The 288358-nt window shown below is 43.0% G+C and overlaps 1 protein-coding gene across 13 annotated transcripts; it reads right to left on the minus strand.

Moving 5' to 3' along the window:
* Window positions 1-24919: 24919 nt before the first annotated feature.
* LOC141049516 (transducin-like enhancer protein 4) lies at window positions 24920-213870 on the minus strand. Of its 13 annotated transcripts, none has more exons than XM_073546050.1 (23): window positions 213241-213870; window positions 211354-211413; window positions 211043-211140; window positions 209397-209460; window positions 209156-209200; window positions 186813-186875; window positions 180309-180383; window positions 163414-163533; window positions 160967-161168; window positions 160821-160837; window positions 99258-99377; window positions 83277-83330; window positions 82977-83129; window positions 79258-79387; window positions 78847-79037; window positions 75816-75892; window positions 73283-73532; window positions 70256-70503; window positions 53806-53953; window positions 53100-53250; window positions 52643-52719; window positions 50991-51463; window positions 24920-25659 (listed from the first exon to the last, which is right to left on the minus strand). In XM_073546050.1, exons 1-22 carry the CDS (start codon window positions 213283-213285, stop codon window positions 51356-51358), a joined length of 2496 nt encoding a protein of 831 aa, XP_073402151.1. In that variant the 5' UTR covers window positions 213286-213870; the 3' UTR covers window positions 24920-25659; window positions 50991-51355. The 13 variants fall into 13 exon arrangements, with proteins under 13 accessions (XP_073402151.1, XP_073402150.1, XP_073402153.1 ...); XM_073546049.1 differs by having other exon boundaries at window positions 160967-161171; XM_073546052.1 differs by having other exon boundaries at window positions 160967-161171; window positions 211354-211410; window positions 213237-213869.
* Window positions 213871-288358: the final 74488 nt, after the last annotated feature.

Genomic DNA, 288358 nt, shown 5'->3' on the forward strand with positions numbered 1-288358 from the left:
GTATTCAGATGAAGCAGTATCTGTATACCATAGAAGCTATCGGTGCTGCACTGACAAAGGGAGACTTGCTGATCATGCACTTCGCATGAAGAAATACATCAGGATAAGACTTTGCCCACAAACAGCAACCTTGTACGCCCTCAGAGTCGTCCTGGATGGAGAAAGAAAAATGTTGTGAAAAAGAAACGGAGAGTGGTGGTCATGGGGGATTCCCTGTTGAGAGGAACAGAGGCCGCTATCTGCAGACCGGATATAACCTCAAGAGAAATGTGCTGTCTTCCAGGTGCAAAAAAAGATGTGTCTGACAGGATATCAGGACTCTTCAGATCTACAGATGACTACCCATTCCTGCTAATACATGTGGGGACAAATGACACAGCAAGAAACGACCTGGAAACCATCTGCAGGGACTTTGAAAACTTAGGTAAGAAAGTGAAAGAACTGGGGGCGCAAGTGGTCTTCTCTTCCATCCTCCCAGTGGATGGCCATGGAACAAGGAGGTAGAATAAGATTCTGCAGGTGAACAACTGGCTACGTCGATGGTGCCGTCAGCAAGGATTTGGATTTCTGTATCACGGAGTAAATTACCTATACAATGCACTACTTGCTAGAGATGGGGTGCACCTTACGAAGACTGGAAAACATGTATTTGGAAGTCGCCTTCCTACACTTATAAGGAGAGCTTTAAACTAGAACAATGCGGGAAAGGGAAGCAAAAGGCCAGAAATAGCCATACACCTGACAAATGCTATTGAGAACTCTGCAATTAGAAATGGGAGGAAAGAACAAAGACAAAAAAATCTAAATAATAAAAATATTGGAGAAAGAGAAATCAATCACAAACTAAAATGTTTCTATACTAATGCATAAAGCATGGGCAACAAACAAGGAGAATTGGAACTACTAACTCAGGAAAAGAAATATGATGTCATTGGAATCACTGAGACACATGATTGGAATACAAGGCTAGAAGGATACAACTTATTTGCAAGAAACAGACTTGATAAATGAGGAGGAGGTGTCGCATTGTATGTTAGAAACACGTATATCTGCACAGAGATTGAAGCTTCAGCGACTGGGAGTTCTGCGGAAACTGTTTGGGTAAGAATACAAGGACAGAACAATGGAAAGGACACCATTGTAGGCATTTAATACCGGCCGCCTGTGCAAGCTGAAGATATGGATGAACTCTTTATGCATCAAATGGCCAAGTTCTCCAAAAAATATGACATAGTTGTCATGGGAGATTTCAACTATCCAGACATTTGTTGGGAATCTCTCTCAGGCAAAACTAACAGGTCAAGGAAATTCTTATCCTCTCTTGCTGACAACTTTATCTTCCAAAAGGTAGGGGAGAAAACAAGGGGAACTGCTACCTTGGATCTAATCCTTATAAACAGGGAGGAAATGGTTGAGGAGGTAAAAGTGGCTGGGACCCTAGGAGGTAGCGAACATGCTATTTTAGAATTTTGGATAACTAGAGGAGGAAGACCTGTGAAGACTCAGACGTCAAGGTTAGATTTCAGAAAGGCATATTTTAAGGGATTCAGAAAGATAATTGGAGGGATCCAATGGCTGGATATCCTTAAGGACAAAAATGTCCAGGAAGGATGGGAAATCTTAAAAAATGAAATTCTCAAAACACAATTGTTAACAATTCCGAAAAGAGGGAAGAATAGGAAGGGTTTAAGGAAACCAGGATGGATGAACACAGAACTTAAGCACATGTGAAAAAGGAAGAAAGAAAGGTTTATAAAATAGAAAGAGGGAGGCATATCTAAAGAAGAATATAATGCTGTCTGCAGAACCTGCAGGGCACGAATCAGATTATCTAAAGCTGACAATGAATTGAGGCTTGCAAGAGATGTCAAAAGCAATAATAAAGGATTTTGGGGATATGTCAAAAGTAAAAGATGTTGAGAAGGCCGAACTTTTAAATTCCTATTTTGCATCTGTTTTCTCTCAGAAAGGAAATGTAACATCAACTATTCTTCACTGTCCTATTAAGGGAATAGAAAAATCCAGGCTATCTATAAACAGAAATATAGTGAGGAAACACTTAGCTAACCTAAATGAATTCAAGTCTCCAGGTCCAGATGAATTACACCCCAGAGTACTGAAGGAGATAGCAGAAGAAAATTTTGAACCCCTCTCCATAATCTTTGAAAATTCGTGGAGAACAGGAGAAGTCCCAGAAGACTAGAGAAGAGCAAACGTTGTTCCTATCTTCAAAAAGGGGAAGAAGGTAGACCCAGGCAACTATAGGCCTTTGAGTATAACTTATTAAACAACATGTATGTCAGTACCTGGATAAGAATGAAGTGATTAAACAGAGTCAGCATGGGTTTGTAACTATTAAGTCATGTCAGACTAACTTAATTTACTTCTATGACAGAATCACTGATTGGGTGGATCAGGGAAATGCTGTAGATATAGTATATCTTGACTTCAGCAAAGCATTTGACAAAGTATCTAACACAATCCTTATTGAAAAAATGACTAAGTATGAAATGGACAAGGCAACTGTTAGGTGGATTCATAACTGACTTAGTGATTGGATTCAAAGAGTGATTGTATCCAAAGAGTGATTGTAAATGGCTGCACATCCAGTTGGAAGAATGTCTCAAGTGGGGTACCACAGGGCTCTGTCCTGGGTCCTGTATTGTTCAACATCTTTATCAACGATTTAGATGAAGGAATTGAGGGTAAACTGATTAAATTTGCTGATGACACAAAGCTAGGAGGGATAGCTAATACTAGAGAAGAGAGAGAAAAGATTCAAAAAGATATAAATAAACTGGAGCAGTGGGCAGCAACTAACAGAATGGTTTTTAACAGGGAAAAATGCAAAGTACTACATCTGGGCAATAAAAATGAAAAAAGCATATACAGAATGGAAGGAATAGGTCTAAGCAACAGCACATGTGAAAAAGACTTGGGTATACTAATAGATCACAGACTGAATATGAGTCAACAGTGTGATGCAGCAGCAAAAAAGGCAAATGCAATTCTAGGATGTATTAACAGAAGCATACAGTCTAGATCACGTGACGTCATTATTGCCCTCTACTCCTCTTTGGTCAGACCTCATCAGGAATACTGTGTCCAGCTTTGGGCGCCACATTTTAAAAAAGACATCAACAAACTAGAGCAAGTTCAGAAAACAGCGACCAGAATGGTGACCGGTCTGCAAACCCTGTCTTATGAGGAAAGGTTGCAGGATTTGGAAATGTTTAGCTTGCAAAAGAGAAGACTGAGAGGAGACTTAATAACGGTCTACAAATATCTCAAGGGCTGTCACATTGCAGAAGGATCATCTTTATATTCATTTGCACAAGGAAAGACTAGAAGCAATGGGATGAAACTGAACGGGAGGAGACACAGATTAGATATTAGAAAAAACTTTGACAGCTAGAGTGATCAATGAGTGGAACAGGCTGCCATGAGAGGTGGTGAGTTCTCCTTCAATAGAAGTCATCAAACAGAGGCTGGACAGATATCTGTCTGGGATGATTTAGCAAATCCTGCTTTGAGTAGGGGGTTGGACCAGATGACCCAGGAGGTCTCTTCCAACTCTACGATTCTATGATTCTATGATCAACAAGTTTCCCAAGTTTCCTAGCTCTAGTGAGCCGGATGTCGTCATGACAATATCTGTTCACCATGGCAACGATCTCAGATCCAAAAGCAGAGTGGCTGTCAGCCTTGCGCCGGCTCCCAGAATGCTTCAGTCTTGTTTGATCACAGTATTTTGGGTTTTAAAGTGTCGGGAGCGGTCTGTGAGAATCAGCTGACAGTCGACCGCTGATCGGCGGTGCACCCCTGTGAGCGCAGCCTATCGCAATGACGTCCATGGTCAAATTGTGCCAGGTCACATGGACGGAATAGTACGTCAGATGTCAGAAAGACGTTCATTTCTTGAGGTTTCTAAAAGATGCCAGGGGGTTAAAAGACGTAATCTGACCATTCGTCAGGCATGTTTCACTCTGAAGACTGTCTTAGGGGTGGGGAATCTTTTTTCTGCCAAGGGCCATTTGGATATTTATACCATCCTTTGGGGGCCGTACAAACTCTACCCACAAAGTACATCCTGACTCTGGCACTGGTGTCAGGATGTAATCCTTCATTGCATACCCTTCAGTGGTCAGTAGTGAACACTGCATGTGTGTTTGCTCACAGAGCAAGAAGAAATTAATGAGCTAGTGGCAATCAAAATATAACTCCCTGCCACAGCACTGTGGTCCCTGAGAATCTGCTCGGGGGCCAGATTAAAGGTCATCGAAGGCTGTAAATGGCCCTGGGGCCTGAGGTTCCCCACCCTTGCTTTAAAATAAAAGTCAATTGGAAGGATCAAACGATGCCTGGAAGATGCCCAGGTGTCTTTTCGAAGTGTTTTGCCAATGTTTTTGCTTTAAAAACCACTATTGATTTCTTCACTGTTAAATGGAGTTTAAAAATTGTTGGGTAAATGGCAATAAAAGAAAATGCCTCAAACACAGAGCAAAGATGCTGTCAGTCACAAACATCACAACATTTTTATGGAAAAATTGAAAAAAAAAATAGAAAAAAGATGCTTCAGAATTACAGTACATATAGCTGGAGGAAAGCAACTCTTCCTGCACAGTTTTCTTCTGGTTCACACCCTGAAAAATAACCTTTATGTGCACATCCACTAAGGAGCTTTCCTAAACTTATTAAAAGGATATACAGTTAAAACCAGAAGTTTACATGCAATAAAATAAAAAGACACATATGCATATTTTTCTCAATATCTGACATGAAATCAGAATAAACCTTTCCCCTTTAGGCCAATTAGGATTACCATAATTATTAATATTTGCCAAATGCCAGAATAATGAGAGAGAAAGTGTTAAGGCATTTTTATTACTTACTGCAAAGTTTGCATACAATTATTTAGTTCTTGGTACCATTGCCCTTAAACTAAATGACTGTATATAGAAAGGTATATAGTGAGCGTGGGATCCCTACTCCCAGACACTAAGGACTAACATCAGTAGCTTTTGCTGCTGGAGTCCTAAGATCAGCTCAGCACAAGACAGTCTGAGTGCAAGTACTCGAAGCCGGACAAGAATGATGGCCAGGGAGCTATCCCATAATGCGGAGAATTACTGTACTAATTCTGACAAAGGGGGAACCAGGGGGGGGTCCCACCCGGGCTCTGCAAGCATCTCGCCGCCAGTGCACTACCCTATCGCAGGAGAATGCCCACCTACTGCATTTCTCCCCGGACAGCTCAGGTTGGAGGCCCTCTTTCAAGCTGCCCTGGCCAGTCTCGAGGTGGGGTGCGAGGAAGCCTCCGCAACCTTCTTGAAAGTGACAGAGTGCCAGGCAGATCGCGAGGCGGGGGAACGCAGTGAAGCTGCAGAGCGACAACATCAGCAGGAGTTGGCTCGGCAGGGTCTCCTATCTCCCACCACAGCACCTCCAGAGCCCAAGACAGCTAAGGTCGGAGCCGAGGACTTCCCCTTGCTGGAGAAGGACGGAGACCTGGACTCCTTTCTGCGGGCCTTTGAGTGGACCTGCCGCCAACACCATCTGGCCCCTATATCTTTCTAGTGTGCCTTTCGGTGATTAAATGTAAAATTAATCTTGGGATGCTCTTTTATCTTGATTCATGAATCCCCACGTCCGCACACTCGGTTGGTTATATTATACGCTACCCCGGGGTTGGTTTCTGACCCGATATAAGCCTGTTGTCTGACGGGGCTTATAGCGAACGAGGAACTGGTGGCAGCATACTGTACTGTGTTAGTGAGGAACTCTGGCAGTGATGGCCAGGAGATTTACATATGTACCCCCAGCCTGAACTAGGGATGTATATCCCCCTCGTTGGGAGGTCCTCAATAACTCATACCTATAAGGGAAGCCTCTCTGACGACTATTTGCCCTCGGTGCAGTTCCCTGACTGACCTGGGGCAAGTGGTGATGCCAGAGAGCCGATCCCTGCTGGGTCCTCCTCTCCCTGAGCAAGAGTGAAGTCGACACACCCCTTCCCCTGTGTGATCCGTCACAGTTAGGATGTTAGAAGGGAAAACATTTTAACCACAATTTCTATTTTCTTTCAAGAAATTTAGACCACCTTTCTGTTTATTCAGATTTAAATGGAATTGGAGGGGCCTATATATTGGAATCTTCCTGATAAAAGACGGGTTTCCCGTCTAAAATACTAAATAATAGTATTGAGGTCCGATATTAACTACCAATGCCGTACTCGACTATTAATAATTAATATCCACTTAGTAATGCCTTAACGTTATCTGTTCCTTATACTAGACACTATATACTAGCTGAGACAAAACAGCCTATCAATAAAGGATATTTATTACACACACAAGTCTACAGTCTATGACATACATATATATTTATACCCAAGCTGGCGACTATATATATATATATATATATATATATATATATATATATATGGAAAGGAAATAGTATGGTTTCTCCAGCGATCTGTCCAATGGTGGGGTAAAATATAACTTTTATTTTTCCATTAAAAAGGTTCCATGTTTCTTCAGTAACAATTTTGCATATAGTCAATCCCTTTTGGACTATGCCAAAATTTTTTTGTCATATATATATATATATATATATATATACACACACATATGCTACAACTTTAATTCAGTGATATCACAGCTGTATTACACATTGAAATCTCACAATTAACTTCCCGAATTACCCAAATCATGCATGTCATATCAATCCTCCCTAAAGCCTAGTAGTAAGTAAGAGGTTACAGATACTCAGCCCGTGTGTCCATCATGGAGTCCCAAAGATAAAGAGAGCCAAAAGCACGTCTCTTGGGATTTACGTTCAAAAAGAGTTGTGTCCCGAAACAGATGTGGTGGATGAAGTAACCAGTATATTGTTCACTGGTTATTGTTCACTAGATTATGGCCCGATGCGATCGCATCGGGAGGATGCGATAGCATCACACCTCTTGCCATGTTAACCCTCAACACACACACTCCTCAACACACACTCCTCTCACCTTTCACTCCACATACGACCCTTTCTCTCACTCCGTCTCTCATACTCACGCCGTCATCGCCGCTGCTCCACGATCCCCGACATCTTCTTCCGCCTGCGCCATCCTGGATCCAGACGTTGTCCACGCCGGCGACATATTCTTGCGGCGACGCCATCTCGAGTATCGTGAAATCCCGCGATAGTCAAGATAGCGTCGCCGGAAGAACATGTCGCCGGCGTGGACGACGTCGGGATCCAAAATGGCGTCGGCGAAATCTCGCGAGTTTTCGCCGACGACATTTTGGATCCCGACGTCGTCCTCGCCGGCGACATGTTCTTGCGGCGACGCCATCTTGACTATCGCGGGATTTCGCCAATCCAAAATGGCGTCGCCGCAAGAACATGTCGCCGGCGTGGACGACATCGGGATCCAAAATGGCGTCGGCGTAATCTCGCGAGATTTTGCCGATGCCATATTTTTGGATCCCGAGTCGTCCACGCCAGCGACATGTTCTTGCGGCGACGCCATCTTGAATCTCGCGGGATTTCACGAAATCCAAGATGTCGTCGCCGCAAGAACATGTCGGCGGCCTGGAGAACGTCTGGATCCAGGATCGCGGCGGCGGAGGAAGATGTCGGGGCAGCGACGATGACGGTGTGAGTATGAGAAACGGAGTGAGAAAAAGGAACGTATGTGGAGTGAAAGAGTGAGTGGACGTGAGTGGAGGTGAAAGGTGAGAGGAGTGTGTGTTGAGGCGGTGTGGTGTGTTGAGGGTTAACATGTGCGTGTGTGTGTGGTGACGTCACCGGTTACAACTGGACGGAAGTTGTTACAACTGGAAGCTGCTTAGGGCATTTATTATTATAGATTCCCCCGACCTGTAGTACTAGCACATGGCTGGTAAACAAAAAAGAAAGAATAAAGAGCATCTAATACGATATGCAAATAGTATTTTATTGAATATATTCATAAGTAATAAAAAGATTTTTATTTATATAAAAAAAATTTTTTTAATTTAAAAATGTGAAGGACACAAGACATAAGGTCCAACACATTTACTATAATTACAGATCAGGGAGACAACCTTATAATATCTTCACATATACCAATGGTACCAGACATATAGAGTCATTTAGGCCACTTTTGATATACATATATATATAGTGAAAACAATTGAGGCTATAGCAACATTTTAACCCCTTAACGACCGCCGATACGCCTTTTAACGGCGGTAATTAAGGGTACTAAAACCACAGCGCCGTTAATTCACGGCGCTGTGATTTAAGTGAATAGCGCCCCCAGTGTCAGATTTTCTCCGGGGTCTTGGCTGCCAGGGGTAGCCGAGACCCCAGAGAACATGAATCGGTCGGTTTTTACCGACCCCCGCTTTTGCGATCGCCGTTATTAACCCTATAACGGCGACCGCAAAAAAAAAAAGCCGCGATTTTACATTTAATTTCTCTCTCCTCTGATGTGATCGCACATCAGAGGAGAGAGAAATAGGGTCCCCGATCCCCCCCGGTACCTCTCCGTGGCCCTCCGTCCCCTCCCGGTGGTCCCACGTCCCGCCGGCATCCTCCGATGGGCGCCGCCATCTTGAAAATGGCGGACGCATGCGCAGTGCGCCCGCCGGGAATCTGCCGGCTCCGGCTGGCAGATTCCATTCATTATTTTGATCACGATGATAAACGATCATAGTGATCAAAATAAAAAAAATAGTACATAACCCCCCGTTTATCACTCCCTTATATAGGCCAATATAATGAAATAAAGAAAATATTTTTTTTTTCAGTTTTCCATTAGGGTTAGGGTTAGGGTAGGGTTAGGGCTAGGGTTAGGGCTAGGGTTAGGGTAGGGTTAGGGTAGGGTTAGGGTTGGGCTAGGGTTAGGGTTGGGCTAGGGTTAGGGTTAGGGTTGGGCTAGGGTTAGGGTTAGGGTTGGGCTAGGGTTAGGGTTAGGGTTGGGCTAGGGTTAGGGTTGGGCTAGGGTTAGGGTTGTGCTAGGGCTAGGGTTAGGGCTCGGGTCACGACTAGGGTTAGAATTAGGGTTAGGGCGAACTAGAATTAGGGTTAGAATTAGGATTAGGGATTAGGGTTGGGATTAGGGTTAGGGTTGGGATTAGGGTTAGGGGTGTTTTGGGGTTAGGGTTGGAGCAAGAATTGAGGGGTTTCCACTATTTGCCAACTTTGGGGGTCTAAAAATTGGGGTCTAAAAAATCACTTTTGTGGAAATAAAAAAAGACTATTTTCACGGCTCTGCGTTTATAAACTTTTGTGAAGCGCTTGGGGGTTCAAAGTGCTCACCACACATCTAGATAAGTTCATTAGGGGGTCTAATTTCCAAAATGGGGTCACTTGTGGGGGGTTTCCACTGTTTAGGCCCATCAGGGGCTCTGCAAGCGCAACATGATGCCTGCAGACCATTCCATCAAAGTCTGCATTCCAAAATGGCACTCCTTCCCTTCCGAGCTCTCCCATGCGCCCAAACAGTGGTTCCCCCCCACATATGGGGTATCGGCGTACTCAGGACAAATCGCATAACAACTGTGCGGGTATGATTTCTCCTGTTACCCTTGTAAAAATAAAAATTTGGGGGCGAAAAGATCATTTTTGTGGAAAAAAAATGGATTTTTTATTTTCACGGCTCTACGTTATAAACTTCTGTGAAGCACTTGAAGGTTCAAAGTGCTCACCACACATCTAGATAAGTTCCTTAATGGGTCTAGTTTCCAAAATGGGGTCACTTGTGGGGGGTTTCCACTGTTTAGGCCCATGAGGGGCTCTGCAAGCGCAACATGATGTCCGCAGACCATTCCATCAAAGTCTGCATTCCAAAATGGCACTCCTTCCCTTCCGAGCTCTCCCATGCGCCCAAACAGTGGTTCCCCCCCACATATGGGGTATCGGCGTACTCAGGACAAATCGCATAACAACTGTGCGGGTATGATTTCTCCTGTTACCCTTGTAAAAAATAACAATTTGGGGGTGAAAAGATCATCTTTGTGGAAAAAAATAGATTTCTTATTTTCACGGCTCTACGTTATAAACTTCTGTGAAGCCCTTGGGGGTTCAAAGTGCTCACCACACATCTAGATAAGTTCCTTAATGGGTCTAGTTTCCAAAATGGGGTCACTTGTTGGAGGTTTCCACTGCTTAGGCACATTAAGGGCTCTCCGAACGCAACATGGCATCCGATCTCAATTCCAGCCAATTCTGCGTTGAAAAAGTCAAACGGCGCTCCATCCCTTGCGAGCTCTGCCGTGTGCTGAAATAGTGGTTTACCCCCACATATAGGGTATCGGCGTATTCAGGAGAAATTGTACAACAAATTTTGTGGTTGATTTTCTCTTTTAACACTTGTGAAAATAAAAAAAAATTGGTTCTGAAGTAAATTTTTTGCAAAAAAAAGTTAAATATTAATTTTTTCCTTCCACATTGCTTTAGTTCCTGTGAAGCACTTAAAGGGTTAATAAACTTCTTGAATGTGGTTTTGAGCACCTTGAGGGGTCTAGTGTTTAGAATGGTGCCACTTTTGGGTATTTTCTGTCATGTACACCCCTCAAAATGACTTTAAATATGATGTGGTCCCTAAAAAAAATGGTTTTGTAAATTTTGTTGTAAAAATGAGAAATCGCTGGTCAACTTTTAACCCTTATAACTTCCTAACAAAAAAAAATTTTGCTTCCAAAATTGTGCTGATGTAAAGTAGACATGTGGGAAATGTTATTTATTAAGAAATTTGTGTGACACATCTCTCTGATTTGAGGGCATAAAAATGTAAAGTTTTAAAATTGCAAAATTTTCAAAATTTTCGCCATATTTCCATTTTTTTCATAAATAAACACAAGACTTATCGAAGAAATTTTACCACTAATATGAAGTACAATATGTCATGAAAAAACAGTCTTAGAATCAGCGGGATCCATTTAAGCGTTCCAGAGTTATAACCTCATAAAGGGACAGTGGTCAGAATTGTAAAAATTGGCCTGGTCATTAAGCTGCAAACTGGCTCTGTCGCTAAGGGGTTAAAGAAAAAATTAAAATTTTTGTTTTTTTTCATTCCACTTTACATTAAAGGGAATCTGTCACCCCATTTCAGTTGCCGGCACCACCATCAGGGGTTTATCTACAGCGTTCTGTAATGCTGTAGATAAGCCCCTGATGTAACCTGAAAGATAAGAAAAACAAGTTAGATTATACTCACCGGGGGGCGGTGGGTGTCACGGTCCGGTACTCAAGCGGATACAATTGCCAAAGACTACATCAACTGGCATAAAGAGAAATGGAAAAACATTTTGTGGACTGATGAAAGTAAAATTGTTCTTTTTGGGTCCAAGGGTCCAGTTTGTCAGACGACCCCCAAACTCTGCATTCAAGTCACACTACACTCTGAAGACAGTGAGGCATGGTGGAGCAAGCATCATGATATGGACATGTTTCTGTTACTATGGTACTGGACCTATTTACTGCATACCAGGGATCATGGAGCAGTTTGCATATATTAAAATAGTTGAAGAGGTCATGTTGCCTTACGCTGAAGGATATGCTCTTGAATTGGGTGTTTCAACAAGACACCGACCCTAAACACACCAGTAAACTAGCAAAATCTTGGTTCCAGTCCAACAAAATTAAGGTTATGGAGTGGCCAGCCCAATCCCCGGACCTTATTCCGATAGAACACTTGTGTGATGCAATTTATGAGGCAAAACCAATAAATGTCAAAAAATTGTGGGATGTAGTCCAAGCATCCTGGGTTGGAATAACAGTTGACAGGTACCAGAAGTTGGTTGACTCTATGCAACATAGAAGCAAAGCTGTTTTAGAAAAAAAAAACCGTGGGTATACAACTAAATATTAGGTTAGTGATTCACAGGAATGCTAAATCCTGAAAAAAAGTACATATTGTGAGTTTGTAAAGACAAATCATATTTTTAGAACGGCCCAATGTTCATTTTTTATTTTCTGTAGAGTAGCTTTGTAAAGATTTTGTGATTAACTCATGATTTTGAACACACTGCTATTATTTTGAACACTACTGTATTTTCCTGAAACAGATTGTGGGTGCCAAGTTTTATTTGTGAAGCCCTTAATGTCCCCAAACAGCAGAAACCCACAACAAGAGATCCCATTATGGAAACACCACCCCTCAAGGATTTTATCCAGGGGTCTAGTGAGCATTTTGAAACCACAAGTAATGCACAGAATTTGATAACATTAGGTCATCATATTGAAAATGTTCATTTTTTTTTTACAAAAATGTTGCTTTTTTCCCCAAAATTTTTCACTTTTGAAAACTGTAAAATTGATAATTGTACCACACAGTTTGTTATCCACTTTCTTCTGAGCGTGGCGATACTCCACATGTAGTAAAAAAAATTCTGTTAGGACACACGGCAGAGCTCGGAAGGGAAGAAGCGACATTTGGAACGCAAATTTGGCTGGAATAGATGGTAGACATCATGTCTCATTTGCAGAGGCCCTGAGGTACTAAAGCAGCAGAAACCCCAACAAGTGATCACATTTTGGAACTAGACTCACAAATTCTTGTATGTTTTTGCTGAGCTTGTTGAACCCATAGGTGCTTCACAGAACCTTTTAGCCCCTTCACCCCCAAGGGTGGTTTGCACGTTCATGACCGGGCCAATTTTTACAATTCTGACCACTGTACCTTTATGAGGTCATAACTCTGGAACGCTTCCATGGATCCTGGTGATTCTGACATTGTTTTCTCGTGGCATATTGTACTTCATGTTAGTGGTAAAATTTCATTCAAATAACTTGCATTTATTTGTGAGAAAAACGGAAATTTGGCGAAAATTTTGAAAATTTCGCAATTTTCCAACTTTGAATTTTTATGCCCTTAAATCACAGAGATACAGCACACAAAAAAACTTGATAACTAACATTTCCCACATGTTTACTTTACATCAGCACAATTTTGGAACCAAAATTTTTTTTTGTTAGGAAGTTATAAGGGTTAAAAGTTGTCCAGCGATTTCTCATTTTTACAACACCATTTTATTTTTAGGACCACATCACATTTGAGGTCACTTTGAGGGGTCTACATGATAGAAAATACCCAAAAGTGACACCATTCTAAAAACTGCACCCCTTAAGGTGCTCAAAACCACATTCAAGAAGTTTATTAACCCTTTAGGTGCGACACAGGAATTTTTTTGAATATTTAAAAAAAAATGAACATCTAACTTTTTTTCACAAAAAAAATACTTCAGGTTCAATTATTTTTATTTTACCAAGGGTAACAGGAGAAATTGGACTCCAAAAGTTATTGTGCAATTTGTCCTGAGTACGCTGATACCTGATATGTGGGGGGGAACGACTGTTTCGGCGCATGGCAGAGCTCAGAATGGAAGGAGCGCCGTTTGACTTTTTCAATGCAAAATTGGCTGGAATTCAGATCGGACGCCATGTCACGTTTGGAGAGTCCCTGATGTACCTAAACAGTGGAAACCCCCTACAAGTGACCCCATTTTGGAAACTAGACCCCCCAAGGAACTTATCTAGATATGTGGTGAGAACTTTGAACCCACAAGGGCTTTACAGAAGTTTATAACGTACAGCGGTACAATTAAAAAATCATATTTTTTCCACAAAAATGTTCTTTTCACCCCAATTTTTATTTTCCCAAGGGTAACAGGACCCTAAAAGTTATTGTGCAATTTGTCCTGAGTACACCGATACCCCACATGTGGGGGTAAACCACTATTTGGGCGCATGCCAGAGCTTGGAAGGAAGCAGCGCCATTTGACGTTTTTGGCTGGAATTGAGATCGGACATCATGTCGCGATTGGAAAACCCCTGAATTACCAAAACAGTGGAAACCCCCCACAAATGACACCATTTTGGAAACTAGACCCCCTAAGGAACTTATCTAGATGTGTGGTGAGAACTTTGAACCCCCAAGGGCTTCACAGAAGTTTATAACATAAAGCCGTACAATTAAAAAATCATATTTTTTCCACAAAAATTATCTTTTCACCCTCAATTCTTATTTTTCCAAGGGTAACAGGACCCTAAAAGTTATTGTGCAATTTGTCCTGAGTACGCTGATACCCCACATGTGGGGGTAAACCACTATTTGGGCGCATGGCAGAGCTCGGAAGGGAAGCAGCGCCATTTGACGTTTTTGGCTGGAATTGAGATCGGACACCATGTCGCGATTGGAAAACCCCTGATGTACCTAAACAGTGGAAACCCCCCACAAATGACACCATTTTGTAAACTAGACCCCCCAAGGAACTTATCTAGATGTGTGGTGAGCACTTTTAACCCCCCAGTGCTTCACAGAAATTTATAACGTCCGGGCCAGAAAATAAAAAATTCGTATTTTTTCCACAAACATGATCTTTTAGTCACCATTTTTTTATTTTCCCAAGGGTACCAGGAGAAATTGGACCCCAAAAGTTGTTGTCCAATTTGTCATGAGTACGCTGACACCTTATATGTGGGAGAAAACTACTGTATGGACACACGTCAGGGCTCGGAAGGGAAGTAGTGATGTTTTGGAATGCAGACTTTGATGGAATGGTCTGCGGGTGTCATGTTGCCTTTGGAGAGCCCCTAATGTACCTAAACAGTGGAAACCCCCACAAATGACCCCATTTTGGAAACTAGACCCCCTAAGGAACTTATCTAGATGTGTGGTGAGCACTTTGAACCCCCAAGGGCTTCACAGAAGTTTATAATGCCCGGGCATGAAAATAAAAAAATCGTATTTTTTCCACAAACATGATCAATTAGTCCCCAATTTTTTTATTTTCCCAAGCGTAACAGGAGAAATTGGACCCCAAAAGTTGTTGTCCAATTTGTCATGAGTACGCTGACACCCCATATGTGGGAGAAAACTACTGTATGGACACACGTCGGGGCTCGGAAGGGAAGCTGTGACATTTTGGAATGCAGACTTTGATGGAATGGTCTGCGGGTGTCATGTGCGTTTGGAGAGCCCCTGATGTACCTAAACTATTGAAACTCCCCACAAGTGACCCCATTTTCGACACTAGGCCCCCCACGGAACTTATCTAGATGTGTGGTGAGCACTTTGAACCCCCCAAGTGCTTCACAGAAGTTTATAACGCTCGGGCGTGAAAATAAAAAAATCATTTTTTTCCACAAAAATGATATTTTTGCCCCCAATTTTTTATTTTCCTAAGGGTAACAGGAGAAATTGGACCCCAAAAATTGTTTTGCAATTTGACCTGAGTAGGCTGATACCCTACATGTGGGGGTAAAACACTGTTTGGGCGCATGGCAGAGCTTGGAAGGGAAGGAGCACCATTTGACTTTTTCAACTCAGAATTGGCTGGAATTGAGATCAGACGCCATGTTGCATTTGGAGAGCCCCTGATGTGCCCAAACAGTGGAAACCCCCAATTCTAACTCCAACCCGAACCCCAACACACCCCTAACCCTAATCTCAGCCCTAACCCTAGCCCTAACCCTAATGGAAAAATGGAAATAAATACATTTTTTTTATTTTATTATTTTTCCCTAACTAAGGGGGTGATAACGGGGGGGGGGTTGATTTACTATTTAAGGCGTTTTTTATGTTTGGCGGCTGTCACACGCTAAAAGACGCTTTTTATTGTAAAAATAGTTTTTGCATCACCACATATTGAGAGCTCTAATTTTTCCGTATTTTGACCCACCGAGTCATGTGAGGTCTTATTTTTTGCGGGACGAGTTGACGTTTTTATTGGTACCATTTTCGGGCACGTGACATTTTTTGATCGCTTTTTATTCCGATTTTTGGGACGGAGAATGAACAAAAACCAGCGTTTCATGAATTTCTTTTGGGGGGGTGCGTTTACTCCATTCCGCGTGCGATAAAATTGATAAAGCGGTTTTATTCTTCGGGTCAGTACGCTTACAGAGATACCTTATTTAGGTCTTTTTTTATGTTTTGACGGTTTTATACAATGAAAGTATTTTATATAAAAAATAATTATTTTTGCATTGCTTTATTCTGCGAGCTATAACTTTTTAATTTTTTTGCGGCTGATGCTGTGTGGCGGCTCGTTTTTTGCGGGACAAGATGACATTTTCAGCGGTACCATGGATATTTATATGCGTCTTTTTGATCGCGCGTTATTACACATTTTGTTTGGCGGTATGATAATAAATCATTTTTTGCTTCGTTTTTATTTTTATTTTTTAAGGGGTTCCCTAAAGGGGTTAACTAATGGGACAGTTTTATAGGGCGGGTCGTTACGGACGCGGCGATACCTAATATGTGTACTTTTATTGTTTTTTTTTTTTATTTCTAAAAAATGGATTTATTTGGGGGAATATTTTTTTTTTTTTCTAATTTATTTGGCGATTTTTTTTTAAATTTATGTTAACACTTTTAGTTTTTTTTTTTACTTTATTAAATAGTCCCAGGTGGGACATCACTGTCCTGTGACAGATCGCTGATCTGTCACATCACAGATCACTGTGACAGATCAGCAATCTGTCACAGGCACCGCAGAAGGCTTCCTCATGCCTGCGCTTTGCAGGCACTGAGGAAGCAAGCTTCCTGCAGGCCCCCGTCGCCATCTTGGATTCGGGGGCCTGCAGGAAAGGAGCCCCCCGCAGCAGCGCTGCACATTGCGCTGCCGTGGGGGGCTCAGGGAAGCACGGAGGGAGCCCCCTCCCTGCCGATGCTTCCCTTTAATCCCCGGTACACCGCGATCATGTTTGATCGCGGTGTGCAAGGGGTTAACGTGTCGGGGGCGGTCCGTGACCGCCCCTGACACATTGTGCCGGGTGTCAGCTGTGATAATCAGCTGACACCCGGCCGCGATTAGCGGCGCTCACCACGTGGGCGCCGCTGATCACGGTAGACGTACTATCCCGTCCATGGGCATAGGGGCCCGGGTCCCATGGACGGGATAGTACGTCTCATGTCAGGAAGGGGTTAGAATCTGGATGTGAAAATGATAATTAAGCTTTTTCCACTAAAATGTATTAGCCTCAATTTTTTAATTTTCAGAATGGATAATAGGAGAAAACGGACCAAATAATTTGTTAAACAATTTCTTCTGACTGCAATAATACCCCATATGTGGTCAAAAACTGATCTTTGGGCACATGGCAGGGTTCGGAAAGGAAAGTGCGCTGTTTGATTTTTGCGCTGTAAATTTGGCTGGAATAGATTGTGAATGCCATGTCACATTTGCAGAGCCCCTGACATGCCAAACAGCAGAAACTCCCCTTAGTGACCCAATTTTGGAAATTAGACCTCTTAAGGAATCTATCTAGCGGTGTACTGCAAATTTTAAGCTACAGGTGATTTACTCAATTTTAGAACATTTAGATGAGAAAATAAAAAATTACATTTTTTCCACTAAAATATTGTTTTAGCACCAAATTTATAAGAAGGAGCACTACTTGGCTTTTAAAACACATATTTCAAGTAAATAGATTGTGGGCTCCATTAGCAGAGTCCCTGAGGAGCCAGATCAGCAGAACCCCCTTCCCCCCAAGTGACCCCATACTGGAAATTTCACTGTTTATGGAATTAATCTAGGAGTTTAGTGAGTATTTTGAACCCACAGGTGCCTCATAGAATTTTATAATACTGGGAGTAGAAATAAATTATTTTCATGAAAAAAATAATTTTTTTTGGTATTTGCTGCTAATTTGTCAATTACACAAGGGTTAATATGTGAAATTGGCCTACAGAATTTATTGCGCAATTTCTCCCGAAAACAGGGTTTGGCCACATGTGAGGGCTAAGAATGAAGGAGCACTATTTGCTTTTAGAGCATGGATTTTGAAGATTTCTTGTGTTCTACACTGCGCACTTACGTCAGGATTTCAATGTAAATCCCATAAACATGCCATTCTGACAGAATCCCTCACTGTAATGAGGCAGATTGAGACACATTGGACTGTTTGCTGTCTGTTCCAGTGGTATCCGTCTTTTTAGGCCACTTAAAAGACGTCTAAAATGATGGGACACCGCTGGAACAGAGATCAGACGGAGGCCAAAAAGACTCCATGTGTGTCCTGAGTGGTTCTGTCGGGGGTTTAATCTGAATCACAATTTTTGGGATCTATTTGGAAACCCCAATGTAAGCGCTCAGTGGAGAGCACAGGATACATGTGACCCAAGCATTATTCCTTATTTTGGGAGGCAGAATGAGCAGACGGCAGTAGAAGAATAGTTCTTATTTTTCATTTTGCACAGTTCACAGTGTGGTATAAGGGATAAGATGACTTTATACTTTGGGTCGGTGAGATTACAGCAATACCAGATTCATATAGGTTTTATGCTTTGCAGTTATCATACAAAACAGCCTTTTTGATTTAAAAAAATGTTTTTTCTTCAACATTCTGAGCTGTATTTTTATTTTGTTTTTGCTAACAGAGCTGTACGAGGGCTTATGATTTCTGCAAAAAAAAAATTTTTTGTACCATTTCGGGGTGAAAAACGTTTTTTGATTGCTTTTTATTCAGAATTTTCAGACACAGAATAAACAAACACCAGGACTTCAGTTATCTTATTTTTGCCCATGTGCCTTCATACACAATGCAGATATGCTACTAAAGAAACAATTACACTGAACGATTATCTTGAACAAGTGCTCTTTGGAATGCTCGTTCACGATAATCAAAGTCTAAAAATGCTGCACAAAAGATCATTGTTCTTGGTAGCACATAGTCTTGTGCTGCCAAGAACAATAGCAGCCTATGGGCACTAAATGATCTATTACTTATCATACAGTGCGCATTTAATGAGGGGTCGGCCTGTGTAAACTGGCTGTTAAACGATCGCCATGTTGCTGGTCGTTTGATGCTGCATATCGCACTGTACAGGTGGACTTTAATTCGCAGGACACAATCTGCTTAACAGCAGTGAAACATGCCCTGTGCAAAGACAAAGAGGTAGGGGAAAAAGTCAAGAGTTGTAGATACCACTCAAGCAGAAGATAAACTATAACGGCATAGCCATTCCACTGCATCAAACTAGCTTGCTGGCCATAAATTGACTTCCAATATTATGGTTGGGGCAATTAGGTCTTGCTTGTTTACTTACTATGTACAAGTAGCAATAATTCTGATGGCATTGGACAACCTACAGTCATGGCTGAAAGTTTTGGCACCCTTGAAATTGTTCCAGAAAGTGAAGTATTTTTCCCAGAAAATTATTGCAATTACATATGGTTTGTTATACACATTTATTTCCTTTGTGGGTGTTGGAACAACACAAAAACAACAGAGGAAAAAAAAAAAAGGCAAATTGGACATAATTTCACACAAAATCACCAAAATGGACAAGACAAAATTGATGGCACCTTTCCAAAATTGTGGGTAAACAACTTTGTTTCAAGCATGTGATGCCCAGTTACAGGTGTGTGCTATTAGAAAATAACAGTGGAGAAGTTGACCTACTGTCTGACACACTAAACCTGGAAAAGCGTAAGAGGAGCAGAGAAGTATCTGAGGACTTGAGAACCAAAATTGTTGAAAAATATCAACAATCTCAATGTTAAAAGTCCATCTCCAGATATTCTTGATGCTTCTTTGACCTTGGTGCTCATCATAATCAAGAAGTTTACAACCCATGGCACTGTAGCTAAATCTCTCTGGACGTGGATGGCAGAGAAAAATTGAAAAAAGGTTGCAACGCAGGATAGTCCAGATGATGGATAAGCAGCCCCAATCCTGTTTCAAAGAAATTCAAGCCTTCCTGCAAGCTCAGGGTGCATTAGTGTCAGCGTGAACGATCCATCGACATTTGAATAAGATGAAACTATGTCAGGAAACCCAGGAGGACCCCACTGCTGACAGAAACATAAAAAAGCTAGACTGCAGTTTGCCAAAATGTATGTGACTAAGCCAAAATCCTTCAGGGAAAGAATCTTGTGGACAGATGAGACCAAGAAAGAGCGTTTGATAAAGCACATCATTATACCGTTTACCAAAAACTGAATGAGGCCTACAAAGAAAAGAACACAATACCTACAGTCAAATGTGGTGGATGTTCAAAGATGTTTTGGGGGTAGTTTTGCTGCCTCTGGCACTGGGTGGCATGACTGTGTGCAAGCCATCATGAAGTCTGAAGATTACCAAAGGATTTTGGGTTACTATTAGAGAAGAGCGAACCTGAACTCAAAAGTTCGGGGTTCATACTGGACAGTCAGTGTCCAGTGCTAAATGCTGAAAATGGACATCTCCTGGACGTCCGTTGAAATGTTCAGAGTTCTGGGGGAAGTCCAAGAGGTGTGAAAGAGAGAAAATTTTCCAACTCAAAAGTTTGGGTCCCCATTGTTTTCAATGAGGTTTGGGTTCAAGTTTGGGTACAGTTCTGGTACCCAAACCAAACTTTGGAATAAAGTTCTGGTTGGGTACCAGAATTCGAACTTCCACAAGTCCGCTCATCCCTAGCCACAATGTATTGCCCAGTGTTAGAAAGCTGGCTTTGCGTCCAAGTTCATGGGTCTTCCAGCAGGACAAGGAGTACAAACATACATCATTAAGCACCCAGAAATCATAGAGTTGGAAGTCAGATGCCGGTCTGTCCTGGTTCCCCCATACACATCAGATACCTGTCTGTCCTGGTTCCCCCATATACATTAGATACCGGTCTGTCCTGGTTCCCCCATACACATACACATAAACACTAGACTGAAGAGTTCATAAGGCTCCAAAAGGGAGGAATCCAGTGCCAGCCAAAACTTTTTGCAAAGCAGAATTTTCTTTTTACTGAGTTTTAAAATTAACTGTAACAATCCGACAAATTCTTTTGCAAAAAAACGAATATCAGCAGTTAATGTAGCCGAGCTCTTAGTCCACGCAGAAGAGAAGGGCAGTGGATTTTACGTGAATATTTGTACCAGGATAACATTTAACTTAGTATTTGGAAATCTGTACCAAAATTTTAATTACTCGGTGCAAATTTGTTTTCTATTTTTCCTAGTAGATTCTTGGTGGGATTTCCTAAGGTATTACCTGCAGAAAATCTGATTTGTGTGCACCCGACCAAACGCTAATGGCTTTCACTCCCAGCTCCCTCAATACAAAGGAAGTCAGATGCTTTCAAGGGGAAGAAAGGAGAAAGTCGCTGTCAGAGAGCTCTGGCAGCGACTTCTCTTCTGAATAACAAAAGGGTCAGGCGTTAAAGTTCCAGCTGCCCCATCCTCCTCTTCTCGGACATCTTCTCTCGGGGGGACAGTCAGAAGGCCCCTATTCACACTAGAATTTTGGCCAATCCTGTTCACATAGGCAGAAACAGCTATCAGTCTTATGTATATGGGAGATAGCTGTTGCCATATGATCATTTGTCTGTGTACGGGGCCTAAAGGTGAATCCACATCTGCAGCTGTTTACCATACCATTAAAACGGATGCGACTTTTCGAGTTTTGCCCACATTCTGCCAACATCCTCGTATCCATCAGTCTATTGATTGTACCATCTCCAGTCCAACTTTGTAGATTGTGAGCCCTCGCGGGCAGGGTCCTCTCTCATCCTGTGCCAGTCGTGACTTGTATTGTTTAAGATTACTGTACTTGTATGTAGTATGTATACCCCTCCTCACATGTAAAGCGCCATGGAATAAATGCCGCTATAATAATAATAACCTCCAGGGTCATCAACTCCAACCCCCTTCTCAATGCAGGATTCACTAATCCATCAGAGATAGATGTCTGCTCAGTCTGTTTGAAGACTTACATTGAAAGAGAACTCAACACACCTCTCGTGGTAGCCTGTTCCACTCATTGATCACTCTTACTGTCAAATAGTTTTTTCTCTAATATCTAATCTGCATCTTCTTTTCAGTTTCATTCCATTGCTTCTCGTGTTTCCATGTGCAAATGAGAATAAGGATGATCCCTCCACACTGTGACATTTCTTCAGATATTTGTAGACAGCTATTAAGTCTCCTCTTAGCCTTCTTTTTCTGCAAGCAAAACATTTCCAGATCCTTTAACTGTTCCTCATAGGACATTGTTTGCAACAGACCTGTCACCATCCTGGTAGCTCTTCTCTGAACTTGCTCCAGTTTTTCAAAATCTTTTCTTAAAATGTGGTGCACAAAACTGAACACAGTATTCCAGATGAGGTCAGAATAAAGGGGAATAAATACTTCATGTGATCTAGACGCTATGCTTCTCAATACATCCCAGAACTGTGTTTCCCCTTTTTTGCTGCTGCATCACACTGCTGATTCATGTACAGTCTGTGATCTATTAGTATAGCCAAGTCTTTTTCGCGAAACGTGGAGGCACAGTGATTTGACCATATTATTTGAGCATGCTGAATGCAATCTGTTAGCACCAGAGAGTGCTCGGATAACACCTAATCTGAGCATGTTTGCGAATCATTAGAAGGCACCCTTAACATATTAGAGACCTGGAGCAGTTTGCAAAAGGAGAGTGGTCCAAAATTCCAGTTGAGTGGTGTAATATGCTAGTTATTGGTTATAGGAAGCGATTGATTGCAGTTATTTATTCCAAAGAATGTGCAACCAAATATTAAGATGAGGGTGCCAACAATTATGTCCGGCCCATTTTGAGGTTTTGTGTAAAATTATGTCCAATTTGCCCTTTTTTCCTTTTCGTATCGTTTCTATACACAAAAAACAAACATGTGTATAGCAAAATATGTAATTGCAATAATTTTCTGGGAATAATACTTCATTTTCTGGAACCATTTCAAGGGTGCCTACGCTTTCGGCCAGGACTGGATTTACTTTGTCAGCTGCAAATCCCATTTTCATGAGTGAATATTTTGCCAATTAAAAAAAGATTTTTAGGTCAGAAAAAAATTATGCAATCAGCTTTAATTAAGCAAATTATCGCTGATTGTTCATTTGTTTATGTTTACACTGGCAATGATTATTCACACAATCAAACTCATTTAAAAAGTCCTTAACAGAAGTATGTGACTTACAGAGAGTACAATAGTAAGTGATACAACTTCCTGTATGTGAACCATTTGTACATAAACTAATGATTGGGCTATCCTTAAAGACTATTTTCACTTGATCAATATTTTCACTGAACTTTACCCTTGATGACCAACAAATACCCAATAAATATGTTGTTACACATTTGCCCTGATAAGATGGCTGTACACTTTTTCACAAATAGACAGCAAAGTTGGTTGCTGTAAATTGAGTCAGACTTCTCAATCTGTAAAACTCCATTTGCATGTATTTTTTTTCGGGAGTACAAGTTTAAGGTTGTGTGTTCATCAGGATTACTTACTGCAAAATCATCTTCACACGCAGAAGGATTGATTCAGAAACTTCTGTGCTTGAAAAGCAATTCCATCAAAAAACTGACCATCACATCCAAACACAAATCAGGTCTGAACAGGTGCTTACCTAGGAGTCGCCAACTCACATACAAGAAACTTTAAAGGTAGCGCTATAATACAAATATGAAAATTGAATTGCATTACTGCACTAGAAATATGAAAAATTGAGAATGCTTACCGCATATTTGCAAGCTATGGCGCAACAGTGTGCTAGCTTTAATGTTTCTTGTATGTGAGTTGGCGACTCCTAGGTAAGCACCTGTTCAGACATGATTTGTGTTTGGATGTGACGGTCAGTTTTCTGATAGTTGTATTAGCCTTCTGAATGAACACTCTGCCCCTTAGCCTCAGGTGTTTTTAATTGCAACAGGATCATACCCCTCTATTAAGACTTAGACTTTAGTCTAGGAGAGGATTCACATTAGGTTCCCATACGAAATGTAGACTAAGAGGATTGGCATAAGGTCCTGGAAACGAGAATCGCCTTAATGTGGCTGCCAGGTATACATGAATTGGCCAATTTATGTGCAAAGCATTCTCAATTTTTCATATTTCTAGTGCAGTAATGAAATTCAATTTTCATATTTTATATTTGCATGCTATGGCGCTACAGTGTGCTGGCCTTTAATGTTTATTGAAAATCAATTCCATGCATGAGTAAAGGGGAGGTTTTAGTAGCAAGAGCATGGATTTATGTGTAGTGTATAAACTTATCTTAAGGCCCAGATTCATCAAAGTATTGCCCGAATTCTGGCAATTTTTCAATTGCGGCAAAAAATAGCAAAAGTTTTGCACAACTCAAAGTTGCACAAAAAAATGTTGCCAACTTTTTTTGGTTTTCAAGCCAGTTCCTTCCAGCTCTGCCAAAATAGTGGAACTGGAACATGACACCATAGCTTATTTAGTTTATAGCTAGCTGTGGCGTTCCTTACACCGGATATCTTACGCCAGTCTGGAATAAGACTTCTGCGAGTCATCAGAGGCTCCTTATTCATTAATAGGCGTGGGCGTAGTAATGAATCAAGAGTAGCTGACTCCTACACGCCCCTCATCAAGCATCAAGACCGGCGAGAAAATTGCTGAAATTGACGAATTGGGGCCTAAATGTAAAAAATGTCTACTACTTTGTTTTGTAGGCATTCTAGCAGTTTTGTACATATATATATATATATATATATATATATATATATATACATATACATATACATATATACATACACACACACATATACATACATGTAACAGAGCCATCAAGTTCATTGAGAAAATAGCTCTTCTGCACGATTAAGAAATCTACATAATTTGGTAACAGCATTTTGGCTAGGGAAGCAATTGTATTATATGAAGCGAGTGGATTCAGTTTCTCGTTGACGTATGCCTTCTGTCACACAATGTTTTAAAACTACTTCAACAATTTAGAATGATTGGGTTTTGCAGTGTCCAGATGGACTAATGATGTAGCCCAATTAAAAAATTAAGACCAAAATTTCCCCGGGAGAAGATCCAGATAACGTCAAATGAAAAAGTGCAATTAGTGAGGATTTATGGGAGACCCTTCCAATACTGTTAAATGTCATATGGACACCAAGTAATATCCAGTTGTAGGGAGGTTATACGTAGAATAATTATTGTTAAGTGAACACTCTGACACAAATGTAGAAGTTACTTAAGTTTAATGCTTAAAAGTTTGAATGCACAATCTAGTATTATATATGTACTTATGTCAACAATGTCATATAATTCTGTACAATGACACAATTTAGTATCAAAATCTTTCTACACTGTAGATTATTACGAAACTGTTAATGACATCAAACACTGGGTACTTAAAACACCATTTTTGCTACCACATTTTTGCAAGTTCAGTAAAACAGTCCAACTTTTCAGTATTGATTCGTTTCTAGTAGGAAATTAAGTATTTTCTACGTATACGACAAGATTTATCTACAATGTCCTTTTGATTTTGATCCATAGCAGCAAAGGCACTGTACATCAGCAGATCCACAGACTTTTAAGAAATTTAAAGCATTTAAAATAAAATAAAAAAAAATAAAGTAAAAATACAAAAGAATCACATATTAAACAGCAACAATGACATAAAAGGTTAAAAGTATTGTCTGAGGCATGGCGGCTCAGTTTGCCTCGGGCTTGGGACGTTCAAGAAAAGGGAGGTCCTGAAAAGAAGGTCTTGCCTGCGCAGAGGTTACATTCGTTTGCATCACCTTGTTATGTCACCAGTTGTTGGCTGCCGTGAAGCAGATGAGAAGGATCCCTTTGGGGTTTGCTGTGGCACATCTCATTCAGTGAACCAGCATTGACGGTTAATTCCGGTGTAAACTGTGCATTTCATATGAGTCCGTGAGGGAATTGCTTGGGTATAAAGTTTCGGATTTTATCTGCATATAGAGAAAAAAAAATAATATATAAATTGATTACAATTTCTTACAATTTCTCAGCTTCTATCATCACCCTGCAACACAGCAGCTTGCGTATATCTTGACACCCTCAGTACAACAGGTATTTGGAGAGGTTGTCTAGTTCACAAGACCCTTTTTTAAACCTCGATTAGGTCATTCTGAATCTATCGAGAAGAGACCGTCTTGTTGGCCATGTGATTAGTTCGCCTTAAAATACATTCATAAAATGTTAATCGTGATTAACAATATCTCGCTAAAAACAGCGGAACATGCAAGTACAATGAACGACAATAAACCCAGAAATGTGCCAGCCTGTTTTTGGATAAAAACGATTCAGATCTTTATTCCAGTAGAAGAATTGAAGAGATTATTCAAGGCACAAAACACATTGGTATAAGCATTCTGGAAAGACATTTTTATCTAAAAAAAAATGGCTGGAATATTTCTCAGTATTCATTATTACTGTCACATGGCACTGAGTAGCAGTGGTTTTCTGTGCCAAGGACTCACAAGAGCTGGTTTATTCCTATTTTCTTAGGCTGAACTGATAAAGAACCCCTAGTTTGGTCTGCAATGGGAAAATTCTATGGCACCGACTCATCAAAAAAAGCGTAAAAGCTGTGAAAAGTTGCAAAATATTGTCATTTTCACGCCAGCTTTACCCAGCTCTGTTGAAATGGGCAGGGCTGGAGGATAAGGGAGCGACTCAACAGCTCATTTAATCCCTCCTCTAACATGATCATTTAGTCACTTCCCGCAAAACGGCATAAATAAATGGCAGCGATCGTGTGGGTTCACGCTGAGCGCCACTGTGATAAAATGCGGGTGTACGCTCTAAATAAGAGCCGACACTCTGCGCAACGCTCACGATTGGTGCTAGCGCCAATCGCTGGTGTTTAACACCTCTGATGCCGCTCTTAATAGTGACAGCGACATCTATAAGACATCACAGAGTGAGTGCGCTCCCTCTCTCTGATCCAATCTCCTGACATAACGCAAGCCTTTCTAGAAAACACCGGCGATTGTCTAAAATCATGTCCTCACTATATCTGAAACTGAACCAGTCAAAGACTGAACTCCTGGTGTTTCCTCCCTCTACTAATGTACCTATAACCAACAGTGCCATTTCTGTGTGTGGCTCCACTATTACTCCCCAGCAACATGCCCGCTGTCTTGGGGTCATACTTGATTCCGAGCTTTCCTTTGCCCCCCACATTCGATCACTGGCTCGCTCTTGCCATCTGCACCTCAAAAACACTTCTAGAAATCGACCTTTTCTTACTTTTGACTCTGCAAAAACTCTGTTTCTCTTATTCATTCTCGTCTCGACTATTGTAACTCTCTCCTAATCGGTCTCCCTCTTACCAAACTCTCCCCTCTCCAATCTGTCTTGAATTCTGCAGCCAGGATCATATTCCTCACCAATCGTTACACCGATGCCTCTACCTTGTGCCAGTCATTACACTGGCTACCCATCCACTCTAGAATTCAGTATAAACTTATTACCCTCACCCACAAAGCCCTCCATGGCTCAGCACCACCCTACATCTCCTCCCTTGTTTCAGTATACCACCCTACCCGCGCCCTCCGTTCTGCTGATGACCTGAGGTTAGCATCCTCAATAATCAGAATCTTCCACTCCCGTCTCCAAGACTTTACATGTGCTGCGCCAATTCTTTGGAATGCACTTCCCAGCAGGGCTGTGGAGACGGAGTCGTGGAGTCGGAGCTCATTTTGGTGGAGTCGGAATAAAATGGTCCGACTCTGAAAATATATAATAAATTGGGTACAGTAGTTCAATGCAGAATGTGCTGAATATTTTTTCATAGGAATTTGGGAAAGTTATGAAATGTCCTAGAAATGGCTGTTCTATTCCTGATCTAAGGCTACATTCACACACAGCGTTTTTGCTGCGTTTTTTGAGGATACGTTTTTCAGCTGCAAAAGCAGATCAGCTTTTTAAAAAACCGCATCACCTGAAAGGTTTTTGAGCTCATAGAGGTTTTCAATAGCAAAAGCATATTAGAAATCTGCTCTATCCATTTATCCATATCTGTCTATCCATATCTTATCTGTACCAAAAAGAATGAAAGCCGGGTAGCGCACAGACTAACACTTTTTTTTTTTTTTTTTTTTTTTTTTTTTTAGCACCAGTCAGGTACACCTCATAGCTGCCCAAAAGGACGCTCAGGACAGGCATTGCTCGTCTTCAGTAACACATCAACATCAATTCATAGTTGGAATAAATAGACTGCATTCATCACATCTTAAGGTGCAGGCTTTATTTTCAAGTGTAGGGGTGTGCAGTATAAGGTTCTGCAGCAGCTGAGGTGTGCAGTATGAAATTCTGCGGAACAGTATGAGGTTCTGCGCCCCCCCCCCCCAGTTTTGATCCTGGCTAAAACCGTTTCTTATAGATATGGCGACCCCTCAGGTAACCCTAAATGAAGGTCAATGGCCACAGGTGGCTGAATTGAAGGAATTGCTCAATCGCCTATTTACCGTGACTAAAAAATTACAAGCTGAGGATTTAACTCCTGGCATTTTCATAAGGGAGTGGAAGAACTTGCTATTTTGCCTGTCCCAAAGAGGAGATTTAATTGCAGATGGCATTTCTGCTTCAATGAAACGGAGAGAGACACAGCTATTGGAAAATAAAATTTTTATGGCAGCTGTTTATGTGGACCCAAGTCATCGTATATTGCTTGGTGATCAACAGCTTACTAAAGGAAAAGAAGCTCTGACTGAGGTAGCAGTTAGGATGAGTGGCCTACAGGAGGACTGCCAGGCGCAAGAGGACTTGGGTCCTGACAGTGCTACTGCTGCCATATCTTCATCCTCATCAGATGAGGAGTTTGACTTTGACAAGTGTTTGGATGATATGGAGCAGGCAAAGCGTTGCTGCAAGGAAAAAGATTTCACTCCGTCTCCTATAGCAGATTGACCATATTTCAGCAAAATGTTTCATTTGCTGTCAAAGAAAAATTCAACCGTTCATCAAAACTGACTGTGCATGAGGCAATTCCTTTATACTTGGAAATTGCTAGAGATGTTGCCCATGTGGTTACGGCTTTGCCTTCAACCCAAGTTCGTGTAGAGAGCTTGTTCTCTGGCCTTAAAATTATTAGGTCAGATTTTAGGTCATCTATGAAGGAGGATCTGATGGAGACAATTCTATTTCTTAGAACAAATTCATAGACTGCACAAATGTTATTTAGTATGTTTTTGTGGAAAACTTTTTTGCCACTTACATAGTTTACTACATAGTGTTATATATATATATATATATACACACACATACATACACAATATATATATATATATATATACACATACATACACAATATATATATATATATATTTTCAATATTACATAGTGTATTACATATTTACAATTACAGTTTTGTGTTCTAAAGTTGTATTCCAATAAATAGATATGTTCTAAATGTCTTGATTATTGCATCATAAAAATGATTAAATGTCTGATGTTCACATTGTACTACATTTTTCACTTAAATATAAGCAACATATGTTGGAGTCGGAGTCGTGGAGTTGGTGGAAGGGATGTTGAGGAGTCGGAGTCACAGGATTGGCTTACCGACTCCACAGCCCTGCTTCCCAGGTCAATACGATTAGTCCCCAGTCCCCACAATTTTAAGCGTGCCCTGAAAACGCATTTATTCAGACTGGCCTATCGCCTCAACACATTAACCTAATCTATCCCTTGTGTGGCACAGCCAAAAGTTTTACCATAACTAGGTTCCCCGCATCATGTTCCCACATGCTTTATGCATCCATTAGCCCTCTGCGTCTGTACTGTTACACACTTAACATTATGGCTGGTCCATACAATCAGGGCAACTGTTACCACCCACCTTTCGTGTCTACCTCTTTCCTCATAGAATGTAAGCTTGCGAGGAGGGGCCCTCATTCCTCTTGGTATTTGTTATAATCTATGTGATTGTTATGCTGTAATGTCTATTGTCTGTACAAATCCCCTCCGAAATGTTAAGTGCTGCGGAATATGTCGGCGCTACAGAAATAAAATGTATTATTATTATTAAAGATTGCTCAGAGCAGGAGCTGACATGCATCCTCCCTGTTTTAGAGTATTAGATCAGAGATCTATCAGTATAAAAAAAAAAAACCACAACAAACATTTGGTATCGGCGTGTCCAGAATAACCCGACATATAAAACTGTCCCACTAATTAACCCCTTTCAGTAAACAGTTTAAAAAAAAAAAAAAAAAATGAGGCAAAAAAACGATGCTGAACAAAAAGTGGAATAAAACGCAATCAAAAAGATAAATGTATAAAAGTCGTATCTCTAAAAACATCATCTTGTCCCGCAAAAAAAAACGCAGTCATACAGCTCAGTCAGAGAAAAAAAATAAAGTTATAGCTCTCAGAATAAAGCGATGCAAAATATATTATTCCCGAAGAATAAAGCTGCCTTTTCAATTTTACCACACACAGAACGGCAGAAAAACAAAAACAATACCTGAATTGCTGGTTTTGGTTCATTCTGACTCCCAATAATTGGAAAAGAAGTTGATCCCAAAAAATGTCATATGCACAAAAATGGTATCAATGAAAACTTAAACTCATCCCGCAAAAAACAAGCTGTCACATGACTCTCAGCCTAACTATGGAAAAACTATAGCTCTCAAAATATGGGGAGGGGCAATAAAAAGCATCTCTTAAAGCGTGTGATAGCAGCTAAACATAAAAAATATAAATCTGGTATCACTGTAATTGCACTGACCAAAAGAATAACACCGCATGAGGAACAGTGTTAAAAATAAATAAAACCCAATTCTTCACCTGCTGTTGAGTTTTTCATTCTGCCTCCCAAAGATCACAGTAAAGCTTGGCGCACATTCATACTGCGCTCTACGCTGAGCTCTTACACCTGGCTTTCCTAGTATATCTCTGAAATATATGATTCAGTCGGAACCCCTGATGCAAGATTACGTAGAATGAGGCAGAAGGAGGCACTGTGGACGCCGTCTGACCTGTGAGCCGTCGGTGTCAATCTTTTCAGGTGAGCATAAAAGCACAGTTGGCCACAGTTTTGTGAACTTTTGAAAAGTACACTGCTGAACAGAGGCCAGATGAAGTCCAGAGTAACTGCTGCCTCATTATAGTGAGCGACTACCTCGTGTGTTTCATCTTAATCGTGGCACTCGGAGATTTACATGGAAACCCCAATATAAGTGCTCGGTGTAGAGCCCCCAGATAAATGTGATCCCAAATCTTATGCAAAATATTCCCAATAAAAGCTTCAAATCAAGCCACAAAAAAAGTCCCCACTCAGGTCCGTCATCTGTTAACAGAAATATAGGGGGCTTCCACGTTACTGGTAGCACAAAGGCACTGAAAAAGCTCTCTAGATCCTCACCCTCCAAAAGAAATTCAACAAATTCTGTGCTCCCAAATCCAAATGCCCCCTTCCCTTCTGAGCCCCAGTCTGTCTAAAACACATTTAGCGTCCACGTTCGGTATTTCTGTAGCGATGACAGCCCACCTAATTTATTGGTGTGTGTCTCCTGAAGCATGAGCTGGGCATAATGTACTGATGACTACAACTTACTGGGCACTACATCGGTAGTTTACAATTTTCACTCAGTAACATTGTCTGCTGCTTGTTTCCAGAAAACCACCCATAGAGTCAAAATAGTTACTACACCTGTAGATAAATGCCCAAAAGGGGTATAATTTCCAAAATGGGGTTACTTGAGGGGGGATTCTGCTCTTCTAGCAATTAGGGGCTCTGCATATGGAGTCTGCAAACTATCCTAGGAAAAGCTGCGCTTCAAAAGGCAAGTAATGCACACGAGTCTTGCAGTATGGCTAAAGCAGTACTGTACCACCACATATGCACATGAGGTATTTTTACATTCAGCAGAAATTTGGGACAAATTTAGGTACCATTTTTACCCATTTAAAATCTGGGACTAAAACAAAATTTTGGTGGTAAAAATGTAATTATTTTTTCTTCACTGCCCAATCGTATAAAATTCTGTTGTGTCAATATGATCACTGCACCTCTAGATTAATTCATTGAGACGTTTAGTTTGTAAAATGGGGTCACTTATGGGGGGAAAAGGGGTGGGTTCTGCGGTTCTGGCATATGAGGGGTTCTACCAAAAGTAACATGGCACCCTCAAAGCAGTCAAGTAAAATCTGGACTCCAATATAGCGCTTCTTCACTTCCAAGTTTTGCACTGTGCCTCAAAAGTAGTTTTCAGCTACATATGGGGTATCTGTGTAGTCATGAGCAATTGCACAGCTAATTTCGGGGTCCATTTTCTGCTGCTATCCCTGTGAAAATGAAAAAAATTGGGACTAAACATTTTTGGGAAAAATATTTTTTTCCTCACTTTCACAGATCAACGTTGTGAAATTCTGTGAAGCATCTGTGGGTTCAAGATGCTCACCATCCATTTAGATAAATTCCTTGGAGGGGTTTAGTTTACAAAATGAGGTCTCTTGTGGGGTATCTCCACTGTTTAGGCACATCATGGGCTCTCCAAACGCAACATGACACCCGCAGAACACTCCATCAAAATCTGCGTTGCAAAACATCACTCTATCCTTTATAAGCCCTGCCGTGCACTCAAACAGTCTCAAACAGTAGTTTTCTTCCACATATTGGGTATCTGCGTAGTCAGGAGAAATTGCATGGTTAATTTTCTCCTGTTATTCTTGTAAAAATGTAAAAAATTGGGGCTAAAATCATTTGTGGGAAAAAATGTGATTTTTTTTATTTTCTGTGAAGCACTTGGTTGTTAAATGTGCTAAGAGTCACCACACATCTAGATAAGTTCCTTAAGAGGTCTAGTTTCCAAAATGGGGTAACTTATAGAGGTCATTTCCACTCTTTAGGCACATCAGGGGCTCTCCAAATGATACATGGTGTCTATTAAGGATTCCAGCAAATTTTGCATTCAAAAAATCAAATGACGCTCTTTCCCTTCCAAGCCCTGCCGTTAGTGGAGCAAGGTTCCTGGCGTAGTGCACACCACTCGTCAGACATAAAAAGTTGTGCACCTCTTCAAGAATCAGGAGCATCAGACTCACTATGAAGCCTCATTAAAACCGGTGAGAAAATCACTGATCTTGATGAATTAGATTAAAAGACTTCAGCCAAAATGCATAACTGTTCATGGAAACCTGTCATGTGCGTTTTACTCTGAAACATTTCTGCACTGCAGAGAAAACATAGTAGAAAGCATGGTCAGGGAGGAGATGACTTATCACTAGTAGGGACACCTTGGACAAGCGAGCATGCTCGGGTGCTATTTGAGTATCATGGTTGCTTGAGTAAAATGTTCGTGTCCCCGCAGCTTAACAAACAGGGAATCATATTACTCGAGCACCCACAATACTCAGATAACACCAGAGTGTGCTTAGATAACGCTATATTCTAGCAAGCTCGCTCATCACTAGTCCTCTTCCCAATTCTCATTGTGCGCTCCCTACTTGTGTTCAGGTAGAGACATGTCAGTCTGGCTAACAGGGCACAGACCTACCACTTAAGACTTGTCAACTCAGAGGACAGAGTCATCAACACTGGCATTGTATACATCAGGCAAGATTAACTATGCACTGCAGTAAACTCTGCCTGCCAAATTTGTTTGGAGGCAAGTACATCGGGTGCACTCTTTACCTGCTGCATGCCACCTCCAGAAAGATTACTCCAGTCAATAACGGGAATACTATTCTGGTGTAATTTACACCACACTGGTGTTGTACACTATCATGAATTGGTCGAGCGTTGTTCCATCATATCATCCCTCCGCATGCCTGCTTTTGTAAAAGTGGGCGGAGCTTGCCTGGGGTGGCGTAAAAATGCCAAGAGTAAGTGAGTCGCACAACAATTTTTTGAAATATCAAGGCATTTTATAGCAGAATTCTGGCAAAAACAACTTGATGAATCAGGTCCTATAACGTTTTTAATGCAGGAGTCAGGCCCTGATGCATGCTGTTCGTGGTCCAGGCAAAACAAAGCACGTGACCAGTTTCTTCAACTATATTTACATCAAGCCAGTATGAAAACTTGACATGTGAGTTTAGGAAAGCCTTGGGCACTAAATTTAACGTATGTGAAATATGTCCAATTGTTTGGATAGGGGAAAATATGTACACTTTAAAAGAAATTTTTTTCATGGCTAGAATGGTGTAGTAGACTAAAAGGCACATGTTAACTGTGCGCCCAATGGTGACGGACATCACTTGATGACATTCTAACAACATGTATGTCCCTGTCATATACCAACAGAATAATCGCTCGTCAGATGTCCGTTTCTTTCATATATGAGAAAAATGGTCTTAGTATCATTAGTGATTTTGTTCAGAATTTCATTCATTTTCCTCCGGGTATCATGCACGCTTCATCCGTTTTACTTGGTCTTTTCTCATCTATTAGTCTGAGAGAAATTAACACTCAGATGTAATCCAAAGTTCTCTCCAATTTTTTCACGGATCCATATACTTGTATTACGGAATTTGATTGGACACTCTGATCAGTATCAGACATGTCTACGTCATCAATTCACGAAGAAAATAAATAAATACACGTGAACAGCCCCATCAACTATTCAAGGTGCAAGTTCTAGCTGTAGAATACGCGGAGAGAACTCGTACACTGAGAACAGATGTCTGAAAGAGCTCTTACAGAGACTAACCAATCTATTTATATAATAGCCTTGCAATGTTTTCATTTCCTGCTCTGTCCAGATGTCACCGTATCCCAGAATTGCAAGCGGAGGAAGTTCACCGACCGCCGTATTGGGACACCCAAGTGATGGGTGTCCCAATATGTAAACTGCTGCTGGTACCAACCTATTGCGTGCTACCACTAGCAGAACACCATTGCACCACACACTCTATACGCCGTATGCACCACACACACAACCTCTTGCGCGGTACCACCAGCGGAACACAGACGCACTGCGCCTGTGCGAATTCCGCCCAGACAATATTTGGCTAATCCCGGCGGCAGATGTGTCTACAGGCAGAGGAAGACGATCACATAAAAGGGGATTTCTCAAAAACAAAAAGTTCATTTTAAAAACTGTCTGTGTACAAAACATACCACATCTCCTGGGCAGGGGAGGAAGAAAAAGACAATACTGACATAACAGGAGATCACAGAGGATTCATTTTGTGAGGTAAAATATTTCACTGTTTTTAAACAATATTTTACCTCACAAAATGTATCCCCTGCTATTGTAATGTCAGTACTGTCTTTTGCTTCCTCCCCCGCCCAGGAGCTGTGGTATGTTTTGTACACGGTCAGACACAGGGGGGAGAGAGACAGAGCACAGGGGGGAGACAGCTCAAACAGCACAGCACATGAGGAGAGAACACAGCACAGGAAGGAGAAAGACAGCAGACAAGGGGGATAGCACATGGGGTAGACAAGTCAAAGAAGAAAGCACAGACGGGAGAAGTCAGCACATGGGGAAAGAGAGAGTGGATAGGTGGGTGAGCACATGGGGAAAGAGAGTGGATTGGTAGGTGAGCACATGGGGGGGGGGATTCACAACGCTGCAAGCCTGCCCCCATCATGACATTCCTGCCCTTCCGATGCGGTAGCATCGGGCCTCCATCTAGTGTGATTATAATCGGTAAAACTCTGAGAACACTTTACAGAGACAAAAAAAACCCTTAATTTATAAGATGTGGGTTTTTCATTAAAGGAAAGCTTGATTTCTATTTGCTATTTTTTTTTTTTTTAAAGCTAAACTGAAGACTGAGGACAATGGCTTAGTGCACGATAACGCATAGATGGGAGCCGTCCGCAGCTAGTTAGGGCAAAGCTGACAACCGGCGAATATACTGTGACACAGGCCAGAAATGACTGGATATTTACATAATTGTAGCCTAGCACGCCGCTCATGTTTTGGAAATACAACAAAACACAGTAACAATCTGACAAGCGTGGCATGGCTGAAATGTGGCCTTTGTGCAATCGCCGCCCCTACCGGCCTCTAATCCTCAGTAATAACCAGTATGAGAATCTTTCATCACAGCAGTGGTTTGTCCAACTGCAGAGAGAATGGGCCAGAGAGGAATTTGTGGTGGTTAGCTGGGAGGAGGAAGGTCACAAGTTAGAACTATTGTCTGATACTAATGTAATCCTTTTATTTTCTTCTATGAACTTTAAACATTTTCAACAGTGGGAACTGCTTGGTCACGGTTTGGATGCTCTCCCTTCCTAAAAATCAGTGCTTATACTTTGATATAATTACAGATTTAGGCAATCTTTCGCTCGCTTTGCGCTGTTAATACCCAATTTATGGCTTATGTAAAACAATAAGCTGTCTACTTAATGGCTTCTTAGTGCAATCACGGTTCAGTTTGTAATGCAAGAACATAGTATTAAAGGGTTTGTCTGGGGAAAATAAGTCATCACAAATGCACTGGACGATAAATTGTTGATCGGTACGAGTTTGACCGATCGGCAAAATGGGATATCTTCCAGCTCTATTAGAATGGAGTCGAAGTGTGTACGCTCATCCACGGCTCCATTCATTCCCTATTTATTCCCGCTACACTAGGCTTTTACAGGCAGCCCCACAGAAAACTATGGGGTCGCAACATTTGGTAAGAAGGATAAAAATTCCTCGATCTGCGATCAGGAACAGCTCGTTATCCCCGATCCCAGGGATAGGTGATAACTTGTTTTCACTGGTCAACCCCATGTAAAATATCTGTTCACATATTTACCTTTGCTGTACAGGTATTTTTAATAATATAGGAAGTGCTTCTGTGTGATATGTACGTATATCTTACATTGTGCCCAATGAGTGCAATACGCATAAAAGGCGTACACTGGGACCGTCGCAGAACGTTGTGAAGGAAATCTGATGAAATAGAGGCTTATGGTTGTGGGATCCTTTATTATCGGCAATTTATGGTAAATGTGCATTTAATACATTGTGTAATATGGCGTCTATATGGACAGCGTCTCCTCTTTTTCAAATTATCCACATACGTGTGACCTGCATATATCTAGAGCGACGTTAGGATGGGATCCTGCTCAAAAGTACCAATAAAGCTCCTAATTCAATAGGGCAAGATCCTATCAGACTAATATTAGTCAGGTACTAAGTGATACTACTTGTGCCTAAAGCTGCAGTAATTCACTCCTCCATATGCTACAAACAGTTTACACATGCCCTTATTTTTTCCAAAAGATAAACTGTAGGAAACAGGATAGTAGTACACGGATTATAAAAAAAGATTTGCTTTTCCGTGAAGCTGGACTACCTCCGATTGTGGGGTACAGGCGGATACACTGTCCATGCTCCGGGTCACAGCAATTACATGCAACATTGAGCTGGATTACTGCCTTCAATGATGTCCACATGCACAAAACTACTGGATTTTTTAGCCCTGCTTAATTCACAATAGGATACTAATGTGATCCAGTCTGCTGTTTTCAGTAGCTGGGCACTGTAATCGGTCTCTGTTTCTCTTACAGATAATCTGTCATCTGATTCACAGACCATCGGGCTGCGATTCATACTTCCTGCAGTTTGGGTACTAAGGGGAAACACATCTCTCCTCGAGGAGAGTGCCAAGCCGAAGACTTATTGGCCATGCAGTGCTCCTCTGGAAATTTCTATATGCAAATAGCCTCTACAAAAAGGAAAAGGACATGAACAATGGTGCCTCCTACTGGATGCAGAAATCCCAAAATTCAATATCGACCCTTTAACGAGCCTTGCCGTAATGACTTCGAATAAAAAGCCAAAACAAACTATTTGCAGACAATCGTTTTGGGGTATTTACCCCTCTTCACTCACCACAAGGAGACACCTTCCCCCTTTGGCCACCTGTCAGAGGCCTCTCACCTAACCTAACCAGAAATCCTGCTTTGCACTGAGATGGGGCAAACATCCCGAAACATGTGTCTGCAAATGGAGAACCTCTTTTGCCTTCTTATCCTTAGTCATGTGACTTATTACTACAGTTCTAGTCCACTTCCACGCTGAAGAGGCAATTTGCATATCAGAGACTAGCTGCAAGTAGTACAGCCACATACGGTACAGTTTTCTCAGAGGAAATATAGAATATTTTAAAGATACAGCTGTGGACCATAGACAGAGATGAGACTAGTCCGGCTCTTCTGCTGATTGACACGTCTATCTATGGGAGCAACTTGTCAATCCCCTGCAGCAGCACTGGAAAATGCTGTTTGGGGTTGGATTAGTGACAGCTTAACCCATAATTTCTCTGAAATGTCAGTGCTTCAGAGAAAAATCTACCCAGCTGTTATTGTGCAGCCAAATGATCAGTCATGCTGCAGAATGAATCAAGTCACAGGTTTCCTTTAAATTTATAATTTCATGTATATTAAGGCAATACATATCCAAAATGAGAACATTTAGCACTTTAGAGTAACCCCAATATATACATAGACAAATAACTAATCACACGGAGATGGTATTATGATTTTGAGCTCACAAAGCTTATTTAGGCTGGTTTCACATCAGCTTTTTTTGCGCAGTGCATCGTGCGCATGCGTACCTATGTTTAACATGGCGTACGCATGGTCTTGCGTTTGCTTGCGTTCGTCTACGTTTTCGTGCGCATGCGTTTTTTCAAGGTGTGCGTTCTAGAATCGCCGGACGCAACCTGTTGCATTTTTGGGTCCGCCAAAAGGCGTAAAAAAACCACATGCGCACGCTTGCGCACGGAATGCGTCAAAACAACGCATTTCAGTCTATGGGAACACAGGCGTGCGCATGGACATGCGTACGCATGCGTTTTAAGAGTAAACATAGCTAGAAACTGGTTAAAACGCATGTGCATGAAAAACGCAATCGCATGCAAAAACGCATGTGCGTTTTTGCATGCGTTTCTACTTGCCTTACTGGATAATGAAACTTTTATATACTCTGTATGACAACTTCATACAGTTTTCAAGATATCTGCCTGAAAGGGAACCTTTATTGCTTACATGAAATGAACATGGGATGATCACACAGATGCACGGCTTTGGTACAGCAGAGCTCTGAGGACTGCAGTGTAACGGACCAGGACAGAAATTCATCCTCTGGATGCAAATAATTAAGGCTCCCATTCAATGAAGACAAGCAAAGATCTATTCATTATACAACAAATACATGCTTTATTTAACACCTCTTTAAAATGAAAACTCAGATCTGAGTGGGGCAATTTAAGATTATTAATGCCAATCATTATAGCTGACGCAACGAGAGATACGCGAGGCCAGACTAAGGCTACTTTCACACATCAGTTTTTTGCCGTCAGGCAGGATCCGGCTTTTTTTAGAAAAAACGGATCCGGCATAAATTTTGGAGAACTGTAGAAACGGATCCGTTTTTTTGCTGGATCCGTCTCTGTTCCTGGAGGCTGGCCAATTGGATCTGAGCATGCGCAGACTTAAAAAAACCGGATCCGGTGGCTGGATCCGTCTTTTTCTGGATCCGGCGCATTCCGGCGCCCATAGACTTTCATTGTAGCAAAAAGCTGGAAGCGCCGGATCCGGCGCTTCCGGCTTTTTCGCCGGAGACAAAAAACGTTACAGTAGCCGTTTTTTCCAGAGGAAAATATATATACATATATATACACAGTGCCTACAAGTAGTATTCAACCCCCTGCAGATTTAGCAGGTTTACACATTCGGAATTAACTTGGCATTGTGACATTTGGACTGTAGATCAGCCTGGAAGTGTGAAATGCACTGCAGCAAAAAAGAATGTTATTTCTTTGTTTAATTTTTTTTTAAATTGTGAAAAGTTTATTCAGAGGGTCATTTATTATTCAACCCCTCAAACCACCAGAATTCTGTTTGGTTCCCCTAAAGTATTAAGAAGTATTTCAGGCACAAAGAACAATGAGCTTCACATGTTTGGATTAATTATCTCTTTTTCCAGCCTTTTCTGACTATTTAAGACCCTCCCCAAACTTGTGAACAGCACTCATACATGGTCAACATGGGAAAGACAAAGGAGCATTCCAAGGCCATCAGAGACAAGATTGTGGAGGGTCACAAGGCTGGCAAGGGGTACAAAACCCTTTCCAAGGAGTTGGGCCTACCTGTCTCCACTGTTGGGAGCATCATCCGGAAGTGGAAGGCTTATGGAACTACTGTTAGCCTTCCACGGCCTGGACAGCCTTTGAAAGTTTCCTCCTGTGCCGAGGCCAGGCTTGTCCGAAGAGTCAAGGCTAACCCAAGGACAACAAGGAAGGAGCTCCAGGAAGATCTCATGGCAGTGGGGACATTGGTTTCAGTCAATACCATAAGTAACGTACTCCACCACAATGGTCTCCGTTCCAGACGAGCCCGTAATGTACCTTTACTTTCAAAGCGTCATGTCAAGGCTCGTCTACAGTTTGCTCATGATCACTTGGAGGACTCTGAGACAGACTGGTTCAAGGTTCTCTGGTCTGATGAGACCAAGATCGAGATCTTTTGTGCCAACCACACACGTGACGTTTGGAGACTGGATGGCACTGCATACGACCCCAAGAATACCTTCCCTACAGTCAAGCATGGTGGTGGCAGCATCATGCTGTGGGGCTGTTTCTCAGCCAAGGGGCCTGGCCATCTGGTCCGCATCCATGGGAAGATGGATAGCATGGCCTACCTGGAGATTTTGGCCAAGAACCTCCGCTCCTCCATCAAGGATCTTAAGATGGGTCGTCATTTCATCTTCCAACAAGACAACGACCCAAAGCACACAGCCAAGAAAACCAAGGCCTGGTTCAAGAGGGAAAAAATCAAGGTGTTGCAGTGGCCTAGTCAGTCTCCTGACCTTAACCCAATTGAAAACTTGTGGAAGGAGCTCAAGATTAAAGTCCACATGAGACACCCAAAGAACCTAGATAACTTGGAGAAGATCTGCATGGAGGAGTGGGCCAAGATAACTCCAGAGACCTGTGCCGGCCTGATCAGGTCTTATAAAAGACGATTATTAGCAGTAATTGCAAACAAGGGTTATTCCACAAAATATTAAACCTAGGGGTTGAATAATAATTGACCCACACTTTTATGTTTAAAATTTATTAAAATTTAACTGAGCAACATAACTTTTTGGTTTGTAAGATTTATGCATCTGTTAATAAATCCTGCTCTTGTGTGAAGTTTGAAGGCTCTAACTTATTTGCATCTTATCAAACCTGCTAAATCTGCAGGGGGTTGAATACTACTTGTAGGCACTGTATATATATATATATATTTCTCTTTCTCTGGGGCCGTAGGAGGATTTTTTTCTCTTTTAATGGAGATTAAGCAATTGTCTGATCGTGTTGAGCAGCTCGCTCCTGCAGTGCGGGGAATTTCCGCCTAACTCGCTCAATTACCTGCTGTTGAACCAAAAATCCCTACTCCTGATGTGTTTTCTGGGGATCGGTCTAAATTTTTAAATTTTAAGATTAATTGTAAACTATTTCTTGCCTTGAAGCCTAACTCATCGGGAAGCTCTGCGCAGCAGGTTAAAATTGCCATCTCCTTGCTGCGGGATGATCCCCAGGATTGGGCCTTTTCTCTGACACCTGGAAATCCTATTCTGACTAATGTGGATGCATTTTTTTCAAGCCTTGGGGTTGTTGTATGATGAACGTAATGCTATTGATGAAGCTGAGAAAACCCTATTGGCATTGAACCAGGGTCAGGATTCTGCAGAGTTATACTGTCAAAAATTGCAAAAGTGGGCGGTCCTTACTACATGGAATGATGATGCCCTAGCAGCTCTCTTTCGGAAGGGTTTGGCAGAAACCGTAAAAGATGTTATGGTGGGATTTCCTGTTCCCTCTGGTCGGGATGATTCTATGTCATTAGCCATTCAAGTTGATCGGCGTTTACGTGAACGTAAAACTACACGAGAGGCATTGCCGCCTTTTGAACAAACGTCTGAACCCATGTGATGTGATGGGGTTTTGTCTAGGGTGCAACGTCAGGAGTTTAGAAGGCACGATAAGCTGTGTTTTTTCTGTGGAGACGCCTCTATTACTTTTTCTCTCTGCCCTAAACGAGAGAAACGTTTTGCGCACACATTTGCTGTGGGCAGTGTACAACCTAAGTTCCTTTTGGCAATCACTCTGATCTGCTCCTTATCTACATTTTCCGCTAAGGCTTTGTGGATTCAGGAGCAGCTTTCAATCTGATGGATTTGGACTTTGCTAAACGTTGTGGTTTTCCCATGATACCCCTGCGGACGCCTATCCCTTTGACGGAGAATAAACCCCAGTTTTGGACCCAGGTGATAATGCGGGTCGCCCCGGACCACCAAGAAAATTGTACATTTTTGATGCTGCACAATTTGCATGATACTATTGTTCTGGGTTTTCCCTGGTTGCAAACTCATAATCCTGTTTTGGATTGGAAATCTGTGTCTGTGGTGAGCTGGGGTTGTCAGCGTGTTCTTAATGACACTCCTGTTTTCTCCACCTCTCCCCAGTCTCATGATATTCCTGATTATTTGGCTGATTTTTCTGATGTATTTAGTGAGAGTAAGTCTGCGTCTTTGCCCCCTCATAGGAGTTATGACTCTGCAATTGAGTTAATGCCCGGGTGTAAACTTCCCAAGGGTCGGCTTTTCAACTTATCGGTACCCGAACATGATGCTATGCGATCTTATATCAAGGAGTGGTTGGAGACGGGGGGGGGGGGGGGGCGTATAATCTTATTCGCATCAAGCACGGGGATGAATGGAAGGCGGCGTTTAATACTCCGGAGCAACATTTTGAGTACCTGGTGATGCCTTTTGGGCTCACTAATGCCCCTTCTGTCTTCTAATCCTTTACGACCGATATTTTCCGGGACTTTGTGGAAAAGTTTTTGATCATTTATCTGGATGATATTTTGATCTTTTCCAGTGATTGGGATTCTCATGTGGAACATGTCCGGACTGTGTTCCGGATTTGATGATATTTTGATCTTTTCCAGTGATTGGGATTCTCATGTGGAACATGTCCGGACTGTGTTCCGGATTTGATGATATTTTGATCTTTTCCAGTGATTGGGATTCTCATGTAGAACATGTCTGGACTGTGTTCCGGATTTGATGATATTTTGATCTTTTCCAGTGATTGGGATTCTCATGTGGAACATGTCCGGACTGTGTTCCGGATTCTAAGGGAAAATTCCCTGTATGTTAAGGGATCGAAATGCCTCTTTGGTGTACAGAGGATTTCATTTTGTCTCCGTCGGCTATTGAAATGGACCCGGCCAAGGTACAGGCCATTTATGATCGGGTTCATCCCACTTCTTTGAAGGCTCTCCAGAAGTTTTTGGGTTTTGCTAATTTCTATCGTAAATTTATAGGTAATTTTTCTGGTATTGTCAAACCACTGACTGATCTGACCAAAAAGGGCGCTGATGTGGTGAATTGGTCTCCAGAGGCAGTCTCGGCATTTCAGGAGCTTAAGCGGAGATTCACTTCTGTTCCGGTTCTACAGCAACCTGATATCTCACTTCCATTTCAGGTGAAGGTAGATGCTTCTGAGATTGGTGCAGGAGCTGTTTTGTCCCAAAAAGATCCGATGACTTCTAAAATGAATCCTTGTGCCTTCTTTTCTCGAAAATTCTCCCCATCTGAACGCAACTATGACGTGGGGAATCGGGAATTGTTGGCCATGAAATGGGCATTTGAAGAGTGGAGACATTGGTTGAAGGGAGCTAGACATCAAGTTGTGGTCCTCACCGACCACAAGAATTTGATTTATCTTGACTCAGCCAAATGCTTGAATCCTAGACAGGGGCTAGGTGGGCCTTGTTTTTCACGCGTTTTAATTTTGTGGTCTTTTTTCTTCCGGGCACAAAGAATGTTAAGGCGGATGCCCTTTCTATGAGTTTCTTTGCTGATTCTCTTATTGTGAACGAGCCTACTGCCATTCTAGGTGAGGGGGTAGTTCTTTCCGCCATCTTGCCCGATTTGAGACGTGCCCTGGAGGAATTTCAGGAGGACAAACCTGAGCGTTGCCCTATGGGAAAATTGTATGTTCCTGACCAGTGGAGGAAGAGTAATGTCTGAAATTCATTGCTCCGCGTTGGCTGGTCATCCAGGTATTTTTGGTACCAGAGATTTGGGGATTCGGTCTTTTTGGTGGCCTGCCTTATCTCGTGATGTTAGGAATTTTGTGCAATCCTGTGGGACTCATTCTCGGTCTAAACCCTGTTCTCGTTCTAGTGGGTTGTTGATGCCCCTGCCAGTGCCCAAGAGGCCATGGACCAGGGTGGATTTGATTTAAATCTAACTGATTTAAATCACGATTTAAATCACTAGTCAGTAAGGCGTGCTTTAAATCAGTGATTTAAATCAAAGTTTCTACCTAAACTAGTTCTTGCTACTTTAACATGCAAGTAGATGAAGATTTTTAGAATCACTTTTTATATTACTGTTTTCTCCCCAGTTTAATGGGTTAATCATTCATATTTAGACACCACTGTTCTGTTGTACTTAGGAAGGAGAAAAATAATCCTGACATTAATAACAATTTAAATAGATTTATTCAACTGAAATAATAACATTACAGCATAAGTTATTTGCTTAAACAAACATCCATGTTTGTTAACTAATTTGGCTAAACAAAATATATATATATTTTAAGAAACTTAGACTGTCAGCCCAGCCGACACATGAAAAACTTAAATACTACTGTCCCTGCTGTCCTCTGTAGCTCACTTGTCGTCATCTTCTTCTTTGTTCCTATTCATAATCTGGAAAAGAAAAACAAGCTTTCCTGCTTTATTGGGTCCCAACCGATTTCTCAATTTAGAATGAATGAGTCCAAAGGAAGAGAATATTCTTTCAACGCCTGCAGAAGAAGCTACTGCTGTTAAAAGTGAAATCATTACTTGAACAGTCTCTAAATCCAAGCGCTTAAGTGACTTCCACCAGTTTACTGGTGTGACCTTCCTTAAAATATCTTCAGCAAACATATATTTCTTGAATGGTTCCCCCTTAGCTCTGAAGTTTATTATAGTTGGCATTAAAGATGGATGATTGCTGGATACCCATGTCATAGCTAACTCATCTTCCTCAGCACTTAGGTTTTGACCCTGATATTGGATATTGACAATATTTGCCAAAAAATGAGCTGGAGTCAGTGCTTGTCCCATTCGTTTGTTTACTGCTTGTAATTTAATTCTGTCCATGTGTAATTCTGTTTTTAAGTGTTCACTCAGTTTCTTCCAATAAAACAGCTATTTTTCTGTATTTTGTTTAAAGCTTGAGAGATGGGTTTCAGGAAGCTCAGCATATGTTCAACATTTCTCTTAAGCCCAATGTTGAGGATTTTGGCCGTGACAGTGCCATCTATTTTATCTCGATTTTCTTCACAAAGTGTCATCAGAATAGGCCAGTTTTTGATATACTGCTCAAAACAGTCCACCACAGAGTTCCATCTAACATCTTGTGGGAGCGTTAGCTTGGTTCCACCCATCCTTTTCAGAGCTGCTGCAGCAAAATGATTATTACGGAAGTATTTAGCAATTTCAACAACATTAGCCTTTATTTCTGGAACACTTAAGTCTTTGGCTAAGAGGTGCAGCAAATGAGCACTGCAACCATATGTTATTAGCAGCTTTGTATTCCCTCCCTGCTCTTCTAAATCTCTTCTCATCTTGGATACGTTTGCAGCATTGTCAGTGACCAAACTGCGTACTAGACATTTGAATACTTAGGTTAACAATTTTACCCTCCAGAGCTGTTGCACATTGCTCCATTTCTCTGTCATACACTTGATCCAGCAGTTTCCCTGCAACATCAGCTCTGCTGGGTGGACTGTATCCTGGTCTCAGTGACTGAACCATATTAATGAAATGTGGGTTCTCAGTCAGACGGAAAGAAGAGTTCGTTGCATAAATAAACTGGGCAATTTTTTCATCAATCAACTCTTTTTCTAATCTGCTAGTTCTTATCACAAACCTATCTATGGTGGTTCCAGGAGGTAAAGGTTTTTTCTTCCTTTTGGGTGATGGTGATATGTGGCTGTGGGTGTCTGATGATGATGCTGCTGCTGCTGCTAATGAAGCACTATCCTGGATGGATAACTCTGAAACTGTAGAACAGGATGATGGCGATCTTGGAGGTGGATAGTTTCCAGAATCCATGAATTCCCCTAAACAAAAAGTCAATGCTGTTATTTTATTGTTTATACAATTTCTGCTTATTGTACACAACACATCACTGCCCCTGCCCCAAAAGGAATATTTGTTTTTCTTCATAACTGTACCAAATGACAGTAACATGCAGTAATAATAAGAAATATAATTTTTCTCACACATGACAGTTCAGGATTCAATAAAAATGTTTACCAACCTGAAGATCCTGCCTGTTCAGAAATGTTTCTTTGGTCATCTTCATCACCGCACTTCTCATGATGTTGCCTCATTCGCGCCACCAGGCCTTGCATCTCTTTGTTGCATCGTTTGCATTTTGCACGCATGCCTGCCTTACCGATAGGCGAAGGAGATTCATTAAAATATTCCCAAACTGGGTCTCTTTTACGGCCTGCTGCCATTATAAGGAAAGAATGTAATAAACCTCAGATCGTACACACAAACAGATCCAGACTTGTCTGTCTGTGGCTATGCTGCAGTATTGTGCTCAAAGTTTCACTTTCATTTTCTTGTCTGCTTGCCCTTCCTCCTCCTCACACTTAGATTCACATTCTTCTTGTGTTGTGCAGATCTATTCCACTCCAAACAATCAGAAACATATTGTCTAACTTCTTGGACTTGGCACTGAAGGGGTTGATTCTGTATTCATAGGTTTGTAGAACAATAGGATTAAGGTCTTTTTCTCAACTCTGTTCATGTTGTAACATTTTTGCCGTGAAGAGGCTGGGACCTCTGCGGAGTCAAATTCAGTTTTGAGAACTGCGTAAGTAAAGCGAGCGTCTGTGATAATATAGGAGAGAAACTGCCCATTAATCCTACAGAAACCTCTGGAAGAAGAGCATGGCATTGTGAATGTTACACATATACAGCCTTTATTCTACTGAGTTAAACAACTCAGCTTTATCTCATGATGGAAGAACCTTTGGATGGTAAAATATTTTCCTCAAAAAGCAGTTTATTGAAAAAAATCCGATTTAAATCAAAAAAATCCGATTTTTTTGATTTTAAAAAAAAAAAAAAAACATTGATTTTTATCCACCCTGCCATGGACCCATATCTCAATGGATTTTATTTCTGATCATCCGGTCTCTCAGAGAATGACTTATGCGGGTGATCTGTGATTGATTTTCTAAGATGATCCATCTTGTACCACTCCCAAAGTTGCCATCTTCTTCAAAGTTGGTGCCCTTGTTCTTACAACAGGTGGTTCGGTTGCATGGGATTCCTGATAACATTGTGTCGGACAGAGGAGTCCAGTTTGATCTAGATTTTGGAGAACTTTTTGTTCCAATCTGGGAATTCAGTTATCTTTCTCCTCTGCGTTTCATCCTCAGACCAATGGGCAGACAGAACAAACCAGACTTTGGAGTCCTATTTGAGATTTTTTATATCTGCTGATCAGGATGACTGGGTCTCATTTTTTGCCCTTGGCCGAATTCGCGCTAAACAATAGAGCTAATTCTGCCACTTTGTCGCCCTTTTTCTGTAACTTAGGGTTTAATCCTAGATTTTCGTCAGGGCAAGTGGAATCTTCGACCTGCCCAAGTGTGGACACTGTGGTAGAGAGAATGCAGCAGATTTGGGACCAAGTGGTGGATAAGTTGTCCCTCTCTCAGGAAAAAGCCCAACGGTTTTCCAACCGGCATAGGACCATTGGTCCCCGGTTTAAAGTGGGTGATATGGTTTGGTTGTCGTCAAAGAATATTCCTATGAAGGTTGCGTCTCCAAAGTTCAAGCCAAGATTCATTGGACCTTATAAGATTTTGGAGATTCTTAATCCTGTTTCTTTTTGATTGGCGCTTCCAGTTACGTTTAAGATCCATAACGTGTTTCATAAATCTCTGCTGAAAAGGTTTGTGGAGCCAGTAGTACCTATGGTGGCACCTCCTGACCCTGTATTGGTTAAGAGATTCCAGTACTTGATCAAATGGAAGGGTTATGGCCAGGAGGATTATTCTTGCGTCTCTGCTTCTGGCATTCATGCCGATAGATTGGTTTGTGCCTTTCACCGGGCCCATCCTGATAGGCCTGGTTGTGTGGATGAGGGTTCGGTGACCCCTCCTCAAGGGGGTGGGAGGGTACTGTTGTGAATTCACTTTCTGGCCTACCTCTGGTTACTAGTGAAAGTAGTGGAGCTGGTTATATTGACAGAGGGGTCGCGAGTTCTCTTTCCGGGCTCCCTCTGGTGGTTACAGGAGGTAATGGAGCTGATCTAATTAACAGAGGTCTGCCACCTGATAATGAGGAGGACAATTGGACATTGGGAGTTTCTGATTGGATTTAAGACAGCCGACTCCCTCTAGCCGTGCTGGTGATTTTTCCTGCCTCCTGAGGTCTTAGTTTCCAGCTCAGTCCCTACACTCTCAAGCTAAGTGTTCTTTTGCTATTGTTCACATTTGATTTGGTTTTGTCTATTTCAGTTTTGTGTGGTCAGCCAGCCCCTTCTGGGGCTGTGCTGAATTTCCATCCTTATGTTACTGTTTGTGCCAGTTTGTTTTTGTCCCTTATTAGATTGGCCTCTCTCTGCTCTGTTTTCAGAATATACCAGAGTGCTCATATAGAGGGCGAAGACTAGTGACTTGTGTTTTTTCTATCAGACGTGTTGGGCATTTTTTGCAGGGTTTTTTGCATGATTGCAGACAGTGTCTTTCCTTTCCTGTCCTGTCTAGTTAGCTTGGGCCCCATCGTTTGCTCAGCCTATTTTCCTACCTGCATTTGTGTTTTCATCTTGTCTCACCAACAATATATGTTTGGGGGCCATCTATTCCTTTGGGGTCTGCTCTGGGGCAGTTTAGATTTCCCCTTTCTTGCTTTAGGCTTATTTAGTTCTCCGGCTGTGTCGAGGCGTCTAGAATCATCGTAGGTACGCTCCACGGCTACTGCTAGTTGTGTGGATAGGATCAGGGGTCTGCAATCCGCTTAGTTACGAACCTCTCTGGTTTTCTGTGGCTTAGCTTGGTCTTGCTTTCCTCCTCGGTGACCCAATCATAACAAAACAGCCTATATCACAACTTATGAACCCTATGTGATGTCATCCTCTTATATCTTGTGCCCTACACTGGTCAATGCATCGGGGTTTCCATCCAAATCCCAGAACTGAGACGGAACCTCGGAGAGAGCCATTAAGTTTAATCAGGCAGATGGAGTCACTTTGGCCTCTGTTCTAGCTCAATGGCTCAGGAGGAAAGTGCTTTCTAAATCTCGGTTCTGTAGGAATTCAAAGAAAACCGCAAAACAGTATTTTTTGCAAAACCCTACACCCCTACTATGCCGTGTAGTGTACTATTGAAAATTATCAGTGTAGATATCAGCACTCTATGCAGTACTGCACAAAAGTTTAGGCAGGGGCCAAAAAAATGCTGCAGCGTAAGAACGATTTAAAAAAAATAAAGGTTAATTGTTTCTTACTTTAATCAATTCAAAAAATGCAATGTGAATAAGGCAAAAGAAATCCAAAATCAGTATTTGGTGTGCCCACCCTTTCTCTACAAATATCTCAAGGGCTGTCACATTGTAGAAGGATCATCTTTATTCTCATTTGCACAAGGAAAGAGTAGAAGCAATGGAATGAAACTGAATGGGAGGAGACACAGATTAGATCTTAGAAAAATCTTTTTGACAGTTAGAGTGATCAATGAGTGGAACAGGCTGCCACGAGAGGTGGTGAGTTCTCCTCCAATAGAAATCTTCAAACAGAGGCTGGACAGACATCTGTCTGGGATAATTTAGTGAATCCTGCTTTGAGCAGGGGGGTGGACCAGATGACCCAGAAGGTCCCTTCCAACTCTACCATTCTATGATTCTATGAAAACAACATCACCTGATACAGAGTTTTTGAAGAAAAATAGGCAAGGAGGTTGCTCAAACCATCTTCAAGAACTAAACACTGAACTTATGTGGATGAATGCTTGAGTGTCTCTTCATGTAATTCCATACAGACTGGAGGATATTGAGATCATGGCTCTGTGGGAGTCCCATCATCACTTCCAGGACTCCTTGTTCTTCTTTACACTCAAAAAATTTCTTAATGACATTGATTGTATGTTTGGGGTCTTTGTCCTGCATCAGAATACACTGGGAAACATCCACGATGCAATACAATAAGGGAGGCATCTGATTAAGCATCTGCCTGTATTTCTCGTCATCATTAATTCTAACAAAATTCCCAACTTCATTTGCTGAAATGCAGCCCCAATCTTGTAAACAACCTCCATCAAGATTCACTGTAGCCTGCAGACATTCATCATTGTACCCCTCTCTAGCCCTTCTGTTACAGTCTAATATTTCATATTTTGACTCTTAGTCAAGAATACTTGCTGCCATTGTTTGCCACCCCAGTTCTAAGTTTTCATGCATAGTCGAGTTACTTGGCCTTGCTTCCAAGTTATGGCTTTTTGGATGCAATTCTTCTTTAAGACCTCATCTGGCCAGACTTCTCCAAACAGTAGATGGATATTGCTATGCCCCACTGGATGCTGCCAATTCTGAGCTGATGGCACTGCTGGACAGCAAGGGGAACAAAACATGATGCATTTTTCATCTGCTGCCCTTAGTTTCCTTGGTTGACCACTGTATATGGTTGTCAACATTGTCCTTTTCTTAGTACTTCTTCTAAAGAGCTTGAACATGCACAACTTGAAACCCCAGAATGTTTTAACATTTTTGCCTTGGAGAGATCTTGATGATGCAGTATAATTACCTTGCGTATTATTGCTGCTCATGGTCTTGCAATGCTGTCTGATCTGTGACATGAAAGAGGAACAAGGAGTCCAGGAAGTAATGATATGGATCCGCACAAAGCAATAATCTAAATAGCAACACTGACTGGGATTACATGGAGAAAATGATTTGCTCAAGCCTTTATCAACAGAAGATCTGCGTTTTACTTCTCTCAAGATATTTGGAACAACCTCCATGCATAATTCCTCCAAAAACGATATTCAGGTATACCTAGAAACATAGATGCCATTTTGAAGGCAAAGGTGGTCATACCAAATATGGATCCATTGCAGATTTTGACAAGTCTGCCTGGCTAATATAATATTTCTTCCTTTTAAGACAGAGCCAATTTGTATAAGAATTCCCAATTTAGGAGATAGAGGAAAATAAAAATATAAGAAACAAACTTTTAGACAATAACGCAACGGTTACAACTACAATTTTACAATATCTAATAATGTAATGTTTTAAATGCAAACCTACCTTAAATTTCCATGGCTGGTAAAGGCTCATTTTCTTAAGTCAGTTCATTTTTTTTTCTTTTGTACAAAGTCTTCTTTACAGAAAATAAATATAATACAGCTATAATACATAATCCGTGAACAAGTCTGACGTATAGAATAAATGTTCTTTTTCTGTGTGTCTTCCACTTGCACATCATCTGGAGATTTGGTTTCAAGTTCTTAGTAAGCATTTACAACAAAATGGAGGAGCGCATTTGGCAAAGAAAATTGAACAACTTGCTGAGGTGGACACTACAGGCCCTTGGTTCCGGAAAGGAGGAAAGAAAAAAAAAATTACAGAAAAGTGCTACTAGTAGGCGTCTCATTGGCAGTTGGAATTTGTCCCTAATAAATAACTTCATAGACTGTAGCTTTCTTGTCCCCTGATCCAGTGACAATGTATTTGTCATCCACAGAGATGTCACAGCTCAGCACAGAAGAGGATTCTTTGGACTGTGGGAAAATATAAAACAGCAGTGAAAAACTGGCGCTTCCTAGAAATATGGAAAAAATGCAGACCAGATCCATTCCTCTGGAAATCAAATTTATTGGCTAGGTGTGTAATTATCCTTTATTCAAACATTAGGAAGGAGCTGAATGAAGCTAAATAGTTAATTTTCTATAGCTGTGTAACAATATAAATTATGTATAGCTAAGGCTAGTTTCACACTAGCGTTTAATCGACGCAGCGCATGGCACCGCTAAGCCCCGCCCCCTGCCGACTCCCTGCCTGCCATCGAACATGGACGCTTGCGATCTGCGCACCCTATCTTTAGAATAGGGTGCGCAGATCGTGCGTTAGTACTTTTGAAGGTGCGCGCCGAACGCAGCATGTTGCATTTCGCTAGCCTTAGTCAGGGGGTTTGGCAAAGCTTAATGTGAAACACACATGATGCATCCCCCTGATGAAGATTGATGCGAAACACACATAGGGTGAATTTTCTTTGATTGTTGAGGTCTCTCTACTGACACTGCATTTTTACTAGTATGTGACACCACTGTTTCATCCTTATTTTTTGCTTGAATATTTATAACTGTGTGGCATTTATTATTGTATAATAATGTAAATATATTTACTGTAAATATATGCATTTTTTTTTCTACTCGATCTGTCCTATATTTTTATTGGGTGGATGGTGTCGCTGCCCACTGATCTATACTATGTTTTAACGTCTAACCTTGAAAATTTATTATACTGTTCTTTAAATGCTGTCTAATACGAATACTTACACTTTAAGATGTTGAGTCCTGCACATTCTTTACACAGGTTTTTTTTTTTTTTTAGATATAAAAATAGTGCCCTGCTTTATGGTAATAAACCCCACTGTTCTTGGCCAAATTCTTCTTTTCCAACCCCTCCAACTTTCTCTCTCACATGGAGCATCAGATTATTAGTAAAGCTTTGCGGTATCAGGTCTCGGGATTTTCTATTACAATCACTTTATAAATAGCATAGACTTTATAACAATAGGCAGCTGTGGAAAACTATGAGACTCTTCTATTCTTTGGCTGCACCTTTCATCCAATTTCAATTGTGTCATGTGTTTTTAACATTGTTATCAGATTTGCTATATATTTTTATTAATAAAAACTAATCTAGCAGCCACTGAAATGCAGAAAATGCAAGGTTACCTGGAATATACTGGCTCCGTAAGGTGTTCTCCAGGCATTAAGTAGGTTGTCTTTTCCAGTGCTCACAAACCATTTTCCTAAAACCAAAAATTATAACACATTAAATTCTATAGTGAAGATATGCAATCTTCGGTGTCATTTATGGTGGTGTACGGATGATGCACTCCTAGAACTGGGACACGCCAACAAGTTCCTACTACTAGAATAATGTAAAATTATATGTATAGAGCAAGATACGCATACATACATATACTTAACTCTCAGGCCCATGATGGGTTAAAAGGTTTTTTAAGGTAATTGTTGAAGAGCACTACAGTGACCCATGGCAAGCTACCTTATCCACTGTAATCCTCTGAAAAATTCATGAGCAAGAAATCAACCCTTTGGCATACAGCAACCTACACTGTGGAGGAGCAGCCCATGTAAATGGAACAATTCTAAAAGCAAAATGACCTACCGCAATGGGCAAACTTGAGGGAGAGTACACAGCTTTCATGAAGATGCAGCTGGTATTTGTCTGGCTTGGTGACATGCAAAACTTCGACATTGCTGTTCTCCATGCCTACTGCTAACCATTCACCAGTTGGACAGTACCCCAACGAGAAGATCTGAAAAATAAAGATGTAAACATCATAAGTTGACTTGGTAGCAAAGTCCATCCCAGGTTAAAAACCCTACTTCTATCTACTGAGCCACTTTAGATTTATCAGTGAAAGGTTTGTGATACAAGTCTACTGCATTAAAGAAGGCCTTGTCTGCTCTCCGGAGAGAGTCTTTAAAGCACTTATTATAATTTGATAAATTCGCAAAATGAAAAACAAAAACCTCTCGCAATGTAATTAACATTTGCCAATCGCGTATTAGTGGAGACGAACAGTCGACCCCTTTATAACAACATTCCAATATAAAAGCGACCAAATCATTGTAGCTACGGGGCTCAGAATTTACGGAAAGCCACTGCAAAACTGAAATGGGGTAACAACTGTGCTCTTGGAGGGGTATCACTAAACTAAACTTTCTGAAGAAAGGAAGCTCTTTTAGGAAAGTCAATATAGAAAGCAAGGCGCTAGAAAGACTTTGATCTACAGGAACCGCAGAGAACATGGAAAAAAAAAAAGCTGCTGCATAGTCAACCCTGCCAGTACATGGTGATGAGACTGTACCTGCGAAGTGAAGTCGTGTTGCTGGAGCTGTCGGCCTTCACGTAGATCCCAGGACCGCACAGTGTTGTCCAAACCTCCAGTCCAGAGCTTGGTACCATCATTAGAAATGTCAATACAGCTGGCTCCATCTGTGTGGCCCTGGAATTGCCTGATGATAGAAAACAAAAAGGCATCTTCACCACGACGAATCACAAGAAGTACACAAAGATAAAGTCACATATGCTACAACAGAAACTGATTAGTATTATTAAAACGACTTTCCGAAACAACAAACAAGCGTGTCTCTCCGGGCCTGTCAAAACAACGGAGAAGATGTTGGAGCATAATTTATACACAAAGACATTTCTCTCCTCCGAGTAGGTTTTAAGTTATTTCCAGAAATATCAGAACACAATATTTCTATTATTGCCAGAATACAATTTGCAACAATTAGGTCACCCAGGCAGCTATTGGAAACTATGATGCATTCCTCCAGTGTGTGCATTTCATAATAAAGGGACTTCAAGTGATGTAAAACTACAAGCAAAACAAAACGCTCTCAAACATATGGAAAAAAAATTAGACTTTGAAATTTGTAAGTACCGATTTTAATCATTAGTAAAATATGCATTTTACATTTTAGGACCTAGAGTTCAGGGTCTCAAAACAACAAGAAAATGTAATAGACCTGGGTCCTTTCTGTTATGTCTTTAGGTCCTGGCTTCACTTGCTTTTTTTTTTTGGATTGTACATTGGGAGTGTGCCTGTCTTCATTTTGGCATTCCTCCTGTCTCCTAGACTGTTTTTAATGAGAGAAGACCACAACTGGATCGGAATTCATTCTTGAGATTTAGGCCCAGGAGAAGACTGTCTGCTTAGTGTGGGGTCCACTATAAACAAGTCACCTTGTCATTGGCAAGCAGATTTTCAGAGATAGAGATATATGATAGAGAAATGGAAAAATGTTCAGAATGAACCTAAAATGCACTTTAATCTTTTCAGGTGAACCTTATGTGTCCATCTCTAAATTTTTGAATGCACAAGTCCATCTTTTAAATGTTTCAGTACTTTTTTCACAACTTGTTGTTCTCTAACAAGGAGCTTAATGGCAAAATTCACAACAGGTGTTTGATCCATCAAGTGGCCAACATATTTGGGGTTTATTTAGAATTGGTATTTAAAACAGTCCTCCTCATCATGCTGTTCACATTTTGACATCATGAGACTAAGAAGATACCTAACAATTGAACAACAGTACCTCGCCAATAAGAGGATGTTCTCAAACCAAGTGGCACTGGCTACAGAGCTTAGAGTGTCAGAAAATCATCAGCAGATTGCATCACAGAAACAGACGTCCTTTGGCCGTATTCCACACTGATAACCGCTTCATTGTGAACAATGCCCTTCGGAACCGGATGATGAATGCTAAACAACTCCAGGCACATTTAAGAGAGGTGAGAGGCACCCAAGTGACACGTCAGACAATTCGATACCGCTTACATCAGCATGGTGTGAGTGCTAGACGACCTTGCAAGGGTATCTGACCACACAACCAGGCACAGACATCATCCTGAGTAGGCAAGGGAGCATCTATGCTGAACGAGGGACCAGTGGGCCTTAGTGCTGTTCACTGATGAAAGTCGATTAACGCGGAGCAGAAATGATGGCCGCCAACGACGTTGGAGGTGTCGTAAAGTGATATGCATCACACACTTTTGTCACCAAATGAGTCTTTGGTGTTACAGTGTGGGCGGCATGTGTGTCTAGTCAATAAAGATCTGCCCTACACTTTGCGAATGCTTCTGTGACAAAGCCCTACTACTTGAATAACATCATTAATCCAGTCATTGTGCCTCTGCATGAACAATGCACTTCTAATTTCATCTTCATGGATGACAAAGCTCCACAACTCATCGAGGTTGCATCATTAGGGAACGGCTGCTGGAGACTGGGGTACCTCAAATGGAGTGCACTTTCTCCCCATCTGAATCTCACAGAAAACCTATGGGATCAGCTGAGTCGCTGTGTAGAGGCTCGTAACTGTGTACCACAAAACCTCAATGACCTGAGGACCACCCTTCAAGAATTTTTATTTAGGAAGGGTAACAGGGAAAAATGAACCCCAAAATTTGTTACGCAATATCTCCCGAGCATGCAGATACCCCATAAGTGGGAGAAAAAAAAAACTGTTTGGGCACACGATAGAGCTCGGAAGGAGCACGATTTGACTTTTTTAAAGTAAAATTTGATGGAATTATTAGTGGACGCCATGTCGTGTTTGAAGAGCCCCTGATGTGTCTAAACAGTGGAAACTGCTCACAAGCGACACCATTTTGGAAACTAGGCCCTCAAGAAATGTAGCTAGATATGTGGTGAGCACCTTGAACCCCCAGGTGCTTCACAGTTTACAACATTGAACTGTGAAAATGAAAAAAAAATGTTATAGCCACAAATTTTTAATTTTCACAAGGGTAACAGGAGGAATTGCACTACAAATTTTGTGCTCCATTTTCTCCCGAGTTTGCAGATACCCCATATGTGGGGGCAAACTACAGTTTGGGCACACGGCAGAGCTCACAAAAAAAGTGTGACGTTTTGGAAAGCAGACTTTGAAGGAATGCTCTGCATGTGTAATGTCGAGTTTGGAGAGCCCGTGATGTGCCTAAACGGTGGAAAACCCCCACAACTGACCCCATTTTGGAAACTAGACGCCTCAAGGAATTTATCTATATGTGTGGTGAGCACCTTGAGCCCACAGAATCTTACAATGTAGATTTGTGAAAATAGAAAAATAAATTAATGCAAAAATGTTATTTAGTCCCAATTTTTTTCCAAAACTTTGTTGTGAAATTTCTCCAAAGTGCACAGATACCACATTTTTGTTCGAAAACTACTTTTGAGGCACAGCACAATCCTTAGAAGGTAAGAAGCGCCATATTATACCGCAGATTTTGCTGGACTGGTTGAGGCTGCCATGTCCCATTGGCAGAGCCCCTGAGGTGCCAAAACAGCAGACCCCATTTTATAAGTTATACCCTTTTGGTAATTTATCTACAGGTGTAGTGATGATTTTGACTCCATGGGTGTTTTCAAGAAACAAGCAGCAGTGGATGTTGCTGGGTCAAAATTGCAAACTGCCGATGTAGTGACCAGTACGTTATGCCCAGCTCATGCGTCTGGAGACACACGACCGATAAATTAGGTGGGCTGTTATCGCTACAGAAAGGCCAAACATGTTGATGCAAAATGCGGTTTAGGCACATTGGGGCCCTGCAGGACAAGTTGAAGTTTTTATTGGTTCCATTTTTGTGCACATGACATTTTTTTTAAAAATCGCTTTCTATTTCGATTTTTGGGAGGCAGAAACAAACAAATCAACAATTCAGGATTTGTTTGTTTGGGTTTATTTTTATGCCATGCCACATGTGGCAAAAAAAGTGATAAGGCAGCTTTATTATTTCGGTCAGAACAATCACAGTAATACCACATTTATTTGTTTATGTTTTGGGACTTTTATACAAAAAGCATTTTATGGAAAAAAATTATTTTTGCATCGCTTTATTCTGAGAGCTATAACTTATTTTTCTGCTGAGAGCTGTGTGGTGGCTTTTTTTTTTGCAGGACAAAATGACGTTTTTTCAGCGATACCATTTTTATTTACCCGTATATACTTGAGTATAAGCTGACCCGAGTATAAGCCGAGGCACCTAATTTTGCCACGGAAAACTGGGTAAGTTTATTGACTCGAGTATAAGCCAGGTATGTATTGTCCCCTCATCCCTGTCCTGCTATGTGTGGCTCCCCCTTTTGTATGCATGGCTCATAACCCTCTCTCGCTGTTTCTTCAGCCCTGCATCTCTGTCCCAGCGCTCGCAGCTCCTTCCTGTGTTCAGCGGTCACATGGTACCGCTCATTAAGGTAATGAATATGCGATCCATGCTCATGGGAGTGGCGAAACGTGCATATTCATAACCTTAATGAATGGTACCATGTGACTGCTGAACACAGGAAGGAGGTGCCAGTGCTGGGACAGAGATGCAAGGTTGAAGAAACAGCGACGGAGGGTGAGTATTGATGTCTTCTGGAAGCCCCCTCCCCCACCGACTTTCTGAGACAATGACTTGCGTATAAATCAAAAATGTGCTGAAAATCTCGGCTTATACACGAGTATATACGGTACACTCGTCCTTTTGATAGAGTTTTAGTCCACTTTTTTGCCTAGTCTATAATTTATTTAGGATGTTCACTGGTGGGACAGTTTTATAAGTTGGGCTGTTACGGACGTGGCACTACCAAATGTGTAACTTTTTTTTTTTTTTTCAATATTTAATTTAAGGGTACTATCTATCTATACACACACATACACACATCATCTTGTGATTTTTAAAAAAAAATAAAAAACCTTTTTTTATAGGACTTTCTGCATTGCATTAGAACTGACAGTCTGCTCTCACACAAACTTGTCAGAACATTCACCGAGTATGATCAATCAAGTTTGCTAGAGCTTGGTGACCCGGATGTTGTCATAATGACATCGGGTTACCATGACAATCTGGCCCCCTCGATGACGTCGCAGGGTCAATGATCGAATGACTGAGGGGGCTCCTCCCCCCTGCCTTCTAAATGCTGTGATTGCTAGCGAGCGCAGCATTTAGGAGGTTAAACTGCCAGAAGCGGTGCCAGCATGGCTCCTGGTAGTGAGTGTCAGGTGTCAGCTGTCAGAATCAGCTGACACCCGGCTGTAATCGTGCATGCACAGGACGTATCCATATAGATACGTCCAAGGTTAATCATAGAATCGTAGAGTTGGAAGGGACCTCATGGGCCATCTGGTCCAACCCCCTGCTCAAAGCAGGATTCGCTAAATCATCCCAGTCAGATGTCTGTCCAGCCTCTGTTTGAAGACTTCCATTGAAGGAGAACTCACCACTTCTCGTGGCAGCCTGTTCCACTCATTGATCACTCTAACTGTCAAAAAGTTTTTTCTAATATCTAATTTGTGTCTCCTCCCATTCAGTTTTATCCCATTGCTTCTAGTCTTTCCTTGTGCAAATGAGAATAAAGTTGATCCTTCTACAATGTGACAGCCCTTTAGATATTTGTAGACAGCTATTAAGTCTCCTCTCAGTCTTCTCTTTTGCAAACTAAACATTCCCAAATCCTGCAACCTTTCCTCATAAGACAGGGTTTGCAGACCGGTCACCATTCTGGTCGCTCTTTTCTGAACTTGCTCCAGTTTGTTGATGTCTTTTTTAAAATGTGGTGCCCAAAACTGGACACAATATTCCAGATGAGGTCTGACCAAAGAGGAGTAGAGGGAAATAATGACTTCACGTGATCTAGACTGTATGCTTCTGTTAATACATCCTAGAATTGCATTTGCCTTTTTTGCTGCTGCATCACACTGTTGACTCATATTCAGTCTGTGATCTATTAGTATACCCAAGTCTTTTTCACATGTGCTGTCACTTAGCCCTATTCCTCCCATTCTATATATGCTTTTTTCATTTTTATTGCCCAGATGTAGTACTTTGCATTTCTCCCTGTTAAAGACCATTCTGTTAGTTGCTGCCCACTTCTCCAGTTTATTTAAATCTTTTTGAATCCTCTCTCTCTCTTCTCTAGTATTAGCTATCCCTCCTAGCTTTGTGTCTTCAGCAAATTTAATCAGTTTACCCTCAATTCCTTCATCTAAATCGTTGATAAAGATGTTGAACAATACAGGGCCCAGGACAGAGCCCTGTGGTACCCCACTTGAGACATTCTTCCAACTGGATGTGCAGCCATTTACGACCACTCTTTGGGTCCGATCACTAAGCCAGTTATGAATCCACCTAACAGTTGCCTTGTCCATTCCATACTTAGTCATTTTTTCAATAAGGATTGTATGAGAGACTTTGTCAAATGCTTTGCTGAAGTCAAGATATACTATATCTACAGCATTTCCTTGATCCACCCAATCAGTGATACCGTCATAGAAGGAAATTAAGTTAGTCTGACATGACTTATTAGTTACAAACCCATGCTGACTCTGTTTAATCACTACATTCTTATCCAGGTATTGACATACATGTTGTTTAATAATTTGTTCAAAGATCTTTCCTGGTATAGAAGTCAGACTCACTGGCCTATAATTGCCTGGGTCCACCTTCTTCCCCTTTTTGAAGATAGGAACAACATTTGCTCTTCTCCAGTCTTCTGGCACTTCTCCTGTTCTCCAAGAATTTTCAAAGATTATGGAGAGGGGTTCAAAAATTTCTTCTGCTATCTCCTTCAGTACTCTGGGGTGTAATTCATCTGGACCTGGAGACTTGAATTCATTTAGGTTAGCTAAGTGTTTCCTCACTATCTTTCTGTTTATAGATATCCTGGATTCTTCTATTCCCTTAATAGGACAGTGAATAACAGTTGATTTTACATTTCCTTTCTGAGAGAAAACAGATGCAAAATAGGAATTTAAAAGTTCAGCCTTCTCAACATCCTGTCTTACCATTTCATCATTTTCATCCTGTAAAAATCCTATAGCATCTTTGACTTTTCTTTTACTTTTGACATATCCCCAAAATCCTTTATTATTGCTTTTGACATCTCTTGCAAGCCTCAATTCATTTTCAGCTTTAGATAATCTGATTTGTGCCCTGCAGGTTCTGCAGACAGCATTATATTCTTCTTTAGATATGCCTCCCTCTTTCCATTTTATAAACATTTTTTTCTTCCTTTTTAGCATGTGCTTAAGTTCTGTTCATCCATCCTGGTTTCCTTAAATGCTTCCTATTCTTCCCTCTTTTCGGAATTGTTAACAACTGTGCTTTGAGAATTTCATTTTTCAAGATTTCCCATCCTTCCTGGACATTTTTGTCTTTAAGGATATCCAGCCATTGGATCCCTCCAATTCTCTTTCTGAATCCCTTAAAATCTGCCTTTCTGAAATCTAACCTTGACGTCTGAGTCTTCACAGGTCTTCCGCCTCTAGTTATCCAAAATTCTAAAATAGCATGGTCGCTACCTCCTAGGGTTCCAGCCACTTTTACCTCCTCAACCATTTCCTCCCTGTTTATAAGGATTAGATCCAAGGTAGCAGTTCCCCTTGTTTTCTCCCCTACCTTTTGGAAGATAAAGTTGTCAGCAAGAGAGGATAAGAATTTCCTTGACCTGTTAGTTTTGCCTGAGAGAGATTCCCAACAAATGTCTGGATAGTTGAAATCTCCCATGACAACTACGTCATATTTTTTGGAGAACTTGGCCATTTGATGCATAAAGAGTTCATCCATATCTTCAGCTTGCACAGGCGGCCTGTAGTAAATGCCTACAATGGTGTCCTTTCCATTGTTCTGTCCTTGTATTCTTACCCAAACAGTTTCCACAGAACTCCCAGTCTCTGAAGCTTCAATCTCTGTGCAGATATACGCGTTTCTAACATACAATGCGACACCCCCTCCTCATTTATCAAGTCTGTTTCTTGCAAATAAGTTGTATCCTTCTAGTCTTGTATTCCAATCATGTGTATTGTCCCACCAAGTTTCAGTGATTCCAATGACATCATATTTCTTTTCCTGTGTTAGTAGTTCCAATTCTCCTTGTTTGTTGCCCATGCTTTGTGCATTAGTATAGAAACATTTTAGTTTGTGATTGGTTTCTCTTTCTCCAATATTTTTATTAATCAGATTCTTTCGTCTTTTTTCTTCCTTTCCAATTCTAATAGCAGAGTTCTCAATAGCATTTGTCAGGTGTATGGCTTTTTCTGGTCTTTTGCTTCCCTTCCCATGTTGTTCTAGTTTAAAGCTCTCCTTACAAGTGTAAGGTTATAAAGGGGTTAAGACTGGAATCTGAAATGCTAGGCTTAAAGGGAATCTTGTTATCACGTTTCACCTATCTAAACTATTAATATGGGAATGCAAGTTATGGACAGCTGAAAAAAAATCCTACCTGTGTGTCTCATATTAGATGCCTTGCTGTTGAGGAATATTTTATCACTTTATATAAATGACCTCTTTCAGGCTATGGGGATGTGGAATATTTTATCACTTTATATAAATGACCTCTTTCAGGCTATGGGGAGGATGTTGTCTGCAAGATAACTCTGCCTCCAGAGCTTATTTTAAATATAAGGAGGAGTTACCAGTGTGAGAGTGTGAGACAATTAACTAACATAGGACAGGAGAAACAATATTTGTGTTTTTGGAGCTCTCTGAGCTCTGCTGCATTGTAACAATATTACAATCTGTCTGCCTGTGAGATAGAAGCTGAGAGGAACCTGCAGAAAGCGGCCATTATGCATCATACTGGAAACTCCACCTTCACGCAAAACAATCTCTGGGGTCAGAGTTATCTTCTAGGCACCATCTGCCCTAGAACCTGGAAGAGGTCATTTACATAAAGTGATAAAAGATGATTTATCCACAACAAGGCATCTGATATGAGGCACACAGGGATGACTTTTCAGCAGTCTTTACCTGTATGAGCATATTAAAAAATTTAAATGGGTCAAATGTGGGAAAGATTCCCTTTAATGAATCAGAGTCTAAATGTCTGAAAACAAACGAAAATCCGAGATGTGTACAAACACCTATATGTGGTCCAAGTGAAGTTGCCTCTAGTTGCAGGCAATATTAAACACTGCCTTGGCTAAACCCCACTTCATCCACTGTTCTTTGTTGCACAAGAGCTGCAGAAAATTTTACAAAATAAAAAAAACTCTGGAAAAGTGTTCTTTGTATTTTCTTTTCAAGGGGTTGTCAGGTTTTTTTTTTACCATATTGTCAGAATGGTTAAAAAAATACCCATCTCAGCAACCTCCTGCCACCTTATTGACGCTGCCAAGGCCCGAGTCCTTCCATACTTACAAAAGGACACAAAAAGTTGGCAGTCATTCACTGGCTGCAAGCGTGACATGCTGCAGACAGTGATTGCCTGCAGCAGGCAGATGTCTCTCTGTGGAGACGTCATGGCTGCAGCAAGAAGTTGAGTGCACTAGTTTGACAGGTCTTTGAGGATTCAATGTACCATTTCCAGTTCACTGATTTCAGATTTAAGGATTCTAGTTAATCCCATGAACAGGAATGAGTTTAGAAAATGGTCTAGAAAATGACAACTGAACTGATCTGAATAATATAAAAAAGTAACCAAAATCATGCTTTTCATTAACATCACTAGAGGGTATAGGTTTACTTAGAATTCAGCCCTCCCCATCATCTTCAAAGTGTAATGAGTAGACAACCACAAATATATACGTTATACACCAGAACTTCTGTGGGTTGTGTACACACACTGGCAGCTTGATACTCCGCCAGCGGCGGCCTTAAATCATTGTCACTCGATACAGTGGTGTTACAAACAGAAGTGACTGGAGGGGAATTCCTGAAAACAACATGAGCGTGTATAACTCAACCACTGAGCTGTGAAATATGTAAATATACAACCGCAACATAGTGACCGAGAACGGTATGAAGACAGGACAATCTAGATCACAGTATCATCCATGGCAATTAACCCCATCACATCTACCATGGGTTAAAGGGTAGGGGAAAAAAAAAAAAGCAATAACTGGAATAAAACCATTAGCTTACATATTGACCCACAAATGGCTTATAAATAGAAAGGGACGCGAGATCCATTACCATGAGATCTAATTTCATGGCAGTTTAGTTAAAACCCAAACAAACCTCCAGCAAGTAAAACCACTTGCCAATTAAGGCTAATGTGACCCAGGTTACATTAAGTCGACGGCGTCAGTGCAACACAAGCCTAACAGCCCAGGGACCTAGTTAAACAATAACCTCTATATAAAGACTAGAACATGGACCTCTATACTAACAGAGGGCATAGCTTTTTCATTTCTTTCTGAACCAAGAACAAAATCGAGTAGGTTTTAGTAGCGCCTTCGAAATTGTTTTTTTTCTGGAAATAGTTGAAAACCAGTTTTTCTTCCCTGCTATCATATCAGCTAGGGCATCAAAAGATGATGGAAGAAAGAAAAAAAAAAAAAAAAAAAAAAAAAGAAAACAGGTTTGTGCTGACCTAGAACATCCAGTAGCTTGTGGGATTAGCGATTTCAAAGCATGATATCCTCCCGACATCATAAATCTCTCAGCACGCCTCTTTATTTTGAGCACAACTTAACCATTCCTATGATGCCAGTTCTATGATTATTGTATGAACAGGAAATGGTGATCTACGCAAGACCTGGCGCCAACATTTGGGCTGAGCCACCTATATTAGGGAGTGTACCATCATACATTGCAGTGGAAAAGCACTTAAAACAAAATTTAATAAACGGATTGTGCCCCATAAAGGAGAGTATACAGCTTAAGTCATAAGTTCACATACACCTTAACTACATTCATTAATGACACACTTCCTGACTTTACATCCCAATGCAATTCCCTCTCATGGGTCAGCAGGGGTCACTACTATATTTCAACAATGCGAAAACATTACTACAGGCAAAAATTTTAGTTTATTTCTTTCGTTAGATTTCCTGTGACTCTCAAATTCACAAAAGAATTTAGTAGCCTTGCCTTCGGTCACATTTCAGGTCGCCTTCCACATACGTTTCACGATAAGTTGTTGGAATTCTAAACCATTTCTTCTGGGAAAAAAAACCAAAAACGGTGTAACTGATGTTTGTTGACCCCTTTTCTCGCACATGCTTTTTCAGTGGTGCCCATAAATCTAATATGAAATCAGGGCTTTGTAATGACCTTCACTTTGTTGCCCTCAAGGCACTTTGCCATCTCTTTGGAAGCATGTCCATTTGGAAGACTCAATTGTGCCAAGCTTTACCTGGCTGTCTGGTGACTTGATTTCATCAAAAAGTAAGATCTGTGTCTCCATGTGGAGTTGCAAACTGCAACCTGGCTTTTTATGGTGATTTTTGAGCAGTGGCTTCGTCCTTGCCGAATGGTCTTCCAGGCCTTGTAGATACAGGACACGTTTTACTGTTCATATTGATACTTTTTGCACCTTTTACCCACATTTTCACAAGGTGGTTTGTTTTATACCTTTGATTTGCATTTCTTGCACCAAAATATGCTCATTTGTATGCAACAAAGTCTCCTTCCTGAATGATATGATGTCTGTCTGCTCCTTGAAGATCATTTGAATAGATGACACAGTACCTTCAGGCATTTGGTCACATGGACTTACCATAATAGTCCACAATTCATTTTCCGTTCTCTTGGCTTATTTATTTTGCTTTTCACATGATGTCAAGTAAAGAGGCAAGTAGGACTTAAAATACTGCCATATGTAGACTCCAACTAACCCAAAAACTGCCATATGTAGACTTCAACAAGTGAAATTAATTAAAAAATTCAGAAGCTTCTGATTCCATAATATTGTTTTCTGGAACTTTCCAAGTTATTTAAAGACATTGGTGTATGTAAACTTTTGATCAACTCAAATTTTGATACAGTGAAGTAAAAATGAAATCTTAACTCTTTTGGATAAAATTGCTGGTGTCATGTACAGAGCAGACATCCAAAACAACTTTCTAAAAACAGATTGTTGACCTGAAATCTGTGGAGGGCAATAATATGACTTAATTACTACTTTAATGTATGCAAACTTAGGATTCCAATCTAGATATGCATGCTAAAATAAACATTAAAACATCTTGTCTGCTTGGTCTCATAAGTATAATCACATTGTGATAGATTCTTAAAGGGCTTTCCAACAAGAGACACTTATGGCACCATCCACAATATATACCTCATCCATCTCCTTCAGCGTAACAACTGTCATTTTGTAAAAGGTGTTGTAAACTTAGGGTATGTTTCCACGTTCAGGATTACATCCGGATTTGCTGGTTACAGCCGCAGTGTTTAATCCGCAGCATCCAGATGTTACAGCATAGTGGAGGGGATTTTATGAAATCCTGTCTCCACTATGAGTCCTAATACGCGGGTGACACACCCGCGAAACCGGACATGCAGCTCGTCTTTTTAGACTGCAGCAAGTGATTACCTTGCAGAGACGCTCAGACTCCGCAAGGTAAATAGCCTACTCTATGTATACAATGCGGCGGTTCCGGACGTGTTCAATGAGCACATCCGTAATCACCGCGAGTACAGAAGGGGGCGGCGTTTGAGCGGAGCGGGGTTTCCGCTCCGTCCAAAGCACAATGAAGGTGCTATGTGGAAACATACCCTTATAGGTGCTGAATAATGTTTTTTGAGAGGTGGGGGTCTGGGTCCTTAGACCCCCACCGATTGAACCAAACACAGATCTGAAGGTCACAGCTGCTGCATAAACTGCGGGCATGGTATTAAGACTGCCTGTGATAAAGAATACACACACAGACTTACAACCGAGACTGTACCCCACTTTGTGTAGCTTATGCAGGAGCTGAACACTTCAGTGCTCTGGGCCCATCCCCCACCAACCAGCAGTACAGTCATGGCCAAAAGTTTTGAGAATGACACAAATATTAATTTTTACAATGTCTACTGCTTCATTTTTTCTAATGGCAATTTGCATATACTCCAGAATGTTATAAAGAGTGATCAGCTTAACAGCAATTACTTGCAAAGTCAATATTTGCCTAGAAAATTAACTTTATCCCCCAAAACACATTTCAACATCATTGCAGCCCTGCCTTAAAAGGACCAGCTAACATCTTTTCAGTGATTGCTCCATTAACACAGGTGTGGGTGTTGATGAGGACAGGGCTGGAGATCAATCTGTCATGATTAAGTAAGAATGACACCACTGGACACTTTAAAAGGAGGCTGGTGCTTGGCATCATTGTTTCTCTTCTGTTAACCATGGTTATCTCTAAAGAAACACGTGCAGTCATCATTGCACTGCACAAAAATGGCCTAACAGGGAAGAGTATCGCAGCTAGAAAGATTGCACCTCAGTCAACAATCTATCTCATCATCAAGAACTTCAAGGAGAGAGGTTCCCTTGTTGCTAAAAAGGCTCCAGGGCGCCCAAGAAAGACCAGCAAGCGCCAGGACCGTCTCTTAAAAGTGTTTCAGCTGCGGGATCGGGCTACCAGCAGTGCAGAGCTTGCTCAGGAATGGCAGCAGGCAGGTGTGAGTGCATCTGCACGCACTGTGAGGCGGAGACTCTTGGAGCAAGGCCTGGTCTCAAGGAGGGCAGCAAAGAAGCCACTTCTCTCCAGAAAAAACATCATGGACAGACTGATATTCTGCAAGAGGTACAGGGAGTGGACTGCTGAGGAATGGGGTAAAGTCATTTTCTCTGATGAATCCCCTTTTCGATTGTTTGGGACATCTGGAAAACGGCTTATTCAGAGAAGACCAGGTGAGCGCTACCACCAGTCTTGTCTCATGCCAACTGTCAAGCATCCTGAAACCATTCATGTGTGGGGTTGTTTCTCAGCCAAGGGAATGGGCTCTCTCTCAGTCTTGCCTAAAAACACAGCCATGAATAAAGAATGGTACCAGAATGTCCTCCGAGAGCAACTTCTCCCAACCGTCCAAGAACAGTTTGGCGATCAACAATGCCTTTTTCAACATGATGGAGCACCTTGCCATAAAGCAAAGGTGATAACTAAATGGCTCAGGGAACAAAACAGAGATTTTGGGACCATGGCCTGGAAACTCCCCAGATCTTAATCCCATTGAGAACTTGTGGTCAATCATCAAGAGACGGGTGGACAAACAAAAACCTTCAAATTCAGACAAAATAAAAGCATGGACTGCTATCAGTCAGGATTTGATCCAGAAGTTGATTGAGAGCATGCCAGGGAGAATTGCTGAGGTCCTGAAGAAGAAGGGTCAACACTGCAAATATTGACTTGCTGCATTAACTCATTCTGTCAATATAACCTTTTGTTACTCATAATATGATTGCAATTATATTTCTGTATGTGATAAAAACATCTGACAAACACACATAAAAACCAGAGGGCAGCAGATCATGTGAAAATATAATATTTGTGTCATTCTCAAAACTTTTGGCCATGACTGTACTATGCAGTGCCTATAATATCTAAAAACTTTTACAAAATGACAATCACACTTTGAAAGGGAGATCCCTAACCCATTGGCATCTGATCATCAGTGAGGAGAGATGGCATCACATTCGACTGCTATCTTTAGTCCCTGTTATAGGAGTTCTGAATACATCCGAGCAAATATTCGTGCACTTTATTCAAAGCTCCCATAGCAACGAATGGAGGTGCATGTGGTGCCAAATTGCCAGTCATTGATGATCAGACACTAGCCGAAACAGGAGAATCCCATTCTGGAGACAGGTATTCGTCCTAAAAGTGGGACCAATATGTATCAGACAATTTAGTCACTTGTACCACAACCACTTTAACACTTGTATGAGTGTCAGCAGGCATGCATACACACGTTAGCCAAGTCCTGTCGAAATGTACAATTATAATGTAATGTGCATGGGAACATTAAAACTATAGATCGATCGTTCAAGTGAGATGCGCCAAATTTTTCTTCCGTTTTGTATGCTTCTTAAGAAATTCCGAGAACCTTCAGTTATAAAGACAGAAAAAAAAATCTAGTCCGGCTACGAGCACTTTTGCATTATTTTCTGATCTGAAACTTAATAAATCTGCTTAACCTTTGTTACCCCCCCCACTCCAATTAAATCAAAGCCACTTTTCTTGCCAATTATAAGTGGCGCTAAAATTGAAAAGCTACAATTAGAGAATTTTTAATGACACAAACCTCACGCAAATCGTAGAATAAGTTCCCCATTTGCGTGAAGGCTCACTCTACATTAATTGAGTATATTGTTCGGTGTCGGCCTTACAATTCTTTACTGCAACGTTTTAACTAAAGTGTCTGAGCCATCAGTATTAGGAGAGAAGTCTCCACTAATCAGGCTCCATGTAATCTTGCCTGCACCCTGGTATTACTGATCACTAAGGGCAATAATTGCATGAAAGAGACAAAATCAGCCATTTCATCAGGTGATGGCAATTTGGGCATTGAACATTCTGTCTTATTGTGATGTTCATTGATTTGCAACTCTGAAGATTACAAGGCAGAAAGCCACAAAATAAAGAGTGGGTGGGAACTGAAAAAACCCCGACAAGTCCATCTATTCACAAGCTAGTCAAGAGAAGACCTTTATGAATTGTAAGGGAATGATTCTGGTTATTAAAATTAGTAAAATCACAGTCTATGATGCAGGGTTAAAGTCCTGCCCAACCAGTTTTACTGTTCCAGGAAACAAAATCATGTTCTGGGAGCCCATTGTGATCTTCAGATCATTCAATAACACTTATATTACTACTCCGATGCTAATGTGCTGATAACAGAGTACAGACATGCTGCCAATACTGATATAATAGATCAGTACAAACGATGAGATAATGGCACAGGGCGGTCTGCAACAAGCTCCCAGTTGCATTTTCTAGCAATTCACTGGACAAGAGGACAGTCTTGGAAGTTTGTCCCTGGTAGACAACTAGATCTCAATATATAAGTATATATTTTAAGACGTTGTCCACTACTTGGATAACTTATTGTCATACCCCTCGTTGTTCCCAATAAAATAAGCCTATACTCTCCTCCCGTTCTGGCGCCGTTGCCACGGTGTGGGCACTCGCTCTCCCAGGGCTCTGATGCTTCTGTTGTGACACTTGACGCCGGCGCCCAATTAGCTCTGGCATCACTGTCCCCCAACCCCTGTAAAATTGCTCTTCATGCTCAAGTCTGAGATCAGCTGCAGCTCAGACTTCCTCTTCATGTTTGATTTGTCTGAAAGCAGGGACAGTGACACCAGCGCTGATTGGGGGCTGGCATAACGCATCAAAACAGCAGCACGGAAGCCCCGGGAGAGAGTGCCGACATAGCAGGAATGATGCTGGTACTCAAGGAGAGTATAAGCTTTATTATTTTATGGTGGCCAAACAGTGATCAAGAAGGGGTTGTCCTAGTAGTGGACAACCTATTTAATTTACATAATACAGTTACTATCCAAATATCACCCACATCTACATTAGAGGAAGCAACAATTTTTCTATTATTTGAATTCGTATGCACTGTGGCTTTAGCTAGTCTTCTAGCGAACACTATCCAAAAGGACAGCTTACAACCAGGGCTTGCCAATATTTATCCGGTTCATTGATATATTTGAGACCTCTCTTCTGGAGTCTCGAGGCTTCTAGGAAATGTGGCAGACAATAGATAACAGGTTGCGGGCCCCGTTAAGGTCTTCGATAGCAACATAAGGTGCTTTGATGATAATGCTTAATGTATTGACCTTGAGATGCAAAGAAATATGCCAGAGCGGCCGTGTCCGCTGATTCTTACAACCGATAGACTGAGCGGCAGTATGCAACAAACACTGACGGGCAGTTCTGGATACAAAAGGAGATGGACTTTGATATCATGGAGCTGTGGACATTTAAATAATAGATACACATGAATATAAATGATCTGTTCGTAGAGAACATCCATTAATAAATATGAGAAGTAATGCAAATCGTCTTTCATTAACTTCCCATGTGCAGACATCAGGATGTACCTACCTTACAAGGGTCTGGTTGTGCAAGTCCCACACGGCAATGTTGCCATCACTACAGCAGGAGAAGCAAACTTTGGAATCGGGGCTGATGGCCAGGGCATAGCAGGCGGGAGCAGATGATGTGAGCTCGGCTTTTATACGTGGGGTAGGAGCTGCCAGGTCCCATATGGATAACGTGCTGGCTTCCCCTCCGACAATCAGAGTGCGCCCATCAGGGAGTAATCTACAGGAGCGGATGTAGTTATCTCTGTTCTGCAGAGACAAAAAACATTGGCACATGAAATCGGAGCGACAGTTTCAGAGCCGGTTTCACATACAAGTGTCTTCATTGCTCAGATAATCAGCAGTATTCCAGAAATATATATATATATATTACATGGGCAACCGGTTAAACTCTACGCGGGAAACCTCGGAGAACTCGATCACTCCCTTCTGATTTTAATGAGCCATTTGCAGTTATGACAATGATAAAGTGGAGTAATGCCAGACAATTACATGACATTAGGCAAGTGCTTAAACTTCAGTGTTGTGAGATCATTCATCTTAATTAGCATCAAAAATCGGAGGCTGGAAAGTCAACCCAAACTTTGCGATGCTGGCACTACATGATATATAGTTCAGTGCAGAAGTCGATATGCTAATAGATAAAATATCGTCTGCACCATTTTACATCCCACTATTAATCTAGGATGGATGGTAAATTAATGGCATTATTTTGTTCTACATAGAAGGTTACCACCCTCCAGAGAACATCTATTTGTGGCTCCAGGCCAAAATAAGTTATTAATCACTGCGCCGCACATCCCCAAGTGTTGGATTTTCTTCTATTTTTAAAGAAGGGTTTGCATTTACTATATACATTCATTACCTTTAACCGCTCATTTCAATTTCACGTGCATGTATGGGATTTTAGGGGTGATCATATGGTAAAGGGGGTTGAGAAGCAGAGGTCTTCTCCACACACCGCAGATGCAGATACGTTACATGGCCGGCATCTGTGTTTAACAGTCGCGGCCATAGCTCAGCTCCACCTACGGCTGTTAGGGTCTGTGCACACGCGGTCAATTCTTTCAGCGTCTTTGCTGCAGATTTCCCCCATACTAATGAATGGGAAAAATGCATGCAAAAATTTCGTAACAAAAGCATATATTTTATGCTGCATTTTTCATGCCAACAGCTCAGGATTCGCAGCATATGTTTCTATGAAGTGAAGACACACACTGAGCCTCAAAAGGGAGACAGGTTTTCACTACATACTGCAATATCGTATATAGTATAAGCGATAGTTGGTTCAAATCCCCTAAAGTGACTGAAAAAAGGTTTTTATAAGTGATACGTGGGGAGTCGGGGGGTTTCAGAACTAGTTGTGGAGCGCATAGCTGACACGCAATTAAATATTTTTACCTAGTAGGCCAAAAAACTGGTGACAGGTTCCCTTTAATTGGTAAAAAAAAAAATTCAGACGTTTGAAAGGAAAAAAGTACGGTATTTTGTTTGTCTCTCCATTTTCCAACGTCCGTAACACTTTTATTTTTCCATCACACTTTTTTTTTTTTTCATGGTGAGCTGATTTAGTGCTACCGATTTGGAGTACCTACAACATTTTAATCCCTTGTATTTTTTTTTGGAGAAGGGTGGTGAATTGAAAGCTACAAAGGTTGAAAAAAGACCTAGGACCATCCATCAGGTTCAGCCTTTCTCCATAAATTATAAATTATTGGTCACTAAATTGTCTATAACCCACAATGTGCTGTTTTTATTTTGTATTTTTTTCTCTTTGCGGCTTTTACCCTACAAGTTAATTATTATTATATTTTGATCTGACGGCAAAATCAAATTAAACTTTTGCAATTTCTCTCTTTTTAATGGGCAAGAAGGGATGAATTGAATCAGAATTAAAATATGATATAGATATATATTTTAATCATGATTCAAATCATCCCTCTTTGCAAATTAAAAAGAGAAATTGCAAAAGTTTAATTTGATTTTTGACGTCAGATCAAAAATATAATAATTAACTCGTACAGTAATAGCCACAATGAGAAAAAAAATAAAAACGGCACAAAAAGAAAAAATGTATTATAGAAATTTTTTGTAATTTTTTTTTTGTCCCCCCCCTTTTTTTTTTCTCAACTTTCTTTTTTATTTATCCCGCACTGTAAGTTAATCTGTTCGCTCCGATGGGTGTTGCCTCTGTTCCGTCACTCCACCCCTCCTCGGCTTGCTGTACGCATTCTTCGCTGTGAAGATCACAGATCGCCTAAATATTTTGCGCGTGCGCATTGAAACGTGACCTTGCACGCCCCCGACTGGCAGCTTCCTGTATACACTGAATTGCCAACAAGCTGCTAAGCAGTGGTGGGGGCGGGGTTACATGGATTGGCCTGACTTCCTGGCACAGGAGATGTATTCCTGCAGTATCAATCTCCTGCTGATGATATATGGATCGTACTAAAACTACAGTACACAACTTAGTAAGTGACACATCCCTAGAATCGGGGTCTACTGCCCTATATTATACTGCTCTCAGATTAAATAGCAAAAACCTGCGGACGGATCCCCTTTAATAGCCAAGCAGCAGCCATCTGTACAAAAACAAGTAGTAGATATTCTTTACTGTATATGCAGTGACTCATCTTTGACTGTTAAAGAAGCACTCCCACTTACAGTTTATATGTGTGTGCGCGCATGTTATGAAGTGTGAGTGTATTAATATACTCGCTTACTACTGATCTCCGGTGTCCAGTGCCGATCTTCTGCTCTTCTCAGTGACGTCACCACAAATGTGCCCTGCAGCATCATTCTACACGCTATGTATGTGCGTGATGTCATTCAGAGGAGAAGAATAGCTCTGGACACCGGAGAAAGTGGCGGTAGACGAGTATATTAACACACTCACATTTAAAACTATAAATATGATAGTAGGAGCGCTTCTTTAAACTTTTAGCATCACTTGTGAGGACAGTTCATTAATATAGCCAATATAACAAATATTGAAAAAATATTGATAAAATCATCCATTGGTGCCTACCAAGCAGTCCAGCTGAGAGACAGGGCTTTTGTTGCCAGGGTGGCTTATGTCCCAGACCTTGACACATCCCTTTCCACCGGTGTACACGTGTCTAGTGGGGTTGCTGATGGTAACTGCACAAACCACTTCCCCATGATTTAATGTGTTGATCTGCCGCGCGTGCCGAGGGATTCCTGGGCCAATCAGAGCATCAGGAGGGAATGGGACCGGCTGCATCTGGCCATCAGCGCTTACATGGAATGAATATGCACTAGTTACAAAAAGAAACAGATTTTAAGTACAAAAATATTCAGAGGGAAAACCTTTCTTAGTTAAAACTAATTTGACTAAAGGTACTGTCACACTAAGTGATATCGCTAGCAATATCGCTATAACTTGTGACGTTATAGCGATATTGCTAGTGACATCACTGTGTGTGATACTTACCTACGACCGGCTCCCCCGCTGGTTATTGCTGATCGCGCGAAAACGTCCAGGACTGTTTCTCGTCGTCAGCTTCCTGCGGCGCTTCCTGTGGAGAGACGAGCGACGATCGTGGAGCCGGGCGGGAGGACGTCAGGATCACCTAGTGTGACAGGTAAGTAGCGACCCCCGTCCCCAGCGATGTCGCTGGTGAGATCTGCCTGTTTGGCAGCTCACTAGCGACCACTTAGCGATGTACCAGCGATCCTGACCGCGTCATATCGCTGGTCGGGATCGCTGGTACATCGCTAAGTGTGACAGTACCTTAAGTTGTATTCTGCCAGAATGAAGAAAACAAATCCAAGTCTTGAAAACTAATACATGCAAGATAAGAGTGAAAAAACACTTCAGGTATTGTATCAATTATAATCAGCATTGCTCATCTGACCATTTAGGCCACGTGCCCACGTTGCAGAAATGCCCGCAGCATTTCCGCAACTTGTTCCATCGCTTGGAAAAGTGATTGTCAACAGGTTGGTCACACTTGTCAAGCATAGTGCTTGACAAGTGTGACTAACTTTTTAATATTGATGGTGCCTATGAAGCATCAATAGTAAAAGATATCATGTAAAAAATAATAAAAAATAAAAATATACTTACCCTCTGTTGACCCCCGAAGTCATCCCGCCCCTCATTGGCACTGCCGGCAACTTCAGTTCCCAGGGATGCATTGCGCGAATGACCTCTGATGACGTAGCGGTCTCGTGAGACCGCTACGTCAGAGTTCATTCGCGCAATGTATCCCTGGGAACGGAAGATGCTGGCAGCGTGGCTCAGAGGAGAGAGGATTCCGGGGGTCAACAGAGGGTAAGTATATCCCTATTTTTTATTTTAATTCTATTTTTTACAGGAATATGGTACCCAGGGCATGGAGGACAGTCTCCTCTCCTCCAGATCCTGTGTACCATCCGCAAATGAAGCGCTCACTTCACGCATGGTGGCATAGCCACATGCGTAAAGTGAGGGTTTCAATGCAATCCTATGGCGGCGGAATCTCTGCGATTCCACAGAAATAATGGACATGCTGCTTAGTTTACTGCTATGCGATTCCACAGCGGTAAAATCCACAGAATGGGCACAGCAACTGCAGAATCCCATAGGATTGCATGGAGGTGTGTTTTATTAGAGTTTTCCCTGCGGCAAAAACGCGGCAGGAACGCATAACAAAAAAAGCAACGTGGGCACATAGTCTACATAATTTTTTTTTCCTTATAAGGCTAACAAAAAAAAAAAAATAAAACATGATGTACCAAATTAAAATTTACTGGTCTTTATTTTGCTTCATGTGTGCTAAAGAATGGCTTCCTATCATCTCATCAGTTCCCTACTCCACTCCTCCCCAATCTTAATCTTCAACCTCCATGAGCCACCAGAGCATGTGCAGCAGTCGTGCTTTGATTTAAGCCCCTGTTACACACTGCGATATCGCTAGCAATATCGCTGTAAAGTCACCAATTTTGTGACGTTGCAGCGATATTGCTAGCGATATCGCTACATGTGATATTTACCTCCGACCGGCTCCCCCGCTGGTTATCGCTGATCGCGCGAGAGCTGCTGGACCATTCCTTGTCGGCCACTTCCTGCGGCGCTTCCTGTGGCGCCGACGAGCGAAGCGTGGAAGCGGGCGGGAGGACGCAGGATCGCCGCGTCTGACAGGTAAGTAGCGATCCCCGTCCCCAGCGATGTCGCTGGTGAGATCTGCCTGTGTGGCAGCTCACTAGCGACCACCTAGCGATACACCAGCGATCCTGACAGCGTCATATCGCTAGTCGGGATCGTTGGTGCATCGCTAGGTGTAACGGTACCCTTAGAAGTTAATTGGGTTTTACAAAGCATTTATCAATGAAACAACGCAATGTGAAAGATACATAAAACAGCATCTATAGTATGTGCCATAAGCCATGAACGCAGATAAAAAGGCACGTTCTAGAAACCTTAAAACCACCAGCAGAGAATAAAATAGACCAAAAGTATAACGCCCAAGAAAGAGAATTCTCTTGGACAATTCACTTGGATCTAAAACATAAAAAGGGAGTGTAACTGCAAATATGATCTGACAAACGCTACTTACGGCTTTCCACCTGGGATGCCTGTCAGGTTTGGAGGGATTCCTGGAACACGCATGTGATGATGTGGGTCAAAACCAACCTAAATAGTAATTGGGGAAACACAAGAACAATTGGATGTCATGTAGCGGAAATCTCTACTCCTACAACTGACAATCGGTAAGCATTTAGGAATGTTAGCGATTCTATTTCCTCTTATATTTTAAAAAATTAATCTTTAACAAAAAAAAAGTGAGATAGGCAGAAATTTTTTTTTATAATGAAAAAGGGAATAGTAAACAAACAATTTATTATATATAGTTATACACGCATATATGCAACGTGTGAAATAAGTATTGAACACGTCACCAATTTTCTAAGTAAATATATTTCTAAAACGTGTTACTGACATGAAATTCTCACCAGATGTCGGCAACAACTCATCTAATCTATACAGGCAAAGAAATCAAATTATTTATGTCCATAAATTAACTTGTGTAATAATGAGAAATGACAGAACAAAAAGTATTGCACATATGTCACTAAAATTTTAATACTTTGTAAAAAAGCCTTTTGATAGCGATAGCTGCTTCAAGACGCCTCCTGTATGGAGTAACTAGTTGCATGCATTGCTCAGGTGCAATTTTGGCTCATTCTCTCACACACACACTCTTCAAATCCTGAAGGCTCCGTAGACTCCTATGACCTCTGAGCTTTAGTTCTTTACATAACTTTCTATTGTATTCCGGTCAGGTGATTGGCTGGGTCATTCTAGCAGCTTTATTTTCTCTGAAACCAATTCAGAGTTTCCTACTCTGTGAGCTTGAGATCATTGTCTTGCTGAAATGTCCACCTTCGTTTCATCTTCACCATCTTGGTAGATGGCAGCAGATTTTTATCAAAAATGTCTCGGTACATTTGTCCATTCATCCTTCCTTTAATGATATGAAGTTTTCCAGTGTCGTATGCTGAAAAACAGCCCCACACCATGATGATCACACCTTCCAACTTCACTGTTGGTATGGTGTTTTTGTGGAGATATTAAGTGGCTTTTGGCTTCCAAACATGGTGTGGTATTATGTCTAAATATTATTGGGTAACCTTTACATGCTCTACATGTATTGGTACAGCAATTGAGTATTCCATGGTGAGTAAAGCTCTTGAGACAGCTCACTGGTTTTACCCATAAGCAGTTTCTTGTGTGGCCCTTTGGTAATGAGACACCTTTTATAGGCTATCAGTTGAACCCGCTGATATTTTTCACTAAGTGACAGGATTGATTTCTAATTACTGATAGATTTCATTCAGCTGGTGTCAGGACTTTCCATGGCTTTTTGCACATATCTCTTCATGTGCTGAATACTTTTTCTGTGTCAGTTCTCATTATTGCACAAAAAACTTATTTATGGACATCTATGGCTTGATATTTTTGACGGTGTGGACTGGATGGGTTGTTAGCCACATCCAGTGAGAATGTCATGTCAATAGTGCCTTGCCTTTAGAAATATTTGCTTATATATATATATATATATATATATATATATATATATATATATATACATACATACACACACACACACACACACATACACACATTATATATGTGTATGTATACACACACACACACACACACACACACACACACACACACACACACACACACACACATATAGTATATACACACACACAATATTTGCAAATCTATACATATTGTTGATCTAAATAAGGTTTTCCTCCTCATTCAGAAATATTTTTTTCTTGAAAAATCTCCATGAAATTATGTGATTCTTTCTTTTGCTCACAGAAGGCCATAAATCTTAAAAATGGAAAGGGCCTTATGTCAAAATTTGCATTGTCGGCGTGACCTTCAAAACAAACAGAAGGCACATCTCTGTGTAATATTCAAACACAGGGTTAGGCCAGGTTCACATAGCGTTAACCAGCCCTAACCAGCGCTAGCTATGACAGAGCTTCAGACGCTGCAGGCCGCATCCAAGGCTCAGTCAGTGCTTAAAGGCACATCGCGAACGCGTGCCGCTTCACGGCATACGTCGCGATGTGCCACACAATGGTGGTGTATGGCAGCGTTAACGGACTGCGTTACACCGCGTTATGCCGCGGTGTACCGCAGTCCGTTAAACAGACTGCCATAGCGCAGTGAGAACCCGGCCTTAATGTGGCGGTCCTAATTTAAAGAGAATCTATTACCGGTTTTTGTTTACCAATCTTCGGAAAGAATAAAACAAGGCAGAGACACGGATTCTAGTGGTTTATCACTTAATAGGCTACTGATTTTGGTAAAATCAGTTTGTCTGCTGCAGCTCAGCTAGTCCTCTCAAAAATGAGCTTTATATAACCTTGACCATTCCTAAACTGTGCATGGGCAGAAAGTTGCCAATCAGTGGTGTGGGGTGGGATTTCATGAAGGAATACATAGCTGAAGCATAAAACTGGTGACAGATTATTTTTAATCCATTATAACAAAACACATTTTGGGATTAGAATACAAAGTTGCTGAAATTTCTCACATTCTTCATATTCCACTTTTCTCCATTCATAAACGGAGAGCCTTGCCTGGCACTGTTCAGGGCTACCTACTATAAGGACATATCTAATATCCTAGGAATCGTAAGAGATATTGATATAAACTTCATTCAATTTATCATATCCTTGCGTCTAGACTATTAAGCTAGCCAACAAAGTTCATCGAAGTTGGCCAATTATCAAACATGTACTGGGTCCCCCCACTAATCAGCGAAAAAAAGGATCGGTCAGTTGAAATGTTCTCTTCCTAGTGAATGCCATAGTAGTCTGATGGTGGTTTATTTACCACTTCCTACGGAGAACCATGCATGCTTATCAAAGCCATGCAGAAATATGAATAGTTAGAGAAAAATTGCTGTGAGCCATAATAGCGTACAGCCAATAGTCATCTAATATGGCTGGTCTTAGCCCTCATTTAGCATACTGTATTTCCATTCATTCAGAGAAGTATGACAATTTAGAATAAAATACAAAAAAAAAAAAAAATCACAAAGTAATAATTAAAGTTCTTACCACCGGAGACCTCCCATAGGCTGCAGCAGCTGCTGCTGCAGCCGCAGCAGCGCTCATTTGTGGGGAGATGTTATGTAGACTGGCATAAGCTGCTCCTGGGCTGGTCAGTTCTCCATTCATTCCAGCATGTGGAACTATTCCAAAGGGGGTTGGATAAGGACAAGGGACTGCCATTGGAGTCCTAAGACCTGCTGTAAAGAACAGATACAAGCAGCCAGTAAATAACTAGGGTTGTACACTTCATAGCTCTCTAGTTATTCACCTTTTGCCTATTAATCTCACATTTTTACACCCACTATAAAACTGAAAAAAAAAAAAAAAAAAAAAAAAAAAAAGACGTGACCCTAAAATAAAGCGGTGCCAAGAATACATTAATAAAAAAATAATAATTAACCAGCAACACCATCTTACTTAATGGGTCGACTCCTGGTGGCTTGCCAGGCAAAGGCCGTAGACCAGTCGAGTTGCTGCCAGGGGTGGGGGCATCAGTTCGCGGAGTGGGTGTGTTAGATTTTGAAACAGGAGTTGTAGACTTCTCGTTCTTTCAAGAGTTGAATGTAAAGGGTGAGATACAAGGAGTAAAAAAAATGAATAAAAAGAAATCAATGTGAATTCCAAAGTGCAAACATGGTTGTCTTTACGTAAAACAAACATGTAAGAGTTACATCAGCACTATACAACCACTAACAAAAAGAATCTCTGGCTGCAGCAAAGGATACAACATGCTAAATGACTTGAATCCTCCCAAAAGTAAACAGCTTATTGACTTTATGGTTTACTCTGCTGAAAACCTCAAATACTCACCCTGCTAAAGTCAACAGCCCTAATGGAAGAGTCATAACATATGCGCTTTCACAATCATATCTTTCAAGTATCTATTCATAACATAGGAGTGTACAGCAGACGTGTGTAACCAGAGCAGCTGAAATGGAAACACACCTGTAGGGAATCGCTTGCGAGAGAGGAAAAAGTCATGTCTAGCAGGAGCACAGGCCTCAAAATCAATTTATTCTAAAGCAATGGGTGAACAGTTACAAAAAGTTTGGGTTAGGGTGTCAGAACAGTACCTGGACCGCATTCATTTGAATGGGGGGCCCAAACATCCAGTGTTTGCTGCGCTGTTATGTCTATAACAGCGCAACAAACACCGCTTCTGATGGGCGGTGAAATCATCCCTGCCGGTCAGAGACGCGGTTTCCATGCTGTCAAAAGACAGCGTGAGTGCTCAGCTGTGATCGAAGGTATAAAACTTACCTCCGGTCACTGGTGTCAGCTGACGGGACTACTGATCCCATCATCAGATGCTGCCGCTAATTACATGGAGAGCAGGAGCAGCGGATGGGAGTATCCATCAGCCGCTCCTGCGCTGTAAATAAATTTAAAAAAAAAAACAAACAAAAAAAAACACACGACGTGGGTTCCCCTGTATTTTTGCTAAACAGCCAGACAAAACTCAGACTTTTTCTCACCGTGCTAGCGATCAGAAGCGGTGTTTGCCGCACTGTCATGCACATGACAGCGTGACAAACACCCAGTGTTCGGGGAAGCCGCACCCGAACAGTAACACGGACTTCCTGGTGACATCAATGTTCGGCGTCCATGCCCAAACAGTAGGTGTTCGGTACAGATGCCGAACTTTACGGTTTGGGCTCACCCATTTCTAAATACCTTCCTACTTTTCCTTCAAAAGGGAAAAAGTTCACAGTGCCAGTAAATTATCAAAGCATAATTTATATTCCACACTTTCATACAGCAGCATAGATTTGTGCTTAAAGGGGACATGTCAGTAGGATCAATCCTCCTAAGCAGTCTACAGTTAGGTCCATATATGTTTGGACAGAGACAACATTTTTCTAATTTTGGTTCTAGACATTACCACAATTGTCACATGTTAAGGAGCTGAAAGTCATAAACCCTTCACCCAATTTTAATGTGGATACCCTCAAATGAAAGCTGAAAGTCTGAACTTCAACTGCATCTGAATTGTTTTGTTTAAAATTCATTGCGGTAATGTCTAGAAACAAAATTAGAAAAATGTTGTCTCTGTCCAAATATATATGGACCTAACTGTATATGGGCATGTAGGCCAAAGGAGGCTGAATAAAATGTTACCTTGATATCTGAGATCTGTTGTCTTATTCCAGTGAAATCCACATTTTTCTTATATGTAAATGAGCTGTTGACATCTATGAGCTAGACAGCGGTTTCCCTGAGAATCTGCCTCCAGACTTTTTTTTTTTTTTTTTTTTTAAAAGGAGAAAAAAAAAAAAAAAAAAAAAAAAAAAAAAAAGGTGGTGTTACCAATGTGAGTCATGCAACTCAGGAGAGAAGCCTGTCAATCAGTACATTTTTCACACGGATAGTGCCACCTGAATATAAAATACATATTAAGAAAAATGTGTATTGCTCTGGAATAAAACATTGGATCACAGATATCTAGATATCATTTTATTCAGCTTTCAATGACCTACATGTCCATATAGATGGCTCAGGAAAGTTGATCCTACTGACAGAGGCCCTTTGAAGAAGGTCTATAACTGGTCATAAACCTGTAACCTTTTTACGTGGACTAAATGTTGTCGTTTTCCCAAAGATTTTATTTTGTTCCTGTACCTCTCCATCCACGAGAAGTGGTCCCCTCCTCTTTGTATGCAAATCTAATCAAGTGGGTGTAGTCTTCTAAAGATTTGAAAATCACGCCCAGTTGACTACAAAGGATAAAATTTAGACAAAGGGAACAGAGGCCACATCTATGGAGTGGAGGACAACAGAATTTACCCATTTACCCCAGGTAAAATAAAAAAAAATGAAACGATTTTTCCACAAATACGACTCCTTACTATGGTTTTATTGGAGCTGTAAATATTATAAGGGACCACTTGCTTCTCTATTAAATAGAGGAGAGCGCTGTTATTAAAGAACATCTCGAAGTGACAGACCTATCCAAACCGGATGGAATACAGAGTCATAGTTATATAAGACAGACTTTATTTATGAAGTGGCAAAAATATATGGAAGAAAATAGAACAACGATTACACATTTACGCCTACTCGTAGTGAAAGCAGGGCGACTGCCCATACACTTGGCAAGGGTCACTTCATGATTCCTCATCTCAATAGCTCTCACTGATAGTCAATGCCTATTAGCGCTCATCCGAAAAAGACTTGGTCCAATGGTTTCTAGTTTAATGACTGAAGTGTATAAAAAGGCCGAAGTTTGAGTAGCAGCCAAGGTGTGCAAATTCTAGCTCATCAACTTACAGAGATAATGGAATACAATAGTGACAAAAGGAGACCAAGCCATACTGGCTGTCACGTTCTCTTTAAGAAAGCTGAACATCAGCCGTATATCACTATCAAAGTGACAGTTTTACCAAAGTTGTTACAAAATGGTTATATGCGTGTAAGTAAACAAACTGCAAACATAATTGCCAACTTTAGAAATGGCAAATTTTAATGTTTAAAGGGATTGTGCCAAGACAGTAAAATGGGGAATCATTTATTGATAATTTATTGATTACTATAGGTTCGAGTGTTCGATTACTGTGCATAGATTGACCATTGCTGCGTATAGACAGGGGTCTTCAGACCAACGGAACCCCTGTGATCCTGTAAACAGGGCTCTGACCCCCCAATCAATCAATAAATGCCCAATCAATAGAGGATCTCTCTTAAAGGCCGCTTTCAGACAAAAACGTTTCATGCAGTGTACATAGACTGCCACGCCATGCATGGACCTGCCCTGGGTCTCCTGACTCGAAGCAACAACCCCATTTATGCCTATGAGGCTGTTAGTTCAGATCAGGAGACCCACAGCCATCCATTGTGGGCTTTAAACGGAGCATCAAGCATGCTTGTCTGCTCAGCCTTAACTTGGTACAACCCCTTTAAAAAAAAAAAAAAAAAAGGTGGAAATCCCCGTTAAGGAGCTTGAATGGAAAGTGAACTGAAGCTAAACGGAACGGTCACAGAACAATGGTTGAGCGAAGACGTAACAGTAAATGGACGGAGTTAAACATTGGAAAGTCTTCCCTGAAGAACATTGGCTATAAGAGTTATCTGTAAAACCTGATGATATGAAGCCTAACAATTAGTAGAATTGATAGGATATTACTACAAGTCTGACTTACAAGGCTGAGTTCTTTGGACTTTGAAGATGGTGTGCTGCTAGATGATGCAATGGAGGCAGGGCTGATTGGAGGATCTTTCTTTAGAAGTCGGGCTTTATCTAAGCCGTTCTCCCTTGGAGAATGTGCTGGACTTCCTCTTGGTGAAGAAGGGTCCTACAAGAAATAAAAATGGCACTGGTTAACACTTCATAACGTGTTAAATGTTAAAAAAAAAAAAAAAAAAAAAAGGTAATACTCATTGATAGGACATGAGGCAGAACTGTGACAATGCAAACAATGTAAAATAAGCAGAACACAGACCTCATTGGAAACATCCACCACAAGGTTATCATCGCTTTTTTCCCCATCACTGTCCTGCATAGGGAAGAAAATACATTGTATCATACAATAATAAATGTTACCAATGTACAAATGGCGTCTGGGAACATTTTCGTGACCTTGTCTGTATGCTACATTTAGACACTGTATTAACGACTCATTCTACATAAAACATTAAAGAACCACTTCCATCAAAGTTTTTATCTGTTTAATGCATTATATTATATAGCACTGTGTACTTACAATTGCTCATTTTGCCCTTCTACCCAGCTAATTCTTTTTTTATCTGCTCTGTGTAGGAAAAGGAAGTCTAAGTCCCTGCAGAAATAATTCCCTTTCAAATCACCAAGTTGTTCCCTCTTCCCCTTGCCTTGGACTTTTGCAGTGACTCATGCAGGGAAAATAGACCTCCTGTTTCTACATAGAGCTTAGCAGGATTCAGCTAGTCAGTTTTTATTCACGTGATATCATTGACCCAACGGAAAAGAGAATTATCTGGTAGAAAGAAAAAATGAGCAATTGTAAGTACACAGTGCTATATAATAGGATGAGTGAAATATATTAAAAGGATACAAACTTTGATGAGAGGAGTGCTTCATTAAAACACACACCAAGCTGGACTCAACCATTTCTTTTAGACAGGAGAATGTTTACTACTTAGGAACATTTTTTTCTAAAGAATTTTTGCAATAGGGCTTCCAAAAATATATAACATTTGGATTCTGCAGCCTCTATTTTCCATAGTGCAAGAAAAAAAAAAAAAAAAAGACCATTGATACAGTCATGGGTGAATTACATACACTTTTAGTGCGTTTCCGCAGAAGAAATACACTACACACACACAAATGCATTTTTATCTGCGGATTTTCTGCATCAAATCAATGCACTTCTCACCTTCCTGAAAAACCTCAGCCCATCTTGCCCAAGCACATTGTACAAAAGAAAGTCTTACATTTCAAAGAACTACTTTCTCTTTATGTTCCTACTCCTACTGATTTCAGGGGACATCTCCCCCAACCCCGGTCCACCATCCTCCAACCTCAACCCCTACCCAATATCAAAACCATAATAATCTTATTAATATTACTTGGACTCCCTCATCTCTTTCATTTAATAGTGCCCTCTGGAATCCATGGTCTGTATGTAACAAACTTCCTTTCCTGCACAATTACTTTCTGAACAACTCTCTGAATCTGTTGGCTCTCACTGAAACCTGGATTCAGGATTCTGACACTGTCTCCCCTGCTGCCATTTCCCATGGTGGCTTACAATTCACCCATTCCCCAAGACCCACAAACAGACCTGGTGGTGGACTCAAGAGTATAGAAATTCCAGGCTCTACCAGCCGTTGAGGGTGCTCTGGGGGTAAAAAACTATATACAAGTAATAAAGTAAACCCCGGCACTCAAATGAGGACAAAGGAATGAATGCATAAGTGAATTTATTGACACACTGCAAAGGGAACCTAACCAGAGCAACAGCACCAACGTTTCGGCATAAAGCCTTTCTCAAGGTAGTTGCATTACTGGTTAGAGCAGAAAAACACGGGTCTCACAGGACAACCGAATATTTTCAAATGGAGGTAAGGTTCCATACATGTCGCAGAGTGTGCTTCGTGGGTGGAGGAGTGATCAGGTCACTATGCTAGGTGAGTGGATGGACGCCTGCAGTAGAGGTCTGGGAAAGGCACATGTGGCGGTGGGAACGGCTGCGGCGGCGTGGTCACACTCTGCAAAATATATGGAACCTTACCTCCATTTGAAAATACTCTGTTGTCCTGTGAGACCCGTGTTTTCCTGCTCTAACCAGTAATGCAACTACCTTGAGAAAGGCTTTATGCCGAAACGTTGGTGCTGTTGCTCTGGTTAGGTTCCCTTTGCAGTGTGTCAATAAATTCACTTATGCATTCATTCCTTTGTCCTCATTTGAGTGCCGGGGTTTACTTTATTACTGGTGGTGGACTCGGCATACTCCTATTCCCCGCAATGCACTTTCCAGGTTATCCCCCCGTTCCATCACTCTCATTCCCTTCTTTTGAGGTCCACACCATCAGGCTCTTCCGTCCCCTCTCCCTCAGAGTAGTGGTCATATACTGGCCCCCAGTACTCACCCACCCACTTTCTTGACCCATTCTCAGCCTGGCTGCTGCACTTCATGTCCTCAGAACTACCAACCCTTATCCTGGGAGACTTCAACATCCCCATTAACAGCCCTACTTCCACATCTGCATCCCAGCTTCTATCACTAACCAATTCTCTCGGCCTCTCACAGCTCTCAACCTCTGAGACACACAAAGACAGTAACACCCTTGACCTGGTCTTTGTCCGGCTCTGTTCAATCCCCTACCTAAATAACTCATCGCTTCCCCTTTCTGACCACAACATTCTCTCCTTCACACTCACAAATCCTCATCCACCCCAGCACACTCCTACCTACCAAACATTCAGAAATGTACATGCTATTAACTGTCATACACTTTCAGACTCCCTAAACTCATCCCTTTCCACAATCATCTTTTTCCTGTCCTGATCTGGCTGTTCATCACTACAACAACACTCTTTTTGAAGCACCCTTGACCAAGTAGCGCCCCTCACCCTCAGAACCTCCAAACAGAGTAAAACACCCCTGGCTCTGATCGCAAACGCGACTTCTCCAGCGATGCTCTAACATAGTAACATAGTTATTAAGGTTGAAGGAAGACTTTAAGTCCATCTTGTTCGACCCATATCCTATCCTAACTTGCCCTAACATGTTGATCCAGAGGAAGGCAAAAAAAACCCATGTGACAAACAGTAGGCTTCACATTGGGGAAAAAAATTCCTTCCCGACTCCACATACAGCAATCAGACTAGCTCCCTGGATCAACGCAATATTAAGGAAACTAGTGTATATACCCTGTAATATTATACTTTTCAAGAAAGGCATCCAGTCCCTTCTTAAATTTTATTAGGGAATCACTCATTACAACATCATATGGCAGAGAGTTCCATAGTCTCACTGCTCTTACAGTAAAGAATCCGCGTCTGTGAGTATGCTTAAACCTTCTTTCCTCCAGAAGTAGAGGATGCCCCCTTGTCCCCGGTCTAAGAGTAAAAAGATCATTAGAAAGGTCTTTGTACTGTCCCCGCATATATTTATACATTGTAATAAGATCACCCCTAAGCCTTCGATTCTCCAAACTAAATAACCCCAAGTGTAATAACCTGTCTTGGTATTGCAGACCCCCTAGTTCCTTAATAACCTTGGATGCTCTTCTCTGCACCCACTCCAGTTCAGCTATGTCTTTCTTATACACCGGAGACCAGAACTGTACACAGTATTCTAAGTGTGGTCGCACTAGTGACTTCTATAGAGGTAAAATGATGCTCTCCTTATGAGCATCTATGCCTCTTTTAATGCATTCCTTTATTTGCCTTTGCAGCAGCTGCCTGAAACTGGCCACTAAATGTGAATTTGTAGTCCACCCATACACCCAGGTCTTTTTCAGTGACAGTTTTGCCCAGTGTTCGACAATTAAGCACATAATTATACATCTTGTTCGTTCTACCCAAGTGCATGACCTTACATTTATCCCCATTAAAGCTCATTTGCCATTTATCAGCCCAAGCTTCTAGTTTACATAAATCCTACTGTAATATAAAATTGTCCTCCTCTGTATTGATTAACCTGCAGAGTTTAGTGTCATCTGCAAATATTGAAATTCTACTCTCTATGCCCCCTACAAGGTCATTAATAAATATGTTAAAAAGAAGCGGGCCCAAAACTGACCCCTGTGGTACCCCACTGCTAACCATGACCCGGTCCGAGTGTGCTCCATTAATAAATACCCTTTGTTTCCTATCCCTGAGCCAGCTCTTAACCCACCTACACATATTTTCTCCTATCCCCATTGTTCTCATTTTATGTATCAACCTTTTGTGTGGCACCGTATCAAAAGCTTTTGAAAAGTCCATGTACACCACATCCTCTGCATTCCCTTGGTCCAGTCCTGAACTTACCTCTTCATAAAAGCTTATCAGATTAGTCTGACAGGAACGGTCCCTTGTAAACCCATGTTGATATTGGGTCATGAGGTTATTCTTCTCCAGATACTCCAGTATAGTATCTCTTAGAAAACCCTCCAGGATTTTACCCACAGTTGAGGTTAAACTTACTGGCCTAAAATTTCCAAGTTCAGTTTTTGTCCCCTTTTTTGAATATTGGCACCACATTTGCTATACGCCAGTCCTGTGGTACAGACCCTGTTATTATGGAATCTTTACAGATTAAAAATCATAGAATCATAGAATCATAGAATCGTAGAGTTGGAAGGGACCTCCTGGGCCATCTGGTCCAACCCCCTGCTCAAAGCAGGATTCGCTAAATCATCCCAGTCAGATGTCTGTCCAGCCTCTGTTTGAAGACTTCCATTGAAGGAGAACTCACCACTTCTCGTGGCAGCCTGTTCCACTCATTGATCACTCTAACTGTCAAAAAGTTTTTTCTAATATCTAATCTGTGTCTCCTCCCATTCAGTTTCATCCCATTGCTTCTAGTCTTTCCTTGTGCAAATGAGAATAAAGTTGATCCTTCTACAATGTGACAGCCCTTTAGATATTTGTAGACAGCAATTAAGTCTCCTCTCAGTCTTCTCTTTTGCAAACTAAACATTCCCAAATCCTGCAACCTTTCCTCATAAGACAGGGTTTGCAGACCGGTCACCATTCTGGTCGCTCTTTTCTGAACTTGCTCCAGTTTGTTGATGTCTTTTTTAAAATGTGGTGCCCAAAACTGGACACAATATTCCAGATGAGGTCTGACCAAAGAGGAGTAGAGGGAAATAATGACTTCACGTGATCTAGACTGTATGCTTCTGTTAATACATCCTAGAACTGCATTTGCCTTTTTTGCTGCTGCATCACACTGTTGACTCATATTCAGTCTGTGATCTATTAGTATACCCAAGTCTTTTTCACATGTGCTGTCACTTAGCCCTATTCCTCCCATTCTATATATGCTTTTTTCATTTTTATTGCCCAGATGTAGTACTTTGCATTTCTCCCTGTTAAAAACCATTCTGTTAGTTACTGCCCACTTCTCCAGTTTATTTAAATCTTTTTGAATCCTCTCTCTCTCTTCTCTAGTATTAGCTATCCCTCCTAACTTTGTGTCATCAGCAAATTTAATCAGTTTACCCTCAATTCCTTCATCTAAATCGTTGATAAAGATGTTGAACAATACAGGGCCCAGGACAGAGCCCTGTGGTACCCCACTTGAGACATTCTTCCAACTGGATGTGCAGCCATTTACGACCACTCTTTGGGTCCGATCACTAAGCCAGCTATGAATCCACCTAACAGTTGCCTTGTCCATTCCATACTTAGTCTCTCATACAATCCTTATTGAAAAAATGACTTTGTCAAATGCTTTGCTGAAGTCAAGATATACTATATCTACAGCATTTCCTTGATCCACCCAATCAGTGATACCGTCATAGAAGGAAATTAAGTTAGTCTGACATGACTTATTAGTTACAAACCCATGCTGACTCTGTTTGATCACTTCATTCTTATCCAGGTATTGACTTACATGTTGTTTAATAATTTGTTCAAAGATCTTTCCTGGTATAGAAGTCAGACTCACCGGCCTATAGTTGCCTGGGTCCACCTTCTTCCCCTTTTTGAAGATAGGAACAACATTTGCTCTTCTCCAGTCTTCTGGCACTTCTCCTGTTCTCCAAGAATTTTCAAAGATTATGGAGAGTGGTTCAGAAATTTCTTCTGCTATCTCCTTCAGTACTCTGGGGTGTAATTCATCTGGACCTGGAGACTTGAATTCATTTAGGTTAGCTAAGTGTTTCCTCACTATCTTTCTGTTTATAGATATCCTGGATTCTTCTATTCCCTTAATAGGACAGTGAATAACAGTTGGTGTTACATTTCCTTTCTGAGAGAAAACAGATGCAAAATAGGAATTTAAAAGTTCAGCCTTCTCAACATCCTGTCTTACCATTTCATCATTTTCATCCTGTAAAAATCCTATAGCATCTTTGACTTTTCTTTTACTTTTGACATATCCCCAAAATCCTTTATTATTGCTTTTGACATCTCTTGCAAGCCTCAATTCATTTTCAGCTTTAGCTAATCTGATTTGTGCCCTGCAGATTCTGCAGACAGCATTATATTCTTCTTTAGATATGCCTCCCTCTTTCCATTTTATAAACATTTTTTTCTTCCTTTTTAGCATGTGCTTAAGTTCTGTGTTCACCCATCCTGGTTTCCTTAAATGCTTCCTATTCTTCCCTCTTTTCGGAATTGTTAACAACTGTGCTTTGAGAATTTCATTTTTCAAGATTTCCCATCCTTCCTGGACATTTTTGTCTTTAAGGATATCCAGCCATTGGATCCCTCCAATTCTCTTTCTGAATCCCTTAAAATCTGCCTTTCTGAAATCTAACCTTGACGTCTGAGTCTTCACAGGTCTTCCGCCTCTAGTTATCCAAAATTCTAAAATAGCATGGTCGCTACCTCCTAGGGTTCCAGCCACTTTTACCTCCTCAACCATTTCCTCCCTGTTTATAAGGATTAGATCCAAGGTAGCAGTTCCCCTTGTTTTCTCCCCTACCTTTTGGAAGATAAAGTTGTCAGCAAGAGAGGATAAAAATTTCCTTGACCTGTTAGTTTTGCCTGAGAGAGATTCCCAACAAATGTCTGGATAGTTGAAATCTCCCATGACAACTATGTCATATTTTTTGGAGAACTTGGCCATTTGATGCATAAAGAGTTCATCCATATCTTCAGCTTGCACAGGCGGCCTGTAGTAAATGCCTACAATGGTGTCCTTTCCATTGTTCTGTCCTTGTATTCTTACCCAAACAGTTTCCAAAGAACTCCCAGTCTCTGAAGCTTCAATCTCTGTGCAGATATATGCGTTTCTAACATACAATGCAACACCCCCTCCTCGTTTATCAAGTCTGTTTCTTGCAAATAAGTTGTATCCTTCTAGTCTTGTATTCCAATCATGTGTATTGTCCCACCAAGTTTCAGTGATTCCAATGACATCATATTTCTTTTCCTGTGTTAGTAGTTCCAATTCTCCTTGTTTGTTGCCCATGCTTTGTGCATTAGTATAGAAACATTTTAGTTTGTGATTGGTTTCTCTTTCTCCAATATTTTTATTAATTAGATTCTTTCGTCTTTGTTCTTCCTTTCCACTTCTATTAGCAGAGTTCTCAATAGCATTTGTCAGGTGTATGGCTTTTTCTGGTCTTTTGCTTCCCTTCCCATGTTGTTCTAGTTTAAAGCTCTCCTTACAAGTGTAGCAAGGCGACTTCCAAATACCTGCTTTCCAGTCTTCGTAAGGTGCACCCCATCTCTAGCAAGTAGTCCATCGTATAAGTAGTTCACTCCGTGATCCAGAAATCCAAATCGTTGCTGACGGCACCATCGACGTAGCCAGTTGTTCACCTGCAGAATCTTATTCCACCTCCTTGTTCCATGGCCATCCACTGGGAGGATGGAAGAGAAGACCACCTGCGCTCCCAGTTCTTTCACTTTCTTGCCTAAGTCTTCAAAGTCTCTGCAGATGGTTTCCAGGTCGTTTCTTGCGGTGTCATTTGTCCCCACATGTAGTAGCAGGAATGGGTAGTCATCTGTAGGTCTGAAGAGTCCTGATATCCTGTCAGACACATCTTTAATTTTTGCACCTGGAAGACAGCACATTTCTCTTGAAGTTATATCCGGTCTGCAGATAGCGGCCTCTGTTCCTCTCAACAGGGAATCCCCCATGACCACCACTCTCCGTTTCTTCTTCACAACATTTTTCTTTCTCCATCCAGGAGGACTCTGAAGGCGTACAAGGTTGCTGTTTGTTGGCAAAGTCTTATCCTGATGTATTTCTTCATCATTTTCCTGCGTGAGAGCCTGGTACTGGTTTCTGAGCAGTATGGGTGCTGACTGCCTCCTGATCCTCCTGCTTCTCTGGGTCACATGTCTCCATTCCTCTGTTTCTTCAGGTGCACTTCGAATTTCTTCTCTTTCTGTAACATGAAGAGATAATTCTGCTCTGTCCAAGAACTCTTCACCTTCCTTAATGATCTTCAACGTAGCCAACCTCTCTTCGAGATTTTGCAACTTTTCCTCCAACAGGGACACAAGCTTGCATTTGTGGCATGTGAAGTTTGGCTTTTCCACTGGTAAGTCTGTGAACATGTAGCAAGAAATGCAGCTCACCAAATGGCTCCTGGCCTCTTCCATCTTGAGATTTCTTAAAAACGATGAAAGATGGCGCGGTTTTTCCGATTTCCTCTTTTCAGCTGCAACGGCCAAAACCCAGTGATCGTTGAGCTCGCGGAGACTCTTCACTTGTCCCAGAAGGCACTGGGAATATGCAAATGATCTCCTCAAGACTCTTCCCCTGGTTTTCCGATTTCCTCTTTTCAGCTGCAACGGCCAAAACCCAGTGATCGTTGAGCTCGCGGAGACTCTTCACTTATCCCAGAAGGCACTGGGAATATGCAAATGGTCTCCTCAAGACTCTTCCCCTGGTTTTCCGATTTCCTCTTTTCAGCTGCAACGGCCAAAACCCAGTGATCGTTGAGCTCGCGGAGACTCTTCACTTGTCCCAGAAGGCACTGGGAATATGCAAATGATCTCCTCAAGACTCTTCCCCTGGTTTTCCGATTTCCTCTTTTCAGCTGCAACGGCCAAAACCCAGTGATCGTTGAGCTCGCGGAGACTCTTCACTTATCCCAGAAGGCACTGGGAATATGCAAATGGTCTCCTCAAGACTCTTCCCCTGGTTTTCCGATTTCCTCTTTTCAGCTGCAACGGCCAAAACCCAGTGATCGTTGAGCTCGCGGAGACTCTTCACTTATCCCAGAAGGCACTGGGAATATGCAAATGGTCTCCTCAAGACTCTTCCCCTGGTTTTCCGATTTCCTCTTTTCAGCTGCAACGGCCAAAACCCAGTGATCGTTGAGCTCGCGGAGACTCTTCACTTATCCCAGAAGGCACTGGGAATATGCAAATGATCTCCTCAAGATTCTTCCCCTGGTTTTCCGATTTCCTCTTTTCAGCTGCAACGGCCAAAACCCAGTGATCGTTGAGCTCGCGGAGACTCTTCACTTATCCCAGAAGGCACTGGGAATATGCAAATGATCTCCTCAAGACTCTTCCCCTGGTTTTCCGATTTCCTCTTTTCAGCTGCAACGGCCAAAACCCAGTGATCGTTGAGCTCGCGGAGACTCTTCACTTATCCCAGAAGGCACTGGGAATATGCAAATGGTCTCCTCAAGACTCTTCCCCTGGTTTTCCGATTTCCTCTTTTCAGCTGCAACGGCCAAAACCCAGTGATCGTTGAGCTCGCGGAGACTCTTCACTTGTCCCAGAAGGCACTGGGAATATGCAAATGATCTCCTCAAGACTCTTCCCCTGGTTTTCCGATTTCCTCTTTTCAGCTGCAACGGCCAAAACCCAGTGATCGTTGAGCTCGCGGAGACTCTTCACTTATCCCAGAAGGCACTGGGAATATGCAAATGGTCTCCTCAAGACTCTTCCCCTGGTTTTCCGATTTCCTCTTTTCAGCTGCAACGGCCAAAACCCAGTGATCGTTGAGCTCGCGGAGACTCTTCACTTATCCCAGAAGGCACTGGGAATATGCAAATGGTCTCCTCAAGACTCTTCCCCTGGTTTTCCGATTTCCTCTTTTCAGCTGCAACGGCCAAAACCCAGTGATCGTTGAGCTCGCGGAGACTCTTCACTTGTCCCAGAAGGCACTGGGAATATGCAAATGATCTCCTCAAGACTCTTCCCCTGGTTTTCCGATTTCCTCTTTTCAGCTGCAACGGCCAAAACCCAGTGATCGTTGAGCTCGCGGAGACTCTTCACTTATCCCAGAAGGCACTGGGAATATGCAAATGGTCTCCTCAAGACTCTTCCCCTGGTTTTCCGATTTCCTCTTTTCAGCTGCAACGGCCAAAACCCAGTGATCGTTGAGCTCGCGGAGACTCTTCACTTATCCCAGAAGGCACTGGGAATATGCAAATGGTCTCCTCAAGACTCTTCCCCTGGTTGGGAAGTCTATCTATGACTGTGCTTAATTCCTGCAGTACTCGGGGGTGTATCCCATCCGGGCCGGGGGATTTGTCAATTTTAGTGATTTTTAGACACCACCGTACTTCCTGCTGGGTTAAGCAGGTGACATTTAATGAAGAATTTTTATCCCTGATAATGTTATCCGTCATAGGATTTTCTTGTGTAAATACTGTTGGAAAAAAAGTCATTTAGCATATTGGCTTTTTCCTCATCCACCATTTCACCCAGAATATTTTTAAGGGGGCCAACACCATCACTTTTTAACTTCTTATTATTTATGTAGTTCAAGAATATTTTGGGATTATTTTTTACTTTCTCTGGCAATGAGTCTCTCTGTCTCAATCTTTGCTGTCTTGATTTGCTTTTTACAGAATTTATTTAATCTTCTGTATTTATTTAATGCCTCATCACTATCTACTTGCTTTAATTCTCTAAATGCTTTATTTTTATCTTATTGCACCCCTTACAGCTCTATTTACCCATAGTGGTTTCCTCCTATTTCTCGCATGTTTATTCCCATATGGTATATATTGTGCACAGGTCCTATTCAGGATGCTAATAAACGTCTCCCATTTTCTTTGTGTATTTTTAAGTCTCAGGATATCGTCCCAGTTAATTGCACCAAGATCATCTCTCATCCGTTGGAAATTTGCCTTCCTGAAGTTTAGTGTCCTTGTAACCCCTCTACTACACATCTTATTAAAGGATACATGAAAACGTATTAATTTGTGATCACTATTACCTAAGTGACCCTCAACCCTTACATTTGATTTGTGGTCTGGCCTGTTGATTAATATTAGGTCTAGCAATTCCCCCCCTCTTGTTGGGTCCTGAACCAGTTGTGAAAGGTAATTGTCTCTCATTGTTGTCAAAAACGTATTACCTTTGCTGGAACTGCAGGTTTCGGTTCCCCAATGTATTTCAGGGTAGTTGAAGTCCCCCATAATAATGACTTCTCCTTGAGTCGCAGCTTCATCTATTTGCTTTATGAGGATATTCTCTGTTGCTTTCATTATTTTTGGAGACTTATAACAAACCCCTATCAGTAATTTATTATTTTTCCCCCCTCCCCTTATCTCTACCCACAGGGACTATACATTTTCATTAGATTCATATATATTATCACGAAGGATGGGTTTTAAGGATGATTTTACATATAAACACACGCCTCTCCCTCGATTATTTGTTCGGTTATTTCTGAACAGACTATAGCCCTGTAAATTAACCGCCCAGTCATGGCTCTCGTCCAGCCATGTCTCAGATATCCCCACCATGTCATAATTATGTTCCAACAACATTAACTACAATTCCTCCATTTTGTTGGCGAGGCTTCTGGCATTAGTATACATGCACTTTATGTATCTCTCTGTACATCTATTCTTTCTTAAATTATTAACTGTTCTAACCCCACCCCCAATTTCATTATTTGTGCCCAGGTCTTTATCTGCACTGTCTTTCCCTCCTATAAAAGGAATACCCACCCCCCCGTACCTAGTTTAAACACTCCTCCAACCTTCTAGCCATTTTCTCCCCCAGCACAGCTGCACCCTCCCCATTGAGGTGCAGCCCGTCCCTAGCGTAGAACCTGTAGCTAACTGAGAAGTCGGCCCAGTTCTGCAGGAACCCAAACCCCTCCTTCCTACACCAATTCCTGAGCCACTTATTAACCTCCCTAATCTCCCGTTGCCTCTCTGGCGTGGCACAGGATGTATTTCCGAAAATACCACCTAGGAGGTCCTTGCTTTAAGCTTACAGCCTAATTCCCTGAAATCATCTTTAAGGACCTTCCACCTACCTCTAACTTTGTCATTTGTGCCAATGTGCACCATGACCGCTGGATCCTCACCAGCCCCTCCCAGTAATCTGTCACCCCGATCAGCAGTGTCGGACTCTAGCGCCAGGTAGGCAGCACACCGTTCAACGATCCCTGTCTTTGTGACAGATTGCCCACTGTCTAGGAGTGCTGAACGCCGATGGAGAAAAACCTGCACACCAGAAGACTTCATCCACTTCAAATTTGTCAAAAACCTGTAACTCTGCCCTTCATCTCACCAAACAGACCTATTTCACCACCCTGATCTCCTCACTAGCCAACAACCCCAAGAAACTTTTTGACACCTTTCCCTCCCTGCTCAATTGGACAGACCATCAGCAGATTTGGCTTTCAGTACCATCTTTATGCTGACGACACACAGCTATACACATCATCCCCCAACTTTACCCCCGCGGTACTACAGAACACTAGTGACTGTCTGTCCGCAGTCTCCAACATCATGTCTGCTATCTGAAACTTAACCTCTCAAAAACTGAACTACTTCTGCTCCCGCCGTCTACTAAACTCCCTAAATCTGACATTTCCCTCTCCGTGGGTGGTACCGTAACACCCCGGCAGCAGGCGCGGTGTCTGGGTGTTGTGTGACACCAAGCTCTCCTTCACATCCCATATACAATCTCTTGCCGCTCAAACCTAAAGAACAACAGCCCTTTTCTCACCATGGAAACAACAAAAACCTTCACTGTCGTATTGATCCCACTCCCGCATGGACTACTGCAACGTTAAATTAATTGGCCTCCCCGTTACTCAACTTTCCCCTCTCCAGTCCATACTTCATGCAGCAGCCAGGGTCATCCATCTGGCTAATCGGTACTCGGACACGTCCACTCTTTGCTAGTCCTTACATTGGATGCTCATTCATCTTAGGATCCAATTCAAAGCACTTGTTCCCACCCACAAAGCTCTCCACAGTGCGGCACCCCCCTACATCTCATCCCTCATTTCTGTCTATCGTCCAAGCCGACCGCTGCGCTCTGCAAGTGACTTTCGACTAACCTCTGCACTAATCCGCATCTCCCACTCCCGACAAAGACTTCCCGTGCTAAGCCAATCCTCTGGAATGCTCTACCCCAAGAAATTAGGACTATCCACAATTTGCACAGTTTTACGCGCTCCCTCAAAACGCATTTGTTCAGAGTGGCTTATCACGTTCACTAATCTAAGTCATTTTATTTGTAAGTGTGCAAGTATACAGTAGCTCATTCACCAGCTCCATCCATCCCTCACTCCCTCAAGATGGCTGGTCCATCATTGCATATACATCATTGTAAATACACACCTGTACTTTGTATCTCCCCCACCTCATTGTAGATTGTAAGCTCTCACGAGCAGGGTCGTCTTATTTTGCTTTAATTATTGTATTGTTAACGTTGTTACTTATGACTTGTGTTTTTAAACTGTAAAGCGCTGCGGAATATGTTGGCGCTATATAAATAGAGATTATTATCATCAAATGCAGTATTATAGGGAAAATCTGCACATAAAACTCGGCATATCCGCAAGAGAAATTGACATTTTGTGGATTTCAAACACAGCTCAGCTTATTCTGTGTAAAAAAGCACAGTGGGCATAAGATCTCTCTAAATGCCATCCATTTTGCTGGAACTGCTAATCGCTGCGTTTTGGTTTTGCACAGAAAAAAAACACTTAACTTTTTTATTTTTTGGTCAATATGGCCAAGTGAGGGCTTGTTTTTTGTGGGACGAGTTATACTTTTGAACGACTCCATTGGTTTTAACATACAGGGTGCTGGAAAACGGGGAAAAAATTCCAAGTGCGGTGAAAATGCAAAAAAAAAAAAAAAAGTGCAATCTCACAGTTGTTTTTTGTTTTGCTTTTTTACTATGTTCACTAAATGCTAAAACTGACCAGCCATTATGATTCTCCAGGTCATTACGAGTTCATAGACACCAAACATGTCTAGGTTCTTTTTTTATCTAAGTAGCGAAAAAATATTCCAAAGTTTATTTAAAAAAAAAAATAAATAAATAAAAAAATTGTGCCATTTTCCGATAAGTATCTCCATTTCTCGTGAGGTTGGGTTTGTGCGCTGACGTTTTTAATGCAGATATGTTCTTTTTATCACCAGTTATTGCATTTTAATGTAATGTCGCGGCGACCAAAAATATAATTCTGGCGTTTTGACTTTTCTTCTCGCTACGCCGTTCAGCGATCAGGTTAATCCTTTTTTCTTTTAATTGATAAAATCGGGCGATTCTGAAAGCGGCGATACCAAATGTGTATGTTTTCATTTTTTTAATGTTTTATTTTGAAAGGGGTGAAAGGGGGTGATTTGAACTTTTATATTTTTCTATATTTTTCAAAACTTTTTTTTTTTTTACATTTGGCATGCTTCAATAGTCTCCATGGTAGACTAGAAGTTGCCATAACCTGATCAGCTCTGCTACATACAGGTGATGATCAGATTGCATGTATGTAGCAGAATTGCTCACCTGCTGAGAGTGCTGACCACCGGCAATCAGGCAGTGACCACCATAGAGGTCTGCAGGAGACCTCTGATTGTCATGCCAACCCATAGGTGAAACGCGATCACGTGACGAGGGTCACCGATGGGCGGATGAAGTGCGTGTTAAATGCTACTGTCAGAGTTTGACAGCAGCATTTAACGGGTTAACAGCCACAGGAGGATCAAGATTACTACCGTGGCTGATAGAGGCACATGTTAGCTGTTCATAAAAGCAGACATGTGCTGGAAAAGATGTGGGCTTACCGCCAGAGGCCACATCAAAGGGAGGGTAACCGTCATCGGTGTATTATTATGCCCGATGAAAGAAAGGGGTTAAAGCAGGTTTTCCACTACTGGGACAACTCCTTCTAAATGCACTGGTTTCATCCCAGTAAATATTGCTCACTTCTGATGCTGATGTAGTTTCAGCCATGTTGGCACTCGCTCTCCTGGGGCTTGTGTGACCTGCGGCCAATCAGCGCTGGTTTAGCCATCATTTCCTTTGAAGAAATCACATACATCCGGAGGAAGCTAGAGCTGCTGCTGCCGGTCTCACTTCCTCCGGATCTCAATTACATCGGTAGGAGGATGAATCTAGCCAGTGCTGAGAGTACTGGAACGGCACCAGCATAGAGTGTGCTATTATTTTACTGGAGGAAAAAAAAAAAAAAAAAAAAAAAAAACAACAGGGATTTCGAAGGGGTTGTCCGAGTACTGGATAATCCCTTTAAAGGGAATCTGTAACCCTTTTTTTCAACTATGAGCTGCCGCCACTGACATCGGGGCTTTAAAGGGAATGTGTCACCATAAAATGACCTCAAGTACAATCCTTTAAGTAAATAAAATATGTCTTCCAAAGTACCCATTTTCTTTAAAGAGGTAGCATAGCAAGAGAACTTTTGTAAATTTAAGGGAGGAAAAACTTTAGGCTGAGCCACCAATCTGAGCTGTACATTGAGCTTAACTTTACGAAAATAAATTAAGAAAACGCCTATGGCAAGCTCCTAGGCACCCTAGGGGACCATTTTGAGACCACACATGTCTGGATAGGAGGCAAAATGAACAACATTTGATACAATAATGGAACCAATATGGTTGTCCAAATTAACCTCAGACCGGCCTAAAGCCGAGCGTACTGGCCCATTCCATGTATACACGGTGACAGCTCAATGTGTGCACAATAAACAGAGGACCTGTCACCACATAAGCAGCAGACTAGGACAATTTAACACTGTGGCTCATATAAACTTGCTCTAGAAACCGTGAATGGCAGATCACTATTTTTTCTAAGAATTTTTAAGGTGACTGATGTTCTACAGCTCCCGGCTAATGACAAAGTAAACAGATAAACCATATGAACTGGACGTACTCCCTAAACAAACTCTTCACTACGTTCTCTCTAACCAAACACACCCTTTGGAAATATTTAAGCTCCTTTAGGAACCATTAAGCATATTTACTTGTCAAAGATAAAGTGTGTGGCCTGTAGTCACGTTCAGCTTAGGTACACGGAATATATCCGAGCAGGCGTAACAGACGCAAGCTGGCGTTAGCTGGGCAATCGGCAATCAGGGTCCAGGGTTACTTACATAACGGGTGGCTATATCCTTTTCTTCGGTCTTTTGCTTTTTACTTTCGGAAGAATAGTCTGCTGAGTTTCTATGCTTTTCTGATGCTCTGAAACTCGCAGATGGAGACACAGACGAGCTCTGAAAGGAAGCAATAGGCATCACTAAGTCAAGTGCAGAACATTGGTATTTTTACAGTTGCATATTTACAAGATTTTTGAAGACTACATATATTTAGAATTCCAGTTTTAAAAATAAAATAAAAATGGAGTCAATTGTGGCAACTCCCAAATTCCCTTAAAACAAACACCTAGGACTCAATTCGTCAAGAGGGGCATGAACTAGAGTAGGAGATGTGCTGGAGTCAGATGCTCCTGAGGCGTACTCCTCTTCATGAATCAAGAGTGTCTGGCAAGAGAAGTACCCCTTGCCACAAATCCTGCTCCAGTGCCATGCCCTCACCCTCCCACCTTCGTCCACTTTTTTGGAGATGGGCTAAAATGGCGAAACGCCAAAAGTCACAATTTTTAGCACAGCCTCAAGTTGTGCCAAAATTTTGTGAGATTTATTTTTACGTGGACTATTGATTTATGTAATAAAAACTAAACCGTGTTACAAAGATGCTCTTCATAATATCCTTGAAGAAGCACTCCTCTCAAAGTTTTTATCCTCTTAATGCATTGCAATCATATTATATAGCGCTGTGTACTTACAATTGCTAATTTTGCCTTTCTACCCAGCTTATTCTTCTCTTTTCTCTACTCTATGTAGAAACAGGAATTCATCATTGCCCTCTATCTCCTGACCCAGCTGCTCCCTAGTCCTCCCTGTCAGGGACTTTTGCAGTGACTCATACAGGGAAAATTGACCTCCTGTTTCTACTTAGAGTTTAGAAGAATTGAGCTATTCAGTGTTTAATCACGTGATGTCAGACCTAATGGAAACTAGAAGAATTAGCTGGGTAGAAGGACTTTCTAATTCTGAGAGGCATGACAATTTTACTAGTGATCGCTAAGTAGCCTCACGTGTGCTACTAGGATTTTACAATATGTAATCTTGAAGCATGAAATTGTCCCGGGTCCCTTCTCAACTGGGGTGTAACTTTTTCATTAGTGTAATGGATGTCAGCTCACTTTTTAATGCATTACGTTCCTTCAGCAGTTTTGTTCTGCCATTTTCCTCTACAAGTTGCGGAACTGATAAAAGAATTTTGATGTCTAATGAAGTGCAGTGCTGGTGACATAATTCAGAGGGGAACATTATTCATAATGGAGGGAAGAAAAAAAGGAAGATGTCAAATTGCTTCACTTAAGAGATTGTGAAGTTGACATGTTGGAAAGAAGTTTCTCTGCTCCATTTAACATGATAAAATATCACGGTAAAATGACCACTTCCAATTTGTTGAACAATATATGTCGTACTTCATTAGGTAGAGCAGAGCGCGGCTTGTAAATGGGGACTATAAAATGTAGGCAGAGATGCTGAAAAGCCAAGGTAATCATCGTCGTGTAATAAAAAGCCACGTGCTAGGACACTGGTCACACAGGGTATTAGGAACATGACGGAATGGAAGTATGTGTGAAGCATGGTTAGTATGTTACTATAGCAAGAAGTTTGTTGAGATTTAAAGAAAAAAAATCCTGGCAGGTTATGGGAAAAAGTGGTTCTGTAGAGCAGATTTACCGTAAATGGCAACCAAAACCTCAGAAATGCCATTTACCTGCAGAGAAAGTGATAATCTGCAAGTAAGTAGGGTTTATAGGGACAGTCCGCACACAATGACTGTTCAAACTAAGTTCCTCCACTCGGTGCTTCACGGCAGGGCCAATCAATTATATACACCTTCCCACCTACTTGTTTTCCCTCAATCTCCACCCCATTTTGATTGACAGCTCTGGCTTCATAGAGCTGTAGAAAGGAGGAGACAGATGGAAACCAAGCAGCTGGGAAGCTGTATATAAATGACTGGCCCCGACGTGATGCACCGAACGCCTGTACTTGGCTTGAACAGTCATTCTTTAAACCCTATAAAACCAACTTGCTTGTAGAGCGGCTACAGGGAGAAAAGTTTTATTCTTTCTGCAACCGCTCGCTTGCTGTTACAATCCTACTGAGAAAATGTCTAATCACTCCCTGGCTCTGTGCCATTCTGCACAAAAACGCTGCAGAGCAGGCTGTCAATCGTAGCGCATGGTAGTGATTATAGCGTGCCCACTGTGTAGTGAGTGGTGCCCAAATAACTGGACACGAGCAGCAGCAATTTTCTCCCTGTAGCCGCTAGCCAGGGACCAAACGCCATTTACTTGTATAGTACCACTACACCTCCAGATAAATAAAATTTCTAGAGGGTCCCTTTAAAGGCACTATCAACACAGAGTGACTGTTCAAACCAAGTACAGGCGCTCGCTGCTCCATGGCGGGAGGCCAGTCATTTATATACACCTTCTCACCTACTTGTTTTCTATCTCTCTTCGTCTTATGAAGCCAGAGCTGTCAAAGAAGGGGTGGAGTTTGAGTTACAACAAGTACGTGGGAAGGTGTACATAAATGACTGGCCGCACCATGGAGCAACAGTCATCCTGTGCCGAGAGTCCCATTAAAAAGTGCAAGGCCTCCTTCAGACGTCCGTATTTTTTATGTATGAGAAAGTCGGACTGATTATTCATATCAGAGTTAGATCAGAGTGTCATCCGATTTTCTTGTACATGAAGAAAGAAAAATAAAAAATTCTCCACCTTTTTCAGTCTGACAGTGTGAAAATCAGACAGCACTCGGAAATCATCCAAATTCAGTCTGATTTTATTCAAGGACCCAAAGACTTGCATTGCATATTTTGAACCAACCCTCATCAGATCAAAATCGGACAGGTCTCCAATATTTTGTGCAGACCATTCGCCTGACGGGAAAAAAAAAAAAAAAAAAAAAAAAAAAAAAAAAATCGGCCTTGATAAATGGCCTCTGAGAATATCATCAGTACGAGTGCCATCTGGATAGCACTCGTATGCGAAAAATGGACATCTGAACAAGGCCTTAGGCCGGCTTCACATTTGCGTTCCTCTGAGGTGCGGACTTCCTCCATGAAGCTCCGCCTACTGCCGCACCTCCTCGTCAGCTCCGCCTACGTCCGCAAACTTATGCATGCCGCCTGCGTACCCCATCTTTAATATTGGGTACGCAGGTCGTGCGGATGTATGCAAATGCCTCCGCATGCGTCGTTTTGACAATGCGGCGACCCGCGTAGAACGCAACATGTTGAAATTTGATGCGGTCACCGCATCGTCAAAACGACGCATGCAGAGGCATCCACATACATCTCCACGACCTGCGTACCCAATGTTAAAGATTGGGTACGCAGGCCACATGCAGAAGTAAGCGGACGTAGGCGGAGCTGAAAGGAGGAGGTGCGGCAGTGGGAGGAGCTTCACGAAGGAAGTCCGCAGCTCCTCTATACGCTAGTGTGAAACTAGCCTAAGATCTTCAAAAAACTGGGACTCTTCAAGTCAAAAAGTAGTAAATTACGTCATCATATATTTATGATAGATGTTTAGATTTAAACATCAATTTTTTTGAGCAGTGTAATTAGTACACCGTTTCCCGTAATGGTGATAAATGGAGAAACCCATACATTTTGGAATTTCTATATATGATGATGTTAGGTCATATAAACTTAGACTAGATCATTTTATCACAGTGGTCCATGTGGCTTTGTGAGTTTATTGTGTCCACACTGCCCAATAGCCGGCTTACTTTGTGCCACTGTGTGGCCTAAGGTTTAAAAGCAACACTCCACCCCTGAATTAAGTGTGACTATACATTTCCCATTTCTAACCCCCATACTGGGCTGCTCTCCTTTCTGCTGCTGGTCCATTCTCCTCTTCTCAAAAACGACCATCGCAGGAGCACTGTGAGCTCGGTGTAAAGTGTGACCCACGCCTCTGCAGCCTCTCTCGGCCAGGGGATGCACCATAAAATGGAGGGCACCAGGTATGGTGGTTACACATGGAAAATAGTCACATTCACATGCAATGGGTGGAGGGTTACTTTAATACATCTTTCCAAAAGGTATTGACCAGACACCCTTCCAGCACGCCAGAGCCAAGTCAATTTCTGCCACTTGCAAACTTTGGGGAATCAGTTTACTCCAAATACTGGCATTAACGAGTTACCATCAGTAGTTATCGACAACGCAATGGCTGAACATTCATCACCAGCACATGATTTACATTACAAGCAGGACAGAGCAAAAAAATATATACATATATATGTTCACATGTCCAGTAGTGATCTGTTAGAACGGATCCAGCAGCAATCCGTTGGCAAAAAAGTTATGCAGACAACTTTTTAGTCCATTTTGAAATAACTGATCTCTGCTGGATCCGTTTTTTTTCAACATTGAATTCTATGGAAAACGGATCCGTTAAATAACTATCCATTTTTCTTTCATTTGTAAAGGATCTTGTAAAGGATTATTTACTTCATGAATCCAGTAACAGCATTACAAATGAAAGAGAAATGGATGGCTACTTAACAGATCCGTTTTCCCATACACAAAAAAAAAACAAAAACCACAACAACATAAAAAAAACAAAAACACAGGTCCAGCAAAGATCTGATCTTTTTTGCCAATGGATTGCTGCTGGATCCTTTCTAACAGATTACTACTGGACATGTGAACATAGCCTTATACAACGCACCTAATACCTTACTAGTGTGCACTGCATACATTGTGTGATAGGAAACACCATTTCTCAGCACAGGTCTACGGTCCATAAAGCTACAACTAATCCCACTGCCTACTCAACAATACAGCTTCCTTGCTATGGGAAAAGTAAGCCTAGGTTATCCCTTTAGGAATGCAAGCGGATCAGCAACAGGAAGCGAACTAGATAAGGGAACTGGAGATGACTTAACAGGTCTTGGGTGGTCCAAAAGATAACAGGTGGCCAGTAGCCACAAACCGATAAGGCTATAGAGTGAAACCTAACACGAATAGGCAGACGCCATGTATGCATTTCTTATAAGATATTTAAAAAAACAAAACAATGAATGACCAGTGGCTTGAAAAATGATGACTGAGGCTTTGATGGACTTTTCATATTCGAGAAAGGTAATTTGAGCCCACAAATTCTGGGCAACCATCTAATGTGTGTAGGCTGCAATCCAAGGCATAGGTGCGCCGGACCTACCCTGGACCCAGGTGTCCTTTGCAAGCAGAATGTCAAAGCAGTGGACCCTTGTCCGATGGTTACATGGCAACATGGACCTGTTTTTATTTGGGTTGGGTAGTTTAAGGGTTAATGCTGTCTCTAAGTTTCTTCTTTCAGGTTCTGAGGAATTGTTTTATTAATTGGCTGGTTATTAACCAATAAGAAATCGAGTTGTGTGAATTGACCCGGTAACGGGCTTTGATTGGTCTGCCTTTTCGGCGGGAGTAAAGGACTATATATACTAGAACCTGAGGTGATTTCATCACTTTTCAACTTTGAAGTGAAGATGGACGCTCTGCTAGCACAGCTGTTATCTCGTGTGAGGGAAGAAGGAGGGGAGTCATGGTTACGTGACTGCTTATCTCAGCCTGTGTTATCAAATACCTCAGCAGCTGCGGGGGCTTCTGTGGAGAATGCCCCCGATGTGATTGTTCCTGCAGCTGAAGCCATGGAGAGTGGTGAAAGCAGGAGTGGATCCAGGTTGCGGAGGCCAAGAGAAGCTTATTCCCCACCGCCCCCTACCCCTCGCAGACACCGTGCTGCTGTGAGGAGGTCCCCTGTGGAGGCTCAGTGGGCCAGGGCCCCATCTAGAAGCAGAAATGACAGGAGGAGAGGATCTCGTTCTCTATCACGGGACTCTGGCGCCATCTTGTGTTCGGCCAGGGAATTGCAACCTCAGGAGAGGTTTATTGAGAGGAGAAGAGATGAGTGTGTTCTGCCACAGGCTGAAGCACAAGCCCAGGTTCTGCAAGTACCCGCGGGAAGAGGAGATGTTGGAGTTGTTTGTCGCTACGCCCGAGCTCATTCTAGCCAAGGGCAGACAGGGGCTGCCAGAGGATCAGAAGCCCCGGATCTGGCTGCGGTGTGGATGCCTCATGATCTTCAGGCTGAGGTTCAGCCTCCACCTAGGTGCCGGACCTCTTCGACTTCACAGGAACCGAACATGGAACGACCTGCTACTGGTGGGGAGATTGACGCTTTTTCTTCTCTTAATGCAGATAGGGCTTCTCCTGCTTTTGTTCAGGACTTAGTTAATAGGGTTGTGGCGTAAGTTAGAAGTTCAATGGGGGTTAATTCTCAGATGTTACCCTCAGCTGTCGGAGCTGTGGGGGTGGATGAATCCCTTTACCGCGAGGCTATGACCTGCGATGTCTCCCCTTTGGGCTTCCATCTCAGTCAGACAGTCAAAGATAAAATATGGAATAAGGAGTATGTTGACATTTTCTCATTGCTGCCTGGTGGGAAGGATTATAGCTCTCGGCTTGAGAGGAAAGAAGCAGACGGCGATGAGAAGAAATCTTTTAAATCTTTTCATATGTGGCTTCAGGCCTTCAATATTTTTGCCGCTGTTTTAGGGGAAAAACATCCCTCGCTATGCAGTGGGCTGTTTCAGCACTCAGACTCTATCTTGGAGGCTTACAAAAGCTTTGGAGGGGTCGCATGGCTTCATTATGACGAAGCGTTTCGTCAGAAAATGGCCGTGCACCCCTCGCTGGCGTGGGGTACTAAGGATGTGGGCCTTTGGCTCAACCTTATGCTGCCTCAGAGGTCCGCAGGACCTAAACAGCAAAGCAGCTTGCCTTTGAAAAAGGGTTTCTGCTTTGCTTTTAATGACTATGTGTAAGTGGCAGGCAAACTGTCGGTTTCGCCACGAGTGCTCCTTTTGCGGCGGCAGTCACCCCGCCGCAAAATATTTTAAGAAGGCAAATCAGCCGTCTCAGCAGCCACAAGGTGGTGGGAGGGACTCAATTTTCAAGAGCTCGGACGCCTGTGAAGGTACTAAATATGGTCCCGTGGTTGGACCGTTACCCCGACCACAAGAAGGCCGAGTTAATCAGTAATGGTTTTTTGTTTGGTTTTTTTGTACCTGGTTTTTCTGGTATTGGTTGTACGGTCTCAGGTAATTTGCCTTCAGTGCGTTCGTTTTCCTCTGAGGTTCGGGCTCATATTGAAAAGGAGTTGTCTTTGGATCGGATCGCGGGTCCGTTTTTAGAGCCTCCGTTTTCAGGTTTTTGGGTACCCCCTTTGGGTGCCGTACCCAAGAGGGATTCGCATGCGGTAAGAGTGATTCATCATCTTTCTTATCCAAAAGGATCGTCATTGAATGATCAAGTCGATCCGTCGGAGTTTCCGGTTTCATACACGCCGTTTGATGTAGCAGTGGACACTCTGCGTCGGTTTGGCCGTTTCACTCTTTTGGCTAAGGCGGACCATCAAGTCGGCTTTTCGTCTTCTCCCGGTCAGTCCAGAGGGTTTTAATTCGTTGGGTTTTTCGTTCGACAATTTGTTTTATTTTGATAAATGTCTCCCGATGGGTTTCTCGCTCTCTTGTTTTTACTTTGAATCTTTTTCGACGTTTTTGGAATGGGCGACTTTTGAGGAAGCGAATTGCGGGTTTATTTTACATTATTTGGATGATTTTTTGTTTTTCGGTACGGAGATTTTGGGAGATTGCTTTAAACTGCTGAATACTTTTCAGCGTTTAATGGAGTTTTTTGGTGTTCCTCTGGCGCCTGAGAAAACAGTTGGTCCTTGTACGTGTCTGGAATTCTTAGGTGTGATTTTAGATTCTTCCGCGATGGAATTGAGGCTTCCTCAGGACAAAGTTCAAAAACTGGTTTCCCTGATTGATTCTTTGCTGCTTAGGAAAAAAGCTACTTTGAGAGAATTCCAATCTCTTTTGGGATCTTTGAATTTTGCCCTGAGGATCTTGCCAATGGCTAGAGCATTTTCCCGTCGGCTGTATGACAGTATTAAAGGAGTCCATGGTGCAGGCGATCATATTCGGTTAACAGCGGAGCTTCGTTCGGATCTTGGTGTTTGGAGGAAATTCCTGGTGTCCTTTAATGGGATTAGTGTAATGCAAGAGGATTTTGTGGACTCCGACGCATTGTCGGTTTTTATTCGTTCTTTTCCTTCCTCTGGTTTTGTGATCTGTTTTTGTTCCACGTGGGATTCATGGTCGTGGCCGTCGGAATGGGTGTCTTCTGGGATTGTTTCTGGCTCTGCTCTTCTGGAAGTGTTCGCAGTATTGGTATTGTTGACGCGGTGGGGTGAATGTTTAGCTAATAAACGTGTCCGGGTTAGGCTGGAGTTGGTTGGTTCGGTCTTTGCGATTAACACTTTGGCTACTAAATGCAGTTTCATGGCTAGGGTTTTGAGGGAGTTGGTTTTGACCTGTCTTTTGCATAACATTTGGATAAAGGCTTCTTTGCATCAGGAGCAAGGTCAATTTTTTGGTGGTTTTGTCTCACGACAGCGTATGGAAGACTTTCTGTGTCAACATCCAAGGATGGAGCGAGAAAGTGTCCCTTGCCCGCAATCCTTGTGGGGTGTGATGGGGATATCATCCAGTCACTGATACGTAATTCTCTGGCTCCTTCGACTTGGTGTTCTTATTCAGCATCTTGGTCTGATTGGAAGATGTTCTGTTCAGTACATAATTGTCATTGTTTGTCCTACGACGCTAGTTTAACCCTAGCCTTCTTGCAAGAAAAGGTAAAGTCTGGTGTCAGTTCTTCCGGTCTCCATCGGATTTTGGCTGGGATCTCCTTTTTCATGCAACTTTACGGTCGGACGTCTTTACATGGGCTTTTTCTGGTGCGCCAATTTCTAAAGGGTTTAAGGAAAGCGAATTTTCGTCCGGACTGTAGACGGCCTATATCAGTGGACCTGCTGATGCGGTTATGGGACACTTTGCCCAAGGTCTGTTTCGATTCATTCGAAACTTGCTTATTCCGGACGTGCTTTGTTTTTGCATTTTTTGGCGTGTTTCGGGTTTGCGAGCTGGTCGCCTTGAACAAGGTTTCGCAGTCAGGTTTACAGGTCTCTGACGTTACCGTTTATTTTTCGTCGGTCATTATTCGGCTCCGTCGTTCCAAAACAGATCAACTTGGTAAAGGCGTGTTGATTCGGCTTGGGGCCGTTCCAGATTCTCCGCTTTGCCCTAAGGCAAACTTGGTACGTTGGTTTTCTTTCCGCCCTAAAGTCAATGGCCCATTATTTTTGCACGGCTCTTTGGAGCCGGTCACGAAATTCCAATTTGGTGTTTTACTTAAGAAATGTTTGCTATTTTTGGGTCTGGGACACCTAAGAATTACCCCACATTCTTTTAGGATCGGGGCCGCAACTGAAGCGGCCCGTCTTGGGCTGTCAGAAGACAGGATTAAAAGTCTGGGAAGGTGGGAATCTAATAGAGCAGAATTGTATATTCGTCCTGACCTGGCATTCACGGTTTAATTTTTGTTCTTTTGTTATAGGTCCAAGGACTATATGGATAGTAGGACACTCTTACGTTCATTGGGCTCATCGTAGAGCAAGTTTTTGGCCTTATACAAACAATTTGTCTTTCGATCCGGCTACCGTCCGTATTTTTTGGCATGGTGTTCGTGGCTTGCGCTGGGGAGATCTGTGCCAGCTTATTAGAGAGCTCTCATCCTCTTGTCCTCTTCCCGATCTGTTGATTGTTCATCTCTCGGGGAACGACTTGGGTAAGATCCGGACTTGGGATTTGTTTTGGTTAATGCAGAGGGATATGAATTTACTCCGTTCTATGTTTCCCGGGACTTTTCTGTTTTTTTCCGAAGTCGTTCCCCGTTTGATCTGGAATGGTGGCCCGTTAGGTTTTGTGAACGGTATCAGGAAAAGGATTAATAGGAGGATGGAAAGATTCATGTCTAGTCTAGGTTTTTTCTCTTTTCGCCATTTGGATTTGGAAGGCTTTTTGCCGGGCCTGTATCGTCCGGATGGTGTTCATCTGGGGGACATAGGCCTCGATATCTTTAATTTGGGCCTCCAGACGGTTGTGGAGCAGTGGCTGGTTGTTTTGGGGGGTGGTCAGCCATTCGTGATGTCTGCCCGTTTGGGTACGATTGCTCTTTTCAATGAGCGAATTTTGGTTATCGGATTAATAAAGGAATTATTTATGGAATTATTTATTAAAGAATTAATTATTTGGTGGATTTTGGTTTTTCCCATGGATTTCAGTAACCCTTAATAAAGTTTACATGGCCACTTTTCTCCACATATGTCTGGATGTCTCAATTATTTATTATAGAGTATTTAAGTTTGTTGGGTCCTATGGTACCATGTCAAAGCAGTGGACCCTTGTCCGATGGTTACATGGCAACATGGACCTGTTTTTATTTGGGTTGGGTAGTTTAAGGGTTAATGCTGTCTCTAAGTTTCTTCTTTCAGGTTCTGAGGAATTGTTTTATTAATTGGCTGGTTATTAACCAATAAGAAATCGAGTTGTGTGAATTGACCCGGTAACGGGCTTTGATTGGTCTGCCTTTTCGGCGGGAGTAAAGGAATATATATATATATATACACACTAGAACCTGAGGTGATTTCATCACTTTTCAACTTTGAAGTTAAGAAGATGCCCGCCCGCCCGCCCTCCCCAATTTTATGTATTTCTCTCTTTTTCCGTCATGAAAACTTTATTAGAGTTGGGTACGATTGCTCTTTTCAATGAGCGAATTTTGGTTATCGGATTAATAAAGGAATTATTTATTAAAGAATTAATTATTTGGTGGATTTTGGTTTTTCCCATGGATTTCAGTAACCCTTAATAAAGTTTACATGGCCACTTTTCTCCACATATGTCTGGATGTCTCAATTATTTATTATAGAGTATTTAAGTTTGTTGGGTCCTATGTTGCCATATCCTTTATACCGTTCAGTGAACCTTGCCAACGTCAACTATATGAAAAAGACCCTATGAGGGTCGAAACGTTGTGTTCTTGCCACCTCACCACTTTCTCAATCCCTTCACCAAGTCCTTATTCATGAATTGTGCTATTGCCGCATCTGTACAATAAAGCCCTTGCAAGCATCTATCAAGAGTGCGCGGTGATTGAAAATTACTCTACTGCGGGGATTGCCATCTCACTTCACCAGCACCTCGGATCTCAGCCACACTCCCCATCTAATGCGTATAGGAGACATCCAACTCTCCCCGACAAATGTTTGGAGGAGAAAAGGATCCAGGCTGTTGTACTTCATGGTTGATCCCTTTGTTCTCCTTAGAGAGAAGTCAGCTGCTCTCAGAGAACACTGGAAAGCCTAGCCGAGCTGAACGTTGCAGTATATGGCGTTCAGAGAGATGGGGGATCAGTCAAACAATCATTCAGCCAATAGCCATCTATTAACTATGGCCACCTATAGGATGATTCTTGCAGCCTCTAGGGAAGTAACTGTTGCCCACTAGGAGGATCACTATTGCCTAGTAGCAATTCTTACATAACACCATAAAATGTTTCAGGGAGGCGGAGGGCACGGATCTCTAATACTGCATGCCTAGAGTGTCCTGACATCCAATCGCACATAGCATTTCCTCAATAGTAAAACTAATCCTCGAGTGCAGTTGCTGTGGCTAGCAAAACGTGGACAAATACTTATTCCCTCTACTGAAGGAGGTGGAAAGTGATAAAGTTTCATCACGAGCAGCGGAGAGATACGAGCAGTTAAGATCACAACATTTTGTAGAGCGACAGGGGACGTTATAGGAAGCAAAGCCGTAAGCGGCTGCATAGCGGAAACGCCGTTCTCCATCTCTGAATAAATGGCATAGTGCTGGTCGCAGAAAAGGGAAAAGATGCATGGTGCCATTCAGACAACATAATCATAGTGCAGGGCTAATTGGTATGCACAGCACACTGAATTAACAAATGTCTTTTCTCCAGAGAACAGCAGAAAACCACAGATTCAGGTAACAAAGAATGAAACAAATTTCCAGAAAATATATACAACAGTCTTAAAGCAGCGTCAGGTTGGCAGGCCTAAGACAAGGAGCTCCATAGGCTGCCAGTCTAACATGGCAGAAGGCGATCGGTTAGGTTAGCGACCTAAACTAAAAGCGGAAATTCAACAAAGATGTATTGCACTTGTGCAATCCAATATACTGAGGGATATAGACAAGTCTCCATCCAAGCAGTAGGTAGCTGCAGATATCCACTTACCAAGGACAAGGTAAACGGGAAACCATGTTGTTGCTTGCAAATAATTTGGGGTCTATAATCAAATAATTCAGGGCTGTATAGTTTGCCATTCATTAATGCCACATAGGCATCACCTGCCATGTTCTTACAAGGATACAGGACCCCCATTCACCAACCGGTATTACTAGTTTTCTGGTTGAAATTTTTTTTTTGAGACTTTTGGCTTTTAATTTTAAACCTGCGAGTTGCGCGAAAATGAGAGAAGCTTGGGCTTAAAAGGGCATGGCAAACACCACCTCGCAAACTGCTCAAAACATACGGCTCCTTGTAAATTAGGTGCATCTTATTGCACCGATGTCTTTACTAAGACTGACATACACAAATTAATAAAATCGGGCCCACAGGCCATAAGGGTTTTATTCAATACGGCCCATGCCTTTTCAATCTGCTACAAACTGATAGGCTGGAGACTAAGACGGGGAAACACTTAACCAGAACATGTTGTAAGCATACCAGATATGTAATGCAGAAGTAGAGAAATCTGCCGCACAAACCGGTTCCCAGGAAAGTATGCATATTATGCTATGGCTCTTATGCTGCAAATGTTACCTATAGCCGCGATAGGCCACACCACACAGACTGCTGTTGTTAAAGGACACCTGTCACCATGAAGATGTAGTCCAATCTGCAGGTTAAAGAGAAACTTGATCTATATTTTGTGAAAAAAGGTTCAGTACAACCTGTGTTTTAATCATTTACCTTTTCTGCTCTTTCTGGGACTTTAGTCCAGTGGGTAGTCCTATCAGTGACTGACAGCTACAAAGACGGCGGCGCTAGCCGTCGGTCACTGATAGGACCACCCACTGGACCAAAAATTCCAGAAAGAGCAGTTTGAAATTATTAAATCATTGTATACATAATCTTTTCCCAAAAAATAATAAACCAATCTACTCCGCTCCTCCTGCTCTATAACATGGTGCCTGCAGCTTACACTGCATTTTCATGGTGACAAGTTCCCTTTAAGATCTACCCAATACAGGGAGATTTTTATAATGGATATAATTGTGTGGGGGAAACAGAAAAATGACCACAACCTAAGCCAAACTATCACTATACAGCTGGGGTTTAGTGTTCTATATATAACTAGGAAATATAAAAAATGATATCACAGCTTAGTACTTACCCAATAGGAATCCAGGGATATGACAGCGGAATCGGACACATTCACATTGCCCAGTTGAAGCTGCATACTGATATGTTGGTGGTTCGGTGACCCAAAAGCTAGGGAAAGGTTCTCTTAATGAGGTTTGAATACTCTGTAATGAAGGCAGGACGCTAATTCAGGTGCCCAATCTACCAACTACATGTCGGAAAGACTACAAAGTCTCAAACTGCATTTACACAAATCTCAAGAAAGAACTTTCTTAAAGGGAAGGTGCCATCCCCCCAAAAAAATTTCAGCAATTGAAAAAATGTAAAGAATTAATGTTTACATTTTCTTAAAAAATATTATGATTTGATTTTAATTTTGTAAAATATAAAAAATAATTTTAAAAAGTTTGGCATTTCTACTTGTTAACACTAGGGGGAGCAGATACTGAAATTTGGCACAAAAACCTAGTGTACAACTAGCTCACATTACTGTCCTGCAGTAATTATGGGCATACAGTGTCCATGATGTTTGATTTTGATATATGATCATGCCCTAAAATGGACACTGTATGGGCGGAATCTGCTGACATGGGTGTGGTGTCGCTCCTCTCCTCCCCTTCTGGGTGTTTGCTAAGGGAAATGAGAGGATGACATCTAGGAACACAGTGAGCAGCCATTTTGATGGGGCCTGCAAAGTTACTGACTGTCTTTTCATGTAAAGTCTGGATCAAAACAGGTCACCAATCAGCAGAAATGTGTCCTGGATTTCTGTGGAGCAGACAAGCAGACAGTCCATCCATGTGTATAAAACACAGCGCTCCATGTACAATCCCTGGCACCGAACAGGGTGCCCCCCATAGACCAGCACACTGCTCTCCTGAAATACTCTGTGCTGCTGTCGCACTGCTCCTTCCACCATATATCAGGCCCCTGTCGCCTTGCTTTCACACATCGCCAGGACAGGATCTGAGGAGAGGAATGGGGTCTTCGGTCACCGAGGATGGCAGGCAGCAAGGATTCTGGGAGCAGGGTGACAGCAGCACAGAGTATTTCAGGAGAGCAGTGTGCTGGTCTATGGGGGAGGAGCAGGGTGACAGCAGCACAGAGTATTTCAGGAGAGCAGTGTGCTGGTCTATGGGGGGCACAGAGGGAGATATATGGAGGAGGAGGGTGACAGCAGCACAGTATTTCAGGAGAGCAGTGCGCTGGTCTATGGGGGGCACAGAGGGAGATATATGGGGGAGGAGCAGGGAGACAGCAGCACAGAAATCCAGGAAACATTTCTGCTGATTGATGGCCTGTTCTGATCCAGACTTTGCATGCAAAGACCCCATTCCCCTCCTCAGATTCTGTCCTGGCGATGTGTGAAAGCGAGGCGACAGGCGCAGTCCGGGGTGACGCTGGGAAGCAGGCTGGGGGGGGAATGGAGCCATACAGTAACGATAAAAATGAGACCCCTCTCTTCAGCTGCCTCCCCAGCCCTCCCCTGACTGCACCTATTACCCCTGACCCGTGTGCAGGTGCTCGGCCAGAACCACCCCAGAATGGGTCCCCTTTTAGCAGATCACAAATAATACCGCCATATACTTCACACACAATGCCGCCATATAGATCATACACAATACCACCATGTAGATCACACATAAAACCAGGAGGGTGACAGCAGCACAGAGTATTTCAGGAAAGCAGTATCACACGGCAGAGAATTAGATACACGGCTCAGCAGACAGTATCACACAGGAGAGGATTAGATACACGGTTCAGCAGTCAGTATCACACAGGATAGGATTAGATACACGGTTCAGCAGTCAGTATCACACAGGAGAGGATTAGATACACAGCTCAGCAGACAGTATCACACAGGAGAGGATTAGATACACGGTTCAGCAGACAGTATCACAGGAGAGGATTAGATACACAGCTCAGCAGACAGTATCACACGGGATAGGATTAGATACACAGCTCAGCATACAGTATCACACAGGAGAGGATTAGATACACGGTTCAGCAGTCAGTATCACACAGGAGAGGATTAGATACACGGCTCAGCAGACAGTATCACACGGGATAGGATTAGATACACAGCTCAGCATACAGTATCACACAGGAGAGGATTAGATACACAGCTCAGCAGACAGTATCACACGAGAGGATTAGATACACAGTTCAGCAGGCAGTATCACACAGGAGAGGATTAGATACACAGCTCAGCAGACAGTATCACACGGGATAGGATTAGATACACAGCTCAGCATACAGTATCACACAGGAGAGGATTAGATACACAGCTCAGCAGACAGTATCACACAGGAGAGGATTAGATACACGGTTCAGCAGACAGTATCACAGGAGAGGATTAGATACACAGCTCAGCAGACAGTATCACACGGGATAGGATTAGATACACAGCTCAGCATACAGTATCACACAGGAGAGGATTAGATACACGGCTCAGCAGACAGTATCACACGGGATAGGATTAGATACACAGCTCAGCATACAGTATCACACAGGAGAGGATTAGATACACAGCTCAGCAGACAGTATCACACAGGAGAGGATTAGATACACAGTTCAGCAGGCAGTATCACACAGGAGAGGATTAGATACACAGCTCAGCAGACAGTATCACACAGGAGAGGATTAGATACACGGTTCAGTCGTCGTCAGTATCACACAGGAGAGGATTAGATACACAGTTCAGCAGGCAGTATCACACAGGAGAGGATTAGATACACGGCTCAGCAGACAGTATCACACGGGATAGGATTAGATACACAGCTCAGCATACAGTATCACACAGGAGAGGATTAGATACACAGCTCAGCAGACAGTATCACACAGGAGAGGATTAGATACACGGTTCAGTCGTCGTCAGTATCACACAGGAGAGGATTAGATACACAGTTCAGCAGGCAGTATCACACAGGAGAGGATTAGATACACGGCTCAGCAGGCAGTATCACAGGAGACAGTATTACAGATATGCCCACACTGGTGAAACTTCCAGCCCCCCCCCCCCCCCCCCCAATTATACACTAGACTATGGGCTGTATATGTCACTGTCCTCAGACAGCCATAAAAGCTCTCATAAAAGCAAAGGTGTCAGATTACCAGAGATCACTGGGGCTGTGAGTGAGGAGGCGGAAACAGAGCAGGAGGACAGTGGAGCTGGAGCAGGAAGCACGGTGCAGAAAGTGGAGCTCAGCAGATAGCACTGGGCTACAGTAAAATGGCGCCCAGCCACACCTACAGCAGTGAATGGTGAAGCCCACAGGGGCGTGCCCAGTTCACAGCTAATGAGGCTGCATGGTGGGGTCGGGAGCCGACCGCAGTCTCCTATGTCCAGGGACGGCCATATTTGCAGACTGTATGAGTCCTCCACAGATCTGCAAATCAAGATGGCAGCGCCCAGTGGCTACATGAAAACATTATTACAAACAAACCATAAATCCTGGTTAGTACAACATTTGCTGAAACAACATGTTTTGTTACTTACTCTTTTTTCGCAAATTATATAAAATTGCGGCACCTTCCCTTTAAGAATACTTCCTCACGATAATCTTTCAGTGTAAACAGGTTGCTGATCACCCAGTGAGCAAACAATACGCTGGTTTATTGGCTGAAGTGATCTCTTCTGCAGCACAAAAGCTAAATCACTCTCGGCAGCATATTGCCCTAAGTAAACAAGCCTTCGCTCCCGAGAACTATGGCCGCCTGTGACCTATGAAAAATATATTACATGTTTCCAAGTACGCATAATTTAGCATGGATTGCCTGTATAAACAGGGTATTAAACTAATGCAGATCGGCAAATATTTACCGATCGGTGATCCTTAAGCACTGTTGGTAGATCTGTTGAAATTCATCTTAAGGCTATGTGCACACACTGCAGATTCACCTGCGGGTTTTTTCCCGCGGAACCGCAGGTAAAACCGCAGGTAAAGTGACCTGCGGTTTGGCCTGTGGTTTCACACCTCTACTATGTTAAAGGTGTGAAACCGCAGCAGAATCCGCAGAAATAATTGACATGCTGCGGAAAAAAAACCGCAGCAAAACCGTGCGGAAAAAAACGCAGCGTAAGCACTGCGGTTTAAAAAACCCATAGGCTAACATGGTAAAGTACCATGTCTGCGGAACTGCTGCGGTTCCGCAGGGCCAAAACCGCAGCGGAACCGCAGCAAAAACCGCAGCTTGTGCACATAGCCTAAGGCTATCTTTCGAAAAGTAAATTCTGACCCGGAAGTTTCGGTAGTTTTGTAATTTGGGTCATTTTAAAGTATTCAGTAGCTCTCAATTTAATGGCAATAGATGCAACTTTTCACTTTAAAGCATTTAAAAAGGTTAAGGCATTGTGCCCAAAATGAGTTTTTGGTGAGTTTTTTTGACGCTGCGTGAAAAACGCAGCGTCTTACAGTTCCAGCAAAGTGGATGAGATTTATAGAAATCTCCTGCCCACTGTGCTTTTATTTTTACTCAGCATAAATGGACCTGCGCTGCGTGTTTCACATCCGCAGTGTGTCAATTTCTCTAGCTATGTTTGAGACCACACTGCTCCATGTCTCGTGGCTGTTTGACAGCCGCAACACATGCGAGAACTGTCTACCAAACAGGCCACCACTGTATGCGTAGTAGCTTTTCAACAGCCGCGGCGACTCGAACATCGTATTCGATCATGCCGAAGGTACTCTGCTAGCACATGAAATAATACCTTATCCGAGCACATTTGCCCAACACTAATAACTAGAAACAATAAAAGCCCCTATTCCTAAGTCTCCATTTCTCATGGTCACCAGTAGCAATATGGTTTTGCTCTGCAGCATATATGACCTTGATCACCTGAAAGATAATGGTCTTTGTTCCTCCATCAAATAGAACTTTTCCAGAGATCCAACCATCCTGCCATTTTAGTCTAGAACAGAGTTTTATCTCTAATTCAATTAAGTGGCAAAATATTAAAGAGCTACACCATTACACGGTTAATGCAGCCATCAAGATGTAAGTGCCTGGGAGAACAGATTATTACATTTTGCCTGAGACAGCGGGACAGCAATATCAATACTTGAAATTTCAATGCAGGCTGCACTTCCACATCAAGAGGGTTATTAAGTTTAATGTAAAGAGATCAAGCTGAATAAGTACATTTTTTACCATTGGGAAACTAACGAGAGACGGGGGTAGGGGGGAGCCTACAGAATTACCACCACACAGAGATGGGTCATGTCCATCACAAAGATTAACAGTTCAGGACATAATATGAAGGACAAATAGATTCCAGGACCCACCATCACGTGTGTTACGCATGGACCATGCACAATCCCCTTCAGCAGTCCTGCTTAAACAGAACGACTTGGATGATTTCTATTATTTTACACAATTAGCTACAGTCATATGTTAAAGTTTGGGCACCCCTATTAATGTTAACCTTTTTTCTTTATAACAATTTTGGTTTTTGCAACAGCTATTTCAGTTTCATATATCTAATAACTGATGGACTCAGTTATATTTCTGGATTCAAATGAGGTTTATTGTACTAACAGAACATGTGCTATCTGCATTTAAACAAAGTTTGACCGGTGCAAAAGTATGGGCGCCTCAACATAAAAGTGACATTAATATTTCGTAGATCCTCCTTTTGCAAAAATAACAGCCTCTAGTCGCTTCCTGTAGCTATTAATGAGTTCCTGGATCCTGGATGAAGGTATTTGTGACCACTCCTGTTTACAAAACAATTCCAGTTCAGTTAAGTTTGATGGTCGCCGAGCATGGACAGCCCGCTTCAAATCATCCCACAGATGTTCAATGATATTCAGGTCTGGGGACTGGGATCGCCATTCCAGAACATTGTAATTGTTCCTCTGCATGAATGCCTGAGTAGATTTGGAGCGGTGTTTTGGATCATTGTCTTGCGGAAATATCCATCCCCTGCGTAACTTCAAGTTCGTCACTGATTTTTGCACATTATTGTCAAGAATTTGCTGATACTGAGTTGAATCCATGCGACCCTCAACTTTAACAAGATTCCCGATGCCGGCATTGGCCACACAGCCCCAAAGCATGATGGAACCTCCACCAAATTTAACTGTGGGAAGCAAGTGTTTTTCTTGGAATGCTGTGTTCTTTAGCCTCCATGCATAACGCCTTTTTGTATGACCAAACAACTCAATCTTTGTTTCATCAGTCCACAGGACCTTCTTCCAAAATGTAACTGGCTTGTCCAAATGTGCTTTTGCATACCTCAGGCGACTCTGTTTGTGGCGTGCTTGCAGAAACGGCTTCTTTCGCATCACTCTCCCATACAGCTTCTCCTTGTGCAAAGTGCGCTGTATTGTTGACCGATGCACAGTGACACCATCTGCAGCAAGATGATGCTGCAGGTCTTTGGAGGTGGTCTGTGGATTATCCTTGACTGTTCTCACCATTCTTCTTCTCTGCCTTTCTGATATTTTTCTTGGCCTGCCACTTCTGGGCTTAACAAGAACTGTACCTGTGTTCTTTCATTTCCTTACTATGTTCCTCACAGTGGAAACTGACAGGTTAAATCTCTGAGACAACTTTTTGTATCCTTCCCCTGAAAAGCTATGTTGAATAATCTTTGTTTTCAGATTATTTGAGAGTTGTTTTGAGGAGCCCAATGTGCCACTCTTCATAGGAGAATCAAATAGGAGAACTACTTGCAAGTTGCCACCTTAAATACCTTTTCTCATGATTTGATACACCTGGCTATGAAGTTCAAAGCTCAATGAGGTTACAAAACCAATTTAGTGCTTCAGGAAGTCAGTAAAAAGTAGTTAGGAGTGTTCAAATCAAGAAAATAAGGGTGCCCATACTTTTGCACCGGTCAAATTTTGTTTAAATGCAGATTGCATATTTTCTGTTAGTATAATAAACCTCATTTGAATCCAGAAATATAACTGAGTCCATCTGTTATTAGATATATGAAACTGAAATAGCTGTTGCAAAAAACAAAATTGTTATAAAGAAAAAAGGTTAACATTAATAGGGGTGCCCAAACTTTAACATATGACTGTATGCTCAGGAGGACCTTATAAACCTATGTGATAATGGAGGGTAAAATGCTTTTCTTCTCTTCTAATTGTTCAATTAAAAATGGTCATAAATAAGTTAATACAGAGCAAGAATTGCATTTTTAAGATGCAGGCAGGCATTGTTGGTCTTCACGCGGCACTTGCCAATCCTGGGCTGTCGGAGCTGCATAGGCTACATTTCCCACAGCGCCCTGTGATGGCATCTCAGCCTGCTCTGTATCTGCCTGTACAACACCTTACCATGACGTGTGAGGCCTGAGGAACACGTCGGTACTACCATGAAACGTATAGCCTTGCGACCTGAATTTGCGGATCTAAAAGTGATGAACAATGGACCACAAAAGTGGTAGACATTGGTGAACCTACCCTGGGGACTGATTGTTTACCTCAGCACCATTGTTTCCCCTCAAGTTCAATATTTGCCATTTTGATTTTTTAATAAAAGAGCCTTCCTACACCACCTCGACCATTCAAGCTTAGCACATGTATATTCTAATGTACGGTAAAGTTCCCCATTCTGGCGGTCGATAGGGGTCCAGCAGTCGGACACCTACCAATCTAGAAGTCAAAGTAGAAGCTTCCTTTTTATTACCTGTACATAGGTGAGGATGTGGTATCCCGAGCAATGATGTTAAAGGTGTTGTTTTATCACTAGATATGGATGACCTATCCCCTAAATAGGTAATCAAAATCATATTGATGGATGTCAGCTGCCTCCACCAAACAGTTGCTTTAAGCTCCCATGGCTGCCAGATGTACACACATTACACCCAATTCAAAGTTCTTACACTACTATTCTGGCATAAAAAGCTTTGAAAAGTCAATGTTGGCGCAACTCAAGTTCGCACTAAAGTTATGCAACTTTTGGCATTCTCCAGTCTACTTTTTCAGAACGGTAAGGGAAAGGGAGCATCTCAGATACTCCAGATTCATGAAGGAGAGATTGACTCCAGCACATCTCATCAAGAATGGCGTGAAAAATGCAAGTCTTGATGAACTGGGCCCACTGAACACAATCTAGAGAATAGAACTGTTCTGCAGCACTTGGCAGCGGCCACTACACACTGAATAGAGTTGTGCACTCCAGCTTCATTTGTGGTGTCTACAACCAACAACTGCCTGGAGGAAAGGATGACTGCCAACCCCTTAACAAATCTAGAGTTGAACATACTTATGCGCTTTACTCTATAGCAAATTTAATATGAAATTTCATGACAAATGCCTTATAGATCAGGATAATTGCACAATTCCTTAGTTACATGACCTGCCTCCTTCGAAGAGCTGAGTACTACTGTACATAACCATTGCAGCGGGGCTGTGCTCCCCCATGGTGTCTCCGCTGCTGCCGCCATGCCTTTGCCCCAGTAAGGACACCCTTCTTTCCAATGTATAGCATGGACTGCAACAGAACTCCATTCATAAGAGGTTGTAGTGTGTGAATAGTGAGTTGCACTTTTGAATTACATTATTCACAACAAACTGGAAAACAGGAAAAAAAATTCCAAGTGCGGTATAACTACAACACACACACACACACACACACAACCACTCGGACATTGTTTTTTGGGAATCATGTTACGGCGTACGTTTAGTGGTAAAAACATGACTTAAGGTGCTGTCACACTTAGCGATGTACCAGCGATCCCGACCAGCGATATGACGCGGTCAGGATCGCTGGTGCATCGCTAAGTGGTCGCTAGTGAGCTGCCACACAGGCAGATCTCACCAGCGACATCGCTGGGGACGGGAGTCGCTACTTACCTGTCACACCAGGCGATCCTGCGTCCTCCCGCCCGGCTCCACGCGTCGCTCGTCTTCACAGCAGGAAGCGCCACAGGAAGCTGACGACGAGAAACAGTCCTGAACGTTCTCGCGCGATCAGCGATAACCAGCGGGGGAGCGGGTCGTAGGTAAGTATCAGACACAGCGATATCGCTAGCAATATCGCTATAACGTCACTAGTTATAGAGATATTGCTAGCGATATCTTAGTGTGACAGGCCCTTTAGCAGTAGGATTGTCTTCATTAGTACAATTACGGCAATCCCAAAACTTGCAGTTTTGTTTTTTATTACTGGTAAAAAAAAAAAAAAAAATTGTTTTGATTGTATTGCCATTTTCCTAGACCCATAAAGTTTTCACTTTTCGGTCAATAGAGCCATATGAGGCCTTGAATATTTTGCAGCTAGACATGACATTTTGAACGCTTGTTACAGCAGTTTTGTCGGTATTGCGGTGAACAAAAACCCCTGAAATTTTGGCATTACATTATTATTTACTTTACAGTATTTAGCAATCAGGTTACCGTATTTATTATTTTTAATAGATCCAATTTTTCTGTATGTGGCAATACAAAATGTATATTTTTTTTAAATTTTTAAATGGAGGAAATGGAGTGACTCAAAAGTTTATTTTACATTTTTTCAGATTTCTGAAAGCATTTGTCCCCCCCCCCCACTAATTTATTTAGTCCCCTTAGGGGACTTGAACTTGCAATCGTCTGATCACTTGTACTATATACAGCAACACCACAGTATTGCTGCATATACTAAAATTCAACAGACCCCCAGATGTCATAGCACCATAACGATGCCCCACGATGGTATCACGGGATCGGCGGTGGGTGCAAAGAATGAGGTAAACCAATGCCAGCACCCTTTTAGTGCCATTGTCAGAGAATGACAGCAGCATTTGACAAGTTATCAGTCGTAGGTGGAGCATCGTGGCTGTTAGAGGCAGGTCCTGGCTGTGATACACACCCTGTGAGCTCGCTCCATACACCCGCTACTGACTTGCGCCATGCATGTACGGCGGATGTCGATACGGGGTTTGAAAAGAATCTGTGACCAGGTTTATGCCACCTAATCCGAGAGCAGTGTTATATAAAGATAGAGACCCTGTAGTTTCCATAAAATCACATTTTTATGGCTGGAGAATTAGTAAACCTCCTGCCATGTAGTCTGCCATATTCATAACCCCTCCCCCATCAAAGATTGGCTGTTTTCTACCTATGCACAATGTACACAAAAGTTGCCAATCTGCAGGAATGGGCGGGGTTATACAGAGCTCAGTATTCAGAGAACTGCTAGATCTGCAACTGATAAAAGTTTGAGCTTATCAAAACTGCAGCAAGCAACCCAGTAAGTGAAAACACTGGAATCAGGGTCTCTACCCCTACATCGTGCTGCTCTTACATGGAGTAGCAGTCACCTATTGTCTTTAACAAAACAATGTGAAATTGCCAAAGTTACATGACAAACGGAAAAAATAAGCAAACAACCCCCCCCCCCCCCCCCAAACATTTAGATTACTCTGGGGAGAGATTGCTAACACACAAGTTCCTTCATTAGTCCTAGGCCGCGGTTTCCAATGTATATAATATACCAGAGCGATAACTGGCAGCGCGTAAAACCCAAATCCCCCAGCCGCTCAGTAGGAGATGTGGGAGGCCTGGAATTCAGGGACATCACTTAGTCAATAGCAGTGTTAGAAGGGAGGATGGGTAAACTGGAAAAAGTGTATAGCATCTGTCATGTATGCTCCAACCCCGAGCTGCCTACAAAGTGAATACCAATTTACATCCCAGCAATTAACTGCAGAGGGAGGAATTATCCGAGCGTCTCGAATAACGTGTGCAATTTACTCTGGGAGTAGACCAAGCTTGTCAATATGGTATCGTTTTATATTCTCGCTCATTAGCGGTGTCAAAAGGACACTCAAAAACATGAACAAAGCTAAGCCTATCACATTACAATGAGCTGCTGTGCCATGTTATCCAGACATGTCAGGACACACTCCGTTCCCCGGTGGCGACACACTAAGCTGACACTGCTCCTCCGAGCCTTTCTGCTGAGAGCTTTGTGGTGGCTATAATGAGATGCGCTCAAGTATTTTAGTGAAATTAAAGAAGCGGCCATGCTGCCATTACCTCAGGATCCTTCCGACAACACATGAGCCGTGTGGCGTCATCCCAAGATCTGTCCCACAGGAAACAACTGATCATGTGCGGTGCTCACCTGGGAACATCTACACTGCCTGCCATTTCCACTAGGCCTTTCTTCATACACAACAATAAGTCTTCAGCTGCTCCTTGGTTATATAAGGCCTCATTCACACATTGGGGATTATAATCGTACGCAAAAAACAGACGGATTTTCATCAAAGATTTGGATCAGACTTCCATCAGTGTTTAGTTTTTTTTTTTTGGTTTTTTTTTTTTACTTACACCACTGATTTTCTCGTACGCAAAAAAATATACATACCGTATACACATACACTAATTACATATTCTAGGATTATATATAATATAATTAGCGTATGTGTGCACATAATATGTATCTCTGGCAAAAATTAAGAGACCACTGCAAAATTTTCATTTGGTCTGATTTTTCTCTTTATAGCTATATTTTTGAGTAAAATGTAAATTGCTCTTATTATTCTATAAACTACTGACTACATGTCTTCAAAATTTCCAAGCAATAAATATTGTATTTATATTTAGAAAATGAGAAATGGTCAAAACAAAAAAATGCAGTGCTTGCAGATCTCAAATAATGCTAAGAAAACAAGTTCATAATCATTTAGAAACAACAATACTAAGGTTTTCACTCCGGAAGAGTTCAGGAATCAATATGCTGTGGAATAACCATGATTTTTAATAACAGCTTTCATGCGTCTTGGCATGCTTGCCACCAGTCTTTCACACTGCTTTTGGGTGACCTTATGCCACTACTGGTACATAAATTTAAGCAGTTCTTCTTTGTTTGATGGCTGGTGACTATACATCTTCCTCTTGATTACATTCCAGAGGTTTTCAATGGGGTTCAGGTCTGGAGATTGGGCTGGTCATAACAGGGATTTGATGTGGTCGTCCTTCATCCACACATTGATTGACCTACATGTGTGGCATGGCGCATTGTCCTGCTGGAAAAAACAGTCCTCAGAGTTGGGTAACATTGCCTGAGCAGAAGGAATCAACTGTTTTTCTAGGATAACCTTATATTTGGCGTGATTCATACATCCTTGGCAAACATTAACCTGCCCAATTCCAGCCTTGCTGAAGGATCCCCAGATCATCACTGATCCTCCACCAAATTTCACAGTGGGTGCAAGACACTGTGCCTTGTACACCTCTTCAGGTCTCCAACTAACCATTAGATGTCCAGGTGTTGGGCAAAGCTGAAAATTAGACTCATCAGAGAAGACTACCCTACTCCAGTCCTCTATGGTCCAATGCTTATGGTCTTTGGCAAGCTTCAGCCTAGCTCTCCTTTGCTTCTCATTGATGAAAGGCTTTTTTCTAGCTTTACATGACTTGAGCCCTGCCTCTAGGAAACTGTTACGAACTGTTCTTGCCGTGCACTTCACCCCAGCTGCCATTTGCCATTCCTTTTATAGGTCACTTGATGTTATCCTGCGGTTGCTGAGTGACATTTGGATAAGATGACGGTCATCCAGGAAAGTCGTTTTCGCCCTCTGCCGGTCTGTAGCTTTGTTGTCCCCAATGTCTGCTGCTTGACCTTGATGTAATGGATTGCCATCTTAGAAATGTTAAGGATGGAGACAACATGACGCTCACTGTATCAATCTGCTAGTAAATCCAGAATTGAGCCCTTCTTTTCCTCACTCAAGACTTTTCTATTCAACTTCTTTGGCAGGGTAAAAAGTTATTTTTTCATTTCTATTACTTTTGGGATATTACTAGCACTTGTTCTGCCATTCAGCTTGTCCTATTGCAAGAGGATTTTTTTATACTTTCCTTCGTTAAATAAGATTTGGTTCAGGTGATCACCTAATCAGAAGCACATTAAGTAGAATGAGGTGTACTCCGGTTGGAATTCAACTGACACTGGAATGGAATGGCTGTCAGACATGTAGAGAAGCTGATTTTTATGAAACTGTGCAGTGGTCTCTTAATTATTGCCAGAGCTGTATTTCTGTGAGGCCAGGAGTCCTATATTAGGATCTGGGCTCGGACTGCGATTAACGTACGTCATCTTGAGCCCTAAAATAGTTGTGTCAGGAGTGATGACTGGAGTAAGCGTTACAGAAGCAGAAGACTTTTTTTTTTGGGGGGGACCCTCTTTTGCTTATTGGATGCCCGTAATGCGTAGTTATTAGAGCCATATACACATACCAATTAATGTACAGCATAAGCCTTGCTCCAACTTCACAATGAAGAGCTGTGTGCTAATTGGCAGCCACAATTACCAAACGTTAGGCGCTTTCCTTTCTTCCTTTACCCTCCCTTTGTTTCCCAACGGCTGAGGCATTCTGAGTTTATTGTATGAAAACAGTTTCCCTTAATGCAATTTAAATTATGTTCCAGTAAATGACTTCTAATTCAAATGGCTATTCTATTTCAGGGTATACAATTTCATTTAATCCTTCGTCACTCATTACTCTGACAACTGCCTATAGTTTTTTTAGCCTGGGAAAGCCAGCCTTTATTCTGGTTAAGTTAATTAGAGAACATTACCCTTAATGAAATGTACAACCTGATATTTAGGATGATGCATGTCTGCCACTCTCGCTTCACAGAACATTTGATTGAGGGTGGAATATATATATATTATATATATTATATATATATATATATATATATATATATATATATATATATATATATATATGTTGCGTCCTAAAATAAAAAGCAGAGGTCTCCTCCGTTAAATAATGATTTACTGCTTAATGACATCACAGGTCAATAAACTGAAATGAGCCATGTGATAAAAGGAAACCGCATCTCAGGTAATTGAGGAAATATTGATTAGCATATAACCAGGACTCTTTATGTGGGAATCAGAGGGAGCGATTTTTATATCTCAATTACCCTGGCAGCTGGGAGCCAGTAAAAGGATTAATTATACTTCGTACATTAAGCACAGCCTGACTGGGCGTCATGAATTTAACATATCCACTGAAGAGGAAGATAAGGAAGCCATGTGAAGACAAGATGCGCTCCCTCACTTGGGAAGGAAAGTAGGCCGCTATATCGCCAGGCCTCGCTGGCACAGCCTCCTTTCAGCTTGTTCCCATTTGTACCTAAAGCCTTTGTCAACAGCTCAACAAGAATCAAAAGCAAACAAGCCACTACAAACAGCCTGGTGGAGTGCGAAGAGTCGCTCACTCACATTCCAGCTGCTCAATGTCTGTTCAGACTCCTCACTGACAAGGTTAAGAGGGTGAGGAGGATAAGCGCAGGGCTAAAAACATGTTGGCTCACTACAGATAGTTATTCTAAAGCATTAGCCCGAGGGGGAGCTGCGCACAACTCCAATGACTCCATTCACTGCCAGAAGGAGAGCTGGTTCTCATGAGAAATTAGTCTACACAGGTGCACTTATGCCTACGGAGTATTCCACCTGCCCTGTCACAAAGGATTCAGGTATGGCGACAGTACACTTATGCCGCCGGGAACGGCTCAGCTAGTAATTACGGTACATATTATCGTCTTATGGCTCCCGCTAGAAGCTGTGCGCTCCTGTAATACAGCAGCGCAGCTGGGGAACATCCAATTCTCAGAGGTTTTAGGACAATTTGTAGCCTAGGCCAACAGCAGGCTGTTTATGGATTCGGAGGGTGATAGCCAGTGGTGGTAAACTTGAAGCTTGTGGGCCAAAATGATGCAAAAACAGGGCCCCAAAGTATCACAGGTAATAGTAACAGTCTTTACATATGCCAAAAAAGGGACCTTTTAGGCTCCCGAATCTTCAAAAAAACACAGAGGCGATTGCAACCCATGCATCTGTTAATGTTAGACCCTTGCTAACAGCAGCAACCATGGTAAGGTATTTCCGGTATCCTTATAGAGCCACGAACAGTTATCCCTACAATTTCCTGCATTAGCATAGGTTCACCTATATGCACAAAATGACTGTACAGCACCAATGAGCAGTAGGAGTGTCTGTGCTTGGTTTGAACAGTCCAGTCCAACTTTCCACCTACATGTTTTCCATCCATCTTCACCCTCCCCTGGTTCCTCTACAATCAAAGGTTTAAATTACGGAAGAGAGGGGCAATGAAAAATGCAAAACAAGAGGGAAGGAGGACTGGACTGTTTGGCCACACCAGGGGTGCACAGAGTGCCCAAGCTTTGTTTGAACAGTCTTTTTGTACTTTTACATCCATGCCTGCCTTAAGCTAGGAGTTTACAAAGAAAATAAATCTATTTGAAAAGGTGGACTCATTTTATAGACATATCATATATTGTGCACTCCTTCTGACATCCTGCAGCACAGAACTTTATTCTCAATTCTGCAAGCTTCAGAGCTGAAATCTCCCGGAATCACATGGTCATGGTGCCTTTTATCGTCAAGGCTGGCAAACATTCTCATAGCATCTCACAAAACACAGACTGCAGCTATAGGGAGCAATGCAGAAAGTAACGGCGGATAACTACTAGAGAAGCAAGGCAACAGATACACAACGTCAGCCCAGATTTTCTGCTTACATACATAAGTTGTAAATGGTGATGAAAAGTGTGTATACTACACAGCAGACCTGTCACCACTCCAGACACATCAGTTTTAGTAAACTCTTGTAATTCCCTCGAAATATGAGGCACCTGTTCTTAGAACACTGTACTGTGATGATCCTGTGTTACCACTCCTAAATATTTCTGAAAGAATGGACAAAGGCAGTAAGCATTCCACTTGTCAGGTGTGTACTGAAAATGTATACTGGCAGCACTGAGCAGCGTCATACCAACATACCTGGATACCTTTAGTTAGGGGGCTGCAATGAGTGTCCGAGTGCAGTGTTCAAGCACCCCGATTCCTTCTTGTAAGCAATGTGCCATCAAAACTTCTTCTTTCAGTTAGATACTTCTGTTAAAAATATTTTTAACCACTTTTGGTATTTTTTTGTTTTCCTATAGCTAAAGAAAAAAAGCGCCATTTTTTTCCTTAACACAGGGATGGAGGGGGGGGGGCCCTCTTCTAGTTTTATACTTCCTGTTTAAAAGAAGCCCACTTGTATTTAATAGCATAGCACTAGACTGACTCTGATCCTATCCTTTGCGTTGCAGCTCCTAATGAGCACGTGCAAAGATCATTGTGAAGGGAGGGAGCAAGCTCAGCTGTGACATTACCAACCGAGATTGGTAAATCATGTGTTAATCTGTATAGTGGCGTCATCAGTCATGGTCATTCTGCCTGGGACCATAAGGAAACTGCAGGAAGCTTTTGCCTGAAAGAACAGGAAGTACAGTAAATGTCTAAAATTGACAGTGTCCACTGCAAAAATAGCAAGACTTAATTTTTTTTCTTTAAAATATAGATTACGCTATAAAAGCTTTTGTTACTAAATGTAGTTTGGTAATTTTTTTTTTTTTTTTTAAACAATCATTTTCTGATAATATACGGTAATCCCTTTAAAACAGACCTGTCAACCTTTTTCACAATACAGACTGCACATAGAGTTGTGCTCAAAAGTTTACATACCCCAGCAGAATTTTTCCTTTTTTGGCATTTTTTCAGAGAATATGAATGATAGCACCAAAACTTTTTCTCAACTCATGGTGTTAGGTTGAATAATAAGAAAAAGGTTCACTAGTTGCTTACTCCTGGCCTAATGGATATTGATCAAGTGCATGCACTAAAGAAATAACACCAGACACACAGTAAGCTGTAACTTCTCCTTGATCAATATATGGCTCAGCTCCAAGACCTTTATTTAATGCAACCATAGATTTATATAACCTCTGTAAGGGGGCTCAGGTTAGCTCTAAAATGGGAGTAATCGGATGTATTCCATTGATTAGTGGGTTGAGCAATGAGCTAGTCCATGGGGGATCCATGACGTCATCAGGGTGGGCTGGTCCCTGACGTCATCAGGGTGGGAGTCATCGTGGCCGGATCCACGAGGTCATCAGCGTGGGCGTCATCTTGCATACCAGAGCATGGTGTGTGGTGAAACAGGAAATGGCAGCCATCTTTAGTGTCACACTTTGATCTGAGCAAGCTTATCTAAGGCGAAATAATACACTTTATGGGTCGTTTCTCTCAATCTCTTATGTCTTGAGGTTAATTAAGTATTTGATCTTATGACTCTCCTCAACAATGGTTATTGGTTGGGTGAAGCCATTTATTGTCTAACTACTGTGTTTTCTATTTAATTTCTTAATGCCGTGTATTGCCCCCTCTAACATCAATGACAGCTTGAAGTCTTTTGTGGTTGTTGTGGATGAGGTTCTTTATTTTCTCAGATGGTAAAGCTGCCCACTCTTCTTGGCAAAAAGCCTCCAGTTCCTGTAAATTCCTGGGCTGTCTAGCATGAACTGCGAACTTCAGATCTCCCCAGAGTGGCTCAATGATATTGAGGTCAGAAGACCAAGATAGCCACTCCAGAACCTTCCCTTTGTTCTGCTTTAGCCAATGACAGGTCGACTTAGCCTTGTGTTTTGGATCATTGTCATGTTAGAATGTCCAAGTTCGTCCCATGCAAAGCAGTATTTGCTGACAAAATACTGTATTCAACTTTGACCAAGTTACCTGTGCCTTTACAGCTCACACATCCCCAAAACATCAGCGATCCACCTCTATGCTTTACAGAAGGAAAAGTGCACCTTTCATCATAGGCCTTGCTGACCTCTCTCCAAATGAAACGTTTATGGTTGTGGCCAAAAATTCAATTTTGGTCTCATTACTCCAAATTACCTTATTCCAGAAGCTTTGAGGCTTGGGTCTGTGCTGTTTTGCGTATTGTAGGCAAGATACTTTATGGCATTTACGCTTTAATGGCTTTCTTCTGGAGACTTGACCATGTAGCCCGTTTTTCTTCAAGTGCCTCCTTATTGTGAATCTTGAAACAGCCACACCGCTAGTTTTCAGACTGTCCAGTATTTCAGCTGATGTTATTTGTGGGTTTTTCTTTGCATCCCGAACAATTTTCCTTGCAGTTGTGGACGAAGTTCTACCTGACCGTGGTTTTTTTTTTTTATAGAGCACCCGATTTCCCATTTTGTTAATCACAGTTTGAACACTGCTGACTGGCATTATCAAATCCTTGGATATCTTTTTGTATCCCTTTCCTGTTTTATACAGATCAACTACCTTTTTCCATAGATCCCTTGACAATTATTTTGCTTTCCACATGACGCACAATTCAGAAACATCAGAGACTGGATGAAAGATGCAAGAGTCTGTCTGGATCCCAGAAACTCACTCAGCTTTTATGCACACACACTGATTACAAGCAAACAGGTCACAGGTGAGGATGTTACCTTTAGTAGCCAGTCAAACCCATTTGTGTCAACTTCTGTGCAAGTTATCAGACCAAAATCACCAGGCTATGTGAACTTTTATATCAGGGTCATTTGGATGTTTTGGGTTGTCACTATGATTTAAAAAGAGAAACACAGTAGTTTGACAGTAAATGGCTTCATCCAACCACTAACCATGAGTGGAGAAAGTTTTCGTGTTATTCATATTCTCTGAAAAAAAGGCCAAGAAAAATTCTGCTGGGGTATGTAAACTTTTGAGCACAACTGTATTAGTAAATTGATCTCTGAGACCTGGAGCTCATTTACTTTGATAGTCCATTTCAGATTGGCTGTATAGTCCTCATATTAAAATAAATTAGCGCCCTCATGATTACAAGAGTATTTAGTCTTCGCCCACCCAGTCTGACTTACAGATGTATCTTGTACTGAGCAGTGTGAGTTCTCAGCAGCAGAAATGACACTGTGGAGCTGTCAATCAGGCTAGGTGGGAGCAGAGATTAAGTTTATTATCTAGCTATTATGTAATGGATTACTACTGCAAAAGATCTTTCATCATGCAGTTTGCATTGCAAAATCACAGCCTGCCTTTCCGTCCTTAAATTGGATCCATCACCAGATTTCTATTTTTGCTATGGGTCCCCACTGTCCTCCTACAGTTCATACGGCAAATCAAATGCGTCAAATGTCAGAGTCATCCAAGATGTAATCCATTCTTTTCTATTTGCTTTTTCTGTTTCAACATTGGTCTATAGAAAAACGATATCTTACACACCCTCTAAACACTTTCTCCAACACGAATGTAAAGAAAATCATTTTCGCAGGGGAACAGCCATACATGCAAAGCAACACGACCTAGTTGTTAATGCGGAGGTCAAATCTGTCATTGATCTGCCTGCTTGGAGCTCATTACAGACAGCCAGACTGCAACATCATCTGAAAAGTATAACTCTGCCAAGTGATTTAATGACCAATGACTCTTTGAATTGTGATCAAACACGGTTATCCCTTGCCCTACGAGTAACCTTTTAAGTGACATCGCATGCAGCACAACTAATATGATACACATGACTTCTCCTTCCATGCATCACATTTCTGCCAAAGTAAACCACTTGTTTTATTAAAGAGAAGACAGATAACATTTAGACTTCACTAATAGTTTCACAGAGATAAAGATACCCCGATGCACCAACATTACACCGAGGACAGAGCTCAGCTACAGATATCGCGTAACACAAAAATATTATATCGATTGGGCTCTATTACATCAGGCAGAGAGGTAAGAGCATCCTCCGTGCAGGGCATTAGAGAGAAATAATCAAATAGACTTTATTACAAATGTCTAATCTCAAATAGAGCAAATCAAATACAAATTAGATCATAAGAAAGGAAAATACATACACTGGGGCATATTTACCAAAGCCATCCAATACTTGGTAGAAGCTTAGGCTAGACGGACTTAAAATGTGCCCAATATATCAAAGTGGTTCCTGCTAGTTTATTAATGGTAAGACTAGTTTAAAGGGAACCCGTCAGGTGACTCATGCTGCCAAATCCATGGCCGGCAAGAATCATAGCCTAGCTACAAGACAGCAGCCTTCTTTACTATTCTCTGAAAAGCTCCGGCAGTTGATAAAAGTTACTTTGAAGGTCTGGACCTAGACCATAAGGAAACCACAAGACAAGACTAGCCTGACTCTTCCCAGTGCTGTTGCAGGTGACTGACAGATCTCTGTCTATACACGCGAGGGTGAGACCGGTCATTCTATCAGCGATGGGAAGAGCCGGGGCGGGGGTCAGAACCAGTGAACTCTGGACTCTAGCTATGGTTCCTGGCCAGATCTTCATAACATACTGTCTCTGAGCAATTGTGCAGCCAGGCTGTGATATATGCTGCTCAGTCACCCCTAGATTTTGGGGAGCATGAATCCGGTGATAAAATGCATTAAAGATTACACGACCTGTTAGGTGGCCAAGACTGAATTCATGCATTTGTGTCAGTCCATAATTCACTGACCGAATGCAGATCTCCTTATCCAAACTCAACAGCCTCTTATATGGTCTATGAGGTTATTGAGTGCAGGTTAAGAGACCCTCATACAGTCATCACAACCCATACACTGACCGCGACACATGGAGGTGTTCATCTAATCTTACTTTGTGCCAGAAACATGAGCCACAATTTTGGATCATTTTTGTAGAACTTAGCCAAGTCCATTAAACCAAACTCTTTCCCTTTTCAGCAAGGCCAAGCTCTCTGGTCGGACAGGTCATAAAAAAGTGTTCAACACACAAATATGGTGCTAGTCAAGAAAGACAGTTCTTTACGACAAAATGGTGTAAAAATTCTGGCACATTTTGCTTGATAAATATACCCTACTGTTTGGGAGAACACTGGTTCTGGAATATAATCAATATCAAGAACCATATTTCGCTCTCAAACTCAACTGGGTATCACAGACCAGGCTAGTGCATGTGAATAATAGACAGCTTCTGCACCCCAAGGGGCCAGTCAAAAATGTGTGGATGTGACTGGCTCAAGCTTTAAGGTACTGTCACACTCAGCGATGTACCAGCGATCCCGACCAGCGATATGACGCGGTCAGGATCGCTGGTACATCGCTAAGTGGTCGCTAGTGAGCTGCCACACAGGCAGATCTCACCAGCGACATCGCTGGGACGGGGGTCGCTACTTACCTGTCACACTAGGTGATCCTGCGTACTCCCGCCCGGCTCCACGCTCGTCTCGCGGCAGTAAGCCGACGACGAGAAACAGTCCTGGACGTTCTCGCGCGATCAGCGATAACCAGCGGGGGACGGGTCGTAGGTACAGTAAGTATCAGACACAGCGATGTCGCTAGCAATATCGCTATAACGTCACAAGTTATAGCGACATTGCTAGCGATATTGCTTAGTGTGACAGTACCTTTAGTATGGGCGCGTGAACCCAAGAGAAGGCATACCCACCAGTACCAGATTCAGAAAAAACAGACAACCTTAGGTATGATGGCAGTCAGGCTGGCTGTGACCTATACTTCCAATAAGAGACATTTCAAAAAGAAAAATAAAAGCACAAACGCTGCATGGCATGTACAGACATATGAGGCCTCCGGAAAGCCACATGATCTGGACCCATAATAGTTAATAAACATCCCCCAACCCAATCCCCCATACTTCATTAGACTATTATTTTTAATTAAACCATTTATAGTGGTTACTTTAATAATAGTTACGTACTATTTATGAGGGCAAGTACGCATTTAATGCTGTCTTTTCACCCCCAAAATACGAAGAATATAGGACACAGGTACTATGTTTATTTAAGTGTGTGTGTATTAGGGCAAGCAGCACTCATGCCATTGTGTCCCAAAAGTCAATAGAAAGAAAAGGCTGCAAAACGATCTCCATCACACGAGGATCACTAGAAACGCACAACTTAAAGAGATTTAATCGGACAAAAGTGACATGCAATTTTTTCCTTACCCCAAAAGTTATAGCTGATGAGAATCACACAAGTGCTCTCTTAGGCCTGTTTCACACTTCAGTTTTTTTACGTCAGTCAAAATCCGCCGTTTTGCAAAAAAAAAAAAATGGATCCGCCATTTTTTTTGACGGATCCGTTTTTTTCCCCCCCAATAGACTTACATTAGTGACGGATGGTCATCACTTGCATCCATTTTTTGATGGATCCGTCATAATTTTGGCGTCCACTGTCTGGAGTGGACGGACAATGAAACGTTCTTTTGTCTGCATTAAAACAGTGGATAGCAACAGATCCGTCGCCGTCCGCCATGCGTTATAATGGACACCTATGGGCGACAGATCCGTGACCAACATCCGCCAACGGATCCGCCTTTTTGTACTGAGCATGCCCGGCAGAATGTCCTTTCAAGAAATTTAACCCCGAAACCCGTTCTGGCAGCAAAAATTCTCTCTCTCTCTCTCTCTCTCTCTCTAACTGAAATATGAAACAGGCCTTAGAGCTGGGCCAACACACTTACCATTTGTATCGGATTAGCATTAACTGTAGAGCGACCATTATACACCACAGAGAGGCTATGTGCACACGGTGCGGATCCTCCCGCAGATTTTAAGAAATCCGCAGGTCAAATGATTTCTTCCTTTTTTTTGCGGTTTTACTGCCCTTTTTGTGTGGTTTTCCACCTGCGGATTTGTAGAATGGAGCAGGTGAAAAACTGCATCAAAACCGCACAAAAGAAGTGACATGCTGCTTTTTTTTTAACGCACAAAAACCATGCGGAAAAATCCGCAGCGTGTGCACAGCGGTTTTTTTTTTTTCATTGGCTACAATGCTACTGTACATCACCTGCAGTTCTGCTGCAGATCCGCAGCGGCAAATCCGGGACAGATAGATGAAGTTACATGAAAGATGCATCTACATTCATTGTGCCTGTGAGCATGTGCAGTAGGAAGCTCATTCCCCCTTGTTTCCTGCATGACTGTGTGTGTCCAGTGACTAATCTTATTGAATATGGAGGCTAAAAACGCATTTACATGAGCTGATAATTGATTTTAAAGGGAATCTGTCAGCAGTATTTCACAAACTAGATTCTAATGTGCATGTAGCTCTATTATAGACAAGTCTAGCAGTACCTGTACATGGCGAATCCATTCCTCATTACTGAGAAATCAGTGTTTGAATCAACATGTAAATGGGACTGTAGGCCACTGTCACTCCAGCTCTATTACCCAGCCAGAGAAGCCTCCTCCTGCTTGACTGATGACTTCTTTGCCTAACATCACACAGCACAGAGGTTGTCAGACTAGCAGCAGGTGGCAGCACTGGATGGGAAATAGAGCTAGAGCAACAGACAGCCTCTATGCTGTGTGACTTTAGGCAAAATCACCAGTCAAGCAGGAGGAGGCTGTGCCTGTCCAGGGCCATAGTCCATATTGCTTTATCAATATTATCAGTCTCCAATGGGTCTCACAAATCTCAAATCAGTAGGTCTGTGGAGTTCAGAAAGAAACCAATCTAAACCCATGGAAACACAAGAACATAAAAACTACTTGCAGATGTTGTCCTTGGTGGGATTTGAAGCCCAAACCCTTTTGCAAACCAACAATGCTAGCCACTGAGCCACCGTACCGACATGCTTAACATACTCTGCTCAACAAAAAAAAAAAAATAAAGGGAACACTTAACACAATGCAACGCCAAATCAATCACACTGTAGTGAAATCAACCTATCTAGTTATGAAGCAACACTGATTCTGAATCAATTTCTCCTGCAGTTGTGCAAATAGAACAGACAATTGGTATAAATTATATGCAATTAGCAAGACATCCCCTATAAAGGAGTGGTTTTGCAGGAGGTGACCACAGACCATTTCTCTGGTCACTTTTGCATTTTTTCATTGATTTCACCCCTAGAGGTACAGTAGCATGAGGCAGTGTCTCTACAACCCACAGGAGTTACACAGGTAGTGCAGCTCATCCAGGATGGCACATCAATGAGTGTTGTGGCAAGAAGGGTACCTGTGTCTGACTGCAGAGTGTCCAAAAGCATGGAGCAAAAGACAGGCGGGTACCCCAGGAGACATGGAGGGGGCCGTAGGAGGGCAAAAACTCAGCAGCAGAACTGCTACCTCCTGCTTTGTACAAGAAGAAACAGAAGGAGTAGTGCCAGAGCCCTGCAAAATGACCTCCAGCAGGCCACTAACATCCATGTGTCTGCTCAAACTGTCAGAAACATACTCCATGAGTGTGGTATGAGGGCCCGACGTCTACAAGTGGGTGTTGAGCTTACAGCCCAACACCATGCAGAGTGATTGTCATTTGCCAGAGAACACCAAGATTGGCAGATTCGACACTGGCACCCTGTGCTCTTCACTGATGAGAGCAGGTTCACACTAAGCACATGTGACAGACACGACAGAGTCTGAAGACGTCGTGGAGAACGTTCTGCTGACCGCAACATCCTCCAGCATGATCTTCTTTGTTAGTAGCTCAGTAATGGTGTGGGAGGCATTACTTTGGAGGGCCACACAGCCCTCCAAGTGCTAGCCAGAGGTACCCTGTCATTAGGTACCGGGATGAGAGCCTCAGACCCATTGTGAGACCATTATGCCGATGCAGTGGGACCTGGGTTCATTCTGATGTATGATAATGCTAGGCCTCATGTGGCTGAAGTGTGTCAGCAGTTCCTGCATGATGAAGGCATTGATGCTATGGACTGACCATGCCCAGGGATTGTAGGGAGGTCATAAAGGCACGTGGAGGCCATAGACACTATTGATAATCATTTCCTTGTCTTGAGGCATTTCCACTGAAGTTGGATCAGCCTGTAATTTGATTTTTCACTTTGATTTTGAGTATCATTCCAAATCCAGACCTCGATGGAATATTAATTTTGATTTACATTGATTATTTTAATGTTTTATTGTTGTCGACGCATTCCACTATGTAAATAAAGATTTTCAAATGGAATATTTCAGTGATATCTAGGATGTGGTATTTTAGTGTTCTCTATTTTTTGGAGCAGTGTATTATTTCCCTTTTACATCTTATAGAACCAATACGCATGTATAATAAATTTCACCCTACCCTGGTTCATTTTACAAATCCTCTCTTTCAGTCTTGGAAATTTGGCAAATGTCATGTTTTTTCCAATTTTGTCAATAGAATTTTGGGTAAATTCACACTTCGTAAATCTACCAGTATAGGGGGTTTTACACTAAGCGATATCGCTAGCAATATCGCTAAAACGTCACTGATTTTGTGACGTTATAGCGATATTGCTAGTGATATCGCTATGTGTGATACTTACCAGCGACCGGCTCCCCCGCTGTCCATCGCTGATCGCGCGAGAATGTCCGGCTCCATTTCTCGTCGTCAGCTTCCTGCTGAGACTTCCTGCTGTGACGTCCAGCGACGCGTGGAGGCGGGCGGGAGGACGTCTGGATCGCTGTGTGTGAATGGTAAGTATCGTGCGCTGCGTCGCTGCTGCATCGCTGTGAGATCTTTCTGTGTGAAAGCTCACTAGCGACCATTTAGAGATGCACCAGCGATCCTGACCAGGTCGGATCGCTGGTCGGATCGCTGGTGCATCGCTAAATGTAAAAGGGCCTTATGTTGATATTTTTTTTCTTTAGAAATTCCAAGACAACTGTTCTCAGATCTTCGCATTAGTCAGACTAACACCTAATATTCACAGCACATCCAACAAGTACAATTATTCTAATTTTCAGCAGACTCACCAGAAATGGCTACTACCAAATATATTATGAGTGTCTGCAACTTGTGCCACTTCTCCTAGGATGTGCATATGGGCATATTCATTTCAGACAGAGCTAAAAGTCTTGATACCTCCAACTGGAGACCAATAGGAACATAAATGACCAAAAAATTGTATGACTCGAATGCAGTTACTTCCATTTTCCTCGAGATTATTCATTCTGCGGCACACCAATAAACCCAATAACTCCATGATTTACCAGATCATTTTTTATTCATATCCTCGCGTAGCAGACACAAGCTAGTAACATCCCATGGAGAGTAGTGTCAGGCCAAATCCCTAAACCGCTGAAAGCACTGTCTGTATAAATCTCACTTCACTTTCATTCTGCCAACCACTTAGGGCAGAGCTCAGGGGAGCCCTTCAGCTTATCCCTGCTCATGCAATGTCATAGGCACAAGCCAGAGTGGTCCAATAGGTGCCAAGAAATAAAAATGTTTAAGGAAAGACGGGAAAAAAAAAAAAAAAAAAAAAAAAAAATCACAGATGTTCAAGCATTTCGTATACCTAGTGGCCTATGGTCTGTTGCTAGGGCAACACAAGACCACCAGTGAGCGCATTATTAGCTTTATAGAGTAAGTCTCGGGGGGCCATTGGCATTGAAGCGCTGAACTAAAATGTTGACGCCATGCTATCCATGTCTTGCGTATATCGAAAAAGCTATAATCTGGCTTCGCATAAAACATAGACAACATAAAACAGGTTATTAAATGTTGTAATATAACTGAAAAATTGAGTTGGAGTATAGGTTGATTGGCATGCCAAGTAGAGGCATGTTCACACTGGCCATTAAACAGACAAAACCCAAGACAAACAAAATGCCGGTATTCCCATTGACGTCACTTTGACTCATTGTAAGGCTTTAAATATTAAAGGTTAGGATCATCCCAATAGTGGTACACCTTGATGCTGGCGGGATGGCTTTCACACTTTCTTTTTTTCGGTGTTTGCCAGGTATCCTATGCTATTTATATGCATTATTGCTTTTACGTATTTATTTACAGCAGGGTATATGTACATTTTGTTTCTGTCTTGGGATTTAAATATCCTATTTAAAAGAAAGGAAAACACAACTAAAGACATTATTATGCAAATTAAGGGGAGCCACTGAACTTTGGTACCCTCAGTGGGTGGATATCAGGCTTCTGGTTTTAATTCGTTCGCTACATCAATTGAACATCTAGAAAAAAAAATAGATACTAAAATGTAATTTTTTTTTTTTTTTTTTTTTTTTTATTACTTACAAGTAGTCCGATGCTACCAAAAGTAAACCACGACTATTTTTATTTCTTTGAACAGCGGAATGAAAGATGTCGAAAATAAATTAAAGGAGCAGCAGACTACGTTATATTTTTTTTTTTTTAACAAAAGGCGGAGGGAGGAGGGGAAATGACAGCAGAATGAATAACATCTTACATTCAGACTGCAGGGAGAAGGAACACACAGAGGCAGCAGCCATTTCCTGGGAAAAGATAAAGCACTAATGAGAAATGACTTGCTGCTCATTCAGACAACAGTTCCCTTTGTGGTCGGGGCTTCCTGGCTGACAGGAACCCAGAGCCTCTTAATAGGATTTCCATATTATTTCTAACACCTGCCTACAAGTTATTTGTTTACATTGAAGGAGGCAAAATACTCCGATCAGACATCTGCTTCCAGTTCGGCTATATCTTAGCGCCGCATCGAGAAAGTAGCTTTGTTACCATGGTGACTTTATTCTCTCCCCGTTGCCTGCCACATTAACATTTCCAATTTTATTTTGCTATTCAGTAGGCCGAGTGGCTTGGAGGTGAAAGCAAAAAGAAAAAAAAAAAAAAAAAAATGAAAAAATAAAAAATGTTGAAAAAAAAAAAAAACCCAAAATTTGGGATTACCATCCAAAACATAAAGAGGCTCTATATCAATTAAGTGTCTCTGGTCAGACTTGAGAAAGCCTCAGCTCTGGAGAGTCAATGTGGTTAGTGCTGTGCAAACAGAGGAGGCCACCACTCCCCTTGTACTTTGCTTGTGTGTTCTTTCCATAAAGACAACACACTACTGCAAACAATGGAATACTTTGCATAACCGAGGCAAAATTTACCTAGTCATTCAAATGAGCACATTGGACAAGGCTCAGCTAGCAATGCATGCTTTCCAAGTGGCCAATTTACAGTTCTGTTTTAAGCCATCTGGTTTGAAAACCTTACTTCTAAAAAAGTAGAAGAAATCAGCAATGCAAAGTCAAAATGATTGGCTTCAACTTTTTTTTTTTTTTTTTTTTTCCACACCTGTAGTCGTCACAATTACAATTGCTGGACAAAGAATGAAGCATCGGCTTCTACAAATTAGGCCGGGCACACTGTTGCTGGGTTGAAAATGCAACACCATCCTCTTTATGTTAGCCCTTTAAAGGGTGGTCCGAAATACAACTCATTTTCATCCGAAACGCTCATCTATTGAATGCCATCATCTAATCTATTTTTTGAATATACTTTTATTAAAAATTCACTATCCTTCCCTCACTACTCTAACAGCGTTATTGTTTACTACTGCCTATTTAATGAAGCTTCACTTGAAAAATCCCAGTGACTGCTGGATACTTTAACGAAGAGTCATCAGGGGTAGAGGCTACGATTAGCCCAGCGGCCCCTGTCCCTTCCATCAGTGGGCTAGATCCTGCTCGGTCACTGTGCAATTGGCACAATGACAGTGCACTCTCTCACCGGCTCAGATCAGTAATGAGCTGGCAACAGAGTGCACTGTCACTATGTGTTGTAAGATGAACACCCAGCTTACTGTGATCAGTGCAAGTAAATAAAGTTATATAGAGTAGTGAAGCAAGGATAGGGAATTTTAATTAAAAGATATATTATAAAATAGATAGGATTACACATTTAATAAAACATTTTCATCCCAAAATGGCTAAGTTGTATTTAGGACTTTCAAGAAACGGTTCATGAGAAGCCAAGCTATCTAATATATAAAGAATAACACTATAGCATTTTCACCTCTGCAGGTTCCCGTTCCTAACTTGCAATGGACTCTGGGCTAGTGGGAGAAGACTAACTGTTATGAGGCCTCATACACAACACTGCCCACAGAGGATGTGACGACTCCTGGAGTGGACCCTCTGGGTCGTGGCACCAACCCTCCCAGGGCGAGCTGACCTAGTGAAGACCACCCCCTATACAGGGAGTGTCAGGGGCAAGCCCCAGGGGGTGAAGTGCCACGACTGCTGGCACCAGGCGGCCGGCTCACAGGAGACACGAGTGAGTGTGTCTGCAGGACGTATAAAACGTGGGCACGAGAACACGTGGTATACAGCGACTTAGTACATCTGGATATGAGTAAAGCAGGATGCGTGCAAAGGAGCATGTCAGAGTACTGAGTCAGGCTGCAGGTGTGCCAGGAGGAGAAAGTACAGGAGCAGGGTGTGTGCCAGAGGGCACAACTGAGCATAAGACTGAGTACAGGATTGGAACATGTGCCAGGAGGCACAACTGAGTAAGAGACAGAGTACAGGATCAGAGCGTGTGCCAGGAGGCACAACTGAGTATAAGACAAGGAACAAGGTCCGAGTGTGTGCCAGGAGGCACAACTGAGTATAAGACAGAGCACAGGAGCAGTGTGTGCCAGGAGGCACAACTGAGTATGAGTCAGAGTACAGGGTCAGAGCGTGTGCCAGGAGACACAACCGAGTACAAGGCAGAGTGCAGGTTCAGAGCGTGTGCCAAGAGGCACAACAAGGGAACCAGAGAGGGTGCAGGTTCAGAGCATGTGCCAAGAGGCACAATAGAGTGCAAGGCAGAGGACCCGAATACAGCGCACAGCCAGGCAGGGACAAGGCAGACCAAGCCAGGAAGCACAACAATAATCAGGCACCTCCCCTAGGAAGAGGTAGCCTGATATAGCACATGATCGCTAAGGTTTCCGGGTCAAGTCCTCCAGTACCATATAGTTGTATTTAGGACTTTCAAGAAACGGTTCATGAGAAGCCAAGCTATCTAATATATAAAGAATAACACTATAGCATTTTCACCTCTGCAGGTTCCCGTTCCTAACTTGCAATGGACTCTGGGCTAGTGGGAGAAGACTAACTGTTATGAGGCCTCATACACAACACTGCCCACAGAGGCACAACAAGGGAACCAGAGAGGGTGCAGGTTCAGAGCATGTGCCAAGAGGCACAATAGAGTCCAAGGCAGAGGACCCGAATACAGCGCACAGCCAGGCAGGGACAAGGCAGACCAAGCCAGGAAGCACAACAATAATCAGGCACCTCCCCTAGGAAGAGGTAGCCTGATATAGCACATGATCGCTAAGGTTTCCGGGTCAAGTCCTCCAGTACCATATAGAGGACGGATCTGGAGGCCGAACTGAGAGGAGCGTGCAAGCGCACACATAACATGGAGGAGACAGGAACCGAGGTACGAGAGGTGTGCGTGCGCACCTGGCGTGACCCCCGCAGCGACCGCGGCTCAGAAAGAGATGACGTCGGGACCAAGGTCCCACCCTCAGGTGAGCGCGGCGTGACAGAGGAATTCCTGCTCTTCATTCTTTAGCTAGCACACAATTATACAGTAGTTCTGTGCAGTTTGGTATATGGTTCAGCAATTTCTTTCCGGGTCTCCCTCTGATCCTCACCCCTTCATAGAGTATAAAAGGAGATTGAATCAGAGACTTCTCTATTCTAACAGTCCATCTTCTCATAAGCAAGACAGAGTTAAGCTTCTCCAGCAATGGGGAGAAATAAGAATAAGTGGCTCATAAGTGGAAAAAGAAGCAGAAATCTGTACGAAGATATTTTTCAAAGTTTATTTCAATTGCTTGTATTGTCGATTTATGATTCAGGGTGACTTAGTGATTGACACTGTTGCTTTGCAGCGCTGAGTCTTGAGTTAGAATCCCACCAAGGAGTTTATACGTTATCCTGTGTTTGTGTGGGTTTCCTCTCACAATAAAAATACATGCTGAGAAGGAATTAAATTATAAGCCCCAATGGGGACAGTGATGAAAATGTCTGTAAAGCGCTGTGGAATTAATGGCGCCATATAAAGCAAAGCATAATAATGTCCGTTTTAGGAAATATGTGCAATCCGCTCAGAACAACAATCGTGGAGTATATTTTCTTCATAACTCTGCATTGGGTCTTGTCCTTTTATTTCTCTTCTAATATTCAGAATAAGTTGACAACTGAGTTTTTAACAAAGGGGCGTGTCCCTATATAACACGGTCGTCACTGATTGTCTGTACCTGCAGGGACACCCTCCCTAACACCTAGTGATGAGCGAGTATACTCGTTGCTCGGGTGTCCTCCGACTATTTTGGCGTGCTCGGAGATTTAGTTTTTGTCGCCTCAGCTGCATGATTTGCAGCTGCTGGACAGCCTGAATACATGTGGAGATTCCCTAACAAACAGGCATTCCTCACATGTATTCAGGCTATCTAGCAGCCGCAAATCATGCAGCTGAGGCGACGAAAACAATCTCCGAGCACACCAAAATACTCACCCGAACATGCTCAGGAAAACCCGAGCAACGAGTATACTCGCTCATCACTAATATCACCAACTAGTCAGTTTAGTCACACATTTCTAGGATGAGAGGTTTAAGAATTAAAGCACTAGTGTAATTTCATGAAGAACACAACGCAAGCTCTGAGTCAGGAGTCAGGCAGAAACGATGAGAGAACAGACAATGGTTCGGAAGATGTGGAAAGGGTCATTGGTGCTTTATAACCATTCTGTCCGCGTCACCTTGAGAATCATTCTAATGCGCACAGCTCTCTGTGCTCTTACACACTGCACGAGTCGAGCACATTTATCTACTGCTGTCCTGCCAATCACCACATGTAATTACTGCACCGGCCACTAATAGATTCACGTGTCCCAGCTCAGAATGTAGATATTAATAATTAGCAGCCAATCCTTTGCTATGAGGGCACCTGTTCCACACAGTGTGCCTGCCCGTAGGCTGAGATCAATTAACACCTAACAAATTACTGGATCACACGGTAGAGGAATGGGAGCGTCTCATTCTTAGAGAATGCTACCCAAAATACCAGAATGCAAAGTCAACAGCTTTTTCCAAGCAACAAAGTCTAAGCTGGGAATCTGTTCAAGCCAATTTATCTGGAAACTCAATGGAAAGCAAACAATAGGTTAAATGTAAATATAAGCCAGCTCCATCTCAGCACCGGCACACACAAGAGGTTTTTCCCAGAGGAATCGTTAATGTAGCTCTACATCGCTAAATAATACCTTTCCTTTTATCATACAAGTCTACAGGGAGCCGAGAGAAATATGCAACACAAGGCTCACAATTATGGATTATGTATATCTTACAAAAATTACTTCAAAACAGTTCGGTGTACCGAATCTTGGGCGACAGCGAGGAGTACAGGGTGCACTGCAAAACACACAATGCCAGAGGGCAGGGGTGGTGAACCTCAAAGTCATCCTCCAGCCCGACACCGAAAAGCAACTGTACATTTGTCTTGTATAGTCACCCTACCTGGTGACCTCCATTTTCTTCCTGCAGTCCCCCCTCCCCCCACTGAAACTGGCCTTTGGGTCCACCAGCATCCAAGATGGCTCTGCAGAGGCATGATGATCCCTGTATTAAGTCTGGGTCACGCTTGCTCTGTCTTTTCGGTGCTATAGAGGTGGGATTCAAACTTACCACTGGTCTTATGGAACTGTGGCAGCCATCTTCTATGCAGGAGGGCTGGACCGCCAAGCTCTACAGAGGCAGCAAGAGGGAACCAAGTAGGGCGATTATGCATGACAAATATAGAATCACTTTTCAGTGCCGAGATTGGTTACACATACAAAATAAAATGGTAGCCAAAACCTCCAATCGAGCCAGGACCAGTCAACTATCTAATGTGTATGGGGTCATCCTGATTCTCATCCGATACCGAATGAAAGAAGGGTTAGCCATGATAGATTTTAACATGCCCAATCACAAAAAAATTGATATTGTGTACCTGTCCCAGGACTCCATATTTAGCCTGCCACGCAATCACCATAATGATGATCATAAAACTCTACATCGAGGAGTGCTATCCCTTGACGAGTGTGGTCTGGTGGACAGTTATTCAACGACATGTGGCCCATCAGTGGTTGTTTAATGCTGCAGTTGCCTGGTGTAAACCCAGATTCATAGTCCCCTTCTCAGATTTAGAGTGTGAATGGCATTTGTTTACCTGATCCAAAAATTATCCAAAATGTGTTATTCTCAGTCTCAAGTACTGAAATATTTAAGCAAAAAAAGAAATTTATATTTAGATCTCTATATATATCTACTGTATTTTTCTGACTATAAGATGCACTTTGTGGAGGAAGAAGGGGGGGTGGGTCTTGTAGTCCGGTTGTACTGGCCCTGGCTATGATGGGGGGAGCGGTTTCGGTGGAGCAGAAGGTCACAGAGACTGGAGTCGGTTGCTGCGACCAACTCCTGTGCCTGCTGCTAAAAAGAAATGAACATTCACTGCATTCCACGCCCATGGGTATGGAGGGCAATGAATATTCATTTCTCTTCAATGGCATCCTGGTATGATTGGCCCAATCCTTTCCTTATCCTGGTATGATAGCCGGATGACACTGTGCTCGTTAGAGAGCAATGAATGCTCTCTGCACACACAATCCCAGTGTGCAGAGCACTGAGCAATCCGGCAGCTGCCCTTCAGCTTGCAAGCAGCACATGATGTCCCTGCCATGTGCTGCTTACAAGCATTAAGCAGCTGCTGGCATGGGAGCAGGACGCTGCGAGGGAATGGAGGAAGGTAAGTGTAATGGTTTGCTTTTTTAATGTTTTCTGATGGGGCCATGCATACCAGGATGGTGATGGGGCCAATCATACCAGGATAGGGATGGGGCCATGCATACTAGGATACTGATGAGGGCGATCATTCCTGCTAGGACAGGGAGGAGGGGGACCATTCCTACCAGGATAGGGATGAGGGGGGCATGCATAATAGGATGAGGATGAGGGAGCCATGCATACCAGGGTATGGATGGAGGGCCATGTGTATCAGGATGGGGATGAGGGGACCATATACACCAGGATAGGGGATATTAAGTACAGAATTAACATTTTTTGCTTCAATTTTTTTCCCTAATTTTATATATATAATTTTTTTTTTTACTTATTTCTATATGGGCTGAAAACAATAATATTTTCCATTCTTTCCAATTAAATATTTTTGTGCCATTTACAGTTAGGTCCATATATATTTGACATTATATATTAGACATTACCACAATGAATTTTAAACAAAACAATTCAGATGCAGTTGAAGTTCAGACTTTCAGCTTTCATTTGAGGGTATCCACATTAAAATTGGATGAAGGGTTTATGAGTTTCAGCTCCTTAACATGTTTAAAATTCATTGTGGTAATGTCTAGAACCGAAATTAGAAAAATGTCTCTGTCCAAATATATATGGACCTAACTGTATCTTAAGGGGGTTTTACACATGGCGATATCGCTAGCAATATCGCTAAAACGTCACTGATTTTGTGACGTTATAGCAATATTGCTAGCGATATCGCTATGTGTGATACTTACCTCCGACCGGCTCCCCCGCTGTCTGTCGCTCATCGCGCGAGATCGGGCGGCTCCATTTCTCGTCGAGCGACGCGTGGAGGCGGGCGGGAGGACGTCAGGATCGCTGTGTGTGAAAGGTGAGTATCATGCGCTGCGTCGCTGCTGCATCGCTGTGAGGTCTGCCTGTATGACAGCTCACTAGCGATCATCTAGCGATGCACCAGCGATCCTGTCCGGGTCAGATCGCTGGTGCATCGCTAAATGTAAAAGGGCCTTTACTTAAGCCTAGTCCATGTTATCAGTAATTCCAAATTAAAGACTTTGCCCATGTACCCATTCAGTTCCGTCATTGCACTGCAGCACCCAGGAAGTGAAGGCAAACCCCCAGACTGCTGAGTTATCAGAGGATTAATATAGAAAAGATAACAAGAAAGCTTTGGAAGCACATAAGGAGATTAGAGGTCAGGATCCCATTTTAGGATTGACTAGATTAGTGCTGCTTGCCCATACTCTGCCCTTACTAGGTAACTATCTATCCAGCCATCCATCCATCCATCCATCCAAAGAAGAAGAGACAATTTTACCTTTTAGCCATATGAACTAAAACTAGGAATAAATGAGTTTAAGGTCATTATTTCCATATATTAAAAGAATGCCACATTGGGTATATTTATGATGTTCTTCGTAGCCTCAGCAGAAAAGACTTCAGCAACCTATGTAGGCATAAACGTCTTTTGTGATTTTCTGTTTTTTTATTTTTAGATTCTGGCTCTCACAGTTGAAGCGTACCTACAGTCATGGCCAAAAGTTTTGAGAATGACACAAATATTAATTTTTACAAAGTCTACTGCTTCATTTTTTCTAATGGCAATTTGCATATACTCCAGAATGTTATAAAGAGTGATCAGCTTAACAGCAATTACTTGCAAAGTCAATATTTGCCTAGAAAATTAACTTTATCCCCCAAAACACATTTCAACATCATTGCAGCCCTGCCTTAAAAGGACCAGCTAACATCTTTTCAGTGATTGCTCCATTAACACAGGTGTGGGTGTTGATGAGGACAGGGCTGGAGATCAATCTGTCATGATTAAGTAAGAATGACACCACTGGACACTTTAAAAGGAGGCTGGTGCTTGGCATCATTGTTTCTCTTCTGTTAACCATGGTTATCTCTAAAGAAACACGTGCAGTCATCATTGCACTGCACAAAAATGGCCTAACAGGGAAGAGTATCGCAGCTAGAAAGACTGCACCTCAGTCAACAATCTATCGCATCATCAAGAACTTCAAGGAGAGAGGTTCCCTTGTTGCCAAAAAGGCTCCAGGGCGCCCAAGAAAGACCAGCAAGCGCCAGGACTGTCTCTTAAAAGTGTTTCAGCTGCAGATCGGGCTACCAGCAGTGCAGAGCTTGCTCAGGAATGGCAGCAGGCAGGTGTGAGTGCATCTGCACGCACTGTGAGGCGGAGACTCTTGGAGCAAGGCCTGGTCTCAAGGAGGGCAGCAAAGAAGCCACTTCTCTCCAGGAAAAACATCACGGACAGACTGATATTCTGCAAGAGGTACAGGGAGTGGACTGCTGAGGACTGGGTTAAAGTCATTTTCTCTGATGAATCCCCTTTTCGATTGTTTGGGACATCTGGAAAACAGCTAATTCGGAGAAGACCAGGTGAGCGCTACCACCAGTCTTGTCTCATGCCAACTGTCAAGCATCCTGAAACCATTCATGTGTGGGGTTGCTTCTCAGCCAAGGGAATGGGCTCTCTCTCAGTCTTGCCTAAAAACACAGCCATGAATAAAGAATGGTACCAGAATGTCCTCCAAGAGCATCTTCTCCCAACCGTCCAAGAGCAGTTTGGCGATCAACAATGCCTTTTTCAACATGATGGAGCACCTTGCCATAAAGCAAAGGTGATAACTAAATGGCTCAGGGAACAAAACCACCATGGTTACTTACCGGTAGCCGGTTTTTCCGGAACCCATGACAGCACCACCTGAGAGAGGGATCCGCCCCGCCAGGACAGGAACCTACTGAGACATAAGGGGCGGCACCTCTCCCCCACTTCAGTTGGGTTACAGAGCATTGAGAGGACTTCCCGGTTAGTTACATGTTTAATCCAACACCACAACACTCAAAACACCCTACTAATTGTGCACACCCATACAGTGAAAAAGGGGGGGAATGTACGGGTGCTGTCATGGGTTCCGGAAAAACCGGCAACCGGTAAGTAACCATGGTGGTTTTCCCTTCACCCATGACAGAACCACCTGAGAGATTTTTGGAGACTTCGAAACACCTTAGGGAGGGACCACCGCTTGCAGCACCCTTCTACCAAAGGTTAAGTCAGCAGAGGAGGATAGATTTAATCTATGGTGCTTAAAGAAGGTTGAAGGTGAGGCCCAGGTAGCGGCCTTACAAATCTGTTCGATTGATACCTCTGCCTTTTCAGCCCAGGAGGTCGCCACGGCTCTGGTGGAATGAGCCTTGATGCCGTCAGGAATCGGGATACCACTAGCTGAATAGGCTACACTAATGGCTTCCCTAATCCATCTAGCAATAGTCCCTTTTGAAACCCCATAGCCTTTCCTGGCACCCTGAAAAGCTACGAATAGGGACTGTGACCTCCTCCACTGGCTAGTGGCAGATATATATTCTACGAGAGCCCTTTTAACATCCAGACTATGGAATTTTTCCTCCCCCAGATTTTTTGGATTTTCGCAAAAGGATGGAAGGACAATTTCCTGACCCCGATGGAAATCTGATACTACCTTGGGCAGATAACTGGGGTCTGTTCTTAATACTACCCTATCCTGAAAGACTTGCGTATAAGGAGGATTTACTGAGAGAGCCTGTAAGTCGCTTATCCTGCGGGCTGATGTGAGGGCTACTAACAGGATTGTTTTTAGGGTCAAGAACTTTAGGGGTAGCTGATGTAATGGCTCATACGGATCTTTTGTAAGGGCTTCTAACACCAGGTTTAAATCCCAGGGGGCTATTCTGGGTATTGGAATAGGCTTAGCTCTATGGCAGGATTTAATAAATCTGGCTATCCACCTATCTGATGCCAGTTTGCAATTGTAGAGCGCCCCTAGTGCCGACACCTGAACCTTAAGTGTGTTTACTGCTAACCCCATCTGCAACCCAGATTGTAAGAACTCTAGGATGGCCCTAATCGGGGGTTCTTTTCCTAACGGCTTACCCAAGAACTGTAGGAACTTATCCCATGTTCTGCCGTAGATGTTAGTAGTCACCGGTTTCCTGCTTTTTAGCAGAGTGGCCACCAGCCCAGGGGAGAACCCCCTATCCATTAAAAGCGACCTTTCAAATTCCACGCCGTCAGATGGAATCCTTTGACCTGAGCGTGCAATATTGGACCCTGAGCTAGTAGGTCCGGGATTTCTGGCAGAACCCATGGATCGGAGAGGGACATCTTCCGTAGCAGAGCAAACCAGGGCCTTTTTGGCCAGAATGGAGCTATTAGAATCACTCTGGCTTGATCGTTTCTGATTTTTCTTACCACAGTTGGGATCAGAGCTACTGGGGGGAACGCGTAAGCCAGTCTGAAGTTCCACTGGATGTGCAACGAGTCCACTGCCCATGGATTTTCCCTCGGGTTTAGAGAGCAGAACCTTTCTGTTTGCCTGTTATGCTTGTTTGCAAAGAGGTCTATCACCGGTTCCCCCCAAAGCTGAATTATCTTTTGAAAAATGGACCGGTTTAGCGCCCATTCTCCTTGCCTCAGGGTATTGCGACTCAGGAAATCTGCCTCTATGTTTTCTGCCCCTTTTATGTGTAGGGCTGTCACGGAGTGTAGGTGTTCCTCTGCACTGTTCAGAATGTCTGTTGCTGCTTCCATTAAGGAGTGTGATTTTGTCCCACCTTGGTGGTTGATGTATGCCACTGCTACCTTGTTGTCTGACATGATGCGTACGTCTCGACCCTGGAGTAGCGGAATGAAGTGGCTTAGGGCTTTGCCCACTGCCCACAGTTCTCTCAGGTTGGAGGATGCCTTCCTTTCTTGAGGTGTCCAGGAACCCTGACCTATGAGGCCCCTTAGGTGTGCCCCCCACCCCGAGGAGCTTGCATCTGTTAAAATTATATCTGTCGCCTGTCTGTCCCATGGTATTCCTAAGGTCAGATTTGTCCCGTTCAACCACCAGTTGAGAGAGTCTCTGGTTTTTGAGGAAAGCTCCAGCTTCCCTTCCAAACGCCCTCTTAGAGATCTTTGTGCTCTTAGTATCTCCCCCTGGAGTTGCCGGGTGTGAAACTGAGCCCACCTGACCGCCGGAATACAGGATGTTAGGGTACCCAGTAGGGACATTGCTTTTCTTAATGTCATACATGGTTGATTTCGGCCCGCCAAGGCCAGATTTTGTACCTTCTCTATCTTGGACTCTGGGAGCAGACACTCTTGCCTTTCTGAGTCCAGTATAAATCCTAGGAAGGTCTGTTTCTTTAGGGGTTGTAGTTTTGATTTTTTGAAATTGACTATCCACCCTAATTCTTGCAAGGTGTTGATCACCTGAGTCAACTGTGCTGTACAGTGGTCCTCTGAACTGCCCACTATAAGAAAATCGTCCAGGTATGGTATTATGACCGTATCGTGAATCCGGAGAAAGGCTGTCACTTCCGCTATGACCTTGGCGAAGACCCTCGGGGCTATGGATATGCCAAACGGAAGAGCCCTGAACTGAAAGTGCCTTAGTGTGCCCTGAATATAAAGCGCTACCCTCAGGTATTTCTGGTAATCTGGATGGATAGGGATGTGATAATACGCATCCTTTAAATCGACTACGGCCATGAAGCAATCTTGATGTAGCAGCTTTACTGCCGTAGTCACTGATTCCATCTTGAAGGTCGGGTTCCTTATCCAAAGATTGAGGCGTCTGAGATTTATGGTTGTCCTGAACGACTGATCTGGTTTTTTTATTAGAAAAAGGGGTGAATAAAACCCCTTTCCTTCCTGTAAGCGTGGCACCTCGGACAGTACCCGCTTGTCTATCAGGCTCAGGATTTCTGTTTCTAAGGCCAGTTGTTCTTCGGTCATCTTCCTGATAGGTGTGATGACGACCACGGGTTTTGGCTGACGAATAAAGGGGATTTTCAGGCCTTCTTTTAGGATGCTCAGAATCCAGGTATTGGAGGAGACCTTTTCCCAGGCCTGGAAAAAGAGTGCCAATCTCCCTCCTACTGGAATACCGGCGTCATTGTGGTGACTTTTTTGAGGTGGAGGTGCCTCCACCAAACATAAACCCTGATTCTTTCTTTCTTTTATCCTCCCATCTTCTCCTGTCAGCGGGAGGACGCCCTCTATTGAATCTCCCCCTCCGAAAGGGCTGTCTCCTCTGATCCATAGGGAATCTGGGGAAGCCTTTTTTCTTATCGCCTGCTTTCTCCAGAATATCGTCCAAGTTCTTGCCGAACAGGAATCGACCATCGCAGGGGAGAGAGCACAATTTGGCCTTGGACTGAAGGTCACCCGGACAGCCCTTAAGCCATAACGCGCGTCTAGCAGCATTTGATAGTGACGCTGCTCTGGCTGTCAATCGCATAGAGTCCGCCGAGGTATCTGCCAAAAAAGCCGCTGCCCCGTGCAAGAGATACATGTCTGATAAGATCTTCTCTCTTGGGACCCTTGACGCCAGCTTCTCTTCTAACTGCTGCAGCCAGATCATAAGGGAGCGTGCCGTGCAGGTGCCCGCTATCGCCGGCTTTAGACCTCCTGCTGTCGCTTCCCATGCGTGCCTCAAATATGAGTCCGCTTTTTTGTCCAGCGGGTCTCTAAGAACCCCTGCATCTTCCAAGGGCAGGGCCGACCTTTTGGAAGATCTGGACACCGCTGCATCTATTTTTGGGACTATGTCCCATACCTCCGTATCCTTGTATTCAAAGGGGTATCGTCTCTTAGAGGCGGATGGAAGGGCCCCCGATTTTTCAGGCTTTTTCCACTCCTTCTCAATAAGCGCCTGGATTTTCGCGTTTACTGGAAAGGTTCGTTTTTTCCTCTCCTGAAGCCCCCCAAACATGACGTCCTCTAGGGTTTTAGCCGCCCTTTCTTCCTGTAGGCCCATTGTGGTTCTAATGGCCTTTAGGAGGGCATCTGTATCTTCTACAGGGAAACATGGCTTACCCCCTGTGTCACTATCTGAGGAGTCTGAGGAGGATGATTTTTCCGCCTGAGATGATACTGACGCGGAATCTGAGGGGGAACTAGGGAAATCCTTCCTGCTTTTTTTCCCTTTTTTCAATAAGGACTTAATTGAGCCTTCCATTTCTGACCTGAGGGCAGATATTAGATTGGCTGCGAAACTAGGCGCTTCCTCCGCCATAGTCCGCTGAATGCACGAAGCACAGAGATCTTTTTGCCAGTCTCTTGCTAGGGGAGATTTACATATAGCACAATCCCTATTCTTCTTCTTGCTTCCCGCTTTTCTGGGCCTTTCCTACAGGGTGAAGCATACAATAGAAAACCCCTATTAATATACTGTTAACATTCACGAAGATCACTCACCACCCGTAATCAAGGGTAACGGACTTGGAGGCTGCATCGGAGCACCTGACCCGCGCTCTTTGGACTTTGAGGAGTGCCCCGACCTGCGGCTGGGGCGACTGCTGCTTGAATGGCTTCCATGCTTCCTGCCAGAGGGCTGTGAGGGAGGCAGGGACGCTGAACGTTCCTGCTCGGACTCCATTTTGCACCGCCGATCTACAGCTGTCTTCCTCTTTTTAAATTGCATGCCTCCGCCTGGTGAGCGTCTTCCTCCCCTCCCCCCTGCGACCGCCGGCTCAGCGCTTCAGAAGCCGGCCGGCGTCGCACCCAGCGCCATTACACCGTCGCCTTCTGCTGACGTCAGCCGGCGCACCCAGCATTCCAAGCGCCGCTGACGTCAGCGGCCGGAAGACGCCAGCGTCTCTCCCCTACCACGGGGATCGAGATGCGGCGTGCGCGAGGGGAGGGCGGCGCGGTGGGGGCTTCCCGGAGCCACCGGAATCCCATCCACGCCCGCACGAACCCGGAGCCCCAGGGACCCCGGGGACTGCGCTTCCAGGACCCGACGGCCGGCGCTACAGGTAAGCTACCTGTTCTTCCCGCGCCGGGACGGGCCTGGGTCTTATCTTTTTCTTCGCCCATGACAGGCACCGCCACAGTGGGATTCCTTCCAGGACAGGAACCCAACTGAAGCGGGGGAGAGGTGCCGCCCCTTATGTCTCAGTAGGTTCCTGTCCTGGCGGGGCGGATCCCTCTCTCAGGTGGTGCTGTCATGGGTGAAGGGAAAACAGAGATTTTGGGACCATGGCCTGGAAACTCCCCAGATCTTAAACCCATTGAGAACTTGTGGTCAATCATCAAGAGACGGGTGGACAAACAAAAACCTTCAAATTCAGACAAAATAAAAGCATTGATTTTGCAAGAATGGACTGCTATCAGTCAGGATTTGATCCAGAAGTTGATTGAGAGCATGCCAGGGAGAATTGCTGAGGTCCTGAAGAAGAAGGGTCAACACTGCAAATATTGACTTGCTGCATTAACTCATTCTGTCAATATAACCTTTTGTTACTCATAATATGATTGCAATTATATTTCTGTATGTGATAAAAACATCTGACAAACACACATAAAAAACCAGAGGCCAGCAGATCATGTGAAAATATAATATTTGTGTCATTCTCATAACTTTTGGTCATGACTGTACAATAAAAATTACAGACCTCTCCATTCTTTGTAGGTGGGAAAACTTGCAAAATCGGCAGTGTAGCAAATACTTAAATTCTTCACTGTAACCATGTGTATAGTGGTCACTTTTGAGCATCAAAACCCAAATTATTGATATAAAGGGTAACTGGATACACAGGTTTAACTTGTCAGAAATATGCATGTTATGACTGATGGGAGTCGGAGTATCCGGAGTGCCATGCTCACTAAAATGAAGAGAGAAAGTGTTCTCTCTAGGACTCTTGCTTTTTAAGAACCTTTACATTAACCCATTAATATTTGAAGAGGACGATGCCGTTTAAACATATAAGATGACAGGGACTGGAATTAACATTTTCTATTCTTTTAGCAATTTATTTTTTTACCATTAATCTAGTTTTTGATTGCCAGCTTACTGTTAACTTAAAATAATACAAAGGAACTTTTCAAAGGATATTTTGTACAGATAAGATATAATCCCGAGGTATAATTTGCTGGCTATTCTTGAACCCAAACTTCAGAGATGAAAAAAACAAAACAAAAAAAAAAAAGAAAACCCATCTCAAAGAGCGTTAGAGTTGGAAGGGACCTCCAGGGTCCCAATGCATTGGATGTGTAGTATTTTTTTGGCCAATGTTGCAGCAAATACAAAAAAAAAAAAAAAAAAAATCAAATTGGTAACAAAAACAAAAAGAAAAAGGCCAGCTCACCAATGTAGCAATAAGTCCTCTGGTGCCAGAACAGAGCCAAGGCCTTGGACATTGAAGGATTAACAACATAGAGGAGATCCAGCTCAAGAAGGAGTAAATGTTCCAGACTTTATAGAAGTGCGATAAAATAGTGATAACAGCAGAAAAATGCACCAATAAGCAAGTAGCACCTACGCCTTTCTGGTGCATACAGCACCCTTAATCACGGTGAACATGTCAGATCGGTTATTTGAATGATTATAATCATTCGTCAATCAAGAGTTGAGCAAAATGAACTGTTCTTTTCACAGAAACAGCCGTATGTTATCAGTTATGATCAAAGTCATTCACTTTGACAGCTTTTTACATATGTTTGGGAGCTCAGCTCTAAGCGTATGCCATGTGACTTCCCACAATACACTAATTTCTGAGAGCCCCCACAAATCTACATGTACATGTCAGTGCCAGACATGCTAATAAAGATCTGAAGACGCAAGTTTTTTTTTCCCCAAAAGGGAGTCAACATTTTATGGATACAAATAGTAATTGTAATAAGTTCTTAAAAAGCATAGCTCGCTTTAATTTGTTTTGTTTTTTTTTTTTTTTCATCCAAAATTGGTCCTAAATTTGTGCCACCTGCTGGCAGCTACCACTAGCAGGAGCCAAGGAGATTACTGCATAAGGAAATGTAAAAAACCCACCTTCAGTATGTGCTGTACTGGTGGCTACAGGCATGAAGAAATGTATTAGGCTTCTTTTACATTTACCGGGTTTTTTGCGGCCTGTTTTTGCAGGCAGTATCGCCGCAATTTTCACGGTCTGCCGCAATAACGGATGGCAAAAAACTTGCAGATCGCCGTTTTTAAGGTTACCAATACTATGGAAGAAGTATTGCAAAAAAAAAAAAAAAAAAAAAAAAACGGCGTTTCCGCAAAACCGGAAGGCACGGTGCACTGCAAAAACAAACTTCCGCTTGTTTTTGAGGCCCCATTGATTTTCAAAGGGAGCAGTGTCCGTAAGCCGTGAAAAAGATCGAGCAGGCTCGATCTTTTTTCACGGCCGCAAATACGGCCCTCACGGCCACACGGTGGAATTTTTGTGGGCCGATTTTGCGTCCCCATAGAAATTTATTGGGGCCGCAAAAATGTCCAGCAAAAACACAGTAAATGTAAAAGAACCCTAAATGTAAAAGAACCATTACAGAACTATAAAAAGGACCCAACAAAGTCAACGGTATAATTATGTAGATTATGTATGCCACTTTTCACATGTAAAGCGGCATGGAATAAATGGTGCTAGAATAAATGGCGCGATAATAAAATAATGTGTACTGATGAGCATATCGACTGATTGTCAGAAGACATGTCAATTCGTTCGCGCATTTACGAAACTGGACTGCTGATTGCATTGTCCTCCTGGAGATAAGTCGCCGGCCAAAGCGTATGTTGCAGCTTTCTCATAGTGAACACAGGAGTAGAGATGAGCGTATTTGTTCGGATTCGGTTCTGAATACGATCGGAATCGAATATTTTTGTAATATTCGTCAAACCGAATATGTTCGGAACCGATCATAAGACATACATTCGGTACGAAAATGGACCGAATACGTTAAAATAAGATTCTGAGACATAATCCAAACAAATTCGCTCATCTCTATACAGGAGCACTCGGCCGAACAAGAGCTTCTGTGTATGGCAACTGAACCACCGTCTGGCAGACAGCAATCTAATGGGCACAACCAGCTTATGGCTGTGAGAACAGGAGCTATGGATCCATATCAGAAAAAATAATTACGTTTTCCTAGTACAAAAAAAAAAATACATAGATCGGCTACCTCGTCAGGCACAAGCTCTATTTGGAATGCACTCCTTTGACAACCCCCTATAAAAGGCTGCCAGGCCAATGAAGGGGGAAAGCAGTATTACCTGGCACCTATTCAGGTGAATGCTGTCATTGTAATAACAGGGCAGGTGAACGCCAGTTACCATGGAAGGAGCTCATGCGGAACAGCTAATAGAGGGGTGTCCAGAGTAACCGGTCTCCATTGTGATTTTGCAACATGTAAAGAAATAGTGTAGAGTTTTTGGGTATAAATGGGATAGAATACTGTATATTATGTGATCAAACGTCAGCAATACATAGAAAACAGACTGAAGCGGAAATCACACCTTACATAAGAGCATAGGGGATGGGGAGACAGAAGGGAGAATGTCATGACCGGGTCTACAACTGCACTCTGTCCACAAGAACACATGAAGACCACTTCCTCTCCTAGCCACAAATAAGTCCTCGTGATCTTACTACTGATCCGCTCCCTGGAAATCACAAGCAAAACCAGAAAGATGGGCAGATGCTGTTATGAAAACCACACAGCTGAAAATGCATCTTCACTAAAAGGCAATTTCTGAGAAAAGAAATGAAAGCTATAAAACCAGGTGAGTAGTTCTGCACGGCTCCGAGGCGATGCCCCCACTTCACCAATGAGCAATGCAGCTTAATTGCCCGAGCATCCAGGGAGTTTAAATTTACATTTTACAAGCTTTCCTCAAGACTGCCCTATTTAATAATCTATGTCATCGAAGGAGCGAGAGAGAGAGAGAAAAAAAAAATATAGAAAATCACAAGTGCTTCCGACAATTAAACCTGCTCGATGCCGCGTATAAATCAACATTTTGCTACCATAACAAAATGTTACACAGGGGCCCGCAAAACACTGCCCATATTCTCATTACATGCAACACTAATTACAAGCAGCAGATCCGGAATATTCTGCACATTAGAGGCTTTTAGAGGAGCGATGAAAAAAATTTCAGGCACCATTAATTTAAATTTGTGTAGAAGTTGCCTTTTGACAGATGGCCAAAAATTACTTATTATTTAGATTACCAAAACTGTCTGTTCGAAGCAGGGGAGAGGGAGAAATTAAAAGGGGTAAATTTATGTCTCCTTCATTACCTATTAAATGTTAAGGAGCAGTCTTCTATAGGAAGAAATGATTCCTCCTAGGAGGAAATGGCTGATGGGCCCAGGGCTGCTGGCGAGATCACCGGGAGTCGCGCGCAGACAAGTCTAGCAGCAGAAAACCCTCTTAACAAGCAGGCACTTAAGGGAGGGCAGATCAATAGAACAAGCAGCTAACTGCTACTCCGGGCATTGCTGCAAACATTTAAGGAAATTAGCCAACTAGTTCACCTTGTAACGCTGGCAGGCCGCCTCTGATGTTGACACAACCCAACTACAATACAGCAGAAAATCTGTCAAACCACAATTTCCCAATCACTACATGTATCTCCAAACAGCCAGCCGACTAACGGAAGGGGGAAGCTGCGGGCCATTCACAGCAGCACAAGCAGACGGCCCTTAGAGCAGAGGTCATTATCTGCTGATACATCTGTCTCCGCTTTGGCTAGTTTGGGTTTTAAGCTAAAACAACGTGATCATATTAAAAAACAATTCTGCTCGGGAAGATAAAATACATTATTATATTGATTCGGCCAAGATTTCTAGGGAGTCTGTCACTCCAAAAATGCTAATTAAACTACTTTTACAGATCTGTAGGGTCACTTAGCCCCCTATAATAAAAAAATAATACATGTAGTAAACATTTTGCCGATTTCGTTGACAGAAAAATACTATTCAAGTTGTATATAAATGAGTGAGCTTTAGCGTCAACTTGGTGTGGCCAAGGGCATAAAGTACCCGCTATGCCCCTTCATTTTGCACATTTGAGCGCTTTGTCATATCTTGATTGTAGCACGCATTTCCTGAATTCAATCAGCGACTGCACCTTAGCAGTAAGGGCTCATGGAGACATGCTTGGATCTCGGTCCAATCACGGACCACTAGAGCACGGAATAGCTGAACTTCTCCCAACCGAAGTATGACAGGTTCATGTATTTCTAGGAGGCTGCCACGCTCCAGTCCGGGCACCATCTCAGCGAGCCCTAAAACTGTAGGAGCCCAGCTGTGCCCCATGTCAGTGTGCACACACATCACTGGCTTCTGTCTGAGGATGCTGCTCGGTATTGTACTGCAGACAGGAGCCAGGGATTGAGTTCACTTGGGAACTGTCGATCAAGATATGACAAGTGCTCAGAATGTGAATGGAGAGGGTGCAATGGTGAACCGAGCCCTTGGCCACATGAAGCGTGCACCAAAATACCCCTCGTTTGCATACAAATATTTTTTTCCCTACCAAATAAAATATTAAAATCTTTACACAAGGTGTTTTTTTGATCTGTGGCCAAGTTTCCTACATTTCTATAAAAGTGTTTTAATCAGAGTTTTGAGGGTGACAGAAACACACTAGTTATGCCAATAATGCTAATCTTAAATTCTCATATCTTATAAAGTTCTAATCTTAAAAAGGCCAGTTCACCAACATCAGATGAAAATGCCAACTTTAGAGAACCTGGACAAAAACGTCTGGCAAGACTCGCCTCTCCCATTACAGAACACTTGCATGGTGTGCCGAGTGTGCGTGTGTAGGAGGTAGTCGGGAGCAAAATCTGGCAGGCCAACTGGTACCAAGTGGACAGCTACTGAAGATGTATCGTATGTCTAAAGCAACCCTATGATCAGAATCAATTTCTTTTAGCGATGGGAGTGCATTATAAGAAACATACAGACCAGTTCCCCTGTGAATCCATCCGTGACTGGTTCACAGAAAATTAGGGTTAATGCAAATATGGGTATTCAGGATCCATGTTGTATGGCTAAGGACTATACTGCCTGTACTAGCCTATAAACCCCTGCTGAATCTCATATGGCAGAACAGGCCCCGTAATGGGCCGTTTTTCCCCCCTAGAGACAATGCGTCGCCAGCAGAATACTGTGGAGCAAAGAGGAGAATGAAGGCACCCAGAAAGCACTACGTGCACATGCTATGGGCCCAGTTAGCAGATGATTTATCTCCAATGTAGGAGCGCAGGCTTCAGGTCCCCTTCACAGGGATTCGGGAAGTATATTGCATTGCATACTACATTATGTAAACCAAGGAACATAAAAATTGGGTAGTTGGAATTTAATCGCCAGATCTCAATATACACAGGAAATAAGCAGCTATGAAAAAAATTCTGGCAGCAGCTTTCTTCACGCGCCATACAGAATGCAGTAACGCTCAGCCAAGTGTTTCATTCTAGTGTAGGGGGGAGTCAGGAGAACGGAGCCATCAGCCAAATCATTTTTCAGTCAAGTCATCTAAACATGGATGGCCCGCTTGATAGGGTAGTACACTATTGGATAAACCTTTATTAATGGCCACAGGGTGGTGCATACATTAAAAAAAAATCCTGGTACTGCGTTCCCAGACATTCTCTAGCATGGGGACATAAGACAGAGTGGAATTGGTTGGAGATACACAAACACATACAAAAATGTAACACATGCGGCACCCTGGAGCCATTAATTGCTAAATAAAGCTAGACTAATAGCTAAAAGGAACCCATCTGGGAAAAAAAAAAAATGGAATACTATATGGTACTTACTTGAGGCCATAGTGATACTCTGCAGGTAAATACAGTTAAACATGTTCAGCAGTTTAATTGGAAGTGCAGCTGCAGGGAGAAAATGAAGTCATATTTTCTCTGCAGACACTCGTTTGCAGTCACTTGGGCGGTGTACAGTGAGCAATCTGTAATCACGCTGCCTACCCTGGACTACAATCCTTCTTCTACAGTGTGTGTACAAGCGGTGGTCATTGATCAGAGCTCCGCACTAATGGAGCAGAGCTGAAAAGTAGCAAATCAGTTAAACCAGAACAGAAAATCACCTGCACAACCTGCCAATAACAAAAACATAGATCATAAACATGGATGAGAACGATAAAATATTAAAACAAATCTTACCTTAATGGAGTCTCTATCTGCAAGGAGATCGTCCAGGGAAATGTCACAATACATATAAATTAAAAGAAAAAAATATAAAAAGTTAGTCTCAGTATACAAACACTGACAACATGATATCAGATATGTATAGTAGCTGTCCTTCGAACCTCTTTGATGGTCACTGTCGTGGTGCTTTTTCTCATCCTTGATTGGAAGGTGGGACTGTCCAGAGAGAGCACTGGAAAGGGCCAGCAATCCAGCACTGCTACTGATAGGTGGGATGGTGGGCGGCTGCAGGCCAGAAGGATGCGGAGTCAGGGGCACCGGGAGACCATGTCCATGAGATAGATGCTGGGCTTGGAGTTGTTGCTGCTGTGAAAAAATCAACAGAGATCTTGAACTTGCTCGGTATAATGAAAAAAAAAGGGACATAAAACCAATTCATGCATAATGTCAGTGCAAGAGAAAAGCGTATAAATCAGTGGCCATGAGTGACTAGAAAGATTTACACCACTGGTTTTCATTACTAGAAGACTGCACAGTAGAGACCCTTCTCGGGTCAGTCACATCCACAATCTAAGTGTCTACGTCTTGCCCAGGCCTTGATGCTATAACGTATGCCACAAAATAAACTTAATCCAACATTAACAACTCCGATATGGTTTATATGCTTCAAGTATAAAACTAGAAAAACAGAAGGAAAAAAAACAAAACTATTTCCTGCAGATATGGGGTTAATCCACGGCTTAATAGAGTTCTACACCGGGCAGTGCCGGCACTGAGAGCCCAGCTGCCGGGAAGAGATTACGGTAACTTTCTTCCACCTGGCAGCGTTCGGCTTCCGGTCATAGGGGTTGTGCCGGCATGGCTTCAGTCACCGCTCAGCACATATACAGCGGCGGCTGTAACCACAACCCCGCCATTGACTACAGCCACCTCCTCATTAGACCCATTTTTCCAGTAGCCAAAACCTGTTTTCTTGGCAGTAAACATTTTCCAACATTTTTGTGGCATTTTTTGTTTCGGCTATCACGTGTAATTTGTCTACAAAACATCTTTATTAAGGTTAGCTTTATACATCAAAAAACGCTGCAAAAAAAAAAAAAAAAAAAAAAAAACACACAGCAAAACCTGCTAGTTGCAGCACTTTCTCATTGCTTTCTAATAAGTGAAAAACGCTGAAAAAAAGCTGAAAGAATGGACATTGCACGATTTTAAAAAACGCTGCACTTTTCAAATTCAGTACGGAAAATAAAAAAAAATAAAAAATAGCATGTGCAGGAGCTTTTCTGAAATCTCATAGCTTTCTCCGATATTGTAAAAAGCTCATTAGCATAAAAAAGGCTGCAAAAAAAAAAAAAAAAAGAAGCCTCATTGTTCTCTCTACGTATAGTTGGCTAATACTATCCAGAAGGTCCAGATCACCAGTCTACCACATGAAGATGGAAAGAAAGGTTGCTCCCAGACATCGCTTGACAAGGAAGAAAAAATAAGCTGAAAAGTCGAGATATTAACCAGGTAAAATTTGCCAAATACAGAATAACAACCGGTAAACTCCTTAAATATATACATTTCAGATATAGCAGTGGAAAAAAAGAAATGTCTAAATGGAGAAAATTAGCGCTGGAGTTTTCGCCCTGTTGCACAGCATGCAGAGAGAGTTAATTTGAAAGCAAAAACCTGAATTAACAACTCAGAAAGGGAACGGGTTGCAGCCACCGTTTTAAGCTCTTTAAGTGTCCTCAGCGGTACTTGAGCAAATTACTAAAGAAAATCTAATGTAGCAAGGCATGGGTTCTCCTGTAGGCTTGCTCAATAATGCTGAAATAATTGGGCACTCTGTGCACGTTTAGTGATGCTCGAGTGAAAAGCTAGAGGCCTGCCCTTGTACTCGTCTCTTGTTGTGACAGGTTTATCTGAGTGGGACTGGGCTGCACGCACCAGTAACCGTGCTGACTGGAGTTTAAAGGCATTTTTACCAGCACACTGGCAACACGGACAGAAAGCCCTGGAGAGGGGACGACTGGGAGAGCTTGACCTCGAGACTCCGAAACCCCCACTATATAGCTTGTGGTACCATACACACCATGACTCGGGTGTGGAAATTGATAGATCAGACAAAAATACGAAAACTTGCTTTGCTATTACGTAGAATCTTAACGTGTAAAATATTACAAGCCATTGAGTAAAACTGTGACAGTTTTCATGCCATATGCAAATTAATCTGCTGCAAGTCAATTCTCACCATTCACTTTACTCATATCGGGCAAAAACGCCCAAAAATGTGCTTCATTGCAGCTGTGTTTTTCCTGCTAAGATGCAGAAATGGTTAAGAGATTTCCATTTACCCCACTTGTGCACATAGCCTTAACCCCATCTATAATGCCACCCTTTAGCTGGCAGTTTCCGCTACAGAATAAACAGTTAGGTGTAAAGCTCCCCCTCCCTCCTTACTTGGCATACATATAAAGGTCTTAGGTCGTCATATTGTCATCCAACCACATGGCGGCAGTATCTTGGTTAAAAACATATACACGCTGCCTGTATATATTCTCTATTATGGTGGCTCAGTGGGTAAGCAGTTTAGTCTTGCAGTGCCAAGTTAATTTCTCACCAAGGACAACATCTGCAAGGAGTTTGGGTGTTGGCGCGAGTTTCCTCTGGTTTCCTCCCACACTTGTAGGGAATTTCCATTGTGAGCACCAATGGGGACAGTGATGATGTCTGTAAAGTGCTGTACACAAAATAAAAATATTTTCTTCATACACCATCTTATAAAAAAAAAAAAAAAAAAACAAGCCCGACACTACATACATAGAACAATAATGGCCACAAGTTCATGTTTCACAGGTGCGAGAACGCATTAAGACTTTCACACTTCTTACTGCGAGATATGAAAAAAAAAAAAACACTGATCCATTAATCTTCACCGATTCTACACACCTAGTAATAACCCACATCTAGAAATGTTAATTAACACTTTCTTTCATGACTCCACAGTTTTGTGTTGTTGCTGCTGCAGGTCAATTAGAAGACAGAGGGCCTTTGTTCAATCTGAAGGCCATCAGGCGCTGACACATGACACCTCACACAATGACATGCCTGAACCGCCACAAGCACACAAATGACTTCCTTGTTGGAAACACTAAGAAAGGGATGACTGACAAATGACTGTACAGTATGAGAGGAAGAAGAGACAGGCTAACTAAGGCTTTTTTGGAATTTATACAAGGTCTAGAACAAAAATATTTTTTTATTTATGTTTTGATATTGCCATTTTTTCCGTCATCCTTTTACAAATTCTCATCCAAAGCAACGGTATGTATTGCGTCACCCTCTACGTCTCTTGGCCCCCAAGCTCATCAATACTATATATGCTTGGAGGAACTACCAAGAGGCCCAAAAATATACTTGAAACATTTGATTGTTCTTTTGTCTCCACAATCCAGTGCTCTCCATTAGCTGGAGAATTACTTGGTCAAGTCTTGGGGAACACAGTCCGCAACCCTGAACTCCTGGATTGGGCATAAGCTGGTCAGAAGAGGAGATTATGAACGTGAAAGGATAGCATTATCACAGTTCCTCTCCAATGCATATCACTTAACGCAGTGTTGGTTGTGGACTCAAAAGAAAAAAAAAAAAAAATCATATAAAGAAGGTCTCAAGTTAGATTTTTGCACCTCCTGGGGTGCGGCTGCTCCAAGCGCACACAGTACTTTTTACAAACTCTGACCTGAAATCTTGGGAGAGCGCAGGCAGTAGACGGGGACAGCTAGAACCAACTAGAAGACCAACAATAAAAGGAATGGCAAGAACCAGTAAGGAATCTAAAATATCAAATTTAGGCAGAAAGCCAATTTCCCAGACTGGCCACAGGAGGGACGCAGATAAACACCATGAGATCTCATGGAGCGCACGGCTACAGAATAAAAAAAACATAGTCCATTAACATTTCTAATGAGTTTCCCCCCAATAAAGCAACACAATCATAAATGTTCTATTTCTAGGCTACCAATACTGGTTCTGATAAGTGTTCAGCCCTGATGGGTCTCCATTAGCGATGGGCGAGCTTGGGTGGTCTTAGTCACGCACACCCGAGATGCTCGGATAATACGTTCGCGTCCTCGCAGCTGCATATTTCGCACGTGTGGCGGACGTCTGACAGCCGCGAATCATGCAGCTGCGAGGACGCGAACATATTATTGGAGCACGTCCGAGATACACAGACACATTAGCCGAGCACGTTCGCTCATCACTAGTCTCCATCTATTCAAACACCAAAATGATTCATGAAGTAATCGAGAATACTACTTTTCAGGCCACGCTCAGTATTTTACCTCAGTATCTGTAAGCCAAAACCAGGGGAGGAACAGAGGAAAAGGATAATAGAGACACGTCACCACTTCTGCATTTATCACCCACTCCTGGTATTGGCTTACAGATACTGAGGTAAAATACTGATCAAATACTGAACGTGTGAACATGGCCTTATGGGTATAAAGGAGGCTGTTGAATTAGGTCAGTATTTTACCTCAGTATTTATAAGCCAAAACCAGGAGTGGAGCAATCAGAGGAAAAGTATAATAGAAACACGTCACCACTTCTGCATTTATCACCACTTCCGGTTTTGGCTTACTGATACTGAGGTAAAATACTGACCAAATACTGAACGTGGCCTTAAAATAATGCAACTATGAACAATTTCTGGTGGATACGAAGAATACGCAATAAAAGCACCCGAATATCAACAGCCTACACATGTCCTAAATGGGTTGGCAGGGTTACTATTACTGAAATGATGTGTTGGTGTTCTGTACAACGCACACCAATCTACTGCTTATCGAACCACAAGCTCACCTTACCACAAATTTTTATTTAAAATTTATTTTACTCACTTATATAGAACCATTAATTCCATCGCGCTTCACAGAAATAATCATCACTGTCCCCATTGGGGCTCACAATCTAGATTCCCTATCAGTAGGTCTTTGGAGTGTGGTGAGAAAACTGGAGAACACGGAGGAAACCCACGCGAACACGGGGAGAACATACAAACTCCTTGCAGGTGTTGTCCTTGGTGGGATTTGAACCCAGGACCTCAGCGCTGTAGTGCTAACCACTGAGCCACCGTGCTGCTCTACAAATCTTACACTTACTTCCTATGTAACAAAAGGACTTTTTATGGCTGTATACCATAATAAAAACTAGTACCAAGCGCCTACAAAGTAATATCCTTAGAAGTTTCCACACAAATTCCCACTGCAGGTGAATACACAGCACTTTGTAATACAGGTTGGTAGGGAACATCTTGTTATTCTCCTTTCCCTGCAAGGTCTCAAAAAAAGTTTAAGGGGTTGTCCGGTGAAAACAAATAATCACCCATCCATGATAACTTGTCGATTGGTGCAGGTGCCAGCAGTTGGGGGGAACTTTTGTCCCTTTAAGGGCTCGTATTCACGACCGATTACATCAGACAAGTGCTCTCTGTGGTTTTCACTGATAACCCTTTTTACCATGATATTCTATCAGGATATGCACATGTCCAATTTTTTTCCTTGGATCGAAGGCATGTAAGATTTTGATCCTAGTGTCGGATCAAAATTGGCAATGCTAGTGGAAAACATCAGACCCCGCATGCGGATGACAGCGTAGTCAGATTTTTCACGGACTCACATAACAGAGAGGGTGGAAAAACTTTTCTTTGTTTTTTTTTTCCCTTTCTCTCCACCTCCGAGAAATTATAATGCCACTCTGATCAGAATAATCGGACTTTCTCAGATGGAGGAAAAAACGGTTGTGGTCACCTACTCTTAAGCCCCCGTCACACACAGCGATCTCGCTAGCGAGTTTTGTGACGCAACAACGATCTCACCAGCGAGATCGCTGTGACACTTACCAGCGACCGGCCCCCCTGCCGGGTATCGCTGATCATCCTCGAATGGCCTGGACAGTTTTTTGATCGCTGGTCTCCTGCTGGCCAGCAAGCATCGCTGTGTGTGCCAGATGGGAGACCAGCGATCAGCGAGCTGTAGCTGGTAACCAAGGTAAACATCGGGTTTCTAAGCGCCGCGCGGCGCTTGGAAACCCGATGTTTACCTTGGTTACCAGCTCCCTGCACCAGCGCGCTGGTATCTTAATGTACACTGCGGGTAACTAAGCGACGTGCGCCGCTTGTTACCCGCGTGTCGCTGTCCTGATCGCTGGTGATCACCAGCGATCAGGACAGCGACACACCAGCGATCCTGACAAGTTCATATCGTTGTAATGATCGCTAGTGAGTTGCTATGTGTAACGGTGCAGGCGTACACATAACTGACCGCCGCTCAATTCATTTCCCTTGGTATTGCTGAGCTTTATGCAGCACTCTAATAGGGAATTAATAGAGCGGTGGAAGGGAGTCCGACGTGCTGCACCATTTTGTAAAGCCAATCCAAATTTTCTAGCTGATGCATACAAGTACGAGTGTACGTGCATGTCACATATATAATTTTCCTGAAAAAAAAAAAAAAAAAAAATTATATATATATATATATATATATATATATATATATATATATATATATATATATATATATTATATATATATACACATAGAATATGCTTTATGTACTGCAAAAACAAGAATACATGTTTCATAAAAATACAAATTCAAAAAATGGGCTATGACAAGGGACAGTTCTCTTTGTGGTGGAGATATCTTAAAAAAAATATCCATCGCATAGTTCAAGGCAAATTGCTGCATCTTGTAAATATTTCAGAGTCAATGGACACACACACACAAACATAAAAAAATCCATAAAGAAAATTATTAAGCCAGCAACATGAAAAATTTGAGAAAAAAAAAAAAAAAAAAAGCAATAGAATTTTGTTTTCCAGCGCATGAAAAAAACCACTGTAATTTTGAACAAAGAATGTTAAAAGATGAAGAAAAAAAAAAATCATTTAAGTCACCACCTAAGTAATATTTAAATAGATTTAATATGTGCTGCTCCAAACCAATGAATTATGAGTTTCAAACCTATTAAAGTGTAATGTTTTTTTCCTGAGCTGAGGGGAGAGAGATTTAAATCCACTGAATTTTAATATTTCAGCTCGAGCTGCAGGAGGTATGGAAAGTCCAAATGAACTATTCCATCAGCCGCATTCAAGCATGAACATTTTAATCAGTTTTACTTCCTTGGAGTTCTCTAACACAGTTTACGCTGTCATTCTGAAAGCACTTAACACAGAGAGTGTGAAAAACCACCAAGGCTTGTTATTGCCTTCACAATTGATGGCAAATAATTTTGCAGACTTCCTATCATTAAAATGTCACTGCTAAAAATGGAGGTTGAGCATATGTGGCACTAAAATGCCTTTCCCTCCACCAGGCCAGCCCGCTAGTTCAGACAGATTTTTCATACATTGTATAGAAAGCGATGTAACCACAGTGATTGTGCCAGCACGCACGTTTCTAAGAGTAGCGGGTGCGACAAAATCTCTACAACAGAACGAGAGTCGTGCACGCCATGGATCACATCCATCAGCGGCAGTGGTACATTTCTTGGCTAAGACTATGTCTGAGGTCAAGTTCACACAGGCATATAAAAGAAAAAGGAAAAAAAAAAAAAATAATCTGATGCTCATCCCGTAAATGAATGATTTTTTTTCTTCCTTAGGCTGAGCGCAGACGGAGTTTTGAGCCCTGCGGATTTTTCCGTGCAGAATGGAAGAAAACCGCAGGTCAAATGACCTGCATTTTTCCTGCGGATTTCTTCCATTTTTCACGCGGTTTTTGTGCGGTTTTCCATTGCGGTCTTCCCCCTGCGGATTTGGTAACAGGAGAGATAGAAAACCGCACAAAAGAAGTAACATGCTGCGGATTTTGTACCGCAGGAAAACCGCGCGGAAAAATCCGCAGCGTCTGCACAGCGTTTTTTTTTTTACATTCATTTTAAAGGTACTGTACATCACAATGCGGATATGCAACGTTTCTGCGCGGTAAAATCCGCTGCGGAAACGCTGCAAATCTGCATCGTGTGCACATGGCCTTGTCATCCATATGCAAGATTAAACACAGAATCCCGTGTCAAAGAATTGCACTATATTCACAATTTCGGATGCTATATAATTTCGGATGCTATATAATTTCTTTAAAAAAAAAAAAAAAAAAAAAAAAAATAATAATGTAATACCCATAGGCTTGAATGGCTTCCCCCCCCCACCAAGCATAGATTCGGTAAAATAAAAAATTAAAAGGTTCATCTCCACTGCCCTTTTGAATAAAATTGATCCTATTGCTAACCCTTTTTCACAGACAGCACTTGAACTGAAGATATGGATATTTGATTTTGGCAAACAAAGTAAAAGGATCTGCAGCCAGATATTTGGCTAATTTTTATCGATATATATATAAAAAAAAAAAAAAAAAAAAAAAATAATTATCACACAGAAAAGCTGTTCTAGACCTACACAGTCCCTCCTCTACATAAACATTACTTATATTACAATGGATGTGTATCTTGAAAGAGGACCTGTCACTAGGTCAAAAGTGGTCAGTTTTAGCTTTTATTTTATTCTTCTGCTCAACTATTCCTTTTTTTGGTTTCTTTTTAATTCACCATAAGATCACAGAGATACGGGTCTTTTTTGTTAGTGCTAATTATTATAGTCTTTACGAGGCGTTGCTTACAGGATTCTTTGGGAGAAGGGTCTTTAGTCTGCTCTGCATAATTACCATTTGAGCGCCACCACTTTGGGAAAGAACATAAAAAAATTGCAATAAATAAAGTCCTATAACTCTAAAACCATATGCTGGATTTTAAGAAAAATAAAGAGAAAAACTGAATACTTCAGGGAGCAGCGGGAAAAAAACATGACCAATAACTGGCCACTTGACATCTCCTCTTTATACACTACCATGTAACAATACGGTAAATGGAATGCATTACCAGACTAGCAGTGAATCTTCCAACCCAAAATTACTGTGTCTAAAGGCCCCTTTACATTTAGCGATGCACCAGCGATCCTGACAATGATACGACCCGGTCAGGATCGCTGGTGCATCACTAAATGGTCGCTAGCGAGCTGCCACACAGGCAGATCTCACAGTGATGTAGCGACGCAGCAGCGGTCGTTACTTAACTTTCAGATGTGGCGATCCTGACGTCCTCCCGCCCGCGTCCACGCGTCGTTCGTCAGCGCCAGCAGGAAGCGCCCGACGAGAAATGGAGCTGCACGATCTCACGCAATCAGCGACAGACAGCGGGGGAGCCGGTCGGAGGCAAGTATCACACATAGCGATATCGCTGCTGCGTCACAAAATTGATGACACTTTAGCGATATCGCTATGTGTAAAGGCCCTTTAAGGGTATTGTTACACATAACAATGTCCCAGCGATCCCACCCACGATCCGACGATAGTAGAGCTACTCCGGTCGGTGCGCCACTCTGCCTCCACCTCCCGCCCTGCCTGCAGTGCACGCTGGTATCTAGGGTAAACATCGGGTTTCTAAGGGCCCCGCAGCCCTTAGAAACCCGATGTTTACATTGGTAACCAGCGTGCAGCGTCGCTCATCGCTGGCTACCGCTGCCACACGCAGCGATGCGTGCTGGCCAGCGGGAGACCAGCGATGAAAAAATGGCCCAGGACGATCCAGCATGATCAGCGGTACCCAGCGGGGGATCGCTGATGTGTCACAAAATCAGCGATCTCGCCAGCGAGATCGCTGTGTGTAACAGGCCCTTAAGCAAGAACATCTGATTAGTCCCTCAATCAGTCAAGTAACTGTGGTCTGTATATGGACCGTGAACCTTGACCATCTGAACCTTGTTAATCTGGTTGGTGTATTACAGTACACTACTACTCCTCTTCCCTGGGTACAGACTGAGGGCGGATTCAGGAGATAAGGCAATGTACGTGGCCCTGGCATCTTCACCATCAGAAGTAATCCGGGAAACAGGGCTAGCTAAGGTGCCCCTAGCGTTCGGGAAGGAGACACCCTTCAGCAGAGTAGTGACAACGGATCTATAAATGTAAACTTTATAGGTAATCTGTCAGTCGTATGTCATCCCCAAACCTATTCATATGTGAATGTAGCTCCTTCAAAGACAAGTCCAGCAATACCATTAAATCAGCATTTGAATTGATATGCAAATGCTGTGGTACATCTGAAGCCTATGTCACTCCAGCTCTATTTCCCACTCAGCGCTCCCGCCTCCTTCTTGACTGTTTCTTTTCCTGAAGTCACACAGCATAAAAGGCTGTCAGCCAAGCAGGAGGCGTTGGGTGGGGAATAGAGCTGGAGTGACAGAGGCTTCACCCTAGCCATTTGTATATCAATCCAAGCGCTGATTTCCAAATAAGGGAGGAACGGATTGACGATGCAAAGGTATGCGTGCACTTATGTTTGAAAAAGCTGCATGCATATATAGTTTGGTGGTGAAACCCTGCTGACAAGTCTTAGTTAAACTGAGCATTTTTGGTCTAGGCAAATGTTGTAGCCAATACAGGCCGGTTTTCAAAGTCGGATTTATTGAAAGCAGAAGAGATATTACACAGATACATATCTGGATCTAATATATCACTAGTCCAGGCTATGAAATGATACCCGTCTGATTGATTTCTGCCTGTTCAGCAGACGCATAAAAGTATATATAGATTTCTAAATGTTCTGATTGAGACATTAGCTCAGAGCTGGAAAATCCAGCAGTAATTCTGGTATTACTGGGGGGAAAAAAGAATAACGACAAAGACCCATTCAGTATGGATAACGCTTGGAAAGCTGCCCTCAGCTTTATGAACAAAAGCAGATTGAAGAAACATGCTTGAAAAAGAAAAGCATTGCTTACAAAGGAAAAGTGCGACAAAACAATTAACATTAGCACAGTTCGGGCTTTAACAGTAAACACGTGTTCTTATATAGCAATCTGTGACAAAGACATAGTAACCTACATCAGAGGCCATCATCCAGAACGGAAGATAGCCGCCTTATTCCAGTGCCCTGCGCATGGCCTGGGGCTTGCAATTCCAGGGGGGATGCACACATGAATCTCTCCTATAGTGAGGTGTGACCATGCCACATCATTGCATTATGCAGGACAGTACGTGACGCTGAGACCTTACACTGAAGCCATGCCCGACAGAACCGTGACAGCACTTCACATGGAGGCATTGCCACTACATATCAACATGCCCAAGCCAGTCATATAGTACATGCAGTCCTATATGCGAGAACGTGATGGGAGCAGAAAGAAAAAAAAAAAAAAAAAAAAGTCCAGCGGGCGGTCTTAATCAGTGAATGACCACTACCGAATGCAGGGAAGGTGGAAAATGAATTGGACCGCCCATAACGCTATGTCTATGTTCAGCCCCTCCTGCTCTATAGCACAAAACCGGTCCATAAACTAGAGGTTTTCCCACTTCCAAAAAAGGGCGATTTAGACAATATTTTTTTCACGATTGGTCACATACTTTAAAACATGATCAGAGTTTCTTCAGAGTTTAATCAGTTATTTGTTAGGAAAAAAAAATTAAACTTTCTGCTGTCCACTGCTACATTAATCACGACCAGTGCACATGGATCCCATACATGTGCAGTCTGCGATTTTCGTGGATCCATAGCACTTGTACGAGTAATTCTGAAAAAAAATGGACACATCAACATGATTTTTTTTGCTTGATACACAGTCCACAGAGGGAAAAAAAAAAAAAAAAAAACACACTGACGTGTGAATAGCATCATAGACTTTACTGGGTACGTGTGCTATATGTGAAGCCTAGACCTGACAAAGCGGAGACTGATCAGTGAGGCGTCAATGTATTCTATAGCGAACCATCTACACAGAGGCATCCGCATACTTCGGCATGGCCTGCGTACCCAATGCTAAAAATAGGATACGCAGGTGGCATTCTGATGTAGGCGGAGCTGAATGGAGGAGGCGTGGCCGGGGGCAGAGCTTCACAGAGGAAGTCCCTATCACTCCGCAGCTCCTCCATCCCCTAGTGTGAAACTAGCCTAAGACAGCCTCGTTCAGACGCTCATAGACTTACACTGAGAAGTGACTTCTGGTCCACCCATGTCTAAGGGGGGTAATGTTCCTCCTTGTGGAAAGTGATACGTCAATTAAATATGCAAATTGTCTCTTCAGAGAAAGAGGATCTGGCCCACCCAGCAAACGCTGGAGTGATCCAACAGATCACAAGCTACAGAAGAGCATCTGGGTGGCGCCGAGAACAGAAGATGGCATCCGATAAGTATTTTACTAGGTGGTGGTAACATAATTAACAAAAACAAGCCAGATGGTGCTTTAAGTGGCGTGCACCTCGCCAGTAACTCTGCTCCTTTCCTGCTACCACTTTTGCAACATTTGACGAGTAGCCACGTACTGTTTCATCCCAACCTTATCCATTTTTTGAGGAGCAGTTTGAAAATGTTACAACTTATGACAGGGTATTTAATGGATGGGTGGTAAAAGCTTTGATGAATCGCCCCCATGCACTATGAACCATGCTAGGAGAGGTCAGGTGACATGAACAGGAATTGTGAATTGTTTTTTTCTTATAAAACAACTAAACCCTCTACTATTTATTTTAATCTATATTTTCCAAAATCTTAAAGGGAAACTGTCATCAGGTTTTTGCCATGTAATCTGAAGACCGTATTGCTTTAGGGGTTGTGACACAGATTTCAGGGATGCCCCTCTTATTAAGCTCAGTGGTTTTGTTTTCTTGCAATCATTGCTGGGACATAGCAGCTCCTGCCTCCCTCCTGTGACAGGCAGCTCACTATCAATAGCCATTGTGTATGGAGAGCCTGGTGTGGGCGGGATTTGCTTCCTCAGCTCTGCTTCACTCTAAATCTAAAATTGTGTGAGAACGGCTGTAGCTAGTAGTCTAAGTGACACATTGTTGGATTCAGCTTCTCTTTGCCTACAAAAAAAAAAAAATAAAACCACATGCTGACAACTTCCCTTTAAGTCGAGAATTAAAAATAGAAATCCAAAGCATTCTCCAACGTAAAAATATAGGACGGGAGGGAAGGATAAAGCCCAGAATACACAGACAATGTCAGCGCGTTCTTTTCCTTCTCTTACAGACAGTTGTATGACAATATCCGAGCAACACGGTTTATTACAACAGAACCTTTACAGGTTTCAGGAAAACATTCTGTTTTTAGACTGTTCACCGCCTGCAAACAAATTGTTGTTTAAGATCTGCAGTATGAAAATCAACAGTGCAGAACATGCAATCTGTTCCAATTGCAGCCTGAAGAGGAAGAAGAAAAAAATGCATAGAAATGAAAATAAACAGGGTCGCAATGTGGAGTTTAAAGCAAGGGGGAACTTGAGTATATTAAAGACCCCTCTGCAATAAACAAAGTCAGGGACCATGTACAGGATGGCATTCTGTAAACTACACCCAAAAATTAATACTTCATTAAAAGTAACCCATTTGTAATATATCCTTCCTCACACTTAAAGCACCATGGAATAAATGGCGCAATAATAATAACAATAAAAAGCAATGTGTTGTTTACACTGGACATCTTATGTTGTGAAAAGGCATTCAAAGTCCTTGTAGATCCACCTTAACCTTTTCCCAAATGAATATTTATCCTACTACTTGTGGAAAAAAATGATCTGTTTAGACAAGACGACAGCGCTTCCAATGCCCAAAGAACAATCTGTAATACATTTTTAAGTGCACAATTATCGGGAAACAAGAGTCTGTAGGAATGATAAACTCACCCTTAGGCTCTTTCAGCAGGGAAGGTCTGATACCCACACCAAAGGGGCAGATGGCGCTTCAGTGAAAGCCGTCTCTTTGTTGTTTACCCAGGCACATTTCCATCCACTTTTATACTGCAGCTCTGTCCCATTCATACAAGTCAGACTCAGATGCAGGGAAATGCAGTACCAGGCACAGCCACTACAAAATGTAAGGCACTGTGCCAGGAAAGCACTAAAAAGGCCCTTCAAATCAGCCAATCGGTGGGTGAGCCGGGAGTCAATTCTCCACCGATCTGAGGACCTATTAGAATTGCATCCGGAGAAACCCTTTATTTTTATACATGTTAAAACAATTTTTACACTTGTCTACATGGATCATCAGGGTATATAACATCTGTGGGTCAAAGATCAGTAGACGAGATTAGGTCTCATAGCAGAGACGTTACTCTCGGCTGTTACATTTAGCTATACTTATAAACTAGCAAATTATGAACAGCACAAAGTGCTTTTCTGTTTTATATTTTTAATATCCTTTTAATTTAGCTTTCCTAATGTACATAGGATTTAATATTTACGAGGGGTCTTTTAGGCTGTGTTCACATGTAGCTTTTTTTGCGTTTTCACGGCGATTTTAAACGCGCGATTTTGCCGCGAAAAGGCAAAAAAAACAGCATCCCATGCAATTCTATGGGATTCCACAATGCTGTGCTAATGCTGCGGATTTTCCCGCAGCGGAAAAATACGCACAATGCTCATTAATTTTGCGGAATCGCTGCGATTCTGCACCCATAGGATTGCATTGTTCTGCTTACTTTCCGCATGTTGCTGTGCCCACCATGCGAAAAGTAAGCAGAACATTTGCGAATGGTACCCACGGTCTGGAGGAGAGGAGACTGTCCTCCGGATACCATATCCCTGTAAAAAAATAGAATTAAAATAAAAAAAAAGTCATATTCTCACCTTCTGATGTCTCTCGCAGCGTCACCAGGCTTCAGCGATGCTGCCGGCAGGTCCCGTTCCCAGTGATGCATTGCGACAATGACCTTTTATAACGTCACAGTCTCGCGACACTGTAGCCGTCTCGCGAGACCACGACGTCAAAGGTCATTGTCGCAATGCATCACTGGGAACGGGACTTGCCGGGAGCATTGCGAGGATCGGGAGCGCTGCGCGGGACGTCAGAAGGCGAGAAAAAAAAAATACCATTTTTTTTTTTTAACATTAGATCTTTTTACTACTAATGCTGCATAAGCAGCCTCAATAGTAAAAAGTTGGTCACACTTGTCAAACACTATGTTTGACAAGTGTGACCAACCTGTCAATCAGTTCTCCAAGCGATGCTACAAATCACTTGGAAAACGCTAGTGATCTGCAAGCTAATTATGCTTACAAATCGCTAGTTTTTCCGTGGGAAAATCGCGGGAATTTAAAATGTGGTTTTCCCGTGGAATGGAATTCTGGAATTCCCGCGGTAACTAGGTTTGTAAAAAATAAAAATAAAACAGCCTCAAATGCTTTTTCTTGGTCTGAAAATTGTCACTCTACTCAAGTTCGATTCACCAGCTGTATTTTGTGGGTGAGCCAAGCAGCAATGTGGTATCCCGATACCCGTTCTACTGCTGCTGAATGAGTCAGTTGTCGTGTGGCAGTAGATTTGTACCAGTGTGTCAGAATTAGTTTGGGCAATGAGTTAGAAGATGTAATGTGGTATCCCGTTACCCGTTCTACTGCTGCTGAATGAGACAGTTATCGTGTGGCAGTATTCGTTTGGGCACTGAGTGAGGAGATGTAATACTTTGCATTGTATACAGACTATTTATAAATGTGCTTTGCTGCCATCTACTGGCCAATGTGTATATGAAAGTTAAGTGATTATTCTCCTCATAAGCAGCCATAGAAATGGCGGGGAGGAGAGCCTCCCAGCTCAGGGCTCTCGCACTTCCTGAACACTGGAACAAATCAGTTTGGGGCAGTTCAAGCTGCCTGACGGAGCAAACACTACTGCTTCCAGCATAGTTTCCATACCTGTTCATGCTGGGGGGACATCTTTCTCCTCATAATCTCCTTCACAAAGGAGTGACACCTCATCCAGTCAGGAGAGGTAACGCTGCACATATGCTCTCCTGCATTCTTGTTTTTCCTGTTTGCTTCTAGTCAGGATCAGATTCACGTGGCCACCACGCCATTGTCTTTGCTTAACCTACCCCCTGTGAAAGGGAACGGTAGGCCCAAAACTGTGAATAGTTCCACACTTTAGTGTGTCTCCACAGAGAGCTAATCTGTAAAGGTCTCTACAGTGTAATATTTCTTGGACTGCGCATAGCATTTCCTCTAATAGGAAGTGAAGAGAACTCTGCTCCAGCCGCTCTGAGAGGCCATAACCTCGCTTGTCTCATGAGGAGAGAACAACTAATTTCATATGCACAATGTACTGTAGCCCTTTACCTCTTTAGGTAAAATTGTTATATTTAGATCACCTGCCTATCAGGCTGCTTGAGATTGTACAAACCCCACGGGTGCTCCTAAACCTGCACCCAGACACCACTGCTACAGGAGTGACCTCGGGGGTCCTATACCATCCACAAGTGCCACCTCCCGCTATTGACAATTGTTGTGGACACAAGAAAAGTGTTAAGGGGTCCAGTGACCCACCTCAGCTACCGTGACATCATTATCTGCTGCCAGTGGGATTACATGCCCCCTCTGACCCTCCTGCAACATCTGACGCCTCCCCAGTGGCCCACCACAGCAAGTACTCAATTTCCTTGCAGAGATGCAACAAGGAAAATGAAATATTCAGTTCTTACTGAAATCAATATACTGTCCATGGATATGCAAAGTCCTCCGGGGCAAGGGACACATTTTTTCCCCCTGATCTTCACTAACCTTTTTCTGTGAAATCAGAGTTTCAGAACACAGTGCTTGAAAACAGGTTTGTAACACCAGAGAACCCCTTACAAATAAGATTAATCTAAAATATAAAACGTCTTTTATTTTTTCATTACTAAAATGGTTTTGGAATAAAACAGAACATGTGTCTCCGTGGTAACAGACTACAAACCAGCTTTGTAGTCGGATCTTGAAGTCAATCGCTTTTCACCCCGAGGCTTTTTTTCCCCTGTGATTTGTATCATATGTAAAAACATGGACCATTGCATCAGTATATCGGATCAGAGTTTCATTAATGGTTCGTCAGTGTTACCATCAGTTTCATCAAGGATTTTTCATGCGTACAAACAAAACAAAAAAAAAAACAAAAAAAAAAAAACAAAGCATTCCCTATTTATTGCAGCGTTAATTATTGGCAGTGCCCCCATTGCAGACTGATGCCATCTGTGTGTCGTCTGATTTTCAAAGACACACAGACATATTGGTAATTTTGATCTCTAACGCGGATCAAAAAGGGACATATGGTTCACAAGAAAATAAAAACAAGAATCATATAATGTTAGAGTTGGAAGGGACCTCCGGGGTCATCGTGTCCATCCCCCTGCTCAATGCAGGATTCACTAAATGAAAAAACACAACGAAGACTTGGCACGAGTTCTTCCCGTGACTTACAGGATGTCTGCACAAGTCTTCCCTACTTTTTGGTAATGGAAAAATTGGTAGCAAATGGTAAGGAAGTATGGCTGCTAAATTACACTTCCCAGCATGGAGATACGAAGATTTGTAAAGAAAAAACACACGGTAATACTATATCACTTTCTACAAAATTTGCTTCATTTTAGAAAAAAAAAAAAAAAAAAATGGGTAAACAAAAAATTGGTTGAGAAGGTACAGTTAGCCCTTCACACCATATGTATTGAAAGCAATAAATACAATGTAGGTTATATGCCTAATGCCCACCAGGCGATGGCAGGTTAAAGGGATGGTACCGGTTGCGGCCAGGATCTATATTCAAGTAATTCCAGCATCCAGGAAGGAAAGGGGTAATGGCCTTTTCACCTCCTACTTGTGCTTGAAGAGCTTGCAGCAAAATGTTATTCATGGCTGAACACAGCTTCCCAGATCTGTCTTTTTTATTGGGGAACTTCACAGGAAATAAAAGGTTACTTTTTCTCCATTTATAACCCTTAATTGACTACCAGTATTCTCCTGCGGTCAAAGGGGCACAAAACAGAATAAGAAATAGCCCATTAAATGCAGGCCACAATCAGAACATTGCACTCTACCTCCGCCGGCAAGGATCAGAGAGTGCCGATTTCCTTGTTAAAAGACAGAGGCATAATTGAGGCAATATCTTCACTTCAGATTGATTATTCCGCGACCCTTATCCACATCTTCACTCAGCAATTTGAATTTTAATGAAAGTAAATGGAATAATTAGCATTTCAAAGTGTGTTTGATACACTGAATAAAGAGGAATAGACTTTTATGTATAATCTATACACAAAAGAAAAAGCATTTGGGAGGGGGCGAAGAAGAAAAGTACAGTTGTAGCACCTTCATTAGAATAACTTAGCGGCTTGCACCAGCTGTATAATTATAGATGGGAATAATGTGTTATTAAACTATGATTTCTCACCTCCGCATTGTGATGCCAAACAGACAATATGTCATTGTTACCCTGTCTTTTCTATAGCATGAAAACAAAATGACTGCTCAGATCCGCAGTCTGACAGAACACGTGAATACAGCTGCCATTACCAGACCTAACATATGGGAGAATTTACTTTTACGGCCATAAGGGAGAAAATAGTCCAGTCATGTTGGCACCAAAAATAGTCTCCAGAAATCATTCTCTTACATGGACTTATAAAAGTGGCCTGCATAGTGTTGGTGAGCCATTTTATGGTTAATACATGGAGAAAAAGCATCAAGGATGGTCGTAAAATGGCCATATACATTCAATAGCCATCAGCCAAATGAGTGTTGGTAACCGACATCCAACCATATGTAAAGGCCCCCAAATGTATCAGATAAATGTTAGCTAAATCCACTGATTTCAATAGGATCAGCCAACCATTTAATGTGTATGAGGGGCTTCCCAACTGTCTTCCTTGAGAAGATGTCAGAGGTCATGCGGATTGACCATTGGAATTCAATCAGCCGACCCTTTCGTTCAACAGGGAGAAAAGCCGCTGCCACATGGTTCTGCCAGAGGCTCTCTCAAAGAGACTAAAGTAAGCCTAGTGTGTATGGCCAGCTTACCTCCCGGGAGAACAAACAGAGCAAAATGCCCAATTCGTTCTCCCCCCTACATTGGATGTCATTGGGTTGGCCTAACATCTAACACATAATACACATTGGATTCATTCAACTTTAGTAATGTGTATGGCCAAAATTGCCCACAGGCATGCTTTTGAATTCTACTATTCTTCATAACAAATCACCATGGACATGAACCCTGCGCGTTTTGGTAGCAAATACATCAGAAACCTTCAATGCATTGTATGGTGCAACTCTTAAGTGAGTCAAAGGCTTCATAGTAGTTCACGAGGCCATTGTGTTTCAACAAAAAAATAATTTGAGAAAAATATTATATTGAACCAGATTCTGCAGAGCAAAATTTATGAATTTTGTGTGTATACTGTATTCATGCGTATGTGTTTATGCGTGTATGTATGTATAGATGATCCCACTTTCGAGTGGGTCGCTAGCCTACTGTATTTGGCACTGCAACAAAAGATCAACATCTGATTATTCCTTCCCCTCTATTGTCTATAATATTGGACTAAAAATATAAGAATGGCTAAAATGAAAAAGGCTAAAACAAAAAAGGAAAGCGCTAAAATAATGAATAAACTAGAACCAGCATCCGGCACGGGCAGAAACGATGATGAAAAGAAAACATACCCCAATGATTGCATTCAGCTCTGCCATCGTCACTTGTTTGGCACGTTCCACAGCTTGTACCACTTGTTGTTGGTGCTATTAAGAGAAGAAGAATTTATAATTTACTATGACTTTTTGCTCGCCGTTTCTAGATACCTTTTAGCTTCTCTTAAGTAAAGCAATGGGCATATTTCCCAGCTGCCAGCTCTCAAAGCCTCGGTGTGGAGAGGACCACAGTACAGCTACTGTATGTGCCTCGGCAGCACTTCCTAGTGTTTATTTCTCGACATTCCTCCCCGCAATATGCAAACATACTGGTGACTGCTTGTTGGCTTCTGCTTTCATTGCAGATTGTGCACAAGTTAACAAGGTGTGGGGAAAGATCCTGCCATAAGGAAATAATTAGAGAACCTTAATCAACATTAACCTCAACCTTTCCTCTAACTGGTTCCCAAAGTAAACATCCCCTGCTGCAGAGACTGCGGCTCATATACACTGCACTGTGCTGAGCATACATGTCCCTGCATGGGCAATTTCCTTCATGACCTCATCAAATAGCAGACTAGAAGTGGTTTACCAAAGATCAGCAGGGAAGAGTGGAAATGCCTTAATTGCTCCTATAATGTATTACCATTGTATGCGCCATTATTGCACTCAGCCTTCTAAGAGCGATCTACAGGGCAAACTTCAAAGGAATCTTTACAAAAAGGAATACATCAGTAGATGGGAGATTTTTTATTTTTTTATACGGTTGGCATGAAATATACACATAGGGGACTTAGTAATACAGTGAAGTAGGTAATCCGCCATAAGAACGCAGTTACTATGTGAATCAAGAGGTTCTGCTCATCGGATTTAAAATATGAGGTAGTCTTACCACCTTAAAAAAGGCACAAAAAGGCATCCGAGAATAAATGAGTTAAAAAAAAAAAAAAAAAAGGAGTAAAATAACACATTTGCTGTCATTTTAATTAGGTACTTTTTCTCAGTGCAAGCATATAAGAGTTGGAAGCAACAGGATTAAAGTATTGGTTAATGAGGCGGAATTAAAGTCAGCATGGGCCAATTAGGAGAATTATGGTACAATCTGTTCAATGAAATAAAATTAAAAAAAAAAAAAAAAAAAAAAAAAGGACCAAACACATTCTATCTATAATACATCAAAGACATGGTCACAGGACAGGGCAGTTAGCTAGGCATGGTCTCCTCCCCGCAGAGCTGACCTACAAAATTGTGCCCCATGACCATACTGGCGGCCATTCTTGCTCATCAATAGCAACAACACAGTCAGACACTTTTTAAAAGAGGCTTGAGAACAGTAAAGGCACGTCAGGTCGCTTTCTTCTGCTAAAAATCATAACGTGTGATTGGCACAGAATCTTAAGAACATTTGGGATCAACACGGATTGATTTGGCCGTATAGATCAGAGCGAGATCGGAACGCAGTGCATGGACTGGCAGGCAGCTCTCCATGGACTGTCCAAACGGTGACAGGTTCATGTATCTCTATGCAGCTCGAGTCGGGAGAGCCGCCGGCCAGTCTGGGCACTGCGCTCCAATCTCGCTCCGATTTGTAGGGCCACTTGGCGATATGTCAATATTAAAAACAGACAGGACAGATTACAGTCTAGGCTTGGACCATGAATGGAGGATGTGTGAAACCGCCCCAATACTGAAACATTTTGCAGGAAAACAGTAATGTTACCCACATAAAGCATCTGGTGTTACCTACATGGCAATTAATATGAGTACTGTGAGTAAACTGCTGTTCATCTGCCCAAGATCAGAGCTATTCACACATTTTTTCTGATAAGTGAACCTGTTCTGTAAAGGAAATCTGTCACCAGGTTTCTGCTACCCCATCTGAGAAGAGTTTGATAAACAGAGACAAATGATGTATCACTTACTGGGCTGCTTGCTGTAGTTTTGATATAATTACTTATATGCTGCCGATCTACCAGTTCTCTGAATGCGGAGCTCTGCAGCATTATACACGGTCACTGTACATAGGCAGAAAGCTGGCTATCAGCAGTTATAGGGGTGGGGTTATACAGAGCACATGGATAGGCTTGCCTACATGGCAGCAGGTATACTAGTCCTCTAGTGATAATCTCCTTCTCATAAAACAGTGATTTTATCAAAACTAGAGCAAGCAGTCCAGCAAGTGATACATTACAGAGATCAGGGACTCTGTCTCTACATTCTTAAAGTCATGAAAAGATGTTGTGACTTCTTCCCTCCCAACCCCCTTTTTTTTTTTTTAAATATAAATTGAGTAGTGCATTTTCTCCTATACAACAGATGACCACTACATAAATTCACAAATTAGCCAAGTTGTAAGCAAGAGTTGGTGAATCGAAGGCAAGAATGCAGCAGCTGCGGAAACTTGGACAAACATTCAGTTGGCGCTGTATACAAGTAGACTGTTCTTGGGCACGTGATTTGCAAGTGAACAGCCATTTATATATAAAATAGTCATGTTAATTGCCACACAGTTAACAGATGCTATGCTTTGTAGGTGATGCTGCTGTTCTGCAAAATTATTCAGCGTCAGGCCAGATTCACACATCAGACATTCACGGTCCAAGTAGAAATGTGTGGGCCGGGTACAAATCTCCCACCCTAAATTCAACTGTTCCATTGGCATACATTAGGCTATTCAGTTTGCGTCAAGGCACATACAGCTGGTCCATACTTGGGACACCTACAGAGGTCCAGTCACCAGAAGCGTCCAGAAATTCGATTCATGCTGCTCCCAAGAATTCTTGTTTTCATCTTTTTAAAACTGCACCATATGGACCCCGAAAAATGGACAGCTTTATTTACTGACAATTTTTATGGTTTTTCTGAGATGTTGATCACCGGATTCTCGGGGGGAGTGGGCATCTTCAGGCTGCTCTGCATAAGTACCCTGTGAGCAGGCCTCCTTGGTAATAAAAATTAGCACTAAATAAAAAGTCCCACATCTCTGAAACCATACAATGGGTATAAGGGTATGTTTCCATGGTCAGTACTGGCAGCGCTTTGGATGCAGCACATGTCCGCTCCGTCCAAAGCGCTGCCGGCTGTTGTACGCGAGGTTGATACTGGATGTGTTCATTGAACCGTGCGGAATCACCGCGTCCTATACATTGTATGGGTGACTATCTTGCAGAGACGGAGCGTCTCCGCAAGATAAATAGACATGGTGTGGTCTAGAAAGACACACCGCATGTCCGGTTACGCTGGGAAGCCGCGATTGTCCCTGCACGCATAGTGGATGGGATTTCATAAAATCCCCCCACTATGCTGTAGCATCTGGCCGCAGCGTCCAATCCTCAGCGTTTACTGACCGTGGAAATAAAATAAGAGGCAATAAAAACATGATCGCTGGGGGTCCATTGGGACCTCACCATTCCTCAAAATAGAGCGTGAGTGCACACACGTGACCACCGCTTTATCTACTTCTTTGGGTGTGACATATAGCACAGTCAATAACAAAAAAAAAACAACCAATGGAGAAAGATATTTTGTTCATTACACGTAATAGTTTTGGGGGGTTATCAGGGTAAAGCAAAAAAAAAAAACAAAAAAAAAACACAACACAGCACACATCACAAAATCAAATGCACACGGATGGTGTCCACCAATTTTTGGACAGGATTTCAAGAATATTTTCTGTATTAATAATGTCCTTTGCAGGCCGATCCCTGCAACTACGGTACTTTGATATTCACAAGTACTGAAGTCTGGGTACAGGGAAATCTCTTCTCTAAATTCCATCCTACATCTTTCTGCCATGGTCATTAATTGAACTCGCCTTCTTCTAAGATATTCCAGATGTCAAGTCAATTGTGAAGGATAAGGGTACGTGCCCACAAACCGGAGGTGCTGCGGGTTTCACGCTTCGTACTTCTGTAGTGTCAAACCCGCACCGGCCAGATGTTACAGCATAGTGGGTGAACTTTCAAGAAATCCCATGCCCACTATGCGTCCACAGAAGCCCGAAGGCTCACCCGCGGAGACTGACAAGCTGCCTGTCTTTCCAGACCGCAGCGTGTCAATTTCTCTTGCGTTCAACAGAAGGCAGTGCTTTAGACACAGCAAACATGCGCTATGTCCAAAGTGCTGCTAGTTCCGGATCATGGGCACCCGGCCTAAGAAAGCAAAGTTAGCGAATGCTGTAATTCTGGTCTAGCACACTTTAGGTTACTTTCATGCATTTGTCAGCCAAACAAGACCAGGTACTGATCTGCTCATTAGGCCTCGTTCACACGTTCAGTATTTTACATCAGTATCTGTAAGCCAAAATCAAGAGTGGAACAATCTGAGGAAAAAAGTTTAATAGAAACACCCACTCCTGGTTTTGGCTTACAAATACTGGAGGTAAAATATTGACCAAATACTGAGTGTGTCTTTATATTTATTCCAGTTTATGTTCCACTCCTGGTTTTGGATTAATAATACCGATGCAAATATGAACTCAAAGAGCGTATACCAATAGTGTAAGAGTGATGAAAACCTGGCCATTGAGGCTTCTGACGCAGAAATGAAGAGGTGGCTAATAAGTGGGCACACGCACAGATAACCGATGCTGGCCTTCCATCTCATTTGTCCGTTTAGACGTGAGGGACATTTCGGAACCACACACACAACTGCAATTCTACAAACCATTTTGTAGTCATTCATGTGAAGAGCCCCTGAATCAGACATGGTTTAAAATCAATTTCACTTCAAGGTCAGCGCTAGGAGGGGTTTTTTTTTTTTTTTTATGAGATTTTAAAGTCAACCTTCTTCTCATCAATCTATTACTGGCACTCTGGGACAGACAGACATTGCCGTAAGAGCTGCATCACATATACCATTGGGCAAACATTACAACCAACGAAAGCCAACACCGTTATTAGGGCATGTAAAATGGTCTCTTCCACAAGTATTACAACAGGATCTGCTGAGCTCAGCGATTGCCTGCAGTGGTGACTTACAACTACGGTGTAACGTCACAACTGCAGCCAAACCACAGAGATTGTAGAAGCCAAAGCTGGACGAGAGTGAATGTGTATTTGGATTTGTTATTTTACAAGCCAGGAAAAATTGGAAACCACTTTTCTAAAATTGGAGAACCCTTTACAGGTTCAGTTCAGAAGGTCTTTAAAAGGGTTCTCCCCTTTCAGAATATTTACATTCCAAGCTGGGTCTGTTCTTTACTACCTGGATCCAGCACAGACTCTGGAGGTGCATCTGGTATTGGCTCCGGTGCTGACCTATGTCAATGGAGCGACAGCTCTGAGAGGGGTTTCCACCTACGCATACAGAACCACCAAGCTCACCTATTAGCTGCCGCTCTGTCAACTTGATGTCAGCGCCGCAGTAGATACTGGACACTCTGGTTTAGCCAGGTAAGGACTGGGGCTGAAATTCAGCCCTGGCGTTTGAAATCACACAGGACCATGTTGTCACTGTCCCCAAGAACCAGATGGGATATATTACTAATATTACCCTGGATGGAGGAAAGGACCAATGTTTCTAATGATACCCGTGGCCTGCTGGGGTAAGTGACGGAGCCAGCGACTTTATGCTCCTTCACAACTCTTAATAGTATGGATGTCTTGATAACACCGATTCTGTTAACATAGTAGACAAAAGCAGCCCACGAGCAGACAGGCCCTTCTGGCATTTGCCAGAATTGCCAGATGGCCATTCCGGCCCTGGATGCAACCCCTGAGACTCATCGCTGGTCCCAGGGAGTAATGAACAGTTTATAATTAACTCAGCCAAAGATTTTTTTTAAAAAGGGACGATCTCTTATTGTTTCAGACAGTTAGCATTCTGATGTCCCTTATGGACATAGTACAGAAAAAAAAGCCTAATGGATTCTATTACTTTTTTTGGAGAAAAAGTAACGACATGATAAACCATTTTACATATGAATCACTTTTCGTGCATTTTCCAAAGTCCTAGAAAGAACAAGGTGAATAATGTCTGCCTTTAACTCCACTTGAGATTAAGGAAATCATGGTTTTGAAGAAAAAAAAAAAAAAAATAGAAAATGTCTACAGTACTTGATGACAAGTTTGCATTTTCCAAGAAATGGTTAGCCAAAGACGACATTTTGTTGATTTTAAGAAGCGCTAGCATTTGTGGTGCCTAACCTCACTTCTGCCAGCATTTAATGCCTATCATCAAGGGAGCAGAACGCTTCCCTACCTATTCTGGCAATTTTTCAATCTAGTCTATTAGACGCCATTCTGACAAACAGTCATAATTCTGAGCAACACCGGGCGCACATGACAAGCAAACAGCTGCATTACGCTTCGCGCATTAGAACATTTCCCACTATATAAGTGCATTTAAATTATATTGCTCCGAATTTTAATAAGACGCTGTGGATGAAACGAGTGGAGCAGCAAGAAAATGAAATACAAGCACCGCAAGACACGGGAAAAAATACTTAAGAGGATTTTTTTTTTTTTTTTTTTTTTCATAACTCACATGTCATTTAAATGGCATTACTTAGCTAGGTGACTACAAATGAAGCTCGCTTACCTCTTGGGACAAAAAAGGAATGACTTGTGCGCAGATAGCATTCAGTCTCTTGACAATTTCTGCCTGCAGAGATGGAAAGAAAAAAAAATAAAATATATAAGAGCATTTCATTAAGGAAAGCATTTCACGGCCCCCTTATTTTCCACAGATAGAACGTATTAACATCTGATATATTAAATTATGTATACCAACTGCATCGCCTCTAAATAAACACCTATGAAGAGAGCGCGGGCGAACCCGGCGCTGTAAGAAGAACCACTAGGCTGCAGTAGGTGGGTGGCTCGTGTCCAAAACGTTCAGCTCAGCAGTATGGTAATAAGGCCAGTTCTCTAAAGTTTTTGTTACAATGAAAAGCACAGCCAAAATTTCCATTCACAATTTGCATTTTTCTTTTTTTTTTTTTTTTTTTTTTTTTTTTTTTAAGTCTTTACTGCTAGATCAGTAGACCATTGAAAAACTGCAGAGGTTGCCAAGTCAGCCTTGAAACCTGACAGTGACACATTAATGAGAACATCCGAGCGGCATTTGACACCATCCAATGAGTTAACGGCTCAAGTATCTATAGCTTATCTAGCAAGCGGCTGGGAGGCTGCACAGGAATTACAGAGAGACAATAAAAACTAATACATGCGGGCAGCGAAATATCAGCCGCTCATTACATTTATGGGATAAACACGCAAAAAAGTGCCGAGTCCGGAGACTTGAGAGACCCTCAAAATATAATGTATGGCATGCAGAAATACTAATATTAGAAGGAACATTACAGACTCAACCCATTAACAGTCTGCCAAGAGATGCAGATTCTGTGCGGAAAATCCAGCAGGCCAATCGGCAACATGTGCACATACCCTTAGACCGCACCGCAGCATGTCTATCTTGCGGAGACGCTCAGTCTCCACAAGATATATATCAAAAAGCCAGCTGCACTTTGGACGGAGCTGCGTCCAAAGCGCTGTAAATACGGACGGTGGAGACATACCCTAAAAGGGAATGTTCCGCCTTTTACATATCTTGTTTAGATCTCAATCTTACGTAAAATAAAGTAAAAATTACAATATCTTTGGGGGAGATTATGGTCCAAAAACCTTATACAGACATTGGTTTCGATAGTAGACTTCAGCCACCACCTGGGGAGCTCAGGAGCTTATGGTATACTGATTTTTTTTTTTTTTTTTTTACACTCAAATTATTACAGATTAAAACCAAGTGTGTGGGGGAAATGGAACGCTGCAACAGAAAATGGAGGCCCATACAATCCTGCCTAGAAATTCATTCAGTACAGATTACACGCATTTATGAAAAAAATATGAAAACTGTATAAAAAAAAAAAAATGAAAAGTAAACATTTAGCTATTGAAACTGAGGAGTGTCATGGCCACTCAGGATACGTACACACTGCCTGTGCACCTAGCCTACAGTATATGTAAGGAGGTTTTCCGGTGTATGCTTGTAAGGTCACCACTAGTGCTGAATGAGCATTGAAATGATAGCGTGCTGGAAGGGAATGTGAACCTCGAGCATTTTTCCGGAGGACGGTCTCTCTCTCTCTAAAGCTCACAAGGAGTCCAGCTGACAAGAGTCCCCGCGTTCCCAGCAGGGGAATTCTCCGCTTCAGTGCAGAGCGCAGCTTAGCTTCTTAAGGAGACCAGAGCACCATGCGATACTCAACCGAGTATCGAGCAGTGCCGAGAACGCTCGCCCATCAATAGTCACCACAGGAGACTTAAAGGGTGTTCTTCCAGCCTCAGTCTGGCCGTAAGTGCCTGCAAACCATTTGCTTAACTGTATAAAAAAAAGAACAGACTAAGCTTTCCTATACAGAGGGCCAATGCAAAGAAATGTACACAATGCCGTAAAGCAAGATACTATGAGATATATTCGTTTTTAATAGTTGGTCTCGATAGTGGACAGATGCCTCAACATCCATCCTGACTGTGCCTACTGTCGGGTGCATATCCCCTGGGCTAATGTGGCTGCCACTGGTCACAGATGTCTGTGTACCAAGCTTTAGAACCCATAAGTCATAGACAACATTGTTATGTTTCTCAGTGCTGCTGATTGGCTAAGAGGGATCATGTGACAGCATGCGATGCCACAAGCAGGTAGAGCCTTATTTTCAGCTCCCGTTAGCGGATAGCTAGATTTACAGGCACTGACCTATTAGGTCCTTTCTAAATTAGGAGGAGAAAGGTGAAATACAGTTCAATAGTAGTATAGGTTCACATCATTACTGTGCTTATTACGTTGGGGCTTCAGCAAGAAACTTCGACAGAGCCGTTCGGGTGGATGAAGTGGACGGAGTCACTTTGGACACGGGCTGACCTCTGTGCTGGCACTGTTAACATGCACAAACCTGTGGCCCGACACGTTTGTGCATGTCTAAAAAAAGACTAATATGGCCGTGGTGGTGGTCAGACCGTGTCGAAGTGACTCCGTCCACTTCATCCAAACGAACAGCTGTCAAGGTTCTTCTCAGAATTCTACTTTTGGGGAATTCTGACAAACATTAATGTAGTGGTAAGCGGAAAGCACTGTACTTCTAGCTTCAGAAATCACCCCTCAATTTTACTACAAAGCATCACAACCAAGTTAATGGATTGGTGCCACATTAAATTGCTCATTTTTTAACTGCTTCTGTGAGCACATATTATCAATAGGAAGAAGTGTTAGCCGATACCAGGCGCCAACATGGGTGGATTGTCTATTTTTGGGGCACTTCTGGCAAGTCAGATGGCTGGGTCTAAAAGCTATAGAAGAAACATTAGTGAAAGCTAGATGGCAAAGTCAGTAGTTAGCCCAGTTTCGCACATCCGCGATCCGTTAAAAGGCCGTGACGTACAGATGGGTCAGGAGAACCCTGGCCAAAACTAGTAACATTATAAGGCAGTTCGGACCCTGTGGCCAGTACTTAGGCTGTGAAACACAGTTCCCGGCAGCTTCGACTCGCCCACTACCAGTGAGTGACAGGTCTCTGCGTAGATGAACACTTAAGGCCCGGTCACACACAGCGATCTCGCTAGCGAGATCGCTGATTTTGTGACGCCACAGCGATCTCGCCGGCGAGATACCTGCCGGGTATCGCTGATCGTGCTCGATCGGCCTGGGCCATTTTTTGATCGCTGGTCTCCCGCTAGCCAGAACGCATCGCTGCGTGTGACAGAGAGAGAGACCAGCGATCAGCGACGCTGGTTTCTAATGTGAACATTGGGTATCCAGGAGCCGCGGCTCTTAGATGCGCGATGTTTACCTTGGAAACCAGCGTGTACGCCGGTTTCCAAAGTAAACAGCGGGTATCCAAGAGCCGCGGCTCCTGGATACCCAATGTTTACATTAGAAACCAGCTTGCTCGCTGGTCCTGATTGCTGGAGGGGCTGTCTATGTGACAGCTCACCAGCGATCAGCCCAACGTTGTCCCAGCGATCCCATCCATGTCGGATCGTTGGTGGGATCGCTGGGTCATCGTTATGTGTAACGGGGCCCTTAGAATAGCCACCAGGGTCCATCTTGTTTGACTAGTGTACAGCGGTGGCTATTAAAAGTATGATTCCCTCTGAAACAATGCAGCGTTTTAGAGTCAAACATACCTGGCTGAGAAAATACAGCCAGTGCCTAGTATAAGCTGCCCACAGATTCGGAAGCATGTCGCTTTAAAAACCGGCAAGATTTCATTTAATGGTCTCCACTTCAATACAAGTTACAAAGATGGACAATCCGGCCAACATTGAATTTTATAATCTAAACAGATTGACACTATCTGGTCTTAACAGTTAAGAGTTGGAAATAAGGAAGATAATATACCGAGAGACATGTATACACAAGAATATTGTACACCGAGTTGTATATACACATCAGTCCTACTTTATTATATGGGCAATTAAAACATTTTTATGAAAAATTGTTAAAAATATACATCAAACCAAGGAGAAAATATGTTCGATACTGAAAGTGGACACAGCGCGTAAAATGCCCAATGCGTTTTATGGGATTAAGTTATTACAGTAGGAGAAAAAGATGTTCCACAAAGCGTATCTCTCAGCCTTATAAACAGCTTCAGACACATAGCGAACCGCAGTGAACATGTCATATCGCCACAAACACCTTTGAAACACTTCAGAAGCATGCAAGGCGCATTTAAGTGTCATTCTTCCCCTTCAGACACCTACGGCGCAACAGAACTAGAAAGAAAAGAGGTTAAAGAAAAAAAATAAACTAGGCCGGTGTCGTAAAGTGTGTGATTTCACCACTTCCTCAGCAAAACCTAAAGGTACACCTTTCAAATCTACCCATATTATATGCTCTGTATCTATTCTCATATGTCTGTACATGTAATGAATAGTTTTTTCCTTAGCCGAGTAAAAAATGCATTTGTTTTTCATGAGAACCTGCAGCATGGAACTAGGAGCTGCTCCCTTAATACAGAAAGTCATGTTTTACTCCGCAACGCTGTGGTGTTTCAAAGAAAGTCTAAGGCTACATGCACACAGTCAGTATTTGGAGAGCTTTTTACCTCAGTATTTGTAAGCCAGGAGAGGAACAATCAGGGGAAAGTATAATAGAAACACGTCACCACTTCTGGATTTATCACCCAATGCTGGTTTTGGGTCACAGATACCAAGGTAAAAAAAAACTCAAATACTCAACGTGTCCATGTGGCCCAACTCAAAAATAAGGTTGGGTGTGGGGAAAGGAGCGTGGGTATGGCAACCTCCAGTTTCTCCCAGTCAGGCTCAGCATGGGGAACACCCATCAATGAAGCAAAGATCGCCGGACAGAAGCCGGAGGGTGCTACCCACTGGACTAACAGACCTAAACATTTTCAGCATTTTACAGTAAATCATAGCTTTTTCTGTAACGAGAGCCCTTCCCCACATTATCCTTGGGAATGGCTGAATGAAATGGCAGACAGGTTCCCTTTAATGTAATCTATTGAAGATGGTCAATGACTAAAATTCCCAATGCCATAAACCGGAGGGTTTTTTTATCCTAAAAAAACTAAACCAAACCTACAGCTCAATATCCAGTCTACTGACGATAATCATGGTGCGTGACAACGCCCTAGGGACAAATGTTAATTGACGAGAGACCTTTTAATAATATCTCGCCGTCTTCGCAGCCCTTTAACCTCCCACCATTTCGTATGTTGCCTTAGTAACTTTGGCGTCCCAAGAGATCAAGCTATAGAGACTTCTGGAGTTCATACTACGGGGCGTAACTTATTGTGCAGTAACACTATGGATACACGTTCCTAATGGGCTAGGATTTTGAAAGCAAGGCTAAACTAATGGCGCAGAGCCCAAACTGCTTTTCCAGCACAGCCATTAAAGGATGTAGGTTATTGCTGTTGTCACCATTGATATTTGTCATTGTAATGTAATTAGGGCCCTAAAATGATGCATTACAGCCCTTGGCACAACTTCTATTAAAATCTTTTCTTCTGCTCAGTGAGCTGCGACCTGCTTTCTGATGAACAACAGACAGACAGCTTTAGGGAGAGAAGAAGATTCATCCAATATACATGCATTTGTCTCCTCTCCCCCCCCCCCCCCACGACTCATGCAAAACATTACCACCATACTTTAAAAGGTGGGAGGGGGATAAAAAATAAAATATATAACATCCGTGCTTAGGAATTTCTGTCCAGCCTCTTGAAATTCTGATGACATCTGATAAATCTTGCTTGACAACAAATCTGTAGCCTGCAAACCCCGGGATTTTAATCTGCTATCCATCAGTTGATGCCAACCCAATCAAATTTGTAGGTTATGTGGGTCATGCATCCGTGAACACATACATTCATAAAAGATACGGTTTATCCCAATCCAAATTTCAAAAAGCTATTAGGCCTTGCTACATTTTCTAATGCCGTCCGACGCATTAAGAACCTTCCGTATCAACAGCTGCTAAATTATGGCTTCTCAATGCAGTGGGGCGATAGAAAACCCTCACAATACCCTACGTAGAGAGAAGAAGAGAAGAAAAAGAGCAGATCTAATCGATTATGTCCTTGACACAAAGACAGCAAAGGAGTGAAGGAAAAAAAAAAAAAAAAAAAAAAAAAAAGGCCTTCTACCAGTATTCCTTTTATACTGTATCTCATCATGCATATATTTGATAAAAAAAAAAAAATAAAAAATAAAAATCTCACGCCATTTGAAAATGAAAAATCAAACAAAAGCGTTGTCAACTGCTCAATCAATATAGCTATTTCTGCTTTGAAAATGCACATCACAGCTCAATGGCAAGTCTGTTAAGGAGAAGAAAATATATAATACAAGGTGTGGGAATAGGGAGGGGGAGAGCGAAGGAAAATCAATAGGAGGAAATGGCAACGCTGTTACATATACTACTGAAGCCATCCAGATCCTGATCCTCACACCTCTAAATGTGACAAAGGAGGAGAACAGCATGGGTCAAATCGATAAAGGACCATCTTCATTTAACAAGGAATGTTTCTGCTGGCTTGTCACCAAGAGGCTGGAGAGGGATGTAACGACATACTTCACTGCCAAGTCCAAGTACATGAAATGATGGTCCCAATGCCATTGCGTGCGTCCTATGCCATGAGGCTACTCACAATGTCAAAGCTTTATATAGAATATACAGGCTCAAACTGGGATAAGAAGAACGCACCATACAAGCCCAATACAAAAAGGTGAACAGCTGAAGATGACTCCAATCTCTAAAAGGTCTCTCTAGCTTTTACTGTACTATATACACAACCCAACAGTTATACAAAGAATATGGTCAATTTTCAATTTAGAGAGACATTGCAGACAGGCAGCAGCTTATTTTCCCTGGGACACATAATCAGGGTATTTTGAAATTCATTATGCTGTTCTTTCTGGCGACGAGCAGGATACCCAAAAACCCTAGCTCGCCCTGCACCTATCCCTTTCTAATGAATTGGACGGTGCAGAAACTGATCCCACCACTGCACTCACACACATAAGGAAAGTTACAGACAGGGAAAAACCACTTAGCTTTGCTCTGTTGCTATTGCTCCCAGCAACAGAGTCCAGCACCTGAGTGCAGCTTTCCTCCTGAATAGCTGCTACTTCACCAAAGCTCTGCCAGAGCTGCAAGGAACTCCTCACTGTAGCTCCTTCCACACCAGGACTCTGACTGAGCTGCAAGGAACTCTTCTCTAGCTCCTTCCTCCACCAAGGATGGTTGGAAATGACCATTATCACCAACAGTGAGTGAGACCACCTGACTCATTTATAGGCAAGAGCAATCACACCCGCTAGTGATTCCCATGTAATAATACTAGCCACCACCAGGGGCAAAACTAGAACTAAAGACACCACTGTGTAATGACCCTAATGGCCATCGGGGGGCAAAACGAACTTAACCCCTTTTCTTCATTGGACGTAATATTCCGTCCATGTGACCTGGGCCCTAAGTACCATGGACGGAATATTACGTCTAGCGCGATCAGCGGCGCCCACGTGGTGAGTGCCACTTATCGTGGCCGTGTGTCAGCTGATTATCACAGCTGACACCCGGCACAATGTGTCAGGGGTGGTCACGGATCGCCCCCGACACGTTAGCCCCTTACACACCGCGATCAAACACGATCGCGGTGTACCGGGGGTTAAAGGGAAGCATCGGCCGGGAGGGGGCTCCCTCCGTGCTTCCCTGAGCCCCCCACCGCAGCGCAATGTGCAGCGCTGATGCGGGGGTCTCTTTCCCTACAGGTCCCCGGATCCAAGATGGCGACGGGACCTTCTGGGGCCTGTAGGGAGCCGACTTCCTCAGTGCCTGCAAAGCGCAGGCATGAGGAAGTCTGCGTCTATGCCTGTGACAGATCACTGTGACAGATCAGCGATCTGTGATGTGACAGATCAGCGATTTGTCACAGGACAGTGATGTCCCCCCTGGGACAACCTAATAAAGTAAAAAAAAAAAGTAAAAATTATTTAAAAAAAATTATATATATATATATATCTCTAAATAAGTAAAAAAAAATATATATATTCCCTAATAAATTCATTTTTTTGAAATAATGAAAAAAACAAACAATAAAAAGTACACATATTTGGTATCGCCGCGTCCGTACCGACCTGCCCTATAAAACAGTCCCATTAGTTAACCCCTTTAGCGAACCCCTTAAAAATTAAAAATAAAAAACAAAGCAAAAATTAGTGATTTCGCATCATACCGCCGAACAAAAAGTGCAATAACGCGCGATCAAAAAGACGCATATAAATATCCATGGTACCGCTGAAAACGTCATCTTGTCCCGCAAAAAACGAGCCGCCACACAGCATCAGAGAAACAATAAAAGTTATAGCTCACAGAATAAAGCGATGCAAAAATAATAATTTTTTATATAAAATTGTTTTTATTGCATAAAAGCGACAAAACATTAAAAAAGACAAATGAGGTATCGCTGTAACTGTACTGACCCGAAGAATAAAACCGCTTTATCAATTTTACCGCACGCGGAACGGTGTAAGCGCACCCCCCAAAAAATATTCATGAAACACTGGTTTTTGTTCATTCTGCGTCTCAAAAATCGGAATAAAAAGCGATCAAAAAAATGTTACGTGCCCGAACATGATACTAATAAAAGCGTCAACTCGTCCCGCAAAAAATAAGACCTCACATGATTCAGTGGGTCAAAATACGGAAAAATTATAGCTTTCAATATGTAGTGATACAAAAACTATTTTTACAATAAAAAGCGTCTTTTAGCGTGTGACAGCTGCCTAAAATAAAAACCGCCATAAACAGTAAATCAAACCCCCAGTTATCACCCCCTTAGTTAGGGAAAAATAATAAAATTAAAAAAATGTATTTATTTCAATTTTCCCATTAGGGTTAGGGCTAGGGATAGGGGTGTGTTGGGGTTAGGGTTGGAGTTAGAATTGGGGGTTTCCACTGTTTGGGCACATCAGGTGCTCTCCAAATGCAACATGGCGTCTGATCTCAATTCCAGCCAATTCTGCGTTGAAAAAGTCAAACGGCGCTCCTTCCCTTCCAAACTCTGCCATGCGCCCAAAGAGTGTTTTACCCCCACATATGGGGTATCAGCCTACTCAGGACAAATTGCAAAACAACTTTTGGGGTCCTATTTTTCCTGTTGCCCTTAGGAAAATAAAAAACTGGGGGCAAAAATATGATTTTTGTGGAGAAAAAAAAAATATGATTTTTCTATTTTCACGCCTGGGCATTATAAACTTCTGTGAAGCCCTTGGGGGTTCAAAGTGCTCACCACACATCTAGATAAGTTCCTTAGGGGGTCTAGTTTCCAAAATGGGGTAATTTGTGGGGGGTTTCCACTGTTTAGGTACATTAGGGGCTCTCCGAAGGCAACATGACACCCACAGACCATTCCATCAAAGTCTGCATTCCAAAACGTCACTACTTCCCTTCCGAGCCCCGACATGGGCCCATACAGTAGTTTTCTCCCACATATGAGGTATCAGGGTAGTCAGAACAAATTGGACAACAACTTTTGGGGTCCATTTTCTCCTGGTACCCTTGGGAAAATAAAAAAAAAAGGGGACTAAATGATCATGTTTGTGGAAAAAATACGATTTTTTTATTTTCACGCCCGGGCGTTATAAACTTCTGTGAAGCAATAGGGGAGTTCAAAGTGCTCACCACACATCTAGATGAGTTCCTTAGGGGGTCTAGTTTCCAAAATGGGGTCACTTGTGGGGGGATTCCACTGTTTTGGCACATCAGGGGCTTTCTAAACGCGACATGGTGTCCGATCTCAATTCCAGCCAAAAAAGTCAAATGGTGCTGCTTCCCTTCCGAGCTCTGCCATGTGCACAAATAGTGGTTTACCCCCACATGTGGGGTATCAGCGTACTCAGGACAAATTGCACAATAACTTTTAGGGTCCTGTTACCCTTGGGAAAATAAGACTTGAGGGTGAAAAGATCATTTTTGTGGAAAAAATATGATTTTATAATTGTACGGCTGTACGTTATAAACTTCTGTGAAGCCCTTTGGTGAGAACTTTGAACCCCCAACATCTAGATAAGTTCCTTAGGGGGTCTAGTTTCCAAAATGGGGTCACTTGTGAGGGGTTTCCACTGTTTAGGTACATCAGGGGCTCTCCAAATGTGACATGGCATCCGATCAGAATTCCAGCCAATTTTGCATTGAAAAAGTCAAATGGCGCTCCTTCCCTTCTGAGCTCTGCCATACGCTGAAACAGTGGTTCCCCCCCCACATATCAGCGTACTCAGGACAAATTGCACAATAACTTTTCCAGTCCAATTTCTCCTTTTACCCTTGGTAAAATAAAAAAAAAATTGAACCTGAAGTATTTTTTTTGTGAAAAAAGTTAAGGTTTTTTTTTTTTTTTTTTTTTTTTTAAATATTCAAAAAATTCCTGTGAAGCACCTGAAGGGTTAATAAACTTCTTGAATGTGGTTTTGAGCACCTTGAGGGGTACAGTTTTTAGAATGGTGTCACTTTTGGGTATTGTCTATCATATAGACCCCTCAAAGTGGCTTCAAATGTGATGTGGTCGTAAAAATAAAATGGTGTTGTAAAAATGAGAAATCACTGGTCAATTTTTAACCCTTATAACTGCCTAACAAAAAAAAATTTTGGTTCCAAAATTGTGCTGATGTAAAGTAAACATGTGGGAAATGTTAGTTATCAAGGTTTTTTGTGTGCCGTATCTCTGTGATTTAAGGGCATAAAAATTCAAAGTTGAAAAATTGTGAAATTTTCATAATTTTCGCCAAATTTCCGTTTTTTTTTCCACAAATAAACGCAAGTTATATGAATGAAATTTTACCACTAACATGAAGTACAATAGGTCACGAGAAAAAAATGTCAGAATCACTGGGATCCAATGAAGCGTTTCAGAGTTATTACCTCATAAAGGGGACAGTGGTCAGAATTGTAAAAATTGGCCCGGGCGTTAACGTGCAAATCACCCTTGGTAGTGAAGGGGTTAAAGGGAAAAAAAAAAAAAGGTTACATGTGCTTTTATCTGTCACAATCCAGCATGGATCGTGACATAATGACTGACAGTCTGCAATACTGATCTACATGTCTCACACTGGTAACGCCCCCCCCCCTTTAATTTAGAACAGGCTGTGGAGACAGAATCTCAAGGCGATCTAGGTCCGGCCCATAGATCTTAACGGCTCATTTACATATTAGGAAAACTTGGATTTCTTTGGAATAAGACATCGGAAAGCAGATATCAAAGAACCATTTTATTCAACTTTCTATAACCTACATGCCCATTTTGACAGCTTCGAAGAGTATGTTAGGCCAGGAGAATATAATCCCTGAGGAAGCTGTTAAATGGCAATACGCACAGGGGTTTCCCTTCCTATGCAAGCACCACAATTTACTGGATTAGTGTTACTTTGAACATGGATCAGTGTATTACGTCACTGGAAGTCATCATGTACAAATGACAAGTGTTGGAATTTAGGGAGTCTGCAGTCGATATCGCCTCCTAAAATGTGGCACTGATTTTTTCCCTATGCGTTTTGATAAGAGGGATAGATTATAGATATTTTTGCATGTGATTGTTAGCCATTTGATTCCAACTGGCATTCTTGTGCAAGTCATATGTGGTTCTTACATTTTTTTCATAAACTGAGACATCCATGTTCTAAATCAAGGCAAGCCCACGTATGGTATGTGTTCTACAGCCTGGGAAAGGAACAAGGAAAGCATGGTGGAGGTACCCGATCTCAGTTGATATACCGTACTCTATTAAAATATTGACAAGATGACAAAAGAATGAAGTAGCACCACAAAGTACCCGAAGATTATGAGGCAATGCCTGGGACACGTCGATTGCACAGTTCTGCATGAACTATGAGAGTAAACGTACAGCAGAGCTCATACACGTCAGTAAAAAGTGTTGTCAGGAAAGATCTCGCTGCAGTGGAAACTGAAGGACAAACGTTTGAACTTAAACTTTCTAATCTGACAGCTTGTTGAAGTGCTTGAGCAAACTGATTAAACCAAGAGTGTTCAAGTGCTTTTGTCTCTGTTTACTTAAGAGTCAATCAATGTCCAAGGAGGAAAAAAAAAAGAACATATACCTTTAATCGTGCAAGATTAACATACCATAAAAGCTGATAAGCCGGAGTCAACTGTACACGTAAGCCAAGTCACTATTGTCAATGCTTATACCAAGAGTTATTTACAAGTCATAAACTTCAGTTAAAAATTATATGAAGGAAAAAAAAACCCCAACATTTATTACAATGTCAAAAGAAATGCAATAAAACATTGTATATTTCACAAGGTCAGCAATTTGCCTAAACAAACATTCAGCTAAGTAGAAGGTAAAAGATCAGAATTGCATTGCATAGGGTTTATGTATTGAAGAGAAACGGCCAATACATTACCCGTAACCATCAATAAACCCGGACGGAAATGACCGTCAAATGTATTACGGTAGATTGAATGCTTTAGAGAGAAAAAAAAAAAAAACTGTACAGTCTGGAAATTTTTGAATATACTTAGGACATATATTTCAGTAACCATTAATAAATACCACGGCCTTTTATCTGCACACCATGTGTTGTGTTTCATTTAGTTAGTTGAGAAGATGTTAAGGGGTGGGGGGGGTTTGGTGCCTGCCATCCCATCTCCGGCTGCTGCGAGTAACAGTTGATCGTGGGGGACTGTTGGGTGTCCCAACCTCACCGACTGGTCTATTCTAAAGATAGGCCATCAATAAAAAGGCAGTGACCAAATCTATAAACAACGTTAGACATCTTCAATGTTACCGTTATGATGCATTCTTAGCGCTGCAAAGGTTAAGTGATTGAGAATAAATACAAAAGGAGTATCAAGGTTAAGAACCATGGCGTTTGATGCCAGGCTTACTAATGCAAGGCGTCCATACGAGAAGAAAGGGTCACACTCACCAGAATTAAAATTCAACCTTTACTGGTCTCCTTTAAAACATCTTCAGCGGGGAGTGGAACAGTGGAGTGTGAGGACGACGGGTGACCCGTAGAAGCGCAATTGCACAAAACGGCCGTTGTCCTCACACTCCACTATTCCACTCCCTGCTGAAGATATCTTAAAGGTGACCAGTAAAGGTTGAATTTTAGTTCTGGTGAGTTCCACCCTTTCTTCTCTTGTATGGACGTTTAGGCTGAGTTCACAGGTGGCGTTTTTTTCGCGTTTCCGCGGCAGTTTTAACCGCGCGATTTTGCCGCGAAAACGCGAAAAATAAGCATCCCATGCATTCCTATGGGATTCCGCAATGCTGTGCTAATGCTGCGGTTTTTACCGCGGCGGAATCATTTCGCGGTAAAAACCGCAGCATGCTCATTATTTTGCGGAATCGCGGCGATCCCGCACCCATAGGAATGCATTGTTCCGCTTACTTCCCGCCTGTGGCTGTGCACACCATGCGGAAAGTAAGCAGAACAATTGCGGATGGTACCCATGGTCCGGAGGAGAGGAGACTGTCCTCCGGGCTTTGGGTAACATATCCCTGTAAAAAATAGAATTTAAAATAAAAAAAAATATTGTTCTTACCCTCCGACGTCCCGCACAGCATTCCCCCCTCTCTCCACGCTCCCATTCCCAGTAGTCCTTTGCGAAAATGCCCGCGATGGCGTCCGATCTCGCGGGATCGCGATGTCTCGCGGTAATTCGCGCGACGTCATCGCGAATTACCGCGAGACGTCGCGATCCCGCGAGAACTGACGTCATCGCGGGCATTTTCGCAAAGGACTACTGGGAACGGCTGCGCGGGACGTCGGAAGGTAAGAATAACAATATTTTTTTTTTACATTCTATCTTTTACTACTGATGCTGCATAGGCGGCCTCAGTAGTAAAAAGTTGGTCACACTCGTCAAACACTATGTTTGACGAGTGTGACCAACCTGTCAATCAGTTCTCCAAGCGATGCTACAGATCGCTTGGAGAACGCTAGCATTTTGCAAGCTAATTACGCTTGCAAAATGCTAGTTTTTCCGCGGGAAAATCGCGGGAATTTAAAATGCGATTTTCCCGCGGACTGGAATTCCGGAATTCTCACGGTAATTTCCGCGAGAGTTCCGGTACGTGTGCACTTAGCCTTAGTGCTGTTGTATTCAGGGAGGGCACCCGAAGATCAGGGCATGTTTGCCTGCAACGTATGTGTATACCATTAGTGTGCATTGTCACGCTAGGCTTAATGATAGTGCTCGTCAATTCGCACTTTGTTGGACTTTACTAATGCAAGGTCAAGTCAGCTGAATAGTGAAGTATGAAGACAACATAGGCAACGTCATCATAGCCACCTAGAAACAGAACGGAACGTGAAGGAGAGGAATGAAGAAAGAAAATAATAATAGGCTGAGGTTCTCAATTCTGCCATAGGCTTCTTCTGGTCTTATTGAGAAATAGATTCCTCTCCTGACGGCTGAAAAATGGGAACATAGTGATGGAGAAGGCTTCAGTACAGGAAAAAAAAAATAAAAAGACACCGGGGAAAATGAAACTTATTTGAGGTTGTAGACCTCAGAAAATCTTTCCATGTTTGAAACCTATAATGCAGAAATATACGCTCTAGGGTACTGGCTCTGTCACCCTTACAATGAATACAAAGCATCATGCTTCATTACATAGGAATTGCCTAAAGTGTACACACTAATGTAAGGGAATGGGAAGGAGCTGTCATATTTAGATTTATGCCTCTTCCACCTATGCAAAGCATCTAGAAGCCCTCCTTGGCAATGCAGAAACAAGAGCTACAAGGGAATGGCTGGAAATGTCTCTCCCATCTTACACAGCCATAAAACCAAAAATAACTGTCTAATGTACACCAAGACAAACTAAGAAGCCAGCTGACCTCTAGAATGGTTGCAATGGAGTCAGACTTATCGCCGCCCCACTCCGAAGATGGCTTTGCCGGGATATTCTTTAGAAAAAAAAAAGCTAAAATGTAAAACACGTTTTATGAAACACTTGGTTACCTCTTTATTACAATACCACCATTGCTAGCCCTTGGCACAAGCAGAAGCGCATTTACTTTCTTAGGCACAACTACACAATGTTAGTATTTCTTCTTTTTTTTTTTTTTATATGCAGCCAATTACACACATATGTTATTGTGCTGGCAAACACTGCTATTAGCGCACAATGTTGCAAGTATATGGTGCTTTGAATTGCAGTGATACGGGGGGCTAAAATGGAATCTCTTGTAAATAAGGGTAAATTCACATGTAGAGGATACGCTGGCAATTTCCATGTCGGAAGGCGCAAAAGCCACTGCAGCAATGAAAAAAAAAAAAAAAAAAAAATCATAAACCAGCAATAGTTGTAGATTACCCACAGATTTGCAGCAAAATGCACAAGTCTAGGAAAAGAAAAAAAAAAAAATATTGTACCATGTGACCAATACAACCATAGTTTCCAGAGATCACATTGGATGAAGTGTTAAGCCCCTCATACACAGGTGGGTTTGCCAACAGTAATGCACATAGCGGGAGCGTTAGACTGATGGTTGTGAGAGAGGATGATCAAGCATGTCCGATTTCAGACTGTCGACTGCACTGTTCTCTCCAAGATAAGCCGCCAGCCAACGGGTCAGTCAGTGACTTTTTTTTTATAGCGAACACCATAGTGTTCGGCCGAATGAGCGCTCTTGTTTTTGTGAAAGTAGGCCGAGATAGCTGTTGGGCAAATAAAGGCTCGACAGCCATCTAATGTGTTTAGTTGGCCTTACTGTGGAAGGACAGGTGATACTGAGACCAACGAGGGACCAGACAAGAGGCTCTTCTCAGAAGCATCTGGGGAGGATCACAACTTGCTTTTCCTTCATTCCTGATTCACAGGTGAAAATGAGCAGTAAAACCTGAGCAATGTGGTGCAGATTTGTCGTGGTGGTGCCTCTGCAACATCATACAGAATAGTGAAAATTTCTGAAGCAATTCCATTTTATGAACATCATAAATCACTTTTTAGATTATAGACAAAACATTAGCTCACTCCACTTGCGAGAGTGCTTCTCTGACCCAAATGCATGGCTAAATGAAGTGTGATGCAAAAGTAAGTAGACTAGGCAGTCCGGGACTCTGCCTGGGTGGGTAAAACATGTAACAACTTATCCACCGATGGCCTAGGAGTTTGGAGAATAAGTCCTTAATCATGGCCATAACAACAAAGTCACAAGTTTTACTGATCCAGGTGGCATTCTGAACTTCCAATTGCTTTGGATTCAAACACTTTAGGATAGTTAGGGTGGAGACGCTTAATTAGCTCCATCCCCAATGAAACACATTACAAGCAAAGTGATTTAGTCTTTGTAGATTTAATCATATCTGTAAAGGACTTTTTTTTTTTTTCCCCCACTAACACGGTATCAACACTAAAGTTTGTTCTTTCAAAGTTTCTCATGCTACAAGAGCCTAAGCCATACGGGGTAGAGAGAAAAAACAACAGGAACAGAAAGCAAGATCTGAAAGATCTGAAGACACAACATGTTTTGCTTGGTTGCTGAAGACTGCAAAACCACAGTTCTGCTCAGTTTAATGGATGTGGCTCAAAGCCACCGGGTAATACTTTGGTTTACCAAAATGCAGTAAACAGTCTTGTCTGGGTCTCTTAAATTTTCCAGACCTCTTAAACTGTGAGAAATAAAAAAAAAAAAAGCCTGATAAAGTGAGGGAGGAGGCGGCCTTGGCTTTCAAAAAGGGCTTGAATGTATAATGTTGGCAATGCTATAGCTTGACAATTAGAGAAAGATTAGAGCCATAGTGTTTATCTAAGAAGGTTGCCAGCATATCAATGACTGGTAGTGAACCAACTACTCATTTACAAAGTTGTTTCAAGATAATCACCACTTGCTGTTTGCACTTACTCCATAAGCAAACTATCAGCTGGGGAGGGGGGAATAATGGTTCTTCACTTTACAACCAAGTACTGTGGTGGATCGAAATCAAATCAGAAAAAAAGAGAAATGATGACAGAATGTTATATCTGTGTGGCTGTCTTCCATTTTATTTGCTACAGTAGAAAGAATAACACGCAGTCAGTAGTTAACGTTCCACTGTGGTTACAGAAACCTTTGCCGGAATCCCAATACAGGCCACACGGCCAACCTTGCCTCAAATATCTCAGCAAACACAGGGCGCAAATGGTGGTCACTCTGGTTAACCGACTGTGTGCTCCCATCCTTGAATCCTTGCTAATTTACATTGCACTCGGCTATTTAAGGAAGCCCACACAGAAATAAAACTTAAAACAAAAAAAAATAAATAAATAAAGGAAGGGGTTGACCATGTCTCATCGACCAATGTACTGAAAGAGGCATCTGAATCCTAAATAAAGCACGGGTTGGACTTTGAGGAATACTCTACACTTTACGTGACTGTAGAATTGTGACTCCTGAAATCACACGCACTGTGCGCCATGAGGGTTCACCGAGGCCGTGAGCAGACGTTCATGTGGACGCAGGTATGCGATTTGCATACTTCTGCTCACATCCCAACTAAGTGTCCAGCCTTGCTCAATACACGTACATTGAGCGAGGTGGCACATGTCTATTGAGCATATAAGCAAATCGCTTACTTGCGGTCACACACCTGCCGGTACTACTGGACAATCCTCACAGCGCGCATGATGTAAGGTTTCACAAGGCTGCAGCTACATTGAGTGTGTGAAAAAACAGTCATCTGATTAGTCCTATTACAAAATATTATTTATCGTGTACCCTGTTGAACTCAGAGAGTACACATCTATACAACACACTCATCTGAACTAGTCCTTAGAGCACACATTATGCTTCTTCCTTAAAGGGAGAACGAACACCTCCATACACATAAATGATAGTCATCAGATCTGGCCCACACTTCTCCAACGTGTACGTCTGCCAGTAGCTGTCCTGGGAGACACCCGCCCAGTGCCAAGGTAGGAAACACGCACAGGTTCAGATTCGTGGGATGATGGGGAATAGCGCTGCTGACTAAAAATCTGTACGCAGTCAGATTGACCCAACATTAAAATGAGATAAGAATTTCAAATCTCCTTCAAAAATTGTAGGAAAAAAAAAAATAGCCATTCTGTGAAACATTGCAGTTCAATTTTTGAGCCAGACTTTGATACACACAAACCGCAGCAAACATAAGCAATTTTCAATTCTCCTATTTTCCAGGAAATACTGTTGTGAACATGTCAGAAGCACTACAGAAGTGAAACTGTTCAGCGCCCTTTTGCCACCCATGTAAGCTTCTGTACAGAAATACAGCCCAGCCATTCTCCTGCCGTGGCCTACACCGCGGCACTGGCAGCAGGACAGGCGACCAGTATGCCATGTTCCCCCCTATGGTGCACACTGCTGAAGGTCACTCACCAAGTAGCATCAGAGGGTCAAGGAAGCCTGACGCTACCCTAACAAGATATGAGTTTTCCTATTAGTCAGAAGCATACAATTATGTGGTCGCTGGTTACAGGAGGACAGAAGAAGACTACTGAACTGAAGACACATCTAACTGTAGGTCGTAGCACTCACAGATTAACAAGGTTGTTTTCAGGAATGGAAAAAAAATGTCTACTTTCCGCCAATATAGCACCACACCTGTCAAGTTGTATCTGGTGTTGCAGCTCAGTGATTAGTGCTCAGTCATGAGGTTTATTTGGTCTCCTTACACTACAAAGCCTGATGAACTCAAGGTCTGATATCAGTAAGGAAAGAGGTTTATAGAACATCTATGGATAGGGGCAGCAGAGTGACTCAGTGGTTAGCAGCTTTGGGGTCCTGGATTCAAATCCCACCAAGGACAACATCTGCGAGAAGTTTGTACGTTCTCCTCGTGTTTGCGTGGGTTTCCTCCGGGTTCTCTGACACTCCAAAGACATACTGATTGGGGCTTAAAATCCTAAATTCCCTATGAGGACAGTTCTGATAATGCCTGTAAAGCGCTGTGGAATTAATGGCGCTATATAATGAGTAAATATCCAAAGCTGTTTTAAAGCCTCATTCAGAATTTGTTTTTATTAGAATGCTAGAAAGAATGTAATCCTTCCGGAGCACCACGACAAGGAGCGCCACGCAATCTTCTAGAAGGCTGAATAAGTCACATTTTTACTTTAGGATCCCGATTTTAATAAGCTAATGGGGGTCACAATATGACATACATATGGTACTTGTTATACTCCAGTCACATCCAGAACAAACCAAAACAGACTAGACCTGCCCCAATATACACAAAACACGTCATATTGGAGGGGAGGTTTTTCAGTCCATTTTACCATTTCAGTCTTCCCCAGACTATAAATCATTGCAAAATACGCAGTCTAATCCCAATGCTTATTTTTCGGACATTTTATTTGCCCAGTGCTTTGTTCCTTCTGAGGATCGAGAAAAGAAGAATAAACATAATGATTTAATAACTGTGGCTATGTACAGATGGATTACAAAGCTCTTTACCGATGCTTACAGTGCATGGGTTAACTGGACTCCTCTTGCATCAAGCATCAGAAAATGGGCAAAAAAAAAAAAAAAAAGCCTCAGTAAAAAGGCCCAACCTAATTAAACCCAGCTCGGTCTGCAGCCGCGGCTTTGATTTCGCTTATTTACACATTAACTTCAGCCTCCTTTTGGAACCTCCAGTCTATTCAGTGGAACACGCAGGCCCTTTTATCTGCCCTGGACAGCGTTTTCTCCAGCAGATGAAGTAGATGCCGATTGATTTGCTGTCGAGCATGGTAAATTAATAGCAGCAAATTGCTGAGGGCCCAGCTCGCTGCTTCACTATGCTTCGGCAGTTTTGCTTTATTTGCTCCATGATGGGCAGCAGTCAGCCCTCTTCAAGTCAATTTCTCCTTAACAACCTGCAATACTTTTCAATGGTGAAAATAGAGCTATTCCTTGTAAGCCAAAAATCAATATCCTATAGCCCTTAGAAAATGCTAAACAAGCAGTATTGGCAATCCACTTGGTACTAGAGGGTATCAGATATAAAGCAAATCCATACCGCCTCCCTCCTTCCAAGTTATTACAGTTTGCTAAAAGGATTCTAATGCCATTTATCATCATTTGCCATCGACTGCTGCATCCACAATTATGACAGCCTATCAGGCTGCCGAGCCCTTTCATGTCTGCTCAATTAATATTTCAGCAGCACTTCAAAATGGCTGTTGCCCAGGTCTGGCAATAAAATTTACATGGCAAGTGCAACAGATTCATTTTCAATCGGCGAGGCTGCTTTTAACCCCTCGCGCTCAACCGCGAGGACGAACCGCACTGCTTACTGCAGTCATATTGAAACTGGAAACAAGCGGGGGGATGGGGGGGGGGGTCGCAACCGGCACCTATCTGGTCACCGACAAGGGCAACGGCAGTAAATGACCCGAAAAAAAAAAAAAAAAGATACATTTTCCATGCATTTACCATCCAGGCTCCAGCTATTTACTCAGTTTCCAAAACTTAAATTAATTATGTTCTCAAACATAATTGTTAAAAATTGGCAACATTACACAGGCTTAATTAAGATTAAATCCAATTTACTAAATGTACTTTAATTGGTACTAATTGCATTAGCTTTCCTTTCAGAATGACAAATTCCCCATAGGTCTCGCTTTAATAGTCTTCTATCAAAATCAACACTGGATGACTGATGATGAGCATCAAAAACAAGGGGGGAGGGGTGAGAGCTCGGCTCAAAAACCAGAGACCCCCACGTAGTAACAGCCGGGTGTTTATCCTTTCATCAAGGCTTCGTCTTCAGTTCCTAATGAAATGCTATCCTAAAGTACAAAAAAAAAAGAAAAATCCACGAGGAGGAAGGGGGGGCCGAGAAAAGCAAAATACAAATTCTCAAAGAAATCAAAGTCATCGGTTTAAAATATCAGGGTCACCAATTACTGGGGGGTGGGGCTTCTATGGTCTCTTGAGAACCCTGCTCTTGAACCCCGAGAGGCATAAATCTAATAAGCCCGGCCCGATCTGTAGCACGCTGTCCAATTATGCCGTAGGGTGACTTCACAGAAATCTAACCTGCTTTCTATTACGAGGGGATGGAGTAAGTACATCTGGATGAGTGCCTGAGAGGAACCAGTGCCTTCTGTCTAGTGGAGGAAAACAAAGACCGGTCTCTCCCAGCCCCCGATGTCCCCTCCCTTCCCAGCCCTCGAAAAGAGGAGGAAGCAGAGATTAAAAGGGAATATAGTAAGTAGGTGGTTTTGTGGGGCTGTCTGTAGTTCTTAATGCGATAAACAGCCTGCAGGATTTGGTGGAAGATTGCATTTAAGGAAGGCTGTATAAAGATCAATTTTGGAGTAGAAGGGAGATTATCAAGCTTCTCTTTTAAGCTGTAAAAAAAAAAAATAGAGATATAGATATATATATCTCTCTCAAGACGACTGGGTGGAAACATGATGGCATATTCGCCCTCGTAAAATTCAGCAAATTCCCTCATAAAGGGGGAAAATAAATATAAATATAGGGAAAGGCTATCACACCGGCTAATAAACACATATTTGGAAAAAAAAAAAAAAAAACAAACAAACAAACAAGATTCAACATGACATTAGCCACTAAATCTTAAATCATTAAACTCTTTAAAGCGACTAATTAATTTCCCGGCTGCAAACAGTGACATCGAAAATTTAGAGCGGGTATCAGAGTTAAACGCTGATAATTGCTAAGCAGGTCTGATGCAGCAATTCACCGGGGCCATCAGGAATTGATGAAGTCCATAAGTATCAGCGCGTTGTTTACATTACTAATTTGTACAAAAACGACAGTAATGGAAAATTATATTCTAATTAAACTTAATCCTCGCTAATCCTCCATTCCAATCATAATTACACATGCAACTTCCCCATTAAAGTGGAAGCGCAACCCTTAGCATAATTGTTCTTACAATGTTTGGAATTAAAATGTCATTTATCACTCGGATTTAGAATCAACAATGGGCTTTGATTGCTTTGATTTTAGCACAATTAGTCCTTTAAGCGACGGATTTCTATTTCCGTTCCTTAAAAAACACGCGTGCATTCGTTTGGTTTCTTCTCCCCATCGCAAAACACTTCTTCCCCAGCTGCCGGTACATACGAACATAACGGAGGCACGCCACAACTGAAAACGCGCTCTCGAAAACAGACACACGTCAACGAGGACGACCGGCTACATCAGCTCCACATGTCCATCGTAGCAAGAAGTGAGCGCCAGCTGAGATACTCTGCACAATGTAAAGACCCCCATAAGTGCAATCTCAGAAGGCCCAGGCTATTGAAGCAGGAAGCCCTCCAGGCACAGAATTATTACAACAGATTTTTTTTCAGTTTCTAGAAATTCTTAGCATTATTGACTTAATCCACCAAAAAAACCGCACAGAGAGCGAAGGAAGAATGCACGGATAATCTAGTCACAGAGAAAGGAAGTAGATCAACCTACCTGTTTATGCATCTCAATATTCAGCCCGTACGACATCTCATAATACTACAGGAGGGAGAGAAGAAAAATGAAGAAGCGCCCATTAGATAGCCTTGGAGCGACGGCTGCTACTTACAAGTGCTGGAATATGACGGAGGACCACGCCGAATATCCAATCCGCCAGCCTATAATCCAGCTCTTGCCTCCAGCAACACAAGTCTGGTATGTAAAAAGCTAGAAAAAGGGAAATATTCCTCCTTACCATCACATAATGTCGCTGCATTTCTGTCTTCTCGCTGGCCAGTTTTTCACATTCCAGCTTCAAGCTGCACAAAGCAATGAAAAAAAATTGTCATATTTACACCGCAAGGACTATTTTTTTTCTATCACGCACAACTACATCTGAGGTCTTTGCGCGATTAACTCTTTCCTGATTGGCGAACCCAATTCCCAGACTGTACACGTCAATAGGGGCAGAGTGTACAAGATCAAAGTGACCCGTGCTGTCCTTAGCCCATTGACAAACCCTCCCATCATTACTGGCCACTTAAGAGTTCCTCTTGAACGGTTGCATCCTCTGCTATTAGGGTAATGAAACCTCTAGATCATATGCAGACATCTCCAAATAGAAACCCATACGGCTCTGTATTTAGCACAAGGGAGCGTCTTACCAGCACATCCCAAGTCCTTTAATCCTCTCGCTACTGCGGTGGCATGTATTGCATGTTCCTCAAATGAAGGGGGGATTAAACAATGTAATCCAAGATTGTAAACAGAAGCAGGAATGAAAGATTCACCAATTGGAGTAGTCGGCTTTCCAATCTACAGCCCAAGCTGGTCTTGGAAGTCCCAGATGCACCATCCATGATGGTCTATCCAGGCGATCACGGCCGGAGAGGAGACACCAGACTTGTAGGTTTCTGCAGCATATTACACCAGGAGGCGTGGAATAACATCAAAGTAATTAACATCACTGTGTGTGTGTGTGGGGGGGGGGGGGGGGGGGGGAGGATTACCAAGACATGCCCTCAATAATCTAATACCGGCCCCCCACTGCTAGTGGTTACTTTGATGTTAACCTTTGGAGTCATTTGACATAAATAGGCTGGGTTCCCATGTAGCTATTTCCTCAGTAAGATAAACGATCAGATTCAATCACCATTTGACCTACATTTCAGATGTCCCCAATCTGTCCTCCTTCACCGGTATACATGGAGGGGGCTCTATTATTACAAACTCTTATTTTTTTTTTTTTTTTAATTAATTTTGGGACAAAAACCTTCTAGCATCAAATCACGGGAAATGTCGCTTTGTGTGAACGTAGAAGGTTTCCAACTGAACTCCAAACAGAATATAGCCCATATATATATATATATATATATATATATATATATATATATATATATATATATATATATATATATATATATATATATATATAGCTTGTTTATTAATTCCAGTTACCGAAGTATTCAGCAAAGCGCACCAAGTTTTTGGGGTTTTTTTTTTCTGCACAGCAGGATATCAACTACATCCCGGTGCCTTAATTATGTTTACCATGTACAGCCAGAAAGCCTTTTACGGCACTCACCTCTGATCTTAAGCGCTGGAGGAGGTAATCCACACAGGTGAGATCACCGCCAGGTAAACTGCGGCACGGCAGTCACACCATTGTCGGAAGGGTTCAGCACTTTATAATAGCACATGCTTGTAATCGGAGATAATAGGGATACTCTACCACATATTTGGCTTTGAGGACAAGAAGGTGTTTTAACTCGTATTTCCTATAGGAAAAGGCCAAGCCCTTTCAACGGTTAACGCCTTAAGTACACACACGGGGAAAGAAAAAAAAAAACTGACAACAAGGGCTAAGCAAATACAAGGATCAGCTAAAGTAAACAGCATTACCTGTGGTACTGAGCCTGTAAAAACTGAAACTCCTCCTTAATCCGATCACACGATTCGGATATGGTGAATTTGAAGGGCTGAGCTGGCTGATGCGGAGCCTAAAACAATAAATATTAATTATGAAACCATCAGGCTGGGCTGCCAAAAAGGGCGTGGGTCGGCCCTATAAAGAGGAGAGGATTACAATCCGTGCACAACACCAAAGTCCAAGAATTGTGAAGAGATTACGAGCAGTTCCCAAGCAGAGCCCAATAATAAATGAATAAAAAGGCCATCTGGAAAACACAGACCAAAAATTGTTTTTGAATGACCTGTCTCATATTTGACGCCCGGCACTGATATAGTAGGGGCAGGGGATTTTTTTTTCTCTCCTGTATAAGAAAAAAAAGACACAATGTATCTAAAATAATAATAATAGTAAATATTGACTTAGAGGTGAAAAACAAGGAGCAGACACTACAAGGCTGTGGATTTATCGATAACATACGGGTATAAATGGCATAGGTGCAAGGTGTGTCATCCCTATGTCAACAGTCCAAGGTCCGCCACCCTGAGACGCGTCCGCCAAGGTCCGCCACCCTGAGACGCGTCCGCCAAGGTCCGCCACCCTGAGACGCGTCCGCCACCTTACAGCCCGCTGGTAAAGCAAACCCACAGACAATAAAGGAAAACTAGAAGGGGAAAAGATTTCAACCACTCTACAAATTACTTATGTCTGCGCCTCGAAGAAAATGGCTACAACACGGCATTTTTTTCCCCCCCTTCTCTAAGGTCATTTTCCAGAGAGAAGAACATCAGATCATTTGGGCGGAGGAAAGTCAATCTCCTATCAGCCTCCCCTGTCTACACAATAGCGTCTTAAAGGATCACTGTATGTTTCAATTACATTGGACTTAATAGCCGGAAACGCGAGGAGCCAACTTGTTAGGACACGGCCTCCATGGTGATTATTACACTGAGCGCATTCATTAGGGACGGTTGTAGGGAAAAAAGGAAAACAACCAAAAACGCTTTGGCTTTTTTCTTTGACTGAGAACCATAGGACCAGAATTGCACAAAAGTCAATATAATCCGACAATTTGATATTTTTGGATGTTACTTTCGGTTCTACAGCTTTTCTTTGTTTTGCTTGGACGGGATTTTCTTCCATTTGGGGCACGTTTGGCATCTCCAGCATTAGTTCTCTGGTTTTGGATGCTTTGTGTCACAGGTCGGCGCACGTCGTGGGTATATAACATTATATCTTTAGGGGACTGGGTGTTTTTCTTCACTTTTGGGGCCCGTTTTGGGTCTGTAGCTTTGTTGTGTGTGTTTGTTTTGGGACGTTTCATGTCATTTTTGCTGCCCGTTTGGAGTCTGTAGCACGATTCGTTGTTTCTTTGGCTTGCCGTACGTCATTTTGGGTCCATCGTGTTGTTTGGGGCATTTTATGTCATTTTTTCTGACAGTTTGGGATCTGCACCATGATTTGAGTGTTTGTTTGGGATGTTATACATCACTTTTTGGGGCACCGTTCGGGTCCATTGGATTATTACGTCATCTGTGGGTCTACAGAATTTTATTTTTTTTTGTTTAATATCCTCTTCTCTACAGAAGAAAACATTGAATAAAAGGACTACATGGTACATTTGTATATAAAAAAAAAGGCATGAGGAAAACAACAAAGTGTGTGCAAGGAGGAGGTGGTCTTGGCCACATCTCCCGACACCTGTCAGGGTGGTAGACCAACAAGAACCAGGGAGAATTCTACAGAAATGTCCATCCCACAGAACCCCCCCATAAGAGGCAGGGGTCAGGGATGAGAAGCCCCCCCAACTCCCTATGTTTCATGTGAAGAGGAAAGCACACAGTCCAAGATAAGCAGAGCAGGCAGGGAGGAGGGGGCAGCAGCGGCCAGTGGAGGGGGGGCGGCAGCAGCAGGGATGAGGGGGCAGCAGCGGCCAGAGGAGGAGGGGGCAGCAGCAGGGAGGGGGCAGCACTGGCCAGTGGAGGGGGGGGCAGCACTGGCCAGTGGAGGGGGTCAGCAGGGAGGAGGAGGGGGCGACACCAAATGTTCCATGTGGGGGACATAATGGCTTCTGTGCCTCCACTGGCCCATATGCACACACAGCTGAGGGGAGGGGGCTGAGGAATGCACCGAGGACCCCCGAGCACCAGACACACACACGACGGGAGGGAACAAAGGCAGCGCCACTCACCGGGTGCCTGGACTGGGGGTACATCTTGCTCAGGTCGCGAATCATCCAAGCTTCTGGTTAGGAGCCGCTCTCTCCCAATTGTCGGCAGGAGGAGGGGAGCGTGTGATCCGATGGTACCGGGCAGCCGGAGGGGAGTGCCGATCACCCCCCGAGCCCCGCCGAGCCCGCTCTCATCGTCCGCACACACCGAGCCAGCAGACTCCCACCCGCGGACTCCCGTGGAACAAAGCGCCGACCTTGCACACAACTTTGTGGCGCTGAGGTTTCCCCGATCTCCTCCGACCAAGTTGGCTGACCGAGCGATCTCCTCCCGGCTCTTCCCTTGTGCAGTAGTCGTCCGTTCCTTCCAGCCCTTACAATCCCAATTGGACGGAATCTCCCTGGTTTTTATTTCCTCCAACTCGGCCGAGCTCTCCCCGAGCGATCAGCCACACACACACTTCAGCGGATGAGGCGGAACAAGAAAAACCCCCGGTGCTAATGAAGCTCCTTCCCCACACAAGCCCGGCTGCCGCTCACAGCAGCTCCGACGACACGCTCTGTGTAGGTGACTTCTATGACCAAATTTAGCAGCAGCAAATCATTAACATTCTGATACATATTCACAACATTGAGGCGAGACTCGCGATTCTTGCCGGGAGTTGTAGTCCACGACCGTGGCATTCCGCGTTGGCTATTACGTGCGTTATGCAGGTCGAAAACCACAACTCCCGAGATTCATTGCAGATATTAGTCCCGCCCTAGGAGCCCAGCGCTGCCTTTGGCTGACCTATCAGAAGCATAGGAACGTTAATCGTCGCTCTCCAATGACTGCATATCATTTCCTAGCTGACCAATAGTACAAAAGCAAAGGGCAGCTGTCAGTGGCTTACCCCCACGTGGTGTACAGACCAATCATATTCAGTCCGCTCCCATGTGTTATCCAATAAGCTTCCGAGTCTGTCATATGCCCCGCCCTGGGCGGTGTGATAAGTGGGATGTGGGTTGGCGCTTCTCATAACGAGCGCTCGAACAGGGGAAACATTTGTCCGGCTGTCAATCAAAGTAACGTGGGCCACTCGCTGTGTGTGGATGAGCCGCTGCTGCTCTGTGTGGCAATCTGTGGTGAAAACAAGCATGGAGGCATGAGGAGCCGGAGAGGAGGGGGCTGGTCCTCCTCCATTACCGGCCGCGCGTCCTCCTCCCTTGTCCTCTGTTAGCTATCACCCACATCAAGGAATGCTGGCTAATTAGAGGCCGGTGTCTCCTTAAAGAGACAGGAGCAGCCTTGTGACAAATCCCCGCTAAGTGCGCGCGCGGCTCCGGTAGACGCCACTTCCCTCGGCTCATAGCAATTTTCCGCGCCACTGGAGCTGGCATAATTTCCCTGTGAGGAAGAGGGGAGGAGGGCGAAGCGGCTCCGTGCTATTTCCAGGCCCGACAAGCTGCGCCCCTCACCCGCCCGAGGGGGGGCTTAATTGGCTGCGCTGCACGCCGGTGTGAACGGGGCTCCAGTCACATGACCCCGCACAGGACCCCGCTTTCTAGGCAGGGGCTCCAGTCACATGACCCAGCACAGGACCCCGCTTTCTAGGCAGGGGCTCCAGTCACATGACCCCGCACAGGACCCCGCTTTCTAGGCAGGGGCTCCAGTCACATGACCCAGCACAGGACCCCGCTTTCTAGGCAGGGGCTCCAGTCACATGACCCCGCACAGGACCCCGCTTTCTAGGCAGGGGCTCCAGTCACATGACCCCGCACAGGACCCCGCTTTCTAGGCAGGGGCTCCAGTCACATGACCCAGCACAGGACCCCGCTTTCTAGGCAGGGGCTCCAGTCACATGACCCAGCACAGGACCCCGCTTTCTAGGCAGGGGCTCCAGTCACATGACCCAGCACAGGACCCCGCTTTCTAGGCAGGGGCTCCAGTCACATGACCCAGCACAGGACCCCGCTTTCTAGGCAGGGGCTCCAGTCACATGACCCAGCACAGGACCCCGCTTTCTAGGCAGGGGCTCCAGTCACATGACCCCGCTTTCTAGGCAGGGGCTCCAGTCACATGACCCAGCACAGGACCCCGCTTTCTAGGCAGGGGCTCCAGTCACATGACCCCGCTTTCTAGGCAGGGGCTCCAGTCACATGACCCAGCACAGGACCCCGCTTTCTAGGCATTCGATGTAAGGGGCGCGTTTTCTCTGTAAACCATAAAGGATGAAATAGTGTGCTGACACCTAGTGGCCAAATGGCCTGCACTGCAAGCTGAGCCTGCTGGAAAGGCATTGTTCTCTTCCAAAGCCTCTGATTGGACGACTAATCGAACAGACCGGCCTCCAGCACGATGCGACCACTGGTCGGCGAACGTTGACCGATCAGCAGTCGCAGACCAAAGTAGGCGACGCACACGGAGCGATCTCTGCCAGGTGACTGCGCGTAGGCTGTCATTCTCCACAGCACACGTCCTGCGTACGCTGGGCCAAGCACCGCCAAGAACGATGACCTTTTATGCGGCGTAAGAAAGTCATTTCACTCCATGACGGGGTGCTTTCGCTCGTTCGTTGTTGGATTGGCAGCCTGTTTCTACGGCAAGATAAGCGTTAAATGAGCATGCACGAGTCTCCTCTAGTGTAAATGCCCTTTTATGTGGGTAAAGATTAACCCCTTAACGACCGCCGATGCAAATTAAAACGCTGTTTTAAAATAAGGGAATAGTACGCCCCAGAAATTTTCCTGGGTTTTAGCTACCAGGAGTCCCTGGAGAACACGATCAAGGCCAGATTTTCCAATCCCTGATCACGTGATCGCCATTATTTAATGAATAAAGGCAATCGCGTAAAAAAAAAAAAAGTGTGGTCCGCTATTAAAATCATTTCTATCTCTTCTGACTTGATATACATGCCAGAAGAGAGAGAAATAATGGCCTCCTCCCCCACCCCCGGAACCTAAGCAGTACGCCTGCCGAGATCTACCGAGATAAATTTTATTTCATTCTTTGCTGTTAGGATTAGGGTTGGGCTCATTGTTCGGGTTGAACTCTTTGTTAGGGTTGGGCTCATTGTTAGGGTTGGGCTCATTGTTAGGGTTGGGCTCATTGTTAGGGTAGGGCTCATTGTTAGGGTAGGGCTCTTTGTTAGGGTTGGGCTCTTTGTCAGGGTTGGATTTATTGTTAAGGTTATGCTCATTGTTAGGGTTGGATTTATTCATAAGGTTGGGCTCATGTTAGGGTTGAATTTATTGTAAAGGTTGGGCTAATTGTTAGGGTTGGGTTTATTGTTAGGTTTGGGCCCATTGTTAGGGTTGGACTTATTGTTAAAGTTGGGCTCATTGGTTGGATTGAACTAATTGTTAAGGTTGGGCTCATTGTTGGGGTTGGGCTTATTGTTAGGGTTGGGCTCCTTGATAGGGTTGGGCTTATTAGGGCTGGGGTTAGTTTTTTCAAAAATTAATTAAAAAAAATGATGACGATATGATGTCTACTGTTAAGCGCAAGTGCTCACTACTCGAAATTGAATCAGGTGCTCGGGTATGTACCGAGTATCACAGATGCTCGAATGACATGCTCAAGTCTTAGCTCTGCATGTTTTGCAGCTGTTAGTCAAGTAAAACATGCAGGGATTGCTTGCCATACACAGGCAATGCCCACATGTTTTTTTTTTGGTGTCTAACAGCCGCAAAACGTGGGGCAGGGATTCGAGAATGTCACTTGAGCACCTGTGATACTCAGTGCATACCCAGGCACCCAATGCAAACTTGAGTAGCGAGCACTTGCACTCATCACTAACGACAACATATTCAATACGATGACCTAATGTTATCAAGTTCTGTGTAGTACCTCTGGGTTGAAAATCCTCATTATACTACTGGATAAAATCCTTGGGGGGGTCTAGTTTCCAAAATGGGGTCACTTGGGGGTTTCCACTGTTCAGGGACTTGAACTCACCAAACGCGATATGGCATCCGCTCTGGGTTACAGCTGTTTTTGAGTTTGAAAAGTCCAAAGGTGCTCCGTCCCTTCTGAGCCCTGCCGTGCACCCAAACAGTATTTTTCTCCCACAAGTGGGATATCTCCATAGGCAGGAGAAATTGCCCAACAAATTTTGGTTCTATTTTCTCCTGTTACCCTTGTGAAAATAAAAAGTTTTGGGCTAAAGGTAAATTTTCGTGAAAAAAGTAAAATGTTCATTTTTTTACCCTTTGCCATGACAACACCCACTGGACAGAGGGATCCGCCCATAGGAACAGGAAACCTACAGAAATAAAAGGGGCGGTCCGCATCTCCTCCTCAGTCAGTGACATACAGGCACTATCTATAGATCCTCCATTCCTATCCTATTAACTTTTCAGGACCGGTTGATATTAAAACCAGACCCCTCATATCTACCAAAAGTAGCAGGGAAATTTCACAGATGACAGGAAATCCATCTCCCCTCGTTCTTTAGTGACCCTTCCACTCCAGAGGAAGAAAAATTCCACACCCTAGATGTGAGAAGAGTAGTATTAAAATACATTGAGAGGTCTAGGAGCTGGAGGAAGAGTAGGGCTCTATTTATATCCTTCCAGGGCCGAAAGAAGGGGTATGGAGTCACGAGGGGTACCCTATCCCAGTGGATTAGGGACGTGATCTGTCTGGCATACTCCGCGAGAAATGAAGATCCTCCGGAAGGTATCAGGGCACATTCCGCCAGAGCTATGGCATCCTCCTGGGTGGAACTGGGAGACGTCGCAATCAAGTCTATTTGTAAGGCCGCAACTTGGTCGGCTCTTTCTACCTTTTATAACCACTACAGGCTCAACTTATCATCCTCCTCTGACCTAGCCTTTGGTAGAGCTGTCCTCAGCACGGTGGTCCCTCCCAGGTGAAGGTCTCTGAAAGTCTCTCCAAATAGGTGTACTTTTATTGATTTTATTTTTATTTACATAAATATATGTATTTATTGGTAAAATATTGTTAGGCGTCGGGCTCCTGTCACTGCACAGCAGGAATACCGAGCCTTGCCTTCGGCAGCCTCCCATTCCTCTCCGGCCACAGAGGAGCCTGCTCAACAGACTTGTTGATCCCGGCGCTCTGCTAAGACCAGCTCTGTGGGTTTGGTTGCTGTTGCCACCTCTGGTTCAGCTATAGTGACGCATGCTGGTCAGCTGCGAGCTACTTCAGGGACTAAGTCCTCCTTTTGGTCAACACAGGGTCCACCCGTGTTCAGTAGAGCATGCCTGTGGGATGATCTCTCATTGGAGGTCAGAAGCTCAGGTCCTTCTCCAGCTCAGATTGGACCATCAGGAAGGTCCCGGAAGGACGCTGCTATAAAAGGTTCGCATGGCCGCTCGTCCATGCGCTATATACACATTATTTGGTAGAGGTGCTTGTGTTGATGGATGCTTGTGAAACGCTGACTGACTTATTATGAAAACCCTTTCCTTTGATACACATGTTGGTAGGGTTAGAGGTTACAGTCAGCGCCGAGTTGTGACACTGCCTAGCGCCGCAGTGCTCCCTGCTCCTCACATACGCTAGCACCAGTGTACGCCAAGCTATAAGGCACCACTGCAACGCATCTACTGCAGTGCCTGTCAGAGCGGCGTCGTGCGCACTTCTGTGCCATTAGAGTGCGCTTTCCAGCCCTGAGTCTGGGCTGGTTAGTGGCATCCGCCAGTACTGCACTGTATGCTCTTCAGTGCGGTTTATGTTAAGTTGAGCTTCTACCAGGCACCACAGTTGCGGCGCCGAGTGCTAGTGGTCTAGAAGGACTCTAACCCAGCAGCTTTGGGGCTGTGTCCTGAGACTGTACTCTAGCGCTCACTCCGCCGAGTCCTGTAACGTTAACATTTGTTACAGCGGTTCTGTGAAGTAACAGAGTTCGCCCCCGTACACACCGGGTCAGCGGCTAACCCGCTCTTGTTTTGTTGGTACTCCGCCATTACTGAGCAGCAGTTTTCCATCTCTGCACGGTGGACCCCGTGTTGCGATCGCACTTCCTTATATTTTATATTTAGTGTGATCCGCAAACCTAAAAAATATATATTTTTTTTCCTTTGGAGATTTAAAAAAAAATATTTTTACGCTTTATAATTTTTTTTTTTAACTTTATTACATTGTCCCAGGTTGGGACATTACTATATAAAGTCAGATCACTGATCTGAAACATTGCATAGCACTGTGTCAGACCAGCAATCTGACAGTGTAGGAGGCTCTCCAGCGCCACCTCACTGAAGGACCCAGCGGCCATCTTGGAGCCAGGGGTCGCCATGGAGACCACAGGGGGTCGCATTGTGTTGTTCCGGTGGGAGAGTGCAGGGAGCCCCCTCCCTGCGCGATGGTTCTCTATGCAACTGTCAGTACTGACAGCGGCATCAGATGGGTTTAATGCCCACAATCGGTGCTAATACCGATCGTGGGCATTGCTGTAGGGTGTCGGCTGTCACATACAGAGGCCGTGGTGATCATGCCACCATACTAGTACTGCTCTGGTCGGAAATGCAGTTCCCATAGAGCAGTACTAGTACGGCGAGGGTCGGGAAGGGGTTAAACCTTCAGGTGCTCCACAGGAATTAATCGAATGTGGAAGGAAAAAGCCGGATTACTTACTGGTAACGCTCTTTTAATGAGTCTACGACAGCACCCACTGGAGAGAGCGATCCGCCCATAGGAACAGGAAACCTAAAGAAATAAAAGTGGCGGTCCGCCTCTCCTCAGTTGGATTTCAGAGTACCCGGAGGACCGCCAATTATTAGGCAAACATTACGTTTTAACTTATCCATTTTATTTTATCTCTAAGCAAGTGTATACGTGCTATGTTAATTACAGGGAGGGAAGTGAGTGGGTGCTGTCGTGGACTCATTAAAAGAGCATTACCGGTAAGTAATCCGGCTTTTTACCCTTCGCCACTACAGCATTACCGGTAAGTAATCCGGCTTTTTACCCTTCGCCATTACAGTCGAACGGTGGAAACCGCATTACTGCAGCACGCGCACACTCTTTTGACATCTGTAAGGATGCTGTACAGCATTGTGCCCACACCTACTGCTGCTCACCAGCGGCCTCATTAAATGGGATATATTCCCCTACCTGTTTCATTGACCAAGGTCTTTTCTTATCTCTGAGCAGTCTGCTAACTGATGAAGGCCACATGAGGCTGAAACGTTTTGTTCAATTTGGCTCCAGTAAATACAACTGCATTCAATCAGAAGTTGAGTGCCAAGTTTCTTTCTTACATGCACATTTATGGCCTGCTGGAAGTCATTTTTCAGGGCTCTGGTAGTGCTCCTCCTGTTGCTCCTTGCACAAAGGTGGAGGTAGCGGTCCTGCTGCTAGGTTGTTGCCCTCCTATGGCCCCCTCCACGTCTCCTGGTGTACTGGCCTGTCTCCTGGTAGCGCCTCCAGCCTCTGGACACTACGCTGACAGACACAGCAAACCTTCTTGCCACAGCTCGCATTGATGTGCCATACTGGATGAGCTGCACTACCTGAGCCACTTGCGTGGGTTGTTGAGTCTGCCTCATGTTACCATGAGTGTGAAAGCACTGGATTTATATTCTGTTGTTTAAGAGTTCCCATTATTTTTTTGAGCAGTGTATAATATTCAAGTCGTTCGACATTTTAAATTGACTCTGTCAGTACAGAATGACTGTTCAAACCAAGTACAGGTACTCAGTGCTTCATGGTGGGACCAGTCAATTATATACACCTTCCTACCTGCTTGTTTTCCCTCTGTCTCCATCCTTATCTGGCTCTATGAAGCCAGAGCTGTCAATCAAAGAAGAGGGAGGTGGAGACAGAGGAAAAACAAGTAGGTGGTAAGGTGTATTTAAATGATTGGCCCTGCCGTGAAGCATTGAGTGGAGGGACTTAACTTGAACAGTAATTTTGTGCTGACAGAGTCCCTTTAACGGCTGATTTACACAGGCTGACAAAGAATAATGGGGACAGAATGATTACTAATAGGCTCTTTATGTCCCCATTCATATCATGGTATCAATAGCACACATCCTTTTTACATCAGGTGATGTGCTGCTGAAAACTATTTTCTTCTGGCATAAACAGTCCAAACACCTTATGAATAAGTGTGTTAGGGGCTAGCGGAACGCACCAAATAGTTATGATGGTAAGAGGTGTGTTTGCAGCCCGGGGTCCACCGTGCAGAGGTTTAACCTGCTGCTAGGTAATGGCGCATAATAGCACGCTCGGGTTACCTCACCCAGAGTGTACGAGGCGAACCCTGTTACTTCACAGAGTCACACTAATATGATGAGCACAAGCGATGTGGTCACAGAACTCTGCCCAGAGGCACGGAGTCAGAGTCCTTCTAGACCCACTTGCACACGGAGCCGCTGCAGCGGCGCTAGAGAGTGACGCTAGGAAAATGCTGTGCCCTGTTAGCTGTTACAGGGTGCAGCAGTTAGACTTGTACCGCCCAGAGGTACAGGAGATATAGCGGCACCTTGGCGCTAACCTTTGTGCTTTGACTGGAGCACTGTGGCACATGCCTTGCCACCATGAGGCGCTGAATCAAGCTAAACTAACCCTAACAAACGTATCAAATGGAGGGGTTATTTAATGAGTCAGTCACCAGTTCCATGCATCCATCATCACTCACACAAGTCTCAACAACAGTCTATCTTAGCGCATGGCCCAGCGGCCATGCGACCCTTTTATAGCAGTGTCCTTCCGGGACCTTCCTGATGGTCCAATCCAAGCTGGAGAAGGACCTGAGCATGTGACCTCCGATCTCCAATGAGAGATCGTCCCACAGGCATGCTCAGTGGACCAAAAGGAGGACTTAGTCCCTGGAGTAGCTTGCTGCTGACCAGCATGTGTTGCTATAGCTAGATCAGAGGTGGCAGCAGCAACCAAACCCACAGTGCAAGTCTGAGCAGAGCGCCGGGATCGACGAGTCTGCTGAGCAGCCTCCTCTGCGGCTGGAGAGGAATGGGAGACTGCTGAATGCAAGGCTCGCAATTCCTGCTGTGCAGCGACAGGAACCAGATGCCTAATAGAGTGTTCTGCTCATCTTCTGAGTGATTGCCGACATGTTTACACCTACTTCTGGTATTTATAAAAGTGGATGCTACACGTAGAATTCCTGCTACACATACTTGCTGTATGTCACAAAAACTGCATATTACACACTCATTGCATGTTATATAAATACTGTACTAGGTTGACTCATTCAGCTGCCCTCAGAGATAGACACAGAACGCTTCTTGGGTTAATCTTCTGCTAGTTAATTAAAATACGACTTAAACCAGTGCAGGATTTTGCAAAACAAATATGGCCTTTCTGACATAATGATAAAGCAGAAGATATCTTATAGCACAGTTTATATGTCTGCAGGACTCGCCTGTCAGGACACAGTAAACTTCAGCTCCCAGTGGAGCTACCGACTTGAGACTTCTTTGTCTTCAAACATGCAGCAGAGAAAAAAATTCAGTAGATGGACATTTAGCTACACCAACCAAAACCTTGGGGAGGAGATATGGTTAGTGGCCATCCGGCCCATCTCTTATAGCCACTCACAAAAAACCCAACCCTGTCATGGCCGATTAACCCCTCAGCAAATAACATGCTGGAGAGAAACTTCAGGGTTTCACATCACGGAAGATGGCAACCTTCATGGCACATACCTTTCCCTAACATACATCACCATTGACCCTGTCACATATCCCCCCCATCTGCCCAATGCCGGAGGTTTTTGGCACCTTCAGACACTAGTGATGAGCGAATATACTCGTTGCTTGAGTTCTCCCGATCATGCTCGGGTTCCTCCGAGTATTTTAGCGTGCTCGGAGATTTAGCCTTCATTGTCTTATCTGCATGATTTGCGACTTGTAGAAAGGCTGAATACATGTGGGAATTCCCTAACAAACAGGCATTCCACACATGTATTTAAGCTGTCTACAAGTTGCAAATCATGCAGATAAGAGGAAAACTAAATCTCCGAGCACGCTAAAATACTCGGAGGACATCCGAGCGTGCTCGGGAAAGCCGAGCAACGAGTATACTCGCTCATCACTATCAGACACCAAACAAGGAATTCAGAAGAGAGCATCCTCGTTACCATTCAACTTCCTGGGTCTATGCTCCATGTAGAAACTAAAGTCCTCGAGGCCTAAGAACCACCTAGTCACCCTGGCATTCTTGCCCTTCTTTTCCCTTAACCATCTCACAGATGTATGGTCTGACCTTGTTTAAACCTACATCCTAGTAGATAATATTTCATCGTATCCATGGCCCATTTTATGGCTTACCACTTTGTCTTAACAATGGCAGATTTTTTCTCGCAGGAAGAGAGCTTCCGGCTCAGATACAGGATGGGATGTTATTCCCCATTTATTTCTTGAGACAGCAGAGCTCCCATCCAGATTTCTGAAGCATCTGTATGGTACAACGAGGAACGGATGTTTATACAGACCCCTTTCAGCTCCTGGGATGTCATCTCTGTCTTAGCAGTCCATTTAGCCATCGTCGATTTGGTGCCTTTAACCCGTTTACCACCGAGGGTGGTTTGCATGTTAATGACAGGGCCAATTTTTACAATTCTGACCACTGTCCCTTTATGAGGTAATAACTCTGGAACGCTTCCATGAATCCCGGTGATTCTGAGAATTTTTTCTCATAACATATTGTACTTCATGATAGTGGTAAAATTTCTTTGATATGACTTGCGGTTATTTGTGAAAAAATTGAAATTTTGGGAAAATTTTGAAAATTTTCCTACTTTGAATTTTCATGCCCTTAAATCTCAGAGATATCTCACATAAAATATTTAATAAGTAACATTTCCTGCATGTGTACTTTACATCAGCATTTTTTTGTTAGAAAGTTATAAGTAGTGTTGAGCATTCCGATACCGCAAGTATCGGGTATCGGCCGATACTTGCTGTATCGGAATTCCGATACCGACTTCCGATATTTTTTCAATATCGGAATTCGGCATCGGAATCGGAAGTTCAAAGTTGATTGACAGACTGACGTCATCATGATGCGCGGTGTGTGCGCATCATGATGCGCCGTCATTTCGGGCCTTCCGGGGGTCTCTGCCGGCCTGCCGGGGGGCTGTGCCGGCCTGCCGGGGGGCTGTGTGGACTGCCCGGGGTCTGTACCGGCCTGCCGGGGGGCTGTGCCGGCCTGCCGGTGGTCTGTGCACCCTGTGGGGGTCTGTACCGGCCTGCCGGGGGGCTGTGCCGGCCTGCCGGGGGGCTGTGCACCCTGTGGGGGTCTGTACCGGCCTGCCGGGGGGCTGTGCCGGCCTGCCGGGGGGCTGTGCTGATGTCCGGGGGTCTGTGCAAGCATCGTCCGATGGGACTACAAGTCCCATCGGGCGATGCCTGCTACCATGACAGTGATTGACACATTAGCCAATGATGGGACAGTAGTAGTCCCATCATCCGGCTAATGTGTTAAATGTTAAAAAAAAAAAAAAAAAATACTACATACATACTACATGCATGCTACATACATACTACATGCTACATACATACTACATATATACTACATACATACTACATACATGCTACATACATACTACATGCATGCTACATGCATGCTACATACATGCTACATACATACTACATGCTACATACATACCACATACATACTACATATATACTACATGCATGCTACATACATACTACATGCTACATACATACCACATACATACTACATACATGCTACATACTACATACATACTACATACATACTACATACATACTACATGCTACATACATACCACATACATACTACATACATGCTACATACATACTACATACATACTACATGCATGCTACATACATACTACATGCATGCTACATGCATGCTACATGCATGCTACATACATGCTACATACATGCTACATACATGCTACATACATGCTACATACATGCTACATGCATGCTACATACATACTACATACATACTACATGCATGCTACATATATACCACATACATACTACATACATACTACATGCTACATACATACTACATATATACTACATGCATGCTACATACATACTACATGCTACATACATACCACATACATACTACATACATACTACATATATACTACATGCATGCTACATACATACTACATATATACTACATGCATGCTACATACATACTGCATGCTACATGCATGCTACATACATACTACATACATACTACATGCTACATACATACCACATATATACTACATACATACAATACATTCATACAATACATACATAGACATACAGTACATATAACATAGAGTAACATACTTACCAATACTTGTCACATTGTTCCCCGAAGCCATTGTCTTTTCCGGAATAAATATTAACATAACAAACCACAAAAATACTCACCCACGATCCGAAGCAGTCCACGAGTGTGTCCCACGACGATCTTGGGTAGAGAACTGCAGCATCAGATGATGCTGCCGTTCTCTACGGGCTGCAGGAATCCAATGACGGAAGGTAGGTATCCTTCCGCACTGTATTCCTCCGCCACTTAAAAAAAAAAAAGTCCCTAGTCTCACTTTATGCCATTGCTGCGTGGGAAATTCCCACACAGCAATGGCATAAAGTGAGACTAGGGACTTTTTTTTTTTTTAAGTGGCGGAGGAATACAGTGCGGAAGGATACCTACCTTCCGTCATTGGATTCCTGCAGCCCGTAGAGAACGGCAGCATCATCTGATGCTGCCGTTCTCTACCCAAGATCGTCGTGGGACACACTCGTGGACTGCTTCGGATCGTGGGTGAGTATTTTTGTGGTTTGTTATGTTAATATTTATTCCGGAAAAGACAATGGCTTCGGGGAACAATGTGACAAGTATTGGTAAGTATGTTACTCTATGTTATATGTACTGTATGTCTATGTATGTATTGTATGAATGTATTGTATGTATGTAGTATATATGTGGTATGTATGTAGCATGTAGTATGTATGTAGTATGTATGTAGCATGCATGTAGCATGCAGTATGTATGTAGCATGCATGTAGTATATATGTAGTATGTATGTAGCATGCATGTAGTATATATGTAGTATGTATGTAGCATGTATGTAGTATGTATGTGGTATGTATGTAGCATGTAGTATGTATGTAGCATGCATGTAGTATATATGTAGTATGTATGTAGCATGTAGTATGTATGTAGTATGTATGTGGTATGTATGTAGCATGCATGTAGTATGTATGTAGTATGTATGTAGTATGTATGTAGCATGCATGTAGTATGTATGTAGTATGTATGTGGTATGTATGTAGCATGCATGTAGTATGTATGTAGTATGTATGTAGTATGTATGTAGCATGCATGTAGTATGTATGTAGTATGTATGTAGCATGTATGTAGTATGTATGTAGCATGTATGTAGCATGTATGTAGTATGTATGTAGTATGTATGTAGTATGTAGCATGTATGTAGTATGTATGTGGTATGTATGTAGCATGTAGTATGTATGTAGCATGCATGTAGTATGTATGTAGCATGCATGTAGTATGTATGTAGTATGTATGTAGCATGCATGTAGTATGTATGTAGTATGTATGTAGTATGTAGCATGTATGTAGTATGTATGTGGTATGTATGTAGCATGTAGCATGTATGTAGCATGCATGTAGCATGCATGTAGTATGTATGTAGCATGTATGTAGTATGTATGTGGTATGTATGTAGCATGTAGTATGTATGTAGCATGCATGTAGTATGTATGTAGTATGTATGTAGCATGCATGTAGTATGTATGTAGTATGTATGTAGTATGTATGTAGTATGTAGCATGTATGTAGTATGTATGTGGTATGTATGTAGCATGTATGTAGCATGCATGTAGCATGCATGTAGTATGTATGTAGCATGTATGTAGTATGTATGTAGTATATATGTAGTATGTATGTAGCATGTAGTATGTATGTAGCATGCATGTAGTATGTATGTAGTATTTTTTTTTTTTTTTTTTTTTAACATTTAACACATTAGCCGGATGATGGGACTACTACTGTCCCATCATTGGCTAATGTGTCAATCACTGTCATGGTAGCAGGCATCGCCCGATGGGACTTGTAGTCCCATCGGACGATGCCTGCACAGACCCCCGAAGCCTGCACAGCCCCCCGGCAGGCCGGCACAGCCCCCCGGCAGGCCGGCACAGCCCCCCGGAGCCTGCACAGCCCCCCGGCAGGCCGGCACAGCCCCCCGGCAGGCCGGCACAGCCCCCCGGAGCCTGCACAGCCCCCCGGCAGGCCGGCACAGCCCCCCGGCAGGCCGGCACAGCCCCCCGGAGCCTGCACAGCCCCCCGGCAGGCCGGCACAGCCCCCCAGCAGGCCGGCACAGACCACCGGAGCCTGCACAGACCCCCTGGCAGGCCGGCACAGCCCCCCGAAAGGCCCGTACAGACCCCAGAGAGGCTGTACAAGGGCAGGAAAGGGTTTTTCTTATTCCGATACCGGAAGTCCCATAGACTTGAATGGGACTTCCGGTATCGGAATCGGCGATACCGATACTTTTTTTAAAGATCGGCCGATACCATCCGATACGATACTTTGAAGTATCGGACGGTATCGCTCAACTCTAGTTATAAGGCATAAAAGTTAAGCAGCGATTTCTCATTTTTACAACACCATTTTTTTCAGGGACCACATCACATTTGAAGTCACTTTGAGGGGTCTATATGATAGAAAATACTCAAAAGTGACACCATTCTAAAAACTGCACCCCTCAAGGTACTCAAAACCACATTCCAGAAGTTTATTAACCCTTCAGTTCCAATTTTTTTTAATTTTACCAAGGGTAATGCTGATACCCATATGTGCAGGTAAACCACTGTTTGGGTGCATGACAGAGCTCGGAAGAGAAGGAGCGCCGTTTTACTTTTCAATGCAAAATTGGCTGTAATTGTGTAATTGAGATCGAAAGCCATGTCGCATCTGGAGAGCCCCTGATGTGCCTAAACAGTGGAAATCCCCCACAAGTTACACCGTATTGGAGAATAAAAACCCTAAGGAACTTATCTAGATGTGTGGTGAGCACTTTGAACCCCCAAGTGCTTCACAGAAGTTTATAACGTAGAGCCGTAAAAATAAAAAAATCACATTTTTTTCACAAAAATGATCTTTTGACCCCAATTTTTTATTTTCACAAGGGTAACAGGAGGAAATGGACCATAAGAGTTGTTGTGCAATTTGTCCTGAGTATGCTGATACCCCATATGTGAGGGTAAACCACTGTTTGGGTGCATGGCAGAGCTCGGAAGGGAAGGAGTGCCAATTTTCTTTTTCAACGCAAAATTGGCTGGAATTAAGATTGAACACCATGTTGCATTTGGAGTGCCTCTGATGTGCCTAAACAGTGGAATCCCCCCCACAAGTGACACCATTTTGGAAACTAGACCCCCTAAGGAACTTATATAGTTGTGTGGTGAGCAATTTGAACCTCCAAGTGCTTCACAGAAGTTTATAATGTAGAACCGTAAAAATCAAAAATATTTTTTTCCACAAAAATGATCTTTTCGCCCACAATTTTTTATTTTCCCAAGGGTAACAGAAGAAACTGGACCCCAAAAGTTATTGTGCAAATTGTCTTGAGTACGCTGATACCCCATATGTGGGGGTAAACCACTGTTTGGGTGCATGGCAGAGCTCAGAAGGGATGAAGCGCCTGTTTAACTTTCTGGTTTGCAGGTACCATGACCCACTTGGAGAGCCCATGAGGTGTCAAAACAGCAGAACCCCTATAAGTGACCCGATTTTACAAACTACAAACTCTCAATGAATTCATCTAAGGGTGCAGTGATCATATTGACACCTGTTGTGAATTCCCTTTCTGGGCTCCCTCTGGTGGTTACTGGAGGTAGTGGAGCTGGTTAGATTGACAGAGGCTTGCCACCTGATAATGATGATGACGATTGGAGATCTGGGGTTTCTGACTGGATTATTTAAGACAGCTGACTTCCTTCAATCCCTGCTGGTGATTTTCTTTCTGTGCCTTTGAGGTCTGATGTCTCCTGCTCTGTTCCTGCATGGTTCAGCTAAGTGGTTCATTTGCTAACCTTTTTGCATTTGATCTGGTTTTGTCTATCTCTGCTTTGTGCGGATCAGCTTGCTCCTGCTGGGGCTGTGCTGCATCATTGCCCATATGTTACTGCTTGTGTCAGTTTGCTCTGTCCCCTGTTATATTGGTCTCTTTTTGCTTTGCTTTCAGTATATATCAGAGTGCTGATATAGTGGGGGCGAAGTCTGTGCATCAGACGTGTTGGATTTTTCAGGGTTTTTTGCGTGATTGCAGACAGTGTGTTTCCTTTCCTGTCCTGTTAGTGTGGGCCCCATCATTTGCTCAGTTTATTTTTCTGCCTGCGTTTGTGTTTTCATCTTGTCTCACCAACAATATATGTTTGGGGGCTATCTATTCCTTTGGGGTCTGCTCTGGGGCAGTTTAGATTTCACCTTTCTTGCTTTAGGCTAGTTAGCTCTTCGGCTGTGCCAAGTCGTCTAGGGCATCGTAGGTACGCGCCACGGCTACTGCTAGTTGTATGGATAGGATCAGGGGTCTGCAATCCGCTTAGTTACCAACCTCTCTGGTTTTCTGGTGGCTTAGCCTGGTCCTGCTATCCTCCTCGGTGACCCATTCATAACAAAATCACCAGCCCTACTGTAGACACTAGGGTACTCTAAAGAAGGAAAGAATTTAAAAAAAAAGAAAAAGTGTCAGAATTTTTTTTGTATATTTTTTCCTCTTATTTTTTGTGGGGCCGCAGAAGGATATTTTTTTTGTCAAAATGGAGACTAAGCAATTGTCTGACCGTGTTGAGCAGCTCGCTGCTGAAGTGCGGGGAATTTCTGCCTATCTTTCTCAATCATCTGCTGTTGAACCAAAAATCCCTACTCCTGATGTGTTTTCTGGGGATCAGTCTAAATTTTTGAATTTTAAGAATAACTGTAAACTATTCTTTGCATATATCATATATGGACTTGCAAGGAGTTAAAAGATAGCCTCCTATAATTACCCTCAGGTAACGTGCTTGCATCTATTTACTTGCCTTTTTACCATAGGAGCGGCAAAAGAATTTTTTATGAAATACTGTCATTCTCTGCCTTTACCTTTGGCCTATCCGCTACCCTGCACTTGCTCAAGTCATTATTATCTATTTGCACTATTGCACTTTCTTATATATACTATATATTGATTGATGTATGTGTTGTACTGCATTTCTTATATGAAAGTCACTTACTTTTTTAATGTTATTACGTTTATAAATGAACGGTTCTCTATAAATTTGGACTCATTATAGGAGGCTATTTTTTAACTCCTTGCATGTCCATATATGATATATGCACTTTAGCAATTGTCCGCCTTATAGGCATTTTTTTCATTTAGAAATCTGCTTGCACCTTATCAATAGGGTAAAGCCTGTATTGCCCTAGTGTCTGCACTTTTTTTTTATCTTTGTTACCCTTATATTTCATTTATTGTTTTTTTAAAAATATAAATTCAATAAAATTTGTTATATTTTAGGCAATGCTTCTTTTCTTTTTTGATGTTTTTGATATTTTTGGAAGCAGTCTTCCCTAGGCTTTCTCTATTAGAATTGTTGTTGATAATTTGCTGTACTCTGTTTGCAGTTTCTTTTCCAGCCAGGATGGATTATAAAGCAAGAGATAAGAATTGGCTCTCTTGCGTTGATGCCGTTTTTAGTGGAGACACTATGCAGTCCAGTACAAGTGAAGATGGACAGAAAACTGAGCTAAAAAATTCTTTAAAGTTTTTTCTTAAAAAAAGAACAAGGACATGGTGGAACAAGGCCTCTTTGGAGACCTACTTGGCCAAAGGGCTGATACCAAGAGGCCTTCGCATACGTACAGTATTATGTCCTCCTTCCCCGTTGAAGACCCTTTATTTAGAACAAGGTGGGAGGAGGCTTGTACCTCTTGCTCCAAATCTTTAATCGAGCTACTAATTGGCAATAATAAAAAGACCCTCGAAAAACTAGATGCAGATGTGGATCCTACACGCCAAAAGCTTTTGGATAGTTTATCACCCTCTGAATTGGAGGCTCTTAACAAAGACCTGGATAGTCAATTTCTCGGTTGGGAAAAAGAAGTTAAGGAAGTCAAAACTAGAAAATTTCAACGGATTTAAAAGACTTCAACAGTGGCACTATCTATAAATGGCCAACTAACGGACCACAAGGAAAGCCGCAATCCCGTTCATCCTCATCATCGTCCATGTCCTCCAGAGATAGTGATGGTGCACAACGGCGGGCCTAGAACTTGAGAAAAAGTGATGCACCTAAAAAGGGAAATACTCCAAAAAAATTCAATGGAAGGCCGATTAATGCGACCTCTTCCAAAATGCAGGTGATCAATTTGTCAAATATTGACTTTACTCCATCACAATTGGAAGTCCTTGGTTTAGGACTTTCTTTTTCACCTACTTCTTCTTTTGACCCCTTTATAGCCACCAAGCACCTCCAGCTTTTTGCCCGGAAATTAGTCCTAAAAAAGCTACATGACAAATCAAGGGCTGGAGAGGCTTGGACGGAGGAAGAGCTGCAGGCAATTACTACTCTCAAGGAACTGGGGAAAGAGCAACAAGACTCCATCCCTACAGGTAATAAAACATTTTCACTCCCTATTCCTAAAAAATTTCCCCCGCTTCATTTATACCCTAATATTGAGCTTTTTGTTAAATTAGTAACAAAGGGCTTTGAGAATTTAGAACCATCTAACATTAGGGATAACTTAACAGGACCGCAAAGATTAAGCATTACGCGAACTTAAAAACATCAAAGAGGTGGTCATTAAAAAAGCGGATAAAGGGGGAAATGTCGTCATTTGGCCAGTCCAAATGTACGAAAAGGAAGACTTTAAGCCCTTTCCTACATTAGACGTACTATTCCGTCCATGTGACCTGGGACTAAGTCCCAAGGACGGAATAATACGTCTAATGCGATCAGCTGCGCTCACGGGGGGGAGCGCAGCTGATCGCGGCCGGGTGTCAGCTGATTATGACAGCTGACACCCGGCACTATGTGTCAGGGGCGGTCACAGACCACCCCCGACACGTTAACCCCTGGCACACCGCGATCAGACATGATTGAGGTGTACCGGGGGTTAAAGGAAGCATCAGCAGGGAGGGGGCTCCTTCCGTGCTTCCCTGCGACCCCCACAGCAGCGCGATGTGTAGCGCCGCTGCGGGGGTCGCGTTCCCTGCAGGTCCCCGGATCCAATATGGTGGCGGGGACTTTCGGGGGCCTGCAGGGAGCTGGCTTCCTCACTGCCTGCAGAGCGCAGGCATGAGGAAGCCTGCAGCAGTGCCTGTGACAGATCGCTAATCTCTCACAGCGATCTGTGATGTGATAGATCAGCGATCTGTCACAGGACAGTGATGTCCCCCATGGGACATTATAATAAAGTAAAAAAAAAAAGTGGAAAAATAATTTTTTAAAAATCGCTAAATAAATAAAAAATATATATATATTCCCTAATAAATTCATTTTTTTGAAAATAAAAAACAATAAAAGTACACATATATGGTATCGCCACGTCCGTAATGGCCCACCCTATAAAACTGTCCCATTAGATAACCCCTTTAGCAAACCCCTTAAAAAATAAAAATAAAAAACGCAGCAAAAAATAATGATTTATTATCATACCGCCGAACAAAAAGTGCAATAACACGCGATCAAAAAGACACATATAAATAACCATGGTACCGCTGAAAACATCATCTTGGCCCGCAAAAAACGAGCTGCCACACAGCATCATCAGCGAAAAATAAAAAAGTTATAGGTCGCAGAATAAAGCGATGCAAAAATAATTATTTTTTATATAAAATGGTTTTCATTGCATAAAACCGCCAAAACATAAAAAAAGGCATAAATGAGGTATCGCTGTAACCGTACTGACCCAAAGAATAAAACCGCTTTATCAATTTTACCACACGTGGAATGGTGTAAACGCACCCCCCAAAAGAAATTCTTGAAATGCTGGTTTTTGTTCATTCTGCGTCCCAAAAATCAGAATAAAAAGCGATCAAAAAATGTCACGTGCCCGAAAATGGTACCAATAAAAACGTCAAATAAGACCTCACATGACTCTGTGGGTCAAAATATGGAAAAATTATAGCTCTCAAAATGTGGTGATGCATAAACTATTTTTATAATAAAAAGCGTCTTTTAGCGTATGACAGCAGCCAAACAAAAACCGCCATAAATAGTAAATCAAACCCCCCGTTATCACCCTCTTAGTTAGGGAAAAATAATAAAATAATTTTTTTTTTAATTTATTTCCATTTTCCCATTAGGGTTAGGGTTGGCGTTAGAATTGGGGGGTTTCCACTGTTTTGGCACATCAGGGGCTTTCCAAACGCGACATGGCGTCCGATCTCAATTCCAGCCAAAAAAGTTAAATGGCGCTGCTTCCCTTCCGAGCTCTGCCATGTGCCCAAATAGTGGTTTACCCCCACATATGGGGTATCAGCGTACTCTGGAAAAATTGCACAATAACTTTTGGGGTCCTGTTACTCTTGGGAAAATAAAAATTGGGGGTGAAAAGATCATTTTTGTGGAAAAAATATGATTTTTTTAATTGTACGTCTGTATGTTATAAACTTCTGTGAAGCCCTTGGGGGTTCAAAGTGCTCACCACATATCTAGATAAGTTCCCTGGGGGTCTAGTTTCCAAAATGGGGTCATTTGTGGGGGGTTTCCACTGTTTAGGCACATCAGGGGCTCTCCAAATGTGGCATGGCGTCCAATCTGAATTCCAGTCAATTTTGCAGTGAAAAAGTCAAACTGCGCTCCTTCCCTTCCGAGCTCTGCCATGCGCCAAACAGTGGTTCCCCCCACATATCAGGTATCGGCGTACTCAGGACAAATTGCACAATAACTTTTCCAGTCCAATTTCTCCTGATACCCTTGGTAAAATAAAAAAATTGAACCTGAAGTAATTTTTTTTGTGAAAAAAAGTTAAATGTTCATTTAAATGTTTTAAAAAAATTCCTGTGAAGCACCTGAAGGGTTAATAAACTTCTTGAATGTGGTTTTGAGCACCTTGAGGGGTGCAGTTTTTAGAATGGTGTCACTTTTAGGTATCATATAGACCCCTCAAAGTGACTTCAAATGTGATGTGGTCCGTAAAAATAAAATGGTGTTGTAAAAATGAGAAATCGCTGGTCAATATTTAACCCTTATAACTTCCTAACAAAAATCAATTTTGGTTCCCAAATTGTGCTGATGTAAAGTAAACATGTGGGAAATGTTATTTCTTAAGTTTTTTGAGTGCCATATCTCTGTGATTTAAGAGCATACAAATTCAAAGTTGGAAAATTGCGAAATTTTCACAATTTTCACCAAATTTCCATTTTTTTCACAAATAAGCGCAAGTTATATGAATTAAATTTTACCACTAACATGAAGTACAATATGTCACGAGAAAACTGTCAGAGTCACCAGGATCCATGGAAGCATTCCAGAGTTATTACCTCATAAAGGGACAGTGGTCAGAATTATAAAAATTGGCCCGGGAGTTAACGTGCAAACCACCCTTGATGGTAAAGGGGATAAGCAGCTCAGAAATTAAATCTGCAACAAAAAACTGACGTTCAATCCCTCTATAAAATTCAAAGGGGAATTACAATGTATTCTCGACCAAGCCTTTGAAGATGGTGTAATTGCTAAGGACCTTAGAGATCACCTGGTCCCACTTTACCCCAAAATGGCATGTATTTATTTCATACCCAAAATACATAAAAATGCCAATTTACCACCCGGGCGTCCTATCATTTCCAGTAATGGAAACCTTAACGAAACCATCTCAAAATATCTTGATTTTCATCTCAAACCCCTAGTGCTTGACCTTCCATCCTATGTCAAAGACACAAGTGATGTCTTAAGAAAAATTGAAGGTATTCCATATGACCAAGATATGTGGCTAGTAACCATGGATGTGGAATCGCTGTACACATCAATACAGCATCAGGATGGGATTCTAGCTACCAAGATTTTTCTGTCCATGTCAAAACACCCCTCTGACTTCATCAATTTTCTTCTGACCCTCTTAAAATTTGCTTTGGAGCATAACTTTTTCATCTTCAAACAAAGTATCTACCTGCAACAGCAAGGGACCGCGATGGGGGCGGCCTTCGCATCATCGTTTGCGAATCGTTTCATGGGCTTGTGGGAACGAGATATTTTCTTTGCCAAACCTATAGCCCACAACTTTAACATTAAACTCTCCTGCAAATATAGTCAGTCTTCTATTGATTTCCTAGATATCAAAATATCCACCTCCTCAGATGGTTTTCTAGAAACTAATATCTATCGGAAAGACACTGCCGTCAACACACTCCTGCATGCTGCATCTTCACACACTCAGCCCTTAATTGCCAGTATACCCAAAAGCCAGTTTCTCAGGGCAAAACGGATTTGTTCCAACAAGAAAAATTTTACTGAACAAGCCCATGATTTATCCTTTAGGTTTCAGGAAAGGGGATACTCAGAAGGAGTATTAATAAAGGCCTCAAGGTTGCTGTAAAAATCAACCGTACCGATTTGCTGAAACCTCGCAATAAAAACATGCAAGAAAATAAGGTGAGACTTATTACAACCTACAGCAATAATTGGAAGGGTATGAGGAATGTACTGGTGAAGTTTTGGCCTCTATTGCAGGTGGATGACAGCCTTTCTAAAGATCTATTTGAACATCCTTCAATCACTTATAGGAAATCCCCTAATCTCAAGGATCTCCTTGTCCGCAGCTACTACCCCGGTCCGAAAATAGAAAAAGCCTTTGCATCTAGAGGCCCAAAATGGGGCTTTTACCCCTGTGGTGACTGCATCACCTGCCCAAAAATGATTCAAACTACCACCTTTAAATCCTGCAATGGTAAGATCAACTTTTCTATTACACAGCACATCACCTGTGATTCGATAGAGGTGGTATACTATGCCATCTGCCCCTGTCCCATGGTATATTTAAGCCTTACGTCAAGACCTTTGAAAACAAGGATAAGGTAGCTGTGATGGTCGACGTGTGGCTGGACACACCGCCTCCAACAGAGCGAATTTCTCTGACACACGTGACCCTGGAAACACCACCTCCAGCAGGGCGAATTTCTCTGACACACGTGACCCTGGATACACCGCCTCCAGTAGGGCAAATTTAAATAATATAACATGCAGCCGGATACACCGCCTCGAGCAGGCGAATTTCAGAATTACACGTGAAACTGGATACACCGCCTCCAGCAGGGCAAATTTAAATAATAAGGGGAAACACCAGGGCAACCGATACAAAGGAGGGCCCTGCGATAGGGAACGGGGACGTGGAGACCTCCTGCACTCCCCTGAGCCAGAGAAAACAAAAAGCAAAAAACACAAATATCCTGAACTAAAAAGTAAAAAATATACTGCAAATAATGCATAAAGGTAATAATAATAATAATAATAAGGGTATTTAGTAAACATAATTTTGATCAAAATAATGTACAAGCCATCCCGCCACGTCACGGCAACCCTTGTGGGACAGTCCCTACTCTAGTATTTAAAACCTTTTCACTTGCCAAGTGGTGTGAATGTGAATAAGGGTCGAGCAGCTGAACCACTAGTAACAGCTTAGGCCAGACTGGATGGCTTTCCCAGCTCAGAAAGAGGGCGGTCACACCCCTATATGCACTGAATGCACAATGAAATGAATAAAAAACAAATCTGAACTGAGAAAAGTAAGTTAATGTATATGCACAATGTAAGTGCATATTAACACATGACCATTAACCAGAGAAAACAAAAAGCAAAAAACACAAATGTCCTGAACTAAAAAGTAAAAAATATACTGCAAATAATGCATAAAGGTAATAATAATAATAAGGGTATTTAGTAAACATAATTTTGATCAAAATAATGTACAAGCCATCCCGCCACGTCACGGCAACCCTTGTGGGACAGTCCCTACTCTAGTATTTAAAACCTTTTCACTTGCCAAGTGGCGTGAATGTGAATAAGGGTCGAGCGGCTGAACCACTAGTAACAGCTTAGGCCAGACTGGATGGCTTTCCCAGCTCAGAAAGAGGGCGGTCACACCCCTATATGCACTGAATGCACAGTGAAATGAATAAAAAACAAATCTGAACTGAGAAAAGTAAGTTAATGTGTATGCACAATGTAAGTGCATATTAACATATGACCATTAACCAGTCTCCCCTGAGCCAGTCTCTACACTCCTAACAGTCCCAATACAGGCTCCCCACCTGTCGCCGAGCTGGAACCTAAGAACCCTAGCTTGCCCTGCACCTAGCCCTTTCTAATGAATTGGACGGTGCAGAAACTAATCACACTACTGCACTGAAACACACAAAAGGAAGGTTACAAAACGGGTAACACCACTTATCTTTGCTCTGTCGCTATTGCTCCCAGCAACAGAGTCCACCACCAGAATGCAGCTTTCCTCTTGAATAGCTGCTCCTTCACCAAGCTTTGTCAGAGCTGCAAGGAACTCCTCTCTGACTCCTTCCACACCAGGACTCTGACTGAGCTGCCAGGAACTCACTCTCTAGCTCCTTCCTCCACCAAGGATGGTTGGAAATGACCACTATCACCAACAGTGATTGCAACACTGACACTCTTTTATAGCAGAGCCAGAGCAATCACACCTGCTTTATAATCACGTGCACTAAACTAAAGTAACAAGTGCAATGATCCTAACGGCCACCGGGGGCAAAACTACCTTTAAGCACACAGCTTAAGGAAAAAAAAAGGTTACTGGTGCATTTATCTGTCATAATCCAACCTGGATCATGACAGGAGCATTACCGTGATATTGTCAACTCATCAAGTATTGAAGACATTACCTCCCTTATGCCTATACCTAGGCATTTTAAAACAATGCACAATTGTGATGCCAGCCTTTTAAAAGCATTTGGCATAGACAAAATATACATTGACTCCAGGGCTTGGAGAAAGGCCTTAGCACAACTGGAGACACGTTGGATCTCAAAAATTGGATCAGTTCAGCCAAGTGGCCTCAATGAGGTCCTTAGTTTCGCCCCCTTTTTGTAGCTCAGTTTTCTTCTTACCTTTTATTTTTTTAATATTTTAACTTTCTTTTAATCATTACAGATTTTCTTCCTTTTCCATCTGACCGTGGTGTGATGAGGCTTTTTTACAGCTGGAGCTATCCTCCGGATGTTACAGAAATCTACTTCTAGTTGTTACCACATCCGTATCAAGCTGCACATAGGCCTCCCCCCTTTCCCTCATTTTATTATTTTTTATTTATTTATTATTATATACTTTTCCATTTATTGTAATGCAAATTTTATTATATTCTATTGACTATATTGCACTGTCACTTTCACTTTTATTGTTTTGCTATTTTGGATGCACCGCATTGTCTTGTTCATGCATATATATTTATATATTCAATTCACTGATTTGGTACACAAAAGGCACGTATCATTTTTATTTCCATCTTTAAAAATACATGTATGTATATATTTTATAAGATATGTGCCCTAAATTCCCTCACTGAGTGCCTATTCATGCCCTTATACTTATATATAATAGGTGCACACCCTCCTTTCCAGACCATGTTCTGCTTGTAATGCAGTGAAAAGCGCTCCTTCCGGGGGCCTGTACGAGCATTGCCATGGCGACGTGTTATGATTGAGTCACCGTAGGAGGCAAAAACAGAAATGCTAGCTAAGTCCTGAAAACCAGAGAAGTTGGCAACTATCAGATTGCAGACCCCTGAACCTATCAAAACAACTAGCAGTAGCCGTGGGGGGTTCCTATGATGACCTAGACCCCTCGATCACAGCCGGAGAGATACATAGGCCTAAAGAAGGAAAGGGGAAATCTAACTGCCCCAGAGCAGACCCCAAAGCAATAGGCAGCCCCCCACATATAATGACGGTGAAGCAAGATGAAAACACTTACACAGACAGAAAGACAGGCTGAGCAAAGACGGGGCCCAAAAACTACCTAGATAGGAACGGATAGGAAGGCTGCTGTCTGCAATCTGCCAAAACCCTATCAGAGACAAAAGCCAACAAGCTGATATAAAAATGGCCCTGAAGCAACTAAGCTTCAAAACTAAATCAGCACTCAGGTACTTTCAGAAGACAGAGCTCAAGGAACACTGCACACTCCAGCAGGGAGTGGCAGAATCCAAAAAGCAAGAAAAACGAAAACAAATCTTAGATGCAAAAAGGCAAAACAGAAAACTTAGCTTTAGGAGAGCAGGAATCAGACTGGTGTCCAAGAGTCCACAGAGAAATCACCCGCAGGGCAGAAAGGGCGTAGGCTGCCTTAAATCCAGTCAGTGACTCCACTCAGCCAATCGTCTTCATTAGTCCCAGGTGCCTGATAATCAGGCTCACTATCTTCCTTCACTAGAATAGGGAGTTCACCAGGCCTCAGTGACGGAGGGGAAAATGAACTCACAACAGCGACGCATCTCTATGCAGCTGCTTCCTCCTCCTTGCCCTGATGCGTCGGGCTTGGAGGAGGCGCGGCTTTGCATGACGTCGGTCGGTGATGATACAAGGCAGGATGCCCGACCGGAAGCGCTAGATAGCTGCTATTACACCACTATATAAACTCAGCGCTGCCACACCACAAGGCACACCCCTCGATAAAGCCAACGCGAAGCGCGCGTCGGGGTTCCCAGCCTGCACCCTCAGGTAGCGTGCTTGCATCTATTTACTTGCCTTTTTACCATAGGAGCGGCAAAAGAATTTTTTATGAGATACTGTCATTCTCTGCCTTTACCTTAGGCCTATCTGCTACCCTGCACTTGTGGCTAACTCATGTTATTATTAACTATTTGCACTATTGCACTTTCTTATATATACTATATAATGATTGATGTATGTGTTGTACTGCATTTCTTATATGAAAGTCACTTACTTTTTTAATGTTATTACGTTTATAAATGAATGGTTCTCTATAAATTTGGACTCATTATAGGAGGCTATTTTTTAACCCCTTGCATGTCCATATATGATATATGCACTTTAGCAATTGTCTGCCTTATAGGCATTTTTTTCATTTAGAAATCTGCTTGCACCTTATCAATAGGGTAAAGCTTGTATTGCCCTAGTGTCTGCACTTTTTTATCTTTGTTAGGCTAGTTTCACACTAGCGTTTATTTCCTGCAGCGCATGGCACTGCTAAGCCCCGCCCCCTGCCGGCTCCCTGCCCGCCCCATCCGGTCATCGGCGCCTACTAGCGCACATGGATGCTTGCGATCTGCGCACCCTATCTTTAGCATAGGGTGTGCAGATCGTGCGCTGGCCGTGCGCTAGTAGGATTTTAGTGTGCGCTGCGCACTTTTGAGGGTGCGCCGTGCGCGCCAAAATGCAACATGCTGCCCCATCCGGCGCCGATGACCGGATGGGGCAGGCAGGGAGCCAGCAGGGGGCGGGGCTTAGCGGCGCCGTGCGCTGCAGGAAATAAACGCTAGTGTGAAACTAGCCTTACCCTTATATTTAATTTATTGCTTTTTTAAAATATAAATTCAATAAAATTTGTTATATTTTAGGCAATGCTTCTTTTCTTTTTTCATGTTTTTGATATTTTTGGAAGCAGTCTTCCCTAGGTTTTCTCTATTAGAATTGTGTGTGTGTGTGTCTGTGGTGAGTTGTGGTTGTCAATGTGTTCTTAGGGACACTCCTGTTTTCTCCACCTTTCCCCAGTCTCATGGTATTCCTGACTATTTGGCTGATTTTTCTGATGTATTTAGTGAGAGTAAGTCTGCGTCTTTGCCTCCTCATAGGAGTTATGACTGTGCAATTGAGTTAATGCCCGGGTGTAAATTTCCCAAGGGTCGGCTTTTCAACTTATCGGTACCTGAACATGATGCTATTCGATCTTATATCGTTGGAGAAGGGTCATATTAGACCATCCTCTTCACCTTTAGGTGCTAGGTTTTTTTTTTTGTGGCCAAGAAAGATGGCTCATTAAGGCCATGTATTGACTATCATTCCCTTAACAAAAATCACTGTTAAATATCAGTACCCGTTACCCCTGATTTCTGATTTATTTTCCAGAGTTAAAAGTGCCTGTTGGTTTACCAAACTTGACCTCAGGGGGGCGTATAATCTTATTCGCATCAAGCACGGGGATGAATGGAAGACGGCGTTTAATACCCCAGAGGAACAATTTGAGTACCTGGTGATGCCTTTTGGGCTCACTAATTCCCCTTCTGTCTTCCAATCTTTTATGAATGATATTTTCCGGGACTTTGTGGATACATTTTTGATCATTTATCTGGATGATATTTTGATCTTTTCCAGTGATTGGGATTCTCATGTGGAAGATGTCCGGACTGTGTTCCGGATTTTGAGGGAAAATTCTCTGTATGTTAAGGGATCGAAGTGTCTCTTTGGTGTACAGAGGATTTCATTTTTGGGATTCATTTTGTCCCCGTGTGCTATTGAAATGGACCCCAGCCAAGGTACAGGCCATTTTTGATTGGGTTCAGCCCATTTCTTTGAAGGCTCTCCAGAAGTTTTTGGGTTTTGCTAATTTCAACCGTAAATTTATAAGTAATTTTTTGGTTATTGTTAAACCACTGACTGATTTGACCAAAAAGGGCGCTGATGTGGTGAATTGGTCTCCAGAGGCAGTCTCGGAATTTCAGGAGCTTAAGCGGAGATTCACTTCTGCTCCGGTTCTACGGCAACCTGATGTCTCACTCCCATTTCAGGTGGAGGTAGATGCTTCTGAGATTGGTGCAGGAGCCGTTTTGTCCCAAAGAGATCAGGGGACTTCTAAGATGAATCCCTGTGCCTTCTTTTCTCAAAAATTTTCCCCATCTGAACATAACTATGACGTGGGGAATCGAAAATTGTTGGCCATGAAATGGGCATTTGAAGAGTGGAATCATTGGTTGGAGGGAGCTAGGCATCAAGTTGTGGTCCTCACCGACCACAAGAATTTGATTTATCTTGAATCAGGCAAACGCTTGAATCCTAGACAGGCTTGGTGGGCCTTGTTTTTCACGCGTTTTAATTTTGTGGTCTCTTTTCTTCCGGGCACTAAGAATGTTAAGGCGGACGCCCTTTCTAGGAGTTTCTTTGCGGATTCTCTTGATGTGACCGAGCCTACTACCATTCTAAATGAGGGTGTAGTTCTTTCCACCATCTCACCCGATTTGAGACGTGCCCTGGAGGAATTTCAGGAGGACAAACCTGAACGTTGCCCTATGAGAAAATTGTATGTCCCTGACCAGTGGAGGAAAAGAGTAATGTCTGAAATTCATTGCTCCGCTTTGGCTGGTCATCCTGGTATTTTTGGTACCAGCGATTTGGTGAGTAGGTCTTTTTGGTGGCCTGCCTTATCTCTTGATGTCAGAAATTTTGCGCAGTCTTGTGGGACTTGTTCTCGGTCTAAGCCCTGTTTTCGTTCTAGTGGTTTGTTGATGCCCCTGCCGGTGCCCAGGAGGCCATGGACCCATATCTCAATGGATTTTATTTCTGATCTTCCTGTCTCTCAGAGAATGACTGTTATCTGGGTGATCTGTAATAGATTTTCTAAGATGGTCCATCTTGTACCACTCCCAAAGTTGCCATCTTCTTCTGAGTTGGTGCCCTTGTTTTTACAACAGGTGGTTTGCTTGCACGGGATTCCAGAGAACATTGTGTCGGACAGAGGAGTCCAGTTTGTTTCCAGATTTTGGAGAGCTTTTAGTTCCAAACTGGGAATTCAGTTATCTTTCTCCTCTGCATTTCATCCTCAGACTAATGGGGAGACTGAGAGAACAAACCAGACGTTGGAATCCTATTTTAGATGTTTCATATCTGCTGATCAGGATGACTGGGTCTCATTTTTGCCCATGGCCGAATTCGCGCTAAACAATAGAGCTAGTTCTGCCACTTTGATGTCGCCTTTTTTCTGTAACTTTGGGTTTCAGCCTCGATTTTTCTTCAGGGCAGGTGGAGTCTTCGGCCTGCCCAAGTGTGGATTCTGTGGTAGAGAGAATGCAGCTGATTTGGGACCAAGTAGTGGATAGGTTGTCCCACTCTCAGGAAAAGGCCCAACGGTTTTCCAACCGGCATAGGACCATTGGTCCCCGGTTTAAAGTGGGTGATATGGTTTGGTTGTCTTCAAAAAATATTCCTATGAAGGTTGCATCTCCAAAATTCAAGCAAAGATTCATTGGACCTTATAAAATTTTGGAAATCCTTAACCCCGTTTCTTTCCGTTTGGCTCTTCCAGTTACGTTTAAGATGCTTAACGTTTTTCATAAATCTTTGTTGAAGAGGTATGTTGAGCCAGTAGTTCCCATGGCGGCACCTCCTGACCCTGTATTGGTTAAAAGTAATTTGGAGTATGAGGTAGAGAAGATATTGGATTCTCGTTTGGTTAGACGGAGACTCCAGTACTTGGTCAAGTGGAAGGGTTATGGCCAGGAGGATAATTCTTGCGTCTCTGCTTCTGACATTCATGCCGAGAGATTGGGTCGTGCTTTTCACCGGGCCCATCCTGACCGGCCTGGTGGCATGGATTAGGGTTCGGTTACCCCTCCTCAAAGGGGGGGTACTGTTGTGAATTCCCTTTATGGGCTCCCTCTGGTGGTTACTGAAGGTAGTGGAGTTGGTCAGATTGACAGAGGTGCTGTGAGTTCTCTTTCTGGGCTCCCTCTGGTGGTTACTGGAGGTAGTGGAGCTGGTCAGATTGACAGAGGCTTGCCACCTGATAATGATGATGACGATTGGAGATCTGGGGTTTCTGACTGGATTATTTAAGACAGCTGACTTGCCTCAATCTCTGCTGGTGATTTTCTACCTGTGCCTTCTGAGGTCTGATGTCTCCTGCTCTGTTCCTGCATGGTTCAACTAAATGGTTCATTTGCTAATCTTTTTGCATTTGATCTGGTTTTGTCTATCTCTGCTTTGTGCGGGTCAGCTTGCTCCTGCTGGGGCTGTGCTGGATCACCGCCCATATGTTACTGCTTGTGTCAGTTTGTTCTGTCCCCTGTTATATTGGTCTCTTTTTGCTTTTCTTTCAGTATATACCAGAGTGCTGATATAGTGGGGGCGAAGTTGTGTGACTTCAGTGTTTTTTGTGCATCAGACATGTTGGATTTTTCAGGGTTTTTTGCGTGATTGCAGACAGTGTCTTTCCTTTTCTGTCCTGTTAGTTTGGGCCCCATCATTTGCTCAGTCTATTTATCTGCCTGTGTTTGTGTTTTCATCTTGTCTCATCGACAATATATGTTTGGGGGCTATCTATTCCTTTGGGGTCTGCTCCGGGGCAGTTTAGATTTCACCTTTCTTGCTTTAGGCTAGTCAGCTCTCCGGCTGTGCCGAGTCGTCTAGGGCATCGTAGGTACGCTCCACAGCTACTGCTAGTTGTGTGGATAGGATCAGGGGTCTGCAATCCACTTAGTTACCAGCCTCTCTGGTTTTCTGGTGGCTTAGCCTGGTCCTGCTATCCTCCTCGGTGACCCATTCATAACAGACACCATTGGTGTGTCACAGAATTTTATACCATTGGCAGTGATGACAAAATAACTACATTTTTACCACCAAAATTTTGTTTTAGCCAAAGATTTTACATTTTCACACAAGAAGGGGGTAAAAATGGCAACAAACTTTGTCCCATGATGTCTACTGAATGTGGCAATACTCCATATGTGGCTGTACAGTGCTACTATGCGGAGAGTCTCGGGAGGAAAGGAGAGCTATTTGCCTAGTCAAGTGAATGGGTTGTGCACATGTCAGTGTGTTTCCAAGGACCATGTATCCTTGGGCAAAACACGCTGACATGTCCATTTTTTAATGTCAGCACGGGCCATAAAAAGTCCTGCACACATAACACACATTGATGTCACCCATGTGACATGCATCGGCGCCGGGAAAGAAGGGCTACAGTAAGCGCTGTTCCCCAGCGCCGGGTGCTGAACATGTCTCTCATAATTCTCCCCTGCTCTGCCGGCGATCGGTGTGAGCAGGGGAGAATGATGAGAGTTACATTTAAGTAATAAAAGAGACAGCAGGTGGCTGATGGGACTATTACTCCCTTCAGCCTACCCCTGCTGCTGCTAATAACAGTGACAGCAGGAGCAATGGATGGGATTATTCATCTGCCACTCCTGCGCTGTAAATAAATACAGTAATTAAAAAAGAAACGGTGTTTGGTCCCCCCTATTTTTGATAGCAAGCCAGACAAAACTCACTGCTCGGGGTTGCAACTCTCAGCTGTCAACTTCAGCAAGGCTGGTTATGATGAATAGAGGGGTTCCCATGCTGTGTTTTTAATTATTTAAATAAATAATTAAAAAACAGTGTCATGATCCAGACCGGGGTTGGAGTCCTGTTTTCCCTTTTTCCCAGTCTGGTCATGAAGGGGTTAACCTTCTCTGCCTCAGTCTGGGTTCAAGTTTGCTATTTATCGCTGATGCTTCCTGCAGGCGATGTCGGTTATAGTTCCTGCCTAGAGCTGCTGTAGCTGACTCTGATCGCTCTGATTAGTCCTGCTATGTTTGCTATCTGATCCCGTGTCTTTTTTTCCCCAATTCCTGTCCTGTCTCAGTGTTTCCCCTTAGTGTGCTAACTCCCTGGTTTTGACTTGGCTTGCATCCTGACCTGCTTCTGTCTTTTGTATTTGTCTTATCCGCTTCCGACCGTTCCTGATTCTCTGGCTTGTCTCTGACCGTGAGTTTGCTTTTTGCTTTGGTACTGCGCTACAGTCTAGGATTTGACCCAGCTAGTTTGACTACTCTGCTGCCACCTGCATTGCAGCGGGATGATAAATAGCATGGATTCCCCCCCATTTTTGACAACCAGCCTTGCTAAAGCTCACAGCTGGGGGCTGGTATTCTCAGGCTGGTAAGGGGCCATGGATATTAACCCCCCAGCCTAAAAATAGCAGCCCGCAGCTGCCCAGAAAAGGCACATCTTTTAGATTCACCAATTCTGGAGCTTTGCTTGGCTCTTCCCACTTACTTTGTAATGGTGGCAAGTGGGCTAATATTTGTGCGGTTAATGTCACCTTTGTATTGTCAGGTGACATCAAACCCAAGGTGTAATGGAGAAGAGCTTACTGCAACGCTTCTTCCCTGATGCCCGTCCTTGTGGTACTGATGTGGCACACACATGTCACACGTGTGCCACAAGTATTACACACACAGACACTGGCATCTTCAGTACCGGAAAGATCAGGATATGTGAAAGAGGCCTTATAGTGGGTTTTTATGTTTGGCTTCTGTCACATACTAAAAGAAGCTTATTATTGAAAAAAATAGTTTTTTGCATCACTTTATTCTGAGCGCTATAACTTTTTTATTTTTCTGCTGATGGAGCTGTATGGCAGCTCATTTTTTGCGGGACAAGATGACGTTTTGAGCGGTATCATGTTTATTTATGTCTGTCTTTTTGATCACGTGTTATTCCATTTTTTGTTCGGCGGTATGATGATAAAGCATTGTTTTTTACTTTTTTTAATGGTATTCACTAAAGGGGTTAAGCAGTGGGACAGTTTTATAGATTGGGTCATTGCCAAATATGTGTACTTTTATTGCTTAGATTTTTTTTTCATTCAAATATTTATTTAGTGATAGAATGTACAGGGTGGGCCATTTATAAAGTTGGATCCAAAATGACCGACATCTTCAAAATGGCTGCCATGGTCACCATTCATCTTGAAAATTTTCCCCCCTCCCATATACTAATGTGCCACAAACAAGAAGTTGATATCACCAACCATTCCCATTTTATTTAGGTGTATTCATATAAATGTCCCACCCAGATGTATCCATATAAATGGCCCACCCTGTATATTGGTTTTATTATTATTTTTTATTTTTTTTATATTTTTACAATTATTTGAATTTTTTTTTACTTTTTCCTAACTTTTTTACTTTATCCCACTATGGGACAATCATTTTTTAGCAGGCTGATCGTTTCTATAGCATGCAGATGAAGCTGCATCTGCATGGTATAGAAGCTGTCAGCGCTGCACTGACAGGGAGACTTGCTGATCATGCACTGTGCATGATCAACAAGTTTCCCAGCTCTGGTGACCCAGATGTCGTCATGACGATATCCGCTCACCATGGCAATGATCGGGACCCAGCGTCACACTGTGGGGTCTCCAATCTAAAGGCAGAGGGGCTGTCAGACCTGTGCCGGCTTCCGGATTGCTATGATCTTGTTTGATTGCAGTATTTTGGGAGCTAAAATACTCGTTGTCAGCTGTCAGAATCAGCTGACACCTGGCGGCGATCGTCCGCACACCCCTGTGAGCACGGCCAATCACAATGACGTAATATTCCGTCCATAGTCAAATTGGCCCAGGTCACATGGACGGAATATTACATCTGATGTCAGAAAGGGGTTAACTAGCTCTGTCAGTGGTGCGGCAATTATGGCGAAATTTGGGATAAATTCCACAATTCCAAGAAATGCCCTCACCTTCTTCTTGGAAAGCAGATGCAGCCACATTTTAATTGCCTCAACGTTGTTTATCTGTGGCTTGATTTTGCCTCTTCAAACGATATAGCCTAAGTACTTGGCCTCTTCTTTCCCTATGGCACATTTTTCGGATTTATGGTAAACCACGTTTTTCTCAGAGCATCCAGAATCACCTGTACCTTTGGTAAATGACTATTCCAGTCAGGGCTGAAGTCCACAATGTCATCAAGCTAGATTGCGGCATACTTATGAGGAGCTAGGATCTGTTCCACAGCCCTCTGGAAGGTGGCTGTGGCTCCATGCAGTCCAAAGGACATTTTGGTGTATTGAAAACACCCATCAGGTGTCAAGAAGGTATCTTCTCCTTGGCATCCTGGGACATGGGGATCTGCCAGCAGCCCTTTGTCAGTCGAGGGTTTAAATGTACCTTGCGAATAGAAGTCTCTCAATGTCATCAACGCAGGTTATCAGATACGCAAAAACTGGAACCTGATTCAGCCTGCTTTAGTCGTTACAAAACCGCCACTCACCATCAGGCTTTGCCACGAGAACAATACCAGTTAACCATCGATTTTTTGTCTCTATCACGCCGAGGTCTAGCATTCTCTTCACCTCATTTGATGCTATCTCACGGTGTGCTTCGGGAATTCTATATGGCTTAAAGTTCACCCTTATAGGCGGCATATGTCCTGGCAACTCCAAGAACAGGTCACGATTCCTCTGCGGCAGTTCCCGGCACTGTGGCATCCGGGCCGACAAAAGAGTCTCTGCAATCATGAAATCCTAGACTTTGGTTTCAGGACGAACTCCCAGGTAAGGAGCTTGCAGCGATTCCCGATCTCGCCACGGCTTGAGCAAGTTCATGTGATATTCTTGGTGCAGCTTTCTTCAACCTGGCTGGTGGGCCTTGCCATTTGGCTTAGAACTTGCTCTTGACCATGGGGATAAGCAAGAGCACGTGGTTCCAAGGCTGGAATTGCCTCAGACTCGCAGATCGGTTGTACACCCTTGCCTGTGCCTCCTGTGGGTGGAGAAGATGCAACTTCACAATAGGCAGCTTACCAGGTCTGGCTCTCATCAAATAGGCTGGGGTACAGTTGGTGGAGTTCACTGGGATATGGTTGTAGAGGTCCACCAGATCAGGCAACTTCTCTGGCCACAGATTCCTCTCCTCCAAGGGCAAAGTCTTCAGGAGGTCAATCACCACCTGGTTCATCTTCTCGCACATGCCATTGGTCTGTGGGTGATATGGTGTCGTCCGGATCTTCTTACAACCATACAGGTTACAGAATTCTTGGAACACTTCTGCCTCGAAAGCTGGACCTTGATCTGTGAGCACTCTTTCAGGATATCCATGTGGTCTACAGAAGTGCTGTTGGAATGCTCTGGCTGCTGTCCTGGAGGTTTGATCTTTGACAGGCACTACTACCAGGAATCTTGAGTAGTGGTCCACAATGGTAAGTGCATAGATGTAGCCTGACTGGCTTGGAACCAGTTTCACATGGTCCAGGGCTACCAACTCAAGGGGCTGTTTGGTGATAATTGGCTGTAGAGGAGCTCTCTGGCTGTCTCGATCCTTTCTGCGCAGGTTACACTGTCCACACTCCTGGCACCACCTCTCAATGGCTTTCCTCATACCAGCCCAGTAGAACCTCTCTCGGAGCAATACTTCCAACTTCTTCCATCCGAAGTGTCCTGCTCCATTGTGGTATGCTTCCAGGACCATTGATGCCTCTCTCTTCGGGACTACCACCTGCCAAACCAGCTCATGAGTGTGGGCATTGATGCTCCTCCGACACAGCTTCCCTTCATAAATGAACAGCCGGCCTCTCTTCTTCCACAACTGCTGAGTTTCTTCAGGAGCATCTGACTCTGGACGTGAGTCAGCTCGTGTCAGTAGCTCCTTCACCAGGCGGACTGCAGGGTCACTAACTTGCGTTTCTGCCCAGTCATGATGGGGCAACGGATTCAGGGTGACCTCCTTCAAGCCAGACTGTCTGTTTCTCACTCCTTGAGCACGCTGGGCCGCAAGTGGCCTCTGGAAGGGAGGTAGCGCTATCTCTTCAAGAGCCTCAGGGTCTTCTCCGGCATCTGGTAGGTTAGGCATTCTGGAAAGCGCATCAGCATTGGCATTCTTGTGCCCTGCCCGGTACTTGATAGTAAACTCATAGTTCGATAACAGAGCCATCCATCGCTGTTCCAGTGCACCTAGTTTTGCAGTGTCCTAATGCGTCAACGGGTTGTTGTCCGTGAAGATAGTGAACTTGGCAGAGGCTAGGTAATGTTTGAACCTTTCGGTAACAGCCCAGACTATGGCAAAGAACTCCAGCTTGAAAGAACTGTAATTATCAGGGTTCCTTTCAGTGGGGAGCAGCTTCCTGATGGCATAGGAGATCACTCTTTCCCATTCTGTACCTGCGGCAGTACTGCTCCTAGTCCCACGTTGCTGGCATCTGTGTACAGCACAAAGGCCTTGTCATAATCTGGGTAGGCCTGAACTTCGTCACCTGTGAGAGCCATCTTCAATCTGGTGAAGGACCTTTCCAACTCTTCAGTCCATTCAAAGGTGGAATTTTTCTGTTTGGTCTTCTTGGACTGCCCCACCAGGAGATTTTGCATAGGGATGGCTATTTCAGTAAAGCCCTTGATGAATCTTCGGTAGTAGCCTACCAGTCCAAGGAATTGGTGTACTTCATGAAGGTTGCTGGGCTTCGGCCAGTCCCGGTTGACTGTGACCTTATCAGGATCTGGTGCCACGCCTTCTGCACTGACCACATGACTGAGGTACTGCACCTTGGGCTTCAGGAGGTGACACTTCAGGCCAAAATTGGGCAAAGCTTCAAACACTTCAGCCAGGTGCTCCAGATGATCTTCATAGGTTTTGGAGAAACCAATGACATCATCCAGGAACAACAGGACCGTCTCAAAGTTCATGTGTCCCAGGCAGCACTCCATCAGCCGTTGAAATGTTCCTGGAGCAGTGCAGAGCCCAAATGGCATATAATTGAACTCACAGAGACCCATTGGAGTGGTGAATGCGGTTTTCTCCTTGTCTGCCTCTGCCACGGGAACCTGCCAATACCCACTGGTGAGATCCAAGGTGGAAAAGTAAGTAGCAGTTTTAAGTGCAGCTAATGATTCCTCAATTCTAGGTAGTGGGTAGGCATCTTTATGTGTAATGCTGTTAATTTTCCTGTAATCAACACACATTCTCATGGTACCATCCTTTTTCTTTACAAACACTATTGGAGCTGCCCAAGGGCTACAACTGTCTCTGATAACCCCAGCCTCCTTCATCTCTCTCAACATACTCTTAGCACACTGGTACTGTGTTGGGGGTATAGATCTCTATCCCTCCTTTATGGGTGGATGGTCTCCTGTGGGGATATGATGTTGAACCCCTTTTGCCTGCCCAAAATCTAGTGGGTGTTTAATGAATACCCACTCATACTCTTGTGTCACTCTGTAAACCCCATTTTTCTGGTATGAAGGTGTAGCGTCAGTTCCCACCTGCAGTTGCTGACATCACTCATCTGGCTGCTTCACAGAGCCATTGTCCTCCACCTGATCTGATGAGACCAAGGGTTCTGCTGCCTGCAAAGAGTTGTTATTAACAGTGAGAAGCTTGGCAACTGTGGTATTGTGGTCTCCTCTTCCCCACAATTCAAAAGGCGTACAGGTACTCTCCCTTTTTTTACATCAACCACCCCTCTGGCTGTCAGGACAGTGGGCCTGCTCTCGGAGTATACGGGTTCTACCAATGCCTGGTAATCTCTCCCTCTAAGACCTATAGCTGCCCGACACCAAACCAACATTTCACATCTGGGGGGTATTGCAATGGGGAAGGCATCACTCACTCTGACGCTGCCAATCTCTCCGCCAGAGAGTTCCACCTGTTGTCTTTGCATCAGGGCTCGGATCTCCTTCTGCAGGACTCGTTGTTCTCCGGAACCAGCAGTCTCAGCCACCTGTTGCAAGAAGACAATAACCTCGGACAGACAGTTTTCAATTACATTTGTACCAAGAGTCATCATGGGATTACATTCACGTCGGTCAATATCAACAACTATTAACCCTTGAGACTTTAGCTCTACCCGCCCCACTTTGACAGTAATTTCTTTACATCCTATTTGCGGTAAAGACTGACCATTACTAGCAACTACTGTCAGTTCATCAGTTGGGCCACGGGTAAGTTCTGAATCAGCCCAATATCTCTTGTACAAAATGTATGGCATAGTGGTCACCTGGGAGCCAGTGTCCAGTAAAGCGTTCATGGGGATGCCGTCAATCACCACAGGAAGGGTTGGTCTCCCTCCCACATACTTGGCTCTCCAGTTCCTTGGGCCTGGGGATCCTACTCCTGGGGGTTGGCCCTCTGCCCCAGGGGTTGTTCATTTAAAGGACAATATCTTGCAAGGTGACCTGCCTTGTGACAGCGACGACAGATGGGGCGTCCATCCTGGTCATAGCGATCGTTGTTCCTTCCTCGAAGTGGCGGGGTTCTCCTCCGGAGCCACGGGACATCCTCTGGACTGGAAGCAAGCTGGATCTTGTCTTTAGAGGACACCTGCAGGGACTGCATGGCTTTGGTGAGTGCAGCCATTCCTTTGGTCAACACCTGGACCTGAAGACGCAGCTCCTCAGTGGGATCTTTATCCAGAGTTTGGGCATCAGCCTCCACAGGGATGGAAGGGAAAGATGGGGCTTCCTGATGGTAGGTGATCGCTAGGCGCCTAGGGGGCGCTGGATGGCTGTCATTGGATTCCTGCAGTACCCGAATAGCCCTGTCCTTAAATTCAGCAAAGTCCAGATCAGGGTTTTGCAAGGTGATGATACGCAACTGTCCTCTGTGGGTACTGGACAGGAGTCCTTCAATGAACTGCTCCTTCAACAGTTTATCTTCTTCCTTTACGCTGTCAGGGTCAACTTGTTTAACTGCTCGCAGCGCCTCCTGCAGGTTGAGAGCATAGTCCCTGATACTGTCCTGCGCCTTCTGTTTACAGCCAAAGAAACTCATCTTGATTTCAGCTGCAGTGTGAGTGTCAAAGGTGCTCTTCAGTTTGGCCAGGACCTTTGCATCAGTCTCTTTATCAGTATCCTGCCAGGCTTTCACTTCTCTCAGCGCTGCACTCGTTAGCTGTCCAATCAGGATATTTACTTTCTGGCTTTCAGACAGAGGGTAGACTTTGAACAAACTGCACAGTCTCTCTTTAAATTCACTCAGGGTGTGTGACTCACCCGAGTACTACGGTAGCCAGGCCGCTCCCGGTATGTAGGGCATGGATAGCGGCATTATGGGGACCGCTGCGGCGGGCGCTCCTCCTGGCGGTACCGCAGCGTTAGCAACGGCGCCTGCCACTGCATCGCTGTTTGGTGCGGACATCTTCTCCCCCCCTAGTTAACGTTAGCCAGGGCCGGGGGTTGTGTGAGCTCACCAGCGGCCGCTTCACAGGCCCGACGCTCCGGGCTGTAGGCCACAGCTCCTCCTTCTCTCGCGCGCTGTCCTCTCTTCCCGCGCGACACTTCACTTCTTCGCGCTCTGCGGCAGGCTCCGCCCACGAAGGCCTGCCTCTTTCTTCCCGCGCGCGCCAAGCAGCGCGGCTATGGCGGTAACTGGCGCCAAATACACACAGTTCACAATCACAGTCTATGGCACACAGGACCCGGGGGATACCAGGCACGGTAATCCTGTTCGTGACCCCAAGTTGGGTCGCCCTCCCAGGGCTGTGGGGTACTCGGTACCGGGCCGGTGTCAGGGGAATGTGTCACAGCAGCAGTGACCCGGTCCGTGGCCCTGGGTGCCCAAATAATGGGGGATGTAGTTAATGGAATAGTTCGTGACGCCACCTGTGGTGTTCGGCAAGGGAGATGTTAAGCCGATGCTGCAAACAGCTCCGCTGGGACAGATGGTGTGGTGCAGTAGTGATGGTACAGCCCTCCACAGGCAGGGCTAATGTCCCAGGGCAGTGTAGCGGTGGTTGGCACGGTGATGTAGCAGTGCCGTAAGGGTAGGAAGCAGACAAGACACAGCGGGGTGCAATTTCTGTACCTTTACTTGATAAGTGCAGTCCAGGGTCCTGATTACAGATGGTATTAGAGCAGGCTAGCCTGGAAGCAGCTCAGGGATTCTCTCTCGCAGATGGGCTGTGCAGTCTCCTTCCTAGCGCTTTGTGGTGTGAAGCACTCCAGTACTTAGTTACTCTGAAGTTCCTCCTGTCAGATGTTCCCAAGAACCTCACTTGCAAGGCAGACAGCCGTAGCCTCTCTCGGGGACTCCTCTCTAGTCCTGGCTCTCTATCCAAGCTGCTGTTGTGCCTCAAGTCTTAGATGGGAGTAGGGCATTTACAGCCTCCTACTCCTCTGGTATCTGCTGTAGGACCTTTATTATCCGTACAGCCGTGGAGACCAGGCTCCAGTTCGTGCACTCTCAAGCTGAGGGAGCTCTCCTTCCTAGCTCAACCTCCAGCTTCCTTCTACCCATCTGCACACTTCACTCTCCACAGACTGACTGACCACTCCTTCCTCTTGGCCCTCAGAGGGCACCCCTCCCCTCCATCCTGGTTCAGAGTTCCCCCTGCTGGCCTGGAGTGGAACTGTGTTGCATGTATGGATTGACTGCGAGAGAGACCCATCATTGCCTCCAAGACTGGCATTACCCTCCCCTGGAGGAAGGCAAAGCCACTGTGGCGACCATACTCCTGGGGGCGCCACACATGGGTGAGCGGCCATGAGAATCTTTTATAGCCACGGGTGTCCGGGACCTTCCTGGCTTCTCGGATGGACCAATCCGAACACGAGCAGGACCTGAGCACGTGACCCTCGATCTCCAATGGGAGATCACTCCATCGGCATGCTCAGTGGCCCGACATGAGGACTTAGTCCCTGGAGAATCTCGCTGCTGAGCAGCATGCATTGTCATAGCTGTGCGAGAGGTGGCAGTAGCAAGCAAACCCACAGAGTTGGCCTGGGCAAAGCGCCGGGACCGACGAATCTGCTGAGCATGCTCCACTGCGGCTGAAGAAGAATGGGAGACCGCTGGGTGCAAGGCTCTGGATTCGTGCAGTGGCAGGATCCCAACGCCTAACACATACATGCAATCGATGCCACACATACTTCATCCACAGATAAACACACTGTATATTGCATTCATAAACATCATGCTTCACACATAAACTGTATGTTATATACACACTGTGTTACATATATACATAGTTGCTCTTCTACACGCTGCATTACATATACACTGCATGTTTCACACATACTCCATGCCACACACACACACACTCCATTCTACACAAAGATACTGTATTTTACAAACACACACTTACTGCAACACATATACCCGCATAGTATGTAACAAACACTGCATAACACACAGCATAGAGGACATACAAGACTCTCTCCGATTCACTTTGTCAATACTCACGCATGATGATGGATCGACTTTTGGGCACACGATTTCATTCAGCAGCGTAGCTGCAGAGGGGGCAGTGGCCCCGGGCCCCGCGCCATGAGGGGGCCCACCCGGGCTATGCTGCTGTAACTGTATCTGTGGCAGAGCAAGGAGAATTGATCATCTCCCTGCTGTGCCGCGCTATGTTCTCTTCTCTGCCACAGAACCTGTGATGAGGTCACAGGAGGGGAGAAGTCAGGGGTCACATGATCAGGGGCCTCTCAGTGTATGCAGGACTCTGCCATGCTGGATGAAGGGAAGTTTTTGTGTGTTGTCAGGAGGAGTTTACAGGGTAGATGCAGCAGAGCCGTGTGTGTACGAGTTGTGCGGAGCAGAGCCATGTGTGTATGAGGTGTACAGAGCGGAGCCGCATGTGTACAAGGTGTTCGGAGCGGAACCGCGTGTGTACGAGTTGTACGGAGCGGACCCGCGTGTGTACAAGGTGTACGGAGCAGAGCCGTGTGTGTACGAGCTATACGGAGCGGAGCCGTGTGTACGAGCCATACGGAGCGGAGCCGTGTGTACGAGCCATACGGAGCGGAGCCGCGTGTGTGTGCAAGGTGTACGGAGTGAAGCTATGCGTGTACTGAGTAGAGCCGTGTGTGTGGGAGGTGTACGAAGCGGAGCAGTGTGTGTACGAGGCATAGAAAGCGGAACTGTGTGTGTATGAGGTGTGCGGAGCTATGCGTGTGCAAGGTGTATGGTGGGGAGCATTCATACCTCCCAACCATCTCGATTTTGAGAGAGAGTCTGCCCCGTTGGGAGCTTACTTTTCCCGCTGACACAGGAGTACACGGCAGAGCCCCAAGGAGCACTTTAAAATTTGCATGTGACGTTCCATCGGAAGTGACGTGCTGGAAGCTGACCGGAAATGAGGTAATTTCGGGAGGAGATAGTGACGGAACCATGGAGGCACCTCAGGGAATGCTTCAGATCCATCACCGTCTCCTCCGACAGTGCGGACAGCAGGATCGCCTTGGACTCGGAGATGTCGGCCATGTGAGCGGATCATGATATGTCCAGCACCGGGAGGCTCAGGTGGGCTCTACAATGGGAGCCGGGCAGCTATAGTTTCTTTACAGAATCTTTCTTTCTTTCTCTCTCTGTTTCTTTCTCTTGCTCTGTTCTTTCTTTCTCTCTGTTTCTTTCTCTCTCTGTCTGTTCTTTCTTTCTCTGTTCTTTCTTCCTCTCTGTTCTTTCTTTCTTTCCCCTCTTCCTTTCTCTCTCTCTGTTCTTTCTTTTGCTCTTTCTTTCTTTCTAATCTTTCTTTCTCTCTCTAATCTTCCTTTCTCTCTCTCTCTGTTCTTCCTTTCTCTCTCTCTGTTCTTTCTTTTCTCTCTTTCTCTCTCTCTGTATAATGTAGCCCCTTCAGAATATAATGCAGCCCCCCTCATAGAGTGTCATGCTGCCCTCCCTTATATGGGGTATCATGCTGCCCCCCTCATGTGGGGTATCATACTACCCACCTCATACGGGGTATCATGCTGCCCCCTCCTCATACGGGGTATGTCATGCTGCCCCCTCATATGGGTATCATGCAGCCAGGACTCACTATATAAATGAAAAAAAACTATACTCACCTCTCCTCCTCGCTCCCACGCTGATTTCGAGGGCAGCTCTGCTCTGATGTCAGAAGCTGCGCTGCAATCAGACCGGCACACAGCGGGGACGCGATGAAGTGACGTCATCGCGCACCCGCTGTGTGTCAGAGGAAGAGGGTAATGATGGGAGAGGGAGCGTCATGTGACGGTCTCTCTTCCATTATTGCGGCGCACACTGAGGGGCCACGCTGACGCCGCAATAATGGAATATATATATATTATTTTTGGCAACAGCACGGTCATCTGCTGAGGTTCTCTGGTTAGGGGCCCACTCAGAACTTTCACCCCCCTGAACCAAAACCCTAGCTACGCCTCTGATTTCATTAATAAGCCTTTTACACTTTTCTAGCTTGTAAGGCTTGGGGCTCTTTCTGGGATAGGTGCTCTGGGCATTTGGTCAGTATGACTTCAATGCAAGCTTTGAATATGTATATAAGATTCCCAACTCTTCCCCCAACAGCAAATGTAGGAAGAGAGAAAAAATGTCCTGTAGAAATTCACTGGATAAGTCACTGCTGAAGGTGTCTGGTAACATCTGTCTCAAGGTGCCCATTCAGAACATATGCACGCTCAACTGAGCAAACCTATAAGGGGTTCATGGCAATCAACCAATAGCTGACATGACATGTAGTCTAATAGACAGAAAATGAAAAGCCAAATGTAAGTCCCTGGTATTCAAAATAATGTAGAAACCCACTCTTGGCACATATGGCACTACTTACAGTAATTGTGAATGAGGCTATCTCACTCTAATCCAACAATAAAAAAAAGAACAGTATGGTATATTGGATGGCTTAATAAAAAAAAGCTCTGTTATTTGGCTGTTCTGTCTCCGACATAATTCATGATCCTTCACTGTCTATTTGTTTATATATATACAATGATTTGCTGTGACTATCCAGAATATTCAGTTTCAGCCATAGATTTAATGTTTTCTGTATCTTTGGTATCATCTACTGACGAAAATCATAACTGCAGTGTTATTGTGTGTCTTAGTTTCACTTTCTAATCTTCTCTTTCCCTCCAATCCACAATGTATTCTGGGTAAGTTTGCAAAGCATTATGGTTCAGTCCAGCCCCATTTTTCCCTCCAGTTCACCATTTTCTCTTAAGCCTGCTTCCTGTGAACATCTCATTCCTCTACTCCCCTTGTGTCAGCATCTGTGGTAGGTAATCACGCTTCCCACAACTAATTCCTGTCTTAGATCACCCTGCTTAGTTAGCTCTCCCCTGGTTAGCTATTATGTATTCCTATGAACCCAGTACTGATTCTGTGTATATGTTTTGTATTGTAGTTTCACCGTGCCAATATACCCTACGTTCAATAAAATACAGATTCAACTACAGTCTCCCTTATTGAACCCCCGGTATAGTGGTTTAGCTGCCTGTATAAGCTACATCAATCCCGGTTCATTAGTGAGGACAGAACACTGCCAGACAAGCGCAGTAACAGCAGCTTTTTTTACCATATTGCGACAATCCATGAACAATAAGTGCTGTTTGAAAACAGTCTACGATTTTCCAGAAAAACCATTGGGAAGTTCAACACTCTAACTCACCACCCCTGTCCATGCTGTGGGCTCCTTGTCCTCTGTTTGCTGTACATGTTTCCTGGCCACATGTTTAGGGTGCACATATGGGAACTTACTGGTTCTTAAACAGACAGTGCTTGCACTCCTAATGTTTCCTCAGCCAATTGCTGGGAGACACTTAGTACTTAAGGCATCTCCACCTGTTGGGAGGTACCTGAGCAGCATTCTCCTTTAGTGCTGGTGCAACTACTAAGTTGCCAGGTTATGTCCTGTTTTTGTCTCTGAACTCTGAACCTGTTTTCCCTGGTGCTGTATGCCCAGGCCTGAACATGATCCTGTTTCACTGAGTCTGCGTTCCAAGGCCTGAACTAGTTTCCCTAGGTCTGTATGTCCAGGCCTGTATCTGTGCCTGATCTAGTCTGAATTAAGATCTATCACTGAACCTGTTTGTATCTAAATCTGTAAATATCCCTAAACATGCAGTTTCTGAACCAGTTCCAATCTCTAAATATTCAGTGTCTGAACCAGTACCTATGTTTTAATCTGCAGTGTCTAAACCGTACCTATCTCCAACCTGCACTGTCTGAATTAGTACCTATATCTATTCTGTTGTTGCTGTGCAACATTAGTGGTCTGTGTGTACACTTGCTACTTCATTGTAAGTACCCTGTGTGAATTTGGCCCTGTCTGTCCTGTGTGTACTTGTCTTTGTTCTGTTTGTACCTAACCTGACTCTGTCTGTTCTATATGATCCTGCCCTTGTCTGTCCGCATCTGCGGTTCCCTGCCTGTCCGCATTGCGGTTCCTTGCCTGTCTGCATCTGTGATTCTCTCCCCGTCCACATCTGGGTTTCTCTGCCTGTACACACCTGTGATTTCCTGCCTGTCCACTACTGTGGTTCCATCCCCGTCCGTACCTGCTGTTATGTCTCCATCCGAACCTGTGGTTCTGTCCTCGTCCGAACCTACGGTTCCATCCCCGTCTGCACCTGCGGTTTCCACAGCACCTGCCTGCCAGAACATCAACTATGCCCACCTGCCTGCCAGTATATCAGCCATGCCATCCTTCCTGCCGGTGTATCAGCCGTGCCATCCTGCCTGCCAGTATATCAGCCGTGGTTGCCTGCACCTGCTAGTATATCAGTCGTGCCTGCCTGCACCGACTTTCCTGTATACCAGCCATATCTGCCTGCCCTTGCCTACCTGTACATTAGGTGTACCCACCAGTGCCTGTCTCCATACCAGCCGTGGCTGTCAGCACCTGCCTATCTGTGAATCAGCTATGCCAGACAATATGCCTACAGTACCTTCCTGCACCTGCCGTTAAAGTGTCCTGTCCCTTTTGGTTCAGCTACCGTGCGTCAGAGATCTGTCCTGAAGTAGCACCTGGAATCTATCTGGAGCCAAGTCTAACCCCACCATTAGGGGCTCTAGTGTAGAGTCGGGTGTTCACTTCGCAACGCCCCTACAGTCTCTCCTTGGTCCATGGCACAGTGGGTACACGAACCATGTGCACCTCCTAAGCGTGTAACAGCTTCCTTTCAACGCCAGAGGAGGTTTGGATCTCTGCAGTTATTGGACCAGCGTTGATGACGGGCGGGCGGCACGGTGGCTCAGTGGTTAGGGTCATGGGTTCGAATCCCACCAAGGACAACATCTGCAAGGAGTTTGTATGTTCTCCCCGTGTTTGCGTGGGTTTCCTCCGGGTACTCCGGTTTCCTCCCACATTCTAAAGACATACTAATAGGGAATTTAGATTGTGAGCCCCATCGGGGACAGTGATGATAATGTGTTGTGTGCAAACTGTAAAGCGCTGCGGAATATGTTAGCGATATAAAAAAATAAAGATTATTAAGATTATTATGACTTTTATCACTTTGTGGCTCAGCACATTGAAGTCCTACTCTGTAACACTTCAAGGCTGTGTTGCTGTATTTCACTTTTCAATAATGGCACTCACAGTTGATAATGGAGAGTTTAGCAGAGTAGAAATTTCCCAAACTGACTTACAGTATCATGATGGTATCATTGAGCTCTTTAGAACGATCCATTCTTTCACAAATGTCTGTACAGGTAGACTGTGTGGCTAATGGCTGGTTTTTATATACCAGTGGCAAAGGGACTAAATGAAACACCTGAATTCGATCAGTATGATGTGTGCCAATGCTTCTGTCCAAATACTTTTGTGCTATAACTAAAGGTATTTATCATAGTGGAAATTTAGTACCCTGGACTAAAGTGTGTTTTAGTGTCTATTATTTCATATGTACTTAAAGGAAACCTGTTAGGAGTTTTAGGGATAGTAAATTAATGGAATTCCTTGGATAGGGTAGTGAAAGACTATTTCAAACTTGCCTTACTCGTCGAAAATAGATTTTTCATTGCTGTGAAGATCAACTTTGCATCTTTAGGAGATAGCAAGCACCACACCCCTGTGTTTGACTGCAATCTTGGGATGTAAAATCTATTTGCGTTCATAAAGGTATATTTGAACTTGTCTTTTACTAGCCTACCCAGAAATATAGTTACTTTGATGACCTGGCACCTCTTGAAAAGTGACCAAATTTTTTCAACCCTGTCCCTTAAATCAGCCTCTGTTCACTATCTGCATAAGCGACACTCAAGTGAAGCCCAAAATTATCCATAAACAACAGTTTTAGAGGCAACTACAGAGTATGTTCCATTGAGAAAATAGATTTTGAGGCTATAACCATGATTCTCAAAGAAATTCAGTTCCTGACATTTTATGAATGTGCCCACTTATAACCCAACTAAAACTTGGGTCATGTCCAATTTGGGCACCAGTTTTACTTCTTGTTTTGGACAGAGGAAAATGTTGACATATTTTACACATTTTCAAAGATATTACCAGCAATTACCACAATCTATCTTATCAGCAAATGTTTAAAACAGAAAGGAAATTGGTACAGACTTGTGTTACTTGATGTGGCTTGTAGAAGTGGTCTATAAACTTGCGATACTTGTCAAATGATGGGTCGTTCAGCTGGTAGCTAGGTTTTCTGACATCATAATAATTAAATTCTTATTAGACCTCATGGCGCAAACAAAAATGCAGTTCACCATATATAATAACTCTCCTAAAGCAATCCAAGTTTTTTTTTCTCCCTTGCTTCATATGACTACTCACATGAGGTATTTAAAGTGAAGCGGAATTATTGTCAGTACACAGGTGGACAAAATTGTGTGTACCCTTCTGGTAAAGTAAGAAAAAGCCACAATGGTCACTGAAATAACTTGAAACTGACAAAAGTAATTTTCAGTTTAAATTTATAGAATATCAACTAATGGAAATCAGTCATTGCTTTGGAATTGTGAATCAACAGAAAAAAAATAGATAAAAAAATTCAAAAACAAACTAATGAAAATGGAATGGAAAAAATCATTACACCAGAAAAGATTGAAAATAATTTGACCGTACGGACATGTTAAATTAAGGTCTATCCTCCAACCTTCCAGTACCCCTTGCTTCCACAGGTCACCTCTCCTGCTACAGTGGCAATGCAAGTTGAGCAGGCCAAACTTTCTGTAAAGGAGTGACAGCAAAGGTATAGACAGAATGAGTGCATGTACTGTGTAGGAAAAGGGCATTAGAATCATCAATGCCCAGTTGTCACAATCCATTTTTGGATCTGTGGCAGATTTGGCTTTTCTTATTAAAGCTTTTTTCTTTTCAACTTACGATTTTACTTAAAAAAATGATTTGTCCCAATTAATTTGCACAGCACTTTATATAGATTCTACACCTATCACCGAGCAGGAACCTAATCCCTGAGCCCTACTTAGTTAATGACGAAGTGAGCACTAGTCGATCCCCACTACCACTAAAGACAGCTGGGATAGACAAACAAAGGGAACACTTATCTTGAGTAGACTCGGAGATGTAACAGACATCCTCCAGCAACACCAAAGAGGAAGATAGCTGACTGCTGTAGCGTTAAGCCTCAACAGGGGGAAACAGAAATATCACCTGCAACTCAGGCTGGGAGTCTATAAACACCCAGGTCCAGGTGTGTCAATTAGAGCCGGAGAAAAGTTGCCACTGGGTCAAAGAGTCAGAAGGGTTAATAGGGTGTCTCCAAGGCCTAAAGCAGAGACCATCTGCAGCTAAATGCAGTGTGACTACCTGCAGTCTCTGACACACCCATTACAATATGGCAAGTTCTTTCAGGTTTGGCGGCAGACTTGGTCCTTACTCCTTAAGGCCGTGTCTTGGTTAAAGTCTAATGTGGACAAGTAGAGCAATTCTCTGCCTCTTTACCCACCTTTATATAAAGTCTGGTTATCGTCACAAAATATTCACCTGAAGGTGCCCTCCTATAAGTTCACATACCTTGGGCCATTCAGAAGTCCTCAGACAAGTGTTTCTGATTAAATATTCTTCATTTACCAGTGAATCTACGGATTCCGAAATCTTTCCATGTCTCGTTCCTGAAGCCTGTGGTCCTGAAACTCTTCTCTAGTTCTCATACTCCTGCCTTTACTTATGTTCCTGAGGGATCCTTGGATGTGTTTGAAGTAAAGGATATTTTGAATTTTAAGATGGTTCTGGGAAGGACTTTCTATTTGGTCGATTGGGAGGGCTTTGGTCCTGAACAAAGATCATGGGAACCTGCTGCTGAGAACATCGGCACCCCTATCATTATTGAGTAGATTCTCCATCTGTTTGGCAAAAAAGGGGGTGTAAAGGGGGGTTACAGTCATTTTGGTGACACGCACAATGTATAGTGCTCTCCTACTTACTGTGTGCACCGCTCTGCTCCTCCCACTGTCAGACCATGGCACTGAACTGCATCATGCAATACTTCCAGCACTACTACATCCTACTGTTGCTGGAGAGTCTCCACCCAGCTATAGGGGGATGTGGTCAGACTCTGCATGAATTTATCTCTTAGGAGATCCATTACATCTGGATGCAATCTAATTTGGCAGCAACCAAAGCTAAAGTGAAGGGTGCTGATAAACACCACTGACCAGTTCCAAACATCTCATCTGAAGTTCAGGGTTGGTTTTCACCAAAAACATCCGCTTAGGGACTCCCTGCAAAATCGCTAGCTGCTAAGTTCAATGGCTCATTTCAGATACAATAGCATATAAAATTTTGGTCACCCCTGGTCAAAATTAGTGTTATTGTGAACAGTTAGGCAAGTTGAAGATGAAATGATCTCTAAAAGGCCTAAAGTTAAAGATGACACATTTCCTTTGTATTTTAAGCAAAGGAAAAATATTTTAATCTTTTACATTTTAAAAATTACACTAAGGAAAATGGGTCAATGTAAAAGTTTGGGCATCTTGCATAGTTAGTACCTAGCACCCCTTTTCAAAGTATCACAGCTTGTAAATTCTTTTAGTAGCCAGCCAAAAGTCTTTCAAACCTTGTTTGAGGGATTTTTATCCATTCTTCCTCGGAAAATTCTTGCAGTTAAGTGAAATTCTTGGGTTGTCTTGTGTGCACTGCTATTTTGAGGTATAGCCACAGATTTTCAATGATGTTCAAGTCAGGGGACTGTGAGGGCCATTGTAAGACCTTGAGCTTACGCCTTTTGAGGTAGTCTACTGTGTATTTTGACATGTGTTTAGGGTCATTATCCATTTTTAGAAGCCAACTGTCACTGGCATACCACGTAACAGAGAGGCCAGAAGATCACAACATCCGGTCTTAAAAACTCCTGCACTGATTAGAAGTACTTCATCATCTTATTAAGCAGTGCATGTTTTTTGAATGCTGGCACTGCAAGGGTTAATCTGTTCAGTTGAAGCTCCTGGAGCTTTCTTATCTGGATTGTTTTAGCTGTTCAGTGTTTGTCACTCCCCTCTGCTATATATGCTCGCCTCCGGCACTTAGAAATTGTCACTGTTAGTGTTTGCTGCATGGTTTGGGGTTGGAGGAGTAGTGTGTTGGTGTTTGGAGATTTGTTCAGGAGATTGTTGCTTGGAGTTTTGTTTGTGTGCACATCCTCCAACCCCAGGTATTGCTTCCTTCTTTACCAGCAGCCAGCTCCCTTTATACTAGTGCATGTCGGGTTTCCTATGGTTACCTGGCGCATACTTCATCCTAGGACTTTTAAGGTAGAGCTCAGGCAGCTGCATGCCCCCTGAGTATTTACGTAGCACGTGTACTCTAACAAAAGCTTTTCAGGAGTGTAGCCACATTTCCCACCTGAAATAAGTCTATAGGGTCCAAGTTACAACTGCTCACTCTTTTCTTTAACACAGCAGTAGCTCTGCTACTTTAATATGTCTGATTGACTGTTTATATCTGCTGTTCCAGACCGTTATCTGCACATACCGTTTTCTTACAGCTAGATGCCTAATTGCCTACTCAGATCTGCTGTTCTTAAGTGCTACCTGTGCTTCCACTTCTGCTACAAAGGGTTGACTGACTGGTTTCTCATCTTAAGGTGCTGTCTGTAAAGTCAAACTCAACTCTGTTGCATCAAAATACCTGCCTGCCAACTTGTCTCTACCAATTGAAGTTGTTTTACACAAACTTTACTTCATTAAGCTGCTGCCTACACACTTGGCTCTGCTGAATCTACTATCTCCAGCTCTACTGATCCATGTGCCATCCTGCCTAACAGGCTCTACTGATCTTTGTTGTTGCACGTGCCATCTGGGTGGTCCAACGTCTTCCTTTTTATGTCTCGGATCCGTGTTGTTTAACCTGAAAACATGAAAACTGTATAGACTAATGTTACTGGTGATCACTGGGTGCACTCACCATGACAGTGTCATAATTGCTAAAGTATTTGGGTCTTTGTCTATGAAAGTTAGAAAATGGATACTTGCAATTGTTGTCATAACTGTTGCCTACATTGCATGGAAAAATACAGATGGCCAATGTGAATGGGACAAAACGTGTTGCTAATCCTAGGAAATGCCATACATTTCAATATACTGTATATACTGTGGCCATAACCATGATAAATCCAAATATGTGGATTTATTCTTGCTGATGCAATAAAAAGTAAATGCACATATTTTAGTACTGTTTGCTAGGGTATTCACCTTAGCATTTGTAAAGCTAAGTTCTTACTTACAGTCCACATGCAGTAATATGCAATATACCAGCAGAAATGTAATTGCAGCAGCTGTGTCATTTGAGGAAAGTCCAGGCTTATCATAAATGACCTCAGATTAGCTGAACTTTTATTCAAATGGTTTTACTATCAAATGTCACCTTGAAAATCCACAATGTACAGTTTTATTTTAAAAATAAAACATTTATTCTACTGCATTTATGTATTGTTTTTCTCTGTATTCCTAAAGGGAATGTGTCATAACAAAACTATGTATTATTTCAATTAAGATTTTATATTAAACTTATTTTTCAAGATTTTGGGTGATTTAATGTTTACATTTACCAGCAGTCATCTCATCATCACTGATCATCTTATCATCAATGGCAGAATTACAATGAAAGACACCACCTATTCGTCGGCAATAGATAATCTACCATGCACATTAGGTGATGGTCACAGCTCATCTGTTCCCTCTCTCAGCACAAAGTGCTTCTAAAGAATGCAGTTAAAATCTCTACGCTATTATTGCCTGTGGTCCATATGGCCGAGGTAAAGCATATCTCTGAATGTCGTTCACAGCAGCTTAGGCAAAACGGAGGCACCCATAATCAGAACTAGTAGAAAAGACAATAATACATTCCTTTAACGACTGACAACTTTTGATTTTTTTTTTAAGGATGTTGCTACCATTGGTCTTTGTCATCTTCTCTTATGACCAGCGCCTTCTGTGGTCATCCAGCACCCTGATGTTTTCCTTAAATGCCTTTAAATAGGGCTTCTCACCATCTTTAGTATGTTAAACTGGCCACATTGTGGGACAGTGACTGCAGAGATGAAAACATATATAATTTGTATTTTTTAATCTCTCATTTCCATTGTGGAGATATTAGCCTGTTGAGTTTAAGTTACAATTTATGAAAGGTCCAAAGGGTCAGTGTGAGGGAGGGGAATACAACAGATCTGAGTCTGCTTACAAACACCTTCATCTCATTGCAGTCAGAGTGGGGGGAGGATGAATACAACAGACCTGAGTGTTGTGATTACAAGCACCTTTCATCTCACTGCAGGTAATGTGGGGTGAAAGGTAGTAGAGCCGAACTGTGTTATTATAAACATACAGTGGGGAAAAAAAGTAATTAGTCAGCCACCAATTGTCCAAGTTGTCCCACTTAAAAAGATGAGAGAGGCCTGTATTTGACATCATAGGTAGACCACAGCTATGAGAGTCAAAATGAGAAAACAAGTCCAGAAAATCACCTTGTCTGATTTGGTAAGATTTATTTTGCAAATTATGGTGGAAAATAAGTATTTGGTCATTAACCAAAGTTCATCTCAATATTTTGTTATATATCCTTTGTTGGCAATGACAGGGGTCAAATGTTTTCTGTAAGTCTTCACAAGGTTGGCACACACTGTTGGTGGTATGTTGGCCCATTCCTCCATGCAGATTTCCTCTAGAGCAGTGATGTTTTGGGCCTGTCACTGGGCAACCCCGACTTTCAAATCCCTCCAAAGGTTTTCTATGGGGTTGAGATCTGGAGACTGGCTAGGTCATTCCAAGACTTTCGTTGCCCTGGCGGTGTGCTTGGGATCATTATCATGGTGAAAGACCGATCCATGTTTTATCTTCAATATCCTTGCTGAAGGAAGGTGGTTTGCACTCAAAATCTCACGATACATGGCCCCATTCATTCTTGCATGTACACGGATCAGTCATCCTGGTCCCTTTGCAGAGAAACAGCCCCAAAGCATGATGTTGCCACCCCCATGCTTCACAGTAGGTATGGTGTTCTTGGATGCAACTCAGCATTCTGTCTCCAAACACGACGAGTTTTGTTTATACCAAACAGTTCTACTTTGATTTCATCAGACCATATGACATTCCCCCAATACTCTTCTGGTTAATCCAAATGCTCTCTAGCAAACTTCAGATGGGCCCGGATATGTACTGGCATAAGCAGGGGGACATATCTGGCACTGCAGGATCTGAGTCCCTGGTGGCGTAGTGTTTTACTGATGGTAGCCTTTCTTATGGTGGTCCCAGCTCTATGCAGATCATTCAATAGGTCCCCCCATGTGGTTCTGGGAATTTTGCTCACCGTTCCTGTGATCATTTTGACCCCATGGGGAGATCTTGCGTGGAGCCCCAGATTGAGGGAGATTATTAGTGGTCTTGTATGTCTTCCATTTTCTTATTATTGCTCCTACAGTTGATTTCATCACACCAAGCTGCTTTCCTATTGCAGATTCAGTCTTCCCAGCCTGGCGCAGGGATACAATTTTGTTTCTGGTCTCCTTCGACAGATCTTTTTCTTCACCTTAGTGGAGTTTGGACTGTGACTGTTTGAGGTTGTGGACAGGTATCTTTTAGACTGATAACAAGTTCAAACAGGTGCCATTACTACAGGTAATGAGTGAAGGACAGAGGAGCCTCTTAAAGAAGAAGTTACAGGTATGTGAGAGCCAGAAATTTTGCATGTTTTTAGTTGACCAAATACTTATTTTCCACCATAATTTGCAAAATAAATCTTGCCAAATCAGACAAGGTGATTTTCTGGATTTATTTTTTTCATTTTTACTCTCATACTGTAGTTGTGGCCTACCTATGATGTCAATTACAGGCCTCTCTCATCTTTTTAAGTGGGAGAACTTGCACAATTGGTGGCTGACTAAATACTTTTTTCCCCACTGTATGTGCAACCTCAGCTCTACTCTCACATTTGTGTTAGCTCTGCTGTAGTCCCCTTCTCCCACATTGATGGCTGTGAAATGAAAGCTGGAAGTGTTTGTAATCACACGTGGCTCTGCTCTATGCTGCACAGTAGCTGCAAAGATCAAGGCTGAGAGCAGGGATGACTGTCATTACAGCAGACAGCATGTTGTAAGCTTCACCAGAGGCATGTTATTTTTCCCCTGAATGATAACTCCTGCTTTTGATTGGTCAATGTCATGCAAGGGAAAAAGTACATTACCAGACAAAAATCTCTGGTGTTGGGCAGCATGGTGGCTCATTGGTTAGCACTGTAGCCTTGCAGGCATGGAGTCCTGGGTTCAAATCCCACCAAGGACAGCATCTGCAAGGAGGTTGTATGTTCTCTCCGTGTTTGCGTGGGTTTCCTCTGGGTTCTCCGGTTTCCTCCCACATTCTAAAGACATACTAATAGGGAATTTAGATTGTGAGCCACATCAAGGACAGTGCCAATAATGTCTGTAAAGCGCTGTGGAATTAATGGCTCTATATAAAGGAGTAAAATAAATAAAGAAATAATGCCCCCTTTGTTTTGTAATAAACTATAACCTAATCTTTACAAGGTAATATCTGTACAATGAAGATGAGAAATAAAAAAAAACTTATGTATGTATTATCTATTCTATTATTTCTAAACATTGGTTTTCAGTGATTCCTTTGTATCCCTGTTCATACTGCACCCACACACACAAATGATACACCATTTGAAAGGGAAACTTGCCCCCTTCAGCAAGAAAATAGCCAAACAAACCACACATCCATGATTTGATCACAAAATACAGTTTAAACATTAATTTTCATAAACCTGCAGTAAGGAAAAATGACCTGCAGGTGGCACCACAATACCACCAAAGCACACTACCAAAAAGCTGCTTACAGACATCACAAGCAAATCCAAACATTTAGCCAAATTGGAGGATTGCACACTTCACTGCAGGTGAGGCACATATGCAAACACATTTGGAAACATGCACTGCCTGTTATGAGTGGCAGAACACACTAAATAAAAATATAAATAAAGTGTGTTCGCCGCTCGGGGTCCACCGTGCGGTAGCTGTTAAAACCGCTGCTAGGTGGTGGCAGAGCAATCTGGCGGTAATGTGCACGGGGTTAGATGTCACCCAGGTGCACTAAGCAAACTCTGTTGAACTCACAGAGCTACTATAAACAAAAGAGAAAATATAATGTCGCTGAGCCTGTTAGAGGCACAGGAACCAGCGACGCACACGTGGTAATTGGTCACAGGAGAAGCCCTAGATGGCGGCACTAACTCCGTCAAGACCTACCGTGATACTCGTGTGCCTAGCGTTGCAATTGCAAGCGCACGTGAAAGCTGCTACCGCAGCGCGGCGTAGAGAATACCGCAGAGTAACACTGCAAATAGTGCAGGCGCGATGTTAGACGCTAGCAGGTGTGTCCGTGGAGCAATATCGCGCTGGCGCTGGTACTGGCTAAACTCAATCCCTCACACATTCGCATTATCAAAGGAATGGGGTTTCAAATGAGTCATTCACCAGAACATGCATCCATCAACATACACACAGCAGCAAGTATGACTATAATAGCACATGGCGGAACAGCCATGCGCACTTTTTATAGCGAACGGGACCTTCCGGAAGTCTGCAGAACCCTGAGCAGAACCAATGGAATCAGGAGCAGGACCTGAGCACCTGACTCCTGAACTCCAATGGGAGGTCGTCCCAGGAGCATGCTCAGAGAACGGAATGAAGGACTTAGCCTCCGGAGAGAGTTACTGCAATGCAATCTCCTCTGCAATCTCTTCTGCAGTGGACAAAGAGCAGGAGACTGCAGAATGTGAGGTTCTAGATTCCTGCATAGTCAGGGCAGAAATCTGACTCCTAATATTACCCCCCCTCCTAGGGCCCCCCCTCCCTGAACCCTCCGATCCACCAGCCTATGCCCGACAGTGGCACAGGTCCCAGACTCGTCCAAGGATGAGCCTGATGTCCAGGTAGGTGAAACGGAAAACCGAGACACACGGACGGCACCAGTGGAGGCCAGGTCGCCAGGTTTCAGAAGGGACACCCGGGAGATAATGGGAGCAGGAGTTTCAAGTGAATGATGCCGTGTATCGACGGCCATCGACAAACTCCGTCTGGGAAGACTTTCCCGCGCACATGAGGTGCATGCCCGAATAAACTTTTTCATGTCCCGAGCCCTGTGCCGCCACCAATACAATCCGGCTAGAGACTTTGTGGTCTGCATATAGCCACGATGGCGGTCCACATTGGACACGTGTGCCCACGTGAGAATCTTAGGCCACAGGCGAGGAGGGACAAAAGTCTCGCCGACCGACTCACAGTCAGACCACTGCGGGGCGCTGTCTTCCTGGGAAGCAGCATGTAGATGTTGATAACCGCACATGGACACTTGAGCCGGGCGTGTCTCAAAAATGGCGCGAGACATCTCCATGGGCTCTGGAGGTAGAACCTCTGGCTCGGGCAGCTCCAGAGGCTCAAAAAAGTAGGGAGCCGGAGTACCTCTCCGCTTGGAGTGAGCACGCTCCAAACCTCGCTCCGAAAAGCGGAGGTCAATGCGAGTGGAGATGGAAATCAACTCCTCCAGAGTGGTAGGGATCTCTCTGGTAGCAGGTGTGTCCGTGGAGCAATAGAGCGCTGGTGATGGTACTGGCTAAACTCATTCCCTCACACATTCGTATTATCAAAGGAATGGGGTTTCAAATGAGTCATTCACCAGAACATGCATCCATCAACATACACACAGCAGCAAGTATGACTATACTAGCACATGGCGGAACAGCCATGCGCACTTTTTATAGCAAACAGGACCTTCCGGAAGTCTCCAGAACCCTGAGCAGAACCAATGGAATCAGGAGCAGGACCTGAACACCTGACTCCTGAACTCCAATGGGAGGTCGTCTCAGGAGCATGCTCAGAGAATGGAATGAAGGACTTAGCCTCCTGAGAGAGTTGCTGCAATGCAATCTCCTCTGCAATCTCTTCTGCAGTGGACAAAGAGCAGGAGACTGCAGAATGTGAGGGTCTAGATTCCTGCATAGTTAGGGCAGAAATCTGACTCCTAACACTGACTATTGAATTGCACACTTTCTCTGTTCATACTCCACCCACACAAACAAATGATACACCATTTGAAAAGTCAAATTACCTGCAGATGGCAGCACACTACCACAAAGCTGCAAACATCACAAACAAATCCAAACATTTGCCTTGGGGTCTTTTCAGCTTGCTCAAGTGCTTGATCAGCCTATTTCAGGCACATTGGAGGATTGCACACTTCACTGCAGGTGAGTCACATATGCCAACACCTTTGTATACATGCTCTGCTTTTTCGGTGATTACTTCGCCCCCCACACACACAAATGGTGAGTCACATATGCAAACACATTTGTAAACATAACTCCTAATATTAGTGTGTGCTTGGAACACTCATAAAGAAGAGGGAAATCTAAATTAGGTGGTTATATGAAAAAAAATCCCTGAGGAAGAAGACAGTTAGTCTTTGAAACATGTTGGAAAGTCCATTGGTCCCCGCCGCAACCACCAGCAAGTGAAACCGACGTGGTCATGTGCTGACTCACATCACGAAGGTCCTGTATACCTGGAGCAGCTCACAGACGCCGGGAGCACGAGAGGCCGCTCACGTCTGCTCCACAGCTGGAGGTACACTGACAGGAGGCTGCCACCAGCCAGGGCAGCCCCTGTAACTCGTCTATACTCCTGGGTACAAAGCCCCCCCCTCTTTTTCCAAGCGCTGGAGCAAAAAGCGCTATTTTAACCTGCACCGCTTACTGGAGTGAGGACTTCGCATTGCGTTATCTTTACAGGTACCGCTCTCTGACTTGTGCATTTACTATTGTGGCTACTCTGCACAGCCGTTCACAGGCTGCAATTTGACTTTGCCTTTTTTTAAGCTGCTATCAGGGAGAAGTATCCTGCAGTATATAACCTGCTCAGTGATTTCAGGTTTTTACCCTCACTCATGCCTTTTTAGTTTTTAATGATTGTTCAGGTTGGAACTAAGATTGCCACCAGCATCTATATATATATATATATATATATATATTTTTTTTTTTCCCTTAAGCACTTCTTCTGAGGTCTTACAATTGTCTATTTCTAATTGCTATTTTCTCGCTATTATCCAGCTACATAAAGAGCACTTAAAAGAGGTGTTTTTTTTTCATATAACCACCTAATTTAGATTTCCCTCTTCTTCATGAGTGTTCCAAGCGCACACTAATATTATGAGTTATTTTACCTTATTTCTTTGACACCCTTGTGACAGGTGTCTTAGTGTTTGCTGCTGGAATTACACTCATACACAAGTGCCACTGAATCTCCATTTGTATTACATTTGTAAACATGCACTGCTTTTTCCCCACACACACAAATGATACACCATTTGAAAGGTAAACTTGCTCCCTTCAGCAAGAAAAGAGCCAAACACACCACACATTCAAGATTTTATCACTAAATACAGTTTAAACAATCATTTTCATAAACTTGCAGAAAGACACAATGACCTGCAGGTGGCACCTCAACCGGAAGACATTTTTGGCCTCTACTTATCAAACAAATTTATTGTATTACCACTCTACATATATAAAATAACTCTCTGTGTTCATCATCTCATGAAATACATTTACATTTGACCAGCTTGCTTCTTCTGAAATTGCCTGCTGCCCCCCGACGACCAATGTGCGAAAATTTCGCCCAAGCCAAGCTAGTTATTTATTTAATAATGCTAAAAAACAAATAATATATTTTCTCCCTCTCTGCAACCATTATTCCATAATGTGGCCAGTTTAAAATGGTAAAACTGGTGACTAGTAGTGTTGAGCGATACTTTCCGATATTGGGAAATATCGGATCGGATTGGATCGGACCGATACCCAAAAAAGTATCGGGTATCGCCGATTCCGATACCGGAAACCCATGCAAGTTAATGGGACAGAAATATCGGAATTAAAAAAAAACCCTTTCTTTACTTGCACATCCAGTTCGGGAGGGGGCAAGAGTGTGGACGGTGCGTGGGCGGAAACTGTGTGCAGGCGGGGTCTGTACGGGCCTCTCAGGGGTCTGTGCGGGCCTGCTGGGGGTCTGTGCGGGCTGCCGGGGGTCTGTGCGGGCCTGCCGGGGGTCTGTGCGGGCCTGCCGGGGGTCGTGTGTGTGTGCAGGCATCTTCCGATGGGACTACAAGCCCATCGGGCTATGCCTGCTACAATGACAGTGATTGATACATTAGCCAATGATGGGACAGTAGTAGTCCCATCATCCGGCTAATGTGTTGAATGTAAAAAAAACCCATATATACTACATACATACTACATATATACTACATTCATACAACATACATACATACTACATACAAACTTCATATATAAAACATTCATACAACATACATACATACTACATACATACTACATACATACATACATACTACACACATACTTCATATATACTACATTCATACAACATACATACTACATATATTCTACATTCATACAACATACAGTACATAGTACATACTACATACATACAACATACATAAAACATGCTACAGACATACTACATACATACTACATACAATACATTCATACATTCATACAATACATACATATAGACACACAGTACATATAACATAGAGTACATACTCGCCATCACTTGTCACTTTGATCCCCGAAGCCAGTGTCATCTGTAAAAAATATTAAAATAACAAACAACCGATATACTCCCTGATCCGCAGAAATCCACGAGTGTCCCACGACGATCTCCCGTGGAGAACAGCAGCATCAGCTGATGCCACCGCTCTCTAGGGGCCCCAGGAATACAATGACGGGAGGTAGGTATCCTTCTGCACTGTATTTCTCCGCCACTGTAAAAAAATAGTCCCTAGTCTCACTTTTGGCATTGCTGTGTGAGAAAGTTCCCACGCAGCTTTTGCCATAAAGTGAGACCAGTGAACTATAGTAACCTCTCAGTAATGCACTGCAGGAGATCGTCGTGGGACACTCGTGGATTTCTGCAGATCAGGGAGTATATCGGTTGTTTGTTATTTTAATATTTTTTACAGTGAGATGACACTGGCTTAGGGGATCAAAGTGACAAGTGATGGTGAGTATGTACTCTATGTTATATATACTGTATGTCTATATCTAAGTATTGTATGAATGTATGAATGTATTGTATGTAGTATGTATGTTGCATGAATGTAGTATATATGTATGTATGTTGTATGAATGTAGTATATATGTAGTATGTATGTATGTATGTTGTATGAATGTAGTATATATGTATGTATGCTGTATGAATGTAGTATATATGTAGTATGTATGTATGTATGTTGTATGAATGTAGCATATATGTAGTATGTATGTAGTATGTATGTATGTATGTTGTATGAATGTAGTATACATGTTGTATGAGTGTAGTATATATGTAGTATGTTGTATGAATGTAGTATATATGTAGTATGTATGTATGTTGTATGAATGTAGTATATATGTAGTATGTATGTATGTTGTATGAATGTAGTATATATGAAGTATGTATGTAGTATGTAGTATGCAATGTGTATGTATGTTGTATATATGTAGTATGTATGTTTTTTTTTTTTACATTCAACACATTAGCCGAATGATGGGACTACTACTGTCCCATCATTGGCTAATGTGTCAATCACTGTCATTGTAGCAGGCATAGCCTGATGGGACTTGTAGTCCCATCGGACGATGCCTGCACACACACACAACTACCGGCAGGCCCGCACAGACCCCCGGCAGACCCACACAGACCCCCGGCAGACCCGCACAGACCGCCGGCAGGCCCGTACAGACCCCCGGCAGGCAGGCCCGCACAGACCCCCGGCAGGCCCGTACAGACCCCCGGCAGGCACGTACAGACCCCCGGCAGGCCCGCACAGACCCCCTGCAGGCCGCACAGACCCCCGGGCCTGCCGGGGGTCTGTGCGGGCCTGTCGGGGATCTGTGCGGGCTGCCGGGGGTCTGTGCGGGCCTGCCGGGGGTCTGTGTGGGCAGACCACGCATCATGATGACATCATTTCAGCAGCCAATCACAGCCACAACACTGGCTCATTGCATTATGGGAACTTCCGATTCCGGTATTCGATATTGTAAAAATATCGGTACTCGGTATCGGAATTCCGATACAGCGAATATCGGCCGATACCCGATATTTGCAGTATCGGAATGCTCAACACTAGTGACTAGTCTTTATAATGCTGTCTCAAGGGGCTTTACACTACTTCAATACTCTGGTAGTAATACACTCTGCTAACACGTTTTCCTGTAGTCCCGTACATCTAAATTAGTGCTGCTCAAGCCAGATGTTTAATAATCAGTTCTGATGCTCCAGACTGCTATCCAGCAACCAGCTTTCAAAACTTCAATACTGCTATGTCTAGTTACCTATTTTTGTCTCAGCTATCCTGATGCTGCTGCATCGTCAACTCTGCCATGTCAAGCTCCTGGAAACCACTTATCTTAACTATCCTGGTGCTGACACATCTTCTACTCTGTTGTCCTGTGCAGTCCACACATTTGTCTCTACTGAATCTAGTGCTTCCTGCTTTGCTTATCTACCTACTGTCTTGCATGTGCAGCTGGATCGCTCCCTGCTGTTCCATATGATGTTACTGTTAGGTCACCGCTTATTAAAGTATGTGGTAGTGAACTGTTAGAGCAAAAAGGAAGATTTCACAATAACATGCAACATCTCGCTCTTTCATAGTGAGGAGGATCATGGAGGTTTGTGGGATCCCACTCAGCATGCTGGTATAGTACAATGCAGAAATTTGGACCCAAATTTTACTATAAAGTTGGGTCGTTTAGTAGAGCAATATGGACCATTCTGACCACATGTTTCTAAGATATAAAGGGCAGCCCATGAATTGTGATAGGTTCTCTTTAAGTTTCCGTTTTCAGATGCTGGTTATCTGCACTTACCCAATCTTGACTTTTTATTCTGAAAAAAAATTATGCTTTCTGAAGGGAATCAGCCAGTTCTTTCCAGCAATTTCTTTCTTTATGTTTGATTTTTGAATCGGCCTTATTTATTTAGTACAGCTTTTGTCTTCGATTTTTAAGAGTTTTTTTGGTTTTTGAAAACCCCTGTTCTCTGGCTGCAGTTTACTTGAGAAAAGAAAACTGTAACAATTATATGGGTACTACGGAATCTGATTGCGTGGGATAATATGAAACTGAGACCAAAGTTGATGCAAATAAGTATATTTAACAAGTGTGACAAAACTAACAGAGCACTTCCTGCAATAGTAACGAAAACACAGCACAATATGGAATGATGCAAGTAAAGTAAAACTAACAGAGCACTTCCTGCAAAAGTAATGAATGCACAGCTCAATATAGAAATGTCCAGAGTAACTGAAGAGCGGGGCGCGACCGCTAATATAACCAGTCCAACAGTAATACAATGCAGGTGTGTACAAGGCACTAAACATAGAAGTCCAGCAGAAAGGATGTGAGTAAGAACACTGCATTTAATGAGGCAGTCCAGCGATATTAAAAATGAGCATGCACACAGCACTAACGTGTAGAAGTCCAGCAATCTTAAAGGTGGGAATGCACATGGACGTGGCATTAACCAGAGGAGGTCACTATGTGTACCTTTTGGGCTGTAAGTCCCGCATAAGTCCAGCACAGCAGCTCACACAAACACAGAACTCGAGGAGAAGTTGATGTCAGGATTCCTTACAGCTGACAGCAGTTCCAGGGGCAAATAGCTCCAACTAGAAGTTCAGACAATAGTTAAGCACAGACGGCATCAGGGCGACACCCAGAGGACTGTAGGCAGCAGAACGAGGAGAGGCAGAGCACCGAGTAAAGAGCAGCAGCAGCAGGGAGTCCACCAGCAGACAGGCAGGAGCTCAGGAGCCAAAAGCAACAAAATATTTAGGCAAAGATTAGCACATGACCTGGACTTAAATAATCAGGACAGACAGGAAGTTCCATGGCAGGGCAAGATACAAGACTCCATCTTGGATCACTACAAAACAGGCACAAAGGAAAGTCCGGAATCCTTACAACTGTGCTTTACTCAGCGCTGAGACTCTGCCACTGCTCAAAGCTGCATTGTAAATACAAATGCAACAGCCCTGGTATGGGGCCATTCCGTTCACTGTTATCCACCCTCATGCAGCATCCACAGCCGATTAATAACCATTAGTTCACGTGGGGAATCTACGGCCAATTCAGTGGAGGATTGGATTCTGACACAGATTTGAGATTCTGGAGCTTTAAGAAGCTGTATTAGTTAGAAGCAGTACTTGCAGGTAATTATAGGAGAGTTCAAAGTCTCTTGATGGCATAAAGGCAGAAGAGGGAATATATGACAATATGTACAGACCTGAAATCCCGTATTCATTTTCTCAGCTGGTCACGGTACGTGCAGAAAGATACTTGAAGTAAATAACGGTTAATTTGCGGTGAGGCGGGGGACCCTCGATTTCCTCAACTCGCAGAGCAATAGGTTCTTCTGTACACATTTAGTGCGACCTAATGCTGGAGAAGTGCGCCTTAAACCGGACAGCAGGGATCCAGGGTTAAAAAAAAAGGTTAAAAGTCTTCAGCCATCTTGGCTGTAGAAGTCAGGGGAAGATCCAAGTCATTAGGCCTGGCTGTAAGTCTTGAGATGAAGTGAAGAATGAACCTCCAGGCTTGGAGCCTGGAGGGGGTCAAGAGACCCTTCACATGAGGTCTGCTCTGGGTCACATCTTGAACCAGACTCCTCAGGGAACTTTCCAGAACACTGTCTTGTCTCCACAGAGACTGGAGGTAGCTCCTCCCACTGAACCTTGGTGACAAGGTCAATGACCAATAGGATAACTCTCAATTCTTGTGACAGACTTCACATTGTGAGATTAATATATAAATCATGAATATATGAGATTAGTGAGTAATGGATTCATTTAAAGCATATAACAGTAAAAGGATAACTTAGGGGTGAGTTGAGGTGTACAAAAGCTACACACGGTCCAGGGTTACTTAAAGGGACATACCCAGTCTGGACCGGGTCACTACACAAATACTGCCAAGTGCCTACATTTTCCATGATAGCACAAGTTTTTTGGCTTGCCTCTTAATACCTTTAGTAAAAATATGGAAGAAGTAATTAATACTTTTGTTATCTCAGTAGTGAATCTAAACTGGTTTCCGCTAATCCAGCCCCACACACCCAGCTTCCCACAGCAGTGGCATCTTCTGTCTGCAGGTGTTGGCTCTTCTGTCCAGCTGCTTATCAGTCAGTTGTCTAGGACATTCAGCATTCCTCGATGACGCTGAGACTGGTGGTGCATTTACAAAGGATTCAGGCCAATCCCGCTTTACTGTAGATCGTGGTCCTATTGTTTTCCTGGCTCCTGCTGCTTATTAATTTGATCTTGATCCTGACAGGCTGGTGCACAGCCTGTTCTTTGGTTTGTCGCAGTCATGGTGACAATTCCTGCATCCTTTTCTTACTATTCTACTACTCCATCTGTGCCACTGCCGCCAATCCATCACCATTCTTGGGTCCTCTTTCTGCAGCAAAGTCCATACATTTTTCTTAGCTTAAGGCCAGGTTCACTTTGCGCTTAACCAGCCCGTTCAACGCAGAGCATTGACAGGCTGGTTAAACGGTATAGCATAACGCGATCATGTTATGCCATACCCGCTAGCGCAGATGATTCATCAGCTCTAGCGGTGACGGAGCCTCAGACGCTGCAGCCGGCGTTCGAGGCTCCGTCACTGAATGATGGAACGTCGCGAACGCATGCCACTTTACGGCATGCATCACAATGCGCCCGACAATGGGGGTCAATGGCAACGTTAACGGACTACGTTACACCGCATTATGCCGCGGTGTAACGCATCTGTCTAACGGACTGCCAAAATGCAATGTGACCCCGGCCTAAGGGTAAAGAGCAGGGGATCTGTTACACTCATCATTCAAGTCAAGTTTGTCACAAAATAGATTTTGGCTTTTTAAAATCCACATCTTCGTTACATCTTTAATGAAAGGACTTTGTTATGATTCATTTATATTATATGGTCCTCATATACATTTAAAATATTGCATGATTTAAAATCTCCCAGCAATCCATACTTGTTGAATATGTAGGCAGAGCTACCACTTGTGGTTTTCTATTTGGGAAGTGCAATATTTTCCTGAGCTTTTCTATGGTATTATATAAAATAACAGTCTTAAAGCGGTATCCACAAGATTGTAAAATATTCCAATGGCAATTAGCAGAATTGTGAACGCAGGTCTGCGCTTGGGGGATTTTTTTTCCATAGTGGATTATAATGCTGAAAATCCCCTTCAGTACAGTAGCAGCCTATAATGTCATTTACACTCTTCAGAGACCATAGAGCATACATTGGCTGGTGCTGCTGACATTGCAATTTGGAACACACGTATAACCTATGTTTTCACCAAAGAAGAAAAATGTTACTTTGTAGTAAACAGGATTTACCAGTTCAAGACTAGTCCATTTACCCCAGTTCCTGACCAGTCATATTTTCCTCGTTCAGATTATCAAACAATTTTTGTATCTTTTTTTCATGAGTCTGACACATGGGGCCTAATTTAACCCCTTCATGACCCAGTCTATTTTGCCCTTAATGACCTGGCCATTTTTTGCAATTCTGACCAATGCCCCTTTATGAAGTAATTACTCAGGGAAGCTTTAACGGATCCTAGCGATTCTGAGAATGTTTTTTCATGACATATTGGGCTTCATATCAAAATAAGTAAATGGTTGCAATCAATTGCGTTAAGGTATATCAATGTGAAATACAAGAAGTGTGAATAGCGTAATGGCTTTGGAAATTTAGGAATAACACATGAGATACTTGCGAGCCCATCCACCAGCATCAAGGTGATCTTGTTGAATGGGTCCCTGACCTGACTGCCTAGTGTGAACACTTACCTATTGCTAATGACTTGGTAAAGCCTGTATTTATAGGAAGGTCGAAACTAGAGTTGAGCGACTTTGGTCAGATCGGGTTTTGTGAAACCCGAATGAAACAAAATTTGAGTCGGATGAAACTGGTTCGACTAGGGCAAAAAAAGTCGGAGTTTTGTCTGAAACCCGACCCCAAAGCAAGTCAATGTGGAATGAAAGTCTGCATTGAGTGGATGAACGTCATCCGCTCAATGCCGACTTTTATTTCCCATTGACTTGCATTGGGGTTGGATTTCGGATGAAACTCCGACCTTTTTTGCCCTAGTTGAACCAGTTTCATCCGACTCAAATTTTGTTTCATTCGGGTTTCACGAAACCCGATCCGACCAAAGTCGCTCAACCCTAGTCGGAGCCAAATGTGATTGGATGGAATTAAAATCACAGCATGGTGAAGGGCGGAGTGCTCAGTCAGAAAGTTAGCATACAAATAACAGAACACTGACGGCAAATCAGGAACTAGTCTGAATAGGTGCATACCAAAAAACAGCTTACATATCAAAATGCCTTAACGCAATTGAGTGCAACCATTTCCTCATTTTGATATATTGGGCTTCATGTCAGTCGTAAATTTAGGTCAATAATTTTTGCGTTTGTGAAAAAATCAGAAATGTGGCGAAAATCAGAAATGTGGCGAAAATTTCACAATTTTCAAATTTTGAATTTTTATTCTGTTAAACCAGAGAGTTATGTGACACAAAATAGTTACTAAATAACATTTCCCACATGTCTACTTTACATCAGCACAATTTTGGAAACAAAATTTTTTTGTTTGGAAGTTACGGGTTAAAAGTTGACCAGTGATTTCTCATTTTTACAAAAAAATTTACAAAACCATTTTTTTTAGGGACCACCTCACATTAGAAGTCAGTTTGAGGGGTCTATATGGCTGAAAATACCCAAAAGTGACACCATTCTAAAAACTGCACCCCTCAAGCTGACCAAAATCACATTCAAGAAGTTTATTAACCCTTTAGTTGTTTCACAGCAGCAGAAGCAACATGGAAGGAAAAAATGAACATTCAACTTTTTAGTCACAAAAATGATCTTTTAGCAACAATTTTTTTGTTTTCCCAAGGGTAAAAGGAGAAAGTGGACCCTAAAAGTTGTTGTCCAATTTGTCCTGAGTACGCTGAAACCCCATATGTGGGGGGGGGGGAATCACTGTTTGGGCGCACAGCAGGGCTCGGAAGGGAAGGAGCGTAATTTGACTTTTTGACTGAAAAATTAGCTCCAATCGTTAGCGGACACCATGTCATGTTTGGAGAGCCCCTGTGTGCCTAAACTTTGGAGCTCCTTCACAAATGACCCCATTTTGGAAACTAGACCCCCTAAGGAACTTATCTAAATGCATTGTGAGCACTTTGAACCCCCAGGTGTTTCACAAATTGATCCGTAAAAATGAAAAAGTATTTTTTTCACAAAAATTTTCCCTTAGCCTTAATTTTTTGCATTTTCACATGGGCAACAGGATAAAATGGATCCTAAAATTTGTTGGGCAATTTCTCCTGAGTACAACGATACCTCATATGTAGTAATAAACCACTGTTTGTGCACACGGCAGGGCTCAGAAGCAGCGCCATTTGACTTTTTGAATAGAAAATTAGCTCCAATCGTTAGCGGACACCATGTCGCGTATGGAGAAAAATAATTTTTTAGCCCCCAATTTTTTTTCCCAAAGGTAACAGGAGAAATTAGACCCCCAAAGTTGTGCACATTTTCCTGAGTACGCTGATACCCCATATGTTGGGATAAACCACTATTTGGGCACACGTCGGGGCTCTGAAGGGAGGGAGCACTGTTTGACTTTTTGAATGCAAAATTGGCTGGAATCAGTGGTGGCACCATGTTGCATTTGGAGACCCCCTGATGTGCCTGAATAGTGGAAACCCCCTCAATTCTAACTCAACCCTAACCCCAACACACCCCTAATCTAAACCCTAACCCTAACCACAAGCCTAGCCCTAATCCCAACCCCAACACACCCCTAACCCTAATCTTAACCCTAATTCCAACCCTAACCATAATTCCAACTGCAACCCTAATTCCAACCCTAACCCTAATGGAAAAATAAAAATAAATATATTTTCTGTATTTCATTATTTTTCCTTACATATGGGGGTGATAAAGGGGTGTTTATTTACTTTTTTAAAATTTTGATCACTGTGATAGGGTTTATCACAGTAATCAAAATGTACCTGGAATGAATGAATCTGCCATCCATCAGCACTGCGCATGCGCCTGTCATTTTGGTAAATGGAGGCGCCCATGGAGGAAGAAAGAAGCAGGGACACAAGGAGGGACACTGGGACTCAGGAGGTACAGGGGGGCGCAAATACTGACAGCAGCACATCGCCGCTGTCAGTCGGTGGCGGGGGCAGATCGCGCCTGTCAGTCTGTGGGGGGTGTCAGATCGCAGTCTCCAGCTATGGCTGATGATATTGCAGCATCCGCAATGGTTGGATTGTAATATTTCACCAAATTTCATTGGTGAAATATTACAATCGCTCTGATTGGCTGTTGAAAGTGAAACAGCCAATCAGAGTGATCGTAGCCACGGGGGGGGGGCAAAGCCACCCCCCTGGGGAGAACTGCAAGATCTCCTTTACCTGTGGGTCGGGTGACCTTTCAGAGACCCCAGTCACCCGACCTGCAGGGGCGCAATCTCCCCATGACGCCACATAGGTGTCACAGGTCGAATTGGCACGGACTTTCATGACACCTATGTGGTGTCAAAGGTGGGGAAGAGGTTAAGTTGTTTTTATACTTTTTTTATTTTTTGTCAATTTTGCGCACAATCAGTGGAACAATAAAATAAAAAACGCCTTTTTTCTCATTTTTAATTTTTTTTTACCACAAAGGATCACCGAAAGACATTTTAAAATTTGTTCCCATTTCGTACCAATTGTTTTTTATATAATGGACACATTTATTTTTTTGACAGGTGCAGCGCTAGTAAGAACTGGGGGGAAAACAGGGGTGCGTCTTACAAAGCGGACATGCCTTACCTAGGCTATGATAGGGGGCGTCCAGTGGTTGCTGGCCGGTGCTGCGGGTGTCTCCGGTGCCGCGTTGTGTGCCTGTTGATGCCCGGGGCTCTGCCGACATTGCGCGACGGGCACACAACGCCGCACCGCTGGGAACTGGATACACCCGCAGCACCGGCCAGCAACCGCCGGACAAGCGGAGAAACCCGGCAGCAGCACAAGACCCTGCAGCAGCAGCAACAGCACACATCGGAGCCCCCACTCATTCCTGAATGCGGCCTGCAGCATCACTCCACGCCTGCCTCCTCCAGCAGCGAGCCTGGGACCCCGCTACACAGCAGCCACCAACCCCGGTAAGCAATAAGATGCAAGGATTATAAGAGGCACCACCATTTTATTAAAAAAATATTTTTTTCTTATTTTTCTCCTCAAAATTTGTGGTGCGTCTTATAATCCGGAGCGTCTTATAAAGCGAAAAATACGATATATATATTTTTTCTTTTTATTCTTTTGCATGTTGCACCCTTATAAGTTGATACAAGATTCAGATTTTTTGAGTCTATGGGCTGTCCAGAAGAAGTTAAACAATGTGACTTAAAAACTACATATTTTTTAGTTATGCAGCAGTGATACAAGTGACTGGCTGAAACTGACAGGATATGTACAGTATATGTAAGACAAAGTATTTTTCTGCTGTTTATATCTATGCACACACAGCTTATGGGCATAACATTTACATCCTTATTTTGGCATTAATATAATTGACAACAGGGCAGAATTTTTCTTTTGAATATGACAGCTGTGTTACGCTTCTTTTTACTTATACATTTTCATAATAGTCTGTGACACAGCAGTTTTACTATTTTGAACTAGTTTTAAAGCTATTCATTTTACAGTAATTTTTATAATACTCAGTTATTTTTTTGGACATTTTACAGTTGTAAATTTAGAACATTTTTAATTGTCTTTTCTATTTCAGAATCGCTTATTTTTCTATTACAAAGGTTAGAATTGTTCATAATCTCTGTTTATAGTTTGTGGGAAGCTAAATTGTACTTTTGTCACATAGTAGTATAATCTTTATTGTAACATGATAAGTATCTGGTAAATCCTTGTAGATATATACTGTATATATATATTCCCTAGTCTTACTTCTATTCAAAACAAAGAACACATCTAAAAATGTCTTTCAACCTATTTTATCAAGGAAGAGGACTAGAACTTTAGTGCCACCTAGTGGATGTAGCATTCCTAAAAGTCAATGTCGACCCTTTAACAAGTCTTATCACATGACTTAGACAAGGCTCGTTAAAGTGTCGACATTGACTTTTAGGAATGCTACTTCCACTAGGTGGCACTAGAGTTCTAGTCCCCTTCCTCTCTGAAGAGACAATTTGCATATTTCCCAGAGGAGCATTGCGGCTTTATGTCTCCTCATCTCGGCATGCTTAGCATGTCAATCTCCGCAAGGAAAAACAACACCTCTTGGAAGCTATTTTATCATAATATTTTCTTTGTAAAATGAATTTGTAAAAAGCTTTTACCTTTCTAGCTGATATATTAGACTTCTTTGTAAATTATTTAGACATTTCTTAAAGTAACAAAAGAGATGGACATTAATTGTCTAAAAAAAAGATTGTATTACAAAGGATTAGGGCACACATTACCTTTACTAGCCATGAGTATCCAATCAAATTCCCTAATGTCATCCACATATTTATTGATGCAATCTGTTGCTCCCCGACTAAAATAAATGCTGGTCTCATTCATATGTAAAAGAGGCTTAAGTGCTCTAGCTGTGAAAATAGCACTTCCCCAGAGTCTGCCTCTCTTTCTCTATTCCACTGCCAGTCACATCATCCCTGCTTAATAATAAAGTAACTTGGCACTCAACTGAATTGTCCTTTTTAGGTGAAGTTTTTATTTATGTGCAGTCCTACAAAAAGACGTTTCGCCCTACACTAGGCCTTCGTCAGTCCAACTGCTGTCTATATACTTTAGTATGAACAAACGTATGTCCACGAGCAAAATAGTTTTTTGTAAATTTTGTAAGTTCCTGCTTCCAAATATGGTGTAGGCATATAGCAGGCTTCCAACTACCCTTAAGGCGTGCTGTGCTGATAATTCAATTAGATGCAATATATTCCATAAGGAAATGAGGCGAGGTTCCCGCTGGATTACTGAAACAATTTGCCTGTGGAAGATGTCTGTACTGAGACCGGTGTGAAAGTATACCTGTAGAACATGTCTGTACTGAGACCGATACCAGAAGGCCCGTATGGGGCATATAATAGTAGCTTGCAGGTGGTCATACCGGCAGCCTAAGGCTAATATGGGGCTTATAGAAGAAGGTTGCAAGTGTGCAGGGCTGAGCGCGGTATCCGCTGCCGTTTGGAAGCGCTGTAGGATCAAGTAAGACTTTGTGTATTGTAAATGGTGGTTCCTTTGTTATCAGCTGTGTACAGAGGTGTTACCTGTCATTGTCATTCTGCCTGTGATGATCAGGAGCCTTGCTGGAGACTCTGAAAAGACAGGATGTAAATGTCTAAAACAGCCATATTGGTCAGTGTGAAAATTGTAAGATTGATCATTTTGTGTTAGGTGTCTGTCGCTGTACAACAGGAATCCTGAGCCTTGGATTTGGCGGTCTCCCATTCCTCTCCAGCCGCACAGGAGGCTGCTCAGCAGACTCTTCGATCCAGGTGCTCTGCTCAGACCAGCTTTGTAGGTTTAGTTTCTGCTGCCACCTCAGGTCCAACTATAGCAATGCAGGCTGGTCAGCAGCGAGCTACTCATAGAATCATAGAATCGTAGAGTTGGAAGGGACCTCCTGGGCCATCTGGTCCAACCCCCTGCTCAAAGCAGGATTTGCTAAATCATCCCAGTCAGATGTCTGTCCAGCCTCTGTTTGAAGACTTCCATTGAAGGAGAACTCACCACTTCTCGTGGCAGCCTGTTCCACTCATTGATCACTCTAACTGTCAAAAAGTTTTTTCTAATATCTAATCTGTGTCTCCTCCCATTCAGTTTTATCCCATTGCTTCTAGTCTTTCCTTGTGCAAATGAGAATAAAGTTGATCCTTCTACAATGTGACAGCCCTTTAGATATTTGTAGACAGCTATTAAGTCTCCTCTCAGTCTTCTCTTTTGCAAACTAAACATTCCCAAATCCTGCAACCTTTCCTCATAAGACAGGGTTTGCAGACCGGTCACCATTCTGGTCGCTCTTTTCTGAACTTGCTCCAGTTTGTTGATGTCTTTTTTAAAATGTGGTGCCCAAAACTGGACACAATATTCCAGATGAGGTCTGACCAAAGAGGAGTAGAGGGAAATAATGACTTCACGTGATCTAGACTGTATGCTTCTGTTAATACATCCTAGAACTGCATTTGCCTTTTTTGCTGCTGCATCACACTGTTGACTCATATTCAGTCTGTGATCTATTAGTATACCCAAGTCTTTTTCACATGTGCTGTCACTTAGCCCTATTCCTCCCATTCTATATATGCTTTTTTCATTTTTATTGCCCAGATGTAGTACTTTGCATTTCTCCCTGTTAAAAACCATTCTGTTAGTTACTGCCCACTTCTCCAGTTTATTTAAATCTTTTTGAATCCTCTCTCTCTCTTCTCTAGTATTAGCTATCCCTCCTAGCTTTGTGTCATCAGCAAATTTAATCAGTTTACCCTCAATTCCTTCATCTAAATCATTGATAAAGATGTTGAACAATACAGGGCCCAGGACAGAGCCCTGTGGTACCCCACTTGAGACATTCTTCCAACTGGATGTGCAGCCATTTACGACCACTCTTTGGGTCCGATCACTAAGCCAGCTATGAATCCACCTAACAGTTGCCTTGTCCATTCCATACTTAGTCATTTTTTCAATAAGGATTGTATGAGAGACTTTGTCAAATGCTTTGCTGAAGTCAAGATATACTATATCTACAGCATTTCCTTGATCCACCCAATCAGTGATACCGTCATAGAAGGAAATTAAGTTAGTCTGACATGACTTATTAGTTACAAACCCATGCTGACTCTGTTTGATCACTTCATTCTTATCCAGGTATTGACTTACATGTTGTTTAATAATTTGTTCAAAGATCTTTCCTGGTATAGAAGTCAGACTCACCGGCCTATAGTTGCCTGGGTCCACCTTCTTCCCCTTTTTGAAGATAGGAACAACATTTGCTCTTCTCTAGTCTTCTGGCACTTCTCCTGTTCTCCAAGAATTTTCAAAGATTATGGAGAGTGGTTCAGAAATTTCTTCTGCTATCTCCTTCAGTACTCTGGGGTGTAATTCATCTGGACCTGGAAACTTGAATTCATTTAGGTTAGCTAAGTGTTTCCTCACTATCTTTCTGTTTATAGATATACTGGATTCTTCTATTCCCTTAATAGGACAGTGAATAACAGTTGGTGTTACATTTCCTTTCTGAGAGAAAACAGATGCAAAATAGGAATTTAAAAGTTCAGCCTTCTCAACATCCTGTCTTACCATTTCATCATTTTCATCCTGTAAAAATCCTATAGCATCTTTGACTTTTCTTTTACTTTTGACATATCCCCAAAATCCTTTATTATTGCTTTTGACATCTCTTGCAAGCCTCAATTCATTTTCAGCTTTAGCTAATCTGATTTGTGCCCTGCAGATTCTGCAGACAGCATTATATTCTTCTTTAGATATGCCTCCCTCTTTCCATTTTATAAACATTTTTTTCTTCCTTTTTAGCATGTGCTTAAGTTCTGTGTTCACCCATCCTGGTTTCCTTAAATGCTTCCTATTCTTCCCTCTTTTCGGAATTGTTAACAACTGTGCTTTGAGAATTTCATTTTTCAAGATTTCCCATCCTTCCTGGACATTTTTGTCTTTAAGGATATCCAGCCATTGGATCCCTCCAATTATCTTTCTGAATCCCTTAAAATCTGCCTTTCTGAAATCTAACCTTGACGTCTGAGTCTTCACAGGTCTTCCGCCTCTAGTTATCCAAAATTCTAAAATAGCATGGTCGCTACCTCCTAGGGTTCCAGCCACTTTTACCTCCTCAACCATTTCCTCCCTGTTTATAAGGATTAGATCCAAGGTAGCAGTTCCCCTTGTTTTCTCCCCTACCTTTTGGAAGATAAAGTTGTCAGCAAGAGAGGATAAGAATTTCCTTGACCTGTTAGTTTTGCCTGAGAGAGATTCCCAACAAATGTCTGGATAGTTGAAATCTCCCATGACAACTATGTCATATTTTTTGGAGAACTTGGCCATTTGATGCATAAAGAGTTCATCCATATCTTCAGCTTGCACAGGCGGCCTGTAGTAAATGCCTACAATGGTGTCCTTTCCATTGTTCTGTCCTTGTATTCTTACCCAAACAGTTTCCACAGAACTCCCAGTCTCTGAAGCTTCAATCTCTGTGCAGATA

The sequence above is a fragment of the Dendrobates tinctorius genome, unplaced genomic scaffold, assembly GCF_039654945.1.
Source record: "Dendrobates tinctorius isolate UK_male_01 unplaced genomic scaffold, ASM3965494v1 ptg000144l, whole genome shotgun sequence".
NCBI classification, from domain to species: domain Eukaryota; kingdom Metazoa; phylum Chordata; class Amphibia; order Anura; family Dendrobatidae; genus Dendrobates; species Dendrobates tinctorius.

Bases quoted from the DNA above. Each gene is read 5' to 3' on its own strand.
- LOC141049516 (XM_073546049.1), bottom strand. From the start codon at position 213,285: ATGATTCGCGACCTGAGCAAGATGTACCCCCAGTCCAGGCACCCG. The intron at 211,414-213,240 runs GTGAGTGGCGCT...TTTCTTATACAG, and splicing joins ACCCCCAGTCCAGGCACCCG to GAGAGAAAAAAAAATCCCCT. The intron at 83,331-99,257 runs GTAAGTAACCCT...TTCCCTATGCAG, and splicing joins AGGATATAGCCACCCGTTAT to GACAGTGATGGGGAAAAAAG.